This window comes from Monodelphis domestica, chromosome 4 (assembly GCF_027887165.1).
Source record: "Monodelphis domestica isolate mMonDom1 chromosome 4, mMonDom1.pri, whole genome shotgun sequence".
Lineage (NCBI taxonomy): Eukaryota > Metazoa > Chordata > Mammalia > Didelphimorphia > Didelphidae > Monodelphis > Monodelphis domestica.
The window spans coordinates 383,074,912-383,363,269 of record NC_077230.1 but is presented as its reverse complement, the minus strand read 5'-3'; the positions used below and the strand labels follow the sequence as shown (position 1 = coordinate 383,363,269).

Sequence of the window (288,358 nt, the reverse complement as noted above, 5' to 3'; positions counted from 1 at the left end):
GTGAAAGACTTAGCTACTGTAAAAATTGGAATTTAATATCAAATAATAAAAATATTCTATTTTATGAGGTTTATTAAATGATCATCAGAAATCAAGGAATAAAGAGGATATAAAATAAAACCATGTGCCCATGGCTGATTAGCCATTTTCAAAATTCCCACCTTACCACCATCACTGCTGATTGCTGCATCATCCCCAAAGAGGAGGAAGAGCCTCAATGCACACTCCCTTTATCCTCTGTCTACAGGAAGTACATAATGACAGGAAGTCAGTGGGCGCTTGGGATATGTAGTTCTTTTTTAGGGTAACAGATTTTCAATTATACACTACTCAGGCATACAATGATGTAAGACAATTCTGAAGGACTCACATTCTAATAGGGAAGATAACATGTAAATAACCACATGAAAAGAAGTATGTAAATATATACATATGTATCTACATACTATATATAATATATATATTTATATGTACACATATAAGAGAAGGATATACTACATTTATATAGTGTGAATCTTAAAACTGCTCAGACTCTACTTCAGAAGATTTGATTAAGCTATTCCCCATTTTCTACAATGGAGGTACTTAGTCAGGAATGTATTGAGAACTTTAAAATTACCCCACCCTGCTCAGATAGTGTCTTAGGGGAAGATAAAGTTGTAAAATTCATGATTGAACAATTAAAAGTCCCCAACTCATACTTATAGTGAAGCAAAAACCCTAAGCTAGGTGGTCTATTTTAGATCTAATACAAAAAGGTGATAAGTACCTATAAAGGTTAAATTAATCACTAAAAGGTCAAGCAACTTAAAAAGGGAAAGCTTAGCAAAGAGATGTGAAATACTCAGAAGATATAATCTAATCAGAGAAGGTGATAACAAAAGAAGATGTGAACTAAGAATGGACAGTCCTGGGGGAAAGTGTCTACTGTGATTGGTAGATGTGAAAATTTAGGGGAGGTGACATAAGAGAAGATTCTCTTTAAAAGGAGGTCAGGAGTTCAGAGCTGGCTTTCTGAACTTAATTGGAGTTTGGAGTTAGTTTGGAGGAGCTGGCTCTCTGAACTGAGTTCAGGAGTTGAGGATTTCAATGAAGGACTGGAGTTTTGCTTTAGGACGATCTTATGGTGAGTGATAAAAGACTGACTAGTCTCTCTTAAGGCTCAGGCCTAGGTCATTTGGCCTAGGCCCTTCCTACTATTTTCTCTTTCTCTCTCTCTCTCCCTTCCCTTAAATTCCTTCATTTGTATTAATTAAAATCTCCATAAAACTCAGCTGACTTGGGTATTTTCATATTTGGGAATTTTTCCCATGGCGACCACTTATTTTTTATTTAAATCAAGACACTAAAATTTATCTTTACAGTTTTGGCAATTCACAGTCTTGAAATCCACATTTTTGTGGTTACAATAGTACCTACTATATGCCAGGCACTGTGCTAAGCACTTTACAAATCACTATGTCATTTGATCCTCATAATAACTTTGTGAGGTAGATGCTGTTATTATTCCTATTTTACATTTGAGGAAACTAAGGCATATAGGGGTTAAATGATTTGCACAGGGCCATAATAGTAAGTATCTGAGGATAGTTTAAGCTCAAGTCTTCCTGACTCTAGGCTCAGTATTCTGTCCTTTGTGCTACCTAGCTGAATATATAGATACGTACATATCCTGAACCCCATTGGTATGGGACTTTCTTATTAGTAGAGATGAATGCAATGCCCTGCCTGAGGGGCAGGGTAGAGTTTATATCTCCAACCCTCTTCAGTCTGGAACTCTTCTGGAACTTTAGACTTCTAGCTTTTATCAGGAAAATGGAAGTGGCCAACCCTGCTTTTGGTTGCTGAGGAAAAAGAATATTGGAAGAAACTGACCTGAGATGAGTTGGTAGTCTCCATCATGTCCCTATTCCCAGCTTGCTATTCTAGAGACTTCAGGGAGTTCCCTTCTTGGGTGAGGTCTAGAACTCTTTCTTGGTTGAACTGTTATTGTACTCCCAAAGGGAGAGGTAGTTCCCTCTGAATTTTCCTATGTATGCCTTCTTTAATTTATGTTTTAGCATGATGTTATTTGTTACATTTGTTCATTGTGAAACTGGTATTAGGTAGGAAAGAGGTCAAACTTTAGACATAGAACTTGTGGGTCTCTGTTTCCCCCTTAGTAAGGAGAAATACTCATCAGAAGTTAGATTGAAACTGCTCTTATCCTCTAGACTAATAATATTAGATGGATATAAATCTAGCTTGAGTACCCCTTCTCTCTTAGGAGGGCAGAGTGGCTAAGCTTTTGGACCCAACCTCCTGCTGCCACTTCTGGTAGGAATTGAGGCATCCCTTAGAGAAGGATGGGAAGAGAAGAGCCTAGAGATTTCTACTCTCCCTCTCTTCCAGCCATACAAAATGCCCATGCTACAGATAGGGAAAGAGTTCCTTGTTACAAATGGGACCTTGCCACATGTGGGTTATCTATATCTGTCTCTGGGTATTTATAATATATACACATGCATGTGTGTATATATAAATACACATGTAAAATACATGTATGTACACAAAGGAAATGTAGTCAAAATAGGTATATAAGCAAAAGTATGTTTATCATTATGTATATATATTATATAATATGAGATTAGATTATATAAGAGGGGAAGGGAGGCAGGTGCTGGGGAAGGGAGAGGAAAAGCCTCCTGCAAAATGCTATTCTTTGATGTTGTCAGCTTCTAATCTCTTTCTTCCTTTGTAAAATGAAGAGAGTTGGACTAAATGATCTCTAAGAGCTCTTCAGTTCTGACTTTATAGGATTTTATGCTCCATAATAGTCCCCCTCCCATCATCCTACTCCACCTTCCCAGAAAAAGGCCATTGTGAATGAACACAGAAAATCAGAGTAGGAGCCAAGATGACAGAGAAAAGGCAGACTCACTATTCTCTTCCAAACAACTTTAAAATAAAAGCTCAGAATGAATTCTGGAGCCACAGAACCAACACAAGGATAGGTTGAAACAGTTTTTCACCGGAGACAATTTAAAAGGTTGGCATGAAAGTTCTGTCTCATTGGGATTAGAGCAGAATGCATTCCAGAGCTGCCCACACCCAGGCAATCCAGCAGCAGGCCTTGGGGTGTGTGTGACCCAGTTGGCAGCAGTGATTTCTCCTCAAATGAAATGTACAATAATTATTTAAAATGTTTTATGCTATCATTTTGGTCTGAGCTGAAGGGATCTTCAAGTTTTCTGTTTTATAAAAATATCACTCCACTTTGAAGTCATCAGCCTGGGCCTTAATATAGTATTTCAGCCAGAGTTGAATGTGTAAAAATAAAATGTTAGAGCTGGAAAAGGTCTTAGAACAGAGAATGTCAGAGCTGGGAAGGGCTTTAGAACGTAAAATGTCAGATCTGAGAGTAGTAGTAGTAGTCTCTGGGTAACCGAGGATGACTATTGTCTTTGTGTGTTTTTGTGCACAAAGACACTTGTGCATGAAGATTTAAGTGGAAAAGTCATTGCACAGAGACACTCCCACTCTCTCGGCGTTGGAAGCCTGGGTCCATTGGCACAAAAAGTCGTTACATCTGGAGACTTCCTCAGCTGCATTGGATGGCTGTGTTGTCTTTTGTGCTCCAACACGCCCTAAGCACTCCACAGTGCCTTGCTGCGTCGCCATCTCAGCCGTTGAACCTTCTTATTGGTTTCTTCCGTCTGTTCAACTGAAGCAGTCTTCACATGCTGGGTGAGCAAAGCCCTGGTTCACCAGGGGTTGATGACCCGATGGCTACCCTCACAAGGTTTAGCCGGCCTGTTGAAGCTGTTGCCCGGGGTGTGGCTGCTAGCATGCTAGCAGCTACTGGGAGCCACAAGTGAAAGCTGGGTGTCAGGTGAGGGTCAGAGGCTGGAGAGCTGCCCTAGGAGGGCACGACAAGCCCTCATACCAAAGATATTACTCCTCCCTGAGCACCCCATACACCCTGAATAAGTACATTAATTTGGATAGGATTGTCATTTTTATTATATTAGCTTGTTCTACCTATGAGCAGTTGATATTTTTTCCAATTGAGCAGATCTATTTTTATTTGTGTGAAGAGTGTTTTAGAGTTATGTTTGTATAATTCTTGAATTTGTCCTGGCAAGTAGATTCCCAGGTATTTTATCTTGTCTAGAATAATTTTAAATGGAGTTTCTCTTTCTAACTCTTGCTGCAGTTTTGTTTTTTTTATATGAAAGGGATGATCCACCACTTATAGAACAACTTTTATGACATTTTAACACTATTGCTTCATAGTAAACTGGTGTTTAGTCCTTAGAATAGGATATCTTTCATAGGAAGGAGAATGGTCCAAAGAGTTAGTTCCAAAGGGATGCTGGTAAATGTTTAATAATCAGGTCTCTTGTGATGAGGTAGGGCAAGGAGAAGTACCTTTGACATACATTTTTTGTTTAATCTACATTAATAGAATTTTTCCACCACTTTCTTAGTGCTAGATAACCAACAAAGCAACAAACCAAAAACTGGAAAATGAGGGATGTCCTTCAATTGGGGAAAGGCTGAACAAATAGTGTTATTTTTTGGTGATGGAATTCTATTGTGCTAAAAGAAATAATGAACTGGAGGAATTCCATGTGAATTAGAATGACCTCCAGGAATTGATGCAGAGTGAAAGGAGCAGAACCAGGAGAACATTGTACACAGAGACTGATCACTGTGGTACAATCTAATAGAATGGATTTCTCTAGTAGCAGCAATGCAATGATCCAGGACAATTCTGAGGACTTATGAGAAAGAGCACTATCCACATCCAGAGAAAGAACTGGGGGAATAGAAACACAGAAGAAAAACATTTTCTTGATCATATGGTTTGATGGGGATATGATTTGGGGTATAGACTCTGAATGATTACTCTATTGCAAATATTAATAATATGGAAATAGGTTCTGAAGAATGACACATGTAAAACCTAGTTGAATTATTGGCTACGGGACTGGGGAGGGAAAAAATAAGAGTCATGTAACCATGGAAAATATTCTAAATTAGTTAAATAAACAAATACATAATTTTTTAAAAAAAGCATTTACAGAGCACAGCAGTTGCAAGAGATCCCTTTACTGTATTTATCAATCAGCTGACTGGTTCCCCTCTCCTTTCAGTCTAAAAAATCATCACTATATGTAGGAATTATGTGATATCTTACATTTAAATATATATGTGTGTGTGCTTTTACTATATGTGTATGTGTGTGACACATTATTATTTGAAGTTCACAGATCACCTCCATGTGCTAACATTAAAAAAGGCTCTTGTGATGCCCCATGCATGGAAATTATCATTCCTTTTTTCTCTCTATCAATTCTAGACCAAACTATTGTGATAGCCTCCAATTTGGTCTCAATACATACATTTCGACCACCTCTCCAACCCACCTTCTACACTTTACCAAAATGGCATTCCTGAAGTGCAGGTCTGACTATATGACTCCTTTGTTAAAGAAGCCTCAGTAACTCCCTCTTACTTCTTAAATAAAATGTAAGCCCAAAGCCATTCACAGCCCATCAATCTTTCCACGTGGACAATATGTTTTCCTTACATTTTACACTCCAGCATGATTAGCCTACTTGTTCAACATACACAACATTCCATCTCCCCCTGTTTTATGCAGTGATAAAAATTTTCCTCCATCCTGGAAATTCTACCCTATCTCATCTTTGCCTCTTGGAACCCTTCACTACCTTCAAAGTGGAAGTTTGTACCACTGCCTTCAAGAGGCTTTTGCTGAAATTGAAAAGTTTTTACACAAACGGCAATAACGGCAACAACAAAAACAATGCAACTAGAATTGGGGCATAAACATTTAACTGGGAAAAAAATCTTTGCAAATGATTTCTCTGATGGAATTTATTACCCAAGTCACTTTGAATTTATGTTTCGGTGTACTCAAGTTACACACCCTCCCCCAAGGAAAGTATTAGCTCCTAGTGGATAGACATCATTTAATTTCTTTCTCCAACATCTTAGCACTTGATACTTAATGGGGGATTTGTAAGTGATTATTGAATTGAATTCCATTGCATAATACAAATACAATTTGCCTCTTTTTAACTTCTTTTTCTCCTAATTCAGTCCCTTGTGGCTGATTAGAACAAGACTAATCGCTCTTCCAAGTGAAAGGCCTTTAGATACTGGTAGGCAAGTTATTACCAGTTTCCTAAGCCTTCTCTTCTAAACATCCCCACTTCTGTGGAATTATTAAGGTCTATTCCATTTACTTGTCTTGACTATTCTGAAGGAGCCTTATAAGATAGGCTGCACATACATTTTAAGATGATCATAAAAAGAATCTTTAAATAACTTTATGTTGCCATATTATTATCTAGAGAAAATCTATTCCTTAATTAGTTGTTGGGGCTTTTACAATGGGCTGTTTACCTGAGAGATACAGTATGTACAACACAGGAACATCTTCCTCTACATTCCCACCCAACACACACACACACACACACACACACACACACACACACACCCCACAACATATACACAATCTAGACTCTGAACTAGGGTGGGTAATTCTCCACAAAAAACTCACAATTTAACTCAGACTCTATATAGTATTAGTTTCCCCCAAGTTCTATCTTGTTCTAGCTTCTTTGGTTCTGGAATCCCTTCATGATATCCCTATTGGGCTGGTTGCAACATCCTGGCAGTATTTGTGGACTCCAGCAAGCCCCACTGGTTCTGCTACCTCTCCCTGAAATAAAAAGAACCAAAAGGTCAGATAGTGACCCTAAGGAAAGAGCTGGGGAGAATAATGTGTGACCACCTATCAGGAAAGAAGGAGTCAACCTTTAGGCTCTTCCTCTCACTTGTGGTGAGTCAAGGAGTCCTCATCATTCTCATACTCCAATGCTGCCAACAACCTACTTAATTAGTTTTCAATATTTTAAATGCTCACTTGCAAATGCTCACTTGCAAATACAAATACATCAAGACTTGAGTTTTTTCATGGTAGGGTCTCTGAACTGCTTTCTGCCAGAAACTGATGTAGAAATCTCTGAGAAAATAAGAGAAGGACCAGAAAATGTCATCCAGGAAGCAGATGCTACCAACCTAGGAACCAGGAACCATCCATGTCCATTCTAAGACCTCAGGCAACTTTCAGTACAAACCTGAAGCACAAAATTTTCCCTGGGACTCCAAAAACACAAGAGGGAAACTATGATGGAAGTGAGCCTTCTCAGAGCTGTGTTTTGCCATGATAAGGTTCCTCCTGGCTCTCTCCTTCTCCGTCTTTTCAGTAGAAGATGCACTTGCCAGAAGAAGCACTAACCCAGGGATCTGGGCTCCTTTTGCCTTCTTTTTTTTTTAATTCTTACTTTCTGTCTTAGTAACAACTCTAAGACAGAAGGGCAAGAGCTTCGCAAATAGGATTAAGTGATTTGCCTGGCAAGAAAATGTCTGAGATCAAATCTGAACTCAGGTCCTCGCAACTCCAGGTCTGGCACTCTATCTACTCTACTACCTACCCTTCTCTTTGCTTTTTTTTCTAGTACCTACAATCAGTTTCTGGGTGGGAAAGAGGCTTGATGCCCTTTTTAGACCTAGCAGCGAGCAACTACCTTCCCACAACTCCGTTGCTATGCCCATCTAACTGTGGTTACAGTAAAGCATTTTCCATATCCTAGAAAAGGGAAATTCTGCACAATTGGAGCCTATTTTGTCTTTAGTGGGTGGCCATCTGGTTACATCTGGCCGCAATGTCCAGTGGTCATGTGGGAGGAAGAACATTATAGAAATGTGGGTAGTACAGCCCATGATCCTGACTTTCTTATTCCAAATTTATTTCTTGCTTTCCTCTTCAACCTGGCTTTTCTTTTTGAGGTTCTCACACTCTACTTCTGCTGAAGCTACCAATCCTACAAAACAAATATGGTTATTGTTTGATATGAAACAAACAATTTCCTCCTACGTTTATTTGTTTTAGTTGCTTTGTGCTGTTTTGGAATTCAAAATTATCTGAACAAGGAGCCATGGGATTTTAGCCTCATCATAATGAATATTCTTTTGTCTTTCCATGATTCCAACAGTTCAAAATAAAAAGTTTAGAAACTGGAATCACAAAATCATGGAAGCCACATTATCAAGCATGTATCTGGATGAGAGTCCTTTGTCCACATATGGTCTTTCAAATACTTGAAAATAGATACCATGTACCCTTTGTTTGGGGAGAAATATCTCCTCTCTGAGTTCATATGGTAGATAACTGCTCTCAACATATAATTACCTCAAATCTGACCTCAGATATTTCCTAACTGTGTGACCCTGGGCAAGTCACTTAACCCCCATTGCTTAATCCTTACTACTCTTCTGTCTTGGAACCAATATACAATATTGTTTCTAAGATGGAAGATAAGGGTTTAAATATATACATGTAATATTTTATTTATATTTATTATATTTTATAACATGTGTTATATATATGTATATACAACAATGTGGAAATTATAGTTGTAAAAACCTGGGTTTTATTATTATTCTCAAGCATATGTTCAGGCTTAGAGAAAAATCTGAATTACCATTAGGATTCTAACCTGGTTTCCTTTTTTTTTTTTAAACCCTTACCTTCCATCTTAGAACCAATACTTGGCTCCAAGGCAGAAGAGTGGCAAGGTCCAGGCAATGGGGGTTAAGTGACCTGCCCAGGGATCACACAGCTAGGAAGTGTCTGAGGTCAGATTTGAACCCAGGACCTCCTGTCTCTGGGCCTGACTCTCAATCCACTGAGCTACCCTAACCTGGTTTCTTATAGTTAAATTACATGATAGTGACAGAAAAATAATTCTTTAAGATGTTGTAATATTGTACATTTCTCTTAGACCAGAAAATGTAAAGGGAAAATTGATCTATAATCACATACTTCCATCAATGCCATAAAAGTTGAGCAAATTTAGTTAAACAGGGTCATAACCTCATATATAACCTCAACCCTAAATAAACAAACTTTATCAAACAAAATCTGTAGGCAAACTAAGTCAGATTACAAATTAAAAGAAATTTAGAGGAGTCACAGATAGGTTAATTGAAGATTTATATATTGCCAAGGAATCAGGATATTTGAGAGTCTTACTCTGACTTCTTGCCTAAGGAATGTTTTAAGGCTTTAAGTAAATTTTCACATCCCAAAGGACAGGTTTTGGTCAGGTGAGTTTAATATTAACAGAAAATGGACTTTCAATAAGCATTTATTAAGCATCTATTATATGCTAGGCACTGTACTAAAGTGTTATAAAAAGGGTTATAAAAGAGGTAAAAGACAATCCTTGCCCTCAAGGAGCTTACAATGTAAAGGGGAAACCAACATACAAACCTCTTTCTGTCTCTCTGTCTCTGTCTCTGTCTCTGTCTCTGTCTCTGTCTCTGTCTCTGTCTCTGTCTTGTCTCTTACTCTCTCTCTCTCTCTCTCTCTCTCTCTCTCTCTCCATATATATATATATATACATATATATGTATTATAAAGTAAACTATATATGAGGATAAATATGAAATAATTAACAGATGGGAGACCCTGGAATTAAGAGTGACCAGGGAAAGCTTCCTATAGGAGGTGGGATCTTAGTTGGAACATAAAAGAAAGTCAGAGAAGTCAATGATCTGAGTGAGAGAAGGAGAGCATTTCAGAAATGGGACCCAGAAAGACAGCCAGGCTGAGAGACAGTCTCAAGAAACAGCCAGAGTCTACATTGGATTAGACAGTACGAGTCAAAGAGTAAGGTATAAGAAGCCTAAAACTATAGGAAGGGGCTAGGTTAGAAAGGACTTTGAATGCCACACAGAGCATCTTTTTTTTCTCCTGAAAGCAATAGGGAACCACTTCAGTTTACTGAATTGGTGTGATGATATGATCAAACCTACTTTGAAGGAAAATCACTTCAGTACCTGAATGAGGGAGAGACTTCAGGTGGGCAGACACACCAGTAGGCTACTGTAATAGTCAAGGCACAAGGTAATGAGGGTCAGCACCAGGATGGTGACAGTGTCAGAGAAAAGAAGGGATCATATTTGGGAAAGCTTGGAAAGGTGAAATTGGCAGGTCTTAGCAAGAGACTGGGGGTGAGAGATAGAGAGGAATCCAGGATGACTCCTAGGTTTGGAGCCTGAGAGCCTGGGAGGATGGGATTGCCCTTTTACTTAGTCGAAAGTCACAGGAAGAATAAAAGGCAATAAAAATTCCCATTACACTCTGCACCCTCTACCTCCTGAGTCAGTGTGAATAATTTGAAGTGTTGCACAGAGATTAGGGTTATGCGGGTGGAGAGTAGTATAGAGCGGGTAATTTAGCCGTTACCTTTAGATTTGAGCAATTGTGGAAATGTTCTGCAGCCCTTGCTGAGTAGTGTGGTGCCAGATAGCTCACTGGTATTTTCACTGTATGAGTCCCTGGGGTCATTATGGTGAAATCATTAATGCTATAACTCATAAAGCATTCAACTAAAAAAAAAGACAGAAAAAGCTGAAGTTCTACTCTTTGGAAGCCAGATTAAGGTAGGGTTGAGGCCAGCTCTCATGATGAACAGGAAGTTTATTTTGGGTCCTTGGTTCCCATATTCCTCTTCCAGCTTTCCTGTTCACTCTTTCAAAGACTCCTCCTCTTCCCTTGGGCTCTACTGTCAGGTGTCAGAATAAATCAATAAATTAATTTCACTAAAATATTAATGGCAGTGGGTTTTTCCCAGTAGTATTTGTATTTCCAAAGCAGACCCACAGAGACAGGACAAACGATACTTAATCCATTGGAATGATTTTATAATGTTGGAAATTTTAAGCACTAAAGCACAAATGGTGCTTAGGATATATTTTTTGGAAGGAGAAGTCACACCATTGCTAGTGTGGCTAAAAAAAACCTTTCCTTCTTTCCTCCTTCCCTCCCTTCCTTTCTTTTCCTCCCTTCCTCCCTCCCTCCCTCCCTCCCTCCCTCCCTCCCTCCCTCCCTCCCTTCCTCCCTTCCTTCCTTCCTTCCTTCCTTCCTTCCTTCCTTCCTTCCTTCCTTCCTTCCTTCCTTCCTTCCTTCCTTCCTTCCTTCCTTCCTTCCTTCCTTCCTTTCTTCCTTCCTTTCTTTCTTTCTTTCTTTCTTTCTTTCTTTCTTTCTTTCTTTCTTTCTTTCTTTCTTTCTTTCTTTCTTTTCTTTCTTTCTTTCTTTCTTTCTTTCTTTCTTTCTTTCTTTCTTTCTTTCTTTCTTTCTTTCTTTCTTTCTTTCTTTCTTCCTTCCTTTCTTCTCTTCTTTCTTCTTTCTTTCTTTCTTTCTTTCTTTCTTTCTTTCTTTCTTCTTTCTTTCTTTCTTTCTTTCTTTCTTTCTTTCTTTCTTTCTTTCTTTCTTCTTTCTTTCTTTCTTTCTCTCTCTCTCTCTCTCTTTCTCTCTCTCTTTCTCTCTTTCTTTCTCTCTTTCTTCTCTCTTTCTTTCTTTCTTTCTTTCTTTCTTTCTTTCTTTCTTTCTTTCTTTCTTTCTTTCTTTCTTTCTTTCTTTCTTTCTTTCTTTCTTTCTTTCTTTCCTTCTTTCCTTCTTTCTTTCCTCCTTCCTTCCTTCCTTCCTTCCTTCCTTCCTTCCTTCCTTCCTTCCTTCCTTCCTTCCTTCCTTCCTTCCTTCCTTCCTTCCTTCCTTCCTTCCTTCCTTCCTTCCTTCTTTCATAAATCAATTTATCACTGACTTGGAAAAAGACAAGGAAGGCATACATAGTGTCAGGGCTGGAAGAAATAGCTGAGTGACAGAGTTGAATCCCTAAATACCTTGTTAGGCTGGAACAATAAATGGAATAGAACAAGATGGATTTATTTGGGGGAGGGGGATGGAACCTGGAATTTGATTGGTATAGGAAATAAGTAACTTAGTATACAGAATGACAGAACTGAAAGGAACCGTAGAACACAGTATGTCAGAGATAGAAGAGCCTTTATAAATCATCTACTTCTTCGTTTTACAGTTGAAGAAGTTGTGGTCCCAAGGGAAGTGTCTTGTCCCAATTCTCATAGGCTTATAATTTTTTTGTGCCCCAAGTATTATTCTCTGAATCTTGTTTATACAAGCTGCACCTGTTCTTGAAGGAATTGTGTTTTTTCTGGAGGTTGGCCATTAGAAAACGGGTTTCCTTATGCCATGTTCCTATGTTAAATTGTCAGCATTATTAGAGCAGATTGGAAACATCTGAATTTCAAATATGGAGCTACTAATTTTTTTCTGTAGGGAGTTGATTAAAGAAGTTCCCTGATCAGTGTAATGAGCACCCAAGGAGAGGAATCTTTTCTTTGCTGTTTTGAGTGTATCTTCCTATGTAGGCTATAAGCATGTCCCTTGATGCTCCCTAAAGGATAGCCTTCATTGTTATTGGCTGAATTGATTGGAGGGTAGCCTCTTCCAGATTTCTACCTATTCATGCTGGCCTATAAAAGACAGCCCAGAGACCTAATTAATAATTTTCTCTTTTTCTTTTTTCTGCTTTTCTTCCAAAAAGATCAGGAGAATGTGGCAGAGTTACAAATTGACAAGGTTCTGTGGCAATTAATAATTCTGAGAGACTGGCTTCTGCATAAGAATATCAATTTATTGATTAGGCTGACAACCAATAAGTTAATTGGCCAGTGATCTCTCTGAGTGATCAAAGACCTTGAAGTCCACATGTCCATAGATACAATTTGGGAGCTCATTATTCAGCCCCTGCCTTGGACATCCCAAGACATCTCTGATAAAAAAGTGAATGGAGAGGTGGCACCTCAAAACTCTCAATCCTTCCCCATCCCCAGAGTGATGGTGGGCAGTCACATATTTAGTGTTATGTCATTACCAATAACTCCTAGTCAAAACTAGTTCTTATTTACTGAGCATCATTATCTCCCCTTTCTATTTACTAGACTCTGGGAGGTAGAACACTCCTTGCGTTCCTAAGAGCAAAGGAATGTATACAAAAGTCAAAGAACTGGTCTGAGTCTCTAATTCAAAACCTAGATCTAGAAAGAATTCAGTAATATTAAAACTAAATCCTCTCAGTGCTGAGGTGGGGTGGAGAGTAGGAGAATATTCTTCTCCTCTCAGGAGCCCTTCAGGCAGTATTGGGTTAGAAGCACTATGGGAATTTATGTAACTCCTAAAGAATATTCCTAGATATTAAGATTCTGGACCCAGTCAGGACGGGGCTGTAGCATATCTTCATAACTGCATAGCACCTGTGGAGAAGAAAGCACATGGAACGTTCCTGAAGATTTTGTCTCTAGTAGCTCTCAGTTTGAGAGTAGGCCAATTAACAAACATTTAATAAGTCCCTACTAAGTGCTAGTCTTTAGAGATACAAGGATAAGAGATTACTCTTGATTCAGTTCTAGGACCTGGCCTTCTAGTTCCAAATGAAGGATTTCCTTTTTTTTTTTAAGCTTTTAATAAATAATTTATTTTGAGGTTGGAAAATATCTTGTAATGGAACTTCAGTTATTTGTTTATTTATTTTAGATTTTTGGAAAAAATTATTTAATTAGTTAATTTAGAATATTTTTCCATGGTTATAAGATTCATGTTTTTTCCCTCCCCTCCCCTCACCCCACTGTGTTAGCTGATGTGCAATTCCACTGGGTTTTACATGTGTCATTGATCCAGACCTATTTCCATATTATTGATATTTGCACTAGAGTGATCATTTAGAGTCTACATCCCCAATCATATCCCCATTGAACCATGTGGTCAAGCAGTTGTTTTTCTTCTGTGTTTCTGCTCATGGTTCTTTCTCTGGATGTGGATAGTGTTCTTTCTCATAAGTTCCTCAGAATTGTCCTGGATCATTGCATTGCTGCTAGTAGAGAAGTCCATTACATTTGATTGTGCCACAGTGTATCAGTCTCTGTATACAATGTTTTCCTGGTTCTGCTCCTTTCCCTCTGCATCACTTCCTGGAGGTCGTTCCAGTCCCCATGGAATTCCTCCACTTTATTATTCCTTTAAGCACAATAGTATTCCATCACCAACATATGCCACAATTTGTTCAGCCATTTCCCAATCAAAGGGCATCCCCTCATTTTCCAATTTTTTGCCACCACAAAGAGCCCAGCTGTGAATATTTGTGTACAAATCTTTTCCCCTATGATCTCTTTGGGGTACAAATCCAGCAGTGCTATGGCTGGATCAAAGGACAGACAGTTTTTTAGTACCCTTTGGGCATAGTTCCAAATTGCCCTCAGAGTGGTTGGATCAATTCACAACTCCACCAGCAATGTATTAATGTTCTAATTTTGCCACATCCCCTCCAATATTTATTACTTTCCCTTGCTGTCATGTTAGCCAATCTGCTAGGTGTGAGTTGATGCCTCAGAGCTGTTTTGATGAGCATTTCTCTGATTATAAGAGGTTTAGGACACTTTTTCATGTACTTATTAATAGTTTTTATTTCTTTATCTGAAAATTTCCAAAGGAAGGATTTCCCGAGTAATGTGATGCTAGAATCGGCCTTCTGCTGAGAAGAGTTGGATTTACTGACAATGCCAGTCTTAGGTCTGGTTTTATAGGTGACTCCAAGTTCAAGAGTTCAGGAAATAACTCTCTCTGTCTCTCCCTCTCTCTCTGTCTCTCTTTCTCTCTCTCTGTCTCTCTTTCTCTCTCTCTGTCTCTTTCTCTCTGTCTCTCTTTCTCTCTCTCTGTCTCTGTCTCTGTCTCTCTCTCTCTAAGTGGCACAGTGGAGAGAATACTAGACTGAGAATAAGGGAGACTTTACTTGAGTTAAAATCTGACCTCAGACACTTACTAGCTGTGTGACCTTGGGCAAATCACTTTATCCTTTTTGCCTCAGTTTTTTCTCATTTGTAAAATGAGCTGGAGAAGGAAATAGTAAACCACTCTAGTATCTTTGCCAAGAAAACCCCAGTTGGTGTCACAAAAAGTTGTATATGAATAAAGAAATTGAACAACAACAAAATCTCTCTGTCTGTCTGTCTGTCTGTCTATCTATCTATCTTTCTATCTATCGATAGAATGGGGAATTCCTTAGCAGAGCAGCCTTTGGTGAGAGAAGAGGAAAACCCAGATGGCAGCTCTTGGTGCTGGAGGAGGAGTAGGACTACATGGGGGAGCAAGGGATGTGGATTTGTACTTTGCTAGTACTGGGAACATTTGCATGGTGTGGAAGAAAGCTTGCTAGTCTAGCAGCCCAAAGAACTTCCCCCTTCCAACAAGAGTCCAAATAGCACTGTGGAACTATGATTATAAGGGACTTTAGGACCTTGGGGGAAGTAGCACATACCAGAAAGGAAGATAGTCTTGATTGGTTATGGACTACTGTGGAGCCTTAATATACTTTTAGTATTGTATATTAGTTCTTATGAGTCCTTTGTATTTCTGTTGTTCTGTGAGGTGGAATAAAGGGTATTTTGTAGCCAAGATAATGTATGCTATACATTATTACCTTGAGTGCTTATATGGGATTTTTTTTGGAGGGGGATTCTTTTACCCACATCTGTGGAGACTCAGTCATAAATAGTATGAGATTTCTCAAAGTTAATTCTTTGAGAAGGCAGCATATTAAATCAAAAAGTGGATGATTTCATTAGATCCCACTCTATCCCACTCTCCAGTAAGATCAGACTTGATCTGTGTAAACCTAGAGTATGAGGTGCTGGGCCATGGATTCCATTTCCTTCATCATACATTTCTTTTTCAGTGTGTTGGGCATATGCTGTTATATGTGTATGTATATATATATATATATATATATACATATATGTCATTTTATATATGGATAGATAGACAGACAGACAGATGGATTGATAGACAGACAGACAGATAGATAGATAGGTAGATAGATAGATAGATAGATAGATAAGAGAATAGCTACCCAAAGTGCTGTTTATTTAAGAGGAAAACAAATTATGACTTGTCAATAGAAATTACATGTGTGTGTATCTAAGAGCAGAACAAACCCTGCCTATGTAAGGGCACAGTTAACACTGGAACTTGACACAACCATGTGATTAGATGAGTATTGCCATGAGAAAACATTCACAGTAAGTGTTTTAGTGGGCACGTGTTCCTGAAAGCATGTTCCCTCTAACCTTATTAATGATTCAGGTGGTTTTTTTCTATAAGCCTACTTAAGAAAATGCCAGCAGGAAACCAGGTTGACCAGACTATTATTGTTTGCATTTGGATTTCTGTAAGGATTTTATACTCATCATGAGTATACAGTCATCAGACTTGGTAGGAAAATAGAAGATATAGTTGGTAGAAATCTATTTTAACATTACAGTTATTAAATGCATTTGAATTTACCTTCCTCATCTTTATCTCTTGACATCCCTTCTTACTCATGTGAAAAAGGGTTAAGGAGTCTCCCTTCAATCTCACTTCAAGATGTGAAAAAAATCCCTTAATCAGCTCAAGAGAATTATAAGGACTTGATCATTGGATTAAGCCAAAGGATACAACTCAAGAAATAGCTAAATGAATGATTGAAGGAGTTAGTTGAACTATGAGCTTATATTCTCAAAAGCAATTCTCTATACAGCAATTTGAGATTTCAGCAATTCTGATGAGGCTTGACTAGGAGGAAATTTGTTTTTAAATTTTTATTTATTTATTTATTTATTATTTGGTCAATTTCAAACATTATTCCTTGGTTAAAAAAATCATTTTCTATTCCTCCCTCCCCTCTCCCCTCCCTTCCAGAGCCAACGCTCAATTCCACTGGGCATTACTTGTGTCCTTGATCAGAATCCATTTCCATATTGTTGGTATTTGCACTAGGGTATTCATTTAGAGTCTACATCCCCAATCACATCCTCCTCAACCCATGTATTCAAGCAGTTGTTTTTCTTCGGTGTTTTTACTCCCACAGTGTTTCCTCTGGATGTGGATAGTGGTTTTTCTTGTAGATCCTTCCTAGTTGTTCAGGATCATTGCATTGCTGCTAGTAGAGAAGTTCATTACATTTGATTGTACCACAGTGTATCAGTCTCTGTGTACAATGTTCTCCTGGTTCTGCTCCTTTTGCTCTGCATCACTTCCTGGAGGTCGTTCCAGTCCCCATGGAATTCCTCCAGTTTATTATTCCTTTGAGCACAATAGTATTCCATCACCAACAGATACCACAATTTGTTCAGTCATTCCCCAACTGAAGGGCATCCTCTCATTTTCCAATTTTTTGCCACCACAAATAGGAGGAAAATTTTGAAGGAGTGAAACAGTTAATAAAGGAGGTGACTTATTAGTCAGCCAGAGGATACAATGAATTCCAAATAAGGACATTAAAGAAAAGGTGTAGTTAAAAAATAGCAATAGAATAGTTCCCCCATAAACCTGGAGTACAAGCCCCATTGGCAGGATGAGAGGACACATGTAGGAAATGTGTGAGAAAAGGAACATAATAATAATAGTGGTAGCCAATTTTTATATAGTGCATACTATGAGCCAAGTACTGTGCTAAACACTTTACAATTATTATCTTATTTGATCCTCACAACAACCCTGGAAGGTAGGAGCTATTATTACTCCCATTTTATGTTGAGAAAACTGAAGCAAACAGAAGTGCCTTCCCAGACTCACACAGCTAGTAAGTATCTGAGGCCAGAATTGAACTCAAGTATTACCGACTCCAGATCTGATGCTCTATCCACTGCATCACTATCTATAGTGGCTTGAATAGAGGGGCATCTCGCACCTCTGAAATGGCCGAGCTACTCACATCTTCTGTCAGTGTCATTGAACTATGCCTCTTGGACTGACTCCCCATTGATTTCTACTGAATATATTGTTCCCACTGCCTTGCTGGAAACATAATTTCTGCCAAATAATATTTTGATGGATACCTCCAGAGGCATGTAGTTGCAGTTTGTCTCCCTATGGTCAACTTTGAAAAACACAGAACCACTAAAGTGGTTACAAGTGTTTCATCAGGACAATGCTCTTGTGGCCATCACACAGAGCCAACTCGGGGACTCTGGGAATCCTGTCTGTGGGAAAATGCACCTTGAATGGGAATCTCCATCATGGGAATTTCCAATGAACTGAAGAACTTGGGGTCTTATATCCACTTTGGTGAATAAAGGAAAGGAAGGACAACTAATTTGCTTACAAGGAGGCTAGGAAAGGAGGATTCCAGCCAGGGTCTAGACTACCGGGGATAAGTCTAGACAGAAAGAGAGAAACTTCCAAGACAAAAGGTTACTTAAGATTAGATTATATCTACTATATCTAGGCTGAGATCATTGGCTACTTGAAAGTTTACTGTTCAGTCTAGGACAAACCTACTAATTCTGTCTAGGGTGCTTCTGGGGTGCCTGAAGGTTTCATAAAACAACTTGTCAATATTTACTTCTGACTTCTGTTGCGGTCCTTAGGTAGAGTGTTATATCTTCCTCTTGAGAACTGTGGACTCTGCCATGCTTTTATAGTTAAAACTCTAAACTTCAGGATGGGCAATGCTATAAGGATTCAAACTTTTTTTTCCATAGTGCTCCAGGCCTGAGGTTACAAGGAACTGATTAGCTCTGATAAGCCATTCTTAATCAGGCCAAAAGGAGAGCAGAAGACTGATATGTGAGCAGGAAGAGGAAGAGGCTTCTGGAACAAGAGTAGGAAGGGATTAGAGAAAGCAAGAGGAAGGGAGTGGACCTAGGAAACAGTCAGACTGTTGGGCCACTTACTTGTGGTAGGAGTCAAGGACAAATTTTTGGTGCTGTGCTGGGAGAGTAAAGGAGGGACACCATGTTGAAAAAACTGTGCTCACTGGATCAAGGAAACTCTGGGACTCTCTCAAGTCATGCCATGTAATCAGAGGCTGAGGGAAAGTGTTGAACCTCTGTTTGGATCAAAGATATGAACTTAAAATGTCAGTAAAGCTGTGATTCTACTCATAATGCAAGACTTTATTATTTGGTGCTATTTGAGTTTGCAGGGACTGCCACTGTACTTTTGGGGTGATGAGGAATGGAATTGACATAAAAGAGACGATAAAAATTTATTGCCTTGCTAAAGGGGCTAGGGTGCTCCTGTGAATAAACTTGTTATGTATTTAAATGTTTCTGATGTTTGTTGTTTTGTTTTTTTCATCATACAGGATTTCATTCCTGGATATACTTTATTATGAGCATCAAAGGTATGAATTCTGAATAAAGCTTTCCCCACAAATGCCACATTTAACCAGTTTCTCCCATGTTCATTCTCTAAACATAAATACACAAACTTCTAAAGCTTTTCCTGAATTTCTTCTTTATAATTTCTCTGCTGTTAATTTTCTAATAAACAGTGAGGTCTATTTATTCTCAGATGTCTTTGTCCCAGATATTGCTTTTAAATAGTTTCTTCCATGTTTATTATCTAGAGTTTATAAAAATGTGAAGACTGACTGAGTCTGCCCTCAAAATCAATATATATATATATATATATATATATATATATATATATATATATATAGTAAGGGTTTTTCCTGAGAGGACTTAAAAAAACCCCAAAACCTTATCTTCCATCTTAAAATCAATACTGTGTATTGGTTCCAAGGCAGAAGAACAGTCAAGACTAGGCAATGGGGTTTAAGTGACTTGCCCAGGGCCACCCAGCTAGGAAGTGTCTGAGGCCAGACTTGAACCCAGGACCTCCTTTCTCTGGGCCTGACTCTCAATCCACTGAGCCACCCAGCTATCCCCTCCAAGGAGATTTTCTAAAGGACACTAAGTATTATTTTCTGCTTGAACCTCTACCATACTGATTACAAACATAGGGCTTCTCCTGTGTGTAAAGAGGAATTTAGAGTTGTGACTTTAAATCTAGATTTAAATGGCTGTCAAATAAAATTCCCAAGTCAGTTGGGAAATTTGTGGTAATTTATTTAATTAATATAGAGGGAAGGAATTTAAGGAGAAGAGAGAGGGAGAGGAAAAAGAGTTAATTTAAACTGCTCCGGCCCAGGCTGAGCCAGGCAGGAGTTAAAGGCCTTGCCCAAAGGGGCCTCCCTGAGCCCAAGGGAAAAGGAAGTCAGTCTTATCACTCACCACAAGACTGTCTCAAGGAAGCTGTCTGAGTGAGCTCCTCCAGGCTAAGTTCCAGGATTGAACTGGCACCCAGGCTGCTCACAGGAAGTGATCAGCCAGACCCAACTTTCTGGGGAAAGAGTTTCTGAGACACGAAAAAATCCCAAATATATAGATCTTTCACCCTTGTGTCTCCACCTTTAAATTTTCACATCTACCAATCACATCAAAGGCTTTCTCCAGGACTGCCTATACTTTTAGTTCTCACCTTTTTTGATTAGTTTATATCTTTTGAGCTACTTCACTCTTCTTTGTTAAGTGCACCTTTTCTTAGTTACTTGACCTTTTTGTGATTAATTTAACCTTTATAGTTACTTAACACCTTTTTGTATTAAGGTCTAAAAATAGACTTAGCTTAAAGTTCTAACTTCACTATAAGGTGAGAACTAAGTACCTTCATTGTTTAATCAGGAGATTACAACTTTATCTTCCCCTAAAGTATATCTAAGTAGGGTGGAGTAATGTAAAGTACTACAAGACATTCCTGATTCTCTTAAAGAGAGTGTCTTCATTGTTACAATCAGGAGATAGCTAAATCAAATCTTCTAAAGTAAGGTCTGAGTAGGGTGGAGTAGTTTTAAAATTCACATGTGGGGACATTTGGACATCTGTAGAACTGTGACAGTTGTCTGAATCTTCTACATTAGTCATGTGCATGTGTATGTGTGTGTTGGGTGTACTTGTGTATGAGTATTTATGTGTATACAGTTTCTTTCCTATATGGCTTCTCTGGAGAACACTGGTGTAATGGAGGTGGATGAAGTCTTTGTCTCATTCATCACAAGTATGAGGTTCTTCTTTGCCTGTGCAGATTGAATAAATGGAGATTTTAATTTAATTTATTATTTTTAATTTAATTTTTACAAGATTTCCTGATGAACTTCACCTCAAGGCGCGTCTTCTGAAGAGCAATCATAGGGAGCTAATAAGGAGCAGAATTTAGATGCTTCTTAGAGTGTGAGGCTTCTGTAGGGGTTGAGTCAGTGCTGAGTTACTATTGATCAATCTTCAAAATTGGTCTCGGTCAGCAGGAACCCAGTTTTGGAGTTGGGGGGAACTTCAGTCTCTCTAGAAATACTCATGCCCTGAGCCCCATGTTGTCCTGATCAGTGAGCTTGTCACATGGCCGATTCCTTCTAGCTAGCCTCAACCATGGGACACATTCCACTGATCACCTTCTTGAGCAGTTGCACCCTCTAAACTACTGGACTTTGCCATCTGCCCTGCCAGCATCCCCTTCTCTGATCTCCATAAATGAAATGGCATCCTCTGTCTCTCTTTTTGCTCAGAATGGCTTCTCTATATGGAATGTACTTCCTGCTTACTTCAGTGGCAAGAGAATTTCTGGCTCAGACTTCTTGCCTCCACTGTGCTAAGAAAAACTATCTCAAGTTTCCTGGCACTGTTTGCTTGAAGCAAACAAGTCATACATCCTGCTGAAGTCTTCAAAATCAACCTTAGGATATAAACTTCAAGTTCCAGTTTTGACCAGCTCTTTCCCTGACCCTCCTGAAGCAAGACTCCATACGTTTCCTTTCTGTTGTTTGTTTTCTGATGAGTAGTAAATCCTTATCTTCCCCTTCTGCTTTCTGTAAAAATCTTTGTGTATTCACATTTAAGATAAGTTTGTGGAAACTGATGTCTGGGATCCATGACTTACAGAGTGAAGCCTGCTCTCTGAGCATAATAAAACCGTGGTGCCATTTCTGCATTGTCCTCTGCGTAATTGACAGCAACACTTAACCAATGGACCTGCTGATGATTAAAAAATGGTTTTCTTTATTTTATTTCAGTAGAAAATTTACACCTAAATTTTCCTTCCCCTCTTCCCTCCCCACTCTTGGCACTGATAAGCAATTCCAATGGGCTATTGGATGATTTTTATAAATCTTCACCAATACTGTGTATTGGTTCCAAGGGAGGAGAGTTGTAAGGGCTAGGCAATGAGAGTTAAGTGACTTTCCCAGAGTTTATGAGGCCAGATTTGAAACCAGGACCTCCCATCTCTTGGCCTGGCTCTCAATCCATTGAGCCACCCAGCTGCCTTGATAATTTTTTATTTTACCTCTACTTCATAGAATTCTTCCCTTCCACTATATGTCCTATGACATAAAGCCTTCCTGATACCACCCTATACTCATCAGCTTTTAATGCTTTCTTTCCACATTTTCCCCATTATTTTCCACATACTTTGGATTAACTTCTCTATGAATGTGTTATATCCTACCAGCAGAATGGAGGCAAAGACAAGGTTTTTTGGTATCCCTAGCAATTAACACCAAATGTATGTGTAGTAAATATTTGTGGAATTGATTTTTATATTCTTCTCTAACTTTAAGAAATGTGTTCTCTCTTTAAATGCTTATTATTAACTCCCAAACTTGATGTCTTACAATTATTACTGATTACTGATTTCTTAATGGGAATGCGGAAAAGAGCCTAATTCAGGTGTTCTCAGGTTCTAAGCTTAGGGGGTGTGACTGGTAGCTGGAGTTCGCAGTTACAAGTTCAAACCTCCCCCAGATCCTCAAATATGGCATTCCATTTTCTCTCTGAATCTTTGTGCTAGTCCGTGGTCCTTCATGCTTGCCTAGAATAGATGACCTTTCCCCCTCCCCTGCTTCACGGAAGCACATTTAAATACCATCTCCTACACCAGGCCTTCCAGGTAAAGTCCTTCCTTCCCCCTTGGCAATGGCTTTATGCAACTTTGCATACATTTTGTTTCTACTTACTTGTCTTTGTAATGTAAGTCACTTGAAGGTAGGGAAGTGTTTTTAACCTTCCAAAGTTAACCTAACCTTTTTAACCTAAACCGAAGGACTTTATCCCAGGTGTAGCTAATAGCGTCCAGGCCTACTCTCAACTAGGGAGGAGGGAACTTGGGACACTAGAGTAGAGTTTGACATTTGGTGGAGGGAGAACTTACTGCCTTCTCAGGCAGCCTGTTGTACTTTCAGATTCTCTCAACCATAAAGAGGATGGCAATCATTTTGGGGTATTTGAACAACTATTGAACAATTATTATGTTATGTATATTTATTATCTGAAGTTTGTAAAAATATGAGGACTGCCTACATCCTCTGTCACAGTCATTGCACATATAGGGTTTCTCTCCTGAGTGGAATTTCTCTCTCTCTTGCTTGCTTTCTCTCTCTCCTTCCTTCCTTCCTTCCTTCCTTCCTTCCTTCCTTCCTTCCTTCCTTCCTTCCTTCCTTCCTTCCTTCCTTCCTTCCTTCCTTCTTTCCTTCCTTCCTTCCTTCCTTCCTTCCTTCCTTCCTTCCTTCCTTCCTTCCTTCCTTCCTTCCTTCCTTCCTTCCTTCCTTCCTTCCTTCCTTCCTTTCTTTCTTTCTTCCTTTCTTCCTTTCTTCCTTTCTTCCTTTCTTCCTTTCTTCCTTTCTTCCTTTCTTCCTTTCTTCCTTTCTTCCTTTCTTCCTTTCTTTCCTTCTTTCCTTCTTTCTTTTCTTCCATCTTAGAATCAATGCTCCTACATTGCTTCCAAAGCAGAAGAGTGATAAGGACTAGGTAATGGGGGGGGGGGGGTACGTGATGTTCCCAAGGTCAGGCTCTCTCTCTCTCTCTCTCACACACACACACACACACACACACACACACACACACACACATACACACACACATTACCTACACACACACACACACACACACACACACACACACCACATACCTGATATCACACATATGTAAAATGAGCTGGAGAAAAAAAAATTGGTAAACCATTCCGGTATCTTTGTCAAGAAAACCTCAAATGGGGTTATGAAGAACGGACATGATGAAAACAAGGAAATTATATAGCATTATAATTAAGATTGGTGAAGTGCTTTTGTAAACATGGAATATTCAGCCCTTACTATCCTGTAATGTAGCTACTATTGATCTTACTTTCATTTGGAGGCAGACCAATGCAGTGGAAAGAATGATGGCTCTGGAGTCAGAGGACTTAGATTCAAATCTTGACTCAGATGCTTGCTATTTCTTAGACCTTGGACCACTCATTTAATTTCTCTGGGTCTCAGTTTTCTATCTCTTTATTACTAAAAGAAATTTATAATATCACTATTGACTTTCATCCACAAGGTGCCACCAGATCTTCTTAATAAACTAAAAGAAGGATTAAGGAAACAGTCAGTGAATAAATAAGCATTTATGAAGTGTTTACTAAGTTCTAGGCACTGTACAAAATGCTGGGAACCTACAGCAAGGTAAAAACACTGTTCCTGTCCTCAAAGAGCTCACATTCTAATGGAAGAGAGAGAATGTAAGCATTACAATTCATATGAACAAGCTATAGATCCAGGATAAATTGGAGGTCATCTCTTGTGGAAGGTGCTATTGTGGGGTTGGAAAGACTTCTGACAGAAGGCAGGATTTGAGTTGATACTTGAAGGAAGTCAGGAAGATTGGAGGGGGAAAGGAAGAGGGAGAGAATGAATATTTACTCTTTAGTAATCAGTAATCTCTTCATTCCTGGACTTGATTTATTGTTTTGTTAATTGTCTAAACTTTAGAAAACATTAATGTGAAATGAAATGTAAAAATGAATGTGCATATATTCCCACAGGGCAACTGGGTGGTCCAATAAATAGAATGCCATCCACAAGCAGAGGTTAAACTGTGGGGGTAAAAACATCGATGAAAAGCAACCGCTTGACTACAGGGGTTGAGGGGATATGACTGAGGAGAGACTCTAAATGAACACTCTAATGCAAATACCAACAACATGGAAATGGGTTCGAATCAAGGACACATGTGATACCCAGTGGAATCCCGCGTCGTCTATGGGAGAGGTGGGGGGGGAGGAAAAGAAAATGATCTTTGTTTTCAATGAATAATGTTTGGAAATGACCAAATAAAATAATGTTTAAAAAAAAATAAATAGAATGCCAGGGCCCAAATTAAGGAAGATTCCTCCTCCTGAGTTCAAATCTGATCTCAGACACTTACTTAGCAGTGTGACCTTGGGCAAGTCACTTAACCTTATTGGCTTCAGTTTCAGAATCTATAAAATGAACTGGAGAAGGAAATGGCAAACTACTCCAATATTTTTGCTAAGAAAACCCCAAATGGAGTTATGAAGAGTGGGGCATGACTGAACAACAATGACATACATTTCCTCTCCACCCTCCAGCCTTCTTTGTTAAACATTTACCAGCATATCCCTTTATTGCCCTATAAACATTGTTTGAACTCCACAGGAATGTGATAGAAAGCTCAGGGAATACAGTAATCACCAGATCCTGGTCTAGTAAATGAAGGATGATTATGATAATAATAATAATAGTAATAATTTATATAGTGACTTAAGATATGGAAAATGCTTTGTATCCATTATCTAATTTGGGCCTCATAACATCCCTGGTCATAGGAGATAGCCAATGAAAATGTTTGGGAAATAAGGAGATGGAGTTTCATGCTTGAAGAATAAGGAGACCAGTGACACTTGATCATAGAATACTGAATAGATTAAAAGTGTAAGAAAACTGGAAATATAGGAAGGGGTCCAATTAAGCCAAAAAGGAAGGATTTCTATTTGATCTAGGAGGTAATAAGGAGCTATTAGGGTTTACTGGGTGTTGTGGCTGGACCTCTTTACAAGAAAAATTACTTGGCTATCTAAGTTTCAGATGGAGTGGAGTGGGGGGAGATCAGTTCTAGAGACCAACCAGAAGTCTGCTATTATTATAAAGGGCCAGGTGTGAGATGATGAGGACCAGCACTAGCAGGGTAGCTCTTTCAGAGTAGGGGGTGGATACAAGAGATGGTGTAAAGGTAGTCTGTACAAGCCTTGACAACAAATTGGGTATAGGAAGGGAGAAAGAGTAAGGAGTTGAGGATAACACCTAGATTGTGAACTGGAGTGCCTGGGAGGATGGTGGTACCCTCCAAAATAATAAGGAAGTTACAGGTTATGGGAGAAGAGGATTTGTGGGGGGAAGGGTAAATTGAATTTTGGACATGTTGAATTCAAGACACCTATAGTACATCTGGTTCAATTTATCTAATAGGCAGTTGGTGATGCAAGACTGGAGGTCAAGAGAGAGGTAAGGGCTGGATAAATAGGTTTGAGAATCATTTTCATTGAGATGATCATTGAATCTGTGGAAGTTAACAAAATTGCCAAGAGAGATGATATAAAGAGAAGGCATCCCTGGACAAAACTTTATGGTACATTCCTGATGAGCGGGTATGATGACAATTCAGAAAATGAGACTGAGAGGAGCAGTCCAACAGAAGGAACCCTAGGAGAGAATGGTGACATGAAAATCTAGCAAAAAGAGACTATCAAGGAGAAGAGGGTGACCAACTGTGTTCAAGGCTGCAGAGAGGTCAAGAAGGATGAGGATTGAGTTTCAGTTGTATGATGGAGTTTGAAGGCAGTTTGTAGAGAGTTTAGAGTAGAGTAAGAGTCGAGGAAGTAGCCTACCCATGAGCAATTAATAGTTTTCCAGTTGTTTAGATCTAACTTTATTTGTGTGTGTAAGGACCAGAATATAGGGGGTTAAAATTTAACAGGTTAGATAAGATATTTAAGAGTGTGGTCACCAGGAATTGTTACTCAATTCCAAATGGTTTTTATGGTAATTTATTTACAAAAGGAGAAAGAATGAAAATAAGAAAATCAAAGAGAGTAGATATTTACTCTGGCCTGGTACTAACCAGGCAGGGCTTAAGAGGCCCAGCAAAGGGGTCCCAAAGGTAAATTAAACAAGGATTCTAGCAACAAGGCCTCCTCCAAGACCAGGAAAAGGAGGCAGCCTTTTTTTTTTTTTACTCACCCACGTGGTAGTTCTAATAGAAAATAGAAGCAGTCCAAGGTCCTCAGCCAGCGCTCCTCTAGGGTCAAGTTGAAGGCACAAGACCTTGTCACAGGAAGTTCTTTCCACTTTTAAAGACCATTCCTTTCATCACTTCCTGTGCATTCCTCCCACTTTACATGGACCAATTATAGCTTGTGAATTTTCTTAGGACTGCCCAGGAGGCAGTCAGTGGATTCTGATTCATCATCCACTCACATACACATGGATCACAGACCTTCCCCACTTAAGGATAAGTGGGGTGTATAAGCTTCTGGTGATTAAATCTAAAAAATAGGCAGGGGAGAGTTAATCCCATCTTCACATGTGGAAAGTGTTTTGTAATTTTGTTTAAAGAATTTTTGTGTTTGGCTTGGTAAATAGACTCCCAGGTATTTTATAAACCCTCATCTTCAGTCTTATAATCAATACTAAGTATTGGTTCCATGGCAGAAGAGCAGTAAGGGCTAGGCAATTGGAGTTAAGTGACTTGCCCTGGGTCACACAACTAGGAAGTGTATGAGGTCAGATCTGAACCAATACCTTTTGTCTCCAGTCTAGGCTTTCAATCTACTGAGCCACCTAGCTGCCCCTAAAGTAATTTTAAATGGAATTTATCTTTCTATCCCTTTCTGCTGGACTTTGTTGGTAACATAGAGAAATATTGATGATTTATATGGCTTTATTTTGTGCCCTGCAACTTTGCATGATAATTATTTTATATATTATATATATACATATTTAAATATAATTTATTTGATGCTCTAGGATTCTACAAGTATGGCATTATGTCATCTGCAAAGAGTGATAGTTTAGTTTCCTCATTGTCAACTTTAATTCCTTCAATTTCTTTTTCTTCTCTTATTGCTTAAGCTATCATTTTTAGTACAATATTAAATAATAGTGGTGATCATGGGCATCTTTACTTTAGCCCTGATCTTACTGGAAAGACTTCTAGCTTATCCTCATTACAGGTGATACTTGCTGATTTTAGATAGTTACTACTGTAATAGAAGGATCTGAGAGGGGAACAGGAGGAATGGAAGGAGAGAGGGAGGGAGAAGATTCTTTTTCCCCTCTCTTTTTCTGGGAGAGAGGTAGCCAAGTCTTGTTCCCCTGATAGAGGGAATATGTCTCCTCAGAGAATAGTTCTGGGAGATGGAGGACACCCACTGTCATTTCCCTTCAGAAACCTGGGGTCCCCCACTATCAAGGAGAGTTGTTGTTCCTTGGGTTAGGCAGTTTGGATCCCTGAGATCCTGAGCTAACCTTCGCCCTTTGGAGAGAGAGATGTGATTCTCCCCAAATCTTCTGTCCCCTTTCCTAGTGTCAGAAACCCACCAGACATAATTCTAAGTAGTAAACAATTTGAGTTCACATAGGGAAGGGAAGGAGAGGTAGGGGTGTCAGGCAAGGAAAGTGGGGAAGCAGAAAACCCTAACATTTGTCCCCTCTGGCAGACTGGCCCCCTCAAGTTCTTGGGGTTCAAGGCTCAGTGCCTTGAACCTTCCTCTGGCCAGCTGCTGGTTGATCCCTATTCCTCAGCTAACTAACTTTTAATTCAGGAGTCTAAGAACATGTCAGGGAGAGGGGGAAATCTCAGGGAAAGATCTGGATGGCTCTGGCCAGTGTGAGTCCAAATCCAAAACCCCCTTGAGAATTCCGGTAGCTGTTCTTGAAGAGTCTTAGTGGAGGTGTTTTGGATCCCAGAAGGATTAAGAGGCCAATGGGCTCTTTCTCAGATTCCAGGAAAACCTCCTTTCCTCCTCCACCTCCCAGGCTGGAAGACCACTGACAGTTGGAGCTTCTCTCTCTCAGCCCTCCTCGCTGCTCTTCAGCTGATCTCTCCTTCAGCTTGGCTTCTTATCACAACCCCCTGCATCTCTCTTTCTTGTATTACACTACTTATCATTTTCATAAAATGCCCCAAATAGAGGTATTTGAAGGATGAAGAGAGACATGAGTGTGTTTGGAAGCACCAGAGAAGCAGCCAGAAAAAAAGTGAAAGATTTAAGATTGGGTGAGAGAGGAGAGATAATAGAAGGGGCAATCTTCTGGGGGAGATAGGATGGAATTGGATCAGGTTTGCCTTGGCAAGGAGAAGACTCCCTCTTCATGAGAGACCTCCTCTTCATATGAGAAGGAAGTTTAGTTGGGAGATGACATCCAAATGTGAGATGACGAGAAGGGAGAAAGTATGAACTCTTGGCAAATGACCTTAATGCCACTGAAAATCAGTGAGGTGTAAGGCAAGGTTCTCAGCTGAGAGGGTAATAGGAAGAGGAGCCAGGGAAAGTTTGAGATGTGAAGAAAAGATTTAGAAGAGTCACTGTGCTGAGTGGGATAGTCAAAACACTTTTGAAACAGTATTTATAAATGGAATTCTTATAAATCACATCATATTTTATATACCCTAAAAGAGCCCATTTGTCAGAATTTCTCATCATATAGTTTTGGAGTTCAAGGACCTAGGTTTGAATCCTAACATTGGCTCTTATATCTGTATGACCTTGGGCAAGTCACTTGGATAACCCCAACCCCAAAGCCCATTGGTATGGTAGCCTCTCTTTATTGCTAAGGATGAATGTCCTGCCCTACATGACAGGTGGGGCAGAACTGATGAGAGTGGGAGTGCTTTAGCTCTCTTTAGTCTTCTTCAAGACTCTTCAAGCATTAGGCACTTTGGGCACTTTTGGCTTCCAGCTTTGAGAGGGAAGATAGAAGAGCCCAACCCCATTTTTGATTGCTGAAGGAAAAGATTGTGGAGAGACATGAGGAAAGCTGGCAGTCTCTATCATCTCCCTATCCCCAGCTTGCAAGACTAGAGACTTCAGGGAGTTTCCCTTTGGGTGAGATTTGGGATTCTCTCCCTTGGCTGGGCTGTCATCTCTCCCAGTGGGAGAGCTCTTTCACTCTGTTTTGTCTGATCTATATTCTCCTACGTATACCTCCTCTGATTTCTCTTTTGTTATATGGATAAAGTGGGTTTTCTTGGCTAAGTGCTATGAGTGTTCATTGTAGAATTGGGATTGGATGAAAAGGGGTCAAGAGATTAAGCCTTGGATATAAACCTTAGGGTCCTCCTTCCCCCCAGTGATGATATAGTTATTAGAAGTTAGATTGAATCTGAAAACACCTTCTAGACTAAGAATACTTATGGGAACAGATAGCTATAACTCTAGCTGGATACTCTCCCTCTCTGAGGAAAGCAGAGTGGCTTTTAACTCCAATTTCCTGCTTCTCCTCTTGGCAAAAATTAATGTTCCGGGGGCAGCTGGGTAGCTCAGTGGATTGAGAACCAGGCCTAGAGATGGGAGGTCCTAGGTTCAAATGTGGCCTCAGCCACTTCCTAGCTGTGTGACCCTGGGCAAGTCACTTGACCCCCATTGCCTAGCCCTTACCACTCTTCTGCCTTAGAACCAATAAACAGTATTGACTCCAAGACAGAAGGTAAGGGTTTAAAAAAAAAATTAATGTTCCTTTTAGAGATGGGTGGGAGGAGAAAAGGTGAGAGATTTCTAGTCTGTCTCCCTTCAAGCCCCGTGACTACACCCTTGCGCTAAGTGTGGGAGACAGTCCATGCAACACATACTACATGTGCAGCCTCATATTCAATCTTTCCGAGCCTTCACTTTTTTTACCGGTGAAAAGAGGCAGTTGTATTAGATGATTTCTAAGGTCTCTTCCTACTTACAGTAATCATAAGTGAATTATTTTTTCCCAGAATAACATTCTTTTGAAAAATAGCCAATCCCATTTCTTAGTTTAGTAAATTCTGACCTTCAAATACAATTTTTCTATATTTACTTGAAGCAGAGTTATTTTTCTTGACATATTAGACTTCAGGCTTAATCAGAATTTTTGCCAATAAAATGGGAATTCCCATTTTTTTTTACATTTTTGTATTTATACTCATTTTGTAGGCAGCCAGTTGAGATTCTAAAAAGTGACCTGGCTCATCCAGAGACAGTGAGAAGATGAAGAAAGACCCTGAAATCCAGTATTTTAAAAAAATACCCAAGAGGGACTGCATGGCAGAGTGGAGGCTGTTGGAGTCAGAAAGCACTTGATTCAAATCTTCCCTCTGACACATAGTAACTTATTATATAGTTACTATGCTACTATGCATCCCAGTGCCCTCAATGACTCTCTCTATATAATTTTACTTAATTAATTAAGAATGTTTTTTCCACGGTTACAAGATTCATGTTCTTTCCCTCCCCTCTTCCCCATCATAGCCAATGAGCTATTCCACTGGGTTTTACATGTGTCATTGACCCAGACCTATTTCCTTATTATTGATATTTGCACTAGGATGATCTTTTAGAGTCTACATCCCCAATCATATCCCCATTGAATCATGTGATCAAGTAGTTGTTTTTCTTCTGTGTTTCTGCTCCCACAGTTCTTTCTCTGGATGTGGACAGCATCTTTCTCATAAGTCCCTCAGAATTGTCCTGGATCATTGCACTGCTGCTATTAGAGAAGTCCATTACATTTGATTCAATGACTCTAATATTGCCAGCATTTTTTTGAGTTACATGTACCTAGGAATGTGCTGTGTAGCTAGCTCTAGCCAGATCATGAGAGCTATTTTTTTTTAAAGGCAAATGGGGTTAAGTGAGTTGCCCAGAGTCACACAGCTAAAAATATCTGAGACCAGATCTGAACCCAGGTTCTCCTGACTCCAGGTCTGACACTCTATCAACTGTGCCATGTAGCTACCCCATGAAACGTAATCGATAGATTTTCAGCATGAGCATTTCCACATCAGAAATTGGCAAATGCTATAAATCAAGGCATGATTTATTGTTATCTTAATTTTCTTAAACTTAAGAAAGTCTATATATCATTCTCTTTTTCTGTTCTTATTTTTCCTATTTATCTGACCATTTCTTCCCTGCCAAATTCTTATCCAGATCATGCACTTTAACCACAACCCCAGGGCTCTGTTCTGGTCCCTCTCTTCAATTTTCTCTCTATTCTATTTTACTTGGAGATCTCATCAGTTCCCATAGATCTAATTATCATCTCTTTGCTGATAATTCTCAGCTCTTTCTATTCATTCTGCTCCAACTTATCTGCTGACCTCCAGTCTCACATCTCCAACCATCTTTCAGATCTCTTGAAGTATTTTCCCAGTAGACAGTTTCACCATGCCCAAAACATAACTCACCATCTTTCCCCTTAAATCCTCCTCCCTTCGAAATACCCCTATAATTGTTAAGGGAACAATCATCCTCTCAGTTCACCAGGCTAATAATATTTGAGGCATTGACCTCAACTTCTCACTGTCTTTCATATTGCTCTATACCTCATATGTTGCAAGGTCTGCTGATTACACCTTTGCAACATTTCTCAAATATGTCCCCTTCTCTCCATTGACATCGCTACCCTTCCAGGGCTGATCTTAGCTCCTCATGCCTGGGTTGTTGCAATAGTCTGCTGCTGGATCTGCCTACCTCAAGTCTCTCCCCATGCCAATCCATCTTCCAAAGTGATTTTCCTAAAGTTTGACCATGTCACCCTACTACTTAAAAATTCCAGTAGTTCCCCTATCATCTCCAAGAGCTTTGATGTCCAAAGTTCTTCCTAATCTAGCTCCCTTCTACTTTTCCAGTCTTCTCATACCTTACTCTCTAACACACACCCTTCAATCCAATGACACTGACCTCCTGTCCACCAAGATGACACAACGTGTCTCAGCTTTGGGCATTCTTCCTGACTGTCCCTCATATCTGGAATGCTTTTCCTTGTTGTCTGTCTAGTGCCTAATTCAAGTCCTAATTAAAATCCCATCTCCTACAGGAAGCCTTCCTCAACTCCTCTCAATTCTAGTTCCTTTATGTATATAGTTGTATTGTATTTATCATCTCTTTCATTAACTTGTGAGCCTCTAGAGAGCAAGGATTGTCTTTTGCCTCCTTTTACATATCCAGAACCTAGTGCAATATGGTACATAGTAGGCTCCTAATGTAAGGGTAAATTTAGGGTTGTGACTAAATATAATTTTAATTGGTCACCAGGGAAAATCCCAAATAAAATACTCAAGTCAGTTGGAAATTTTATGGTGGCTTAATTAATATAGAGGGAAGGAATTAAGAAGAAGAGAGAGGGAAAAGGGTATAGGATTTCTCCGGCCTAGCCTGAGCCAGGGGGAGTTCAAAGACCTCCACCATGAGATCTCCTCAGAAGATTAGAGGCTTCCTAAGAGAATAGTGTTTTGGAAGGTAAAGGAAAAAAGGAATCAGCCTAAACTCCAAGAGAGCTCAGTGAAGATGCCTCACCTGAACTAGGCTACTAAGCTTCTCCCAGTATTGTATCAAGGACGCTCACTGCCAAACCCAGATGATAGCTGCAGCCATGCCAAGATGCCAAGACACTCAGCACGCTGCCGCCAGAGCCACCTCTCTGCAAAAAGAGGCCGAGAGAGGAAGTGACGTGAAATATATAGACTGTTTTTTAAATCACTTCCTGCATCTCACATGTACCAATGGTAGCTTAAGCTTGACTTAGGACAGCCCAAGGGTCTGTCAGTTGTTTCTGATTTGTCATTTGCTAGCACATATCTGTCATAGGCCATCCTTCTCAATACTTAATCCTTAAGTAGGAGTGTAGACATTCCTGTTTTGTTAGACTAAGCAGGGTGGAGTAAATCTAAAATTCACACTAATAAATGATTATTGGCTGACATTAAAGAAAATAATGAAGAAAAAACTAATAATGCAGGTGAAGCTTACAAATCTGCCCTGTATGCATTTTTTGGGGTGGGGGAAGAACTGGTTGTTTAACATTTGCCAGTACATCCCTACATACAGCTTTTCCTTTTCAAGTTCACATTGGTGAATAATAGGTTATATCCAAGTTGTGAATCTGTGTTAGTATAGGGGGTTTTTCACACCAGTTGATGAAAGCATAGATCTGTATCAACAACAACATTAATAATTACCACTGAAGAGGAAAAGAATAGTTTGATTCATAACATTATAGATTTTGGAGCTGGAAAGGACTCTAGAGATTACTTTCCCATTTTACAGATGAGGAGACTGAGGCCTAAAGATGTTAAGTGACATGTTCTGGGTCACATAGTACCTAAGCAAGGTTTTAAATTCTAGCCATTTGACCTAGAATCCAGAGCTCATTCCCAGGCATCATGTTGCATAGACCTAAGGGGACTCTATCCTCTGATAAGTCATTATATTAATTCAGAACACTTTGCACTTTGGATGTATTGCTGAGGACAAATAAAAAATATAAATGAAATCTCTGTTATCTCCTGTTATTGATTGAAATTATACAATATTTTGAGAAAGTATATTTTGGTGGGGGCTTCCCACCATTTGGCTTCTTATTGCCTGCTTGGTGAAGTCCAAATTTATGTTATTGTTTCAAGGCAGCCTGGGATGTCTCCATGTGTTTTCTATTATGCAATGAAGCTTTCATTGTGTATCATTTGTGGCCTGGGCAGCATATGACCTCCATCACCCTTCTTTCTCTACTCATTAGCTCAGTGTTGGTGTATACAGCCCAAGTTCTTGGATTGGCTCTTTTGTTTCTCAGTCACCAAATGAGTTTTTGCTAATGTAAGGGGCAAGTTAAGTTCAAATCTCTGAAATTAAATTGGACTCTTCTAGCTATGAAATCACATGAATTTTATTTTGTACAAATCTTAGGACTCTTTTTGTCTTAGATCTCTTGGGTTAGACTGCAAAGGGGTTGGATACATGGATCTCATCATCTGCTATTTTTAGTTGCTGTGATTTGGAGAGGGAGGGGGAAAAGATGGATTATGGGACATCACTACATGGGGGAAAGAATGCTAGCTTGGGAGTGAAACCAGGTTCATATCCTTCATTACAGTTTTCTGATTATGTGACCCAAAGTGTTGTTTAACTTATTCCAGTCTCAGTTTCCTAATTTCTAAAGTGACAAAGGCTTGCTGACCTCTAGAGTCCCTTTTTCCTCTTAAGATAGGATCCTATGGGGGGAAGCTGGGTGGCTGAGTGGATTGAGAGCCAGGCCTAGAGACGGGAGGTCCTAGGTTCAAATTTGACCTCAGACACTTCCTAGCTGGGTGACCCTGGGCAAGTCACTTAACCCCCATTGCCTAGCCCTTACCACTCTTCTGCATTGGAACCAAAACATAGTATTGATTCTAAGGTAGAAGGTGAGGGTTTTTTAAAAAAAAGATATGATCCTATGATGACAATTTTTTTTCTCAACGAGTATATCAAGTATTATTTCCAAGTCTAAACAACCTTCACCATATCCAAATTTATCGTCAATTTGTAAGTTCTGTTTTAGAAACCAGTGAATATTGACCTGTACCCAAACCAAACCACTAAAAACTGTGAATTTTAAAACTATTCCACCCTAATCAGATCGTACTTTAGAAGATCTGATTTAGCTATTTCCTGATCAATAACAATAGAGATACTTAGACTAACAGAATCAGGTCTTGGGAACTCTGAATTTCTCCACCCTCCTTAGTTTAACAAGATTAGGAAGGTCTACACCAAACTCAAGATTTAATTATCTGAGGAAATGGCCTTCAACAGATGTGCATAAAAAGCGGACAGACCCCTGGGCTGTCCTAAGTCAAGCTAAGCTATTATTGGTACAGATGAAACACAGGAAAGTGATGTAAAACTGTCTATATAAGGCACGTCACTTCCCCTCTCTCTCTCTCTTTCCCTGGAGAGGTGACTCTGGCTGGCAGTGTTCTAGGTGTTCCAACATCTTGGAGGTGGTGGCAGTTATTTGTCTGGGTTTGGCAGTGAGTTTTGCCCTTGAGCTGATTCATGTTCAGGCATCTTAGCTGAGCCCCTTTGAAGGTCAGGCTGATTCCTTCCTCCTTCACACTCAAAATCTTACTTTCTAGATCTCCTAATCTTCCCACCCGGTACTAGCCCCTTCCTTCTTCCTTCTTCTTAATCTTCTCCACTATATCAATTAAATTACCATAAAATTTCCACCTGACTTGGGTATTTTATTATTTGGGATTTTCCCTGGCGACCAAATTATATTTAGATTTTTAAGTAACAACGCTAAAATCATCCTTTACAAAACTTGGACATTGAATGGATAAGATAAGATCACCTGGTGGGACAGCTGGGTGACTCAGGGGATAGAGCACTAAGCCTGGAGGGAGTTGGGAGGATCAGGGTTCAAATCTGGCCTCAGACACTTCCTAGCTGGGTGACCTTGGGCAAGTCACTTATTCCCAATGGCCTCATTCTTACCTTAAAATTCTTTTAATACAAATAAATACTTAATACTGTAAAAATTAAAATTGGCTTTGGTCAAATTAAAAGTTATAAAAAGTTGTTGTGGTTGCCATTTGTAAAAATTAACTCAAGGCACAAGGCTGTTAATAGCTTTAGTAGCTTTATTACAGCAAAGTAGAAATAGTAAATGTAGGAAGGAGGTAGGAAATATTGCCTAGCTAAATACCCTAACTAAAGACTATAAAGATAATTTTAGGGTTGTGACTTAAAATCTAGATTTAATTGGTCACCAAGGGAAATCTCAAATAAAATACCCAAGTCAGTCTGGAAATTTATGGTAATTTAATTAATATAGAGGGAAGGAACTTAAGGAGACGGAGGGAAGAGGATATAAAATTTCTCCTGCCTTGCCTGTACCAGGGGGAGTTTAAAATCCCTGCTTCTAGGTCTCTGAAGAAGATTAGAGGCTTCTAAGAGGATAAAGTTGGAAAGTAAAGGAAGAAAACAGCCAGAAACTCACCACCAAATCGGACAATAGCTTGTAGCCATGCCCAGCATGCTGCCACCAGCCAACTCTCCACTGCCAGAAAGATGCCCAAGAGAGGAAGTGAGCCAAATATATAGACCTTTCACTCTTGTGTCTCCTCCTCTAAATGCTTATATCTTTTAGAGTTCTCATCTTCTTTGATTAGATTATATCTTTAGAGTTACTTAACACTTCTTTGTTAAGTTCACCTTTTGTGAGTTATTTAACCTTTTTGTGATTAATTTAACCTTTATAGTTACTTAACACCTTTTTTGTATTAAGATCTTAAAATAGACTTAGCTTAAAGTTCTAGCTTCACTATAAGGTAAGAATTAAGTACCTTCATTGTTCAATCAAAATATTACAACTTTTATCTTCCCCTAAAATATGGTATAAGTAGGGTGGAGTAATTTAGAGTTCCAAAGACATTCCTGATTTTATTAAACTAAGTATCTTCATTGTTACAATCAGGAAATAGCTAAATCCAATCTTCACAATACCCTATAATTGCCAATCCAGGGGAATCCAGCTCAATGCCAACTAAGGCTCTCAGGTCCAAATCTCCAACCAGGAGTCTCAGTAGTCTCTTTAGCAAGAGCCACCAATGCAGAATCCAATGCAGAATCTGAATGTTCTCCAGAATCCAAAATCTAAAACGAATTAGGAGTCCAAAATAGGAATCCAAAAACAGAGTCTTAAATGGGAATGCCTGATTTCCTGTTGGGTCTCATATTATAAGCACTTTTCTCCACCCAACAGCTCTCCCACGTCACATCTCAGGAACCAATCATAGTTCCTTAATTTGTCTAACACTGCCCAGGGTGGGCAAGTGCTTGTGGGATTCACATCCTGTCTTTGAGTGTGAACTTCCTTTTCTAGTAAAATGTTCTTCAAGTGCTTGACTAAGTGTGAAAGGAGGGGTACTCCAAGTTCTTGATTGATTAAGTTAAAATAAACAAAGGAGGATATAATTATTTTTACATTATACTAAGATGGAAGGTAAGGGTTGTATTTTTTTTTAAGATGAACCTGGTGATTCAGAGGGTCATAACATAACGAATCTTAGCATAACAAGGAAAGAGGCCCAAGAAGGTGCCAATCACCCATTTGAAATAAATTTTCCATCCTTGGTTTTAATAACCCCACCACATCAAAAATCACTATCTTTGTAATCTTACTTTATCCAAAAGTTGAGTCAGATTTTCAGATTCCAGGACAAAAGGATGAACTTGCCTGAATGAGGGCAGCAAAATATATTTAAACCATGAAGCTTTTCTTGAGAAAGGCTAGATATTGAAATGGAGTATATTTACCTTATCTGAAAGAAATTAGCTTCTAGGAGTCAGTAATGCTAAAACCAAATTTGTGGATCATGAAGAAAGGGACATGATGGATTTGGAATATTAGGAAGAATAGGTAAATGAAGTTGGAAGAGCTTCAGAGAAATTGTTTTTGAAAAATGAACAAAACATTTTTGGGAAACTACAAAATAGGAAATTATCAAGAAATTGTCAACAATCTTCTCAAAGTCTCAGAAATGTGTGGAATGCAACATATCCTTCAAAATCTATTCTTTGATTCACATTTGGGCTTCTCAGAAAATGTAGGGGTTATCAGTGATATGCCCATGGAGTATTTCCATTAAGAAATAGTCAACTTTCAGAGATTGCCAAGAAATGGAAAAGCAGTACCGGGGCAAAGGAAGATTAAGTATGCTGGCTGTTGAAGGCTGAGCTGGGATACCGTAGGCTGGCCAAGTACAATAGGAAATCATCAGTAATTACTTTATATATGAGTTAAATGAAACCAATTTTCTGGTGTAAGAACAAGCAAAAATAAAATGGATTCCTGTGAAAATAGATGATAGACAAAACTCAAAACTATATTTAAGAGGAGTTAAAAAAAAAGAAGTTTCAGCTATTTTTATGAGTGTGGAAGGAAAAGGCTATATTTATTGTTCTGTATTGACTAATCCTTAAAAAAAACCTCTTACTTTCTATCTTAGTATCATTCTAAGATAGAAGAAAGGCAGGGGCTAGGCAATTGGGGTTAAGTGACTTACCCAAAGTCACATAGCTAGGAAGTGTCTGAGGCCAGATTTGAAGCCAGGATCTCCTGGTTCTAGATCTGTGCTACCTAGCCACCTTGCTTCAACTTTTCTTAAAATGTAGAAGGGAGATGATGGGGCTCCTCAAGCCTGGGGACCTTGCTATAGATTCCCTTATGCCACTACTTTAACACTGCAGCATGGAGTATTATACTAGTCAGGGCAGAAATCACATTATTAGGGAGGATACAAAGCATAATGGATAGAGGGCTGGACTTAGAGTTAGGATGATCTGAATTTGAGTCCTGCTTCTGACACTTGCTCTCAGTGTGGCCCCAGACAAATCCCTGAGTTTTCCACTTCTGGGGCTTATTAACGGGCTTTTGGGTCAATACTTTGAATGGATGCCACATGGGATTCATCTTTAGACTGTGTCTTGAATAGGCATTCACTCTCATAAGCTCCTCATCTCCACCACTTAGAATCCCTCTTCCTTTCAGAGCAGAGCTTAAGGGCCATCTTCATCTACCCACTTGTCTGAACACATTAAAAGGATTGATTCAGGTTGTTTCTCTGTTCACATGGCTCTTATCACACCATCTCTTTAGTGTAGGGTCAATATCAACAGGTTTGTCTTTTCTGGTTATGGTTCTGTGACTTGTCCATCTTGGGCACATATTAATTGTTCTATTAGTTCAATTTTTGTTAACCTTTACCTTCTATCTTTTTTTTTTTTAAACTCGTACCTTCCATCTTGGAATCAATACTATGTATTGGTTCCAAGTCAGAAGAGTGGTAAGGGCTAGGCAATGGGGGTTAAGTGACTTGCCCAGGGTCACACAGTCTAGGAAGTGTCTGAAGCCAGATTTGAACCCAGGACCTCCTGGCTCTCAATCCACTGAGTTGCCTAGCCACCCCAATCCAAATGTCTTTATGCTAGGGCCATGAATTTGTTTTAAAAATATTTTGATAGCTTTTTCAGAATAATGACTTTCCTTTGTAATTCAAGGTATTTTATTTGACTAAAAAAACTTTTATTTTCTTTCTTAGAATTGATACTAAGCATTCATTCAAAGACAGAAGAGCAAAGGCTAGGCAAATGGGGTTAAGTGACTTGTCCAGTGTCACATAGCCAGAAAGTATCTGAGGCCAGATTTGAACTGAAGACCTCCTGACTCCAGGCCTGACACTTTATCCACTGAGCCATCTAGCTGCCCTTAATATATTTTATTGAATGCATTTAAAAACATGATTCTGAGAAGGGGTCCAGAGATTTCACTGGATTGCTGGGGAGGCCCATGACATAATCAAAGTGCAGAATTTCTGGACTAATCTCTCTTGTTCCAATAAGATCAGGGTCCATGGATTTGCTTCATGTAGTCATGGCACTTTAATCTTTATTTGGTTCTTCTTTCCACGGATTACTCTGTTACCACCAAGGCCAAGGTCTACTGGTTTGTCTCTCTCTCTCTACCATGGTTCTCTGCTTTGTGACTCCCTGTCACAGCTGTGGGGATTTGTAAACTTTCTTATCAACTCCCACCTGCAGCTTGAGGTCTCTTCTCCTTTCTTTCACATTCTTCTTCTTCCCCTTCCTGTCTAGTGGTGGCTAGCTAGGAACCTCTTGGGGGAGGCCACAGGGGCTGCTGGCAACCTATAATAATCTCTGCCCTTTTCCTGTAATTACAATTTGCTTTGGGTTCATTGTTTTGGTTTTGCCTGACTTCTCTTTACAGAGGAAGTAGGTACCCCAATTCTCCCATTCATTTGGCTCTTTATCTCTGCCTGAGCTACTCTGGAGAAAGTTCCTACTTTTAGAGTTAGTATTTATAGAAATGATCACAATCTTGAAGTTTAGGGTTTTCCCAAGTTATGGAATGGAATGTTTTTTTTAAAAAAAAGAACCCAGTTTTTAAACATGAATCATATATGGAAAGGTTTATTCCCACCCGCCCAGAAAAGGGAATGCTATGCAGGAAAGAATCACAGAACGATTAGAACAGAATCCAATAATGTTTCACTACTAGTATAGTCAAGTGGGAAACCAATATTCAAGTCTTCTTAGGGGCATAAACAGTTCTCTTCCTCCCTCCCCACCCTTTCCAAGATGGTCAATTATCCAGTTCACATTTCATTTTTACTAAGCATTGTCTGATCCAATGCCAGACAGAATCAAAGTAGTCTCTTTTTGTTTTCTGAGTCTATCTCTATTTCCCTCTGCTTCTGTTTGTTTCTGTCTGTCTGTTTCATGTACTAGCCTTCTCCTGCTCCTACCCTCACAATTACAATCTATTGCTCTGATGGACACCACAGCCACTGACTCCAGTGGACTCCCAGGCTTTGTTACCTTATGACATTAATAGGATCAGCTGGACCTGGACTCTCGAGGTTAATGTTCAGTTCTTTAGTTGGGGAAGGAAACGCATGAAAAGAGAGGCTTGCCCAGGGCTTGTGTTCAGGGCTGTGTAAGTAAGGCTGGATTCAGGACACAGCTGCCATTACTCAATCTGACTCGCTGACCACCTCAGGCTTCCAATCTGGAAAAGGGTCATAATTCTTTTTTTTTTTTAAACCCTTACCTTCCATCTTGGAATCAATACTGTGTATTGGTTCCAAGGCAGAATAGTGGTAAGGGCTAGGCAATGGGGGTCAAGTGACTTGCCCAGGGTCATACAACTGGGGAGAATCTGAGGTCACATTTGAACCTGGGACCTCCCATCTCTAGGCCTGGTTCTCTATCCACTGAGCAACCCAGTTGCCCCCTCATAATTCTTTTTGTATATCCAAAGAGTTCCAGCTCAATAGTCAATTAAATGACTCCATTTAGGAGTCCACATTCTAATGGAGGAGACAACATGTAGGTAGGAGACATATACATATATCTATGAGATATATGCAGAGTAAATGGGAAGAAATCTCAGAGATTTAGGCACTAGGAGATGAGGACCTAGGAAAGTCTTTCTTTAAAAAGTGAGATTTAGGGAGGGAAAAGGGGAGAGAAAGAAAATGAATCATGTAAACATGGAAAAATATTTAAAAATAAATAAGTACAAATTTTTAAAAAAGGTGAGATGTAAACTGATATTTGAAGGAAGCCCAGAAAGCAGAGACAGTGGCAAAGTGGGAGAGAATTCTAGGGCATAGGGTATAATTTTTTTGTTTTGAAAGGGAAGGAAATTTTTTTACCTAATCTCTGGCTTCTGCTATGACCTAGGGAAACTCTGATAACATGAGTATCTAGCTCATACTTCCCACAAAGACACTTTAATTATCATCTCTAGGCTGATGATTCTCAAATCTACCTTTCCTCCTCCAATCTCATTGCTGACCTCCAATCTCACATCTCTGTTTCAGACGCTGTTAACTGGATGTCCAATGTAGGTATCTTAAACTCCATATGTCCCAAACTGAATTCATTGTCTCTCCTCCTAAAGCCTGCCCTACTCCTATCTTCCCTGTTACTGTAGAAGGCAACCCCAGGCCTCCCAGTTCCTCAGACTTACAACCTAGGAGAAATCTTAGATTCTTCTCTCTCTCAATGCCCCCCCCCCCCAACACACACACACTTCCAAGCTATTGTTGGAAGCAAATTTCTCTCTGTAAAATTGGGATAATAACACCTGCCTACTTAAAGGTTATTGTGAGGATCAAATGAGAAAACATAACATAAAGTACTTGAAAACCTTAAGATGCTGTATATGTTAGCTGTTAGTATTAGTTAAGGGACACATCAAACAGCTAGCAAATTAGTTTCTAAAAATTCTTTATAAAAGTAATTTTGTAAATTTAAGATTATTAATATTTCTGATGAGGTGTATCATACTTGAACATACATCACTGAGAGATACTCACATAACTTTACTGTTATAAAGCAGTTGGAAATACCATGTCCCTATATTGGGCTCTTGTCTGGATCACTTCTCCATCCCACTTCTGCAAAACAGCACCTGTAACTGAACTCCACTTCTGTTTTCTTTACTATGTAAAGGTCAGCCCAAGTCTGGTTCACCTCATGAGAAGGAATCCGAGAACTACACAATTTTAGAGTGGAGTCTTCCTTCGTTCCTTCGTTCCTTCGTTCCTTCGTTCCTTCGTTCCTTCGTTCCTTCGTTCCTTCCTTCCTTCCTTCCTTCCTTCCTTCCTTCCTTCCTTCCTTCCTTTTTTCCTCCCTTCCTCCCTTTTCTCCTTTCTCTCTCTTTATTATATCGTTCTTTTACTCTCCCTTCCTTTTTCTTTATTTTCTTTCTCAGTTTCTCAATCTGTGAGATGAGGGGTTTGGATTAGATAATAGGATCATAGATTTAGAGCTGGGGGAGGTCTTGGGGATCATCTAATCCAATTCCCTCACTTTGTTGATGAGGATATTGAAGTCTAGAGAGATGACCTCTAAAATCTCTATATAATGCTATTCTATGATGTTATGAAAAGTTATGACAAGTGTTATTTAGTCTTTGTAAGAAGAAACCAGGAAGAGGGGCAGCTGGGTGGCTCAGTGGATTGAGTTGGGCCTAGAGATGGGAGGTCCTGGGTTCAAATTTGGCCTCAGATACTTCCTAGCTGTGTGACCCTGGGCAAGTCACTTAACCCCCATTGCCTAGCTTTTACCACTCTTCTGATTTGGAACCAATATTTAGTATTGATTCTAAGACAGAAGGTAAGAGTTTAAAAAAAGAAGAAAAAACTAGGAAAAGGAGCTCACTGGCTTCCAGGATAGCCCATTTTACTTTGGACAGTTCCGATTGTTGGGAAGATTAAGTAGTCAGGTCATAACTTAAGAGGGAGGATAACTGGTTAGGGTCCTCACCAATAGTCCTGGATTTTGTCTTGTCACTAGATTTCAATGACTCTGGAAGAGAGAGTTAGACTGAAGATTTTGTGTAGCTCTGCTTCCTTTAGATCCAATTCACCTGTAAGTCAAGCCACTTCCCCACAATGTCATTGGTTCTCTTCCAAAACAAAGAAAAAACAAGTGCCAGAGATTCCTTTCAGTTGATTTATTTCAACTTAAAGATTTATTATTCCCTATTGTTTGTAAAAAGAATCAGTATTGGGAAAGTTACAATAGTTATGATGGAGACCTTGCTTTCAAGGGACCCAGCCCCATTCCCCCTTCTACCACCATATTCCTTTGCCCTACCTCTACACTCAAAAAGAAAGAAAATAGACCAGACAATGTAGCTATTTAATTATTTCCTTTTTTTGTGTGTGTCTTAGAATTGATAATAAGTATCAGTTTTAAGGCATAAAGCATAAGGGCAGTAAGGGCTAGGCAATTGGGGTCAAGTGACTTGGCCAAGGTCACACAGCTAGGAAGTATCTGAGGCCATATTTGAACCCAGTTCTTCCCATCTCTAGGTCTCCCCGTGAGCTACACATAGACAAACCTACATGGGCACATATAACCTAGCTGTGCAGAAACACAAAACAGCTCCTACAAATGAGGGCTCATCCAGGATTACCACAGGCACCTGCAACTGAGAAGGACAGAAACAGAAACATCCCCAGTCCATTTCTTGGAGCTAAATTCAAGGAGAGGGAAAGGGGAGAGGTATTGCCCTTCCTATTCAGTCCTTGGTGCTTCAGCTGTGGGGGACATGCATGTGATTTTCACTTGGAAGCAGCATGAAAAAGAGAGACTGTCCTCATCTAGCCATGTTTAAAGTCACAGCCTGTTCTGGCTTTGCCACCAATCAAAGGAGGGTATTCCCGACTGCATAGTAGAGGGTGCCTCCAAGTTAGTTATCTGGGCATGCTCCAAAGACCCATTCCATTTGTATTCCTCATACTTGTCACTATCTGATTTTGCTTCTAGAAGTTATATTGATATTGTTCAGTTGTTTGTGTCTGAATCTTCCTGACTTCCTGGATGGTACCATCCGTGGAGTTTTCTTGGTGAAGATACTGGAGTAGTTTGCCATTTTCTTCTCCAGGGATTTGAACCCAGGACCTTCTGTCTCAAGGCCTGGCTCTCAATCCACTTGGCCGCTGGATTTCAAAGACTGGAAGAATTGTGTGAGGCTGACGACTTTGTGCAATTCTATCTCGCTTAAATCCAATTCTCTCTTGAATCAAGACATCGCCTCATAACGTCATTGGTTCTCTTCAAACAACAATTTGTCACTGTTAGTTGCATATTAACATTTTATGATATGAATGTACCACAATTCCTTTAACTATTCCCCTATTGGTGGACTTTTAGTTTGCTCCTAGTTTGGTTTGCAATTGCATATAATGATGCTTAAAAATCCTTAAGCTTAAAAAAAAAAAGTTTCCAGGTATATGCTTGCAATGAAATTATTGGATCAAAGGGCATGTCCATTTTTATAACATTATTGCACACTGCTAGATTGCTCTCCAACGGCATTCTAGAAGTTCGCAATTTCACCAGCAATGACTTCCTTCTTTATGATTCTACCAGCATGTCCTTCAATTGCTTTTAATTATTTTTGCTAATTTAACAAACATGGAGGAGAATCCTCAGTGTTATTTTAGTTTTCCTCTCTTTGAGGATGAATGAAATTAGGCATTTTTCAAGGGACCATCAACAAAAATTGTGTTTCCTCATTTGGAAATTATCCAAATCCTTTGATATGTTATTCCCTTTTCAATTACATGAAGAATTAGAATTCAATTACTTTTCTAAAAAGCCCTTACCAAAAAAAAAATAAAATTAAAAAAAAAAAGCCCTTACCTTCTATCTTAAAATCAATATTGTATGTTGGTTCTATGGCAGAAGAGTGGTAAGGGTTAGGCAATGAGGGTTAAGTGGCTTGCCCAGGGTCATACAGCCGGGATGTATCTGAGGTTAGATGGGACCTCACAGGACCAATTACTTTTTCAATGCAATGCAATATGGCTAGGAACTGAATTGTAATTGCATTGATATCAGTAATCTCCAGTAAGGAAAATGTTATCATAATAGCTTAGCACCTTCTTTGCAATTTATAGTCTTAGAGAGTTGGTCTAAAGCAGTGGTGTCAAATGCAAAAAGCAACAGACCTCACAGCATATTGACTTGGAAAACCTACAAAAGGGTAACGTGTATGGTATTTTTATTTAATTTTGTTAAATATCTCCCAATTGCATTTTAATCTGGTTTGGGTGCATTTGGGAGTTAACTGCAGGTAACAAGCTGAGTCCATTCTGTGTCTGACTCCTGAGGATTCCATCTCTATCTCCAGATTCTGGAGCAATGATAATCAGGACACTGATGTCAAGAGTGGAAGTCCAGCATTGTCCAGGCCCTTTAAGGGAAATGATATTTAGCTAAAGGCTAGGCTTCTCTTTCCTATGCAGGAGATAATTCCTCATGGATGTACTAGAAAATCATACACTCCAATTTCTGAGAAAGCTTCCTTCTCTAGCTAACTTGATGCTTTTAGACAGGACCCAGGAGGCATAACAAAATCCAGCTCTTGTCTGGTATCGTTTTAATAAATCATTCTTCCTTCCTTCCTTCCTTCCTTCCTTCCTTCCTTCCTTCCTTCCTTCCTTCCTTCCTTCCTTCCTTCCTTCCTTCCTTCCTTCCTTCCTTCCTTCCTTCCTTCCTTCCTTCCTTCCTTCCTTCCTTCCTTCCTTCCTCCCTTCCTCCCTTCCTCCCTTCCTCCCTTCCTCCCTTCCTCCCTTCCTCCCTTCCTCCCTTCCTCCCTTCCTTCCTTCCTTCCTTCCTTCCTTCCTTCCTTCCTTCCTTCCTTCCTTCCTCCCTCCCTCCCTCCCTCCCTCCCTCCCTCCCTCCCTCCCTCCCTCCCTCCCTCCCTTCCTCCCTTCCTCCCTTCCTCCCTTCCTTCCTTCCTCCCTTCCTTCCTTCCTTCCTTCCTTCCTTCCTTCCTTCCTTCCTTCCTTCCTTCCTTCCTTCCTTCCTTCCTTCCTTCCTTCCTTCCTTCCTTCCTTCCTTCCTTCCTTCCTTCCTCCCTCCCTCCCTCCCTCCCTTCCTTCCTTCCTTCCTTCCTTCCTTCCTTCCTTCCTTCCTTCCTTCCTTCCTTCCTTCCTTCCTTCCTTCCTTCCTTCCTTCCTTCCTTCCTTCCTTCCTTCCTTCCTTCCTTCCTTCCTTCCTCCCTCCCTCCCTCCCTCCCTTCCTCCCTCCCTCCCTTCCTTCCTTTCTTCTTTTCTTCCTTCCTATAGAATATCAGGGAGAAGATGGTGATTGACAGAGTCAAAGGCTACAGAGAGGTCAAGAAGGATGATAACTTAAAAAAGGACATTAGATTTGGTAATTAAGAGATTCTTGATTGAGATGTAATCTGGAAAAATGAAAAATAAATAAACAAAAAGAGATGGTTGGTACTTTTGGAGGGAGCAGTTTCATTTGAACAATGAGAGGTAAAGCAGAATGTGGAGAGTTTAGAGGAGTGAGAGGAGTGGGAGTAGAGATAATGGCTAGTATGACTTTCTCAGGAATTGTCACAAAAGGGAAGAGAGATACAGGATCATAGTTAACAGTAATCATTTGACCAAAGGAGGGAGGGTTTTTTAAGGAGAGAAGAGACATGAGTGTATCTGTAGGTAGTAGGGCAGTGGCCTGTAGATAGCCTGTAGGGAGAGTGTTATGATATAGGGGGACAATTTGCTAGAGAAGATGGGATGGAATGTGATCGTGTGTGCATAAATAGGGATTGACCTTGGATAATGCTTGAGATAAATGAAGGTTAAGTGTGTAGAGACCAATGTGGGATTTCTAGAATTAGGAGGAAAATATTTTTTCTTTGGGTCCTTAATATCAACTCCTCATATCTGAAATCATTTGACCCACCAGAGAGACCTGTCAAAGAAACCTAGCATTTCTCCTGAGCAGAACTTTATTTCCTTGGTAACTCAAATCAGGTGAGACCATAAGAAAATATTCTCTTTCTTTTTTTCTAGAACTTAGAGTCTCCTTATTCTGGGTAAATTTCAAAACGTCTCTCAGGCTCCAGTCAAATCTCCAGCTTCTAGGATACATCTGGGAATATTGATTTGTTATTGTTGTTCAGTCATTTCAGTTGTGTCTGACTCTTTGTGACCCCATTTGGAGTTTTCATGGCAAAAATGCTAGAGTGGTTTGTCATTTCCTTCTCTGGCTCATTTGCAGATGAGGAAATTGAGGCAAATAGGATTAAATGACGTGCCCAGGGTCACACAGTAAGGCAATATCTGAGGCCAGATTTGAACTCAGGAAGAGAAGTATCCCTGATTTCAGGCTCAGCACCCTACCCATTGTACTACCCAGCTGCCCCCATGTTGATATAGACTATACTCTGCTCTGTAAATGCCACTAGGCAGCTTTGCTTTAAGTAGACTTTTGTAAATCTTGAAATTTCTCAGACTTCTGAATGTTAAAAATTTCCCCATTGGGGAATTCTCAATTGGAACAATTCCCTACTGGGAACATTCCCCATTTTGACTGTGAGAACTCGCCAGAATCAGAAATGGGAGGACCTCTACTCCACCTGTACTTAAGACTGCTTTAGGGGAGAAAACTCCTTGCTAAACAATGAAAGTACTTGGACCCATGCTTATAATGAGGCAAGAAGTTCTTTGAGCCGTGCCTGTTTTTAGAATTGATACAATGGGATGCTAGGTACCTATAAAGGTCGGGCAACTTGTAAACTTGCCAGGAGCAAAGAGGTGAAAACTTACTTAGAGGTTTTCTCTTGAGGGGATTAGTCAACTCAGCTGTGTTTTCTCTGGTTCAGACTTACTGAGGGGATTAGTCGACCCAGCAGTGTTTTTAGAATGGGTTGTCCTTTGGAAAACATCTACTGTGATTGGTAGATGTAAGGACTTAGGGGAGGTGACATAGGAGAAAACCCCCTATATAAAAAAAAGCAGAATCTCTTGAAAGACAATCCTTTTGGAGAAATCTCTGATGAGGATTGCTTGGGAAGAATCTCTTGAGAGAGGCTCTGGAGAAGGGAAGTTCTTGGAGGACAATCTCTAAGGAGGTCTTGCTGGAGCTCCTCTGAGGGGACTCTGTCCCTCTGGAGGCTCTTGAGAGAGGCCCTTTGAAACAGTCTCTGGCTGGAAGGCTCTTTGAGGAGGACTCTGGCTGGAACTCTCTCTGGTGAAGTCAGCTGAGATGGAGCTGGCCTGCTGTCACTAGAATCCTTGCTTAGACAGACCTTGTGGTGAGTGATAAAAGGCTGACTGACTGATCTCTCTCTCTTAAGACTCAGGTCTAGGCCATGTTGGCTTAAGGCCCTTCATACTTATTCCTTTCTTACTCTCTCTCTTTCTTTGATTACTCATTGTATTATTAATTAAAATCTCTATAAAACCCAGTTGACTTAGGCATATTCACGATTGAGAATATATTCCCTGGCGACCATCTTATATTTGATTTTAAACAAACACTGTAGTGAATACATATTTTCTGCGGTCAAATTTACTCACCCACAAATATATCTATCACATTTTATATCTTCCACTATTTTACTCACTACAGTTTGTGTCTCCAACTCTTTTAACTGCCATAGTTTACAACCACAACAATTTTAAATCTTATACTTTCAAAATGATTTGTTTTGAGCTACTTGGGTTTTCTTGAGTATTTAAAGCATCTGGTTTTCGGAAAGTTTTTGGTCCCAAGGGTGCAGTGAAAGTTACAACTGGGCCACTTCCTATCAGAGGGAGGCTTGCTGCTTTAGAGGAAGAAGCAGAAAACTGCATGGTACTTCAGGGCTCACAGAAAACTTTCACTTTCATTAGTTCTTTCAACCTCCCAATAACCTTATGAGGGCAGGAAAGGCAGGAGTTTTTCATCAGTCTTATGTGACAGCTGAGGAAACTGAGACCCCCAAAATAGTAGCCTGGTACAGTGCAGTCCAGTGGAGTCTGAGAATTTGGGTTCAAATCCTGCCTCTGATGCTGACTATGTATGAGACCTTGGGCAAGACATATTTCCTCTCTGTGCCTCAGTTTCTTCTATAAATGAAGGGGTTGTACTAGATGACCTCTGAGCTCTCTTCCAGCTCTGCTGACAATAACATGATCCTATGAGCCAGTGTGATATTGAAATCACTTTAAAAGACTGATATATATTAATTTAAGGTCACCAATAAATTCACTTATGTAATTCCTAAATGAAATACTCAAGTCAGCTGCCAAATTTTTTATGGTGTTTTAATTACAACAGGAGGAAGAAAGTATTAGAGGGAGGGAGGGAAGGAGGGAGGGAGGGAGGGAGGGAGGGGGGAGAGAGAGAGAGAGAGAGAGAGAGAGAGAGAGAGAGAGAGAGAGAGAGAGAGAGAGAGAGAGAGAGAGAGAGAGAGAGAGAGAGAGAGAAGGGAAAGGGAGAGAAGGAAAGAAGTTTAACTCAGACCCACTCTGGTTCAGGCTGAGCCAAAGTCGGCTTTAAGGCCTTGGATAGCCAAGGCAGGGAAAGGGATCAGTCCTTATCACTCACATGACCAATCTGAAGGAAAGCAGTCTGTGGGGCTCCTCCAACTCCAAGCACCAGCCTTGAACTGACTCTAACCCTCCTCACAGGAAGTCCCGAGAACTCCAGAGGCTGTTCTCTACCTCACTTCCTGCATCTCACATGTGCCAATGGTGGCTCTAGCTTGACCTAGGACTGCCCAAAGGTCTGTCCTTTTTTTGCACATGTCTGTTGAAGGCCATATTCTCAAATAATTAAATCTTGAGTTTACTGCAGCCCTTCCTAATCTTGTTACACTAAGTAGGGTGGAGAATGTAGTTTCCAAGACCTGATTCTGTTATTCCAAGTATCTCTATTGTTTTTGATCAGGAAATAGCTAAATCCCATCTTCTAAAGAATGGTCTGAATAAGGTGGAGTAGTTTTGAAATTCACAACCCCCCTGAGGCCCGAGGAAGACTAGTCTCTCCGATGGGTCTTGTAAACATACCAGCTATGAAATTACAATAGTTAGAGATAAGGGAAAATTAGGAGAGATAGAGAGAGAGAGACAACAAAACCAATGTTTTGTGGGGGGCATTGACAAAAACCAATTAGGGGGCAATCCCCTTTGGCAGAAGAGTGTACATTCAAAATAAATTCAATCAACCTTCAGTTCAATCAACCATACCCCAAAGTTCATTCTTGAACTTGATGTAATGTAGGTTTTCTGGCATCTTTCTGCAACAGTTCATTCTCTGGATTTAGAAGTTAGCAAGCTTTTTCCTTGAAGATCTTTCTCAAACAAAAAAACTTTTTAAAATCTTGGATTTTTATTAAAATACAACCCCCCCCCCAAAGTGGGTGTTAAAAAAAACAACATCCAGTTCAGCTCAGGAGGCATTGTTGAGTTATGGGGTGTATGAGTCAGTTATTAAAAGAATTCAAAAACAATAAAAACAGAACAAACAAAAAACAAAATAAAACATATGGAAGAAAGTTAAACTTTTGGGAGAAAGGGAAGAAAAAAATTCAAAATCAGAATCACAATACCAAAATCTATGTTTATAAAATGTTGAGTAAGCAAGAATAAATTCATAATAGGCCCTTGTATAGGTCCAATTTAAAGTGATTTCTATCCCACAAGTCTATAGGACAGAATGCAGTAATATTTCACTTCCCCATTTGTAGCCAAGACTACAGGAAGTTGCCATACTATAAGAAGGAAAGGAACTAGAATTCTATTTTGATAGGGAAGTGTCATTCCCTTGTCTGATTTTTTTTCATTCTCAGGGATATAGGGAGCCAGCATGATAGCCAAATTTTTGTGCTTGTATGTACTTCATAAAGATTGTAGATTCAAGGAAGTCCTACGACTTAATGTATGTCAAGCGTCTCAACCATGAGTCCACATTAGTATTTCCTGTGTGCTCTTTTGGCACTATTCAGGTTAAGTCTGTGCTCCTTGTTTTTATTCCATTTCCTGGAATCGGACACAAACATTAATCATAGTCCCATAATATTATATCAATAAATGGTAGGTACCCACAGTCTAAAGCTGTTTGGGTATGTATTAATAATATAGCAAGTATGTATATTTAAACATATTACTTCAGAGAGAGAGAGAGAAAAAATTTTTAATTATATGTACCTTTTATACATGAGGAGAAATGAGGAAAGGGAGAAAAATCAAATATTCAAAAGAAAAGTAGGGAAAGAGAAGAAAAAAATCAGGAATTCAATGTGTTTTTGAAAAACAGTATCCACTTGTCAATGGATTATTATCTTCAATGCATGTGATAGGATACAGTCAATCAGTCTCAACAGAAGATGCTTTCTTTATATGTGAGCAATGAATCAAGAGTCCTTCTCTCCAACCTTTATAGATGTTGGAGTAGTTAACAATATTTGGAATGGTCCATCCCAGGAAGGCTGAGTTGCTCCAGTATGCTGGAAATTCTTAATATACACATTGCCTCCTGGGTTCAGGTCGTGAAGTGAGAAGTCTAGTGGTCAGGCTTGTATTGCAGCTCTGGATTCATGTAGTTCATGCAGTTTGTGCTGTAATTCCTGTATATAGGAAGCAATTGTAGTATCTCCCCCTAATAGTGATGTATATGCTGGGGGGAAAGGCTTAGCCTGTATAGGCGGATGTCCAAAAAGCATCTCAAATGGTGAGATGTGTAAGTCTCCTCTAGGCCTGTTTCTAAGATAAAATAGGGCCAGAGGGAGAATTTCAGGCCATTTTAAATGGGTCTCAGTGCATAATTTGCCAATCATAGTTTTAAGTTCTTTATTCATCCTTTCAACTTGGCCTGAGCTCTGGGGATGATATGGAACATGGAATTTGGGAGTTATCCCCAAGCAAGAATATATCTGGTTTAAGACAGAATCAGTAAAATGACTTCCTCTATCTGAATCAATACATGCTGGCAGGCCAAAACAAGGAATAATTTCTTTTAAAAGCACCTTAGCAACAAAAGCCGCTGTGGCTTGGGTCGCAGGAAATGCTTCTGGCCATCTGGTCAGTTGATCTACTATGACTAGACAAAATTTATAATGTCCGGCCTCTGGCATTGTTATGAAATCTATCTGTAAGTACTCAAAAGGCGTGTAAGCCAGAGGAAGCCCACCAAAAGCTTTGCCATGAAAGGCATGTTGGTTATATGCCTGGCAGGTAGAGCAGGCTGAACACACTTTAGAGGCTATGGTAGTTATACTGGGGGCTATCCATACTCTCTTAGCAGAGTCCATGATGTCCTAGGTATCAAAGTGACCATTTTTGTGAACAGATTGGCAAATTTGGTGATAGAAACTTCTAGGGAGCAGGGGGTTCCCTTCAGACGACACCCATACTCCATTAATATATTTTGCTTTAAAATTTTGTTTCCATTTTTCCATTTCCTTTTCATTATAGGCAAGTGATAAATTTCAATCATCAGTGGTTGTTAATGTTAAAATTAATCCAGGCCCTTCTATGGCTGCTAGCTTTGCAGCAGTATCTGCTCAGTCATTTCCCCTAGAGACAGGGTCAGAGCCACCTGTATGAGTAGAGCAATGAACTACAGCTAGGGCTTCAGGCAGTTTGAGAGCAGAAAGAACTTCATTAATAATTTCTGCATTAGCTATGGATTTTCCAGCTGAGGTTAAAAATCCTCTCTGGAGCCATAGCATCCTTACTGAGTGACAAATGCCAAAAGCATATCTAGATTCCGTATAAATTGTTGCCTTTTTACCCTTGGCGATTATACAGGCATGTTTGAGAGCTATGAGTTCTGCCCCTTGAGCACTAATATTAGAGGGCAGCGAAGCTGACCACTCAGTGGCAAATTCTGTGACTACAGCAGCTCCAGTGTAGCGTATGCCATCTTTCATAAAAGAAGAACCATCAGTAAATAAGACCAGATCTGAATTGTTTAAGGAAGTGTCCAAGAGATCATCTCGAGGCTTGTCTGCCATGGACACTAGTGTTTCACAACTATGTAATGTTTCTCCTGAAGTTGGTAAATCTGGAAGCAAGGTGGCAGGGTTAAGAGTTGAACAATGCTTCAAGGTAATGATGTCATTGTTTAACAAGTTTATTTCATACCTTGTAATTCGCTGATCAGAAAATGCCTATCTTCTATGTCTTAGCAACAATGCTTCTACCTCATGTGGGAACAGAATTGTTAATGGGCATCCCAATACTAGATCAACAGTTTTTGTCACTCGTAAGAATGTAGGAGCTACTCCTCTAAGACATGGTGGTGCTCCTGATGCTACTGGGTCTAGTTGGGCAGAATAATAAGCAATTGGGCACTGAGAAGGTCCCAAAGTCTGAGTTAGAACACCTGAAGCTACCCATCTTCGCTCATGTACATACAAAGTAAATGGTTTGTTGTAATCTGGAATGCCTAGAGCAGGGGAAGACAGGATAACCCTTTTTAGATCTGATAGAGCTGACAGATGTTCTGGTTCTAATTTGAGGGGTTCAGGGACCGAAACTCTTATTAGTGCTGTAAGGGGTTTTGTAATTTCCTCATAGCAAGGAATCCATTGTCTACAAAACCCTGTTGCTCCCAAAATTGCTCTCAACTGTTTCTTAGTGGTAGGAGCGCTTACATTTTGAATATTCTCAATTCATTTGGGAGAAATAAAGCAGGCACCCACAGTCAGGATGAACCCCAAATATTCTACTTTAGGGAGGCACCACTGAAACTTATCCTTCGAGATTTTATGTCCTCTTTTGTGCAATTCCAAAAGAAGGTGTTTGCTATCTTCCTGACATGTTTCCGTATCTGTTGAAGCCAAGAGTAGATCATCTACGTACTTGATTAATTTGCTGTTTTTAAATTTTATATTATCTGTATCTTGGCTCAAGATTTGTGCAAATAAGCTCAGGCTGTCTATGAAACCTTGTGGCAAAAGACTCCAGGAGTATTTATGGCCCTGCCAGATGAAAGCAAAGATATTCCTTGAGCTCTCATGTATGGGTATGGAAAAGAAGGCTGAGCACAAGTCTACTACTGTAAAGTATGTAGCTGTGCTAGGAATAGAAGAAATAATAGTATTGATATTGGAAACTACGGAGTGTCTCTTTATACTGTGATTGTTCACAGCCCTCAAATCCTGCACAAATCTATAGAGGTGTTTGCCATCGGGCCCTCTTTTTGGTTTTTTAACAGGCATGATGGGCATGTTGTATTCAGATTTACAAGGGATTATTATTCCCTGTGCAATTAATGAGTTAATTACTGGGGTAATTCCCTCAATTGCCTCTTTTGAGAGGGGATACTGAGGAATGGAAGGAGGTGGGCTAGATTTAGTTTTTATCTGCACAGGAACAGCCGACTTAATTAAGCCTACATCGGAAGAAGATGTGGCCCAAAGAGACTCTGGTATATCTTCAGGTATTGCAAAGGTGGAATGCTCTTTTTCCTCCTGACTCTCTGAGAGAATTACAGGGAGTAAATTTAAAGATTCCTCCCGTACTTCGAATGATAAGGAACCATCTGGGGAGCAAGTTATTGTGGCTCTGAGTTTGCATAGAAGGTCCCTCCCCAGCAAATTTAAAGGGGAGTCAGGCATTAAAAGAAAGGAATGTTGTATTTCTAGGAGTCCTACAGACACCATTCTAGGGGGAAGTCTTTTAACTCTTTGGGGTATTCCTGATACTCCCATTACATTCTCTGAGCCAACAGAATAACATTGTAAATCAAGTGTTCTCTTTAATACAGACCAGGAAGCTCCAGTGTCTAATAGACAATCATAATAGGTGTTACCCACTTTTAAAGTAACATGGGGTTCATTAGTATAGGGGGTAGTGGATAGGGACAATGGGTAGTAGGACATCAGGGTCTGGAAAATCAAAGGTTGTATCCTCTGATTCCTGTGCCCCCCCCCCCAGATACCTTCATTGTGTTTGGGAAGTTCCTCGGGCACCCCCCTGAAAGGTGCCCTCCTGAAGGGCACCCCCCTGAGGGGCATTAGCACCTCGAGTATTTTTTGGATGAGCACCATTTTTTATATATTGTTGTGGAGTTATTTGAGTTATCATTTTCCCAATATTTATTCCTATAGTCATCATTCCTAAAGTTGTGGTTTGCATTGTTATAATTATATTTATTTCTATGATTATCACTTCTGTAGTTGTTATTAAACTACATATTCCTTCTGATAATCTTGAGAAAAGCTCTACACTCTACCATATTATGGCCCTTCTTCCGACAGCAGTGGCAAGTAATGGATTGATAATTAGATTTCTGGAGAGGGTCAAGTGTCATTGGTTCATTATCATGCCCACTTTCTAATTTAGCTATCTTATCTTTTAAACATCTCATTTCTTTCTTCATTTCCTCCATGACATCATTATTTTCTTTTTCCTTTTCTTTGTTTCCCTTTAAAACATAAATAGCTGCTTTTTGCAATTTTTCAAGGTCCATCTCTGACTATCTTGAACAATATTTTCTAAAATAATTCTTAATCGCTTTGCAAGAGTTATTGACAAAGATCCTTCTAACTTGTCTTAAGCTATTCTCTTTAGTTAGGTCCCAATCCAGGTATCTGTCCCCAAACTTTATTATTCTATCCATGAATCTGGAGGGCGTTTCTTCCTCCTTTTGCTTAATTTTTTCAAGTTCCATCCACTTATCTCTACTGTCTGCACATTCCCTCATTGCTGTAAGGATGGCCTCTCTACAATGGTATAGTTGTAGATAATCCTCAGGGTTGTTATAGTCCCATTCGGGATCCTGAGATGGCCAATGTGCTGCATTACACCCCTGGGTTTTTTTGACATGAGCAATTATTTTATTTTTCTCATGTTCAGTTAAAAAAGCCTGTAGCAAGTTCTCAACATCCTTGTAAGATGGATTGTACTGAAAAAATATGTCTCCCATCTTTTTTGTTACTAGAAAGGGATCTTGTTCATATGTGGGGATATTTAATATAAATTCATTTATTTCTTGGGAAGTAAACGGTATCCTGTGTCTTAAAGTCACCACATCCCCATTCCATCCTATTTCAGGTACTTTTCTTAAAGGAAACAGGCCCCTATCTCCTTTGGGCTAGAATTTGGTTTTCTGTAGGAGAGGGAACATGAGAAACTGGGATTGCAGGGGAAGGGTTTTGGGGATTAAATTCAGTCAAAATTTGCACTACACGAGAGAAGCAGTCTGTTAACTAAGCTAAAGGGAAGGTATTTTCCATCTCTATTTCAGGGAAGGAAATGTCCTCATTCAAAGGTCTGTTTCTGGCAGGGTGGAGTAGTTTTGAAATTCATTCCAGGAGAGACTTGGGTTCTAGTTCCAATTCATCCAGACTTACCTCACACTACTCACCTCAATACCTTCCATGTTTCAGCAGTTAGATGCCCTCTACACCTCACTATCTGTGCCTTTGCTCCTCCCCATCCCTTGTTGGACTCTCCTCCCTTATTTCTGGCTATTGAAGTCTTTCTCTTCCTACAGAATCTAGCTCAGATAGCACCTCCTCCAGGAAGCCTTTCTTTCTTTTTTTATGATTTGTTTTTTCTTTTAATTATGTATCAGATAGAAAAGGGGAAAAATAGTGATTGTTTCTCTTCACCCCCAACACTTCTGTTTATCAAGATGGAGTGGGAGAGAAATTTGTTGACCATGAGTCTTGCTCCTGCCTTGGAGTTTCTTCTTTCCCTCTGCTCCATATCATTTCAGGGGCAAGAGCAAATAGCTTAGGCAGAAATATTTGTTCTTCAGCAGCCATAGTGGCAATGTAGCCACCATCTTCTCCTCTCCAGACTACTATTTCACTCAGCTCGAACCCTGTCCCAAGTTCACCAAAGGGCAGAGACATAAGCAGGAATTTTGCAGCATCAAGAGGCAACAGTAGGTAGTGTATGTTCTGACAAATAAGTAGAATGTGGGCAGCATATACCAGTACAGCAGAAGGGCAAACCCTTCTGCTTCTATTGCACAAATTGGCTCAGATTCCCTACCTTCAGCAATGATCTATCGGCAAAAGAAAATTCGTCTGAAACTTGAGCAAACAATTGACTCTTGTTTTACAGCCTTATGGAAGGGAGTTTTTGCTGTGTAATTTGTTCAGGGTCTTCTGACCATATCCCAACAAAGGCAGAGCAAAGGGGCAGCCACTTACATTAAAAGAGATGGGACCTGGCCATCCACAATTCACACAGGATGGCTCCACAATCACCTAGGTCTCACCACCTAGGGGAGACTAGTCTCCCCATTCAAAGGCCAAGAAGAATTCTCTTCCCCTCTGCACAAAAGGAAATGGGAGTCAGTAAGAGCCAAAGGTGTCACCACCCTGAATTACTCTAGGGTGACAATTTTTCTGAGCCTAAAAAACTTGATGCAATGATAATTAAGAGCAAAAACTTTTGCAATGTGTTTTCTCCTTGAAGAAGCAGCAGTTAAGTCCCCTTGAATAAAACTTGTCTGATTCTCCTCACCAGTGAAAATGGAAATGGGTAGGAATAAGTTGTTTAAGTAAACTTATAAACACTTACAGGTAAAGATGACAAGTCCCTCTAACCAATGGGAGAAAAACTGATCTGCAATCTCTCACCTTGTTGGCTGGAACAAAATTCTAGGGGGAGTTGGTGGGTGAAGACAAACATAACTGGACCAAAGTCAAGGACTGCAGGCTATATGGAACAATAGCTCAAACACAGGACGGCATAGATTGTGGCACTATAAAGATGAGAAGACAGACAGGTCCATGACACCAGCTGGGAGCAAGCTTTTGGAGCATAACTTCCATAAATAACTTCCGTAGCAACTGGTAGTATCCGGCTAAATGGAATAGTCCTTCTTCCCCATCCAATCAAATTCTGAGTTTTTTTTTTTTCAATTAAATAACTATGTACAAACACACACTCCTGATCTCTCCTTAATATGGAAGTCCTGGGATAGCATTAGAGAATGGGTTCCAGCTCTCTTTTGGAGGATTCATAGCTTGGAAGCAAACCTGCTTCTGATAGGGATAGTTTCTCCAGCGCTAAGCTTCAAGCTCAGCATCTGAAATGCTGGGATTAGGCACATTGGTGGAGAAGAATGGCTTGTGGGGAGTATCGGGCAGATCCAGAGGTTCTTGAGTGGTGGTGTCCTGGAGGATATCCAGTTCTTTCTCCGGCTCCTCACTGTCTCTAAGCCATTCATCCCCATCCCAGCCAGAGTCTGAGAAACTTCATCCTCGGTATCACAGAGCTCTTGGATCTGGTCCACCAGATTCTCTGCTTTTTCCACTGTGAACTCCTTCATGGAAAGTTTGAGGGCCCCGACACCAGCCTGATAGTCATTAAAAACCATCTGATCTGTTTGGGAAGCAGAGATCCGATCAAGAATGCCTTGTACTGTGTCCAGCTTGGCATGTAGTGCTTCAATACGCTTCTCTGTCCTCTGCTTGATGCCTTAGTGCCAGTTGCTTCTTTCTAGCTTGACATGCTTGTCGGGCATCTTCTTTACATCTCTCTGATTCCTGGGACAGGGACTCCACCTTGCGTGAGAGCAGCCGTTCATTCTGCATCAACTGGTACACCCCGACATCTACATCATTTACCGGGGAGACCTTGGCATGTAGCCCTCGGGCAAACTTCACAATTTTCTCACCATTCTGTTCTAAAACAGTGCCTCTCTTCTCTTTCTGCAGCTGTAACAATACCAAATAGAAGGTTCGTTCATCTGGGCAGGAACTAGCACAGAAGGTGCTCAACTCTGATAGGGCCACCAAAGGATGAGAGGAGATTGGAGAGTTCTGATACAGACGATATACATCCTCTGCTTTTTCCTTAAGCAGCTCCACAGCCACCAGCACTTCTTCAGCAGGGACTTCATTGTCCCCTAGCACATTAGAAAGAGTCCATTTGAGAGGCTTCAAAAGGAAGACACCTACACCCCATGAAATCCAGCTGCTGTCCACACTGGCCATGAAATCAGACTCCCGTGGTAGCTCCCCTCGGCGGAGCAGATCCCTGAAGCACTGTGGCCAACCCGAGCGGGACGCTCCCCTTGCGCTGGAAGGCCTCCTGAAGGTCGCGCAGGCGCAAACGCACCGCCCCCTGGCGGCGACTGTGGCTCAGCACTAGCGGTGCCCAGAAGCCTATCTTGCTATCCCAGTCCGTGCTGTTCACCTCCCGACTCCTCTTGAAGGCGGAGAACAAGGACATCCGTTCTTCATCTTCCTCCCACTCGGGGGGCAGCATCCCCCGCCGGTTCTCCCCCGGCTGAGGCTTCGGACTCCTGCCCCGGGGACCACATCGGAACCCCTGCCCCACTGAGTCTCGGGACACAGCCCTGGCCCTAATCCCCTTCGGCCCTAGTCCCCTCCCGGCTTCCGTTCTTCCACTGCCACCTCTTCTTCCGTCCAGGAAGCCTTTCTTGATTTTCCCCGGAGCAAATGACGTGCATGCTTGCTTCTCACACGTATCTTATTACCTGGTCTGGGCTTTTTCTTTGTACTTATTTCTGTCTACCTTGTTGGACCATACTTTACATTGCATTAAAGAAGCCATCCAGAAGACCATGTGCCCACCTGCCCTGCTGCTGTTTGCCCCTGTCACCACTCAGACTGGCCTTCTCTTTCATCCCTTCCTCTCAGCACAATAGCATATGAAGATATGATTTCTTGGGCATTGGGAACTCTCATGTGAGGAAACTCCTTTTGCTGATGCAGTTAGGTGCCTTCTCTTCAACTTGGCATCTCATGAAGTTGACCAGAAGTCTAGGAGGTTAAGTGACTGGTCGGTAGTCCTCTAGGCAATGATGCTGGGTGGTTGGGAATGGGGTGGGTGGGGCTTGAACCTAAGCTCTGGCTCTCTACTTCACAAGTAATACTGTCATTGCTTCTGGAAAAGGCATGCCAATTGGCTATCACATGGATCAACCCACCATCCCTATGGCTCTGGCATAATCCTGTCCCCAGTCACCCTTTAGGTGTTGTCCATTATGCTAGGCTTACTCTAGGCAATATGGTCTTCTCTTGCTTTCCTTCAGGGCTGGGCATACACTAGGCTCCTTGCATTCTTTTTGTTGGGTGGTGAGCCTTAAATGTCAATAAAAATTATTCAAGGATGGTTTAATGGGAGAGGCAGTATGGCCCAAAGGAAAGTGCACTGGACCTGTAGTTAGAAGAGACCTGGGTTTGAATTTTGCATAGATGATTTTTTGCCAGGAATATATTCCCTCATCACCTTTGCCTTCAGAATTCCTTCCCTTCCCTTCCCTTCCCTTCCCTTCCCTTCCCTTCCCTTCCCTTCCCTTCCCTTCCCTTCCCTTCCCTTCCCTTCCCTTCCCTTCCCTTCCCTTCCCTTCCCTTCCCTTCCCTTCCCTTCCCTTCCCTCCCCTCCCCTCCCCTCCCCTCCCCTTCCACACATATGAATATTCTGCATATTGTTTTTTGTTATGGTTCAATTTTTGGACTCTTTGCGACCCCATTTGGGGTTTTCTTGGCAAAGATACTGGACTGGTTTGCCATTTCCTTCTCCAGCTTATTTTATACATGAGGGAACTACGGCAAACAGGATTAAATTACTCGATCAGGGTCATATCACTGCTAAGCATTGGAGACCTGATTTGCACTCAGGTCTTCCTGACTCCAGGACCAGCACTGTATCTACTATACCACTTAGCTGCCCATATATGTGCGTATATACACATCCTTTAGAGCAGGAAACTTTTGCCTTGGTATCTCCAGTGCTCAGCCCAGAGCCTGTCACATAGTAGGTCTCTAACAAATGCTTATTGATAGATGGATGGATTGGATCCTCTCTCTAACACTTATTAGTCACATATGCAGGTTATAAAACTGCTTTGAGCCTCAGCTTTTTGTTGAAGTAATAATTTTCAACTTAATTCATTTCAATAAATGTTAATTAAGTGCCTACTATGTGCTAGTCACTATGCTAAGTAAGCTGGGGATACAAACACAGTGCTTGCTCTCAAGGAGGTTGCTATCTAAAGGGGGAAGACAAACAAAAGAAAGTTGAAAAGCAGTATGGGGAAAACATGGGGGTGCCTGGAGTGGAGACATGATATTCCATGGAATTAAAATCAAGCAAAGCTGCTGAAGGAGTATGGGAGTACCAGGAAGTTTGAGAGCCCTCCATAGAGGAAGGCTTTGGGAAGAATTTAGTACTCTCCCCTTCAGCCCTCTAAAGAGAGGAGAGGTAATTGAAGGTGAGTTGAGAATGTGTGGGAGTCTGAATTTGGGTAAGTCACTTCCCCTCTCTGGGTCTCAGTGTTCCCATCTATAAAATGGTGCTTACTTCATAGGGTCATTACGACGATCAAGTGTGTCCTCTCCAGTTTCCATAGACTCAACCTCGGCACTATAATGGGAGGGCTCACATGGGGCGCTTTCTCCCCAGAATTCAAAGTGACTGTGTGATATCTTCATCTGCTTTTATGTTTCTGGGCTGTCTTCCCTCAGGAGGTCCTAGGAATCCTCTTAAATTTTCCTAGCCAAAGAAAAATCTGTCCTGTATCTTCCAGTTATTCATCCTAGGTCTTCCTCCTCTTGGCTTGGGAAATTCTTCCTCATCTGGCACACACCTATATCTCTTACTATATGCAGCATGTGTGTCCTCTTTGATGGAGATGGAGAGGGTTGCTCTGGCCCTCTCATTTATACAGTGTTCCTCATAGTTTTTCACAATCAATCCTGCTTTCCATTGGGCATTTTTCCCTCTGGGACCCATTTTTATATTCCATCCCTGTCACCCCATGGGAATGGATGTCTCTTGGAGTCCCATATATGTTATGCCTGGAAAATCCAAAGCAGGAAACAAGCAAATTCACAATCTGATTGCAGTTAGAAATAGCTTAATTTTGCTTAATCCTCTGAACTTTTCAAAACAGTTTAAAGACTTCATTTCATTTGAGCTTTACAACAGTCCTATGAGGTAAGATTTGAAGATATTCTTATTTGGACATATGAGGAAACTGAGTCTCACATTGATTAAGATCAGATGTATAGGAAATAGCTCAAATGAGGTTTCAATCCAGTTCCTCTAACTTCAGAGCCAGAATTTTCTCCCCTTTATTGTGTTGGATATGTCCAGGGTGACAGAAAATGTAGGAGGTGGGATTTGAATCTAGAATTTCTTGACTCCAAATATCTCTATTAAGGAAACTGTCTATCATGCCACCCCTTCCCAATTTTCTGCTTTCCTTTTAATCTTTGCTACATTAATTTTATTTGTACAAAAACCTTTTAAAGTAATAAAAATTATCTATTTGAATATAATAATAATTATCCATCTCACAATGCTTTCTATCTCTTGTTTATTTATAAATTCTTCTCCTATCTATAAATTTGATAGGTAGTAGGTTCCCTATTCTTATTTGCTCATGGTATCTCCTTTTGTGTCTAGATCATGTTTCTATTTTGGTCTTATCTTGTTAAATTGTATAAAATATTGATCTATATCTAGTTTTTGACAGATTGCTTTCTAGTTTTTCCAACAATTTTTTTTACCAAGTAGTGAATTCTTATCCTCAAAGCTTGGATCTTTACTTTTGTCAAACAGAAAGTAACTTTAATCCTTTTACTAATGTTTGTTGTATGTCTGTTCTGTTTCACTGATCTACTTTTTCTGTTTTTCAGTCAGTACCAGATAGTTTGATTTTTGCTTTATAGAATGGTTTAAAATTTGTTATTGCTAGACCTCCTTCCTTTCTTTACATTTTTCATTAATTCCTTTGATATTCTTGACTTGTTTTTCTAAGTGAATTTTGTTTATTATTTTTTCTAGTTCAATAAAACAATTTTTTGGTAACTTAATTGTCATGACATTGAATAAGTAGATTAGTTTAGGTAGGACTGTCATTTTAATTATATTGACTCTGCCTACCTATAAACAGTAATATTTCTCCAATTATTTAAATATGACTTTATTGTTTTAAAAGTGTTTTATAATTATGTTCATGTAGTTCCTGGGTTTGTTTCAGCACATATACTCCCAGATATTTTATTCTATCTATGGTTATTTTAAGTGGGTTATCTCTTTTAATATAGGTATCTTGATAAGATCAGATAATATTTATAAATCAATTAATATAGTGCCTGGCACATACACACATAGGTATGTAGACGTCTTTCTTTCTTTCTTTCTTTCTTTCTTTCTTTCTTTCTTTCTTTCTTTCTTTCTTTCTTTCTTTCTTTCTTTCTTTCTTTCTTTCTTTCTTTCTTTCTTTCTTTCTTTCTTTCTTTCTTTCTTTCTTTCTTTCTTTCTTTCTCTTCTGTCTTCTTCTTCTTCTTCTTCTTCTTCTTCTTCTTCTTCTTCTTCTTCTTCTTCTTCTTCTTCTTCTTCTTCTTCTTCTTCTTCTTCTTCTTCTTCTTCTTCTTCTTCTTCTTCTTCTTCTTCTTCTTCTTCTTTTTTCTTCTGTTTCTCATTGTGGTGTAGTGGATAGTGGACTGCCCACAGAGCCAGAAAAACCTAGATTCAAGTCTGGTCTCTGATATACATTTGGTTTTGTGGCCCTGAGGCAAATCACCTAACTTTTCAATGTTCTAGGCAACTCTCCCAGAGTATGGTGCAGATCAGCATTGATAGAGAGAGCTTCCTCATTTGGGAGTTTCCTATAGCAAGTATAGTTCCTATTCTTTTTATCCAGGTGAATCAGGTTTGGATGAAGAGCAGGGGCAGCCAGGAAAGGAAAGAGAAGATGGCATTTAAAGGCAGCCTTAATGTATTGTGCAAAAGAGTTAATGAGGAGGCTCTGGGTTTATGTACTGACTCCAACATTCATTATTATGGGATCTTTGGCAAATATCTCTTAATCTGAATTTCCTCATTTGTGAAATAGGGATACTCAAGAGGCAGTCATGGCATAGGAGATAGAGGGGGAAATCCAGGAGTAAGGAAGACGTGGGTTCAAGACCCCCCCCCCCCAATTTCTAATGACTGGGTGACTGGTCAAATCACCTCACCTCTCAGTATCTTGGACAACTCTCTAAGACTATAAATTGTCACATAGTTTCATATTGGCATTGGTGGAGGGAAACCACTTGGATGGAGAGCCTCATCAATGAAATTAGAGTTTTATATAAAAAATGGGGACAGAAACATTCACATTGACAGAATTATTGTAAGGAAAGCTTTGAAATGTTAAAAGTTCATAAAATATGAGCTATCCATATTTAAGGGAGGGAGGCTAAGAATTCTCCTTTCTTGATTTGTGGCTATAAGGCAATCCCTGGGTCTCAAGATCCAGGATTATCCCTAGAATCTGAGGATTTGGATCTTAAAGAGACTTGAAAGATCCTCCATTCTGACCTTCCTCCTTTTACAGAGGATGCCTACCAGCTGTTTCCAGAACTTGACATGCCTTCTCCCATTTCCATGCCTTGAATCCATTCTCTCTTCACTTCTGCCCTATAGCATCTTGACCTTTCTTCAGGCCACATCTCAGCTTCTGCCCTCTATAAAAGACACTTTCCCGCATCCTCTCAGTCATTAGTGAGCTCTCTCTCCTTGAATAGATGGCACTTACTTGTCTTGGAGCATGCTGTATCCATCTAGTACATGGGCTCCTTGAGGGACCATTTTGGTTTTTGTCTTCAAATCAGCCCCAGAATAGTGCCTGGAACGTGGTAGGAACTTAATAAAGCTTTTTACACTAAAGAAAAGGAAATCCAGGTCACATTGGCAATAAGTGGCAGAACCAGGATTGACATCTAAATTCTATGATCCCCCCTCAATTTCCATGATTCATATGGAAAAACCCTATGTGATGAATCTTATAATGATAGATTTTTTTCTGAACTATTTTAGTACTCTCATTTACAAACATATTTCTTATTGTTACCCAGTAAGGGGGGCAATGCGATTTTTATTATCCCCATTTAGCAGATGAGAAAATTGAGATTCAGAGAGGGGGAGTTACAGAACAAGGAGGCCTCCAGCCATGGCTCTAAGTCCAGTCTTCTTTCCACTACACCACATAGTCTCCACTGGTGTCTGAGCCAGCAGCTGGACATTCTGAAAACTGGCTATTTGTGCTTCCTCAGCTCTTTGGGCTCTTCGCCATGCTTGAATACACTGACAGTGACCAGCCCCGTTTCAGAGCCGTATTTGTTCTTGACGAAGATGCCGTAGCGTCCACTGTCTTCACTGCAGACTCTCTCAATGGTGATGGTGACCACAGTCCCCTTTACTTCCATCCGATAGCGGTCATGGAAGGCCACGGGCTGGTCATTTTTCAGCCAGGTGATTTCTGGGGAGGGATCTCCTGAGATGATGCACGTCAAACACAGGGTCTGTTGTAAGAGATAAGCCAGAACCCAGCGTCAGCTTGGGAACTGTCCGCTTCCAAAATGGAGAAACATACCTTGCTTCCTAGGTGAGCACTAAAGGGGAGAATCTACATCTATAGGGAAGCGGGGGTGGGGAGGGTGGGGAGGGTAGGGGGGTGGGAGGAGGGAGAGAAAGAGGAGTGCTAGGTTTGGAGTCAGGACATTTATAGTTCTTTTCCAGCTCTAATATTCCATTTTCTGAAGTCCTTCTATCTCTGACATTTTATGTTTCATGAGCCCTTCTATCTCTGACATTCTATGATATAAGGTCCCTCCTGACTCTGATATTACATGTTTTATGGTTCCTTCTAGCTCTAATATTCTCTATCACATATATATTATATATATTTTAAAAATATATATATAAAACCTTCAATCTTGTAATCAATACTGTGTATTGGTTCAAAGGCAGAAGAGTAGTCAGGGCTAGTCAATGGGGGTTAAGAGACTTGCCCAGGGTCACACAGCTGGGAAGTGTCAGAGGCCAGATTTGAACCCAGGACCTCCCATCTCTAGATCTGGCTCTCCATCCATTGTGCTACCCAGCTGCCCAGCTCTAACATTTTAGATTTTGCATTCTTCTTCTTTTTTTTTTTTTAAACTCTTACCTTCCATCTTATCAGTTGGTTCAAAGGCAGAAGAGTGGTAAGGGCTAGGCAATCGGGGTCAAGTGACTTGCCCAGGGTCACCCAGCTGGGAAGTATCTGAGGCCAGATTTGAACCCAGTACCTCCCATCTCTAGATCTGGCTATCCATCCATTGAGCTGCCGAGCTGCCCCCTCTCTATCCTATTCTAACACCCATTTTAGTTCTAATATTTTCTGTTCTTCTAGTTCCTCCATTGGCATTCTACATTCAAAGAGCCCTCCTTGCTCTGCCTCTCCATTATCTGAGGCCCCACTTAGCTGTGACATTCTGTACTCCATCGTCCCATCTAGTTCTACCATCCTATGTTCTCAGGTCCCTCTCAGGTCTAACATTCTGCAGACTCTTTCTGCTTACACACTCTTTGACTTTAGAAGAATCCAAATAGATCTGCAGAATGTGTTCAGAATTGTCTGAACTGTTACCTTATCCTCCATAATAGTGGCGACATCTGGCAGGCCTTTGACAACTTTGGCACGATCTGGAAAAAAACAAATGGAATTAACCGTAAATTCCTGGCTTATCTGGGTTTTAGCTAGAATATTCGTCCCCTAGAAATGAATTCTCCAGATGACTTATGCTCGCTTTTTAAAGCACTAAAACTTTTTTAAACTGACAAATTTTGCAGAACTGTTAAATAAAGGAAACAAGCTGTTTGTGTACCAAGAATGAAGGGTAACCTCCTAGAGTCCGGCTAACAACTATCAATTGGCAAAGATAAAAGAAAACAAAACCCAATGCTAGTATAGGCACATGTAACAAAGTTGGTCCAGTTGTGAATTGATGCAAATGAACATAACTTAATTTTCCTGTAGTGATTCATGGTTATATTTACAAACATTAGTTTGCTTTCTGTCTTATTATCTCAGTATTAAATATCAGTACCCAGGCAGAAGGGCAGTAAGGGTTATACTATTGGGGTTCAATGACTTGCCCAGGGTCACACAGCTAAGATGTGTCTGAGGTCACATTTGAACCCAGGACCTCCTATTTCTAAACCTAGCTCTTTATCCACTGAGCCACCTAGCTGCCCCCGAACATTTAGTTTTTAAGAAGTGTGTGGGATAGTAGGACGAGAATTAGATTTGGTGACCCAGCATCTGATGTGGCCTTAGGACAATTCCCATTGCTCTGTAGACCTCAGTTTTTCATCTGCAAAATAAGGATAAACTATCAATCTTAAATGACTGTTTTAAAGCAAAAATAAGCTAGTATATATGACATAGTAGATAGAGCACTGGGCTGGTCAGGAAGCTCTGAGTTCAAATTTAACCTGAGACATTTATTAGCTATGTTACCCTGGGCAAGTCACTTAATTCTTTTTGCCTCGGTTTCCTCATCTGTAAAATGAGGTGGAGAAGGAAATGGCCAATCACTCCAGGATCTTTACTATGAAAATCCCAGTCATTTTGAAGAGTTAGATTTGACTGAAACAACTGAGCAGCAACAAATATGGGACAGGTCTTGGCCATTAGCTGTATGGTGCCATCAAAATAGTAGTAGACTATAGGATTATAGAGTTAGGGTTGGAATGGATCCCAGAGGCCATCTGTCCAACTTCCTATATTTTAGGGAGGAGTGACTTGAGATTCTAACTCAGATCCTTTGGCCAGAGCACATGGATGATGTTCTCCTGAGGCATGAGGGGCTCTTTGCTCACATGCTTGGTGACCCCAACCCTCTAAGCTTTCTGAGCTCTCCTAATATACTCTTTCTCCCTGACGATCTCAATGGCCATTTTTCTCTCTTGCCAAAATACCTGCAAGATGATTTTGGATTTTTTTAAATTTGCTGCTTCTAATCTGCCAGAAGCTGGGAACGCAGATAACTAAATTTATTTAAATTGTGCATAAACTACAAATAACCAAGCTCTGATTGGGGGCCTGAGGGACTTTCCTGTGAGTAAGGTCCATGGGCTTTGTGATCACTATATGAGGTGTTTAGAGGCTTAGTAGAAAGAGAATTGGACATAAAGTCAGGAAGACTAGCCTCAGACACTTAGTAGCTGTATGACCTTGGGCAAGTCATTTAACTTCTGGCTACCTTAGTTTCCTCAACTATAAAATGGGGATAATAAGAGCACTTGCTCAGCACAGGACCTGGAATAGCAGATGCCTATTAAATGTTTCTTCTCTTGCCTTTTTAGGGTTTTCTTCCAGATTCTCAGTTATAGTTTGAATAATTGAGCTTTGGGGACATATGAATTAACAATGATGGAATGATCACAGTTTGACCATCTCCCTCAGTTTCTTCAGTGGAATGATTTGTCACCTCCAGGTAGCTCACTGGAAGAATAAGGAATGACAGGGGAGATGATATGGCCAGCCCTGGGGGCATTTTCTCCCTTGGGGGTGTTTGCCTCTAGTACAAGAATGGGAAGGAATGTCAAAGTCCATGGACTTACTCTTCTCTATGATTGCAGCCTGCCTGAAAAACAGAAATGGGGGAAAAGGGAGTGAGTTTCCATTCATTAAGTCAACTATCCTGCAATCATATCTAAAAGCCCCAGCAATAACAATGACAATAAAAGCTCAGTTCTCCAGACTTCTTTGCAGTTTGCAGAGAGATTTACTCAGCAAAGGGAAGGGGATATCTCTGGTCCAAGCTTGGTTAGGGAACATATGGATCTGGTCATGTTCTTCTGCCCCCAAACCTTCAGTGGCTCCCCATTACCAAATGAGTCAAGTTCATACTCCTTTGACTGGACACAAACTAGCACTACCCTACTATGAAAGGAAGCATGGAATAATGAATGGATCACTGTCTGTGGACTCAGGAAGACTTGGGTTCAAACCCATCTCAGACACTGTATAACCCAGGCTAAATCACTTCACCCATCAGTTTCCTCATCTGTTAAGAAGAGAGAGTTGAACAGATTGTCCAGTAAAGTCCTTTTCTAGATAGAAGATATGATACTACCTTTCTTATAAGCCTTCTCTTTTATTACTCCCCTCCACATACTTAGTGCTCCAACCAAACTGGAAAATGAGGGCTCCTTCTCCTGCCCTCCCCATATATGCCTTGAATTCTCCCACCTCTAGATCTTTGCTCCTGCTCTTCAGATGCCAGAATAGCCTCTATATCCTCTTTGCTTATTGAATTCCTATAAATCTCCCCCTTAAAAACAACCTCCAACAACTCTTACCTTCTGTCTTAGAATTGATACAAATATTGGTTCCAGGGCAGAAGAGTGGTAATGGTTAGGCATTTTGGGTTAAGTGACTTGTCCAGAGCCACAAAGCTAAGAAGTGTCTGAGGCCATATTTGAACCCAGGACCTCCCGACTCCAGATCTGGCACACTAGCCACTAAACCACTTAGCTGCCCCATACCAATCCTTTAAAGCCCAGCTCAAATGGAACCTCTTCCAGGAGGCCTTCCTTGACCTCACTGGTAATGGCCTTTCTCCTTGACCTTCAGAGGGAACTTTCTTTTATTCTCTTTAATGTATTTGTGATATGATGTTTGTATTATGGTTTTCTCTGATTGTGTTATTTGTTTGTTAGACTCTGAATTTCATGACAGGTACCCAATCTTATTTAAACATTAAACAAAGAAACATTGTGTTTCTTTGCCTACCCCCCTCCCCCAGTCCAATAATATTGAACTTGGCACACAGTAGGTGCCTTAGAAATGTTTGTTGAATGACTAGAAGAATCAATGAATGAAATGTCAGTAGAAACTTACTTCAGTCTCTGATGTTCAGCCAGTGCATCATCAAAAGCTGTAGAAGGAAAAGATAGGTGAGAGGGTGGGTGCCTCATTTAATCTGATCATCCAATTTAGAGCCTTCAATAAAAACATTTTACTACCAATTAATACAAGGTAATAATGTTAGCTAACTTTTTAATAATGCATTTTAAAACTGACAAGATACTTTTAATGTATTCTCTTTAAAAATGTCTTAATGCGTTGAGGCATTAGAAGGTGAAGTACCGTAGATGAGCCTGGAGTTGGGAAGATTTGAGTTCCTCTCTTGCCTCAGACACTTATGAGCTGTGTGATATTCAACCTCTCTCAGCCTCAGTTTTCTCATCTATAAAATGGGGATCATAATAGCACCAACTCCCAGGCTGGCTGTGAGGATCTAATGAGATAATATTTGTAAAATGCTTTGCAAACCTTCAAGTGCTCTGTACATGCTGGTTATTATTGCTCTGGATCCTTGACTTCCTTGATTTATGTCTTCCTTTTATCTTAAAGGGATGTCTTGGGCAGGAGAACGCTTTAAGCGATGGCCACAATAATGTCCAAAGGAGTAACATCAAAAGACTTCTGAATCTTGATCTCTCTGCAGTCCCAGCTTCAGAGGACTCATGGTGGACAAAGCATGGTACCCATCACTTGGCAGAGAGGTGGTGGGTTCTAGGTGTGGAGTGAAGCATGCCTTGCTTGGCATGGTGAATGTGGCCATTTAATGCATCTCTTTGTTATAAAGGCAGGTTTTATTGGGGGTGGCAGTGGGAATGGGGAGTGACAGCAACGATAACACTTGTTTAGAAGAATAAAGACCAGATGAGCAAGATGGGAAGAGGTGAAAAGGAGGACATGGGGATCCAGAGAAGACCAGAGGCTTTTCTGAATACATTTTTGGACAGACCAATGAACAGACAGACAGATAAGTTCTGCTCACCTTGACCTGACAAGTCAGCTGTCAGTTTACGAATGTCTTTTCCAGTTGAGATTTCTAGGGTGTATTTGCCCTTGTCAGAGTCTTTGGGGTCTAGAATATGGAGCCAGATTTCATCCAAAGTACTGCCTGACTTTAGCCGATCTCCGCTTTCCAGTCGCTTTTCTCTGAAAACAAAGGGTTAACGTGATTTGTCCGATTGGGGATGGTTGGATATGTCAGTATGGGCTTTATAAGACTAGCTCCTCCCATTCTCCCTTCATTTCCTCCCTAATATTGCTAGGTGAATTATCAGATTGTCTGGCTTTCTTGCTAAATAGAGGGTGATGGTGGTGGTGGGAGTCATCCATGTAGGAGAGAGGGCACTAGACTTGGAAGCAGAAAGACCCGAGTTCAAAATTACTAGTTGTAAATTCCTAGACAAGTCTTATTCATTTTTAAACCCTTACCTTTTATTTTAGAATCTATACTAAGTATCGGTTCCAAGGCAGAAGAATGGTAAGGGCTAGGCAATTGGGATTGGCTGACTTGCCCAGGTTCACCCAGCCAGGAAGTATCTAAACCAAATTTGAACCCAGGACTTCTCATCTCCAGACCCGGATCTCCTTTCACTGAGCCATGTAGCTATCCCTAGACAAGTCTCTTAACCTCTCTAGGGCCTCAGTTTTCCCTTCTGTTAATGAAAGGGTTGGACTCATATCCCTTTGAATCTAATATCCTATGATCAATAAGTTCCTCTCCATACATTCCTGGCTAGGACCTCTGAAGCAATGCTATGAAGCAAGAGAACAACTTCCTTTCCCAGGTTCCTACTTTTCCTGGGTTCTAACTCTGGCTATATCTGGACCCTCAGAAACCAATGTCACAGACTCCATTCCAAACCAAGAAAAACGTTTATAGAATTCCCTTTTCTCTCCATCTTGTCTTCTTTCTCTTTTGCTACCAGAGAGTTAAAGCTGGAGGGGATGTTAATGGTTAATCATCTATACCAAAGACCCTGTTTTACAGAGGAGGGAGGACATACTTGTGGTACCAGGAGGTCTTCATGTAGTCCACATCAAAGAACTTCACCTTGCTGAAGATCCGAATGCCTTCTTCAGTGCCCTGGATTTTCAGTGGGGTGGCCAAAAGGGCTGATGGGGAAAAGACAGTTAGTTTTCTACAAGTTGTTTTCACTGATACACTTAAAAAAAAAAAAGGTTGTCTTCTCTGTACTTTTTTTTTTAACAACTTTCTAGTTTCCTTCAGTATCCCTCTTCCTATCCATATAAGACAACTATTACAAATATCAAACAGTATTTTTTGAGATGAGAAAAAGAAGAAAAAATTAATATAAATTATAGATACATAAAAAGGCTGAAAATATGGGCAAAATGTTCATTTGTGGACCTCCCACTTCTGCCCAGGGGTTGGCAGGCAGCAGGGGTATGCTGGGGCCAGATTAGACTGGCTTGAAAAAGTTGATTTTTAGATTTTAATTGTGATCACTTAAACTTTAGAAATCAGCCAATCAGTGCTTGATTTCTTATTTTGATTGACTGTCTAGATTTATGAAAGTGATGGAGAAAATGTAAAGAATTCAGATTAAGCTTTAAAATGTGCCCACCTTTTTTGGAAAGTCAGGTTTTAAACATTTATCAGAATATCCTGTAAAGAGGTATCTCCTCATATCTCTTTTTCAAGCAATGCTGGTTCTGTATAATTTTGCACTTCCCTTTCCTTTTCTCTTCTCTTCTTTCCTTTCCTTTTTTTTTATGTTTTTAGTGGTTGTCCATTTATAGTGCTAGACCATTTTGCATACTGTTTTCTACTCTATGCTTACTTTGCATCAGTATAGATCTCATTCTTCTCTACATTCAATCATATTCAGTATTTTCTATAGCATATTAATATTCTTTCATATTCATGTAATGTAATTTGTTTAGCCATTTCCTAGATGATGATTATCTACTTTGTTTGCAATTTACTTTACCTCTGCTATTAAATATTCTGATATATACAAGGGTTTTCTTCTTAACAATTATCTCCATGGGGGTATAAGCCAGTAATGGAATCTCTGGGTCAAAAGATATGGATATTTTAGTAATTTTATTTGAATAAATTCAAAATGACTTTCCAAAATAGTTATATTGATTCAGTATAATGGCTAGATAGCTTCACCAATAATGCATTAGGGTGTATCTTCCCACTCTAGTGGTAGTCTCTCGGTGACCGAGAATGACTATTGTCTTTGTGCATTATCATCTATTGATGTACCCTCATGTAGCTTTGGAGTCCAAAGGCTGAGGCGCACAGTTTGTGGCACATGGGGCCTGGGATGCCAGTTGTTACAGGAGGTGCGGTTGTGGCCTGGTGTCGGCGTTCACACGCAGAGGCAAGACGTCGACGTCGCTCATCTTCAAAGGTGGTGGCGGCCTTGTTAATGTGGGTTCGCCAGCTGCTTCTGTCAGAGGCAGCGAGTTCTAGTTGCTTTGGTGTAATGCCAGCCCACTTCAAGTTGGACTTTAGCTGATCCTTGAATCTTTTCTTCGGCCGGCCTTGTTTCCTGAGTCCAGCTGACAGTTCACCATAGAATACCTGTCTTGGTATTCGCTGTGGGTCCATGCGGATGACGTGTCCAGACCATCGTAGCTGGATTTGGAGGACCAGGACTTCGATGCTGATGGAGTTGGCTCTGTCGAGGACTTCCTGGTTGGTGATTCGGTCCTGCCATCGGATCCTCATGATTGACCGGAGGAGTTGGTAGAATTGCTCCAACTGTTTCATGTGCTTCTGGTACAGTGTCCATGTCTCACAACCGTACAGGAGCGAGCTGAGGACCACTGCGTTGTACACTTTGAGCTTCGTCGCAGTGCTTATACCGCCATGTTGGAGGACTTTGGAACGCAGCCGCCCGAGTGCCTGGCTGGCCTTTTGGATCCTGGCATTGATCTCGTGGTCTAGGGACCCGTCGTTGGCGATGGTGCTGCCCAGGTACTTGAAAGTGTTGATGTTAGAAAGCTGTGTGCCGTCGATTGTAATGCACGGCTGGTTCGTTGGCCTCCCTGGTGCAGGTTGGAACAGCACCTCTGTTTTGCTGAGGCTGATAGTCAGGCCAAACAGTTTTGTTGCTGTAGAGAACCTGTCCACAATGGTTTGGAGATGATTTTCTTGGTGGGCCATGAGAGCACAGTCACCTGCAAAGAGAGCTTCCAGGATGAGTCTCTCTGTTGTCTTTGTTTTTGCAGTCAGGTGGCGAAGGTCGAATAGTGAGCCATCCAGATGGTATTTGATGTAGACGCCCAGGTCTAAATCCATCACAGCATGTCATAATACTTGGGTGAAGTATAGGTTGAATAGTACCGGAGTGAGGACACAGCCTTGTTTCACGCCATTGGAGATGTTGAAGTGATCGGAAGTCTCTCCACCAGATAGGACTTCCCCTGTCATGTCGACATAAGAGCTGGATCAGTTTGATGAATTTTGCTGGGCAACCGAGCTTGCTAAGGATCACCCACAATGCATGCCTGTTCACTGTGCCGAATGCCTTTGTCAGGTCTATGAAGACAATGTGGAGACTCAGGTTCTGCTCAAGGCATTTTTCCTGCATTTGCCTCACCATGAAGACCATGTCGATGGTGCTGCGATCTGGTCGGAAACCACATTGTGACTCAGGCAGGTTCTGCTCTGAAACAGATGGTAGGAGTCTGTTGAGTATAACACGGGCGAGGATCTTTCCAGCAATGGAGAGTAGTGAGATGCCTCTGTAGTTGTCACAGGCTGCTTGTGTGCCTTTGTTCTTGTATAGAGCTACGATGGAGGCATCTCTGAGTTCTGGGGGCATGTCTTCCTCTTCCCATATGCTGGTCAGCACTATGTGGAATGCCTGGAGTGCCTTTCCATTTAAGGCCTTGTACACCTCGGTTGGGATCCCGTCTTTACCGGGTGCCTTGCCTGCACTCCTTTGTTTAATGGCTTTTTGGACTTCCTCTATTGAAGGAGGGACGTCAAGTTGTTCAATGGTGCGGTTTTGGGGGATCTGGTCAAGGGAGCTTTGGTCAACTGAAGAGGGTCGGTTGAGAAGCTGACTGAAATGTTCTTTCCCCCTGTTGCTGATGCCTTTTTTATCTTTTATGAGAGTGTCACCGTCAGAGGATAGCAAGGGAGTGGTGGTGGGTTTTAATGGCCCATAGACAGTCTTGAGGGCACTGAAAAATCGTTTGTAGTTTTTCGTATCAGCAAAGTGCTGGATTTCTTCTCCCTTTTTTTCCCCACCATCGGTCTTGCATCTTCCTGATCTCACACTGTGCCGTGGGGTGGAGAGACTTGAATCTGTCCTTTTTAGGAGCAGAGTTTGGGTTATTTTGTCATTCCATAAAGGCTTTGTTCTTTTTGCTCAATAGGTCTTCAATAGCAGTGTTGTTCTCGTAGAACCAGTCCTGGTGGTTGCGTTGTTTGGGGCCTAGGACTGCCTTTGATGTTTCCTTCACTGCGTCTTTGAACTGGTTCCATTGCTCTGTTGAGCTTCCAGTGAGTGGTCCCTTGGCAGACAGCTTGTCATCCAGGCAGGACTGCAATGTTTGCAAATAAGATGGATCTCTAAGATGACTCATGTTGTAAAATGTGTGAACTGTCTGGGCGCATTTTGGATGGCGAGGCGCAATGCGCATTTGAAGAGTCGCTCTAACCAATCGGTGGTCTGTCCAGCATTCAGCTCCTCTCATGGCTCTGGTGATCTGTACATCCTGGATATATTGCTGGTGTACAATAATGTAGTCAATGAGATGCCACTGTTTTGATCATGGGTGCATCTATATTGTTTTATATTTGTTTGCCATTCTGAACACAGTGTTCGTGATGGTGAGTTCGAACTCTGAGCATTTGCTGAGTAGCAGAAGGCCGTTGTTGTTCATTTTGCCCACGCTGTGTTTGCCAAGCACTCCTTTCCATCTTTCATGGTCCTGGCCAACGTGGGCGTTGAAGTCTCCCAGTAGTATCAGCTTGTCATTTGTGGGCACTGAGTGCAGGACGGCACTCAGGTCAGAGTAGAACTGCTCGATGGTCTCCTCTGTGCTGGTCAGTGTAGGGGCATATGCGCTGATGATTGTGGCATACCGGTCTTTGCTGAGAGGCAAATGGATCTTCATTAGCCTCTCGCTGATGCCCACAGGCAAGTCTGGCAGCTGTTTGAGCAAACTGGTCTTGGTGGCCAGGCCAACACCGTGGATTCTGTCTTCATTTGATGCTCTACCTTTCCAGAAGAAGGTGTATCCAGTGGTGGGTTCGCTGAGTGATCCCTCTTCTGGTAAGCTTGTTTTGCTTAAGGCTGAGATGTCGATGTTATATTGAGCCAGTTCTTTACTGATTAGAGCTGTTCTTCTCTCAGGTCTTGGGGTATTCTCTCTGTCAAGTAATGTCCTGATGTTCCATGCTCCTAGTAGGAGTTTCTTTGTGTTTTGTTTCTTTTGGTTTCGACCACTTAAAGGGATGACCCACCAGCCGCGGTGTGCTGACCAGGTGTTTGTAGGGCAGACAACATTTGGGACACCTTTTCTAGTCCCCTCCCTTGATTAGGGTGAGCAGTGCTGTCCTAGAGAGGGCTGCTCAGACACCCAGGATGCTGCCGAATGTCCCTGCTGCCCACAGGGCCGAGCGACCACTGGTCCGTGGGCCACCTACGTGCAGGATCATGACTACAACTGCCAGTGGTCACCTCCACCTGTTGAGTTGCCATTCCCCCATCGCCGCAGGTCTTGAAGAGGGTGGCCGGGGTTAGGATAGATGAGTGTGCACAAAGACACTTGTGCGTGAAGGAGATTTAAGTGGAAGAGTCGATGCACAGAGACAGTCCCACTCTCGCGGCGTTGGAAGCCTGGGTCCAGTGGCCCGAAAAGTCGTTACATCTGGAGACTTCCTCAGCTGCATTGGATGGCCGTGTTGTCTTTTGTGCTCCAACATGCCCTAAGCACTCCACAGTGCTTTGCTGCGTCGCCATCTCTGCCGTTGAACCTTCTTATTGGTTTCTTCTGTCTGTTCAGCTGAAGCAGTCTTCACATGCTGGATGAGCAAAGCCCTGGTTCACTAGGGGTCGACGACCCGATGGCTACCCTCACAAGGTTTGGCCGGCCTGTCAAAGCCGTTTCCCGGGGTGTGGCCACTGCTGCATGCTAGCAGCTACTGGGAGCCACAAGTGAGAGCTGGGTGTCAGGTGAGGGTCAGAGGCTGGAGAGCTGCCCTAGGAGGGCACGACAAGCCCTCCATACCAGAGATACTACCCCTCCCTGAGCACCCCATACACCCCATATTCCCACAACCCCTACAATATTGACTATTCTCAAACCTTGTCATTTTCTCCAATTTGTAGGGGGTGAGGTGAAACTTCAGGGTTGTTTTGACTTGAATTTTCTTATGGTGACTGATTTGGAGCATTTTTCATATGACTATTAGTAGTCAAAGGCTCTGAGATTTAAAGCTAGAAGAGAAGTTAGAGGATATCTAGTCTAATTCCTTCATTTTACAGATGAGGAAACTGAGGATTAACAAAGAAGAAGTACCTTTAGATCATGTCTTATTGAAGGAACTGGGTGATCTTGGGCTAAATTAGAAGAATCCTGGTAGTTGTTTTCTTATTTGAAGAAGTAACATGAATGAGGATTAAATTTGTTAAATTAAATTTGTTAAGTTAAAATTGAAGGTGGGAAAAAGACACATTGGCTTGAAGTTAGGAAAATAAGTTAGTTGAAAGTCCAATTTACTACCTTGGGATGTAGTGATTTCCTTGTCATTAGAGATCTTTCAGCAGAGACTGAAGGATAATTTGCTGGGTGTATTATAGGGGGATTCCTTTTTTGGATATAGGTCAAACCCAGGGGTACACTGGCCAATGTTTACCAACTGACTCTCCAAAAAAATGTAAGCATGACATAACATTAAGCTTAATTTGCATTGCTAACTTTTTTTTTTGGCATTTTCTTAAGTTTAGAAATCAACAAAACCATAATCAAGCCCTGCTACCAAGCCTTTGCTGATTTCTGCAGTGTAAATGCCCACACTGAAAATTTAATCATGGGATTTCTGACAAGTAGAACCTGACATTAACCCACCCTTGACAGAACAGACAGGCACTGAGGCTTCCTTCCCACTCCCAAATTTGGTGATTCTGTAATCCTAACTTGTATCTGAATACCGGCTCGGGCTCTGCTGCCTGTACGATGTCATTGGCAACTCACTGAGCTTTTCTTTTTTTTCTTAAATTCTTACCTTCCATCTTGGAATCAGTACTGTGTATTATCAAGTGACTTGCTCAGGGTCACACAACTGGGAAGTATCTGAGGTCAAGATTAGAATCCAGGACCTCCCGTCTCTAGGCCTGGTTCACCTAGCTGCCCCTAAACCTTGATTCCTATATCAGAATATGGTTGGACTATATGGGCTCTAAGGTCCTTTCCAGCCCTAAATCCTAGAAAGCTCTGTTCTGATATACTGCCTACATACTGGGGAGTATACATATAATTACAGATGTGTAAGAATTATTATAGTAACTTTTATTTAATTATAATATAACTAATATTATACATAATATTTATTATTTATATTTTCTATATATTATTTATATAATTATTTGATATTAAAATCAATATAATATTAATATATAATATAATCATTATATTATTAACTAATTAAATGAAAATGGAAATATATATAAATATTTATTCATAAAATTATATATAAATAAATGTATAATATATAACCCAATATAACAAAACACATATAAATACATTTATAATATACAAATATATACAAATAAAAATAATAACTATTATTATAATAAAGTTATATATATATAGTTTTGAGCAGCTAAGATAGAATACCAGGTCTGGAGTCAGTAACACAATTTCAAATCTGTCCCCAGACACTCTTAGCTGTGTGACCCTGGGCAAGTCATTTAAGCTTGTTGGCCTCAGTTTCCTCATCTGTAAAATGAGCTGGAGAAGGAAATAGCAAACCACTTCAGTATATTTGCCAAGAAAACCCTAAACGGGGCCATGAAGAATCATACATGACTGAAACAACTGAACAATAAATTTTGCAAAGCTTGTATGTTATCTTCATTTGAGCTTCAGAATAATCCTGTGATGTAGATGTTGTTATTATTCCCATTTTACAGATGAAGAGTCACATATCAGGGTCACAGGTTGGAGACAGGATTTGAACACAGGTCTTCCTGACTTAAGTTGAGCTTGTTATTCACTCTATTTCCTGGCTGCCCCTAAGTGGTTAGCCTAGTGTGTAAGCCACAGACTCAGGGATATTCATAGCCAGTCTGGGGCATTACAGTGATAAATCCATGCTCACCCAAAGGACTGTTTCATGAGGGTGTCATCTAAGATGGTTGGATAAATCAGGGCTGAGCTTAGTCTGCCCTTTGGATTTGGAAACTTAACTCCCACAAGCAGTGGGCAGACAGTTGGAATTCCCCACAAGCACCATCACTTCCCAGCAGAGATGGTAGAGGAGATGGGATTTACTCACCGCTGATCCTGCAGAGTTCATTGAGAATGGCATCATACGCTGCACAGGAAAGAGACAGAGAGGTCACTTCTCTAGACGGCTCTCGTGGGGAGAAGGCATTGTGAGAAAATGACTTCTTAATCATAGAGCACAGCAGGGATAGGAGTACTTCAAGTATCAGGAAACTGCGATTTGGGAGCTGAACCAGGAACAAGGGTGAGGTGACCAAGTTTTGTCCCTGGGTACCAGCATCCTTGGGGATGGGAAGCTCTGGGCATTGTGCCACACCTGAGCGACATTCCCAGCATCCTTTTCAGTTACGTCCTCATTTTATGTAAGGATGCTTGGGAGATAAATCTGGCTGAGACCCACACTGTGGGGCTCTTTCTTTGGAGCTGGTGCTTTTGGTAAAGTGCTACAGGTGTGAGTCTCTGGCTCTCTTTGCTCTGCTCATTTGACTGAAAGAATCCATTTTCTTTCCCCCTCTCTTTTGATTATTATTAAGATCTTACATATTTTAAATACTAGGAGTATTTATTCATTTTTACTCCTACAGCACACACCTCTTGCTGCTCTGTGCTTTGGCAGGGAAAGACTTTGGCCAGGATGGGGGAAGGAAGAGGCAGCCCCAGCAAGGAGAAAAGGGCAGCTGGGAATAGAGACAAACCATCTCCTTCATGGTTTAGCCAGGGGGTCCACTTTAGCTATTAGATTTGCTGTGCATGCCACGTACCCCTGGAGACCCCCTCCCTCGAGCTAGACTCTGAGGTGCCTACCTTCACCTGTGAGATCCAGCACGGTGTCGTCTTCCCCTCTGTCGTCCGAAATCACAGCCTTGTATGTGCCCTCGTCTTTTTTGGACATCTGGTGGGAGAACATGTCCAAGAGAGAAGAAAACAGAAGCCTGGCATTCAAGGCTGCTGATGAGATGGGAACCCACCACTATCCAGGCAAATCAGGCAATGCATATCCCCTGTCTGTAGATTTGAGATGCCCTGACACTTCTGCCACCTTCTCCCCATCTCTACCAGTAGGCATCCTCCAAGGCTCAGGCCAATGACAACTCCACTATTGATCTCAATATTAAGATTGGGATGGGGACTGGACCCATCACTTCATTCACATGGGGCACCCCCAAGGTGAGGAAACTCCTTCCCATTAGCTTTCTAGCTGAGTGCCTGCTGGATTCAGTGCCTACTACATGCTGGGTGATATGCTGGGCATAAAGACAGAAAAGAAACAATTCCTCCCCCCAAAGTTTTTGTTGTTTCACTAGGATGTGTGACGTGTTCATGGATACACACAGAGTACCACAAAGCGGTTTCCAAAGGGAACCTTTTAAAAACTTCCTTAGTCTAAGACAGAAGAGCAACAAGAGGTCAGAAATGAAATTAAGTGACTTGCCCAAGGTCACACAGCTAGGAAATGTCTAAGACCAAATTCAAACTCAAGTCCTCCTGACGCCAGACCTGGCACTTTATCCACTGTGCTACTTAAGTGCCCGCCATATTTACCTCTGAAATCACTAGAAGGCCATCTCCTGTCTGGGCATCATATTGGCCCTTTGGATTCTCCTTCTTCTGGAAGAACCATTGAAATCGGGACTCCTTCTTGGTGTTTGTTACCTGGGGAATGAGGGAGAGCCCAGAGGAGGTAAGTGAAGGCATTCCTTTAAGGAAGCTCTGTCTTCTTTTGTTTTATAGGGGAAACTCCATGAGCCAGAGTTGTTCGCTGTCCTTGATTTTTAGGAACAGAGTGAAATCGTGAGCCAGTGTTTCTTTGTTGGAAGGGCTTGTCCTGCCATTAACACACCCCACTCTGTGCTGCCCTCTTCTGTGGCCAGGCAGTCCTGTAAAGCTCCTTTGGGGGCAGACCCCCTCCTATCTCTTGGTCCTCCAAGTGCCTCGTACATGTTTTTCAAAGGCTAGATCTCCCCCGTGTCCCAGGCTAGAAGAGCAGAAGAAGCTGGGAGGACAGGCCTGTACTTGATCCTAATAAAAATTTTTGGTTTGTCATATCAGGAATTTAGTCAAAAGAAACTTCTAATCAGCAGCTCTTAATGTTTTCCTCTCCTTACCTTTGGCAGGCTGGACCCCTTTCCACGACTATGTTTCTGTTTCTGTTTTTGAACAATTTTTTATGTAGATGGTGAAGTTTTATTTTATTTTTTACCGATTACCCATAATAACAAATTTCCACATAAGTTTTCCTAAGTTATATGATTGAACTTGTCTCCTCCCCCTCTTCTTTTCCCCCTCTGGGTGTTGGCAGACAATTCGGACTGGATTATACATGTATTATCATGCATGTTCTTGAAATTCTCAATGGAAGGAAGTGCTAAATTTCAGTCAGAGGCCGTGAAAGTCAAGATACAATTTTTCCAAGTTCCCTGAACCCCTGAAATCTATCCAGGGGCTCACTGAGGGTCTATGGACCTCAGGTTAAGAACATCAAGGCAGTTTCCTCCCTCCTGAGAGCTGACATCTCTATGGTGGTTTAAGGTTTTGCAAAAAGCTTTTTGTACGCTACCTCATTGACCCCCTCCTAACAACCTTGTGAGGTAGGTACTAGAGATAGGGAATGGCCCCGTGGTTTTATTAATATTGGTATTTGAGGAAACTCCCATTACAAGTATTATTATTCCCATTTTTATAGATAGGGGAAAGTAGGGAAACTGAGGTTCAAAGAACTTGTAACTTGTTCCTTCTTTCCTCTTGGGAAAGGGTCCCCGAGACAGGATTCTCTGCCTCTCTAACCCCATCATCTTGGGGTCTGTTATGCCTCATTGCATTTTGGGGAAGTCCTCCTTTAGGTCATACCCCAGTTTATCCTAGGGGTACATATCTACCTCATCACATTCAGGGAAATCTCACTCACTATGGAAACTGTATCCGTTTACCTTTGAAAAAATCTTCCCCAACCTCTCCCCCAAGTTCCTTACATTGGTCACTTCCTCTTACATGCTCAAGAATCCCCTCTGCCTCATGCTGGGATCTCTCCTCTTCTATTGGCTCAAGGGAGGAGCCCCTTGTTCTCTCTTAGAACTTTCCAGGATCCTGTCTCCCCCCATCATTCCCTTTGGAGTACTCGCCCCAATTATTTTGGCTTTAATAACTCCATCATCCCTTAAAGAACCTCTCTTTTGTCAACTTCCCCTGACCCTAATCTATGTCCCTCACTATAATTTCAAGGCTCCTCACTTTCCTCATCCTATAACTTGCCACTAGGTCTTAGGGGGACTTTCTTCCATCCCAAGGTCACCCTCAGATATGCTCCTCCCTCCTGGGGATCTATTCATTACTCCCCTCCTAGAAGATGGAAGGACCAGTCCTTAAGGAGTCGCACATGGATTCCCTTTTCCCCTCCCCTGACCAGTCACGGCACCCAGAAAGCCAGTAACATCTGTTTTCAGAGTTGTAGGTTCAGCCAGGTCTCTTTGGACTATTTGCCAAACTGCCAAACAGTATGGACTGGAGCAAGTAGACTCTTGTTCTCAGAAGAACTAGCCTTCCTAATTAAGAGAAGGCAAAAAGGTCCACTGGGTTTGGAAGGGAAAATCTTTGTCTCTCACCCAAAAGGCAGAGATGGAAGGAACTGTTAGACCCAGGGGAAGTTGACAAAGATTCTTTAAGGGATGATGGGATTATTAAAGCTAGGCTAATTGGGGTGAGTACTCCAAAGGGAATGATGTGGGGCTGGAAGACAGGATCCTGGGAAGTTCTAAGAGAGGACAAGGAGCTCCTCCCTTGAGCCAATAGAAGAGGAGAGATGCCAGCATGAGACAGAGGGGATTCTTGAGCATGTAAGAGCAAGTGGCCAATGTAAGGGACTTAGGGTGGGAGGAGGAGGGGAAGATTCTTTCAAAGGTAAAGGGCTATGGGGGAAAGGAATGCCATACTTGCCTTGCAAGTCAGATGCACTTCACATTCTTCAGTGACCTTCCACTGTAAAGGCTCCACGAAATGGGGACCTGCCAATGCAAACATACCCACCCACCCATGTCCATTAGAGCTAGAGAAGGGCTCTGTCTCCCTGACATCAACGAGCTCTTGTTGGCCTCTGTGCTTTCAGGGCCCACATATCTTCATCTTCAAGTTAACCTTTTGCTTTGTTGAGGGCCACTGGGTTGTGGGACACAGAGGATTAGTGGCCACACATAAGGAAAAATGTAATTTAATGGATTTGCAATAGATTATGAATAGAGCTAGATTGAACTGAACTCTCACAGGCCTGATAACACAAATTTTTCACCAACTACTGTCATCACCACCACCATCATTATCATCATCATTATCACCACCACCATCACCCCACCACCACCATCACCATCACCATCACCACCACCATCATCTTCATTGTCATTATCACCACCACCACCACCATTACGTCATCATTATCACCATTACCATTACCCCCCATCATCACCACCACCATCATCATCATCACCACTACCACTATTAACACCATTACCACCATGGCTTCTCCAAGACTCAACTCAAATGCTATTTTTTCAGGGCTTCCAGGGCTAGTGCTCTCCCTTCTAAGGTTACCTTGAATATATCTTATTTACATTTATTTATGTTCATTTTGCCTCCCTCTAAATTCCTAGGGCAAGGACTGATTTTGCTTTTTCTCTGTATCTCTAGAACTTGGCATAGTACCTAGCCCATATTAAATATTTAATAAATACTTATTGATTTGTTATGATTATTAATGGTATCAAAGAGAAGAATGGAATAATAATTTTATTGATGATATATATGATAGATCTGGAAGAGACCTCAGAGACTATCTCTAGTTGATTTTACAGATGGGTTTGAGGTGGGATCTCAGAGGCCATCTAGGTCAACTTCTTTATTTTACAGATAAGGAAACTGAGGCACTGAGATTCATTTGCACAAGGGTACAAAACTAGTAGGCATCAGAGATGGCATTTGAATCCAAGTGTTCTGACTTTGGAATAATAATAACAACATAGGTCATCTTTTCCCACATAATATTCCATAGAACCCTAGTAGTCTACAGGATGTAAAATTTAGGTTCCAGTGATATTTTACCTCTAAAATATTAAATGTTAATCATGTATTTCAACAGACAAATGACCTCCAATTTCTTCAGTGTGGATATTCCCTTCAAAGATCCAGATATCAGCCAATTCTGAGACTCATTAGATGGTTTTCAAGTTACTGGGTATAAAAATTCCCAACCCTCTAGAGTCAGCCTGACACACTTACCCTGTTTTCTCTTCCAATCTCTCCTTTTAGCAGCTGAGGCCCTCAGAAGTTTGTCAAAACCTGCAAAGACCCAGGTGGAGGGGAACACCATTAGCTAAGCTGAGAGTTGCCCAGTGGAGGACCTCATCAAGGACATAAATACAAGATAACATTATTACAACCAGTATTCTAAATTGTAAGACTGACTATAAGCTCCTTGAGGATAGAACTCTTTAATTTTGCCTTTGTAGGCTCAAAGCCCAACACAGTATCTGGCATGGAGTATATAATTATATTATGTGTGATAATTATATGTGTAAGCATATATTAAGGGCTTATTGATTGGGACTGAACTGAATTCCAGCTCTGGGTATGGATTTTGCTGGAAGGAAGGCTGGGCAATCACTGGAATTTTCCTTTTTGGGAAAAATCAGCTTAAAGGCTGAGAAGGTGTAGAAGGGAGAAGGGTAGATCTTAACCTTTTCCAGGGTGATAGGATGCGAGGGGTACTTATAGACTGAATGCAGAGATATGCATTTTAAGTTTTTTTAATTTTTCTACCTTGATCTAACACCTTGAGAAACCACTCCACAGTCATGAACATAGGAAGGTATTTCTTCCTGGGGTATATATTTGCTTTATCTAGACAACTCTAGAGGTGGACCAGAGTCATAATGTAGCTAGCATTTACATAGTGCTTTAAGGTTTGCAAAGCACCTTGTCAATGCCCTATTTTATCCTTATAATCAGTCCTGGGAATTAGGCACTATTATTGTCCCCATTTATAAATGAGTCAGGGAGAGATTAAGTGACTTGACCAGAGTCACAAACTTGTGAGAGTCTGAGCTAGGATTTGAACACAGATCTTTCTGAATCTAGGACCAGAGCTCTGTCCACTACACCACCCAGCTTCCTCTGTTCATTGAGTGCACTGGAATTTCTCTTCTGTTAACTAAAACCCCCTCACTCTCCAATTTACTCTTATTTTGCCTTTCAGAAGGCCTTAGTTGATCACTCTCCCCACCTAAATTTCCTGATATTTATCTGGTATATGTTTTCTATGTGTTTATTGGGGTACAATTCATCTCTTTCCATAGAATATGAACACGGTGAGAACAAGAACTATCCCACTTTTGTCTTTTCTCCCTAGCACAGTGCCAGGCACATGGGGGGGGGGGCTCCTAATAGTTTCTCATTGATTGATTGCTTATCAACTAATGCATTAAAATTGACAGATAATAAATATACTCAGCTATTCACTTATTGGTAAATATATAGCTAGGAGTGAAAACCTTAGTTCTCAGCCAACACTGGTTCTCAGAAACACTTTGGTTATTACTCATCACGTCAGTGATCAACTGGTGCCTTAGAGGGCTGTGGGAAGCTGGGGAACTCAGTTTTGCCTCCTTCATAATTTTGCCTGGACAGCCTTGCTCTGAGAGGGGGTGCAGTAAAGGAATGAGATGCCTTAGGGGAAGGAGAAGGAAAGAGGGAACCATCAGTGGAAAGTTGGCCTAGGTGAAGTAGAAGAGGCCACAAGGGAACCACACAGGATGTCTGGGAGGTGAGACTTGGGACAGGGGTTGTAGAAGAGGGAGGGAGGTAAGCACCTCTAATAGTTATTAAAAATAACAAATAGTTGTATTAGTAATATATTAAATAACTAATTGTTATAAATAAAATTGTCGGCATTTCTTCTATTTCTTGTTGGCCATGAGCTATCCCTGTAAAAAGTCCACTAGCAAGGTGTGTATCTGCATTTACTTACTATCATCAACTAGGGCCAGGGTGATCTGGTTCTTAGCTTTTCCATCCTGGAGCTGAGCTGTGTATGTTCCCATGTCTTCATCAGAGAAGTTTTGAATAATCAGTTCCACAAGTCCCTTTTCTCTGTCAAAATTGATTTTGTGTGTCTGGGGAAAACAGAGAGGAAAAATGACTGCAAGGGAAGTCCTGGTTCTGCCACTTGCTGTGTGACTCTGGGCAAGACACCTTTCACCTTTATAAGCTTCAGTTTCTTTATTTTTTTTTAAACAGAGGGATTAAACTAGATAGTGGTTTCCCCCTTTCCCCCTTTCTAATCCAGCTTCTGGCAAGTCCAGTTCAACAAATGTTTATTATGTGCTTGCTACATGCAGGGCACTGTCCTAGGTGCTGATAACACAAATACAAAAACAATACAGTCCCTGTCCTCAGTGGCTTATAGTCTACTTAATATACACTGAATTGCTTAACATTTATTCCAGAATAAAAACATTGCATGATAATTATCAGAAATATAGATGTATACACACATATCAATGTTTTCCCTTCTCCTCCACTCCCATGAACCAAAACAAAAAACCCACCCAGGTCTCTGGATTCCTATCTGCTATTCCACACCATCTCTGTGCTAATTTCTGTTAGTGATATTGCCCAGGGAAGAAAGGGAATTAGGGAGGGAGAGTGGGTTAGGGGAGAGGGGAACCTGTGTTTAGGAGTTCTCAGCACACACTTACTGGAGAACTGATGAGCTCTTTGTCATTGAAGATTAAATGCAGCTCAGCTGCAGGAGATAATTTTTCAACCTCCAGCCACAGACGAACCTCACCATGGTCAAGAATATCAATGTTCCAGCCAGATATCAGCTTAATTACTAGGAAACAGAAGGGAAGGACATGTCCAGTTGGCTCTTCCATCCCTTCCCATTCTCCTTCTTCTATTTCTCCTGTCTTATTACTTTGATACCACCTTTGAGCTCATTCTTTGCATTTCAATAATTTAAAATAGTCTTGGGAGTCTTTTCTAAGTTTAAGAGTCCTGAGTTCCAGAACAGGGATCTCAGCTTCACAATGAGGTCAGTGATATCTTTGCCCAGGACATTTTCTCTGGGTCCTGTACTGGATAGTTCTCCATTAGGGGCTCCATATACTCACCTGGGTTTTTGATCTCATGGCTCAGTTTCTTCAGTTTGTCCAGTTCTAGAGCAGGGAAGAGCAAAGAGGAAATCAAAATGAAGTCACAAGTCAATAGACTGAACACCATCCCACATGGGATGATGATCCCCCTAGGCCTCATGTAGGAAGGGCATGATTTTCTTTTGTCTGTCAAATGCCTTCATATCCATAATAAAGTCTCTCTGGACTCCACTCCTGATTCTCTGGACTTCTTCCACCATCCTCCTGTCATGGGTACCTTTTCTTCTCCATAACTTCTTCACCCCCCCACTCCCTTTCAGTTTCCTTTTATATTTCCCCCCATTAGAATATAAGTTCCTTGAGGATAGGGGCTATCTTTCTTTTTTTATTGAAATTATGTTTCCAGCTCTTAGCTCAGGGTCTGGTAAGCATGTAGTAAATGTTTGCTGATTTGATTTAATGGAGAGTATTGGATTTGGTGTCGGAAGAACTAGATCCAAATCCAATTTCTGATACTTGCAACCTGGGTGATTCCAAGCAAGTCATTTGATTTCTTGGAGCCTCTGTTTTCTCATCTGTAAGATAATATGATTGGATGAGATGGCCTTTAAGGTACTTTGTAGTTAGTTCTGCAATTCTGTGCTCTCATTTAAGCCTCATAGAACCTCAGACTTGAAAGGAACATCAGAGGCCATTTGGATCTACTGATAACTGAACAAAAATCCCCTCTATTACCCATCATTCAAGTGGTTAATTGCCTTTTCTTGAACACCTCTAGTAGTGAAGGGGCTCCCAAGAAAATAGGGAGAAGACTCACCTGAAGAAACCTATTCCACCTTTGAATAGCTGGCAGCCTAAATATTTACAATTTCTATGATCTCTGCTTCTGCAATCTAGGACCAAGCAGAATAAATCGAATCCCTCTTCAATGTGATGACTCTTTAGGTACTTGAAGGCAATGATCCTGGCCTTTGTTGCCTCTCCTCCTCTACCCCTCCCTGTCAAGTCTTATTCTCTCCATGCCAACAATTACCAGTTCATTCAATGGATCTTTTTGTGATGATCTTTTGGCCAGCCCTTCATCATCCTGGTTGTCCTCTTCTGGATACTCAGTGGCTTATCTATGTCCTTCAAAAAATGTGGTACCCAGAACTAGACATGGTACATTCTAGGTATATTCTGATCACACCGCATTAGAACTGGACTGATTTCTAGTCCCAGACATTAAGTCTCAATTAATGGAGAGTATTGGAGCCTCTGTTTTCTCATCTGTAAGATAATATGATTGGATGAGATGGTCTCTAAGGTGCTATCTAGTTAGTTCTTCAGTGCTGTGCTTTCACACAGCCTTGAGTGGCTTTGACTTTCTGGGCTACAATAAGTCATACTGTAGGTTCATACTAATTGAGCTTGACTTTCACTAAATGTTTGGTCATCTAAGTGTCATAATGTGGTCCTGGAGTCAAGAAAAGTTCAAATTTGGCTTCAGATACTTATTAGCTGTTTAACCCAAGGCAAATCACATCCTTTGTCTGCCTCAGTTTCCTCACCTGTAAAATATTGATAATAATAGCATCTACCTTGAAAAGTTGTTATGTAAATGTTAACTCTTATTAATATAGATCTTTTTCAGATGGATTGCTATACCTGTCCCAGGGGGAAAATGTAGGATTTTTCATTGATGCATATTAAATTTCATCTGATTGGATCTGGCACAATGTTCTAGTTTCTTGAGATGTTTTTGGATGCAGATTCTGTCATCCAGTGTGTCTGCAATACCTTCTACCTTAAAGTCATTTGCAACATAGATAAGAATACTAGCTATGTCTTTATCCAAGTCATTGATACAAGTTCTAAATAGTGAAGGTCAATATTAGATCCCTGGGGGTACTTTTCTAAAGACCTAAAAAATTGACACTGATCCATTAATGACTACTCTTTGAGTAGGGCCATTCAACCATTTGTGAATACACCTAACACTAACTCCTATTTTCATATTCCCATTTCTATAACAGCCTAAATATCCCTGTATTTTCAACAGAAATAGTATGAGATAGTTTGTTAAGTATTTTGCTAAAAATCTAGGTAAACTATATCCATAGCAATCACCCAATCTACAAGCCTGGTTATCCTATCAAAAAAAAAAAAGACATGAAATTAGTCTGGTAGGAATGGTTCTTAATTAAGTCCTTAGTCCTAAGCCTTAAGGCTTAGTCATCACTATTCCCTTTCAATATGTTCACTATCCATACCTTTAATAAAAGATACAACTAAGCTGTAACTAGGGTGGAGTGGCTGGGTTTTTGCCCAGGGTTGCTGAAATTTATAGAGTACTGACATCCTATCTCAGGGCACATTTTTTTCCTCTAATGAACGAACCTCTTTATCTTTCCCTTTTTTATATCATCATCGGTGCCTAGTCCTTTAAGTCATGTAGAAATATGATGGTGTTCTAGGATACACAATCTCTATCCTAATACCCATTTCCCTTTTCCCTTGAACTCCTGTCTGCTTTGTGCCTTCCTCTAGTCTCAAATACATAGTTTTGCCTTTAGTCATACAATCCAAACCTTTTCAGGAATCCTTATAAGAGTCCAGAAAAAGAGTCAGGTAAAAAAATCATTGTATTGCATCCTCTTCCTGGCCTTGGTACTGACTTTCTTCGGACTTCTAAACCATGCCTTTACTATTGCTAGCTCATTAGGAAAATTTCTGCAGTGTTTGAGACCCGCTTCTCTCATTGAGGAGTTCCTCCTGGAGTCTCCATTTTGTGGTGGGGTTAGGGCTGGGCTGTCTTCATTCTTCTCCTGGTCCTAATTCTGATTTTCTCTGGACTTCAGAACCACACCCTGTGCTCCATACTTCCATCTTTCTCTTCCTCCTCCCCTTTCTTTTCAGCTCATGCTTATGTAGTAGACTGTAACCTCCTTGAGAGCAGGGACTGTCTTTCCTTTTTACTTGTATTTGAATTCCCACACATAGTAAGAGCTTCATAAAAATGTCATTTCATTTGTTTTCATTATGCCATTTTACAAATGAGGAAACTGAGGCTTAGAGTGGTGAATTGGTTTGCCCAGCATCACACAGTGTATTAGGGGCAAAATTATAACTCAAAGCCATGTCTTTTGACTCCCAGATTGACTATAATAGCTAGAGAAAGGAGCAGATTAAGGGATATGTGAGTTTTCTAGACTGATAGTTAATTTCTCCCTTATAGAATCACAGAATATTAGAGCAGGAAGAAATCTTGATGGTCTTTGAGTTCAACTTTCTCATTCTACAGACAGTGAAGTGAAGTGATTTGCCAAAGGTCACGTGCCTGGGATTGCTGACTTGAAGAATTGGACTTAAAGCATTTGTTAAACATCTACTGTGTGCCAGACTCCGTGCCAAGTATTGAGAATATAAAGAAAAGCCTAAGATGATCCCTGCTTTCAACAAGCTAATGGGGGAGAGAATATATAAACAATTAGGTACAAACAAGCTACAGACACGATAAGTTGGAGATAATCAATAGGGGAAAGGAAGCATCAAGCTTCAGCGCCAGCATCCTTTCCACTGCCCCACATTGCCATGGGCTTACCTTCTTCAGTCAGAGTATGGCTTGCTGAAATGTCTTCATCTGCATCTGTGACCGTCACTGAATAGATTCCCAGGTCCTCTTTGCTTGGTTCTTTCAGGATAAGCTTAGATCTTTCAGGATAAGGGAAGGAGATAGGAGATTATTTTGGTAATTTCTGCTTTGTAGTACAATTTGAGATCTGCTACTGCTAGACCACATTCCTTCACATTAGACCCTTAGATACCCAGAAGACCATCTCCCTGGGTTTTCAAACGCATCCCACTCCTCCTCATCTGGATCTCAAAGCATTTTAGCTGGCCCCATTAATGTCCCTGAGCAGTCCTGCCCCACAGAGCCATGAAGACATTGGGGTATAGGGAAAAGTGTGCTGACTTTGGAGTCAGAAGACTTAGGTTCAATCCTTGGCTTAAAAAAAAAAAGAACTTGCTTTCGGTCCTAGTAACAACTCTAGGACAGAAGGGCAAGGGATAGGCTTAGGGTTAAGTGACTTGCCCAGGGTCACACAGCTAAGAAGTGTCTGAGGCCACATTTGAACCCAGGTTTTCCCAACTCCAGGTCCAGCTGCTCCCAATTCTTGGTTTTTCAACTTATCTAGTGATTTCTAGCAAATTCCTAAAAAAAAAAAAGGCATCAATGTGCACTGGCAGATCAAAGTCCTTTATTGTGAATGCCCCTCCTGAAATCATCACTTGGGTTATAGATGGAAATATTGCAACAAGGGCTTTTTGGAAGCCAGACCACCCACCTTTGTTGTTAATTATTAATAACAGGGAAATTAAAATACTGTTTTGGGGGTAGCTAGTTGGCTCAATGGAGAAAACTCCAGGTCTGGAGTTAGGAGGATCTGGGTTCAAATCTGGCCTCAGACACTTCCTAGATGAGTGACCCTGGGCAAGTCACTTAACCCCAGTTGCCTAGCTCTTACCACTCTTCTGCCTGGGAACTGATACTTAGTATTAATTCTAAGATATAAGGTAAGAGTTTTTTTTAAAAAAAATAATGTTTTGGTGGGAATGTGAAGCCTCAATAGAAGAGGAAAATATTAGCATTAAAAAAAAAAAAACCCTTATCCTCAATCTTAGAATCAATAGATTGATTCCAAGGTGGAAGAGTGGTAAGGGCTAGGCAGTTGGGGTTAAGTGACTTTTCCAGGGTCACACAGCTAGGAAATACCTGAGGTCAGATTTGAACCCAGAACCTCTCTTCTCTATGTCTGGAGCTATATCCACTGAGCTACCTAGCTACTCCAAGGCAGCATTCTTAAAGGACAGATGGTACCTTGGAATGCCCTGAAGATCATTCTGGGCAAGCAGCCACACACTGTAGGATAGTGGGTGACTGATGCTCTAGCCCTACAAAGCTGACCAAGATGTGGGCTCATCCAGGATTTGCTAGGGAACTATCTAGGAAACTGTGCAGACCTTGACATTAGGGATATTAGCCTCAGTGTGGCTCTTTAATTCTATGTCTACTTGGGATCTCGGAGTCACAGCCCTCCTCTTCCTACTGTCCTCCATGATTAGTCTTCTGGCACAGAAGAGTACTGTGTTGTATTTCTTTGCATTTAATTTTCTGAATGAGCAATACCCTTGGATGTGTCCCTGTGCTAGCTCCTGGAGAGCAGGGTCTCTGTCATCCTCATCTTCTCTACCCAGCCTTTTCCCACCCCTGAATTAGGCATAACGATCTGCACACAACAGGAGCTTTAATGAGTGACACAAATAACTAGATTGGCTATCTCCATTTAACTCCTTGTTCTTTGTGTGAACCTGTTCCCTGCTGCCTTTGACTCCAGGACTGGACAGACAAAGGAAAAAGACTTATTTGAGTAGGATCGAATAATGAAATCATGGGAAAGTCAGAGATGGAAAGGACTTAAAGTAGGAAGGCTTGAAGAGAACTTGGAATATAAGTATGGGAAGAGATCTCAAGTTTAGACCTTAGGGCAGCTAGGTGGTACAGTAGATAGAATGCTGGGGCTGGAGTAAGGAAGACCTGAGTTCAAATTTGTCCTCAGACACTTACTACCTGTGTGACCATAGGCAAGTCACCTTACCCTGTTTGCCTTAGTTTCCTCACATGTAAAATGATCTGGAGAAGGAGAATGGTAAACCACACCAGTAAATCTGCTAAGAAAACCCCAGATGGGGCCATCAGGAGTTGGACATGAAAATGACTGAACAATAACAACAAAAGTGACTTTAGAGGTCCTCTCATTCAGTCCCCTCTTTTTGCAGATGAGTAAACTGAGATCAAGTAAATTTTATGACTTGTTTTAGGATATATATGTAAGAAGAGTGAGAGGCAGGATTTGAACATGTGTTCTTTCATGTCAAAACCAGCTTTATTTACTGTACCACCCTGCCTCTGACAGAATGATTTTAACTGGAGGAGACATTAGAACATAGAATGTTGTAGCATAGATGGCTAGTACTGGAAGAGACCCTAAGATGATACAAGGTTGGAAGAAGAAGGCGTTATGGTGGCCAAAGGGGACACCCTGGGCTGGGATGATGGGGAAGTGGCTGGTTTCAGGCTTAGGAAGCAGCTTGACAATATTTTTGGTGGCCTAAATGGATGAGTGAGGACCACTTTTCCATTTCCTCCCTGACCCTTGTTTGTTAGGAGATGTGTCTACATTCTAAGGGTCGATGACTGGTAATCAGGGAAATGGAATACATTTGAGAAGAAAGGAGCTAAAGGACAACAATGAGGAAGAAATATAGCTACTACTTATCTAGGGTAACTAAGAATGAACAGAATTTACATAAATCAAATTTTAGTCATATCTGACTCTTCATAACCCTTTTGGAGTTTCCTTGGCAAAGATACTAAAGGGGTTTGCTATTTCCTTCTCCAGATCATTTTACAGATGAAGCAAATAAGGTAAACAGAGTTAAATGACTTGCTTGGGGTCATGCAACTGGCAAGTGTCTGAGACTAGATTTGAACTCAGGAAGATGAGTCTTCCTGACTCCAGGGCTGGCATTCTATCCACACTAACCCCATGAGCATCAGGATGATGGAAGAGAAACCAATGTGGCTTGATAAATATGAAGGCAACTGTTTAGTTGTTAGACAGGACTTGAACTCTGAGTGTTCAGAAGGGTCATTGCTCCTGGTTTTTATCTAGAGCTATGTAGGCTCAATAAAGAGTTTAGATAAAACCAGATTTCCTCTAAATTACTTAATGACCTTGGAAGGGAAAGTCAGAGAGCTGAAAAAGCACCTGAGAACACAGAATGGTAGAACTGAAAGGGATTTTAGAACAGAAGTTATTACAGCTACAAAGCATCTTAAAACATATCATGTTCATTGGGACACTAATGCGTTGCTGGTGGTGAATTGATCCAACCATTCTGGAAGACAATTTGGAATTATGTCCAAAGGGCTTTAAAAGAATACATACCCTTTGATCCAGCAATACTAAGCTGGAATTGTATACCAAAGAGATCATTAAAAAAGAGGAAAGGACTTACTTGCACAAAAACATTCATAGCCATACTCTTTGTGGTGGCAAAAACATTGGAAAATGAGGAGGTGTTCCTCAGTTGGGGATGGCTGAACAAACTGTGGTGAATGATGGTGATGGAATACTATTGTGCTATAAGGAATGATGAACAGGATGATTTCAGAAAGGGCTGGAAAGACCTATGTGAACTGATGCAGAGTGAAATAAGCAGAACCAGGAAAACCTTGTAAACAATAACTGAAACTTGGTGGGGCAATCAAATGTGATTGACTTTGCTACTAATAGCAATGCAATGATCCAGGACAATTCTGAGGGACTTATGAGAAAGAACACTATCCACATCCAGAGAATGAACTGTGGGAGCAGAAATCCAAAAGTAAACATATGATTTATCACTTGTTTATATATATATATGATTTAGGGTTTTGGTTTTAAAAGATTGCTCTATTATAAAAATGAATAATATGGAAATAGATTCTGAGTGATAATATAAGTGTAGCACAATGGAATTGTTTGTCAGAGGTGGGAGGGAAGAGGAGAGGAAGAGAACTTGAATCATATAACCATGGAAAAATGTATTTTTAAATTTTATTTAGTCAATTTAGAAAATTATTCCTTGGTTACAAGAATCATATTCTATCCCTCCCTCCCCTACTCCCACCCTTTCTGTAGTCCACACACAATTCCACTGGTGGAAAAATATTTTTTTAAAAATAAAATAAAAATTATATTTAAAATAATGTTTGATAGAATAAAAAAAACAAAAAAATACAACGTTAAGAATTAGAAAGACCTTAGTACATCAAAGGTCAGGGCTAAGAAGTACCTTAGAACACAGAATATCAGTGCTAGAAGGGACCTTAGAATATTGGATGTCCTAGATTGGAGGGTCTTCAGTACAGAGAATAGCAGAGTCCTTAGAATACAGCATGTCAGAGTTGGTATCTTAGAACGCAAATGTTAAAATTTTTGAGTTTGGGAATATTAAAGTTTGGGAGAGATAATAGAATAGAGAGCCCTTAGAATATAGCACATAAGTCACTTAGAACACAGTATGTCAGAGCTGAGAAACCTCTTCGAATACAGAATGTCAGAGTTGGGATGGGGCTTAGCACATAAGGTCTCAGAACCGGGGAATACCTTAGAGTAGAGAGTGTTAGCTCTGGGAGGAGTATCAGAATACAGGATGCCAGAGCTGAAAGGAGTATTGGAATTTAAGATGTTAGCCCTGGCAGCTATATATCATCACATCCTGTAATCCAACTGTCTTTTACAGAGATGGGAAATGAGACTCAGACACACAAGTGGCTTACTCCAGGTTACTCAGCTAGGCAGTGGCAGAGCTGGGACTAGAACCCAAGGATCAAGGTGCCCAGGGGGTGCTCCTCTACAGTGGGAGGGAGAAACAGCTGATGGTGAGTTATGCACCACATATACCTGCAGACGTCATCTTTCACTGTGATTCTCTGGGGGTCTGGAGGACCAGCATAATCCTTTGCCCACTCAAACTCAGAGGAGTCTGGAGCCTCAGGGGCCTCAAAAGCCATGAAGACAGAACCTTCTTCATCCACACCAACTTTGATTTCCCTGGCATCTGAGGAAAGATACAACAATTCACTTGTAATGGTGTTCGTGAGCTGGGCCAGGTCCCCACACCAGCCCATATTTATTCTCCCAGGATGCTCTTGTACAACAGCTAGGTCCAGGCACCAGAAGGAATAAAGTGTGGGAAGGAATAAAAGACTGGGACTTCTCTCCTTCTCAGAGTTAAAATAACTTCCTTAAGGTCACATGGCAAGTCGCTGTAACAGTCAGGAATAGAAAGAACTCAGGCATCCTGTTCCCAGCCCAACACTTTAAATATTCAGCCATGTAGAGGGAAAGGGAGGTGGAGAAAGAAGGAAAGAGGGAAGGAGGTTTAAAGCTCCCTTGGAATGGAATAGAGGAGTTGGAAAGACACTCAGAGCATATATTGTTAGAGGAACTCAGAATATCGCACTTTAGTACTGAATGTCCGAGCCAGGAGGGACTTTAGAACACAGAATGCCAAAGTTGGCATCTTATAACATGCCATATCAGGGCTAGGAGGGACTTTAGAATGTTAGAGCTGGAAGAGACCTTAGAACATCAGAGACCTTGGAACATAGAATATCCCACAAGGACAGGGCTTTAGAATATAAAATGTCAGATTTAGGGGTTGAGGAAGATAGACCTTAGAACAAGGAATGTCAGAACTAAAAGGAGCCTTAGACCACAAAATGTTGGATCTGGAAAGGGCTTTATAATATAGAATATGTGTATGAGGAATCCTAGAATGTTAGAGATGGAAAGGACTTAGAATATAGAAAAAGATAATAGTTTCATGGATTTAGAGCTTCAAAGAACCTTCGAGGTCAGCTAATCCAACTCTTTTTATAGATGAGGAAACTGAGGCCAAGAGTAGGACTTAGAGGAATGGGAGAGAAGGGGATGACAGACTGGGTCTAAACATGGGCTGCAGATAAATAATTTCCAAAGTGAATATGGAGGGGAAAAGTGAAATGTAGAAGGAGAAGGCAAAGGGAAAATAATGAAGTGGTATGGTAGTTGGGGTGGGGTTTGGAAAAGGGAAGAGAGCAGAGAGGGAAGAGCTCTACAGAGTGGATAGGAGGGAGAGGGGGGCCCATTGCCAATGGCTTCAGTGTAACTCAGGACCTTTCTGTCTCAAATAATAGAGTTTTTCCAGTTTTGACTACCCCCACCCTTATATGCTATTGTCTAAGCTCTTTACCTGGTTTATCTTCCATGAGTACAGAGTCAGAGGGCAAAGATGGCTGCCCTATCCCAGCTGAATTCACAGCCTGTACCTGAAACCTGTAACATTTTCCTGGTTCCAAATCTGAAACCTGGAGAGACCAAGACAACTTCATCACCAATGGCAGAGAACCAAATCACCACCCCAGAAATGCCCATCATGTAATGAAGTAGATGAAAATGGGATGTGCCATAGGTTGGCACTGCCAGGGTCCTCAACTACTACAGTCACTCCACTATATTATGGCTAAGGAACATGGAAACAGGAATATAATGATAAAGTCCTGCTTCCTTGCTCTCTGGGAGGGCCATTACCTGCCCCAAATTAGGGCATCAAAGACCAATCATTTAGTCACAAACTTATTTAGATAGGACCGAAAGAGTCCTCAGAATGCAAAATGTCAGAGCTGGAAGGGACATTGGAATATAGAATGTTAGAACTGAGAAAGACTTTAGAGCCCAGAATATTAGAACATAGAATCTCTGAGCTGGTAAGTCCATTAGAACATAGGATGTCATATCTGAAAGGGACATGAGAACATAGAGTGTTAGTGATGAGAAGGGTCTTAGAATATAGAATGTTAGAGCTAGGAGGGACTTCAGAACATTGGTGGCTGGGCAGGATCATAGAATACACAATAACAATGTTGGAGCTGAAAGGGACATTAGAACATAGGATGTTAGTGCTAGACAGAACCTCAAAACATAGAGCAGGGAGAGACTTAAAACAGAGAACATCAATGTTAGGAAGGATTTTAGAACACAGAATTATAAAAACTAGGAAGGGCTTTAGAAACAATGTCAGAGCTGAAGGAACCTTAGAACATAGGATGTCAGAGCTTGCAGGTACCTCAGAATATAGAATAGGGAAGGAGTTTAGAATAGAGAACATCAATGCTGGGAAAGATCTTAGAATAAAGAATTATTAAAAAGTAGTAAGGGGTCTTAGAAAAGAGAATGTCAGAACTGGGAGTGGCTTAAGAGAAGAGAAAGAGCATTAGCAGGATCTCACAGATCATAATCCACCTTTCTCCCTCATTTTTCAGATGGAAAAACTGAGGTCCAGAAATATTAAATGATTTATTCAAGCCCATGCAGTCCATTAACTGAAGAGCCAGGGTAGAACCCAGGATTTCTGGCTCCCAAATTCTGGTCCTTGACACTGCATCATGGTATGAGTATACAAAATAAAACCCCAGCTACCTGAGTCTTGGGCAGCTAGGTGATGCAGTGGACAGAGAGCCAGGCATGGAATCAGGAATACCTGAGTTCAAATCTGGCCTTAGACACTTAATAGCTATGTGACCTTGGGCAAGTCACTTCACCCTGTTTGCCTCAATTTCTTATCTGTAAGATGAACTGGAGAAGGAAATGACAAATCACTCCAGTATCTTTTCCAAGAAAATTCCAATGGACATGACTGAACACCACCAGCACTCGACTTTTAAGTGTAGCTCTTATTAGTAGCCAACTCCTGGTTTATCTGGTCTGATCTCCATAGTATGGAGAATCCAAAGCAGGAAGAAATAATCTCCAAATGTTTTATTTGGCTAGGAAATCCCTCCTGTGAATGGCAGATGACAGAGGTGGTAGTGGGAGGAGCTTTATTTTCCTAATTCTTTCTTATTGATGCTCATTTTAAACGGAACTGATATTTCCTCACCTCACACCAACTGGCCTCTGGGAATGTGCTCTGGAGCAGGCTGGGAGATGCCCTCCTGGGATTGCACATTAGTCATGGAAAAGCATCAAAGAAACAATTGTCTTCTGCCAGGTTGCCTTTAATTATTTCCTGTTGGCTATGGAATAGCAAGCAATAGATTTCCCCCTCCAATTAGAGGCAGCTACTCCTCTTGGAGAGTCATTACCTCTCAACCTGGGAGTTAGGACATTTGAGATCTATTCTGGACTTTAGCCCAGAATATTGGCTAACATCTTGACTCTCCGAGCTTCTGTTTCTTCCTCTGTAGAATGAGTGTAGGGAGTAAGCAAGTAGGTCAATCAGGGGGTCAATAAATCAAGGGAATCTCTCCAATCTACTGGATGAGATTGACAAATAGGAGAATCCTTGTGAGATGGGGGCACCTCCCATGGAACCAGATTACACTCTGCATTTTCTGACCAAAGTTCTCTACCTCAAGTGGACTAAGGGGACTCATTTGGAATGATCCATTTCTCACTTCATCAATGAGGTCTCATATGCTGGGGGAAAACATGGAATCATGGCTCCTCTGAGCAGGGCACAGGTACTCACTCTCAGGTGGGTGGCTGAGACGAGATCGGAGACAAGTGGCTTCCATGTCTCTGAGCCTTCTTCTTGGACACTGACCCGATAGCCGGTGATGAGCCCTGCTCCCTGGTACAGGGGGGCTTCCCAGTACAGCATCAGGGAACTGGCCCTCACCTCAGAAGCCCTCACATCATATGGGGGTCCTGCAGAAGAGGGAAAGGAGGGGAGGTTTGTCAGTCAATCAGTGTGCCTGCCTGGCACTGGAGAACTCACCTGGGCCGATGGTGGTGGTAGTGGTAGTAGTAGAAATAGTAGTAGTAGTGGTAGTGGTAACAGTAGTCACAACATTTATAGAACACTTTACACAAATTATTTAATTTAATTCTCACATCCTTGTGAGGTGGGTGCTACTCTTATTCCCATTTTATAGCTAAGGAAACTGAGGCAGACAGAAGTTAAGTGACTTGCCCAGAGTCACACAGCTAGCTAATTATCTGAGGCTGAATTTGAACTCAGGTGTTCCTGATGCCAAAGTCCAATACTTCTTGTTGGGGTGACACAGAACTAGCCAGACTTTGGGAAATCAAGGAGTGGAAGTTGAAGCTGGTGATGGTATTTGAATGTCAGGCTCTGAGTACCTAAGACTGTGCTTTCTCCAGGGGGCTTGTCCAAATTGGTATCATCACAGATAACTCCTGCCTTCGATGTGCCTGGACTGAAGATGCACATCAGCCTGATAAGAGGAGCCCCTAAAGGGTTCCCTGCTCCTCCAGCTACTTCTCTGCAAGCACACTGAGAAGGGATGATGCCCAGGGACAACCTGGCAGAAATGCTTAGCTAGGACATGGGCCCTGCCTGCTTCTCTCTCCTTCATTTCTTTCCCACAGTCACTTGCCTTGTTTACAAATACTTTGCTTCTCCCTGCTTTAACGTGCTTTAAGGCAACTCTAGGGTGGCAGAAAGCCGCCTGCTGCTCTCCTTAGGGCTCTTGGCCACAGCTGCTGCTGCTGCCCGGCTGTGCTGCCTCCCCTCTTGTGATAGGCAAGAGACAGTAGCAGCAAACATCTCAGGGATGGCTTGGGTTGTTCCACTGACCCCAGTTCGTTGAACAACAACATAGGGAAGCCAGGTAGCCTTGTTTGGAGGGGAAGCCAACCTAAGCTAAGCCTGAAAGCTGCACTAGAATACTGAACATGGCCCACTGAGGGAATTAAGACTAACCTTCTCAACTTGGACTTAGATGGTTGTTAGGATCCTTTAAAAATGTGTGTATTGGGGCAGCCAGGTAGCACAATGGATAGAGCACCAGGCCTGCAGTTGGAAGGACTTGGGTTCAAATCTAGCCTCAGACCCTTCCTAGTTGTGTGGCTCTGAGCAAACCACTTAATCCCAATTGCCTAGCCCTTGCCACTCTTCTCCCTTAGAATGATGCTAAGACAGGAAGTGAGGGTTTAAACAAAATGTGTGCACTATATTCAGTGCCTAATCCAGAGGATGCTGCTTGGGTGTGGCTCAGTTTGTAGCCAGGGTTAGGGCTCCAGGGTCAGGGTCAGAGAACAGACTGAGGCTAGGGTTAGAGTTCAATCTCTGACCTGCTTAGTGCTCAGTCAGGGGGCAGGGTTGAAGCTCATCAATCAGTCTGAGAGCCTATTGACTAACTTATCAGAAATCTGCAAATGCAACATACAGGGCTTAATTTATTATTCTGTTGATTGTTTAGACTGACAAAAGTGATGGCGAAAATGTTAATAACACACCCTTTCTTCCTCCTAGAGAGCTGGGGCTGGCTCAGATTAGCCTGTGGTTTTAGTTGAAGTTCATTTGGTCTAGGGCTGGGGTCAGACATCAGTCTTTCCCCCAGGTTAGGACTGTCTGCTGTTGGAATTAGCTTTCAGTCTATGTCTAGTTAGGGTTTGCTTTGGGATCTAGACCTCAGTTTAGAGCTTGGGTTAGGGCTCATGAGTTCTCATACAATGGTATGTACTTGGGGCCAATTAATGAAGAAGAATAATGGTTCGTCTATGGATTGGACCTACAACCTTGACTTCTAGTAGATTGTAAGCTCCTCAAAGGCAGTTATGATTTTTCTTTGTATTCCCCATGATTACCATAGTGTCTTACACATGGTAGTTATCTAACCAGTGCTCCTTAAATGGAAGTGTATTGAATGAATGAATCAGGACTATGGACAGCAGTAGCTCGGTGAGAGGAAATCCGAAGAGAGTGATGATGGGACCTGATGGCTTCCTCTTCATTTGACCTGTGTGGGGCTGAGGCAGAGCCTTACCTGGCTGGGCCATGGTCCATTCCTTACACTCAAACAGGTCACTGGGCTCTGAGAGCTCACCCACACCTGCCCAGTTGACTGCCCTTGCTCGGAACTCATAAAAATGTCCCTCCTGGAGGTCAGTGATCTTCAGGGAAGAAAAAAACAACATAGAACACAAATATGAGGGCAAGAAGGGGATGAAATACTGAAGGGGTATGGGAGAATAAAGAATAAGGAAGAGAGGGCAGATTGATTTATGGGAGTTCAAATCAGCCTCTCAAAGTGAGAATCTCTTCAAGGGTCACCTCATACATGAAATCTCTCCTGATTTCCCCAAGAAGTCTTTGGATATAACTAGCATTGACTTATTTGCACATATATTTTTCCTTCAAAACTTCTTAGAGTTATTTTATTTGTCTTTGTATCCCTAGTGCCTGGCACATAATAGTCACTTAATAGATGCTAGTTGGGTTAAATTATATTCCTGATAGGAACAACCTTTTCCTCTCTCTTCCCATCACCCACTGTACCTTCACCCTTCACCATTTTAGCTGGTGTCTTAGTCTCTGGTTTTATTGAGAAGACTGAGGCTATCTAGCACACAGTAGGTGCTAAATAACAGAACTGAAAATGACTCTACAAAACAGCTTCCAGAATGATGGGTCAAATCTAATAAAATGAGATTTTATTGGGATGAATGTAAAAATTTAAAAGTAAAAACTCAACTTTAAAAAACTCAGCTGCATAGGTAGAGGATGGGGGCACAGCAAAATAACAATTTCATGGGGAGGGTGATCTGGGAGTCTTAGTGGACTACAAGCTCATTATGAATCAAACAATCTAAAATAGCAGTAAAAGCAACTAATGAAATATTCAGCAGTCCTAAGAGAGACATAATTTCCAGGAATTAAGAGGCAATAGTACCAATATTCTCTGCCTTGATCAGACTGTATTATGTTCAGTTCTAGGTACCACATTCAAAACTTAGAAAGCACCTGGAGAAAGATGATGAAGATGGCAAAGGAGGAAAGTAAGATGATGTCACAGCTAGGTGATAGCATAGTACGTAAAATATTGGGCTTGGAATCAGGAAGGCTCATCTCCCTGCGTTAAAATCTGACTTCAGGTATTTACTAACTGTGTGACCCTGGGCAAGTCACTCCTTATCTGTAAAACGAGAAGGAAATGGCAAAACACTCCAATGTCTTTGCCAAGAAAACCCCAAAGGAAGTGAGGAAGAGTAGGACATGACTGAAAAATGGTTGAACAACTAAAAGCTGATGTCATATGAGGATGGCTAAGGAACTGACAGTGTTTAATCTGGAGAAGGCATGATTGTAATTTTAAGGAATGTCATGCAAAACTAGAACTAGATTTGTTCTGCTTGATCACACTGGGCAGAGCTAGCAGGCATTGGTAGAAGTTACAGAAAAGGCACACAGAAGAAATGATAACACAGAGACCTATCTGAAGGAGGAAAGCCTCGGAACTTATTGGATCCTCTGTTCTTAAAAGTCTTCAAGCAGTGGCCGAATTGGTCAGCAATATTCTAGAAGAGATCCTATCTTGATATGTGCCAGACTCTATGAACTCTGAAGTCCCTTCTAAAGCTGAGATTCCATGTATTTTGAATTCTCTAGCAAAAACAAGACTCTAGAATGGAGTGTGTGACTGTTGTCCAAAGACTAGGTTGGCTCCACAGTGATGAATTTTCCAGCCAACTTGCCAACTTTCATATACCAGCTACTAAAGCAAGGATGAGTTGCAATCTGCATCAGTGAATAGATGACTCACATTGTAGACAGCAGAGATCCTTAAAGTCAAGAAGTAACTAAAAACTAAGCAATAATGAGATCATACGCATCAAGCATTTTTAAGGTTTATAGATTCCAGCCAACTCTCTTATCCTTCCGGCATGGCTTGTTGATGGTGTTTACTCCTATGCCTCAGCCCTTTCCCATATTCCTATTCCTCTGTATATTACTTTGTATACATTTTCAATTATGTATCTGTGTACAGGTTTTATCTCTCCAGCAGAGTGTAGGCTCTTTGAGGACAGGGACTGTTTTGATTGTTTTTCTTTCTATCTCAAGTGCCTAGCCCATTTTTTTTTTTACTACGGGGAATAAGGGAAGAACTAGAGACTAGATCTGTGATTTAATTAATGTAGGGATCTTCTGGAGGCAGATCCCTCTATCAATGAAGAATTGCTATTAGAGAGTTGCTTGTGTCACCACAAAGTTAAGTGACTTACCCAGGGTCACTCATCAAGGATGTGTGCCAGAGGCTAGACTCGAACCAGATCTTGCCTTCCTGACTCTTATCTATTATGAACACCCTGTCTCACCTGACACATAGTAGCTCCTTGATAAATGCAGTTTGATTTGAATAAAAATGTTTAATTTTGGGATGGTTTCCTTTGGTCCAATCAAGCTGAATTAAAAGGAGACAAATTTATGCTAATCAATTCAGAAAACATACCCCTGAGTCCAGTCTGAAAGACTTGGTTTCTCTGTTGTTTTAGAGGACCCCCATCACATGCATTAGCATAAATAATTGAGATTAGGAGCTTCTTGAAGGCAGGGACTGTGTGCCACTTTTCTTTGTATCTTCAGCACTTAGCACTTATGTGCCTGGCACATAGTAGGTACTTAATGAATGCTGGTTGACCAAGTGACTGTTTTTCAGACTGAATACCTTGTAGACTCGGGTAGGCACTGGTTGCTGGTTGACCGACTGCCATTTGGGCTCTGATTCATCATGCTGGTCTAGGAAGTAGCCCAGGATCTTGCCTCCTCCTCGGCGTTTTGGGGGCTTCCATCCAATAACCATGTCATTCTTCCCACAGGCCAGGAGGGCAAAACCATAGGGGGCAGAAGGGGTGGCTAGGGGTGAGAGACACAAGGATTATTCCTTGCCATTTGCCAGAGAGGAAAGGGCCCCAATAGGCTGGACCCCCTTCCAGCTCACCATGCTCTATCTTCACATAGGGTCACCCATTGGACTCAGAAATGGATCTTTTCTCTCTTGCCCCATGGCTCCAAGACCTAGTCTGGCAGTTAAGCTGCCCAAGTCCCTTGTGACATACCGATGGCCTGTTTGACTGTGACAGGGGCAGATTCTGCTGAACTTTCTCCCACTCCAGCTTCACTGACCGACCGGACACAGAACATGTATTCCTTCCCTGTTTTTAGTCCAGGGACTGCAAATCTGTAAGAGGAATATGTCACCTTCAGGATCTTTAGGGACATACTCAGAGTCTCAAAGCAACATTGATGGACCCAGTTTGTCCTGATAAAATAAATGGAGAGATTTGAGGGATGCAGTCTGGACCAAGCATTCAATGATCCCAGGGTCCCTCTAGATCAATATTTTCCCAGAGATGTTAGAGATTGACAAAACATGGGCTTCTCTGTCCTCATAGTCATGAAAATAGCCCAAAGATACATGGTGGAAATAAGCAGGCTATTGCACACTCTCAGTGTAATAACTATCATTTGGGGTGCCTGGAGAATAAGAGTCATAGCATCACACCTCTTTTTTAAGCTTGCCTTTTGTAAGTTACTTGACATTTTTGTGATTAATTTAACCTTTATAGGTACTTAACACCTTTTTTGTATTAGATCTAAAAATAGACCCAGCCTAAGGTTCTAGCTTTACTATAAGGTATGAGTTAGGGACTTGCATTGTTCAATCAGGAGTTTACAACTTTATCTTCCCCTAAGGCATTGTCTGAGTAGGGTGGAGTAATTTTAAAAGTTCCCAATACATTCCTGATTCTTGTTAGGCCAAGTATCTCCATTGTTACAGTAGGGGAATAGCTTAATCAAATCTTCTAAGGTACAGTCGGAGTAGTTTTTAAGATTCACAGATGCACAGAGCTCCATGTGATTTTCCCAGAGTGTGGAAAAGACAGGATTCTAGCCTAGGAACTCTGACTCCAAATCCAGCTTCCTTTCCACTGTGATTCAAAGCTATGTATCTTTAAGGCTTGTCTGAACTTCTGTGTTCTAAGGGCCCTCCCAACTCTGATATTTTGTGTTCTAAGATCTCTCCCAGCTCTGACATTCTGTGTTCTAAGATCTCTCCCAGCTCTGACATTCTGTGTTCTAAGACTCCTCCCAGCTCTGACATTCTCTATTCTAAGGTCCCTCCCAGCTCTCATATTCTGTGTTCTAAAGTCTCTCCCAGCTCTGACATTGTGTTTTAAGATCTCTTCCAACTCTGACATTCTGAGCTCTATGCTCTAACATTCTATGTTTTAGGGCTCTTTCCAGGGCTAAATTCTAAGGAATAAAGATGAAGATCTAGTTCATATGTTCCTAGAATAATGGATAGCTCTAGAACTGGAAGGAGCCTCCAAGCATCTAGTCCAATGTCTCTTGTGTGAGTGGAAAGCCTTGGTATCTCTGAAATACTAAAAGAATAAGGAGATATCCACTAATACTTTTTGTAGATACTATTTGGAGAGTTTTGGGAAAAATTTGGACAAATATCAGAAGGATGAGAAGAGATAGAAACCCCTTTGACTTTAGTAGGTTTATAGTCCCCAAAAGATCAAAGATGGAGGAAAAAAATCTTACATGTGCAAAAAAAAAATATTTAAAGCAGCTATTTCTGTGTTGGTAAAGAATTAGAGACTAGGGAGATGCTGTTCCATCTGAAGAATGGCTGAACAAATTTTCTTTTATGGATATAATAAAATACTATTATGTTATGAGAAATGGTCAAAAGTACAATTTCAGAGAAAGTTGGGAAGAGCTTTTTAAAGAATTGATGCAGAGGGAATTGAGCAGGACCAGAATAATTTATATAATAACAACATTGTAAGAAGAAACAATTTTGAAAGTCTTAAGAACTCTAATTCATATAGTGATTAACCATAATTCCAAAGGACCAGGGATGAAGCCTGCTCCCTGCCTCTCTTGACAGAGAGGGGATGAACTGAGGGTAAAGAATTTTCTTATATATTATCCTGTTTTTGAGTTTGTGTGCCTTCTCAAAGTTCCAGCACACTAGGTTTGGCTTCAGGGATGCTCTGTTGGGAGCTGTAGGACAGAGCTGGGGAACTTGCCTAAACCAGTAAGATTAACTGGGGGCAATGGTGTGTAGGTAAAGTTAAATAACCATAGCCCTGAAAATGCATGATGTACTTGTATTTTAATCTCCATTATTTTTTTTAAACTCTTACCTTCTGTCTTAGAATCAATACTGTGTATTGGTTCTAAGGCAGAAGACTGGTAAGGGATAGGCAATGGGGGTTAAGTGACTTGCCCAGGGTCACACAAATAGGAAGTATTGGAGGTCAGATTTGAACCCAGGACCTCCTGTCTCTAGGTCTGGCTCTCAATCCACTCAACCACTTGGTTGCCCCTTAATCTCTATTAACATTTTCTCCATCCCTTTCTTAAGACTAGATTCTATATTTAATTTATTTATCTTTATTAATGTTTTAAATTTTTAAAATATTTTTCTATGGCTACATGATTCATTTTCTCTCCCTCCCCTCTTCCCTCCCCCATCCCAGAGCTCACAAGCAATTCCACTGGGTCATACAAGTGTTAAGACTAGATTCTAGACAACCAAAAAAGCTAATTTAGGCCCTGATAATATAGTCTTTGGTAATTTCCAAGATGTAGATGCTCATCATGAAAATGTAATCATTGGCTATCCAGAACCTGCCTTGACTGGCCTCTAACACACTTATATTTGAGGGGTCTGGAGGGAAGAATTACAGTAATTTCTGGAAGGTGCCAGATTAAAGTCACATATGTGAGTGTGCCTCTGAGGCTCCCTCTTTAGTCCTTCCCAGGAATAACACAGAGAGAAGAAAGAGGTGTTCTCCTACTATAGGTATGAGAGTTAAGGATGCCGAAAAGAGCATTAGAAGGACGCCAACGACAAGAACATGTTATTAAGGGAATAACTTGTGAGTATTTAGAAAGGGATGTGCCAATCACTAAAAGCCAGAATGACTTCATCAAGAGCAGGGTCAGAGCAGACGCTTGGCATTCCCTTTTTTAACAGGGTCATGGAATTGAAAGGAGATTTCTTAGGGGATGGCTCAGTGGATAGAGAGCCAGCCCTAGAGACAGGAGGCCCCATGTTCAAATCTGGCCTCAGACACTTCGCAGTTGTGTGATCTTGGGTAAGTCATTTAACCATAATGCCTAGCCTTTGCCATTCTTCTACCTTGGAAATGATGCTTAATATTGATTCTAAGACAGAAAGCATATGGGTTTAAAAACAAAGAAACTAGATTTCTTAGTGTGTCAATGTCAACTTCAATGGAGGTTGGCAGTGTCTGCTCCAGAGGTCTGTTCTTGGTTCTAGGATACTTAACATTGTTATTAATGTTCTCGGTGGTACAAATGGCATGTTTATTCAATTTATTTCCAAGGCAAATCTGAGAGAGTTAGTTAGCACATTGTATGATAGACTCAGGATCCTAAAAGATCTCCATATGCTATAACAATGGGTTGGACCTAATAGTACAAAGTTTATTAGAGAGATATGTCGGGTCCTAAACTTGAGTTTTAAAATATTGGGTTTTTGTATACAAGATGGGAAGAGAGTTTAAAAAAGAATCTGGGGGCTTGAAATTTAATTTGGGTATAGTGGAATGCTATTTTAGGCTCCATTGAGAGTCCTGTTGTCCAGAGTAAGGGAGGAAACAGTCCCACTATACGCTACTTTGACCGAACCACATTTGGAATATTGTGTTCATTTTTTAAGCAAAACATTTTAGAACATGGGTTGGCAATTTGGGACATGTAAAAAAAGGAGGGTGAGTAGGATAGTGAGAGAATGGAAAACAATGTCTTATGAGCATCTGTCTGGAAGGGTCTGGGATTGTTTAGTCTCGTGAAGAGAACGCCCAGGGAGCACATGATAGGTGGCTTCAAATGTCAGAAAGACCATTGTGTGGAAGGAGAATTAGACTTACTTTGTTTGGACCTAAAGGAAACACTGATTCAGGCTCAACGCAAGGAAAATTTTCCTCATGATAACAGGTGTTCAAAAAGTGGAATGGAATTAATTAATTAAAAAAAGTGGAATGGGACCAGCAAGTGTCACCTCATTGAAGGCTCCCAACTGGAGGCTGGATTTCCATTTGATGGATATTTAGAAGTGAGGCTCAGTCATAGTGAAGCAGGGGATGGACTAGATGACCTCTGAGATCCCTTTTAACTCTGAGATTCTATTATTCCAAACTCTTATATGACAATTGGCAGCTAGGTGGCATAGTGGATAGAACACCAGGCTTGGAATCAGAAAGACTCATCTTCATGCATTCAAATCTGGCCTCAGACACTTACTAGCTGTGTGATCCTGGGCAAGTCATTTAACTCTGTTTGCCTCAGTTTCCTTATCTGTAAAATGAGTTGGAGAAGGAACGGACAAACCATTCTAGTATCCTTGCCAAGAAAACCCCAAAAGGGGTCTTGAAGAGTGGGATATGACTAAAAAATGACTACATAATAATAACAGCAACACAAGATGATAGAAAAGATTGGAAAAGATGAAGTTAAGGAAGCAGCTATTTCTGACCCTGTGCTATGGATTCATCATTACTCAAGAACTTTTGGTACTTTTTGGTACACCAAATCTTAGGTAGCTCACAAAACAACTGGGCATTGATAACCTCCCAAGGGGGCTGCACACACACACACATACAGAGAGGCAGAGGAGAGAGAGGGGGGTGGGTGGGAGGGAGGGAGAAACAGGGACAGAGGAGAGAGAGGAAGAAAGGGAGAGAGAGAGGGAGAGAAAGAGAAAGAGAGAGAGAGAGAGAACCTAATTACTCAGAGCTGCACAGAACTGCTGTGAAGAGGTTATCTCTGATTAATTGTCTCTCATTTCATCCATGATAAACAGCTTTACAACAATACAACAGGCTAGCCTAACAAACACTAAGCCCCAAAATTCTTCTTATGGGTTCAAATCCCAGCTCAGTTATCATCATGACCTCAAACCTAGCACAAATTCTAATGGGCCTCAGTTTTTTTAAGCCCTTATCTTCCATTTTAGAATCAATATTGTGTATTGGTTCCAAGGCAGAAGAGCAGTAAGGGCTAGGCAATGGAGGTTAAGTGACTTGCCCAGGGTCACACTACTAGGAAGTATCTGAGTCCAAATTTGAACCCAGGACCTTCCAGCTCTAGGCTTGAGTCTTAATCCAGTGAGCCACCTAGCTGCTACCTGGCTCCAGTTTTTCTTTTGAAATGAGCATAAAATGAGGTTAGACTAGATAATCTCTAACGCCCCTTCCTGCTCCAAGTCAATGATGCCTGTATCCATTTCTTTCCTAGAATCCTGGATTCTATCTGCTAACTACTAGCAGCTCTAGAGTGCGAGAGAGGCTGGTACCATCTTGAAGACTACTGTGAAAGTCACTGCTTCAGCAGCTCGATGTCCTGGCTTCCTTAGTGGGGAAGTGATATACTTTGGGAAGGAAGGAGATGGAGAGGACTTACTTGTTACTCTTGATGGGTTTGTTGTTAACAGTTTGCCAGTCAGAAGTGCCCACTTCTCTAGAGTATATATAGTAGCCCAGGAGCTCAGAGTCACCCGTCACATGGTCCCAACTTAGGGAGACAGAGGTTTTTGTGTCTCTGAAAACTTGGACTTGAGCCGGAGGAGGAAGAGTCGCTAAAAGAATGCAATAAAACGAAATCACCAGGTGAGGAATGGAAAGGGGAGAGGAGGGCTGTGTCCTATAGGCTGGTGGCAGTGGAGGTGGAGAGCTGGCCTGTCTTCTCAATCTCTATTCTACAGTCAGGATGTGCCCTCCTTCCCTCTGCCCACAAGCAATACCTGGTGGATCCCCAAGGGTGATCGGTTCACTGGGCTTCGAAGGATCACTCAGGCCATATTGGTTTGCTGCTCGTACTCGGAAACGATATGCTTTCCCCTTCTCCAGGTCCAGGAGTGCAAATCTCGGGGACTTCACTGGGGTCTCCGAGCTTACTGCTTCCCAAGCATCGCTGCCTACAACCGACTATAAGGCAAGTAGATAGTCAGTCCCTGCTTTACTCTCCAGACTGATGGGGCCATGCAAATATAGCATGGTGGATGATCCAATAATGTTTCTACTGAACTATGGGGGTTAACCTCAGTCAGATGCACAGAAAAGAACTCTGGACTTGGAGCTTGAAATTGTCTAGCTATATGACTGTAAGCAAATCAATCAGCTTCTCTGCACCTCAATTTTTTCTTCTCTAAAATAAGGATGATAGTATTTGCACTGTTTCCTTCCCAGGCAGGAAAGTAAAAATGATTTTCAACCATAAAGTTCTATAGAAATATAAGCTAACATTATTTCTCAGTCAGTCTGTCCCAGAAGAGTGAGATCTTGTCTTAGATGGACTCTTAGAGGCTTAGGATACAGGAGACTTCTGTTTTCTGAGACTCCTCAGATGAAGACTTGGGTCACCTTCCTGGATTGTATGGTCCAACCCTCCATTGTAGTTGAGGCAACCACGAAGAGGGGAACTTCAGGGTTTCCTCACCTTCTCCAGGAGGTAGGTCAGGTCTTCTTTGCCTCGGGGGGATGGCTCATCCCAGGACAGGAGGACATAAGCCTGCCGTGTCTCACTGGCTCGGACATTGGTTGGAGGTGAAGGGATGATCACAGAATCTACAAGGAATGCAATGAGAACATAGACTGGCTGATGGCTATCTTCAAGTGGAGGTCTCCTTCTTATCCTCCCAAACACATCATCAAGACCTTTTGGTCTTGGCCATTCAATCAGGTAGACTGCCTGGGGAGATCATTCAATTTATTACATCCTTTTGGGGGCAGGGCATCTTCAAATTTTTGAATGAAAGTGTTGGATTAGATGATCTCTAAGACCTTTTCCATCTCTGAAAAGTCTGTGTTCTTTCTTTTTTATTAACAAGATTATTTATATTCCCAATTACATGTAATAACAATTTTCAACATATGTTTTCTGAAACATATGTTGAAAAATGTCTTAAATGTTAAATCTATTATTTTTCACTTTATTTATGATTTTATTTTGGGGTTTGGGTTTTATATGAGTCTCTTACAAGAATGACCAATAATGGAAGTAGATTTTATATGATAATACATGTATAATCCAGATCAAATTGCTGACCATTTCCAGAAAGCAGAAAGGAAGGGAGGGAGACAATTGGGATGTAATAAATTGAAGCATTGTTTGCCATAAGTCCTTCAGAATCATCCTGGATCATTGTATTGCAGAGTGTAGCTTTTTTCTGAGCCCTTCCACCTTTGATATTCTGTGCTCAAAGGGTCCTTCTAACTCTGACATTCAATGTCCCAAAGCCCTCCCAACTCTTAGGTTCTGTGTTCTAAGGTTCTTTCCAAGTCTAAATAGTCTATGTCCTAAGGATTCCTTCAGCACTGATATTCTATGTTCAATATCCTATCTAGTCTAAAATTCCATGTTTTAGAGATCTTCCCAGCTTTGAAATTCTGTGTTTTGAAGCTCCTTTCACCTCTAATATTCTGTGTTCTAAGATTCTCTGAGTTCTAATGTTCTCTAGTCTGAGGTCCTTCCAACTTTGATATTTTATATTTTGAGGTCCCTTTTATTTCTAATATTCTGTGCTCTAAGTTTCCTTCAAATTCTACTGTTTTCTGTTCTGAGGTCCCTCCCAATTTGGGCATTTTAGGTTCTCTGGTCCCTTCCAGCAGTAAAACTCCCCCTGAGAGTTTCTCCCTGAAGAGAATATAAGCTCCTTGAAAGCAGGATCCTTTTTCGTTTTCATCTTTGGGTCTCCAGTGTCTCATCTATTTGTAAGTAATTAACAAGTGCTCTAACAGTAGCAGGAGGCCCATGAGTTTGCTGCTTTCTAGGGGAAGCTAGCCTGGGATAACAAATCATCTGCAGACAATTGGGAATTTATGACTAGGGATCTGCATCTATTTGTTGGTCCAGTGCTGATTTATTTATTTATTTGTTTGTTTTTGGTCTAGGAAACTTCTGGGTAAAGAAACTCCCTGAACCAATCTAAGTTGGACCTTTCTCTGCATATTATAGTTGTAGAGTGCCTAGAATAGTGAGAGGTTACATGATTTGCCCAAATCACAAGGATATTAGAGGTGGGATCTGAATCCAGATCTTCCTGGCTTAGAGGTATATTCTATCCATCATGCCACACTGCCTTTTTTTTTTAATCAAGTTGGGCTGTGCTTCTTCTATCACTGTTTCAATAACTAGATGGGAAAGAAAGTCTTTCTTCTAGAAACTCCAGAAAACTGTTATACTCAGGCTCTTGGGGCCATACTCCACCTTGAAATATTCTCTGTGCTCATCCCTAAAAGCCATAGCCTCCCTGGGTGAAGCTGAAAGTCAAGACCCAAAAGAAATGTACCTTCAGCTAAAGGGAAATCTCCTGACATCTTTTTTGGGCACACATAGCCCCCAGAGACAGGGTGCTGTCATTCCCAGGGCCTCCATCTAAGAGCCCCTGGCTTGGGAGTGGGGGTGGGATGAAAGGCAAATGCCTTAGCCTAAAAAGAGAAAGATTCAAGCGTTTCTGCCACTGACAAGCTGTGTGGCTTTGGGTCAATCACTTGAACTCTCCAAGCCTCCGTTTCTCCTTTATAAAGTGGTTACAAATGCTTGTCTTGACTCCACTCTTTTTTGAATGTCAAATAGGATAAAGCACGTAAGTTGTTTTGTAAACCATTAAGTGCTCTATAAATGTTAGCCCCTGTCATCATCATCTCCAGCATCACCATTATTGTCTGTTGTTATGAATGTATCTATCTGTTTGGAGCTTTGGTTTGTATAGAATCGGTTAGATTCCCATTTGGGCTGGATCTGGGCCTCATGCCTGTTACGGATGACCTTGGGCTCACGCCTCCTAGGTACAGTTCTAGGTCATGCGTCCCCCTAAGGATGGTGTTAAAGTCTCACGTGTTCTGCCCTGGTTTGATGTTACCTTCACTATCAGCTTTGCTGACTGCGATGTTCCTTCCGAGATCAAAAGGGATCACTAGGACAGAAAATAGATTTGCATTAGGATTATGTGTCCGAGACAGAAGGGCTGATGCTAGAAATTTAAGGAGGAGACTAAAATTGAGGCTATTTGTTTAACCAAGTCTGATTTTCCTTGCCCTTTCTGGGCCTCAGTGGACTCCTCTGCAGAATGAAGAGGTTGGATTAGATGTTGTTTAAGGTCTCCTCCAAGTTCTTGACATTCTGGTTCCAAGGGTACTTCCAGCTCTGATATTCTGGGTTCTAAGCCCTTCCCAGATCTGACATTTTCTATCCTAAGATCCCTCCCATCTCTGACATTCTGGGTTCTAAGAACATTCCCAGCTCTGATATTCTGGCATCTAAGGTTCCTTCTAGAACTGACATTCTGTGTTCGAAGTTCCCCCCAACTCTGACATTTTGGGTTCTAAGTCCCTCCCCAGCCCTGACATTCTATTTTCTAAGGTTCCCCCCAAGTTCTGACATTCTGGGTTCTAAGTGTCCATACTCCCCCAGCTCTGATATTTTGGGTTCTAGGTTCCCTCCTCAGCTCTGGCATTTTGTTTTCTAAGATCCCTCCCATTTGTGATATTCTGGGTTCTAAATCCCCCCCCTACTCTGACATTTTCTGCTCTAAGATCTCTCCCAGCTCTGACATTCTCTGCTCTAAGGTCTCTCCCAGCTCTGACATTCTCTGTTCTAAGGTCCCTCCCAGCTCTGACATTCTGTATTCTAAGTTCCCTCTCCCAACTCTGACATTCTCTGTTCTAAGTTCCCTCTCCCAGCCCTGGCATTCTCTGCTCTAAGATCTCTCCCAGCTCTGACATTCTCTGTTCTAAGGTCTCTCCCAGCCCTGGCATTCTCTGTTCTAAGGTCTCTCCCAGCTCTGACATTCTCTGTTCTAAGGTCCCTCCCAGCTCTGACATTCTCTGTTCTAAGGTCTCTCCTAGCTCTAACATCTCATGTTCTAAGGTCTCTCCCAGCTCTCACATTCCCTGTTCTAAGGTCTCTCCCAGCTCTGACATTCTCTGTTCTAAGGTCTCTCCCAGCTCTGACATTCTCTGTTCTAAGCTCTCTCTCAGCTCTGACATTCTGGGTTCTAAGCCCTTCCCAGTTCTGACATTCTCTGTTCTAAGGTCTTTCCCTGCTCTGTATGCTCTAATATTCTGGGATTTTATGAGTTAGACAGAGACTCTTGGAATAGAGAATAAGATAAGTGGAATCCTCACGTTGGAAGGCAGTTGGGCAGACTCATCCATTCTGAGACGGTTCTGTGCCTGTAGCAGAATATGTTCAGCAAGCTCCATCTTCCCATCTTCTCCATAGCTCTTCTCTTATCAGTCACTTACTCAAGTACTCTGTCTCATTGTTTCAAGGATGTGTGTACGTATGTGCATATGCTCATGCATGTTCCCGTGTGTGTATGTATAAGTGTGCTATATCCCTAATGAGAATGGGGGCTCCCTGCAGGCAGAGTCTATGAATCCCCCTTCAGATAGGGAGCTGCTTGGGAATAGGGACCATGCCACTTCTTCAGACTAGGGGCTCCATGAGAATGTGTGTCAGGTCTCCTCCATCAAGAGAAACTCCATGGGCAGAGACAGTATCACATGTCTCTTTTGTGTCTCTCATACAGTGCCCAACACACCCACTAAGCTGTGGGAAGGGTGTGACTCTGGCCCACTGGGGTCCCTCTACCTACCTGTCTTCCTCTCAGCTTCCCTGGGGTCTTGCATGGTGACCAACTCTGTGGCCTTGGAAGGGAGGCTGGTGCCTGCTCTGTTGACCGCTCTCACCCGGAAGCGGTAGCTCTGGCCCTCCACAAGTCCTCGAATAGGACACCGGCAGGTTCCTCCAGGGGCCTCATGGCAGGTCTCCCATACTCCAGAATCTCCCTGGCACCTGTTATCAGAGAGGACTCAAGTCCTAAGCTCTCCCCCCCGCCTGAGAAAACAAGTCCCATCTTCTATACATAGAGTCTTTGGATAGGACACTAACAATGCATGCTCCTTCCTGGAAATCCATGCCCTTTCCCTCTCATCTCTTCAGTAATCCATGCTCTCTTGCCCTTCAAACTCTTGATTAAATCTTACCTCCTCTGAAAAGTCATCCTTGTTTGACCTTCCCTCCATCCACATCTCCTACATTTCTGATCTCAGTTTGACCTAAAATATCTGTATTTGCCAACGTGGTCTTTTAGAATCCAGAGCCCATTCCTCCTCCCCTGCCCATGAATGCCAGGCTGAATATACTGAATAAAGCAGGATGCCCCTCTCCATGACTTCCCTCCGTTTAATGCTTCTTTCCTCCACACATTTGCAGGGTTCTCTCCAACATATCTTTTGAATTTATTCTACTTTGCCTTTGTGTAAAACTAGCCCTTTTGTAAAGACCCAGGAGTTGTCATTTTTCTTTTTCAGGCCTCAGTTTTACCATCTGTAAAATGAGGGTGTCAGTGGTCAACATGATCCCCAAGTCCTCTATGTATCTGACATTCTCTAAGGTTTCTTTCCAGGTCTGATACTTAGTGTCTAAGGTCCCTCCTAGATCTGATATTCTATGTTTTATGCTCTCCAAGTTCTGACATTTAATGTTCCAAGTTCCCTTCTAGTTTTGATATTCTATGTTCTAAAAATTCATCCAACTCTGACATTCTGGGTTCCAAGACCCCTCCTCCTACCTCTCATATTCTCTGTTCTAAGACCCCTCCCAGATCTGACATTCAGCGTTTTAAGGTCCCTCCCAGGGTCTTCATTCTGTATTCTAAGGTCCCTCTCAGGTCTGGCATTTTCTGTTCTAAAGTCTTTTCAATCTCTGGCATTCTGTGTTCCAGTCTCTTCCATCTTTGACAATCTATGTTCTGAAGTCTCTCTGGACCTGGCATTCAGTGTTCTGAAGTCCTTTTTATTTCTATCGCTCTGTGACTCCTCCTATGTCAGGGATGCTGTCTCTGTTTCCTATGTTCCCTCACAGGGCATAAGACACAACTCTTCTTTTCTTATTGCTGGTAGAGCTTGGCCCTTGATGCAGCCTCTTGCTAGATAGCACCCACCTTTCAATGGTATAGCCAATGATTGGGCTGCCCCGGGTGTCACTGGGTGGGGCCCAGGTCAGAATCAGACAGTCTCTATTCACATCATGGCATTGCACATTCAGTGGGGAGCCTGGAGCCCCAGCTTTTTCTGCAGGGGCATCTGAAACAGAATATTCTTTAGACTGGCTTTCATTTTATAGTACATCTCCAACTCCTGCATCATCTCTCCGTCCCTCACCCATCCCTCTGCCATATTGCCCACCATTCTCCAGACCATTATTGTTTCAGAGGGAGTGCAGGAGGTGGACCAGTGATGCTTGTGACAAGGTTAGACCCTGTCCCGGCTTGGCCCTTGGGTCATCCCCAGCTTCTACCCTGCTTGGTGACAAATAAGCATGCCAAATCCACTCTCTCCCTCCATTCTTCCCTCCTTCTGTCCCCAGATCTTACCTCTCACAAATACATAGGCACTCTGCTCCTTGGAGCCAAAGGGAGAGGGCACTTGGATTGTGTACAGTCCCTCATCCTCTTTATAAGCACAGAACACTTTCACAGAGGCCTGCCGGTCCAAGTACTGGAGCTGTCGCCTCTTGGATTCCTGTAGCAGCATCCCTGAATCAATTGATCAGCAAACATTTATTAAACATTTTCCTTCTGCCAACCCTAAGCAAGACTGGAGACATGAGGTCAAAAGTAAAACAATAGGGGACAGCTGGGTGTCTCAGTGGATTTAGAGTCAGTGGGTTCAAATCTGGCCTCAGACACTTCCTAGGGGTGTGACCCTGGTCAAGTCACTTAACCCTCATTGCCTAGCCCTTACAGCTCTTCTGCCTTGGAACCAAAATGCAGTATTAAGTCTGCAACACAATGGTGCATTGGACTCAGATTGGTCTATTGCAGAGACAAATATTGTCACAGACTTTTCTTTTTTGAACTTCACAAATCTAATGATCAGAAGGCTCAATTATAATTTAAATTTCTTCTGATTTTAAATTTCTTCTGATATTTTTCTTTTTCTTTTCTCTCTCCTTCCTTCCTTTCTTTCTCTCTCTTTCTTTCTCTTTCTCTCTCTCTCTTTCTTTCTTTCTTTCTTTCTTTCTTTCTTTCTTTCTTTCTTTCTTTCTTTCTTTCTTTCTTTCTTTCTTTCTTTCTTTCTTTCTTTCTTCCTTCCTTCCTTCCTTCTTCCTTCCTTCTTCCTTCCTTCTTCCTTCCTTTCTCTCTCTCTTTCTTTCTTTCTCTCTCTCTCATTCTTTCTTTCTGTCTTTCTTTCTCTCTCTCATTCTTTCTTTCTGTCTTTCTTTCTTTCTCTCTCTCTTTCTTTCTCTCTCTCTTCCTTTCTCTCTTTCTTTCTTTCTTCTTTTTTTTCTTCCTTCCTTCCTTCCTTCCTCCCTTCCTTCCTTCCTTCCTTCCTTCCTTCCTTCCTTCCTTCCTTCCTTCCTTCCTTCCTTCCTTCCTTCCTTCCTTCCTTCCTTCCTTCTTTCTTCTTAGTCAATGAATCTTCCTCCCTTTGAATTGAATTTTTCTTACCCATCATGAATCCAAAGTGAAGTGAGTTGGGAACAAGTATTTTCCAAGTGTTTTCCACTCCAGTAGGAGAAAAATCACATTTTCTCTGGATGAATAGAGATTATATATCTTGATACCAAGCAGGAGTGATTTGCCTTTTTCCAGTCTGGGAACAAGTATGTCCTATGAGAGCCGTGCTTGTGATGACCTTCCTTTTGGCAATATAAACATAGTGACCAGATTTGACTCAAAATAATATTAGCCTTATTTAGCTTCCATGATCTTAGGAGTCACAATCAACAGAAGGCAAGAGACATGAGTAGAATGTGGTGACCTGAAAGGTTGGGAATCTTTGTTCTTCCCTATTTTCCTTAATGGGCCACTAGGTGGCACTGCAGTGGATAGAGTGTTGAGCCTGAAGTCAGGAAGACTGATCTTCCTGAGTTCAAATCTGACCTCAGACATTATTTACTAGCTTGATGACTCTGGGCACGTCACTTAACCTTGTTTGCCTTGGTTTCCTCATCTGTAACACGAATTGGGGGCGGAAATAGCAAACCATTCCAGTATATTTGCCAAGAAAACCCCGAATGGGATCATGAAGAATTGGACCCAACTGAACAACAACAATTTCTTTGTATCATCAGAGAAGATTATTCAGTGTAGGATGAGTAGATTTCTAGGTCAAAGGTAAAGAGAAACTCTACTCCATCCTTCTTTCCCAGCGCGGATCCCTGTGACCTTCCTGCTTGGATGACCCCCACACTTATGGTTCCCTTAACCTTCTATCCTTTGGACTTGGCATCTATAAACTCAAATGGAGTTTGCTGGCTCTGCCTGAAGGACTTGGCACTCATATCGCTGTCTTGCCAGGAGAAGAAGAATGGGTACCAGAGGTTCTAAAGTTTCACTGGTTCCCAAAAAAGACACTACACTACGGCTCCCATGTTTATTCCATGATGCATCAAATTCTCTCATTTGTGATGATGCTTCCACTCATCTGCTATTGCATGATATTTTTGATTTGATTTAGAAAAAATTAATTTTTTGAAGGAGACAGCATAAGAATACTTAAGGAACAAGGAGCTAGACTCAAAGCCAGAAGACCAAGATTCAAGTCCTGCTTCATACTGGCTGTGTGATCTGGGTAAATCACTTAACATTTTAGTGCTCTAGGCAATTCTCTAAGACAATAATAATAATAGCTAACATTTATATAGTACTTTCTATGTACCAAGCACTATATTAAAGTGCCTTACAATTATTATTTCATTTCACTCTTATGAAAACGCTGAAGTTGTTGCTCTTATCCCCATTTTACAGATGAGAAAACTGAGACAAACAGAAATTAGATGACTTGCTCATGGTCACACAGCTGGTAAGTGTCTGAGGTTGAATTTTAACTCAGGTCTTCCTGACTCCCAAGTCTGGACCTCTGTGCACTATGGCATCATCTAGCAGAAAAGAAGGGATTGGCCAGTATTGGTAGAGGGACTATCCTTGTCTGAGGGTTCCTGTACCAGTGAAATCACAGGCTCAGTCTCCATCCTAATGATTTGCAAAGAGAACTTGATCCTCAAGGTTCTAAAGATCTCAGGTGATCAGTGGAGGGCTCAATTCTCCTGGAACAAAGACATTTTTTGTTTTTTTTTAAACCCTTACCTTCCATCTTAGAATCAATACTATATATTGGTTCTAAGGCAGAAGAGTGGTAAGGGCTAGGCAATGGGGGTTAAGTGACTTGTCTAGGGTCACACAGCTGGGAAGTGTCTGAGGCCAGATTTGAACCCAGGAGCTCCCATCTCTGGGCCTGGCTCTCAATCCACTGAGCCACCCAGCTGCCCCTGACAACGATATTTTTAAAAGGCAGAAGAAGCCCAAGTTTTGTAATTTTACAGACTTCTAAGATAAATGAAAGTCTTTACAACTATTAGCAGTCATGTATTATGTATGAATAATAACAATAAAGAAAATCAGGATTTATAAAGCAAAGTGCAACACTAATACCATCTCATTTTATCCTTACTAACAATAGTACCACTGTAGGCTCAATTGTTAAAATATAACAGTACCAAGAAAAATAGCAACAGTAATCATTGGAGAAATGGGGGAATTAAAAAAAAAAAAGTATTTCTTCCCAAGTGCCTCTTTGCCTGCTCTTATAAGTAACCTGTCCAGGTGGTCCCAAACGGACCCTTCTGAGATAATTCCTAACTGTTTTCTCATCTTACACCGTACCAATTTTTCTTTTACCTTCGCCCTTAGTATCAGTTCTGAGACAAGAGCCACAAGGGCTAGGCAATTAAAGTTAAGTGACTTGCCCAAGGTCACACAGCTAGAACATAATTGAGCTTTGAACCCAGGCCTTTCTGACTGCAGGATTGGTGCTACTCAGGTACCCCCTCATCTGTACCATCTTATAGAGAATTTGGCTTTAGTCTCATCTCCCTGCACAGTTGTGGAAATGTTACCTTCTCTTCTTGATAAAATCTAGAAAATAAAACAAAGCCCAAAACAAATGAATGAAAAAAAAAAACCTCAACAGAACAAAAAGCTGGAGACTCAGGTGAAAGAAGGAAGAAATACGCTCCCCAGTCTATTTAGAACAGAGCTTAGCTGTTTCAGAATTACTGTAACCACAAAGTGCTGAGGACTTGATTTAAAAAGGAAAACGAGGGGCAGCTGGATGACTTAGTGGATAGAGAGCCAGACCTAGAGATGGGAGATCCTGGGTTCAAATCTCACCTCAGACCCTGGGCAAGTCACCTAACCCTCATTGCCCAGCCTTTACTAGTCTTCTGCCTTTGAACCGATACTTAGTATTGTTTCTAAAATGGAAGTTAAGGGTTTAAAAAAAAAAAGCTAGAAGAGAAACTTCATAGATAAGATATTCTGCTAGAAAAAGTTGTGTGAACTGGCTTGTATCTCAGGAAAGAAAGAAAACTGTGTACACATCCATGTAATATATTTATCTCCATGTAATAGATATCATCATGTAATATCTCTTTATATATCTCTCTCTCCATGTAATGTAAATCTCAGCATGTAATATCTCTCTTCCATGTAATATGTATCTCCATGTAATGTGTATATTTCCATGTAATATTTATCTCTCCATATAATATATCACCATGTAATATCTCTCTTCATATCTCTCTCTCCATGTAATGTATATCTCAGCATGTAATATCTCTCTACCCATGTAATATGCATCTCCATGTAATGTGTATATTTCCATGTAATATTTATCTCTCCATATAATATATCACCATGTAATATCTCTCTCCATGTTATGTATATCATCATGTAATGTCTTTTTCCGTATAATATATCTTTCCATGTAATGTTTATCTCTCCATGTAATATGTATTTCTTTGTAATGTATATCTCCATGTAGTATACACACACCACTATGTAATATCTGTCTTCATGTAATATGTATCTCCATGTAACATATACATATAGATCTCTGTGTAATATATCTCTCCATGTAATATATATATGTATATATATCCATGTAATATACACATACAGCACCCCCCCCCCCATGTAACCTTTTAATCACACTTAATTTGGAACTTTAAAATCCAAAAGCCAATTTTCTTTCTCGTCATGTAGAGGATCAGTAAAGATTCAGACTCAAATATGCACAAATTATACATGCACATGCACATAAATGCACACACACATGCATGCACACACACAACACACGCAACACTTCTAATTTCAGTTCGTTTCAGGCTTCACATCATAAAATAGTGGAACCAAAATCCAGGCGTCTGTTTGTTTCTTTGTGCTGACTTTCATCTACATTGTTAACCCGTAAGTGAACACAAGGCTTCCCTGGCAGAGTCTGCCAGCCTTCAAAGAAGGGAGACGGAAGAGATGAAGATTTGAGTACAGCCCTGCCTGCTCCCCGGAAGCCTGTCCCAGTCCCAGTCTTTATCTTTATGATAATGAGAGCTTCTGGTAGCAGCCAGAAGGTGAAAAAATGTCCGAACGGAATGCTCCTGAGTCACACGGAAACATGTGGATTTTATACCTTACCTGGGATTGCCCCAGAGTGGGAGAGGCAGTTTTATGGCCCTAATTTGGAGCCATTCGGTGTAATTCATCACTAGATGCTGTTTGGATTAATCTGATCATGTGAATAGCAAAGTGGTTGAATTAGCCTTTATTTTTGATGCCTATTTGTGTACGCGTGCGTATGTGTGTATGTGTGTGTGTGTGTGTGTGTGTGTGTGTGTGTGTGTGTGTACACTTGTATGTAGGTAAAGGTTTTACCCCTGTTGTACATGACAAGTTTTGTTATCTGCGTGCTCAAAGAGCTTGGTGGGATCCCTAAGCTAGCAATAGAGCCTTAAGTGGCTCATCTTCCCTTCCAGATTTCATTTAGTCTAGTCTGAGAGATCGCATGTGAATGGGGAGGGGGCAGATGCTTCAAGCTGTCTCCAGGTTATTTGATTTTGAAGAGAGTTAAAGAATATTTTTTTCAGTCATTTTCAGTTGTATCCAAGTCTTTGTGACCCCATTTGGGGTTTTCTTGGCAGAAATGTTGGAGCAGTTCACCATTTCCTTCTCTGGTTCATTTTATAAGATGAGGAAATGGAGGCAAACTGGGTTAAATGACTTGCCCAGGGTCACACAGCTAGGAAGTGTCTGAGGTCAGATTTGAACTCGGGAAGATGAGTCTTCCTGACTCTAGACCCATGCTCTATCCACTGGTCCACCTAGCAGCTCTAAAGAATATTCATTTGATTCAAATTCTTTTCAGTGACTACAATTCCAGAGGCTAGATGATGGCACCTGCTACCAGCCTCCTGAAAGAAGGGCCAGTCATAGACTCTAGATGTAGAGGGAGGGATTCATTTTTGGAAATGGCCAATGGGGGAAATTTGCTTTGCTTAACTAACTCTAGGCATCCGTGCATTTACATATATATGTACATATACACACATACATGTGCACACATATTCATATGTTCATAGTCAATGCCAGAGTTTTCTTTTTCCTTTTCAATAGCAGGTGGGATGGAAGAGATGAAAAGGACTTATTGATTATAAAAATAAGTAAATTAAAGAAAAGAAAAATACATTTCTTTCTGTGATTCAGTACTGCTGGTGTATGTCAGAGACATAATCCTGGGAAGACTGAAAAGGTGAAATGGTTCATGAAGGAACTTTCTGTAAAGTTTCCTCTATCCTCACAGGGCCGCCATGTTGGTACAGGTCTTCAAAAATAATGATAATAACAATAATAAGCATTTATATGGCACATTAAAGTTTGCATGGGCATCTAGATGACACAGCAGATAGAGGGTTAGAACTGGAATCAGGTAGATTCATCTTCTTGAGTTCAAATTTGGCTTTAGATATTTACTAGCTGTGTGACCCTGGGCAAGTCACTTAACCCTCTTTGCCTCAGTTTCCTCCTCTATCAAATGGGCTGGAGGAGAAAATGGCAAACCATCTAAACAGCAGATTAATTATATTTAGGTGCTAAAATGTTGTTCTTTTGAATTATGATTATTGGAATATAGCCAGGATGGAGCAGCTGGATGGCACATGGAATATGGGAGTTGGAATCAGAGCTGAGTCCAAATCCTGCTGCGGACACTCACTAGCTATGTGACTCTGGGTAAGTCACTTAACATCCCTCACCTTCAGTTTTCTCATCTGTAAAATGGAGATAATATTAGCATCAACTCTCCAGGTCATGGTGAGGACCAAATAAGGCGCTGCCTAATGCCAGCCTATGAAATATCTTTTTCCATTTCCATCAGGTGACTTCAGAAATAAAAGACCAACATGGGAGGGGAGGATTTTGCTGGCAGATTCCTCACAGTTGATAGATTGATTATAGTTTGTGAAGAAACAAGATTTTAATCTAGACTCCCAGCCCACTAAACAATGCTGTTCCCTCCCTCGACACAAATAGCACAGGAATGGTGGCAAATAAAAGAATGGTTCTCCAGAATCGAATGGCTATGGACTCATGGCAGTTCATGAAAATGAAGGGCGTGCCTTCATCGGAAAGAATGCTGTGCTTACTTACAGGGCAGCTAGAGTGGATCAAGGACTGGACTTGGAATCAAGAAGCCCTGAGTTCAAATCTAGCATCAGACATGTACAACTGGCTGTGTGACCCTGGGCAAGGCATCTCACCTTGTCCGTCTCATTTTTATTATTTATAAAACAAGGATAATAATAGCACCTACCTCCTGGGGTTGTTATAAGGATAAAACAAGATAAAGTTTATAAACTGCTTTACAAATATAAGTGCTAGTAATTATGATCCCCGAATGATAGGATATGTAACATAGCCATTATAATATTACATATGTAATATATTTGATTAAATGGAATATATAACATAATATTGTTATTATTATAATTGAATATATTCATGACTCATAATAGAAAACAAAGATAAGGAAATAATAATATATTATATATGTAATATATAATATTATTTATTATTATATTATCACATTGTGCTATATAATGTATTAGATTAAATTTAAATGTATTAAATTAATATAAATTAAATATAATTATATTAAATATATATTAGAATATAAGAAAAAGAAAACAAAGAAAAGAAGATAACAAATGACACTGTCTTGATGTAGGTCAATTTGGGGATGCCTTGATTCCTTTGCCATACATAGACTTTAACAAATAAAAATCCTCACCTTCTGTCTTAGAATCAAGAGTGTGTATTGGTTCTAAGGCTGGAGAATGGTGAGGCTTGGAGATATGACTTGCCTGGGGTCATACATCTAGAAAGTGTCTGGGGTCAGATTTGAACTCAGGACCTTCTGTCTCTAGTCCTGGCTCTTTATTAATTGAGCCACCTATCTTTCTGTAATGATTAATTTGGGGGGTATGGGGGGAGACAAAAAGGGTTAAGTGACTTGCCCAGCGTCTCACAGCTAGGAAGTATCTGAAGCCAATTTTAAACACAAGACTTCCCATCTCTGAGCCTGGCTCTTCATCCACTGAGGTACCAAGCTGCCTTCCCCCCCCCCCCCATTCGTAGACTTTCAATATCAATAAGCATATTATAGGATTAGAAACCTAGCCTTGGAGCCAAGAAGATCTGGATTCAAGTCCTGCCTCTTGCCCATACTGGCTGTGTCCCCAGGTGAATCACAACCTCTGTGTGCACTGGGCGGCTCTCTAAGACTACGAATTACAGGGAGTGTGTGTGTGTGTGTGTGTGTGTGTGTGTGTGTGTGTGTGTGTGTGTGTGTCCTCTCCAGAGGGTTCCCTGGCCAATGAAGTCAGAGCTCTAGCCCCCATCCCTTTCCCTATTGGACTCTAGCAAATGCAGAATGCTGTTGGACACGTACGTTGGCTCCAGTGGCAAAAGGTTTTATTCCAGGACAGAGAAAAGGAGCATGTAGCATGTGCTCTGAAATAAAGAACTAGGATGAAGGGGTTGGACTCAATGGCTTCCAAAGTCCCTTCCTGTTCCAAATCTAAAATCCCATGATTGTAGGATCCCAGGAGCCTAAGGACAGCTAGGTGGCAGCAGTGGATAGAATGTCAGGAAGATCTGAATTCAAATCTAGCCTGGGACATGCACTAGTTGTGTGATCCTGGAAAGGTCACTTAACCCCATTTGCCTCAGTTTCCTCATATGTAAAATGACCTGGAGAAGGAAATGGCAAACTACATCATATCTTTGTCCAGAAAACTCCAAATGAGGCCAAGAAAAGTTGGACAGGACTGAAGAGTGACTGAACAACACAATCCTAAGATGGTGAAATAAGAGATCTAATGTATATTGGAGTTTGAGACTCCTCTGTCCAAACTGGAAGAAAAACTACTGGGGTCTTATATTTATAGATAACTGAAATTAAGAAATACAGAGAATATTGTTAGCCTTAGAGTAATAAAGACCTAAGCTCAGCACCTGCCTCAGGTATTTACTAACTGGGTGAAACCTTCCTCAGACTCAGTTTCCTCACCTGTAAAACAGAGACAAAAACAGCCCTCCATCACCAGGATTGCTGTGAGGATCAAGTAAGAGTATCTGGGGACAAGTAAACGACTCTTTGGTTAAAGAACCAGGTCTAGAGACAAGAGGTCCTGGGTTCAAATGTGGCCTCAGACACTTCCTAGCTGGGTGACCCTGGGCAAGTCACTTAACCCCCATTGCCCACCCCTCACCACTCTTCTGCCTTGGAACTTATTGTTGTAGTGATTCTGGGACAGAAGAACTTTGAGGGTAGTGCTGTGTCCCGTCTGGTTCTACATCTCCAACACTGAGTCCAGAGCCCAGCACCCAGCTCTTACTCAAAATCCAGCCTCTTACTCAAATTCATTTACTACCTATGTGACTCTGGATAAGTCACTTAGCCTCTGTTTGCCTTCATCTACTAGAGAAGGAAATGACCAATTACTCCAGTATCTTGCCAAGAAAACCCCATGGACAGTATGGTTCAAGAGGCCACAAAGAGCTGGACAGACTGACTGAACTACAACACTGTAGCATTGATACTGCCTTTAAGGTTGACAAAGTGCTTTACAAATATTATCTCATCTTATCTTTACAACAATTCTGTGAGGTAGGGGCTATTATTGTCCCCATTTTACAGATGAGAATATTGAGATTGAAAGAGATCACATGACTTGCTCACAGCATTAAGGAACCTGTCATACAACTAATAAGTGTTTGAGGTAGGGTTTGAACTTAAGTCTTCGCGGCTCCACTTCCTGCCCAGTAAAGCGATGGTCTCTCAGGGAGGGAACAGAAAGCCAGTGAGGGGATAGGGATTCTGGGAAGCCTCTAGGGGCTTAGAGTGTGGTATCAAAGCTCAATGAGGGGATGGGAGTTCAGTGGATGAGGTGGGGGCCTAACACAGTCCCTGGCACATAACAAGCACTTCATAAACATTGATTGATTGGTCCGGTCCAGTGAGGGGGAGAGGGGCTCAGGAAAAGGATCAGGGTCCTTGAGGGAGGAAATAGAGGTTCCATGAGTGTTAGGTGTTCAGCTAATGAGGAGACATCAGCTATCAAAAGGATGGGCTGGCTTCTGAGAGAGGGACAAGGGCTCTGGCAGGGAATGGGGCTCAGTGAGGGAGATATGAGAGAGCCAGTGGCTGAAGAAGGGGTTGGAAGCTCAGGGAGGGGGAAGGAGGCTTTTCTCTAGGGGTTCATGAGTCTAGTCTGGCTTTTGCCTCTCCCCTTCCTCTGTGATCGTTATTATTCTCTACTTGCCCAGATTCCCTTCTCAAGTCCCTGATCTGGACTAGCCTGTAATAACCCCTGAGCTACCCAGCCTGCATTCCCAACTCGGCATCCACCATTCTGGCTGCTCTCTGTGTTCCTGAAAATATCCTGGGCCCTGTTATTACAGCTGCTTCTGGGGCTCCTTAGGGGCCATGCCCCACCCCTAAAAGACAGCTGCTGGCTCTCTGGGCTCAAGGGCTCTCTGGGTGGCAGTGGCTGGCCCTTCTCTTTGCCCTTGGGGCTTGGGCTTGGGCTGGGGGAGCTGGTGCTTCCTTCGCTCCAGACTGTTTCATGGCTGAGGCTCTGATAGGCAAGGTATTCAGGATTCCTGATCAGTGGTCTCTCCGAAGCAGCTTTGAGCTCCTCCCAAGGTGGGTCTGAAGGCTTGGCTCAGCCGTTTGGGTGGGCAAACTGAGTCAGGGGCCATGAAATGATGGGAGAGCTGACAGCAGGGCTTAAAGAACTCAGCAAATGCTGCCTTGGCTGCCTTCCACCCAATTCCTGTGCCTGTAATCCTTTAAAGTGGATGGAGCGACAGCAGCAGAGGAGTAACGGAAAGAATGCTGATCTGAGGGTCAAAGGATTGCTGGACCATCATTTAGAGTTCAAAGGGCCTTAGAGGTCAGCTTGACCAATCCTTCCTTTTGTAGATGAGGAAACTGAGGCTCAGAGAGGTAAAGCAACTTGCCTAAAGCCCCACAGATAGGAAGTGTCAGAGCTCAAATTTGAACCAAATCCATCATTCTTTCCACTGAACTACATTACTTCTAGAGTCAAGAAGACCTGGGTTCAGATCCCACCTTTGATATTATCTTTGTGATCAGTAGCTCAGTAAGGACTTCTCCTAGCCTTAGATCCTTCATCTGTAAAATGGGGATAATAATAACCAGGGCACTGACTTCACAGGCTTCTTGTCAGTATGTAAAGTTCTTTGCAAACTTTAGCTCTAAATTCTCAACTATTATTTTCAAGTCTGGCCTCAGGAAGCCCTCCATGACTGGCCTCTCATCTCCTTGTAAGTTTTTGCTTTGTACTGGACTAGTCTCCCTCCCCAGACTCATCAGACTGGGGTTCCCTGAGGGCAATGGCTATCTTTCTTCCATTGAATTGGAAGCCCAGTATAGGGACCCTGGAAGACTGGAGGGGAGCCCCCCAGAGCCATCCCCAGGCTCTGCCCTCAAAGACAATGAGACGTTACTACAGATGGTGACATGGAGGCACTGAAAAGAAGGGCTGAGGCTGAAGGGAACTCCAAGAAGCTGCTGTGATCAGTACATACCATCTCTGAACCACTGGATGCTTCTCTGGCCATCAGGCACATCCTGCTTAAAAGTACAAGCCAAGTTGAAGGGCTCCTTCTCCCTGGCAAAAACAGGCTGTAGCACCGATTCAAACTCAACATCTGGGCCAAGCAGCAGTCCTGGAGAGAGAACACAGACCCTTAGGTCTATCCCAGGGGGTGGACCAGACCAGGCTTGGGACTACTACAGGGGGATCTAAACTGCCCTTGTCCAGGTCACTGATAATTCAAAATGGCGATTTCTGGGCAGATTGTGAGATCTTCCCCTGCCCCGGGAGACTGTAATGATTTCATTTGTAAATTTCTACAGATCGGACTAATAGACTGTAAACTCTGGAGGGGGAGGCATGAAAGTGCTTTTTTATTTTTGTATTTCAGACCTGGGCATAGAGCCTGGCACACAGCAGATGCTCAGGCAAACGTTTGATGAATTATCGAATCGGATACTTTCTTTGTAACAGCAGATTTGCCCTCCTCCCCTACCTTTGGTTTGTTTGAGCAACCCCAAAGCATGCTGGGTATCAGTGGGTCTATACCATTTAGTCAAGAAGAGTTCTAGGAGTCACAAATAGGTAAGAAAGCACACTGAATTCGAATTTGGGGCAGCTAAATGGGAAATCTCAGACCTTACGACGAAGGTGCCCATGACTCTACTTGGCTGACATTCCCCCACCCCATTCCCATCCTCTACTTCTTACCCGCCTCCATCCTTACTTTTGAATATCTCCGAATCGAAGCCGGCCTCTTTCCCCAGGTATTCTGCAAAACCGAGAAAGAAGATCAGGGCTCGGAGTTAGAGCTCAGCCCCAGATTCCCACTGGGGCATGAGCCTGGGCTGGGAATTAGGACCCTTGGCTGCTCAGGCTTCTAGGTAGGTCAGAGGGCAGCAGACAGAGAGCAGGGGGGGCCTTTGGGCAGAGGGAGGAAAGACTCTCTTAGCCAAGGACACCCAGATTGATGACAGAAAGGGATCCATCATCCAGAGGGATTGCTTTTTCCATTCGGATGACTGGAGGTGGATATAGAATGGATATAGAATGTCAGAGCTAGAAGAGTCCTTAGAACATTGAATGCCAAAGCTGGGGGTGAACTGAGGCCACAGATTGTAAAATTGGGGACGTGTTAGCGGTGGAAGGGACCACAGCGATCACCTAATCCATAGTCCTCATTTTATAGATGGTAGAAGCCGAGTTCCAGAGAGGACAGTTATTTGTCCAAAGTCGCACAGTGAGTTAATATGAACTCACACCTGAATTCTACCGAGTTCAATGCCTTAAAAGACCTCCCCTCCCAAATCCATCTTAGAATTAATAACTGTCTATTGCTTCCAAGGCAGAAAAGTAGTAAGGCTTAGGCAATTCAGGTTAACAGTGACTTGCTCAGGGTCATACAGTTAGGAAGTGTCTGAGGCTAGATTTGAACTCAGGACCTCTCACCTCTAAGCCTATCTCTCAAAGCCAGGGAACCACCTAGCCACCCCCTAAGTTCAATACTTTTAAATAACCCGTTTGGAGTCACTGTTTTTTCTATAATCTTGAAGTGCCTCTATGGAGACCAGTGAGCCTACCTCTCTTGCAGATGATGCCGGGGACTTCTGAGAGTCCATAAAGCTGAGAGGGACCTTGAGAGGTCATTTAGTCCATCCGCTGGCCACTAAACCCATTCTGCCTGAGGGAACTCAGCACGGTGTGGAGAAAGGCTCACTGGACTTCGGATGTAGCTCAGATCCTGATCTTGCTGCTTACTACCTGAGTGATCTTGAGAGAGGCCCTTTACCTCTCTGGATCTCAGTTTCCTCATCTGTAAAGTGATGGGGCTGGACTCCATCTCTAAGTTTCTCTTATGACTATTGGTCATATTCTGCAGGCCTCCAGAGAAGGAAGTTCTGGGCCCCTCCAGACCCCCCACCCATTCCTAGGTGAGCATTATGAAGGAAGGGCTTCCTTCCATTTGGCCACGGGCCATTTCCACAGACAAGACACGGTGAGGGTCTCAACTCGCATTTGGCCAGTGGTGGTAGTAGGGACTTACTCCGCACAAGAACTTTGGCAAAGGAGGAGGCTTGGCCATAGGCATTCTTCACCATGACTGTGTAGGTGGCTGAATCCTCCACAGTGCACCTAGAAAGGAGGAAAGACTGAGGAGGGGATGGTGGTAGTAGGTGCCTGGGGGCTCCATTCCAGCCCTTTGGGTTCCCAGGGAAAACTAAACATGGATTCCAAAGCCTAGTTTCCTGGATTTTGGATGCATTAGAACACACAGATTCTGTGATCTGGAGCAAACCTTTGAGATCCTCTTGACCGACTCTCATTTTACAAATGAGGAAGCTTAGGCCAACAGAGGGAAAATGACTTGCCAAAGGTCACTCAGGAAGAACAAGTATTGGAATCCAATCCTCAGTGACATCTTACCCCACCCTGCTCCAAATACCCTCTCCTTGCCTTCTACCAATCTGTATGTCTTGCTTCCTTCACAGGAAGCTCCAAATGGATCTCCTCAAAAAAGCCCTCCTTGATCAATCCCACTAGGCTCTGAACACTCTTCCAGATTGAAGGCTCTGTCTCCTCAGCCTTCGTATTTAGCAGAGCTAGGGCCAACATTTTTTCATACTAGTCCAGAAGCATGGATTGGAGAGGAGCTTGCTTGGGGCGCTTGTTCTTAGGGAGGAAGCCTGTTCCAGGACATTAGGAAGTCAGTGCTGGGGAAACACTATTTGGGGAATGGGCTAGCCTGGAGAGGATCTCCCTTAGGGGTGTAGTTCCTAGGGGAAGACGAAATACACCCCTAGAAGACCATCAAGTTTCTCCAATTTCTGTGATAGGAGGACTGCAAATTCAATGACGACCTTTACATTTTAGTGTCCAGGGACAAAGCTCCAGCCACCCCATCCTAGTTACACCAGTTAAAGAAACTGTTTCTATAGAAACACATTACAGTTGTTCCTCTGATACAATGTGTTAGATCAATGGCTTCAAGGTAAAGTTTAGATACAATGTCTTCATAATACTGAGGGGTAACTGGAGTGTAAGTTTGTTGTTCTCTTCTCAGTCTAGAATGCCCCCTTTTGGCTTCTTTCACTCCCTCTCCACCATGGCCCTGATCTGATTGGACTTCTCTGAGAGCAGGCTAAGAAGAGGTCTCTCAAGGAAGGTCTTGGTCTGCTGAAGTCCCAGGGAGGTAGTGAGGGAAGAGAGACAGGCAGAAAAGATAATCACCTCCTGATCTCCAAGGTGTACAGTCCAAACTGATTCTTCATTCTGTACTTCCCAGCAGGAAAGAGGTGAGGATCAATCCTCATATCATTTTTGTACCTGCGGAAATAGGACCATTTGAGTGGGAGGGCTAGAAGGGGTAGGGGGAGACATTTATTGAGGTCCCAGAGTAGTTTAATGGAAGGAGTAATGGGTTTGGGGTCAAAAGACCTTGGCTAGACCCCCAGTACCGCTGATATTTACCACTGGCATGACCTTAGATGATTCATTTAACTAGGCTAAACCTTAGTTTCCTCATCTGTAAAATGGGGATAATAATGCTAGCATTCTTTGACTCCTAGGATATTGTGAGGAAATTACATTGTCAATCTTAAAACTCTAGAAATGTGCATTATTATTTGGAGGAGAATTGGTCCTTCCCCCAAATGGCCAGGCTTAATCCCAGGAGATCAGGACACTGGGAAGAAAGTGAATGTATTGAGCTGCAGATCAGAAGTGGAACTAGGGTGGTGGCAAGAGAACTTTATTTCAGTTGGTGAAATTTAGAGGGGTGCCACTTCCTCTACTAGCAGGTGGCTACAGAAAATTCAGCTCCAGATTCCAGTTATATAAATAGCCAGACCACCGAAGGCTGACTGTTCTCGGTTTCTTGAAACTTGTGGGTTGGGCTTCCTCCTGCTTCATTCTAACTTCTACTGTTCTGAATCTTATCTAGCAGTTCTAAAACCTGGGAATTCAGAAACTGTGTCTGTCAATTGAAGAATGGCTGAATAAGTGGTGGTATGTGAATGTCATGGAATACTATTGTGCTGGGAGGAATGGGGAAATAGATCATTTCAAAGAGACATGGAAAGACATCCGAACTGAGAAGAATTTGGTCTAAGACAGCAACATTATAAAATGACCAATTTGAGGGCCTTTATAAAGTGATAAAGAATGAAATGAGCAGAACCCGGAGAAACAAGGATAAGACCACAGAAATAAACACCTTTGAAAGCCACAAGACGTCTGGTCACTACAAGACCATTCAGGATTCCCCAGAATGGATTATGAAATGTGCTATGCATTAAAGAAGGACGAAAGGCTTAGAGTGGAGAATAAGATATGTATTTTTGTATATAGCCATCGAGGGAAAATGTTTTGTTTGATGGCGCAAATTTGTTATGAGCAAAATTTCCTTTTTTTTTAATGGGTGGAGGATAGGAAGGAGAGAAAATACATTTATTTTAATTTTTTAAAGTAGAGAGAAGGGGGGCAGCTGGGTAGCTCAGTGGATGGAGAGCCAGGGCTAGAGACAGGAGGTCCTGGGTTCAAATTTGGCCTTAGATACTTCCCAGCTGTGTGACCCTGGGCAAGTCACTTAACCCCCATTGCCTAGCCCTTACCTCTCTTCTGCCTTGGAACCAATATACTGTATTGATTCCAAGATGGAAGGTGAGGGTTAAAAAAAAAAGCAGAGAGAAGGGATAGGGGCTACAGATGTGAATCCTATGATGACACTATAGGGTTAGCTTTACTTTGCTATGAGAGCTCTCTAGAAGTGGGAGTAATCTATAAATGTTTGTAATACTTAAGAAAAACTCTCTGTCTTACATTTCTCAATTAAAGTCTACATGGAAATCTCATAGCAAAGCCTAGATAATTTTCAATTACGGTAGGGACTCTTGCCTAGATGGCAGATAACTTCCTGAACAGGATTTTTTTTAAACCCTGAACTTCCATCTTGGAATCAATCCTGTGTATTGGTTCCAAGGCAAAAGAGTGGTAAGGGCTAGACAGTGGGGGGGTCAAGTGACTTGTGTAAAGTCACCCAGCTAGGAAGTGTCTGGGGCCAGATTTGAACCCAGGACCTCCCATCTCCATGCCTGGTGCTCTATCCACTGAACCACCTAGTAATTTTTTTTAACCCTTACCTTCTGCCTTAGAATTGATACTTAAGTATCAGTTCCAAGGCAGAAGAGTGGTAAGGGCTAGGCAATGGGGGTTAAGTGACTTGCCCAGGGTCACACAGTTAGGAAGTGTCTGAGGCCAGATTTGAACCCAGAACCTCCCATTTCTAGGCCTGGCTCTCAATCCACTGAGCTACCTAGCTGCCCCCCAAGATTTTCAGAATAACTATACTTTTAAAAATCCACAAAACCCCAAACCTATTCTGTCCAAGACCCTTAGCAAGAGGAGAGTTAACTGAGTGGTGTGTGTATGTGTGTGCGCACATGAGCACCAGTGTGAGAAAGGGGAGGTGTCAAAGCAGTCTGGAGTACATGAGCTGAGGACTTGTGGCATAAACTACATAAACTGAGTCCCATCCTGTGCCTCTGGTCTCCTTGCCATCCCTAGACCACCTGCCTTACCTCTTCAGCCTCTGCCTCTAGCCCTAGCCCACCAAACCTATGTTTCCGCCACATATTCTTATGGCACCTCTGGGCCAAAGGAAACAAATTCCTCACTGTCCCACCCTTCTTTCTTCCTGGAAAACTATGGGTGGGTGCTTTTAGAGGAGAAATTAAGCATGATCCATTGTTTTGCATGAAGCAACACTTGACCCCCTGGGTGATGGGCAGGTTTCCCCCCACCCCAGGGTGACTACACCCATAGTGACTACACGGCATAGTACAGTGACATGAGCCCCAGTGCACTAATTCGAGCAAAGGTTAGCTTTTGGTGTGTTTTTCCATCATCTGGTGAAATCTAATGCTGCTGTGGTTTATTTATAGTGAAAGGATGTCAGTTAGATTTCAATGGAAATAACAATAGTATTTTTGTCCCATTCGAGTTCACAGACTCCCTGAAATCTATCCACAGACTAGAATCCAGATTAAGAACTCTGAATCAGAGGATGGGGGTTCAAATCCTACCTCTGAGATTTATTACTTCTGTGACTTGGGGCAAATTACTTAACCTCCCTGGGCCTCAGTTTCCTCATCTGTAAAATGAGAGGATAGGACAAGATGGTTTCTGAGATCCCCTCAGACTCTAGATCTATGATTGAGTGTCCCTACTTCACACGTGTTGTGAGGCTAAAGCAAGGTAATAAATAGGAGGTGCTTAGAGAACCTTAAAGGGTTTCCTAGAAGCCAAGTATCATTACAGTTATCCCTTCCACATGGCTACCTTCCTCAGCACAGTTTCGCTATATTGCCAGTTGGCATGAGAAATTAAATGAAGTCTGGGGGAGTTTTGTGGAAGCTGCAAACCACAAGCAAAAGCCCACTGATAACCGAAGAAGTTTAGAAACTCAGAAATGGGCACTGAGCCCAAGACTTACAATAAGCTATTACAATCTTACTTACAAAAGATAAACACCCCATAACAGAAAAAGAGACATTTCAGATGTCTTCCCTGGCACAAAGGGAGGGGCAAAACATTTTGTGTGGATTTTCCAAATCATGGGGATGCCACACCACTAACCCCCACAATGCACAAGGGCAGCTGTATTTTTCTTTTCAGTCCCACGGCCACTATCCCAGCACAGGCCTTCTCTGCAAGCTACAAGGACGCGGGAAGTGGTGAATAGCGCTGGCCTGACATGACTTTGTTTCTAATGCCTATACTGGCCACCTGAGAAATGTGGAAAGCATTTTGCAAACATAAGGTACTTTGTAAAAGGATGCTGCTGCTGCTGCTGCTGCTGCTGCTGCTGCTAACTGCAACAGACTCCAGGCAGATCTTCCCTCTCCTGTTCTCTCCCATCAGTCCAACCTTCATATCTCAGCTAGCAATATTTTTCTTAAGCATAAATCATGTAGCATCAGTCCCCTGCTCAAAAATCTTCAGTGGCTCCCCACTACCCACTTAGCAAAATTTAGACTCCTTTGCTTAGCATTTAAAGCTCCCTATAACTTGGGCTACACTATTTTTTCCAGGTTTTTCTCATGCTTCTTTCCTCCATTCATGCCATAATCCAGCCAAACAAGTATGTTCTCTGTACTTGAAATTTACCACTGTTTCTTCTCTCTGTGTGCCTCCATTCATCCCGTGACCAAGGTTTGTTGTACCTGTTGGGCCTCTGCTCGAGTTGAATTTCCAACCTGACCCCCATTAATGCTAGCACCTTTGTCCTAGTGATCACCTCCAGTGTACTTGTCTATATCTTCTTTGTATGTAGTGATTTGCATGTCAGCTCCTGTATTAATCTGTGAGCTCCTTCAGAACAGAGATTATCTTCCTTTCTTCCTTTCCTTTCCTTTCCTTTCCTTTCCTTTCCTTTCCTTTCCTTTCCTTTCCTTTCCTTTCCTTTCCTTTCCTTTCCTTTCCTTTCCTTTCCTTTCCTTTCCTTTCCTTTCCTTTCCTTTCCTTTCCTTTCCTTTCCTTTCCTTTCCTTTCCTTTCCTTTCCTTTCCTTTCCTTTCCTTTCCTTTCCTTTCCTTTCCTTTCCTTTCCTTTCCTTTCCTTTCCTTTCCTTTCCTTTCCTTTCCTTTCCTTTCCTTCCTTCCTTCCTTCCTTCCTTTCTTCCTTTCTTTCACTCAGTTTCCTCAACTGTAAAATGTGCTAGAGAAGGAATTAGCAAACCACTCCAATATCTCTGCCAAGAAAACCCCAAAAAGAGTCATGAAGAGTCAAATGGGACTGAAAAATGAAAATGGCTAAACATTAACAAAAGTGAATGAACAAATACATAATCCATCAGGTTTGTGGTGCCTATTTTGCAGATAAAGAAAATGAGGGCAAGAGAGGGGCAGCATTTTATAGTCATAGAACCCAGAGCTGTAAACAAGCTTTGAAATAATTTTGTCCATTCTCCCATTTTACAGATAAGGAGACTGAGAAGTGGAGGAGGAACTAGAGGCTTGTCTATGGACGTAGAGTAAAGAGATCTCCTGGCACCATGACTCCCAGCTGTCTCTGTGTGGCTTCCTAGCAAGCAGGGGGCAACTGCCAGGATAGAAAGCCCCCCTCTCATCTCCCAGCCTGGGGATCTACTGAAGCTTTCATTAAGCTCTTTCAGGGCTAGTTTGCTTCCCAAAGTGCCCATTAGAGGCAAAGACGGAAAAATAAACGTGGGCTCAGACCTGGTCACCACTTCTCCAGGGCTCCTGAGTCACTCACTCCCATTTGGCCATGGGCACAATCTTGCTCTTGAGCCAGGAATCTTTCACTGTGTGTTGTAGCAACTGAGTTGTCAGAAACAGCCCCTCTCATAATAAGCTTCCAGGAGACGCCCCTGGCTCACAGCCATGGGACCAGGAGGGAGGGAGTCAGGTTGGGCTGCTGGGATACACACCACTGAGGCATGGGCTCTGCCACCTCAAATCCTACCTGGGAGAGCATCAGACCAAGAGGTGGGAAGAATAAGACCAAAAGGGACCACTGTTCCCACAATTCCAGGAGGCAGTGGGTTCTTCTTCACTGGCCTTCAACCAGAAGCCAATGCCTGCTTGAATGTCCTCTTAGGGATTTCTTTTCAGTATGGCTTGGTCTACTTAGCCACCCTTCCACCTCCCAGACTCTCTGACTGGTCCCCATAATAATCCCGTGAGATGGGCAGAGCACATAGAAGTGTGATACCCTGGGAAATGGTGGCCCCAGATTCGAAACTGGAAGAGATCTTGGTGGTCATGGAGCTAATCCCTTCATTTTACAAATTAGGAAACAGATACAGAGAAGTTGTGACTTAACTACAGTCATACAGCTAGTGGGCATCTGAAGTTGAATTTGAATGGAGGTCTTCCTGAATCCAGGTCCCAGGGTCCTAGCTTCTATGTGGGTGGCTTTCCTTTTTTTTTAATTTTTAATTTTTAAACTCTTACCTTCCATCTTAGAATTAATACTATCTATTATTCCCAAGGCAGAAGAGTGGTAAGGCAATGGGGGTTAAGTGACTTGCCCAGGGTCACACAGCTAGGAAGTGTCTGAGATCAGTTTGAAACCCAGGACCTCCCATCTCTAGGCTTGGCTCTCAATCCACTGAGTCACCCAACCTAATGGAGAATTTAAAAAAATTTTAAATTTAGAATTGATTCGTGTTCATGTTCTTTTCCTCCCCTCTTCCCTCCTTCCCATAGCCAACGAGCAATTCAACTGGGTTTTACATGCATCATTGATCAAGACCTGTTTCCTAATGGAAATTTTTAAGTGAATTAATAAATCTTTTAAATGTATCAGTTTTAATTTCAATGAGGTAAATATCAATAAATATATCCCATACAAACAAAATCTTGATTGTTTTTTTTAAACACTTACTTTTTGTCTTAGTAACAACTTTAAGAGCGAAGGGCAAAGGCTACACAAATGGGTTAAGTGACTTGCCCAGGGTCATACGGCTAGGCAGTGTCTAAGGTCAGATTTTAAGTCAGTTCCTCCCGACTCCAGGTTTAGCACTCATCTAGCTGCCCCCCTCAATCATCTTGGTAATCCAAAGGGATCCTGAGGCCAGGAAAGGTTAAGAATCTCTGCTCTGCCCTAGTAGCATCTCTTTGAATCAAGAGAATAGGTTTTGAGGCTCAGTTCTGCCTCCAATTTAGCCACATCCCTTCCCAGATCCCCTGTAGGATGTAAGTCCTTAAGGGCAAGGCATGTTTCCTTTTCCTTTTTGTATTTACAGCTTCAGAGTCTTGAGCTCAAGAAATGTCAGTGAGTAAGTGAATGAATGAATGTTTATTGAACTGAAAACGGGGCTGATGATACTTCTACTACTGGGAAGATGCCACAGGTTAGTGGATTAAACAGGCCTTTGTAAATGAGGAATGTGCTACATAAGGAGGAGCTGTTGTTATTATCTTTGTTTTACCCAGGAGGAAACTGAGTCTCAGAATGATTATGGAGTATATTTATGATGGAGTCAAAGGGAGACCCCTCCTTTTGCATCTCTCCCTTTTATAGCTTCTCGTGCCACTTGCCTAGAGTGTTAACCCTCATCAGAGCCCAGGAATTCATTTTCAGTGGCCAAAACTTCTAGGTTACAGGTCTAGATGTTTGAAGCTGAATGAGAACGCCCAGGGAAGGAAAGTGACTTGTTGATATTCCCACTCTAGAGGAAAGAACAGAAGTGAGGATTCTAACCCAAGTCCCCTGCCTCCCAATTCAGTGCTTCTCCCATCCCATGGTTCCCTGGCTGCATTGTCTCCTCCAGATTCCTTTCTTCTCAGCTTTCCCCAGCCCTAAAGAGGATGCTGAACTCTGAACAGCTGTGCAAGGGGCCCTCCAGAATCATATTTTTATGGTCCTCTGCCCCCCACAGAGTTGGCTGGGAGGGAGCTAAGAATATCTCCACTGAGAGACGCCTGGAGCCAGTTTTGTGCATAGCAGCTGCCCTAGTAGTTTCTCTATTTCTGGGCCCAGGGCAGTTGGTCAAACAGGATCGACGGAACCACAGGCTCTGATTCTGCGGTTTATGTGTTCACAGATTTAGAGCTAGAAGGGATCTTAGAGGCCATCTAATCTAACTAGCCCCCTCATTTACAGAGGAGGAAATTGAGGCTCAGAGAGGTTAAGAGATGCCCAGTGTCACACAGCCAGTAAGTGACTGAGGCCAATTTCAAACTCAGGTCTTCCTCCATCTCGAGCTTCTAGCCATTGTACCCCCCTGCTACATCCATTGCAATCCAGGTTCCTGGAGAGCAGCAGTTTCTAACCTGGGACCCACAAACTCCCAAGAGATCTGGAGGTAGTTCTCAGAGGGTCTGTGAACTTTCAGCCCAGATCATTCAGCCCAGAAGCAGGATTAGAACCCGTTGCCTGGACAGATGAGCTCCGTGAATCACTCCTCCAGCTCAGACACGTACACATTCACCTTCACTTACCAGGTGACCTGAGGTGGAGGGGAGGCATACACGGTGCAGGTCAACAGGACAGATTCATTTTCCCAGACTGTGTGGGAGCGGAGAGGGATCCAGAAGTAGGGACCTCGACTGGAACATAACTCCCGGAACTCTTTGGCCTCCCGGATCTTCTCCTCTGTCTAGGGATGCGGTGGAAGAAGAGAAAGCCCGTGACTCGGAAGCCCATGGTCAGCATTCCTCTATGCAGCCACCTGTCTCTCTTAGCCTAGTGCTGGCATATAGAAGGCACTTAAGAAATGCTTATTGATTGATTGACGGTCTCCAGGGTCACCTCCCACCAGTCTTTTCTCTATTGTCTCTTCTTCCTCCCTTCCCCCATCACTCCCATGCTTTCTCTTATCACTCTATCATTCTTTTTAAAAAACAAACAAACAAACAAAAACCCTCTTACCTTTCATCCTAGAATCAGTGCTATGTTCCAAGGCAGAAGAGCAGCAAGGGCTAGACAATGGGGATGAAGTGACTTGCCCAGGGTCACACAGCTAGGAAGTGTCTAAGGCTACATTTGAACCCAGAACCTCTCATCTCTAGCCCTCAAATTCACTAAGCCATCCAGATGCACCACCCCCACCCCCACCCCCACCTCTACTCTAGTCCTTTAAAAGAGAATGGAAGTGTCTTATGGTGAGAAGAATATTGGACAGGAAATCAGGGAAGCTGGACTCTAGCCTTCATTGTCCTGCTATTCTAACCAAACTCTATGCCCTAAATGATCTCCAAGGCTTCTTTGGGCTGTGATATTTCATGCTCTCATAACTTAACATTGTATTTTCTAAATTGTCTTCTGGTTCAAACATTCTATGTCTTTTATTTTATCTATCCATCTATCTATCTATTGGTCTGTCTGTCCATCCATCCATTTGCCCATCCATCTATCTGTCTGTTTATCTATCTATCCATCTATCCATCCATCCATCCATCTATCTATCTATCTATCTATCTATCTATCTATCTATCTATCTATCTATCTATCCATCCATCAATCTATCTATCTATCTATCTATCTATCTATCTATCTATCTATCTATCTATCCATCCATCCATCCATCCATCTAACTATCTATCTATCTATCTATCCATCCATCCATCCATCCATCTATCTATCTATCTATCTATCTGTCCGTTCGTCCGCCTGTCTGTCTGTCTGTCTGTCCGTCTGTCTGTCCGTCTATCCGTCCGTCTATCTATCTATCTATCTATCTATCTATCTATCTATCTATCTATCTATCTGTCTGTCCGTTCGTCCGCCTGTCTGTCTGTCTGTCTGTCCGTCTGTCTGTCCGTCTATCCGTCCGTCTATCTATCTATCTATCTATCTATCTATCTATCTATCTATCTATCTATCTATCTATCTATCTGTCTGTCCGTTCGTCCGCCTGTCTGTCTGTCTGTCTGTCTGTCTGTCTGTCTATCTATCTATCTATCCATCCATCCACCTATCTATCCATCCATTCATCCATCCATCCATCTATCTATATATCTATTACCAATTACATGTAATAACAAATTTCCACACGAGTTTTCCCAAGTCATATTATTGAACTTATCCCCTTCCCTCCCTTCCCTTCCCCTTCCCAGTGCTGGCAGGCAATTCAATCTGGGTTATACATGTATTATCATAACATTCTATGTTATAAGAGTGTTCCCCACTCCAACATTCTATGTTCTTATACTCCTCCCAGCTCTTACATTCTCTAGTCCAAGGTCCTTTTAGCTTTATTTTTTAATCTTCATTTTCCATCTTGGAATCAATACTGTGTATTGGTTCCAAGGCAAAAGAGTGGTAAGGGCTAGGCAATGGGGATTAAGTGACTTGCTTAGGATCACACAGCTAGGAAGTGTCTGAGGCCAGATTAGAACCCAGGACCTCCCATCTCCAGGCCTGACTTTCAAATCCACTGATCCGCCCAGCTAATCCTGCCTTCTCCACTAGCTTTGATGTTCCATGTTCTAAGGTACCTCCCAGCTTTCTCATTTTATGTCTTGAAGACCCCTTCCAGCTCTCCCATTATTTGTTCTAAGGTCCCTCACAGTCCTCACATTCTGTTTCCCTCCTTTCTTCAATTCAAATACTACTGGCACAGGCCAGTACAAGTGCTCGGAGACAACCCGTTCCCAGATCCCCACTTCACACACACTTGTCCCCTCACATGTCAAGTCTCATGAACTCCAAAGAGCCAGAGGGATCCTTAGAGACATTCTAATCCAAGGGTCTAATTTTACTGATTAGACAACAGAGATGGAGAGAGATGAAGTAATTCATAGTAATAGTGAATTAATGGGAAAGCCAGTTCTAAAGGCCAGTGGTTTGGTGGAGCCAGCAACTGGCCAGACTGTTTAGAAGCGATATAGAATTACACAGCGAGAGCTGCAAACAGGTTTCTAGTGGCGGACCCAGCAATTCCAATGAAATGCTTATGCCCTGGGGAGGTTAGTGATAGGAAGGAAAGATCCAGCCCTATAAAAGTGTTCCCAAACGTTTTATTGGTAATTATAAAAATACCCAACCCTAGGACCAAACCCTGTGCTCCACAATTGGGGAATGGAATGGAATTTTAGTGGGCCTCAAGGAAGAACAGATATAGAAAACATAATTAAACATGAAGACATGAAATAGGGAGGAGTGAAACTAGCAGAATTGGGTGATGTATGATGAGGAGGATTTTACAACCAATTTAGGTTCCATTTTAAGACCGCTCAGTTCCACTTATGTGGCCTTGGACAAATCCCTTAAATTCACTGTAATTTGGTTTCTCATCTGTCAAGTGAGACTATTAACCAGGATGAACTCAAAGGTCCCTTCCAGCTTTACATCTCTGCTCATCCAGTTCTGAGAGACTCATGAGAAAGAGCACTCTCCACATCTAGAGAAAGAACCGTGGGAGCAGAAATCCAGAAGGAAATGTGTGATTTATCACTTGTTTATATGGGTATAGGATGTGGGGTTTTGGTCTTTTAAGATTATTTTTTTACAAAAATGAACAATATAGGCTCTGAGTGATAATACGTGTATAACCCAGTGGAATCGCTTGTCCACTCCGGGAGGGGGGAGGAAAGAGGGGAGGGAGCCAACAAGAATCATGGAATAATGGAAAATTTTAAAAAACGAAAAAGGAATTAAAAAAAAAATCTCTGCTCATCACTTCTGGCTCCTGGGATCCCAAGCTTTCTCCAACCTTCAGCTCTGGTGCCATTATTGACATGGCATCGTTCCTGGCCTCCATGCAGGAAATAGCTCTCTCTCTCTCTCTCTCTTGAAATTATTTTCTGTTACCTTTGTGTTTATTTTTTGTGCACATGTTATCTCTCTCCACCCTTATTCAAGTAGAATATGAACTCCTTGAAGATGGGGCCTTCCTTTTTTTGTGCTTTCAGGGCCTAGTACATCATTTTATACATAGTAAGTGATTAATAGATGTTTGCTTGATTGAATGGAATTCCTCGACTATACCAACATTATGTAAATGAAATATAATTACGTAATCAACAAGCATTTATTAAGTGCCTACTATATTCCAGGTATGGGGTCAGTGTGGCCCAATGGATAGAAGGTTAGCCTAGGAGCCTTGAGTTCAAGACTTGTTGCTGACACATACTTGGACAAGTCATTTAATCTCCTTTTAGTGCATCAGGCAACTCTCTATAAGACTAATATAAGTTGGGACAGCTAGACAGCTCAGTGGATAGAAAGACAAACCTGGAGACAGGAGGTCCCAGGTTCAAATCTGACCTCAGATACTTCCTAGTTGTGTGATCCTGGGACAGTCACTTAATTCCACTTGCCTAGCTTTTACTGCTCTTCTGCCCTAGAATCAGTATTCTAGCACACAAGGTAAGGGTTTTTTTAAAAAAAGACTGTAAGTTGCAGAGCAGATGCCAGTCTGCATTGGCAGAGGGAGAGGGTTTCTCACTGGGGGTGTCCTATGCTGGCAAAATTCCAGATCAGATAAAACAGGCAGATGAGTGAGGTACTGTGGGTACTCAGGACTAGAGATACAAAGACCACCCCCCCCCAAAAAAAAGAAGAAGAAAGAAAGAAATGGCTCCAGTCTGCATGGACCTTACATTCTGTCTGGGGAAATAATATTTATATTGAAAAGGAGACTCCAAAACTATACCAAGTAAAGAGAAAGATCTTTAAAAGAACTCATTGTTAAAGTTAGTCTTAAGGTCTTTGTTTCTTTTATCATACTGATAAATAATGGAAAGGCCTCCTCCAAACTCTTTGCCCTACCCTAGTAACTCCGAAGGGTGACCATACAGCCCAGAGATGAAAAAACTCAAGAGTTTGCGCCCTGTGTTCTGTGTTCTCCAGCTTACCCGCCGCCATAGGGCTTTCCGGTCCACTCTCTCTCTCAGCAAGTGGCAGACATTCAGGATATCGATCTCGATTTTCTCCCAGTCGTTACCGAAGCCCACCCGCTTCTCACCACGTTTTTCCACTTCCAGGGCAGAGGCTTCACTCCTCAATTTGGCTTCCCTGGGAATAATAAATATTTCCATCCAGTCTGCCCAAAGCCCCAATTGCCCAAAGGTCCTTTCTATCTCTGTGCTTCTGAAGTCGATGGCGGGGAGGATCCTCAGGACTTCTGGTCCTTTCTCTCCCTTTTCAACCTTGTTCCTGCTACCTCAGATGACCTTTCTGCTGCTATTCATTGAGTTAATTCCTCACCATTTGCCAAGTCATTTCCAGTCTTCCTTCTTGACAACTCTCCCCAACATCCCAGGTTACAATGATTTCCCTCCCTTTTTTTTCCCTGAATTTCCAATACATAGATGGTTTGGACTCTTCACTTTGCCCCATACTCAACTATAGATTTAGTCTTCTTGTGCATATGAGCTAGTATGGTGAAGAGAGCCCAATGGCTGGGACCAGAAGGCTCAGGTTGAAATTTCAGTTTTACCACTTACTAATTGTGGTCCCTTAGGTATGACACTTGCTCTTCTGGGTCTCAGTTTTCTCGTCTTTAAACTAGTTTGCTTTAAGATACCTTTCAGTTCTGACATTCAGTATTCTGAGACTCTTCCCAGTTCTGACATTCTGTGTCCTAAGGGCTATCCCAATTCTGATATTCTGTGTTTTAGGGAAGCATCCAGTTCTAACATTCTGTGTTCTAAGCCCCCCCACCAAGGTCTGACATCCTGTATTCTAAAGCCCCTTCTAGCTTTGACATTCTGAGTTCTAAATCCCCTTCTAGCTCTGACATCTTGTGTTCTAAAGCCCCTTCTAGCTCTGACATGCTGAGTTCTAAAGCCCTTTCTAGCTCTGACATCTTGTGTTTTAAAGCCTCTTCTAGTTCTGACATTCTGAGTTCTAAAGCCCTTCTAGCTCTGACATTCTGAGTTCTAAAGACCCCATCCCCTCCCAGTTCAGACATTCTCTGTTCTAGGGTGCCTTTCAGCCCGGAGATTCCAGGCTCTAAGAGTGTTAGTAGCTCTCTGTTCTAGGTCCCTTTCTAATAGTCATTGTTCTAAGACACCTTTTGAGGCTGACATTGTTCTATCATATTCTGAGTTCTCATTTCTTTTTCTTTACAAGTTTGTCTCATTGATTGATCAATAGATTCCAAGATAATCACTGGCAATGCTTTGATTTCTCTGTTTATAAAATGTGTGTGAATCTTTTTTTTCCTCCATATCCCCACTATCCTCCTTTCCTCTCCCCATCATCCTCAGGCATCTATGTGAAACTCTTGACAATGATCTACACCCCACCATTGCTGGGAGCATGGTATTTGAGGAAGCAGGAAGATAGACCAAGTGACCCCTTTCCTGGGCCGTTGATTCTTTGGAAAGTTCACCCAGCTCACCAGGATGTCTCTGTAGCAGTTAGGGCCAGGGCAGCTGCCAGGGAATAATCCAGGGAGCTAAACTGTTCCTCTTCCTCACTGCAGGGAGAAAAAAAAAAGAGGATAAGTAGAGAAGGAGATAGAGGAGTGGGGCCAATGGGACTGGAGATATTTTTCTGGGAATCCAAATGGACTACATTATCTCTAAGGTCCCTTTCTGGTATATATCTCTTGTGACCTCCATCTTCTTCCCACTCCCAAGATAGAGAAAACCCTGGTTTGTTTTCTGAAATTGTTTGCCTTCTCTTCCCTCCCAACCTCAGTGCCTGAGACAAAGGAGTCTCCTGGAGAAGGGACCATATCTACCTCCATGAGACTAGGGGCTCTCTGATGGCAAGGGATCTATCTCCTCTTTGCTCTGTGGCCTTCCAAAGCTCCTAGAATGGGAAAAGAATGAGGGAGGCCCACAGGCAAGGCATAGGTGGAAAACTCATGGAATGGCCCACTCTAGGAGGACAGTGACGGAATGAAGAGGATCTTCGCTATTAGTTCACATTCCTTTGAACTCTCACAGTCCTAGCAGTTCTTTTCACACCTCAAACACAGTCACTTCTGGCCTCAAGGCATCTTGGGAACTGAAGGTCAAAGCGAGGGTCCTCTCTCTAGCATGGCTGACATGTTGGCTCTCTTGATTGGAAGAGTTTGAAGACCTCCAAGGAGGGGGAACCTTTTATTTCTGAGGCAGCCCTTTCCACTAGGGGACAACATTCATTACTGGGAACTTGTTAAATCTCTCCAGTTGAACTCTTTCACTTCCATTCCTTACTACTAGTTCTGCCCCCTGGGACTAAGCAGAACAAAGCTAATCAACCTCTTCTACACAACGAATTCATGAAGATGATTATATCACATCCCTTCCCTTCCTCTTTAAGTTATTTGTTCTTTAGCTTAAAAAGACACCCAAGTTTCTTCATCTTCAGAGGGACTCTTATATGACATGATTGCCAGCCCTTTCACCATCTGGTTACTCTCCTCTGGACGCCATTTAGGCTGTCAACATATCCATTCTAAAATGGGGGACTCAGCCCTGAACCCAGTATTACACTCCTATGGTCTGACCAAGACAGAGGGCAGTGGGTCTCTCAGCCTCCATATTTCTGAAAATGTGGCCTTCAATCAGGCTAGATTTGGGTGCTGCTGCCTCCCACTCAGGCCCCTCACCTGGTCCGGAAGGTTCTCCTCTTGGTGGCAGAGGACATATGCAGACTCCGCTGCCTCTCCTCTCGTTGTTCTTCCTGGCTCCTGTGTTCTAGCCTGTGGATCTCCATGTCCCCTTCTCACCTGAGGGGAGGGATCAGAATACTAACAGTGACCATGCCACATCCAGTCCCATGTAATAATGCTTCTCCATTTGTCTTCTCCCAGCATCCCCATCTTTAAAAATATCATTTTTAGGGTTATCTTTTGTTATCTGATCTTCTATTCTAAAGAGATGTCTCCTTCTCCTCTTCCCTTGCCCAGCCTTTAAAATGGAAGCCATGCCAGACCCAGACATCCTTGTCACAAAGAATAAAAAAGGGGGGGGGGAAGCAGTTCCATTACACTTACCAATGGAGACAAACAAGAGCTTAATAACTGTTTATTAATTTGATTCAGCATCAACCAAATCAGATGGTATATGCAATGGTCCACATCCATAATCCCAGTCCCTCTGACTCCAGGCAGGGAGCTCTAGCTCCCCTGGCCACCTAGTTGTCCCTGAGAAATCACAGGATCATAATAGAGTCATCTAGGCTGCCTTAATTATTGTACCGAAGGGGAAATTGAGGCCCAGAGAAGTTAAGTGACTCAGATCACTTAGGTAGTAAGGAACAAAGTCTAATTTGAACCCAGATCCTCTTATTGCAAGTCCTACTCTCTTTCTGCCACGTCCCATCCCCTATTCCAACTTCATGTCTGTGACCCTCTGTTTTTTAGGCTATAAAATAGGGATAGTAATAATACCACTACTTAGCTCATCTTGTTTCTGAGAAGAGATTTGTAAACCTTAGGGAGTTAGAGAAGGACGCTGCCATTATTAACATGATTGTCAGGAATATTTCCCTCTGCTCCTACCTTCCCTATTTCTATAGAAGGCAACACCATCCTTCTAATTCTAGGAGTTATCCAGGGTCCTTACTGTTTCTCACCACTATATCTACATTGCAGGCAAGACCTGTCGATTCCACCTTTGTACCATCTCTCTAATACATCCCCTTCTCTCCTCTGACAATGCCACCAATTGTGCTATTAGTATCCCCATTTTACAGGTGAGAAAACCAAGACTGACAGAGTGAAGTAAGTCATACAGCTAAGTAAATGTCTGAGGTGGGATCTGAACTCAGATCCTTCTGGATCCAGGCAGGATTCATTTAGATGTCCCTGGGAAGTCATAGAATCATAGAAATCAAACTAGAAGGGAGAATGGAAGTCCTGGGTTCGAATCAGTGTAGACCCTTACCACAACCCTCTATGAGCTATTGCAATAATCTGTTGGTAGGTCTGCTTCCTCTGGGCTCTTCCCACTCCCATCCATTCTCCATTCAACCACCAAAGTGCTTTTCCTAAATTGCAGACATGACCAGGTTACCCCTCCCTGCTACTGAATAAACTCCAATAACTCCCTGTTACCTTCAGGTTAAATAGAAAATTCTCCATTCAAGGGACATTCGAGTAACTGAAGTCTCCCTCCCAGAGGGCCCTGTGGTAAGGGAGAAAGGCTCACCTTTCTCTGCCCCTTTTCCTTGGGTCCCAGGCCCTAAGGGATGCCTATTAGGCCTCTTACAGGAGTGGCACCCTTAGCGGTGGTGGCATCCCAATGGAGAATAAGAATTGCTCTCTTGGGCAGAAGACCCCTGGGTCTAGAAGTTCATTGAACTGGAACAGATGAGCCTTCTCTTTGGCCAAGGTGCTCACTGGCTTGGGGCCCCATATGGAGTAAAGGAAATAAACCTGTAGACTCATGTGATTAAATGAATAGGCTCTCAAGAGCCTATTACGGGTAAGATACTTAAAGAACTGGGAGAAATGTTGGCACAGAGCCTATCAGAACTGGGTAGGAGCTCAGAGGGCATCTAATCCAACCCCCCTTTTTATAGAGGTGGAAACAGTCTCAGGGGCCTTGTGTGCCTGGTTTGTTGTCTTTTTTTCAGCAGGAAAGGGGTTACAGCTCTGGGCACCTTGCCCTCTGCTACCTCTGGCGCCTTTCGCCTGGATGCTTTCACACTAATTAACAAGGCAGGGACTGGCTCCCAACCCTAAGCTCTCACAGTTGCCAGCAGCGAGGTCCGGCTTAGGGGGAATGAGCCATCGATTTTTTTTAGGGCACTGACTGATGGCTGGGAGATTAAACTGGAATACATTTGCAGCCTCTCTGTTCTCCTGCCCCCCTCCCTTTCCTGACCCCCTTAGGACCACAGTCCCAATTCCTTTTGAATCCTCAGTTCTGGGTGTGTAAACTCGGTGACTTTCTGTACAATCTCATTTTGAGAGTTGGGAAGAGTGAGGATGGTGCAAAGCATACCCTGGAGGAAGGTGGAATGGGCATGGGGGATTAAAATCTGTCCTAATCTGTATAGAACTTCAGGGTACTCATCTAAAAATGGGTATAATCAGACTCATACTTCCGATTTCCTCTGTTGTTATTCAGTCCTGTCCAATTCTCCCTGACTCCGTTTGTTGTTTTCTTGGCAAAGATATGGGAGTGGTTTGCCATTTCCTTTTCTAGTTCCTTTTCTAGATGAGAAAACTGAGGCAGAATTAAGAGACTTGCCCAGGGTGATACAGCCAGTGAGTATCTGAGGCCAGATCTGGACTCAGGAAGATGAGTTCCAAGCCCAGTATTCCATTCCCTGAATTGGGAAAAAAATTATTTTTGATAGACTTTATAGAATTACTAATCAATCAAAAACATCTATTAAGGGCCAATTATGGCAAGACACTGTCCTCCTACAGGTACTAGAACTACAAAGACAGAAGTGAAACAATTCCTGCCCTGAAGGGGCTGACACTGTCATTAGAGACAATTCATAATGGTAGTAGTAATCATAATAAATAGCGTTTAAAGATTTGCAAAGCATTGAGCTATAAATGGCAGAACCCAAGCCCAAGTGTGTTGACTCCATCTCCGACGGGCTTTCTGACCCCATCTTGCTGTCTTATTTTACAAATGGGGAATAAACACCAGGCAAGCCAAATGACTTGGTCAAAGTCATACCTTGAGTTGGTTGTCGAGCTGGGACTGGAACCCTGGACGTTCCCCTCAGGCAATTCTCTCTGAGACCTTGGAAGAAAGATCCACCCTTTCCAGATCCCATCCACAACTCCAGGAACTTTACACAACAAATGGGATCATTTTTTTGTAAAGTATTCAGCATAGTGCCTGGCACATGGTAGGTACTTAATAAATGTTTATTCCTTTCCCCCTCCTCCATTCAGGATGAGGGGAGAGCCTGCCACTTCCTGCCCCCCAATACCTTCTCTTCCCTATGCCATCTCTCCATTTGACTTTGACGGCCTCTCTATGACATAGCTCCTAGAAGTTTGGCATAAAAGAGACCTGAGGATTCCTATTCTTTCCTCTGAACAGCCTTTAATTATTAGCCTTTGGATGCCACATCCATGTTGTTCAGACTATTATTATTATTATTACTCTAATTCACATCTTGGAGTACTTTCAGGTTCCCAAAATGCCTTTCTTCCCAATAGTTCTGTGAGGTTAGAGGCTTAAGTATTAGCATCCATTTGAACAGATGGGGATACTGAGGCTCAAGAGAGGTAAAAAAATGCTTTGCTCCTGGTTACTCATCCAGTTAATTGTGAAGTCTGGAAGTATGCTGCTTTCCAGGGATCACTGTGGGCGGTGGGTGCCTAGGGATGCTCACAGTATCTCTGGCTTAGGCTCAGAGAGGACGATGCATGGTTTTCAGTTGGGTCCGGACCCTGTTCCCACATCTCTGGTCCCCTACATACACCAACCATTCACACGGTCTAATGACTTAGTCCCAATGAATAGAAATTGTTCCTGAGGCTTCTCCCCTATAGAAAGCTCAGGTCTCGTGGAACAGCTTATTCTCTCAGGATGCCCCAATATCCAACCAACTCCCAAAGTTTGACTCACGGAAGCCTCAGAATCGATGAGGTTTAGGAAAGAGAGGGAGGGAGGTCTCCGCGTCTTCTCTTCTTGTCCGCAGTTCAGTACAACAGTTGGGAGCAGAAGAATTTGTTCCGGGCACACTAGAGATGTCTTAAATATAGCCTCAGCCTGGATCGTGCTATGACAATGGATGAGAACCATCTGGGGTGTGGGAAGGGGGAGTTCCTAAGGGGATGAGAATGAAGGAGCTGCTCTGGCTCCAGTTGGATTCCAGCCAGCTCCAGGAACAGGTGTGAGCAGCCCCCAGGGGCTCCCTGGAGATGTCTGTCTGAACTTAGCCCTGGCTACCACCCCACAGGGTAGGACAGAGAGCATGATAGGGAAAAGGCCACCATGGTGCAGTGGATAGAGTGCAGACTTGGGAGCTAGAGGACTAGGGTTCGAGTCCTGTCTCCATTACAGGCTTATCTCTGAGCTTATTCTCTAAGCCTCACTTTTCTCATCTATAAAGCTAGGGAGGCTGGGTTAGAGGATCTCCAAGATCCTTCCAAGTCAAGTGGTCTATGTTAATAGGACACAGAGCTGGGAGGGACATCTGAGACCATCTAGTCCAACCCCCTTATTTTAGTAATTTTTATTTTGGGAGTTTAATTTAATTTGTTTTCAATGAACAAAAATGTTTTCTCCCTGTTCTATTTTCTTTCTTGCCCTTGCCCTGAAAAAGAAAGAAAAATAAACTGATAGCAAATATGTTTAGTTGAGCAAAATGAATTTCCAAATTTGTTATGTCATTAAAAAAACATTCTCCTTCTGTTATCATTTCTAGTATCAGTTCTAAGGCAGAAGAATGTCAAGGGCTAATTAATGGGGGTTAAGTGACTTGCCCAGGGTCACACAGCTAGGAAGTGTCTGAAGCTAGATTTGCACCCAGGTCCTCTTGATTCCAGGCCTGACATTCTACCCTCTGTTTTTATCTAGTTGCCCCTCAAATTTGTTATATCTAAAAAAAAATCTCTTTCTACCCTTTGAATAACCATCTTTCTTTCAGAAAATGAGAACGTTAAATCATTATCATCTGGAATTATATGTGGCCATTGCATTGATCAGAATCCTAAGCCTTTCATAGTTATTTACTTTTACAATTACAATTGCAATTGTTCTGTTGGTTCCATTCATTTCGTTCTGTATCAGTTCATATAAATCTTGTCAGTTTTCTCTGAAACTACCCTACAGAGTTCCTTCCTCCCTCCTTCCCCTCCCTCCCTCCCCCCTCCTTCTTTCTTTCTTCTTTCTTTCTTTCTTCTTTCTTTCTTTCTTTCTTTCTTTCTTTCTTTCTTTCTTTCTTTCTTTCTTTCTTTCTTTCTTTCTTTCTTTCTTTCTTTCTTTCTTTCTTTCTTTCTTTCTTTCTTCTTTCTTTCTTTCTTTCTTTCTTTCTTTCTTTCTTTCTCTCTCTTTCTCTCTCTCTCTCTCTCTCTTTCTTTCTTTCTTTCTTCTCTTTCTTTCTTCTTTCTTTTCTTTCTTTCTTTCTTTCTTTCTTTCTTTCTTCTCTCTTCTTCTTTCTCCTCTCTCTCTCTCTTTCTTCTCTCTTTCTTTCTTCTTTCTTTCTTTTCTTTTTCTTTCTTTCTTTCTTTCTTTCTTTCTTTCTTTCTTTCTTTCTTTCTTTCTTTCTTTCTTTCTTTCTTTCTTTCTTTCTTTCTTTTTCTTTTCTTTCTTCTTTCTTTCTTTCTTTCTTTCTTTCCTTTCTCTTCTTTCTTTCTTTTTTCTTTCTTTTTTCTTTCTTTCTTTCCTTCTCCCTTTCTTTCTTTCTTTCTTTCCTTCTCCCTTTCTTTCTTCCTTCCTTTCTCCCTTACCTTCTGACATCAATTCTAAGAGAGAAGAGCAGTGCGGGCTAGGCAATCATGGTGAAAGACTCCATTACATTCATATATTTTGTTCAGTCATTGAAAAACTGATGGGCTCTCCCTTAGTTTCCACCACACATGAAAAAGCTGCTTTAATTATTTTTATGCATGTGGGACCTTTTCCTCTTTTAAAAAATCTTTTTGAGATATGGGTCTAGTAGTGATATTATTTATGATGGCAAAGAGTATGCACAATTTATTTATTTATATTAAGCTCTCAACCTTCCATCTTAGAATCAATTCTATGAATTGCAGAAGAGTGCTAAGAGTTAGGCAATGCAGGGTTAAATGACTTGTCAGATTTGAACCCAGGACCTCCTGTCTCTAGGTCTGAATCTCAATTCACTGAGCCAGGTAGCTGCCCCTGGTATGAGCAATTTAGTAACTCTGGAGGCACAGTTCCAAATTATTTTCCAGTGTGGTTGGATCAGTTCCTCGCTCTACCAACAGTTAATCAACATCTGTTTTCCTCCAGTCCTCCCAACGTTGGTTATTTTTCATTTTTTCACCTTTGCCAGTCTGACAGGCATGATCTAATCTCAGAGTTGCATTCATTTTCACTTCTCTGAGACTAAGTAAGTCTTGCTTCCCAGGTGACATTGAACCATTAATGACTATTCTTTGAGTTTGGCCATTCAACCAATTTCCAATTCATAATACTGTCATCTTGCTTGCCTCTCCCCGTTCCTTCCCCCCTCAAATAGCATGAAAGTCTTTAGCGAATGCTTTGCAAACCTTGCTGTACTACAGAAGTGTCCATTTATAATATTCTCTGAGCTTCCCAAATGAGCCTTTTTAAGTCCTGGTGAGTTCCAGCAGCAGAGTGTGGGGATCATCAAGTGCAGCTCGTTCATTTGCAGCCAAGGAAGACTCAGTAAACTTACGTGACTTACCTACTGTTGTACGGGACAGATCGTACATGGCTGGAATTGGCTGGGATTAAAGTCCAGATTCTCTGCCTTCAAATCTGGTGTCAGTCAAAACCAGAATGGTATCTGGCTTTCCATCTTTCTCCTCACTGCTCTGTTGTCTCCCTCTCTCTCCTCACCATTCCTGACACCAAACATGAGACACGTTTATGCCAGGCGCTCCCTCTCCCCTGGAGTGAATCCCTTGAAGATATGGGTTGGAGCTTATATGATCCCTAAAAATTAGTTTTTGAAAACTCGAACAGAAAAAAACAATAGTTTTAGAAACTAAGGACACCGAGCACCTAGCTGTCCCCTTTGAACTTGTTTTTAACACATATTCTGATAACTATATTTCATCTACATTTGTTTGTTTGTATTTGTTTTCCTTGAAAGCATACGGATTGAGACAACTAGGTGGCTCAGTGAATAGAATGCCAGACCTGGAGTTGGGAGGAATTGGATTCAAATTTGCCTTCTGTCACTTCCTAGCTGTGTGACCCTGGGCAAGTCACTTAACCCCAATTGCCTAGTCTTTACTGTTATTCTGCCTTGGAACTGGTACTTAGTATTGATTCTAAGACTGAAGGTAAGGGTTGTTTTAAAAAAAGGAAAGAAAAGAAAGAAGTCCTATAGATTTTATTTTTTTAAATATAATTCTGAAAAAAGGTGAAGAGGCTTTAAAAGATTGCCTAAGGGATCCATGACACAAACAAGGAAAGAACCCTTGGACTAGGGGTTTTTAAGATCCTTTCTAGAGGGCAGCTGGGTAGCTCAGTGAATGGAGAGCCAAGTCTAGAGATGGGAGGTCCTGGGTTCAAATTTGGCCTCAGACACTTCCCAGCTGTGTGACCCTGAGTAAGTCACTTGACTCCCATTGCCTAGCCCTTACTACTCTTCTGCCTTGGAGCCAATACACAGTATTGTATTGACTCCAAGATGGAAGGTCAGGGTTTTTATTTTTTTTTTTAAATCCTTTCTAGCCCTAGAAACATAATTCTAGTCCATGTGCTTTACTAAAAACCCATTTCCAATTTAATGCCAGCTTTGAACCTTCCCCTTCGTTATAAGGATTGCTCCTGTTTTTGTTTGTATTTCTTACTGGAAATGTACAGGGTTCCAATGGTTAAATTGGTCTTTGGGGCTAGCCTGGAAACCGAAGGAGCATATATTACATTGTTTCTATGAGTTCCAAAGGGCTGACAAAAGAGCTTTTGAAAGACAAGCCCTTTGTAAGCAGGGGACGGCTTGTACCTCCAGTGGCTGCTGTTAAGGCTTAATGTTTCAGGGGAGGGAAAGAGGAGGGTCAGGCAGTGACATGAGGCCACTGGCTACTGCTCTTCCAGACTACTCTCTGAATGCTGCAGAAGGAGAGGGCAGGATGGGGGCACGGAATAATTCTCCTTGACTGTTACTCTGGATCTTGGGCTCTCCAAGTTTTTTTTTATGTCTGAGCCCCCAGCAGTAATGGCAGCTAAAATCAGTCTCAGATGGTAGGACTAGAAGGGGCTTTTTTTTTCAGAGCTGGAAGATTCTGAAGAACACAGAAAGATAGAACATAGAATGTCAGAGATGAAGGGATCTTCAAATAGTACTGTCAAATTCAATAGAGACACCATTAAATGTCTGTCTGTCTGTCTCTTGTGTCAGAGGCCAGTGTTTAGTGGCTATATGTATAGTTTCAGTCTGGCCATTCAACCACTTCCCAATGTGTTTAATTATACTATCATCTTGCTCATATCTTTCCATTCCTTCCCCCTCCCAAAAAGGATGAATGCTATTAAAAAGATATATACATATATAAATTAGGATATATAAATTAAGTGGATACATATATATTCCTTTAGCCTCCTGCATATTGGCTTAGAAAACCACATATTAATATTATCTATGTTTTATTGTATGAGTCAGGAAGACTCATTCTCCTGAGTTCAAATCAAGTCTCAGACACTTACTGGCTGTGTGACCCTGGGCAAGTCATTTAATCCTGTTTGCCTCAGTTGCTTATCTGTAGAATGATCTGGAGAAGAAATGACAGACCAGTCTGGTATCTTTGCTAAGAAAACCCTAAATAGGGTCATGATGAGTTGGATGTGACTGAAACAACTAAACAACCACAACAAATTGTATTTTTATTTTGTTAAATATTTCCCAGTTACATTTTGATCTGTTTAAGGTGGGTGGACTGGGTGTTTGGTACCTCTGGCTTAGAACTTAGAATGACAGAGCTATACGGAACCTTCGAACAAAAAGAATAGGTTAGAAATATAATGGACTCTGATCCTCTTGAGAGATGTTCTTCTTGTAGGAATGGGGTGAGTTGTGGAGATTCCTTTCCTTTCTCCTCCACCCAAACACCCAAACACAGAACATACTGGCCAGGGTAGGTTCTCCTAAGACACTGATGCCTCTCACTTTGCCCTAAATTGGTTCCTTTCTCAGGCTCTCCCAGACATACTTCATACTGATTTGGAGGGGGATCACCCAATCCAACTTTTTAGGGGGCAAAGCTCTTTTTCCTCACTATCCTGGGAAAAATGTTGGACTTAGACTCAGAGTTTGAATCCCAGGTCTGTCTGGGCAGACGTGCATGTAGTATGACCATGGACAAGTCCTTCCCCCTCTTTAACTGTCAGTTTCCTCTATGTTGGATGAGGAAAGGAGTAGTAGATGGCCTATGGAGTCCCTTCTGGATTTCTATCTATGAATCTTATGGTTGTTCTGGGAAACTTCTGCCCAGCTGGGACTGGGACAACTATCATGTGTACTGATTAAGGACTACAGGGGTCAGAAATAGCTCTATAGGTTACAGAAGCTGAGCCATCTCCCCTTCCTCCTTTGTCCTCTGTAGTTCCTACAGAATGAGAGAGACCTTAGGAAAAGGGGCAAAGTAATTTCTGTGGCTTTGACTCTGTTCCTAGGGTCAGTTGAGCAGGAGTGGGTGGGCATGGGGAGTTAATCAGAATTCTGCTTAGGATTAGAAACTAATCCCATGCTTTGGTAGATAATATCTTTCCTAGTGCTGGGCTGATTATCATAGATATAGAGCTAAAAAGGATCCATGGGGCAATCAAGCCCAATCCCCTCACTTTACAAATAAATAAACTGAGGCTTAATGAGGTTAAATGTCTTGCCTTCAGTCACCCAGATAGTGTCTGAGGTGGGAATTCCTTAGAGTCTCCACTTCCTAGTTTCATCTCAGAGCTCCAACCCTCACATCAAGCTAGTCATACTTCCTTTATGGTCCTGGCTTTACGGTGCCTCCCCGCCACCACCACCACCTGGGGAGACATACACAAACCAGGCCCAGTCTTACGCAGTTGAACCAAGGTCACGTTACTTGGTCACATTTCTTCCTTCCTATATGGCACTTAACTCCACCCTCATGAAGTCATGGATTGCAAAACTTTAGAGTCGTATATATATAGATATATATATCTATATCTATCCATCATCTGGAAATTCTTAGGTTTGCACACACTTGTGGAGGTGGAGGTGGAGGTATTCATTTGAGTTCTCCTTCCCCTCACCTTGGAACATTTAGGCTCTAAAGGTGAAGATTCATTCATGAATATAGAGAGGGCAAACCTCCTTCATCTATTATGGTAGAGAACTTGGAATCTGATCTTAAGTCGAATACTTTCCCCATTTGGGGATTTAATTTAGCAAGTGACTTTCACCTAAGGTTCCCTCACCATTGCCAAACTTCCAATTTTAATATTCTAAGTTTTAAGGCCCCTCCGAGATCTGGAATCCCAGTTTCTGGGGTCTTTTCTAGTTCTAATATTCTTTGTTCTAAGGCCTTTCCAGCTCTTGACATCCTATGTTCTGTGGAAATTTAATTAATTAATTAATTAATCTGTGCCCCTTTTTTGGCCCACCAAGAAAACCTTTGGATTTTAAAGGGGAAGAAGTTTAATCTTAAGACTGAAGCTACAAGAGGTGCTTCTTCACTCCTTGCTGAATTTGTTTATCTGTAAACAAGCCTCTTGGTTAGTGAAGCAACTAAGAAAGCTAGGCAAAGCCAGGCAGAGAAGTGGACATGCATGCCATGGGGCCATTCTAAACATTGTGAAGTGACTCCAGGCATCAGGAAGACCCACCTTTTATCTGGAGTGATGTTGAAGTCCTCCCAACAAAAAGGCTTGGGAAAGGGACTATACTGAAGAGCACAAAGGAAGTAGGACCTTTCCCCCTTGGAATCCTGGCCTGAGTAGGTTGACCATCAGGTTCCAAGGCAGGGAAGAGGGATTGTGGCCAAGGGAGCTGCCAGTCACACATGCCTGGTACCTTTTCTTTCTCTGGCCAACTTTTTATTATTTAATAAATAACTATAGATTAAGATATGGTCTCCAGAAAATTTTAATCGTAACAGTTCTAAGATTCCTTCTAGTTCTAATGGTTTATGTCCTGAAGACCCTTCCAGCTCTAACCTCTTTTTAAAGGTTCTTTCCACTTCTGACATTCTGTGTTCCAATGACCCTTCCAACTCTGACATTCTATGTACTAAAGACCCTTTCAATTCTGACATTCTATGGTTACTAAAAAACTTAATTTGTTTATTGATTACATTAAAATTCCCAGGTTACTCCTTCCCTCTTTTCCTCCCTGCACTAGAGAAGGCATCGCTTGACAAAAGAACATACGTATATATAAACTATGTCTTTTATGTTTCTATTTATCAGGTCTATCTCTGGAGGTGGACATTCCCAAGATGTTCTTCAAGCATTAATCTGTAGCTGTATATAATGTTTTCTTGGTTCTGCTCATTTCTCTTTTCATAATTTTATGTAGTGCTCTAAAGTTCTTTCCAGCCCCAACATTCTGTGTTCTAAGGACCCTTCCAATACTGACATTCTATGTTCTAAGACTCTTCCCAACTCTGACATTGTTTGTTCTAAGGTGCCTTCCAGTTCTAAGGTCCTTTCTTGGTCTAATAACCCATGTACTAAAGTTCTAATACCCTATAATTCAAAATTTCCAAAGCACAGAATCGGAAGAGCCCTCAGAAGTCAAATAGGTCCTACCTATCTCTTATAACAACATTGTTAAGTAGTAGACTTGGCTCGCTTTCAGAGGTTTTAGGGAATCATTGGACAGTCTTGCCTTAAAGAAAAGGGCTGGATACATGGGAAATTTTTCCATTTGTCACTTGGCTGTGGAAAAGATGGTCCCAAATGACCCAAATAATGGTTAAATATTAATGAGAAGCTGATAAGGATGCCAACAGGTGCAGCTGCATCAGCAGCAGAGGGAGGGAGAGGAAGGAAGCTTATCTTGCTAGGGAGAAGCTTATCTTGTACCCCTTGGGAGAGGAAACTGGCCTGGACCCAGGTCCCAGAATCTGATCTTCTTTTTCAACAACATTTAGAAAGGGCTTAGAGAGGGTCTTTGAGGAGGAAGAGGTGAGCAGAAGCGTTTCATATTTAATTCCATAATGACTCACCCTCTTTGTAATCCTCATGCCTCATGGAGAGGAGCCTCAGGAAGATGGTGAACAGAAAGCCTGAAATTGTGCTTCCTCTCTAAACCCAGCTTCTCCTTCTGTCAAATGAAGGGGGTAGACTCGAATTGGAATTTTCCAAGCCTCCCCAACCCTACCTCCAGATCCCAGGCCATAAAAGTACTCCTGGCTCCTCCTGTCAAAGGTCCCTTCCATCATTAAAATATTTTATTCTATGATTCTAGTCCTCAGTTCTAGTATTAATCTTAATAGCTATTTACATGTATATAGTGCTTTAAGACTGCAAAGGTTTTTGCAGGTATCATCTCATTTGATCTTCACAATGACCCTGTGAAATAGGTGCTGTTATTATTCCCATTTTCCCCATGAGGAAATTGAGAATGAGAGAGATTAAATGATCTGTCATGGGTCATATAACTACTAAGTGCCTAAAGGAGGCTTAGAAACTCTGGTTTTCTAGACTCCAAGTCCCACAGTCTATCCACTATATGGCCTAGCTGCTATTAACCTTGCCCTTGCCCAAGGCATTTAACCTAAATTTCCTTTGTGGAGAAAACCTCTGGTCCTACTGAATTCACTAGAGTTGCAGAGGATCAAATGCTGTCATGGTTAGGGGAATCTTTCTTTCTCTTTCTTTCTTTCTTTCTTTCTTTCTTTCTTTCTTTCTTTCTTTCTTTCTTTCTTTCTTTCTTTCTTTCTTTCTTTCTTCCTTTCTTTCTTCCTTTCTTCCTTCCTTCCTTCCTTTCTTTCTTCCTTCCTTTCTTTCTTTCTTTCTTTCTTTCTTTCTTTCTTTCTTTCTTTCTTTCTTTCTTTCTTTCTTTCTTTCTTTCTTTCTTTCTTTCTTTCTTTCTTTCTTTCTTTCTTTCTTTCTTTCTTTCTTCCTTCCTTCCTTCCTTCCTTCCTTCCTTCCTTCCTTCCTTCCTTCCTTCCTTCCTTCCTTCCTTCCTTCCTTCCTTCCTTCCTTCCTTCCTTTCTTTCTTTCTTTCTTTCTTTCTTTCTTTCTTTCTTTCTTTCTTTCTTTCTTTCTTTCTTATACCTTCTTTTCACCTTAGCAAGAGTTTGTTCTTTTTTTTTTCCTCTATGGAGGGAAAGGAGGGTAGGGAGGAAAGCTGATTGGGGAACAATTTGACGAGGTATAAATGACTACAGCCAGTGGAGAGGTAGGGGATCAATCAACTGTATTATGTGCCTAGTATTGAGCTAATTGCTGAGGATATGAAGACAAAACTGCAAATGCCTCAACCTATTACACTCTAATAGGGAAGCTAAAATACACAGACACACAGACACATACACACACACACACACACACACACACACATACACACACCAGAACAAACTAGTTTTGAGAGGATACTACCAGCTGTTGTTCAATTGTTTTCAATTGTGTCCAACTCTTTGTGACTTCATTTGGGATTTCTTTGCCAGATATTGGACTGATTTACCAATTCCTTCTCCAGCTCATTTTACAGATGAATGAACTGAGGCAAACTGGGTTAAGTGTTGTACCCAGTGTTGTACAACTAATAAATGTTTAGATTTGAACTCAGGAAGATGAGTTTTCTATCCACTGAGCAACCTAGTTGCCCCATAACAGCTGGAGGTGTTGGGAAGGGCTTCCTACAGGAAGTGGCACTTGAGGAGATGAGTCTTGAAGGAAAGTAGAAAAAGGAAGAGCATTCTAGGCATGGAAGACAACCATAGAGATGGGAGATGAGTACATTGTATCAATGAATTGTCAGTGTGGTCAGATAGCAGAGAGTATGGAGAGATGTAATATCTAAGAATACTAGAAAGGTAAGAAGAGGCCAGGTTGTGAAGAACTTTAAATACTGGTTAGAGGAGTTGGTATTGGATCTTAGAAGTGATAGAAATGGGGCAGGTAGGTGGTTCAGTGGTTTGAGATCCCAGGCCTAGATTTGGGGAGTTCCTGAGTTCAAATTTGATCTTGGATACTTCCTAGCCATGTCACCTGGGCAAGTCACATATAACTTCAATTGCTTAGCCCTTCTGACTTGGCTCTTTTTCCAGTTGGCCAATTCTGTTTTTTTCAGAAACTCTTTTTACTGGATTTTTGTGCCTCTTTCTCCAGTTGACCAATTTTGCTTTTTAACTTGTTACTTTCTTTTTGCATTACTTTCATTTCTTTTCCCCATTTTTCTTTGACCTGCCTTATTTGGTTTTTGAATTCCTTTTTTAGTTCTTCCAGTGCCTGAAACCAATTCCCGTTTTTCTTTGAAGTTTTGAATATGGTTGCTTAAATTTCCTGTCCCCTACTGCTTTTTGTTACCACAGAAATTTTCTAGGGTTGTTTCTTTTTCTGTTTTCCCAGCCTTTTTTTTTTTTGCCTGTGGACTGAGAGTTCTGAAAGCTGCTGATTCTGTCTCCTCTACTCATAGCTTGCAGTACCCAGCACTCTGAGCTATTTTGCCTTGGGGCTAAGAGCTTCATCACAGCACAGGCTTGAAAGGGCCAAGCTATAAACTTCCAATTTCCAGACCTTACTGTGAGCTGGTGCCAGGGCTGGGGACTTTAGGGGATGAGTCTTGGGTGTGGGATGCTCTATTATTGGTGTAAGCAGGGTCCCAGGATCCTGAAATTGGGCCATATCCAGGCTTGGAACCTGGTGTGGTGGGGTTGTGGGGAGGGGAAGGATCAGCTAGCCATCCTCTGAGTGCAGTCTTGCTTCTGGTTCCCCCATATCCCAGGAAAATTGACTCTCTTTGCCTACCTTTCAAGTTGTATTGAGCAGGAGAGCCCCCTCACTCTCTCTTGCTGTTGGTTTTTGACTCCTGACATCTTGAGGAGCATTTTAAAGATTGATTTGGAAGGATTGTCAAAGCAATTTCAGCTTTTGCTGCTATTAAGCCACCATCTTGGCTCCTCCCACTTAGAACTCTTCTGCCTTGGAACCAATATTAATTCTAAAATGGAAGGTAAGGGTTTTTATTTGTTTGTTTGTTTTTTAGTCATGGGAACCCTGGTGTTTATTGAGTAGAGGTGGAGATTTCATAACTCTGGGTCCGAGAAGATTTAGCAACTGTAGTGGGAGGATTTCTCTCACATGGTTGTCCCTGTCTGGACTCAGGCCAGGGAGGGGGATAATTCCTCAGTGAAAGCATTCCAACTCTATTGCAGAGAGCACAACTCCCATGGGCTGGCCATGCTGTTTGAATGCCAAATGCATGTTGATCTAAAAGACTATTCTATAGAGATTTTTTTAAAAGGCAAGCACTCACAAAGGCCAGAAATGGTACAAGGACACTTTCAAGGTTTCGCTAAAAAACCAGGTATTAGTTATAAGACATGGAAGGCTCTGGCACAGGTAGCACAAAGAAATAGCAGATGGAAAAGTCTAGAAACATCTCCATCCCAAGTGTTTATACAGGCTGTTGTGGCAGACTTGTAGTAGAGCCTTCTGGGACCACAGTCCAATGCATCGTACCCTGACCCTATCCTCATGATGTCATCAAGCACGAAGGATGAACAACATATCATAATCATTTCAAGGGAAGGGAGCTCTGAGTACAGGTGAGAAATCTGTTGACTGACCTTTAGCCCCAAGGGAGAGGAGACTTACATGAAAATGGGACTATGGAAGTTACCTTTGACACCTCCACCCTCATATTTCTATATCCTCCCCTCCACCCCTTCCCCCTCCAATCAAGTGCAACCTATCAGCACCAAGAAGGGTGCTGAAAAATGAGCAGAAAATGGCTAATGAAGTTTCATCTACTCTTCTCCGGGGTGGGGTTTACTTTGTAAGAAAGACAAAGCATTCGTCTAAAAGAATCTAATTCTTTTGCAGTTATTTATTAGGCACCTACTATATATCTGGCATTATGTCAGATACCAGAGATACAAAGACAAAAAAAAAGGAAAAGAAACCTTCTGCCCTCAAGGAGCTTACATGCTACTAGACGTAGGGTACAAATAAAACATATATTAGAATAAATAAATGCAAAGTATATAGAAAGGGATATCAATTCATTTCAAGAGGAGGATATCATTATATACTGGAGGGACTCATCGGATCATAGATTCAGAGCTGGAAGGAACTTGACAAGTCATCTAGCCTAACTGCCTCATTTTATAGAGGAAGAGGTTGGGTGACTTGCCTCATATAGGAGTTGGAAATGGGAGAGAGGGAGAGAAGAGTCAGTGATGCCTTCAAGGTTGTCAACTGGAATGAGTAGAAAGATGATTACTGTGATTTAGTCATTTTCAGTTGGGTCCAATTCTTCACAATCCCTTTTGGTATATTCTTGGCAGGGATACTGAAGTGGTTTGCCATTTTCTTCTCCAGCTTATTTTACAGATAAGGAAACTGAGACAAACAGGGTCAAGTGACTTGCTGAGGGTCATCCAGCTAATGTCTGAGGTCAAATCTGAACTCAGGTCTTCCGGACTCCAGACTTGGCACTCTATCCATAGCATCACCTAGGTGGCCTAGAGGCATGGTACCCTGGACAAAATTTGGAAATTTTGAGGAGGTAATGAAATTTGGAAATACAATGAGTTCTGTTTGGAACATTTCTATTGTGAGGCACCTATGGAATGGCTACCTTGGTGGAGATTTCCAGGAGACAGCTGGGGTTGAGAACCCCAGAGTTCAGAAGAGAAAATAGGGCTGAATTTGGGAGTCATCTGTAGAAAGATGGAAGTTGATGAAATCACTGACTTACAAGTATTGAAGTGCCTACTATGTGCCAGACACAGTGTTAGGCATGTGGAATAAAGAATGTAACAGACTTTACCCTCCAAGAGTTGACATGGGGTAGGGAGAGAACACATACACATATATAAAATGATGCAAAATATAAATAAAGTAAATCCAAGGTAATTTTTGGCTTGGGAGGGAGGAGAGAATATCTAGTAGAGAGAATGGTCAATAGTGTCTCAACCAATAGAGAAATTAAGAGTGAAAAAAGGCCAGGGCTTCAGCAAATAAGAGAATTTTGGTAACTTTGGAGAGAACAGCCTTAATTAAGTGAGGAGGTAGGAAACCAGTTTGCCAATGATTGAGAATCAATGAAGATGACTTGGGCTTGTTTGCAGGCAGCCAGTAGATTGGAAGAGGTTGTAGATTAAAGAGGCCCATGGTAGCAGAAGCTAAATCCTTCTAGAAATGGGGAGGCTCCTGCTAAGGCCATTGAAAAGGGAAAATAGGGCTCAGACTTAACAGTGGGGTCCACCTTCCCCATAAGACAGGGCCCTATGAACTTCTTCCCTAAGCACCCTCTTTCCCCAGGCTCTTCTCCCCACAAAGGAGTGGAGCTCCCCAAGAACAGGGAATGTCCCCTTAAGTATAAAGGCACTCTGAAAGAAGGGATGTATCTATCTCCACAGAAGAGGGCTTCCCTGGAAGGGCCTGATTCCCTCTTTCAGACCAAGGATCTTCTTGAGGACAAAAGCTGTTTCTCCTCTGAGAGCTTCCTGGGGACCTAAGATTTGTCTCTCTCTTCAGCCTGAGGGTTCCTTGATCCCTCCTCAGAATGTGAGATCCCTAGGAGGACCTGTCTCCTTCCTTCAGACTAGGGACTCCCTGAGAGATGCTGTCTCTTTTCTTCACTCTGGAGGCCTTCCTTAGGGCAGACTGAGAGTTCTCTGAGGACAAGAGCTGTACCTTTCTCCTCTGCCTGAGGATGGCCTGAAGGCCAGGTTTGTGTCTCCCTCTTCAGACTAGGGACTCCCTGAAGGCAGAGACTATCTTCCTTTTCAGAAGGGATGCTGTCTTCCCTCTCAGACTGAAGATCCCATGAACGCAAGGATTGTGTTTCCCCTGCCTCAGACTGAGGGCTCTCCCAAAGCAGAGTATTGCCCCTTCCTTCTCAAGGCTGAGATTTCTGGGAGAAGAGGGATTGTACTTCCTTTCTCTGACTGTAGGATCCCTGAGAACAGAGACTGTGTTTACCCAAATATAAATGGGTGCTCCTTGAGGGGAAGGGCTCTGCTCCCTAGAACCTCTCAGTCAACTTCCCAGGGTGACTAGCATGAGGTTCTGCCCCAGGCTGTATTACAGATTGGGGGTGTGGCAATGCCTGCCAGAGCATGTGGAGGATGCTGGTTCCCACACGTTTCTTCAAGGCTCCCACTGTACTGTGAGGTCCAAGTCTCTGAAGAGCCTATCAAACTCTGGAGAAGCCTGTGCTAGGCAGCTCCTTTCAGGTCCTGGAGGAGAAAGCTCATCCTTGGGACACACTACAGAATCTAGGAGGCTCCAGGCTTCCCCCATCTCCTCCCTGGGTTGAAATAGGAGGGAAGGGGTGGAGGGGAGGGAAAAGGGCTGGTCTTCCACCTGGACAGAGGAAAGTAAAGAGATTTGGTTGCTCAAGTATCCTGGAGCTACTGATTCCAGTGGCCCAGTTGGGTGAACCAGGGGCAGGACTCGGCTGGGCAGCTGTTCTTTCCGGAGTCCTGGGGGCTGATGGAAGAACTCTTCTCTTCTGGAGTTCTGCTGGAGTTCTTCTGTCTGGGAATTTGGTCCAGTTCGGGTCTGGTTGGGCTGAGGTTGGCCTTTGGTCCCATTCAAGTCCTGGTGTGGGGATATTTCTTCCCCTGAGCCCTCCATGCAGGCCCCATAAGATGGGGGCCATGGATCAGAGAGGGTCTGAGGGGCATAGGTTGGGGGCTTTGTCTCAGGAACCACTTGTGGGGCATAAGAAGGGGGTCCCACATCTAGGATTGTCTGAGGGGCATAGGATGGTGGGGGAAGTGCCTGGTGAGCCAAGAGGATAGGGATGGGTATCTCGCTCTGTCCAAGGTAGGTGATTTCAGGCAGGCCAGAAGGCAATGGAGCTCCCAGGGCCTCCCTGGGCCCAGGCACCTTCACCTGGGAGTATTGGATAGGGGGAACCAGGCCCCCAGAACTGCTGAAGTCAATGGCTGGGACCAAAATATGCTCCTGGATGAATCTCAGTGGCTGAAAAGTCAGTACTCTCTGGACATCCTGTGGGGAAACAAGGACATTGGGGCAAAGTTAAGTGGGATGGGCCACATAGGAGGATATGATGGAGACTATGGGGTTCTCTAGGGGTGAATCTCGGGAAGAGATAGAAGGGACCTTCGAAATTAGGGAGGCCAACCTCCCTCATATGACAGAGGAGGAACCTAAGGCCCAGAGAAATGAAGGGACTTGCCTAGGCTTACACAGTTAATGAGTGGGAGAGATGGGATTTGAACCCATGTCTTCCTGACTCCAAGTCCAGTGTTTTATCCACTTCACCACTCTGACTCTGATCCAGGACACCACTGTTGACCTGCTCTTGGGCTCATCCATAGCTCCTTGAGACGTGCTGGGACAAACAGGGTGGAGGGGGCTGTCCTGAGGTTGGGAGATTTTTAAGAGGTGTCAGCTATTCAGGATCTGTCTTCCTCCCTTCTTGTTCACCTTCCCTTCCTCCCCAAGATGATGGCAATGATGGGAAATGCTAACATTCCTCTCATATTTTAACTATCATAACCCATTGTATAAACATAATTTAATTCAATATTCCCTGTAGCTATTGCTGGAATCTCAGAACTTCAGAGTTCTCAAGACCCACCCATACTGGAATAATGAAAAGGACAATAAATGAGCAATTATTAAGCACTTTAGCTGGGTTCCAAGCACTCTGACAAGCATTGGGGATACCAATGAGAAAGAAACTGTCCTCAAAAAACCTCACATTGGAATAGGATGAGGCAAGAAAAATCTCTACCTCATCCCTGGTAGGGGATCAGGCTGCTTCTGAGACAATGACTGCAAATGTTTTGTAGATCTCAAAGCACTCTTGAAAGGCAGACCAGCTACTCTGTTGATTAACAATGGCCATTGTCAACATTTTTATTCCCGTTTTTTAGAGGTTAAGAGAAGGGAACTAATTTTCCCAGTGTGACATTTTCTACCCTCCTAGTTTAGCGATCCTCATTACCTTTCATCTGCCTGACTTCATTAGTCTCCTAATGGATCTCCTTTCTTTTGGTGCTTCTTTTCTTTCTCTAACAAATCCTTCACAACCTGCCAAACTGATTCTCCTAAAACTATCTTGGCATTTTAGCCCCCTACTCAAAAATCTACACTAGCTTCTCATAACTTCTCAGAGAAAATGTAAACTCTTCAACCTAGGACTTAAAGCCTCTCATAATCTGGCTCCCATTTACTTTTTTAATCATTTCACATAAATTGCTTTTGCTTATTCTCCATTCCAGGCAAACTAGCCTGCTAGCTGTTAATAATTACAATAATAATAGCTGGATAGACAACATTTTTATAGTATTTTAAGATTTTTGAAATACTTTACAAGTATTTTTTCATTTGATCCTCACAACTATGAGAGGTAGGAACAATTATTATCCCCATTTTGTAGATGAGGAAACTGAGACAAATAGAAGTTCAGTGATTTGCCCAGGGTCATCCAGCTAGAAAGTGTCTGAGGCCAGATTTGAATTCAGGTCTTGGACTTCAAGTCCAACACAACTTCCACTGGGCTACCTGTTCGTCCATGATATTTCACATCCCAGTGTTTTGAGCTTCATTCACAGTCACCAATGAATGTGATGCACTCCCTCATTACTTCTACCTCTTAGAATTCCTTGCTTCCTTCAAGGTTCAGCTCAAGTACCACCTTTTACGTGAAGCCTTTCTTGACCCCCTAATGGTTAGCACCTTTCTTCTAAGATTTCAGATAGCCTATGTATGTATATTGGAGAAGGAAATGCAAACCAATCCAGTTTCTCTGCCCAAAAAACTCCAAATGGAGTCACAAAGAGTTGGACATGCCTGAAACAACTGAATAACATCTAGGTACATGTTGTTTTGACTCACTAGCACATAAGCTTCATTTGTCTCCTTGTTTCTCAGAGCCTAGTTAGTATATAGTTGATGCTTAAGAAATGCTCATTGATTGATTATTTGGGTATATTTGCATTCTCCCAGTAAAATGTAAGCTTCTTGAGAACGGGGGTTGTTCCTTTTTATTTCTGTATCCCTAGCATCTAGCATTTAGCATCTAATTGGTGTACAGCAGGATCTTAATGAATGTTTATCAAGTAATTGACTTATGGTTAATGAATGGCAAAGCCAGGACTAGATCCCAGATACAGCATTAGCCTCCAAGCCAAGTGAACTCTTCTACCACACTGGCTGAGAATTGCCTGAAAAGACCAAAAACTTATTTTCTTTGAGCTGCTTCCATGTTCTCTGATCCCCGAATATAATTCATGACCACCTCTCTGCCTTCAATACACTGTTAAATCCCTGAACTTGCACCTTTTTGTGGATTTGGATTCTAGATGACTTGAGAGGACAGACAGATTGTGTCTGTTTTTTAAATTCCGTATTTTAAGCTCAGAGTCCCAGGGAAACCTGAGGGTCTTTGGGTTCCCCTTTCCTTCTGAAAGTTGTAGGCCCTTCCCTCAGAGACACCCACCCCTATTCTATCACATAATTTCCCAGGGTCACAAGGTCCCTCTCACCAGTGAGTTGGGTTGCTTGGGAGGCTTCTTGACATATCGGTAGCTCAGGTAACAAAGCACAGCTACAAGGAAGCCCATTGTGAACAGAGACACCCCTGAGAAGGAATAAATCCATGTCCGGTCTGAGTAGAGAAAGGAAGACAGAAAAAGGGAAGAAGATTAATGTTTGAATATAAGGACACTTCCCATTTGGTGATTCCAAATACCTGTAGCAACCCTTCATTTCTCTAACCCCCATTCTTCTTTCTTTCCCTTTTTTTGTTTTTTTCTTCTCTCCTTCTTCCTCCTTCCTTCTCTCCTTCCTTCTTGTATTTTTATACAAAAATCCAAGATACTTACACTTGTGGGAAGATCTGACCATTTTTAGATCTAATCACCAAAAGTGTAAACATCCCACTTAATCATTAAGTGGGGAGGTTTGTGACCCATGTGTGCAATAGTGGGTGATAAATCAGAATTAAACTGACTGCCCCATGGCAGTCCTAAAGCAAAGCTTCAGCTGTGATTGGTCCATGTAAAAAGTGGAGGAAACCATAGGAAGTGACACAAAAGAAAGTGTCTTTAAAAAGAATTACAACTTCCTGTGAGGGACAGTTCTTCATTCTTTGGAGTTGAGACTAGGGAAGACTCTCAGCAGCCTGAGACCCTATTCCTAGTGAGACTGTTCTTAAATCTCTTCCTTTGGATGGACATGTAGTAGGTGAAAAGGCTGACTCCTTTCCTGGATTTTTTTCCTTTGATTTTATTTTATTTTATTGGTTACAATACTCACTTTATTTCCCTTCCTCCCCTCCACCCACCCTTCCCACAGCTGACACACAATTTCATTGGGTATTACATGTGTCCTTGATCAGAACCTATTTCCATGTTGTTGTTTGCACTAAGATGTTCATTTAGAGTCTACCTTCCCAACCATGTCCCTTCCACCCATGTATTCAAGCAGTTGTTTTTCTTCGGTGTTTTTACAGTGTTTCCTCTGAACGTGGATAGTAGTCTTTCTCATAGATTCCTCCAAGTTGTTCAGGATCACTGCATTGCCATTAATGGAGAAGTCCATTACATTTGATTGTACCACAGTGTCTCAGTCTCTGTGTACAATGTTCTCCTGGTTCTGCTCCTCTCACTCTGCATCAATTCCCGGAGGTTGTTCCAGTCCCCATGGAATTCCTCCACTTTATTATTCCTTTGAGCATAATAGTATTCCATCACCAACAAATACCACAATTTGTTCAGCCATTCCCCAATTGAAGGGCATCCCCTCATTTTCCAATTTTTGCCACCACAAAGAGCGCAGCTATGAATATTCTTGTACATGTCTTTTTCCTTATTATCTCTTTGGGGTACAACAAACCCAGCAGTGCTATGGCTGGATCAAAGGGCAGATAGTCTTTTAGCCTGGATTTTATGAAGAGACTAGCCTCAGGAGAGACATACCTTTTGAGAGGAACTTCCCCAGGTCCTTGGCTTTGCTGAGGCCTCTCCGGCTAAGGACTAACTCTCCCTGCCTAGGTTGAGCCAGGGGCCGAAAGTAAATTACTTAGTGCTTAGGCTAGATATTTTACCCTATCCTCTCTATGATTTCCTACTTTACTCTTTCTATATTTTGTAAGTAAATTGCAAATAAATCTCTTTGGAATAAATTAAATTCCTGGCAACCCTATTCTTAAATAATTCAGCTCTACCTTTTTTTATAAAATAACCCCTTCCCCCCCTACACTTCCTTCCTTCTTGCAGGAGTTTAAGGCCTTGGCCAAGGGGGCCTCCCCTGAGAGCCAAGGGAAAAGGGAGTCAGTCTTATCACTCACCATGTGACCATCTCAAGGAAGCTGTCTGAGGGAGCTCCTCCAGGCTTGAGTTCCAGGATTGAACTGGTGCCCAGTCCTGTCCACAGGAAGTGACGAGAACTCCAAAGGCAGTTCTTTACATCACTTCCTGCATCTCACATGTGCCAATGGTGGCTCAAGCTTGCCCAGGGGACAGGCAGTTGTTTCTGATTTGTCACTTGCTAGCACATGCCAGTGTAGTGTGGGTGTGTACATTCCTGGGTGCTAGACTAAGCACTTCCTTCCTTCCTTCTTTCCTTCCTTCCTTCCTTCCTTCCTTCCTTCCTTCCTTCCTTCCTTCCTTCCTTCCTTCCTTCCTTCCTTCCTTCCTTCCTTCCTTCCTTCCTTCCTTCCTTCCTTCCTTCCTTCCTGTCTTCCTTCCTTCCTTCCTTCCTTCCTGCCTTCCTTCTCTCTCCCTCCCTTTTCCCTCTTAAAACATTGTCTGCTTTGTAGGCCCTACCTTCAGAAAGGAGACAAGGATAAAAATTTGGTCAAAAAAATATGCCTTAGATTCTGCAGTTGTAACATTCTAAGTTCTTCCAGCTGTGACATATTCTGTGTTTTAAAGGTCCTTCTACCCTAGCAGTTTATATTCAAAAAGGCACTTCTAGCCCTGACATTCTCTAGGGGTCCTTCCAGCTCTGACATTCTTTGTTCTGAAATTCTAGGTTTGACATTCTAAGTTCTAAGCTTTCTCCCAGCCCTGATGGTCTATGTCTTAAAGACCACTTCTAGCACTGACATGTATTTACAGGGACCCTCTAGCTGTGACATTCTATGTTCTGAGGCCCCTTCCAGCTTTGACATTCTCTGCCTGTGAGTGGACACAGGGCTACACGTTCAAGGGACAAGAGGAATCCAGACTCGGGGGGCTTTGTCAGCTAGTTTTAGTCAGTGCAATGACGATGTATCCCATCCCTGACACCTGAGCCTCCTCACTCTACATGGAGTGTAGATTTTTCAGTCTGCCAAACTGAGGACCAGCCCCCGTCCATGGTGTTCTCAAAGTGAAGTCTCTGAACCTGGAGCGAACAGAAGTCAGCTCCCAGCACATGGGATTCATTTATACCTTATTCTGCAACATGGTAGAGTGAGGCTGAGAGATGAGATTAGGTGTCACACACACACACATAGACACATACAGAGGGGGACCCAGTAATCCTCAGTTCTCCCTGAGATCCTGCAGGAAACTGCCAGCACCAATCAGAGCTAACCAGAATAGGCCAGTTGAAATCTTAGAAACTGTGCTCGGATTATGAGTGGGAGAGATGGGATTTGGGAATATCATTAAGATAAATATAAGCAGGAGGCCTGATGACCACTCACTTTGACCTAGTGATCCCACTGTTGGGCAAGAACCCCAAGGAAACCAGTGAAAGAAAGAAAGAAAGGTCATGTACAGTATGTACTAATATATTTATAGCAACACTTTTTTTGTGGTAGCCAAATACTGGAAACTATGTGAGTGCCCATTGATTCTGGAACGGCTGAGTATGTTGTCATGCATGAATATACCAGAGTGTGATTGCATAAGAAATGCTGAATGTGGGGGTTGTATAGAATCCTGGGGAGACAGCTGAAACAGAGCCAGATGAAGAAAAGAGAGCATGAGAATAATGTACACTGCAATGATAGAATGAGATCGACATTGAAAATAGAAATGGAGGTGCAGCTAGGTGGCATAGGTAGATAGAGCACTAGTCCTGGAGTGGGGAGGTCCTGGGTTCAAATCTGATCTCAGCTACTTCCTAGTTGTGTGACTGGGAAAGTCACTTAATTCCTTAGCCCTTATTGCTCTTCTGTCTTAGAATTAATATTAAGACGGGGGTAAGGGCTTAAAAAAAGAAGAAAAAATAAAAATGAGTCTTTTGAGGGTCTTATTAGCACTGAAGCAGTTCTGCACAGAGCCTAAGGCTGTACCCCATTGACTGAACTAATAAAATGGAGATTCTAAACCCAAGGCATAGAGATTGACCGATATCAGTCAATTCAATTCCATCGAACATGCAACTTGTAACGGGAATCTTATGTGAAAAGCATTGGGGATGTAAAGGAGCTGGACTTATGACTTTGTTGTGGTAAGGAAATTCCCCTACCAATGCAGGTTGACCATTTCTTTGTAACTTATGTGGCCTTAGAAATTTACCTGGAGCAGTGAAGATAGAGGGTCATATGTGTGTGTATATCAGAGGAAGGACTTGAATTCAAATCTTGATGGCTTCAAGGCCAGTTCTTCATTAAATAAATATTTATTAAGTACCTACTACATGCCAAACACACTGGGCTAAGTGCCTGAAATACAAATAAGAAAAAGAATGATAGCCTCTGCCTTCAAGGAGCTTACAATCTAATGGAGGAAGACAACAAAGGAAAATTTAAAAGAGCGGAACACTAGGCTATTTGAAACTAATTAGAGAGGTTGAAGGAAAATGAAGAGATAGCTAGAAAATTCAGAGCCCTCTATAAAGGAAGGTGTTGGGTGGAATTTATCTCTATCCACTGTGCTATGCTAACTTTTTTACTGGAGTGATGTGGGAGATGGAATAGAGAGTACAAAGACAAATCCCAAAATAGCCCCTGCCTTCAAGAAGCTTACTACTTCTTACTACTATGCTACTGGGACCATGCAACTTGCACCAAGGTGGTGCTACAGTTAGAGTGCCCTCTGCCCATCACTACTACCCAAGTATCAGTGGAAATGCCATTAAAGAAGAGGTGTTATCACCTGTTTTTCTAGTGTTCCCCAAGGACCAACTAACTAGCAAATAGAACCTCCTGTGTGTTGTCTCCCACTATTAGAATGTGATCTTCTTGAAAGCAGGGACTCTCTACCTTTTCTATTCCTGTGCCTATTCCTTTGCCTAATACTTTGTACAAACTTGGTACTTAATAAATGCTTTTATATTAATTTTATAGACATGTTTAATTAATTTTATAGTCAACTTTATAGACATGAAAAATGTAGCATAATGATAAAGTCAGCCTTATAGTTAGCAAGATTTCTATTCAAATTCTTCTGCTTTGGCGGTATACTAACTTTGTGACCATGGGTAAATTGCTTAACCACTTGATGTCCCAGGTGCCTTTCTTAACATTATAAAAGAATTGCCAGTCTGCATTGGTGAAAGGTGTTTCCACACTAGGAGTTCTTTATATAAAAAGAAGTCACAGATCCTGGGAAGGGACCCTTTCCTTATCTTTTCTTCACTCCTCTCCTGAGCCTCAGAGCACCTATATTTCTTGAGGCAGCTGGGAAGCAAGACTGGCTGCTCACACTGCCTGGATAAGCTGGAAGTTACCAATGAGAATCCTTCTAGTGGAGGGTAAATAGGGCTTACCATCTTCTCTACCAGCTACATGCTCTAAACCCTGCCCCCTTGGGTACTGCCATTTGACCTGCTTGTGTACTCCAAAGACCATTAGGTCTTTTGATCACTCTGAAGCTATACTCTTTCTTCTATGTATTATCTTTTCCATTAGAAGTAAACTCCATGAAAGCAGATAGTATTGTTTTCTATTTGTGTTCTCAGTACTCAAAACAATTGTTGCTACTTAGAAAAAGCTTTGGAAATACATTTTTTGGAAAGCGTTTGAAAAAACATGACACCCATTTCTGTTAAAAAAAAAAACAACACTAGAAAAGAGGCAGCTGAGTAGCTCAATGGATTGAGAGCCAGGTCTAGAGATGGGAGGTCCTAAGTTCAAATCTGGTCTCAGACATTTCCTAGCTGTGTGACCCTGGGCAAGTCACTTAACCCCCATTGTCTAGCCCTTACCACTCTTCTGCCTTGGAACCAATAACTGGTATTGATTCCAAGACAGAAGGCAAGGGCTTAGAAAAAAACATTAGAAAAAAGGAATTACTATTTTATAATATATGTATATAATTAGCATTCTGTGTAATGGGCATGAACTAGACTCTTTCCCGATAGGTTTGTGGTAAAGCAAGGAAGTCCTGACTACGTGATATAATGTTAAAAATGCTAACTATAACAATGAGGCACGAAAAATGAGAAAATATCATAAGTAACTAAAAAGCAAAATGATTGGTTTTTGCAGAAGGTATGATGGTGTACTTAGAGAATGATATTCAACCACAAAATAACTGAAACAATAATCTTAGAAAATTGTAAGACATAAAATAAATGCATAGAAATTGTTAGACTTTCTGCATGTTATGAAAAAAAAACTGAGCAAGAAGGGATAGAAAAATTCCATTTAAAATAACAACAGAATAGTCGAAATACTTGAGAGTCTACTTATCAAGATGTTATTTATGGAAATTTATGTAAATTCATGGAAATAAGGACAGACCTATGTAGAGAAATATTGATTGCTCATAAATAGGTCAAACCAATATGATAAAAGTGACAATAGTACTTTAATTTACTTGTTCAGTGCCAATCAAACTATCACTGGATTGTTACAAAACCAGAAAAATATGTAGGGTATAGTGTGTGTGTGTGTGTGTGTGTATAATATTTAAATACTACGACATGTTTAATAGCACATTATATACTATTATATTACATGACATATAGTAGTATATTATATACTGTGTGTATGTGTGAAAGACTCGAGAGCTTTGATGAGTGCAAAGATTAATCATAATTTCAGGGGGCTGATAAAGAATGCTGCCCAGCTCCTGACACAGAGGGGATGAACTCAGACTAAGTTGCTTACTCCTTGGAAAGAAAGCTACGATAATCTGGACAGCACCCTAGAAAGCAGAACCACCACCTTGCTGACAAAGGTCTGCATAGACCAAGCTCTGGTTTTTCCAGGAGCAATGTATTTGGACTCCTAAGGGAAACTGGGCATCATGGAATTTCAAACTGTGGTGCTGGAGAAGACTTCTGGGAGTCCCTCAGACAGCCAAGAGATCAAATCAATCAGAACTTTGAGAAATTAATCCAGACTATTTCCTGAAGCTGAAATGTAAATACTTTGGCCACATCCTCCTCGGGAAAGACCTGATGCTGGAAAAGACAGAAGGCAAAAGGAGAAGGGAATGGCAGAGGTTGAGATGGCGTCATGGAAACAATGAAGATGAACTTGGAAGGCCTTTGGGAGATAATGGAGGATAGAAGGACTGTGGTCTATGGGGCCACAAAGAGTTGGACATGTTGACTGAACAACTGAACAACTCTGGACATAGTCAAGATGGGAATTCGTTTCTCGACTATGCCTAGATGTTACGAGGATATTTTTTTATTAAGTGCAAGGTTAGAGGTAGGAGGAAGGTGAGAGATAAAATAAATATTTGTTCATTGAAAATATTGCTTTTTCATTCATTCATTCAATCATTCCTCCAGACATCACTGTCAAAAATATAATAAACGAGGAAACTGAGATGAAGTGAATTATCCAAGGTGACATGTCCAGGATAGGACTTCCTGAGGAAGAACGGTCTCCATTATACCACTTTGCACATTGGCCTTGGCTTACAAGGGATTGTTCTAAATGTTGATAACATTGTGATGGGAATCACCTGATATCACACCGTGATTTTGTGTTAGGCTAATAAGACTTCCCACCATTCTGCCCTTTAAGACCTGATTCATTTGGGCTATGAAACCATACATAAGTGTAATACTCTAAAAAAACCTCTGGTTGGGGGGGACTCCTCTGAGATCCCCGTGTTTTCTGTGGGACAACCTGTCTTGGCTTTCTGCCTTCCTTTCTGACTCCTCCTACTTGCCTTCCATGCCTTTGCACCTCTTTTGGCCTCCTCCATGTTTTCAGCCTTCTAGGTTCTAAGCTTCCCAGACAATTCTTAGAACACGGGATGTCAGGGCTGGAAAGATCCTTAGGACACAGAATGTCAGAGCTGGGAGGACCCTTAGAACATTCCTTAAATGCTCTGAAATTTCCTTTAAAAGCCTTTTCTTTAATGCTTTCTTCCATCTTCAGTCATATCTTCCCTGAAATGACAATCTTGCATTTACTTCTGTTCACATGTTGTTTCCTCCAGTAGAATATAAGCTGAGGCAAGTTGGGTGGCTTGGTGGATAGAGTGCTGGGCCTAGAGTCAGGAAGACTCATCTTACTGAGTTCAAATGCAGTCTAAGACACTAACTAGCTGAGTGACCCTGGGTAAGTCACTTAACAGGACCATTTGTTGGTCCCTGTCTTTCTCTGCGTACCTAAGGCCCAGCCAACCACCTCTGGCTACTGAAACCTGGTTGTGTTCTGGCCTTTCCTACAGCTTGAGATGTGGATTTCTGCTTTCCATGGGAATTGGGGAGGAACAGATAATTCACCAGAGCAGAGAATTCCAGAATCACAGTTCTATTTAATCACCTCTGGGGCTGATAGTTTTACCTTCCCAAAGGGTTGTCGTGCTTGCTGTGTAATTAGGATTTGCGCCCCAGAACTCTCTCTCCCAGCATCCCACTTTCATTCTCTCGTTAGGTCCTTACGTTTTGGAGATAAAGTTTGTGTGTGACCCCTCCCTGCGCTGTCTTTCCCCGCTAACATGCCTGGGAAAACACCTTTACTCAGGCTTTTACTTTTGTCTTTAATTTCTTCTACATGAAGTGATTATTAATAAATCTTATAAAATATAATACCTGGAGTTATTGGATATTTATCTTAATCATACACTGCTAATATAGTGAAGCAAGATTTCCTCCCCCCTCTAAACACTGAACTTCTGGAGGAGAAAATGAGACAAGTGCCACAGGGCAGGGAGGAATAAGTGTGGGATTAAGCAGCTGCCATGATTTAGTGGCTAATCAGCTCCTGGAAAATGAAGAACTGAGTGTACTAGGAATGTGATTCCATATATTTCTCTCTGGAAAGATTTCAAAATACTAACTAACTTTTGTAAGTCTTTTCTCTGAGGCCTCAGTTTTCTCATCTGTAAAATGAGAGAGTTGGATTAGATGGTCTTAAAATTCTTTCCCAGCCTTGACCTGCTCTCCAAATCCCTCCCAGCTCTGATATCCTGTATCCTAAGGATCCTCCCAAGGTTTGGCATCCTGTGTTCTAAGGGCTCTTCCAACTCTGCCATTCTCTGCTCTAAGGTCTCTCCCAGCTCTGACATTCCCTGTTCTAAGGTCTCTCCCAGCTCTGACATTCCCTGTTCTAAGGTCTCTCCCAGCTCTGACATTCTCTGTTCTAAGGTCTCTCCCAGCTCTGACATTCTCTGTTCTAAGGTCTCTCTCAGCTCTGACATTCTCTGTTCTAAAGTCTCTCCCAGCTCTGACATTCTCTGTTCTAAGGTCTCTCCCAGCTCTGACATTCTCTGTTCTAAGGTCTCTCCCAGCTCTGACATTCTCTGTTCTAAGGTCTCTCCCAGCTCTGACATTCTCTGTTCTAAGGTCTCTCCCAGCTCTGACATTCCCTGTTCTAAGGTCTCTCCCAGCTCTGACATCCTCTGTTCTAAGGTCTCTCCCAGCTCTGATATTCTCTGTTCTAAGGTCTCTCCCAGCTCTGACATTCTCTGTTCTAAGGTCTCTCCCAGCTCTGACATTCCCTGTTCTAAGGTCTCTCCCAGCTCTGACATCCTCTGTTCTAAGGTCTCTCCCAGCTCTGACATCCTCTGTTCTAAGGTCTCTCCCAGCTCTGACAGTCTCTGTTCTAAGGTCTCTCCCAGCTCTGACAGTCTCTGTTCTAAGGTCTCTCCCAGCTCTGACAGTCTCTGTTCTAAGGTCTCTCCCAGCTCTGACATTCTCTGTTCTAAGGTCTCTCTCAGCTCTGACATTCTCTGTTCTAAAGTCTCTCCCAGCTCTGATATTCTCTGTTCTAAGGTCTCTCCCAGCTCTGACAGTCTCTGTTCTAAGGTCTCTCCCAGCTCTGACAGTCTCTGTTCTAAGGTCTCTCCCAGCTCTGACATTCTCTGTTCTAAGGTCTCTCCCAGCTCTGACATTCTCTGTTCTAAGGTCCCTCCCAACTCTGATATTCTCTGTTCTAAGGTCTCTCTCCCAGCTCTGACATTCTCTGTTCTAAGGTCTCTCCCAGCTCTGACATTCTCTGTTCTAAGGTCTCTCCCAGCTCTGACATTCTCTGTTCTAAGTGCCCTCCCAAAGTTTGACATCCTGTGTTCTAAGGTCCCTCCCAACTCTGACATTCTCTGTTCTAAGGTCTCTCTCCCAGCTCTGACATCCTCTGTTCTAAGGTCTCTTCTAGCTCTGACAGTCTCTGTTCTAAGGTCTCTCTCAGCTCTGACATTCTCTGTTCTAAGGTCTCTCCCAGCTCTGACAGTCTCTGTTCTAAGGTCTCTCCCAGCTCTGACAGTCTCTGTTCTAAGGTCTCTCCCAGCTCTGACAGTCTCTGTTCTAAGGTCTCTCCCAGCTCTGACATTCTCTGTTCTAAGGTCTCTCCCAGCTCTGACATTCTCTGTTCTAAGGTCCCTCCCAACTCTGACATTCTCTGTTCTAAGGTCTCTCCCAGCTCTGACATTCTCTGTTCTAAGGTCTCTCCCAGCTCTGACATTCTCTGTTCTAAGGTCTCTCCCAGCTCTGGCATTCTCTGTTCTAAGGTCTCTCTCCCAGCTCTGACATTCTCTGTTCTAAGGTCTCTCCCAGCTCTGACATTCTCTGTTCTAAGGTCTCTCCCAGCTCTGACATTCTCTGTTCTAAGTGCCCTCCCAAAGTTTGACATCCTGTGTTCTAAGGTCCCTCCCAACTCTGACATTCTCTGTTCTAAGGTCTCTCTCCCAGCTCTGACATCCTCTGTTCTAAGGTCTCTTCTAGCTCTGACATTCTCTGTTCTAAGGTCTCTCCCAGCTCTGACATTCTCTGTTCTAAGTGCCCTCCCAAAGTTTGACATCCTGTGTTCTAAGGTCTTATCTAGCCTAAAATTCTGTATTTTGGGGGTTTCTTCCATGGGTTTATGAATTGAAAAATGTTGCTTGAGAGCTCACCTGAGAGATCCCCAGCTTGAAATCTCCCATCCTGGAATTCCCGAAATGGAAACGACCTGTCTAGGTGGGGTGACTCTTTAACAGATCACCCAGAAGCCCTGGGCAGTTATGTGAGTTGCCCATCATCATGTACTACTATAGGTCAAGGGCGGTCCTTGAACCTGGGTCTTCCCTCTTCCAGGGCTAGCCTAGGTTCTAGGTCTTTCTCCCCAAGGTCACCCAGGAAGGTTGGGAAGGGCCAGAACTTGAATTGGGCCAATGGCTTCCCCAGCTGTTCAAAGTTCACTACTTACCTGCCAGGGTCCTCACTCGACATGTGTAGGGAGGGCTCTCCTTGAAAGGGGTTGGGATGGAAATCGTGGTGACCCCCTGGTACTCTGTGTCTGGGGCCAGGCCAAAGAATTCATATTCTTTCTTCTTGCCTTCCAAGTGCTACGGGATACAAAGAGACCAAAGGGGAGACTTTCACCTTATTGATTGATGTCTGCTGCTATTAACCTTCAGGCACGTTCTAGATTATAAAATGCTCTCATGAATGTGCTCAGAAGAGATTTTGTGAGCCACCCCCCTTTTTTAGTATGGATTTGATATTTCATGGTTTGAAGGACTCCAAATAAGAAAACTTGCTCTGCCAATGGTGATTGGCACGTATTCTATACCATATAATCCTAGATATCTGTCTGGGAGTCAGAGAGGGCAAAAGACCTGTCCAGGGTCCTGTGGAGAGTGTGTGTCACAAATGAGCAATTGAGGGCAGCTAGGTAGATCAGTAGATAACCAGGCCTAGAGATGGGAGATCCTGGGTTCAAACCTGACCTCAGACACATTTTAGTTGTATGACCCTGGGCAAGTCACTTGATCCCCCACTGCTTAGTCTTTTCAGCTCTTCAGTTTGGAATTGATGCCACTGATTCTAAAACAGAAGGTAAGGTTAAAAAAAAAGATATCTAGGGTCAACTTTCAACCATCCATTTTGAGGAGGATCCAGAACCCAGGTCCAAAGGAGGTAATGGCATACAGCAGAAAGAGCCCTGCCTCTGAGCTGGAGGAAGTGGGTTCAGTTTCCATCTCTGCCATTTACAATTGGGGATTATTAATAAGTCACAACCTTGCAGCTAAGAGGCAATGGGTCAGGAGTCAGGGAGACTTGAGTTCAAATCCAGCATCAGACACTTACTGGCTGTGTGTCCTTGGGCAAATCACTTAAGCTCTGTCTGCCTCAGTTCCTCCAGAGATAAGAAGAGTGTTCACCAACCAGGGTTGTTGTGAGATAAACTTTATAAATCACTCAGCAGAGTGCCTGGCACAGAGTAGCTGCTTAATAAATGCTCATTCCCTCTCCCTGGGATCTCAGTTTATTGATCTGTAAAATGAGAGGGTTGGATGGGAGGGCATCGGAATTTCCCTCTAACTCTAGGGCTCTGGTTCTGTGGTTCCTTTCCCAGTGAGCTCAGGCGGAGCCGACTCAGCCCAAGAACTATGGCGGGAGCTCAGACACCGAACCAGGTTTTGCCCACGTGGTTATTACTAAGCCTCCTCCAAAGGTGGTGAGCTCCCCGTTTTCTGGAGTTCTGCAAGCGGAGGTTGGGCGATCACTTCTCAGGGATGCTGGAGAAGGAATTCTTTGCTCAGCTAGGGTCCGGTTCCAAGGCTCCGGAGTCCCTTTCAGCTCCAGGAGCCCATGATTCTTGGCGCCAGCACTTCCGGAGGCGCCGCTCCTCAGGGGGCCATCTTCTCGCGGGAATTGGGGGAGGGACCTTCTCGAGAGGGTAGGAGGCGGGGAGGGCTTGGAGTGTCTTACCATTTGGTAAGTATGATTGATGTGCAGCTGGAGGCGATAGAACAGGTCTGGGAAGATCTCTTCCAGAGTCTGGGAGTGGCCGTCGCTGGTCCAGAGGGCGGTGGGCGAGGGATGCACAACGAGGCGGACCGACCTGACATTGGGGATGCAGGTCACCAGGGGCGGCTTAATGAGTGCTGATGCCCGAGGTGGAGAGGAAGGTGAGGAAAGAGGAGAGAGAAAAAGACTGGGTCAGCTCTTCAGCTAACTTCCACCATCCTCCTGAGTGCCTACTAAGGACTAAGGACTGGGGACACAAAGAAAGAAAACCCTCCAAAGGCTTGTGTGGCCCCCTGGTTAGAGTGCTCAGCTGGGAGCCAGAAGGACTTGAGTTCAAACCTTGCCCCTGGCCCTTGCTAGCCAAGGGACTCTTGGCCTCAGTTTCTTTATCTGTAAAATGGGAGTTGAATGAGATGACCTTGAGGTCCCTTTTTGCTCTATGATCCTATGATAACGCAAGTGATTTTACCTTTATGAACTTCAGTTTCTTCATCTATAAAGTGTGGAGATTGAATTAGATGACCTCTAAGGTCCCTCCCATTTCTAAATCTGTGATCTGGAGATCCAGGAAGGGGGAGTGGGTACACAAAGTTTGGGAGAAGTAGAATTTTATTTTATTTTATTTTTTAAAAACCCTCATCTTCCATTTTAGAATCAATGTGTATTGGTTCCAAGGCAGAAGAGCAATCAGGGCTAGGCAATGGGGGTTAAGTGACTTGCCCAGGGTCACCCAGCTAGGAAGTGTCTGAGTACAGATTTGAACCCAGAACCTTCCATCTCTGGGCCTGGCTTTCAGTCCACTGAACCACCCAGCTGTCCCCTAGAATTATAAATGGGCCAAAAGTGCTGAAGGAGAAATCTAGGTTAGGTAAAGCAATTGCTTTAGGGGGCTTCCTGGTGGGGTAATCCTGAAGGGTCCCTTTGCCCCCCCCCCATGTCTGAAGTTGTCCTGGGTATGGAGGGAGCCTAGCTGAACCCTTCTGCCCTCCCCTCCAGAGAAGTTGTAGTCCTCACTGTCTCGGCAGGCACTGAACCTCGGCGTCTGTCTCCACTCCTGGATGTTTCTCTGGCCTCGGCTCGAGGCGGTCACCTTGGCAAAGTACTGCTCGTCGGTGTCTCTGGTCTCATAGGTCAGGTTGCATGATGTCTCAGTGATGTTCTGACACTCATCCTTGTTCTTCCATTTGGGGTCTCCATACCTATAGGGTAGGCCAAGAGGGGAGCAAAGGGGATTCCCTCCTATTTCTGAGCGGATAAGAAGGGAGCAAACAGAGATGACAGAGGCAGCGCCTGGATGGCTGGGGAGTCACTAAGAGCAGAACTATGCCCTGACCCCACCTTGAAAATAAGTCTGGACCCCAGACCGGCCTGCCCAAATAAGTCAGCCCACCCAGCACCTTCTCCTGGGAGTCGAATCCGAGTCCCAGAATCCAGAATTGGAAGGGATTCCAAAGTCAATAACAAGAGTCTCCAGATAGATGAGGTTGTATTCTTGCCCCCCCCCAACAGGGTTTATCCCCAACTCAGAGTTTCAAGAAGGAAGCTGGAAGGGGCCCGTCCTAAGCAGGAGTCACTCAGTCTGGGTCCCATGTTCTCCCTTCTCTTTTCTCCCCGCCTTCCACTGTGTCCCTCATCCAGATCCTGAAACTGGGAACAGAAGAAGGAGAAATGAATGATGGCTCATCTTGGGGAGCTTCTGAGAGGGAGAAGGGTGGGGAAAGAGTTCCCAGTCTTAGAGGGCCCCTAGCCTGAAGGGGCAACAAACAGAAAAGTCCTTGTCTTCAGGGAGTCCCCCCATTTGAGGAGAGAAGCTGCCAAGTTGGAGGAAGGAGACAGTTCCTGTCCTTGGGAAGCCCCCACTTGGAGGGGAGCACAGCCCTTGGGCTCCAAGAGCCCCATTTAAGGAGGAAGTCAGCCCCTGACTTTAATGAGCTCCTCTCTGAAGGGAGAGACATAGCCTCTGACTTCAGGGAGACTCCAGGGTGACTTAGGGAGGCCCAGGCCCTGCCATTGGGGTACGGCTATACCTTTTATACTGCACGTTGTAGACTGTGTCTGGGGGGCTTCCCTGGATGCTGTCCCATTTCAAGATGTTTTCAAAGTTGCTTGAGTGGAACCTCAGGTTCTGAAGAAGCTTAGGACTCTCCTCTGCATTGTATACTGGAGAGAAAGCCAGAAGCCAGTGACCTAGAAGGCTCCCAGACTCTGAGCCCCCCTGAGGGGTTCAACACTGTCCACTACCCGCTGCCTAGGCAAGGCCCCGGGGGCTGCGGCCCTCAGTGAAGGGCAGCCTTCTGAGCCTGGACAGTGAGAAGATGTGAAAACTCTATGGTTTTGAGGAACAGACAATAGATTTGGGGGAAATACAAATAGGGACAAAGAGGAAACATAGCTTCCATAGCTGTGTGTCCAATAGGGAATATTCCTCATTTATAGATAAAGAAACAGAGAAGTTCAAATCTAGCCTCAGACACTAGCTATGTGACCCCAGCCAAGTCACTTAATTCTGTTGGTCTCGGTTTCTTCAACTATAAAATAAGTTGGAGAAAGAAATGGCAAACCACTCCAGTATCTCTGCCAAGAAAACCCTAAAAGGGATCACAAAGAGTCAGACATGACTGAAATGTATTTCCAGGGAAGCACCCAGCCCTAATCAGACTCGGGGACCATGGAAGCCCAAGAAAGAAAAGTCCCAAACCAAACTTATTCACTGTACTGGCAGCCAGGCTAAACTGATATAAATTTAAGGGATTGGGATGGTGTTGGGAAGTTAGAAAAAGCAAATAAATAGCCTCATAATAGCTTTGCTCTAACTTAGATTAGTGCTACTGACTCAGAGGACTGATTATGCTATTCCACTTACCAGAGAAGCCACCAATCACTGCTTCGTTAAGCCTAGCAGAATCCAATCAGTTCCTTCTTTGGGGCATTTTCCAGGCTACAACATCACCACCCCCTTTCTGTCCATAGCAGATGGTCCTTTCCCAAGCATTTATGAGCATGAGGGGATTGAGGAGAAAAACCTTCCTCTGATTTGGGAGAATACAACAGGAATTAGCAGAAAGAACGTGGAACTTGGAATCAGGGAGTAGGAATTTGAATATAGACTTTGACTGGGAACTGAGGCTACTGGGTTTTCCCCCCTTAACCTCTGTTGTTTTTTTCTTTCTTTTTAAACCCTCATCTTCCATCTTAGAGTCAATTTGTTCTAAGGCAGAAGAGTGGTAAGGGCTAGACAATGGGTATTAAGTGACTTGCCCAGGGTCACACAGCTAGGATGTGTCTGAAGCCAGAACCTCTGTTTTCGAATCCATTTTTAAAAGAGAAGTGGCCTGGGGGCTGGGGAAGGATTGAGTGAGAGACCTGTAATAGCTAACAATTTAGCAGCTTTGAGGTTTACAAAGTTTTATTTACAACAGTCCTGTGACCTTGGTAGTGCCAAGCAACATAGAAAGATCAGTATTAGGGCCAGTGGGGTCACCTCGGTGGTACAGTGGACAGAGCACCAGGTCTGGAATTGGGAGGACCTGGGTGTGATCCTGGGCAAGTCACTTATTAACCCTGTTTGCCTAGCCCTTTCTCTCCTATCTTAAAGTTGTTACTAGGACAGAAAGTAAGAGGGGTTTTTAAAAAGTATTAGGGCCTGTGGTGTCTGGAAGTGGGGTGGAATCCAACAACCAGGATCCCTGGTCCAGGTTTCAGCTCTACCACTGATTAGCTATGTGACCTCGAGCAAATTGTTTCCCCCTCCTCTAAAATAATGGTCCCTTCTAGAGCTCCATTTTCTTTGTTTTAAGGTCAAGTCCTTTCCTTATTCTTCAGTTGTTAATTCCCTTGTTTTCATTCCACCCCATCCTCTCCTGGGCTAGTCCATCATATCCCATGTCAGTCTATCCTATCACACTTCAAACCACCCCATCCTATCTCATCTTAACCCATCCTATCTCATTTTATCCCACTCTACCTCAGTCCAACTCATCCTCCCATCCTCACCCATCCCATCTTATCCCACTCCAATCTATCCCATCCCACCTCAATCCACCCCATCCTATCCCATCCCATCTCATCCTACCCCATCTCATCCCATCCTATCCCATCCCATCTCATCCTACCCCATCTCATCCCATCCTATCCCATCCCACCTCAATCCACCCCAACCTATCCCATCTCATCCCATCCTATCCCATCCCATCCCATCCTACCCCATCTCATCCCATCCCATCCCATCTCATCCCATCCTATCCCATCCCATCTCATCCTACCCCATCTCATCCCATTCTATCCCATCCCATCCTATCCCATCCCATCCCATCTCATCCTATCCCATCTCATCCCATCCCACCCCATCCCATCCCACCCCATCCCATCCCATCCCATCTCATCCTACCCCATCCCATCCCATCCTACCCCATCTCATCCCATCCCATCCCATCACTTTATGTTTTCATTAGGATAAGAGAATGCTCAAGTGAGGATACTCTTTATTAAAATAGATTGGCACCTTCCTTGCTACTTATAGCCTTAAGAGAGTAGACTAGAATTGAGAGGTTAGACTTGCCCAGGGCCATACAGTTGCCATGCAAAGGCAGGACTTAGACCCTAGGCACAAGGCTGCCTCTCTTTATTTTATAGGTAGCCCAAATTTTCTTAGCAGCAAATCTGTTTCCTTCTAGAATCTTTGAAGGCAAGGACTATCTATTTTTGTGTTCCATATAGACAATAAGGACTTGTGGATTGATTGATTAAGGACCCTGCTAGCTTTGCTGTTCTATGGCTTTTTGGCCATTGTGGGGAGAAAAAGGGATCACCTAGGGAGGAAGTGAACATGGGAAATCCAGAGGGGAGGCCAATGGATAAGTGGTGGGGGTTGTGATAAAGAATGAATGGTTTGCAAAAAAACTGAGAGGTGCAAACCTCAGAGTGAGTGATTGACCGGAGCATGTGACTAAGAGTCACATGGGAGCCAGCTAAAGAAGGAAATCTTTGAATCTAGCTTCTGGCAGCTTGAGGAAAAGAAGACTGAAGGCATATATCACCTCTGAAGATCCTGACCTCCTTGTGTGAGATTTGGCTATTGGGGGAAATTACTGTTTAGCTTAAAAAGATAGTTTTAGATAGTTTATAGACATTAGATTTTAAGATAACTAGTATAATTCTCTCCTAAACCCCTGTTCCTTCCTCCCCTTCCCAACCAACAAATCTGAATTATTTATATGTTCTCTCTTGTTCTTTCCTCACCAAATTTCCCAACCTAACAGGGTGCATAAGACTGGAAGTTCAATGTCGTGGGCTGGCCTCCTGAGAAACTCTTTCCTCACCTCTGTCTCCATTCCTGGGGGGAGGGGGCAGAGAAAGGCTTACTGAGAGATTTGGGGAATGAGATATAAAAGCTGGTTCCTGTCATGCTCAGACCCCCTCCTTCCTTCTCATAAATGCTTGGGAAAGGACCATCTGCTATGGACAGAAAGGGGGTGGTGATGTTGTAGCCTGGAAAATGCCCCAAAGAAGGAACTGATTGGATTCTGCTAGGCTTAACGAAGCAGTGATTGGTGGCTTCTCTGGTAAGTGGAATAGCATAATCAGTCCTCTGAGTCAGTAGCACTAATCTAAGTTAGAGCAAAGCTATTATGAGGCTATTTATTTGCTTTTTCTAACTTCCCAACACCATCCCAATCCCTTAAATTTATATCAGTTTAGCCTGGCTGCCAGTACAGTGAATAAGTTTGGTTTGGGACTTTTCTTTCTTGGGCTTCCATGGTCCCCGAGTCTGATTAGGGCTGGGTGCTTCCCTGGAAATACATTTCAGTCATGTCTGACTCTTTGTGATCCCTTTTAGGGTTTTCTTGGCAGAGATACTGGAGTGGTTTGCCATTTCTTTCTCCAACTTATTTTATAGTTGAAGAAACCGAGACCAACAGAATTAAGTGACTTGGCTGGGGTCACATAGCTAGTGTCTGAGGCTAGATTTGAACTTGAAGAATCAAGGCTCCAAACTCCATCTACTGAACCACCTAGATGCCCCCAAATCCATGGAACCATTCAATAAACATTTATCAAATGATAACTTCATAGACTCATGGAACCCAGAACTGAAAGGGACTTCAAAAGTCATCTAGTTCACCTCCCTTTGTACAGTGGTTTGTCCAAGGGTACTTAGGTAGATAGCAAGCTGGTAGAGTGGACAGAGTGTGACTTGAAATTAGGAGGCTCTTGAGTTCAAATCTTGCTTTTGACATAACTAGCTCTATGATCCTGGGGCAAGTCTATGTCCTAATCTCTGTTTCTTTATCTATAAATTAGGAATATTCCCTATTGGACACACAGCTATGGAAGCTATGTTTCCTCTTTGTCCCTATTTGTATTTCCCCCAAATCTATTGTCTGTTCCTCAAAACCATAGAGTTTTCACATCTTCCCAAATGAAATCTGGGCAAGAACTATATATCACCTGGCTAGAAATCCTGGGTTTTTAAGAAATGATTTTTTATTTTTTTTAATTTTAAGAAAATTTTATTTCTTAATATAAAATTTAAATGTTTATTTTTCTGAGTATAAACTTTAAAAAATTTTAAGAAATGATCATTTCCATGATTGTAGGTTTGACTCAGGGGTTTATAATTATTTTATGTCACTTAATCAATGAACAAATCAATTCATCACTATTAATTGCCCACTCTGTGCCAGGAACTGTATAAGATGATGGGAACATAGAGACCAAAGTGGGACAGTCCTTGCTCTCAAAAAACTTAAATTTAATCTTGAAATGTTTGCTTCAGTAAGCCCTGGGTCTCCCCCTAGAGCACTAAGTGCTGTGGCCAGCCTGGGGGCATCCTTCTTCCTAAAGGATCAGGATCAGGAGTTGTTAAGGCCCCCAGAGGTGAAGACCCAAAGAAAAGAGTAGAGAAATTCAGAGTGAAATGAACATTAGTGATCATCCAGCTAGGTTGTGCAGTAGATAGTATATTGGGCTTAGTTTTGGCATTAGGAAGGCCTGAACTTGAATTCCAACTCAGACACTTACTAGCTGGATAAGAGACTTCACCTCAGCCTCAGTTTCCTCATCTTTAAAATGGGGACACTTATAGCACCTACCTACTAGAGATGTTGTGAGGATCAAATGAGCTAATATTTGATAGTACTTTGCAAGCTTTAAAGTACTCTACAAATGTATATAGAAAGTATATCTACAGATAGATTTTATTTATAAAATGTATATTTAAAGTGCTCGTATTATTGATATTGTGGTTATTATAGGATTTAGAGCTAGTCCAGCAGCCCCATTTTACAAATGGGGACACTGAGTCAGAGAAACAGAGACTGGTCTCCAAGCTCAAAGTAGCACATTGAAAAGTTAGGAGGGACCCCGACCCCCCCAGTTCACAGCCGAGAACACAATCATTTGCCCAAGATCAGAATCCTCACTTAGCCCAGTCCACTGACTCCAAAGCAGGGCTTATTCTACCCTCCGCTGGCGGCTGCCACCTGTCTGTCTATGGGTCTTGCAGAGACAGACCAAATCCCTCCCACTTCCCCGGGTTGGGAATTCCCAGCCCTTTCCCTCGGGCAGCGCAGGGATAGGAGTGGGAGGAGAGATGAAAGCAATTCCTTTGAAGTCGCTGGTCTAGTCCGCACTTGCCTCAGCTCTGGGAAACTGCCCTCAGTGGATTCTCAGCCGAGATGTCCCTTTCTAAACTGGAGTTACAGGGACACCCCTAGCTTCATCGGGGCCATCCTCCTGCCTCTGATCAGACACCCCACCCCCCAAGCCCTTAGTATTCCGGCATTCTTTGCCCTTCACTTAGACATCTCCGGGGGGACCGAGGCCGGGCTCTGTGATCCCCAGGGAAGAAGATCTGGCTGGGAAGGAGGACCTAAGGGGTAAATCGCAGCTCTATTATTTGAAGCCGTGACCTAGGGCCAAGCACTTTATATCGGGGCAAAATGGGGGAATGGGGGAATGGGGAGCTGGTGAATGAAATGACCCCCAAAGTCTGCTCCAAGACCTACGACCCACGTTTCTTTGGGGCACAGATGCCCCATTATGGCTGAAACAGTCTCTGTTTCCCCTAGCCTTCTCTTCTAGGAAAGGAGACACGGTTTCTCTAGGAGAAATAACTTAATGAAACCTTCAGTCCCCACCTCTCACATAGACGGGGCTCTCTGCAGCCCTTCGAAGGCTAGAAACAGGTATGTTATGATTTTTAACCCCAAGGGAGAAGCGGAAGAGATAGGGATAGTGTTCTGACAGTGTGTAAATATAGCCCTTCCCTTCTCGCCCCCCCCCCCCACTACCATCTGGGCTGGGGATGAAGTGGAAGAGCCCTGCTGCTTAGAGACAGACAGAGACAGACAGAGACAGAGAGAGGGAGAGACAGATGGAGACAGAGAGGGAGAGAGAGTAGGAGAGAATACAGAGAGATTGAGAGAGCGGAAGGGAGAGAGAGAATGGAAGGGAGAGGGAGAGAGTAGAAAAGAATACAGAGGAAGGGAGAGAGGAGAGATAGAGAGAGCAGAAGGGATAGAGAGAGTGGGAGGGAGGGAGAGACAGAGACACAGAGACAGACAGGGAGAGACAGAGATGGAAAGAGACAGAGAAACAGACAGAGGAAGAGAGAGTAGGAGAGAATACAGAGAGATTGAGAGAGCGGAAGGGAGAGAGAGAATGGAAGGGAGAGAGAGACGGAGAGGGAGAGAGACAAAGAGGGAGAGACAAAGGGAGAGAGGGGGAGAGAGAGAGGAGAGGGAGAGAGACAGAGAGAAGGAGAGAGGGATGGAGGGAGGGAGGAGAGAGAGGAGAGGAAGGAAGGAAGGGAGGGAGGAGAGAGAAAAAGACAGAGGGAGGAGAAAGTGCAACAGAGACAGAGAGAAAGTGACAGAGAGACAGAGATAAGGAGACAGATTCAGAGAGACAAAGGGACAGACAGAGAGAGACAGGGAGATGACAAAGAAGAACTAATTGTCAAACATTTGCCAGCACAGATCTGCCTTTGTCACTCTTCAAAGGGGTACGAATATATATATATATATATATATATATATATATATATATATATATATATATATTTAATCCACACTATCAACATTTCCTCTATCACTCTCTTAAGCCTAGACAATCAACAAAACAAATCAAGCCTCGATCTGTAGCAGTTGTCAATTGCCAAGGTGTAAATGCTCCCTCTGGAAATTTCACCATGAGTTCTTCTGAGCCGGTTAGAACATACAAGCTCTAACACCTCCCTGACAGGATGGGAAACTCTTAGGTTCCTTGCCTCTTCTAAACAGATTGCTAAACTCTTCCCACTGTGACGTTCACGGATTCCGAGTATCAAAGGTCATTTCAGAGGGACCTTAGTGATCATTTAGTCCGTTCCTCTCGACTTTTCAGATAAGGAAACTGAGGCCCTGAGAAGATAAAGGACTTGCTGAAATCACACAGCTGGTAAGGAGTCTGGAGTGTTTGAATGCAGGTTTTCCAATTCCAAAGGCAATGGTCTTATTAGAAAAAAAAGAAAAAAAAACAAAGAAACCACCTGCAACCCATAGTAATTTTTTGTTGAAGTCTGGAGGAAGGAGAAAAGGTTTCTTTAGACTTTTGGGAAGGAAAGAAAGATCTGACCAGAGCGGGATTGGGGAAACTCACCATTTGGGATGCTGATGATCAGGAAAACTAGTAACCACTTCATTGGGTCCCCTGGAAGAGGAGTCAGGGGAGCCTCACCTCTTCTTCCTTTGCTTCTCTTCTCTCTTTCGAGTCTCCTCTCTTCTCTTCTATCCTCTTCTTCTCTCCTCCACTCAACCCTTACAGTGTGCTCCGGAGGTTGGGGAAACCGTGGCGCCCAGGCAGTCTGTTCCACCCCAGGTCTGAGACTGGAGGAGGGAAGTAGTAAAAGGGCAGGGCCATTGGGAGAGGGTGGAGCCATGCCTAGGGAGAGGTTGGTGTCCAAAGGTGCTGGACTGGGCCATCAGGAATGTAGGTGCCCTGGCTGGCAGCCAAGGGAGGTCCCTGACTGCTGGCACGCAGCAGCCAGTTTTTCTTGACTCTGACTTTGTGCTCCATTCACTGCCTGAGCAGTTGATCACTCAATACATTTATTAAGGGCCTACTATGTGTGTGTGATAAATGCTGGAGATACAAAGAAAGGCAAATGATAATCTCTCCTAAGGATCTCACAGATGAATAGGTGAGACAACATCCAAAGAAGACACAGCTGGAATAAATTGGAGTTAATCAACCGAGGGAAGGCACTAGAATTAAGTGAGGATTAGGAAAGACCTTGTAGGAGGTAGGAGTTTAGCTGGGACTTCAAGGAAGCCAAGAAAGCCAGAAGGTAGAAATAAGGAGAAGGATCACTCCAGTCATGAGGGACCACCAGCTGGGAGATGGAATGTTTTATAGGAAGAGCAGCAAGGAAGCCAATGCCACTGGATCAAAGAGTATGTGGTGGGGAGTAAGGTATAAGAAGACTGAAATGATTGGGAGATGCAGATTAGGAAGAATTTTGAATATCAAATGGGACTTTTTACTTAATCTTAAAGGTGATAGGGAGCCACTGGAGTTTATTGAATAGTGGGGTGACATGGTCAGAAGATCGCTTTGACAATTGAATGGAGTATGGGCTGGAATAGGTTGACTTGAGGCAAAGATAACAGCCAGTAGGCTATTGCAATGATCCAGGCATGATGCAAAGAAGGCATGAAGTAGGGGGGTGGCATCAGAGGAGAGAACAGATCACACGTGGGAGAGATTATAAAAGTAAAATTGACAGGCCTTGGCAATAGATTAAATATGGGGGATGAGATAGCATGAGGAGTCAAGGATAACACCTAGGTTACAAGCCTGGGAGACAGAATAGAGGAGAATTAGGAAGAACGAATATTTGAGGAGGAAAGAGAATGAATTTTGTTTGGAATATGTTGAGTTCAAGAGGTCTACAGAAGATGAAGTTCAATAGGCAGTGGGAGATTCTACACTGGACATTAGCAGAGATCAGAGGTTAGATGAGCAGATCTGAGAATCATCAGGATAGAGATGGTCATTGAAATCATGGGAGTTGATGAGATCATCAAGCTAAGCAGTATAGAAGAAGGGAAGAGGACCCAGGAAAGAGCCCTGAGGACACCCATGGTTAAGTGTTATCTACATGAACATCACCCAAGGGAGACTGAGTAGTGGTCAGATAGCCAGAAGAGAACCAGGAGAGATGGGATCATGAGATTTTCATGACAAGAGATTACCAGGGAGAGGAGGCCATTAGGTGGTACAGTGGACAGAGTCAAAACAACTTTTCCATCATAACAATTTAGCAGCAGGAAGTGTTAGGAAGACTTATCTGTGTGACCCTGGGCAAGTCAATTAACCCTGTTTGCCTCAGTTTCCTCATTTGTAAAAGGAAAGAAATAGCAAACCACTTCAGTATCTTTGCCAAGAAAACCCCAAATGGGGTTGTGAAGAGTCGGACTTAACCGAAAGGATTGAAAACAATATCAAGGGGAAGAGGGTGATCTGATTGTAAAAGTGCCAAAAGCTGCCAGCAGGTCAAGGTGAACAGGGATGGAGGAAAAGACCATTAGGTTTGGCAAAGAAGAGATAACTTTGGAGAGAGCAGTTTTGGTTGAATGATGGGGTCAGAAATCAGACTGACCTTCTCAAGGAGGTTAGCCACAAAGTGGAGGAGAGATATGGGATGATAGCTACTAGGATGGAGGGATCAAGCCAGGGTTTTTCCAGGATGGGGAAGACATGGGCATGTTTGTAGGGAATAGGGAAACCGCCAATAGAGGAGAGATTGAAGATGGTTGTGAAAGTGTAGATAATAGGAAAAGCCATTTGCTGGAGAAGTCAGGTTGGAATGGGATAATCTCTCCTCCTAAGGATCTCACAGATGAATAGGTGAGACAACATCCAAACAAGATACAGCTGGAATAAATCGGAGTTAATCAACCTAGGGAAGGCACTAGAATTAAGTGAGGATTAGGAAAGACCTTGTAGGAGGTAGGAGTTTAGCTGGGACTTCAAGGAAGCCTCAGAGGTAGAAATAAAGAAAAGGATCATTCCAGTCGTGAGGGACCACCAGCTGGGAGATGGAATGTTTTGTAGGAAGAGCAGCAAGGAAGGTGCTTGCTTTGGCAAGAAGGATCACTTCTTCATGTGAGACAGTGGCAGAAGACATCTGTAGATGCGAGTTGAGGAGGAAAGGAGAAGATGGAGCTACTGGCAAATAGCTTTTTTTTATTGAATTTTCAGGCAAGGTTCTTAGCCAAGAAGGTGAGGGCAGAAACCTGTAGGAGGTTAATGGAGGGATAAAAGTTTTTAGAAAAGTTGTTATGGTAATTGGAATAGTGAGTCAGTGAGGGAGGTGTAAAAGTATTTCCTTGCTGCAATAAGAGCCCAGTTGAGATTATAAAACATAAATTTACAGTGGATTCAATTAGCATGGTTTCATGATTTTCTCCAGCTTTGTTGGGGGCACATGAATAAGAATGAAGACATAAATTAATAGTAGCAATCCATGATTGAGCCTTGCCAGGGTAAGATCAGTGATGGGATAAGGGGGCAAAGGATTTAAAAGAGAGGACGGAACAGAGTTGAATTGTCCTGCTAGGAAGCCACAGTATATAAGGGTTATTCCCTGGAAAAGAACCGAAGGGTCAAGGGCCTGGAAGTCACTGTAAGAAAAAGTGTTAGGAATTACAAGACTGAGGGAGAGGTGGAATGTCAATAGAAGGAATTCCAGAGTTCATGAATATGGAAATAGAAGACTTGTGGGAAGTGGCAAGATCTAGGGTATGATAATTTCTGAGTGCATTTGACTAGTGGATCATGGGAAATGAGCAAGAGACAAGGAATGGTTGAGAAAATAACAATCTATGTTGAAGTGCCCTTAGTAGGAGGGCAGGAATTGGAGAGGAGAGAGAGACCATAAACCAGACCCTGAATTCATTGAGGGAGGAAGGAGAATAATCTGGAGGTTCTTAGGATAACAGTTACCAGAATTTTGGTTGTGTGATAGATATGGAATGAATCATCTAGACCCTTCCCCCACCCCATCTAAATGTGTTCTATTGTAGAGAAGTTAAATTATTTACATGCTGCAACACATCATAAAATTAATCTACCAAATATTTCCTGCTGGATGCTGAACTTCAGAGGAGCCGAAGTTATTGACTGTTGGTGGCACAGGGTGGCATGCTTGAAAGTGGGGATGGGGATCAAGGAGAATATTCACTTTCCCACTTGACCAGCAAGTTAAGAGAATGAGGGAAAATGTAACCAGTTTTAGAAAAGGATGCTCCGTTATTAGCAGGGGGCTAGGTCTCAATGAGAGCCAGAAGATTAAAGGAACAGGAAAGGATTTTAAGATGAAAGTAAGTTACCTCAAGCATTATAGAAAACACAACAGAAGAAATGGATAACTTTAAAGTGGGATGTGGTAGAGGGGATGAGAACAATGAAGTGGATTATGGGGAAAGGAGAACAGGTTTGAATAATGACAGTCAGACATTTGGAATCCCTGGGAGGGGGTGGATGTTACTGGATGAGAGTTTATTAACCATTGAGCAATGAGTTCAGGTAGGTTATTAATATCAGTAGGGGTTTGGCTTTAGGGTAAATAGTCCTCTCAGGCACTTGGGTAGCTCAGGTGAGGGGATCAAAGGAGGGAATTGATGGAAAAGTGTTTCTTTCCCATTCCTGCTGGCAGGCAGGCAGGCAGGTCAGAAGTCAGGCAGGAAGAAATGGCTTCTTGCTGTTCTCTGAAGGCAGGAAGGTCTCCAGCAAGTGGGAAGAGACCAGCTCAGAAGATGGGCATGAGATGGAATGTATCATAGTACCATAGGAAACAAATCTAGAGTTAGAAGAGATCTAACTCCTTCATTTTAGAGATGAGGAAACTGAGGCCCAGGATCATATCACCACAGACTTAGAACTGGAAGGGAACTTGGAAGTCATCTAGTCCAACCCTCTCACTTAACAGATGAATAAAATGAGGCTCAAAGAAGTTAGGTGACTTCTCCAGAACCACACTAGCAGGATCTTCCTGACTCTAAGAGTAACACTCTATGAACTACATTTTCACTTGCCCAAGGTCACACAGGCAGTAAATGGCAGCATTTACATTTGAACTCATGCCCCATGATTCCAACTTCACCTCTGATTCAGGATCCTCATCTCTACAATGTCTATACTGCTATATGGAAGAAGGGCAGGGCTCCTTAGAAAGGAAGGAATGGCAAAACCATTGAAACAGCCCTTCTAATTTTACAGATGAAGAAATTCAGGTTTATAGAGGTTTACAAACCCATAGAATCATAGATTAAGTGGACCAAAATGCAATGCAGTCTAATTCTCTCTCTTTTTTAATCCTCACTTTCTGTCAGTATCACAAAGGAACTATTTGAGATCAAATATGAACCCAGGTCCTCTGGATTCCAGGACTGGGGTTCTATCCACTGAGCCACTTAGCTGGCCCTCCTTTATTTTACATAAAAGGGAAATTGAGACTCATAAAGGTTCATAGGATCATAGAATCACAAATTTGAGCTTGGGAGGGCCTAAGATGCCATCTAATCTAACTCTCTCATTTTACAGATAAGGAAACTGAGGACTAGAGAGGCAGAGTGAATTGCCACATTAGTTCCTATTATATTGCAAATATTGTGCTAGGAAATGGGAATACAAAGGATTGTCCCTGCCCCCAAAGAGCTTTTATTCTACAAGGGAAGAAAACATGTACTCATATAAATACTTATAAAATAAGTTTAAATAAAATCCTGGATTTAAAGCAGGAGTTCACCTCTTCTTGTGTCTGTTGAAGCCTATGGATCTCTCCTTAGAAAAATGTATTCAAATGCCCAAAATAAAGTACAGAGGATTACAAAGGCTACCAATTATATTATACACACCTTTGTGTGCATGTATACATGTTTGCATACACACACATATATGTCTTGCATGTTTTCATATTATTAATTCTTCTGGAGGTGGCCATTCACAAATTATCCTTCAGACAATATTTCTGTTGCTTTCTTTAATGTTTTCTTGGAACTCTCTTCAAAATTTCATGCAGGTCTTTCCAGGTTTTTTTTTTAATTAACCTGGTCACCATTTCTTATGTCATAGTAGTATTCCGTCACAATCATGTCCTATCACTTTGTTTGGCCATTCCCTTCATTGATGGACATTCCCTCAATTTCCAGTTTTTTCCCATCCAAAACAAAGAGACTGGTGCTATTATTACCCCCACTTTTTATCTGTGGAAACTGAGGTCAACCAGGTTAATCGAATTGCCCAGGGTCACATAGCTAGTAAGCTTGTGAGACCATAACAATCCGAGTCTTCTCGACTTCTCCTTCTATTATGCCACTGGGTGAGAAAGTTTCTGTAACCCTCCTCTTCTCTCTTCTCCTGCTACTGTGACCAGGAAAAACTTCTCTTTACTCAGCTTTACTTTTGTCTTTTTATTTCCTCTACTTTGAGAGGAAATAATATAATATTATAATAATAAAACATAATAAATCTTATAAAAGATAATACTTGGAGTTATTGGATATTAGTTTTAATCTTACACTACCTAGCTTCCTTAAGTCCAGATTGAGGAGGGTGGATGGTAGGAAGTGATATTATTAATTATACTATTATTATGAACATCTTAAGTGACTTGAGGCAATAATAATATCTCAAAAGTAATAATAATAATAGCTTAAGTTAACTGACAGAGATAATTCAGCTAGTAATATTGAGGCAGGTGGTGTGGAATGGGCTACCTCAAGAGCCAGTGGGTCCCCTGTCATTGGATGTGTTTGAGCAACGGCTGCATGTCCATTTGTCCATGGTGTTTCAGGGAGAACTTTTTTGGGGGGTAACGTGGGGTGGGGGAGCGGATTGGATGGCCTCTTTCAACTCTGAGATTCTGTGATTCTAGCATTGGTATCATGGTGTCCATTATGCCGATGGGGAAACAGACTTGGACAGTTTAAGTAAGGAAGCAGGATACAAACTGAGATTTCCTGATGCTAAGGCCAGTATTGTTCAGTGAACTTCCTCTCTGGTGATTATCGATATCTAAGTAACGCATGCCAATCATAAAAGTTTGATCAGTTGAATATCAGATGACATAAATTGACAAGATATATATATATATATATATATATATTTCAAATTCTCTCTGTCTACACACATACATTTTTTGGCAGAGAGAATCATCTAGACCTTTGATTTCATTCATTGGCACGAGGAATCCCCAGTGTGAAAACTCCTTCCCTTGATACATTTCTCCAAGTCTTTGACTTTTCAGCTTGGTGCCGGAGAAAGGCTAACTGGCCCGAGGGCACAAACCAGAATGTCAGAGGCAGGACTTGATCTCAGGTCCTCCACACTGCTATAATTAATTGTATTATTCATATTACTGTTATTAGCATAAGGCTTTTGTGACAAGGTTTGCTTCATTTAGTTGAAGCAGAGCAGAAGGTATTGTGGATATGACCATTTTCATTTTATGGAAATGATGTGCAACTACCATTGTCAAGAAGTGTTCAAGCTTAGAGCATCTGGTCCAGGCTCATGGTGGGTCCTCAGTAAAGACTTGTTGAATTTGTTTTTCCAGAAGCGAATTTATTCTCTAAGGAAAAATGGCAGCCTACGTTGGGCACCTATGGAGTGCTACAAATTATCAGTGATCACTCACATACAGTAAGGAAGACCAAGGGAAGAAATCCTTCATTTCTCTTGGAAAGTCGTTACGGATTGGCCATGATCTGTTTTGCCTAACTTGTTCTTGAATCTGTTTATCTTTTCAGTGTGTGTTTCCTCTTGTGATCACAAGTTCCAGAAGGTCACTGCTTGTAAGAGAGAGCAGGAATTTCTTTAGTTTTATTTATCCTGAATTTGGGGACTGAATCCCTGTTTCTCTCTTGATCTCTTTCTCCATCCTGAGTTCATTCATAGATGTGGGCTCTTTTAAGCTTAGATTTCACCTAAAAGACGAACACACATTTTCTACCCAAATAGGCTTTTACAGAAAAATAGAACTCTTTGTTCAAGCAGTAAGGCAAAATGACTGGCAAACATGACCAGAATATTATACCGAAATACCACAAACCTCTTAAAACAAGGACTCTAGATACCTAGAATCAGAACTTTCTCACTAACTTTGAACAGTTATGAATTTTTATTAGCTCCGGGATCTGGAGCTGGAAGAGACCTTGGAATCAATTAACCCAATCCCTTCATTTTACAAAAGAGGAGGTTAAGTGAAGACTCAGGGAGGTTAAGTGAATGGCCCAGGGTCATAAAGGAAAGTAAGAGACAGAAGTGAGATTTGAACTCATGCCTCCCTGCTCAACAAAATGCTGCTTCAAAATTAGAATGGACTAAATGGAATAAATTCTTCTGTTTTCTCAATGACTGTAAAGAGAGGTCCTCTGTTTATTTTTCTTTAACCTTTGCAACTTTGGGTATAACTCCTCTTTCTCCACTCCCACCTCCTCAGAAAGCTCTCCAGCTTCTTTCCAGTAGCAGTTATTTCAACCCATTTTTTGACTAGTGACTGAAAAAAGGCAATAATTCTGTTTTAGGAGGAATTTATTACAAACCGGCCTCCCTCAAAGGCTATTACCAAAATTGTCTGGACTTGCTTTCTGACAATCCAACCCCATATCATACAATTGTAGAAAATAAAAATTGGAAGACAACTGAGAACACAATGTCAGGGCTAGAAGGGGACTTAGAATATAAGATGTTAGAGCCAGAAGTCTTATAACAGAGACTATTAGGAGTTGAAGGGACCTTTAGAACAGAGACTGTCAGAGCTGGGAGAGACCTTAGAACAGAGACTGTCAGAGCTGGGAGAGACCTTAGAACAGAGACTGTCAGAGCTGGGAGAGACCTTAGAACAGAGAATGTCAGAGCTGGGAAGAGACCTTGGAACAGAGAATGTCAGAGCTGGGAGGGACCTTAGAACAGAGAATGTCAGAGCTGGGAGAGACCTTAGAACAGAGAATGTCAGAGCTGGGAGAGACCTTAGAACAGGAAATGTCAGAACTGGGAGAGACCTTAGAACAGAGAATGTCAGAGCTGGGAGAGACTTAGAACAGAGAATGTCAGAGCTGGGAAGAGACCTTAGAACAGAGAATGTCAGAGCTGGGAGGGACCTTAGAACAGGAAATGTCAGAACTGGGAGAGACCTTAGAACAGAGAATGCCAGAACTGGGAGAGACCTTAGAACAGAGAATGGGAGAGCTGGGAGAGACCTTAGAACAGAGAATGTCAGAGCTGGGAGAAACCTTAGAACAGAGAATATCAGAGCTGGGAGAGACCTTAGAACCCAGAATGTCAGAGCTGGGAGAGACCTTAGAACCCAGAATGTCAGAGCTGGGAGAGACCTTAGAACAGAGAATGTCAGAGCTGGGAGAGAGCTTAGACTACAGAATGTCAGAGTTGGGAAAGCCCTTAGAACAATGTTAGAATGTTAGAATTCTAACATGTCATATTTATATATTTTTTCTTTTTAAAATAAAATTTTTATTATAACATTTTAAGGTTTCCAAACTGCTGTTCTCTCAAGAGTACTATAAAATAGAGTGGTATTGAAATACCCATTTTACAGAGAAGAAATTCTACAGGATCATTTGGAAGGTTCCCAAGAAATGTCCTCAGTCCAGGGATTTTTAGCCCTTTTTTGCTTCCTGGACCTCTTGGGCAGTTTGAAGACCATGAACCCCTTCTCAGAATCATATTTTTGAATGCATAAAAAAATATAGTGATACAAAGTAAATAAGTTATAGTAAAATACATCCATTTCTCTCTATATATTTTTAAAGTCACAGATGCCAGGTAAAAAAATCCCTTTTCTAGGCTAAACTATTCTAAGCTAATCACCTCTCCAACATCTGAAAAAGGTAATCCTTTGGGCTCTACCCAAGAACATGGAATTCACTATCAGGACTTACCTTTTAAGAATCTATTTAAATAGAATATAATGAAGGTTTCAAACAGGGGTATAAGTTGAATTCTTCAAATGTGCAAATGATGATGATAGCCATCTGTGGCACTGTGTTGTGCCTTATGATGTTGAAAATCATCTTTAGGGTCGAGGCATCCTCCTCCATCTTTTGTCTGTAGGGAAAGATTTTGGAGGCCATCTGGGCCAGATTTTACAGGTGAGGACACTGAGGCAGAGAGGAGGGAAGCGACTAGCCCAAAGACACAGAAGAAGGAATTAGCACAACTGGGAGTCACACCTAGATGTTTAGGCTTAAAATCAAAAATACATTTTTTTCCTGCTACATCATATTCATAGGACCAACTTGTGTGGTGTACTTAGAGTTAGGATGACATGGATTCAAATCCTCTCTCAAACACTTACTAGTTGTGTAACCACATCACTGCATTTCTCTCAGCTTCCCACCCCCCACCAATAAAAAGGCAAGAATTATCCTTGTAGCACTTATATCAGAAAGTTGCTGATAGTAGTAATAATAATAATAACAATAACAACCGCTAATATTTATATAGCATTAAAGCAAGTGAGAAGAACCAGGAGATCAGCATGCACTGACAGCAATGTTGCAATGATGATCAACTGTGAAAGTTTTGGCTACTCTGATCAATACAGTGATCCAAGACAATCCCAAAGGATTCAGGATGAAAAATGCCATCCATCTCCAGAGAGAACTGGTGACCTCAGAGTGCAAATTGAAATATATTTCTCTCCTTCCTTCCTTTTCTTCCTTCCTTCCTTTCTTTCTCTTCCTTCCCTCCCTCTTTTCTCTCTTTCTTTCTTTCTTTCTCTTTCTTTCTTTCTCTCTTTCTCTCTTTCTTTCTCTCTTTCTTTCTTTCTCTCTTTCTTTCTTTCTTTCTTTCTTTCTCTTTCTTTCTTTCTCTCTTTCTCTCTTTCTTTCTTTCTTTCTTTCTTTCTTTCTTTCTTTCTTTCTTTCTTTCTTTCTTTCTTTCTTTCTTTCTTTCTTTCTCTTTCCTTCTTTCTTTCCTACCTTCTATCTTTTCTTTCTTTTGCTAATATGGAAATATACTTTGCATGATTTTACATGTATAATTGACAAGAATTGTTCACTCAGGAGGGGAGGGAGAGATGAAAGGGAAGGAGAGAATCTGGATCTCAAAAGTTAAAAAGAAATGAATGCTAAAAAGAAATAAATAATAAATATAATACAAAAATACAAACAACAACAAAATCTCCAACAACACTGAGAGTTCCTCACACTTCTGAAGGGCAATCAAGGTTCACGAAGGGCTCTCTCACTATGCTCATAATTCAAAAGCCATTATTTGGTCTGTAGCTTCGGCTTGGAATCAATACTATATATTAGTTTTAAGGCAAAAGGGCAGTCAGGGCTGGCCAGTGGAAATTAAGGGATGTGCCTAGTTCACATAGCCAGGAAGTGTCTGAGGCCCCATAGCTCAGGTTCTATTCCCATGAACACCAACATGCTTTCCACATGTGTTATATGTATCCCCCATCAGAATGGAAACTCCTAGAGGTCTGGGACTTTCCTTTTTGTTTTTATCTCTGGTACCTAGGACAGTATTTTGCAAAAAGCAAGTCTTTAAATATTTGTTGTATTTGATTAAATTGATAAGTAAACTGAAGCTCAGGGAGGTGATTTGCCTAGGATCTCATACTAAGTCAGCCACAGACCACTGGTGACTAGAAACTTGGTGTTCTGATTCTCCAAGACTAGATCTCTTTTCTCTACAATATGAGGTATCTTTTGCCTCAGTTTCCTCTTCTGTCAAACAAGACTGGACCAAACAGTGTCAGAAGTTTCCTTTCGGTTTCCAATCCTGACCACTAGATCAAAGATCTGAAATCTAATGCTGATAAGGACCTCAGAGGTCATCTAGTTCAACAACCTCAGGCACAGATAGGACATTGTGAAGTCTTGCCAAGGGCACACAGCCAGTTGGTAGCATTGTGGGGATTTGGACGTAGGTCCATTTGGATGGTTTCTTCCCATTCAACACAACTAAGAATCATTTTCTAGGATGGGTTCCAGAAACAGTTTGTTTATCCCATAGATACTGAAGAGTTCATCCTTGAAGTATCCAGTGGCCCCTTGGGTCCTGGAGAAACTGAGAAAAACCCTGAAGTAGGGCTAGGCCCAGCGATCAATTTTGGGGGGAACTGGGGTGACTGACTCAGTGAAGTCTATAGTGCTGGTAATTTGAGACTTTAGGCCTCTTGGGGTACTCACTCCAAGGGCCCTCCACCTCATTGCCACCACTTGTGTCCTTCATAAGACAATTCTCTTCCTCTTCCTCCTCTTCCTCTTCTTCCTCCTCTTCCTCAGATCTGTCCTGAGTCCCTCTGTCCATGTTAATGATCAATGTCTTCAGAGAAACCAGGGGTTCCTCAGGGATGAACACCAGCCCAGGGGAAGTGGGGCCCAAGGGCACTAGGGAGTCCCTGGAAGACAAATCACCCTTGGAAGACTCTTCCACAAGCTCTGACTTCTTCATGAACACGGGTGGTGGCAGAGCCAGGCCATCCTCACAGAGAGGATCCTTAATTAAATAATTAATGACACCTGATTGTTTCCAGAAAGACTCAGACTCATTTTTACTGTCTGAAGTGTCTGGGGAGAAATCACCCTGTGGATGATGTGTCAAGGACTCCAGAGACTCCAAACTCTGTGTCTCTGTCTTTGTTTTTGCCATTCTAATCATCAGGCTTTTGATGGGAGCTATTTCAAGGTAAGCTTCAAAGGTTCCGCTATCATCAGAATCCTCAGAGTCTCCCTCTTTGCTTTCTTCCTCAGTCTCGTGGTCCTCCATCTCCGATGGGGGAGCGATGCTTGGGCCTCTGGATCCTGCACATGGTCTTTTCTGCTCCAAACTAGTCTTGGGGCAGATGAACAAATCCCTGAAAGACTCTTGTCTGGTTAGTTCCAAGATTTTCACTGGCCATCTGTACCCAGGAAAGTCCTAATTTGAGATGAAGAGAGAAGATGGCACCATTAGGTCTCAGTTAGATCTATGTATTTTTTTTAAACCCTTACCTTCTGTTTTAGAATCAATACTAAGTATTGGTTCCAGGCAGAAGAGCAGTAAGGGCTGGGCAACTGGGATTAAGTGGCTTGCCCAGGAAGTGTCTGAATCCAGATTTGAACCCAGGACCTCCCATCTCTCCCAGGACCAGCCTAGCTCTCTATCCATTGAGCTATCTTGTGACCCCTATTTATTTAAAAAAATTTAACCCCTTACCTGCTTTAATGAAATCTATTTGCTAACACTTCCATCTTAGAATCATGTATTCGTTCTAAGGCAGAAGAGAAGTAAGGGCTAGGCAATGGGAATTAAGTGATTTGCCAAGAGTCACACAGATAGGAAGTATCTGATTTGAACCCAGCACCTCCAACTAACTCTAGGCCTAGTTCTCTATCCATTGAGCCTCTTAGATGCCCCTAATTATTATTATTTTTTTGAGGCAAACAAGGTTAAGTGACTTGCCCAGGATCACACAGCTAGTAAGTAGACATATGTGGTTTTTAAATAGGTTTTAATAGCTTTTTTGCCCCAGTATGGCCACATCAGTCCTGATGGACCAACTCGTCCCTTGATTGAATTCTCTCTTATTCCTGGAGCAGAGGATTCAGGATGTCCCTGATGACCTTTCAAAAGCCTAGTCCTAGGGTTTTAGTTAAATGAATCTGAAGGCAGGTGATGCTGTTCAAGCTTCTCTTGGATGAATAATAAGGAAATAGGTATTGAGTGATAATACATGGATCCAGTGGAATAGCTTGTCCACTCCAGGAGGGGGTAGGGAAGAGGGGAGGGAGAGAACATGAATCGTGGAACTTTGGGAAAACATTTTTAAACAGACAAAATAAAACAGAATAAGCTTCTCTTTGAAAGGGCTGATCTTATGGATATTTGGTAACTTCCCACTTCCATTTCCTTCCTCATTCAGGAGAAAAGTCCTTGAGATCCTGCCATGTGAGAACCAGCAGAAGGTACTGAGAGACAGGGGATGACTCAATTTGAGGAAGAGAAGACTAAACAAGAATGGAATAAGTCATCTTCAAGGGTGTCACAGGGAAGGGGGATGAAGTTTGTTCTCCTTGGCCCCAAAGGGTAAAATTAGGGCAACAAAGGGAAGCACCCAAAGGCACATTTAGGTTTGATCTTGAAGTTCTTACTACTTTGCAAAGGGCCATGGGAGGAAAACGGACATCCCTCAAGTTCCTTAGATAATGCCTGAAAGCCTACCTGTCCAGGATGTCATCAAGGAGGTACCTGTACAGGTATGGACTAGTCAAGATGAGCTGGAAAAGTCCTTCCCTACTCTGAGATTCAAGGGCTTCTGGGATCTCTTCCTGCCTTTCCCTAGCATCTACCCTGTGCCTTCAGCCCCAGGAACTTGTTCTCAGCATCTGCTAAACTACTTGTTGAAAAGGGGCTGTTCATCAATGCTCCTCCTATGGAGAATCTATATTTTTCTAGAGGATGATAGAGGATAACTATTTGGGAAGAGGGAGACTTGGATTATAGTCCCTGTGGAATTCTCAGTAAGCTTCTTTCCCTTCTCAGTCTCAGTTTCCTTCTCTGTGAAATTAGAAGTATTTGTCCAGCTCTGACAACATTCTAGATGGGTGGTACAGGAGACAGAGCACAAAACCTAGAATCAGAGAGATCTAAGTTCCAATTCAGCCTCAGACACTTCTTATCTGTGTGACTCGTGCTTCATCTCTGTCTGCTTCAGTCTTCTCAACTACAAAATGACCGTTACCACTTTCCTGCCTTTTTTCCCCCTTGTTTCAGTCATTTAAATGAAACAAAAATTAAATTTAAAAACATTTTGAAAACTGATAGAATGACAGCAAAACTTATTGAAATCAATGAATTTCCAAAGAGCATTTAATATTTATAAGTGGGTAAAAACACTCCCATCAATAAAAAAGACAAATTGTACTAAAATACTATAATATTATAATTGTACTAAAATATTATTATAAAATTAAATATTATAATACAAATAATACATACAAAGGATTGATCCTAAGATGGAAGATACGGATTTTTTTTAAACCCTTATCTTCTGTCTTGGAGTCAATACTGTGTATTGGCTCCAAGGCAGAAGAGTGGTAAGGGCTAGGCAATGGGGGTGAAGTGACTTGCCCAGGGTCACACAGCGGGGAAGTATCTAAGGCCAGATTTGAACCTAGGACCTCCTGTCTCTAGGCTTGGCTCTCAATCCACTGAGCTACCCAGCTGCCCCTTTAAAAAATACTTAAAAAAAATAAAAGTACTATTAAAATCATGCCTTCATATAGTGGCATTTCAGGAAGCTTGACAAGAGGCAAGTGCTATATTTCAGGACCAGGATGCCTTCCCAGGGCCACTCAGTCTCAGAGAGCCAGTTAGCCCCTCTCACTATATGTGAGTCTAGCCACACTGGTCCAGATGAGAGTCCCCTCCTCTCCTCCAACCATCATTGCCATACCAGGCTCTGTGGCATCTTTGCCTTCTGGAAATAGACTTTCTTCAGGAAGCACATACAGAAGATGAGAATGATAATGGGCAGGAAGACTAGCAGCACTAAGGCCAGGATCCCATCCTGGGTTCCTGGGGGGGAGAAGAAAATGGATTAGTCCCTTCGGGCATACCAAGAGCCTTGTGGGAAAATCTTCCTCTTCTGTCCCATTTGGCCCCACCTGCCCTGCTCCCATCAGCCTCTCCCCCTAGGTCCCACCTGAGGTCCCCAGCAGGAAGCAGACTGGTTTGGTGAACTCGCTGTACTTGGGGGTGATTAGGACATAGACTGTCCTGGCCCTCAGGCAGTAGCGTCCAGTAGAAGCTGGGGGGAGATTGATCACTGCCATCTCATGGAACCTGACCTGGGTCTCAGTCTGTCCAGGAGGAAAGAGAAGGACAACTCAGAATGACTGCAATGGGACTGACCTCTGAAATTTTAGGAAATGGCCTCTTTTGAGTAATAGGGCATTCTGCTATAAGGCAGGGTTAACTGGAGAAGCTTTTATGGGACATCTAGTTCAAAATGTCTAATAGGCCGCTGGTGATGGAGGAATGAAACTAAGGGGAGAGATAAAGAGCCCGGGATGTGGTTTTTGAGTCATCAGCATAGAACTGATAATTAAATCTGTGTGAGCTGATAAGTCACAGAGGGTGAGTGTAGAAGAACAAGGAAGAAGGTTATCCAGGCTAGACCCTTGGATATCACCAATCCCTGTTAAGGGGGCATGATACAGGTGACGATGATGATACAGCAAAGATGCAGGGCTTTGGGTCCAGCATGACGCATATACTCTTAGGTTTGGCTGAGGTATTGGATGGTTTTGCAAACCTGTTTTTCTCTCTGTCTTTTTCATTCTTCATTATGGAGGATGACCAATCAGGGGTCATTATTTGGAAATTAAGGTGATGGAAAAAATACATCAATAACCTTAAAAAAAATAAATGTACTAGGCTTTATCAAACAAACAAACAGGCTAAAATAGAGAGAATAAGGCTGAGAATGGTTTGGTATGGAGCTGGGCAAAGGAGGAAGGCTGCAGCGAGTGAGTAGGGTACATAGTTGGTCCCTGCTATGTCCTTTACCTTGTTTGGGCTCCCTTCTTTCCAGAATTCCACCTTATATTTCAGGTTCATAAGATAAGCACACGAGGGTAACTCATTGGTGGCATTGACGATTAAGGTCTTCTCTGTCAGTATCCAGGTCAGTATGGGTGGGGCTGGTTCCACTGTCAAGCACAGAACAGGTCAGTCAGTAGGGACAGAAAAGAATGGAGGGCTCTCCCTACCTCTAGGGAGACTAGCTCTTTCCCCAAGCTAGAAAGACAGGGTCTTCTCCCATCTTCAAGGTTCTCCAGAAGAGCTCCAGAAGTTTCTATGACTTCCCTCACTTCTTTTTCAATCCTCAATCTTAGGGGATTTGTTAAGTGTTACAATAGAAAGGTCACTGTATTTAGAGATGGTAGACCTGGATTTGATTTTCCAACAAATGGGGTGCCACATGGAAATCAGGAAAGGCTTTTTATTTTTTTATTTATTGAAAATTTTATTTAGTCAATTTAGAACATTATTCCTTGGTTACAAGAATCATATTCTTTCCCTTCCCTCCCCTCACCCCTTCCCATAGCCAATGTGAAATTCCACTGGGTTTAAACATGTGTCATTGATCAAGACCCATTTCCATACTATTGATATTTACATTAGGGTGATGGCTTAGAGTCTACATCCCCAATCCTATCCCCATCGAACTATGTGATCAAGCAGTTGTTTTTCTTCTGTGTTTCTGCTCCCACAGTTCTTCCTCTGGATGTGGACAGTGTTCAGGAAAGGCTTTTTAGACCTGGGCTGAGAACTGCAGGGAGTTGGAGATCACAGGAGGTAGGGGCAACGCAGAAGAGCATTTTGAGAACTCTGATCAAGGCAATGGCCGCCCATGATGTCAAAAGATTTTTGATGAAACTTGCTACTCACCCCTGGACAGACAAGTGATAGATTCAGGGTACAGAATGAGAAACAGGTATTACTGGATGAGACCATTGAGGGAATTTGTTCTGCTGCACTACGTGGTTTAAATCTCATCTGCAGAAGCCCTTCCTGGGTCCCCGATGCCAGTTGCTAATGCCTCCCCTTTCTGCTGACCTCCCCTCTTCTCTGCTTAGAATGGAAGCTCATCGAGGGAATGGATTGTTTGTGACTTTCTTTGTCAATCCACAGCACAGTGCCTGACACACAGAAAGTCCTTAAGAGATACTGGTTCACTCATGGACTGACCAGGATCAACAAGATATGGAAAACTGGCTCTGTATGGAGAATGAGGGATGAGTGCTTGGGGTTATGGGTGCTCTGAGGCTGATGTCCTGAGAAACTGGACAGAAAAAGGGAAATTGGGAAGAAGACCCATTTCGACTGCTGGGATTTGTCCATGCAAATGGACATGTGAAGGTTCTGCCATCATCTGGCTCACGAAGAAATTATCATGGCAACTGATTACACTAATGTGTAATCATGGAGAGCATCGGTAGGTCAAGAGCCTCTGAGATTGCTGGACTGGGAACTCCCTCTGCCAAAAGAGACCACAACCAGCCTATAATCTGTTGTTTGAGAGTTGTCGGAGGCTGAGCCTGAACAATTTGTCTATGGCTGCACTGTCAACAGTGCTATTTGAACCCAGGTTTTCCTAATTCTAAGATTAGAATGGTAGCCACATCATACTATCTCTTAAAATAATTAATATCCTCTGTAGTATATATTATATATAAGTATATATAAATATACTTTTACCTATTATTACCTATTTTATTTTAAATTTTAAATTTTTTACTTTTTTATTTTAAATTTTTTATTTTAAAATGACCTGATACTTCTTGACAGCAAGGAGTACCACCACTGATACCACCGCCCTACTTTTTTCTCAGTTCCTGCCAGAAACTCCATGAAAAGGAAGAGAAACAGAAACTTACCATCGATGAAATATTCCAGGTACTTGGATTCTGCCCACAGAGAGTAGGTCCCCTGCACCACTGCTCGGACTCGCCCTTTGAATTTTAAGAATGGATCCAGATGCTTCAGGCAGGTGAGGTCACACTCCCTGATGGCAATCCTTAAGCAGTGTTTGGCCTTCTTCCAGTTTGTCTCATTTTCAAAGCTGAGGAGGACCAGAGGATGTGTCTGACTCTAGGAATGTCAGCCTTGGCCTCATTCTTCAGCCTCTCCATACCCATTCCAGAGCTCCCCCATCCTTTTGCCTCCCCTTATTCTCCATTCCCGTCTCCCTCAAGCCAGAAGCCTCTACCTACCTCTGGTAATGTACCACGTAAGTCACGTTGAGGGGATAGTTGGGTCCTGGGAGCCACGTCAGGTACACACGGAAGTTTCGGGAAAGGAGGGTGACATTCTGTGGAAGGGCCAACTCTGGGCTCCCTGTGGGGGAGAAAGGATTGAGACTCCAATTTGGGGCTTCCTTATCACCACTTCAGACTCTCCTTCTACCAGTAGTACAATTATACTGGTGGTAGTAATAGTAGTTTATTATATTATTTACATATATAGTTTATATATTACATATATAATATATTATTTATCACATACAATAATATATAGCTTATATGTTATTTATCATTTGTAATATATTATTAATAAAATATTTATATGAATTATATAACATGTAGTTTATATATTCTATATTATTTATATATGTTCTTTTTAAAATCCTTACCTTCCATCTTAGAATCAATACTTGGTATCAGCTCCAAGGCAGAAGAATGGTAAGGGCTAGGCAATAGGGGTTAAGTGACTTGCCCAGGGTCACCCAGCTGGGAAGTATCTGATTTGAACCCAGGACCTCCTGTCTCTGGTCCAGGCTCTCCACCCACTGAGTCACTCAGTTGCCCCTATCATTTATATGTGTTATATGATACAGGATTTATATACTATATATAGTTTATAAAGCATAGTTTATATATAATTCATATATTATATATAATATGTAGTAAAGATATGACATACAATATACTGTATAGTTTATGCTGTATAATCTATCATTCATATCACACACATCACATAGTTTCTATATATTATATACTTATTTTATATTATATATTATATATAATTATGTTTTATATATTATAGATTTATTTATACATTATTTATATTGTATATATAAGTATATGTTTCTATGTTATTTATGTCATATAATATACAGCTATATATTATTTATATATATTAATATATAGTTATATATGATCTATAATACATAGTTTATGTATAATTTATATATTACGTATAATATATAACTTATATTATCCATAGAATATAGCTTGTATATTATCTATAATATATATACACCTTATAGATCATTTGTATATTATATAATTTATTTATATATTTATATAATTTATTTATATATCAAAAGAACCAAATAGGCACCTGCATAGTGCTTTAAGATTTGCAAAGAACTTATAAAATATTATCTTGTTTTATCCTCACAACAACCCTGAGATTTGGGTGCTCTTATTATCCTCATTTCACAGATGAGGAAACTGAGGCAGAAAGTGGTTAAATGACTTAGTCAGGGTCACAAAGCTTAACATCCACTACCTCGCCACTGTGAGGTTACCTCTCCTTGTTCACACTATTCACACATATTACCTAAGTCCCAATCTAATAGCTGTTATCTAATCACTTTCAGGACATCGTCCTTTTCTCAATGAATTTGGTGCCTGGCTCAAGGTCTCCCCCGATCTCAACTCTTGCCCTCATGCTAAGAGACTTCAACATACATGTTGATATTCCCTCAAATACCTTGACTTCCCATTTCCTCAATCCACTCAATTCCCATCTCCAATTGCTTCCCACCTCCACTTCAGCTACCCCCAGGGAGGGCCATAGCCTTGATATTGTCATCACTTCCAAGGCTTCAATTTCCATGTTCCTGCCCCTGCCTTAGACACTTCCTTCCTATGGACGTGTCCCGGCGCCATCTTCCTACCAGTCACTCAGGCTCACAACAAAGGGATTCCTCACTCCTCCTCTCTCTCACATCTCATAGCCGATCAGTTACCATCTCTACAATTCTACCTTCATTAACATCTTTTGTCTCTGCCACCATCTTGATCCAGACCTTCATCACTGAACTACTGAAATAACCTCCTGGTGAGTCTGCCTGCCCCAAGGCTCTCCTCGCTGTCAACCATTCTCCACTCAGCTGCCCAAATAAGCCTCCCAAAGGGCAGGTCTGACCAGGTTCCATTTCTAGAGCACACAGGATGGCAGGCAATGCTGGCGCTGCAGGAAGACGGGAGGCAGGGAGAGAAGGGAACTCTCCCTCAGATGGAGGCCAAGATGGCTTTGTCCTCCACACCCAACCCCCATTTGATAAACTGCACCGGCTCCTTTCTACTGGGATAAATTATGGAATCCTGTTTGGCTTCGAAATCCCTTCATAATGGGGCCTCTTCTGGTCTTCTTTTGCAGTTCAACCTTTTCTTTTAATAAAATCAGAATATGCACAGCACATGCAGTGCCAGTATCTAAGCTAATACAATAAGCAATTCCTAAACCTACAGTGACTTGAAGTTCAGTCTTTACATTCAGCAAGTTTAAATCCATTCTCTCCAGTCTTCTTAAAAACAGTTGGGCTCAGTGACTTCTAAAGTCCTTTCTATGATCCTCCAAACTCCAATTATGACCTTTGATCATTTCATCTCTCCCAGGACCTTTACCCCTTATTTTTTGACCTCACTGTGTTTATGGCCCTCACTGCCTCCTTTCTTTCCCAGGCCATCATCTCTACCCACCTCCCTTCTCAATTTCTTCTTCTTTTTTTAAACCCTTACCTTCTGTCTTGGAATCAATACTGTGTATTGGTTCCAAAGCAGAAGAGTGGTCAGGGCTAGGCAATGGAGGTCAAGTGACTTGCCCCATGTTGCATAGTTAGGAAGTGTCTTAAGTCAAAATTGAACCCAGAACCTCCTATTTCTTGGCCTGCCTTTCCCAATTTTAACGCCTTGCCCACCCACCTTATTTATTGTTTACCATGTCTTCCCAAAACCCAAATCAGGATTACTCCCACCATATTCCTCCTTTTTTGCTACTCCATATTCTGCTGAACAGAGTTGGAAGAAGTAACAAAACCAATCTGAGTCCACTACAAATTTATGTTACTGAATCTCAATTAGACCCTCGATGAAGTAAGGCAACCCTTCTATTCCTTCCCAATCAGTTTTCTATCTTCTCTTTCTTTCTTCCTTCCTTCCCTCTCTCCTTCCTTCCTCCTTTCTCTCTTGCTTTCTTCCCTCTTTCTTTCCTTCCTTCCCTCCCTCCTTCCCTTCCTCCTTCCTTCCTTTCCTTCCCTTTCCTTTCCTTTCTTTTCCTTTTCTTTCCTTTCCTTCTTCCTCTTTCTTTCTCTCTTTCTTCCTTCCTTTTTCTCTTTCTTTCTTTACCTTTACTTATATCTTAGAATTAAAACTGTGTATGAGTTGCAAGGCAGAAGAGTGGTAAGGGCTAGGCAATTGAGGCTAAGTGACTTGTCCAGGGTCATAATATAGCTAGGAAGTGTCTAAGGCCATATTTGAACCCAGGACTTCCTATCTCTAGGCCTGGCTCTCTATCCACTGAGTCACCTAGCTGCCCATCCTCATGAGGGTAGGGACCTTTTTAGTTTTTTTCCTTTATATCCTCAATATTTAGAACCGTGTGTAGCATCCCAAGCATATTCACATCTATGAAATATAGATGACTGTATGATTACTGTGTCTCCAAGCATAAGGTTATACCAATGAGGCTTGTGAATGTAACCTTGAACTGGCCATGCGGCCCTTGGCTAAGACAAACTCATTAGCATGCTCGGAGTCAATTCCCCGGGAAAGCGCGGTTTGCAATGTACACGCCCAAAGGTGTTCCCTCTACCTTGCCACCCAATCTTAATTGTCTATACTTTGTGATGTGGTTACTACGTCCTTGGGAGTACCGCCCAAGCAGGACATGAATAAATTCAGAGGCAAACCCATGAACTTCCTCTTGGCCTTTCTCCCTTCCATGGAGCTCCACTGGGCTCCTCAATGACTATGTCTCTCTCTTCTTGACCTTCTCCTTCCCCGAGGCTGTGACCATCTCGGCCTGCATTCTCTATCTTAATCTCCTCAACCACCTTGTATTCCATTATCCTCATTTTCCGCCTTAAGGAAAATCATAGGGGTTGCCTGCCCTATCCAATCACTGATTTGTCCGTGTCTTTCATTTCCACCCTGGTTCTCGGTTCCTACCTCTCCTCGGGTCCCATCACAAAGGTGAGCCCCTTCCCTTGTGGGACCCTGCTGGTCAGGGAAGTCCATTAAGGAAAACCCCACACCGTGCCTGACATAAAATTAACGCTTAAATGCTTGTTGGTTAAATTAGGCCTCACTTTCTCCATCTGAAAAATCAGTGTCGGACTGGGTGATCTCTGAATTGTCTTCCAGATCTAAATCTTAGGATCCTGGGACCCAATATTAAAATAGAAAGTAAAAAAAAAAAACAAACCAGCCACTATTTCATAAAAACTGCTGGGAAAATTGGAGGACAGTGTGGGAAAGATTAAGTTTAGATCAACACCTCACACCCTACACCAAGATAAATTCAAAATGGGTGAATGACTTGAACATAAAGAAGGAAACTATAAGAAAATTAGGCGAACACAGAATAGTATACATGTCAGACCTTTGGGAAGGGAAAGACTTCAAAACCAAGCAAGAATTAGAAAGAGTTACAAAATGCAAAATAAATAATCTGGAATACATCAAATTAAAAAGGTTTTGTACAAACAAAACCAATGTAACCAAAATCAGAAGGGTAGCAACAAATTGGGAAACAATCTTCATAAAAACCTCTGACAAAGGTTTAATTACTCAAATTTACAAAGAACTAAATCAATTGTACAAAAAATCAAGCCATTCTCCAATTGAAAAATGGGCAAGGGACATGAGCAGGCAGTTCTCAGCCAAAGAAATAAAAACTATTAATAAGCACATGAAAAAGTGCTCTACATCTCTTATAATCATAGAGATGCAAATAAAAACAACTCTGAGGTATCACCTCACATCTAGCAGATTGGCTAACATGACAGCAAAGGAAAGTAATGAATGCTGGAGGGGATGTGGCAAAGTGGGAACATTAATTCATTGCTGGTGGAGTTGTGAATTGATCCAACCATTCTGGAGGGCAATTTGGAACTATGCCCAAAGCACACTAAAAGACTGTCTGCCCTTTGATCCAGCCATAGCACTGCTGGGTTTGTACCCCAAAGAGATAATAAGGAAAAAGACTTGTACAAGAATATTCATAGCTGCACTCTTTGTGGTGGCCAAAAATTGGAAAATGAGGGGATGCCCATCAATTGGGGAATGGCTGAACAAATTGTGGTACATGTTGGTGATGGAATACTATTGTGCTAAAAGGAATAATAAAGTAGAGGAATTCCATGGAGACTGGAACAACCTCCAGGAAGTGATGCAGAGCGAAAGGAGCAGAACCAGGAAAACATTGTACACAGAGACTGATACATTGTGCTACAATCGAAGGTGATGGACTTCTCCATTAGTATCAATGCAATGTCCCTGAACAATCTGCAGGGATCTAAAAAATACTATCCACAAGCAGAGGACAAACTGTGGGAGTAAAAACACCAACGAAAAGCAACTGCTTGACTACTGGGGGGGGGGAGGGGGGATATGACTGAGGAGAGACTCTAAATGAACACTCTAATGCAAATACCAACAACAGGGAAATGGGTTCGAGTCAAGAACACATGTGATAACCTGTGGAATCTTGCGTCGGCTATGGGAGAGGGAAAGGTGGTGGGAGGGGGGGGCAGGGAGGAAAAGAAAATGATCTTTGTTTCCAGTGAATAATGTTTGGAAATGACCAAATAAAATAATGTTTAAAATTAAAAAAAAAAACCAGGAAGATCCGGGGTTCAAATGTCAGTTCCGGTCACATGGAGTCACCCCAGGTGGGTTGAAACAGATGGCCTTTGAGGTGCCTTTCTGTGTGAGATCTCTGACCGTATGCACTTTCTACAGGTTCCCACTTCCCTTCCTGACCAATTCAATGATTGATTTCTGTGGTATTGAGAAAGTCAAAAAGATGTTTCTGAGAGCTGGGCTTGGGCTCAGCAGAGGAATGCATAATGAAACTATTGCCACTACTGGGAACTGGGGCACATCTTTCAGCTGTAAGTGCTTTGGGGCAATTTCCAGGGCAGGGGCACTTAAGTGCTTACTTAAATTCTAAAATCATAATGGACAAAGAAATACCTGGAAGAGGCCTGAGGGACCCTTTAGTTGAATTCCCTCATTAGAAATCATTGTGGGGGGCAGCTGGGTGGCTCAGTGGATAGAGAGACAGACTTGGAGATGGGAAGTCCTGGGTTCAAATCTAACCTCAGACACTTCCTAGCTATGTGACCCTAAGCAAGTCACTTAACCCCCATTGCCTAGCCCTTGCTACTCTTCTATCTTAGAATATTAAGATGGAAAATTGGGGTTTAAAAAACCCTCCGGTCTAGATAATCTCTAAAGTCCTTTTCAACTCAAAATCTTATGATATTATAATTATTTCTGAACCTTCTTTGAGGATGCCCAAGGGCCAGGAAAAAAAGAGGTGAAAGGAAGAGCCACATTGGAGAGCTTTATGTATCCTGCAATGTATTTTTCTTGGAGAAGAGGGCACTGAAATCCAGAAAAGTAAACAATTTACTAGGAGTTACATAGCTCGGTAATAGGGCAGTGCAGCCTAAGACAACCTGAGATGCTTAGCAATTAGGGTGCCTGCTGCGGGGAGGGGAAATGTATATATAGAAGGGATTTAAGAAGGAAATGGGTGACCCAACAGAAACTAAAGAGAGCTAAAATTGAGAAGAGAAACCTTGGTGCTAGTCTCAGTCTCCCTTGGCAAACAAGCCATTTCCTTTCTCCCTCTCTAACACCAGAAAAATTGTTGAGCCCCAATGTGACACAAAGTAGAGTCATGGAATGTTCCAACTGGAAGAGGCTAAAGGGATCTTCAAACACAGTCAAGTCACAGTTAAAGGAACCTTAGAATAGAATGTCAGAACTGGGAAGGTTCCTAGAAGATAGACCGGCAGAGCTGGAAGGGAATTTGGATAGAGACTATTCGAGCTGGGAGAAGTGTTAGACTATAGAACGTCCCAACCGGAAAAGATCTTAGAACATCGATGGTTAGAATGTCGGAGCTGGGAGAGAGGTTGGAACAAAGAATAAGTCTTAGATCATGGAATGAGAGCCCTGAGAGGAGCTCTTAGAACAGAGGTCAGAGCTGGGAGGAACCTCAAATCTCATATCCAATTCACTTGCTTCCAAAGGGAGAATCTGAGACCCAGGGAGGTATGAAAGTATTTTCAGAACCTGAAAGTCCAGATACAAAATGCAAAGCAAGGCAGTATTACTGCTGTGTTTGGGTTGGAATTGCCATTTCATGGGTGAACAAATTCCCTCCTCTGAACCTTAAAGAGGTGCCAAGTGACATGAGATTAGCTCATTAGGTGAGTTTTTCTGGGGTCACCCTGCCTGTAGCCATCACAGTATCCAGGTCTTACTCCTCTTTATCTGCTTCATTATAATTAGTATCTGTTTTTTCTAATTCACCTGGCAAAAATTCAGCTTGCTTGGGCCTTACACAAGAGGGAAAGGGAGAGGGAGAAGTAGGAAGGGAGGGAGAGGGGGAGAGGAAGAGAGGGAAGGAGGAAGAGGAGTGAGGGAAGAAAGGAGGGAGAAGGGGAAAGAGACAGGAGGGAGGGAAAGGAGAGAGGAGAGGCAAACAGGGAAGAGAAACAAAGACAGAGAAGGAGGGAGGGAAGAAAGGGGAGAGAGACAGAGACAGAAAGAGACAGACAGGCCGGCAAGGAGGGAGAGGGAAGAGAGACAAAGACAGAGAGACAGAAGAAAGGAGTGGAGAGAGGAGAGAAAGACACAGGCAGAGATGGAGAAGGAGAGAGAGGAAGAGAATACATTAGGTACACGTCAGGGAGAAAAACAAAGCTCTGGACTCTGGGATCGCTAGGCTCTTTCGGAGCCCGGTCGCGTCTGCACGTCTCTAAAAGGGAGACTCAACTCAGTCCCGAAAAACCAAATTACAAAGCTCTCAGCCTCTTGGCCGAGCGCCCCACCCGTCCGTCCGCCTGTACCGCAGCCAGTAAGGGGTCCCCGGGCAGCCTCGGTCTGTCCCCCGCCCCGAACTGAGGCTCAGCCCTCTCCCAACCGAGATAGACTTTACCTGGTGCTGGCCGCAGGAGGCAGAGGAGCAGCGGGGCCCAGAGACTGCTCTTGGCCATGGTCCGGCCCCCCTCCCCCTCCCCCGGCCCGGCCCAGCTCTGTCACTTGGCCCGGCTCGGCTTTCAGCCGGCCTCACCAGCACCGGGCCGGCCAGGCTTTCCCCAACCAGGCCCGAGCTTTCCCCACCTGCCCTTTCCTTTCCCCATTCGGCTGGGACTTTCCCGAGCCGGCTACGGGGAAATCTACCACTTAGGGCGGCAGCTGGGGCTGGCAGAGTCTTGGCACTGCGCAAAGTTCAAGGGCGTGGAGAGAAGAATGGGAGGCGCATCGCACCGCAGCCCACCTTTCCAGGCCCCGCGCGTGGGTGTAGAGGCCAGGGCGTGGTGTAGAGCTGATATGTGTGCCCCTGGCTGGACTCCTCCTTGGGGAGGGCGCTGGCCCTTTACGCCTCGGGGAGCCCGGGACCGTTCCCTAACCCCTCTAGCTCTCGTGTTCAGAGGAGAGCGCGCCCTCCGCGGGGCGGGCTCTCATCTCTCCCCGGCATTCCGGGAGGGAGCTCCGGAGAGGTGAGCCCTTGAACTTTCTTCTCCACCTGTGAGGGTACGCGTGTGGCTCGCTCCTCAGACTGGGTCCCCTCGGGCTGGCCACGCCGTCTCCCCCGAGGCTTCCTCGAAGCCGTTCAGGACTCGGTTTTCTTCTTTAGACCTGAATCTCCTTAGGCGGACCGCAGAAAGACTGGAGCGTCCTTCTTCAGAAAGAGCGGCGCTCCAGGTAAGGGATGGGACCTTCCCTTCACACTGCGAACTCCCGGAGGGCAGAGGCCATATCATTGCTGTAAAGCATGAGCAAACCTTAAAGCCCGCTAAATGCCAGTTTTTATTAGCCCCGATCCAGGGGGTAATTTTAGGTTCAAATCCCGTCTGATGCGTACTGCCTTGGGCAAGGCACCCAGCCTCACTGGGACTCAGTTTCCTAAACTGTAAAATGGATGAATTGAAGTAAATGTACTGACCTGCCTTCTAGTTCTAGATTTAGGATTCTCTGATGCTGCCCAGGGCAGCAGCTAATCCAAACAGTTATTAGGGTCCTCTGTGTGCCAGCACTGCATCTGAACTGATGGGCCCTGCCCTCAAGGAGCTCGTATTCTTTTGGGGAGCTTCAGAACTGTTTCCCTCCTAAGATCCCCCGGAAGTTCCATGAGAGCAAATGACAATATCCCTCATCAGACCTGCGATTCCTAGAGATCAGGTGCTTTGTCCGTGTCTCTCCTCGCAGGCTGGACATCAGCGGTGGAATTCAGTGGAAAGAACCCTGAATTTTCCTTTACAGTTTAGACGGGACCTGAATTCAAATCCAGTTCTATCAATACACGTGTGACTCATACCCCTTCTGGGCCTCAGTTATTTTCATCTGCAAAACGGGAGGGTTCCACCAGATGGCTTCTAAGGCCCCTTTCAAGCTCTGGGTATAAGATCACAGGAGCCTATAAGCACAAAGAACAAAGAAATAGGGATAAACCCTTATTATAAAACAATGCAAAGTAAAAGCCAAAACAAACAAACAGAAAACCCTATGAATGCCAAAAGAGCCATACAAGGAAGAGGAATATAAAAAAAAAAATCAAAGATTTTTTTAACCCTTACCTCCCATCCACATCTCCCATGTGATTTGTCTAGGGTACATAACTAGGAAATGTCTAAGGCCATATTTGAACCCAGGACCTCTTGTCTCCGAGTGTGGCTCTCAGCCACTAAGTCACCTAAATTCCCCTCTAATCAAAGAATCTTAATGAAAATTTAGAGGAAGTACCTGAAAAGTAGGATTCAAATAAATTCATTTAAATGCATATACAGGTATCCCTTCCACATTGCAGAAATTGTTTGGCCCTTCTTATGTCCCAGCAAAATCTGAATTTGTTCTCTCTTTTTTTTGTGTGTGTGGGATGTTTACAGTAGGTCATTGTAAATTTGGGGTTAAATATACATTTTTTTTGTTTCTAAACCTTTGTTGCCTGTCAGCCTTGTCTTCAGCTTCGGAGAACACCTCCCCCCCTAATTTCCATTTAAGTTCTTTATGCTAATGTCAAAATATGATGGTGAAAGTCTCAATGTGGTTGAGGGAAAGATAATTGTATTTGTGAAACATGCCTGACTAGTTATCCTGATATTTTAATAGCATATAGAATAATCTTTTTAAAAAAACATTTGATCTCCATAAATGCTTAACTAACTGCCAACTATTATTGTAATCATTAAGTAATTATTACTCTGGGGAATTCAGGAAGCCAATAGTTCTCCAGGGCATAAAGGGAAATGTTGGACTCCGCCATTTTGTTTAGAGGAGTTGGCCAATGGGCATGGGGCAGGGTGAGGACAGCAAAATTCAGAGATTCATTCCACATCAGGGTCTAGTTTTTGTCTTTCTGGCTAGAGGTGAGCTGGAGGGGTTAACTTGGGAATCCACAAGGCTACAAGGAAGGGAAAAACATTCACCCTGAGAAAGTTGTTTGCTTTTTTCTGAGAAAATAAAACATCAGCCCTCAAAGTTCCAATATTTATTTTCATCTGTCCTCAGTCCTCTCCCTGGAAGTGCTTTGAAACAATTGGACAACAATTTCCAGATAAGCTTGCCCACTTCTAGTTTAAGAAGTTTCAAATTCCCACAAACCCAAGAAGATCCTGGGGAAATAAGCTGGTGAGAGAACCTTTTTGAAACTGGGAACTCAAAGTTCACTGTCAGTTAGCCCAGTCCTCACAGAAGAAAGGGAATGAATGATATTTACAGGAAAGGAAACCAGCCAGTGCCACCTCTTATCTCTATCTTTGTCTCAGTATGTGCCAGGCACAGAGATATAAAAAGAGGCAAAAGAGAGTCTCTGCCTTCAAGGAACTCACAATCTAGTTGATAAGAAAACAAGCAAACAAGTAAGTACAATAAGCTACATATAGGACAAATAGGAAAAAATTAAAAGAGGGAAAGCTCTAGAATTAATAGGGACTAGGAAAGGCTTCCTCTAGAAGATGAAACTTAGAGGAAGCGAGGGAAGCTTTTTGGCAAAATAAAGAGGGAGAGAATTCCAGGCATAGGAGACAGTCAGAAAAAATGTTTGGAACTGAGAGAAAAGTTGGCTTTAAAAATAGAGGGTTCAGGGCCAGCTGTGTGGCTCAGTGGATTGAGAGTCAGGCCTAGAGACAGGAGGTCCTAGGTTCAAATTTGTCCTCAGATACTTCCTAGCTGTGTGACCCTGGGCAAGTCACTTGACCCCATTTCCTAGCCCTTACCACTTTTCTGCGTATTGATTCTAAGATGAAAGGTAAGTTTTTTTAAAAATAAAAAATAAAATAAAAATGGAGAGTTCATATTCTGGGTCATGGAATAGTAGACTTGACATTCCTCAGTTCCTTCTAACCCCCCCAAAAAAACAACTCACTAAAACCCCAAAGAGGAATTATATACCAGACATAGAGGAATTATAACTGAATCCACAGGGTAACAAAGAGAATTTTCCAATAAAGTAAAAAAAAAACCCCTCACAAATAATATCTGAAAGCATGAATCTTTGAATTATTCATCACCCTTCTTTCAGTAGGCTCCATACTCCCTGCAAGGACACACAAACCAATCTGCAAACGTACGCTGAGGGCTCAAATTGGGATCCTTTTCTGCCACAGGAACCTTTATTGACAACTTCACCTTTTGCCCACCTCCACTGGCAATAAGTGGCAGACTTAGATTCTGCCCACCCATGTGAGGAGGAATTGTGGGGGAGCATGCTGACTTCTTCCAAGGGCAGCCTCTAGGTTAGGAGTCCCCAAGACTGCAGACTCTTTGCAGAAGAGCTTTTATACCTTCCTTTGTCCCTTAAAAAAGCAGCAAGGGAGAAACTAAGGCAGGGAGCCCAGAAGGAAAAGGGACTGACATTCAACAAAGACCAGTCTTCTCTCCTCAAAGGACACTCAGGGCTAAGATCAAAGCTGATGAAACCTAAAGAGCTGAAGTAGCTTTGCAGTCCAGTTAGCTGGGTGGTAGAGTCAGAAAATATGAAGAAATATAAGAAAAAAAGAGTTAAAAAACCCAAAGATTCCAAGACAAAGAAAACTCAACAAAATCCTATAGCACAACCAGCTGAACCAATAGAGCACATCCTAACACTAGAAGGGAGGATGAACACTAAATCATTAAATCCTCAAAGAGATTACAAACCTATCTTAATCTCACAAGACAGAGTGAATCATGTTAGATAAAACACAGAATCCTATAGAATTCCAAAAGAACATGGAACAGCAAGTTGGTTTAAAAATTGGTTATTCTGGTTAAAAAAATGGTTTGGTTTAAACCAGTTGGTTAAAAAAATGAAATATATTAGATAATAAATTAGAAATTACTATATATCAGATTTTATAGCTCTTCAAGCAGAATTAAAACCTCAGCTAGGAGATTGGAAAAAAATGATCAGATTCAGAGAACATCAATTGAAATAATACATGGGTTACTGCCATTAAATTTTTTCAAAAGAAGCAAAACAGATTAACGAATTTGTAATATGAAAATACAGAAATAGAGTAAAATTTGATAGATGAAACAAAACACAATATTATTATATTAAAAGAATATGCCATCTCTATTCAAGCAGTCATTGACTCTGAACACACAGAGGCAATTTAATAATCATAGTCTGGGGCAGCTAGGTGGCAGGCCTGGGTTCAAATCTGGCCTCACATACTTTCTAGCTAATATGGCCCTGGGCAAGTCACTTAACCCCCATTGGCTAACCCATACCATTTTTCTGCCTTCTTCAATACCACATAGTATTGTTTCTAAGATGGAAGGTAAAGTTTAAAAGAACAAAAAAAAGAAGGATCATAGGTCCCCCAGAAGAACATGACAAATGCAAAACCTACATACCATTTTGGGGGAGAAATATCCTAATCCCTTCCCCCTTATAAGTTTTTTAAGGGGAATTTTGGGAAAGGGAAAGGTTTGAAGAAAGGACCACACAGTTTTATAAACAGTTTATTAAATAAAAGGGAAGGGAAGGGCAAGGGATGGAAATCTAATTTACAATTACCCTCCCTGATATTAATTAACTAAGATGTCCTAATCTAACTAAATCTGACTGCTAAAGGGAACTAACTTTAAGAGGGATTTGGTAAAGGGAAGCCAATCCAGGGCCCTAGGGATTTTCTCACACATGAGGTTCCTCCTTGGGTCCAGCCAGCAGCTCAGAGGGATGACAGCAATCTCCTGTAGAAAATCTACTTTTCTAGGCAGGTTCCAGCAACTGGAATCAGGCAGTAAATCCAAATAGCCAAAGGGAAGAAAATATGGAGTTTGGGTCTACCCCAAACTCAGTCAGGTATTCCTCTGGTCTATCTTGTGAGCAGGAGAGATGCAGCTTCTCCCTTCAATGGAGTCCAGTCACAACTGACACACCAACTGATTTTCCTAATAACAGTCTCTGTGTTCAGCCTCTGCTCCTGGGAGAGTTCTAAGTAGAGTCTTGACCTTGCAACCTCTCATGCATCTAGCTTTGCAGAATCTCTTTACTACACAAGTTAGGTTACTTTTTCCTTAAAAGATACTGAAAATTTTGAGGGCAGCTGGGTAGCTCAGTGGATTCAGAGCCAGGCCTAGAGATGGGGAGGTCCTAGGTTCAAATCCGGCGTCAGCCACTTCCTAGCTGTGTGACCTTGGGCAAGTCACTTGACCCCCATTGCCTAGCCCTTACCACTCTTCTGCCTTGGAGCCAATACAAAGTATTGACTCCAAGACAGAAGGTAAGGGTTTAAAAAAAAAAAGATACTGAAAATTTCCTTAAAATCCTTGATTGACTCAGATGCCCAAAGGCTAGGCTGTGGACATCACTTCCTAGTCTCTGGAAGTACTTTAACGTCATCAAGAAAGCCAATAGAGTTCTGATTCTCCAATCATGATGGACAACTTAGGTAAAGGAGTTTAACTCAGCTCAGCCAACTTGAGGTGTTCTCAAATATGTGCTGGTGAATGTCGATTGATTTTGCATGCCATTTTTTTATGTGTTGGCAAATGTTTTTAACAACTAGCTTTGCAGGGGGAAAAAAGTACTATACCTTTTTCAATTGAATTTTCATTATTCACATTTCCCCAATACTTTCTTGAGTCTATACAATAATCAGAACAATAAACCAAGCTTCTATTTGTAGCATTTTCTGATTTCTGAAGCAAAAATGATCAGATTGAAAATGTAACAAGCATCTCTAGAGAGCTGGTACCAGCTACCTCTAGCACGTCCATAACCATAGATGTCCCCAGTGGCTATCCTTGTTGAATATCCTTCTCTTGCTGTGACGGAGTGAATCTCCTTTTGTTAACCACTGAATGACTTATTGGTTTCTCATTTTATTCCAATAGAGAAGAGAAAATAGAACACCAATTGCAATAATACATAAATCACTTCCATAAAAAAAAACCCTCTGCTTCACACTCCATTACATTAAATGTAGCAATTCCAGACAAGGGGAAGCAGAGTCAAGATGGCAGCTTAGACGTGGCAAAAGTCCAGACCCCTGAAAACCCTTTCACACAAATCAAAAACAATGCTTGAGGGGACAGAAAACCAAATCTAACAACAGGAGAGCTAGGGAACCCTCCTGCTAGACTCAACTTAAAGGTACACCACCCCAAAAGCCTGAGTTCGTGAATACTCAGGGTTAAGGGGAAGGAAGAAGGTCCCAAGACCCCCTCCCCCACCTACAGTGCTGAGCATCCAGCAGTGGCTGGAGTCTGGGTTGGCAAGGATGCCAGTCCAGAGGAAGTACCTTGCTGTGCCAGGCTCAGGGCATTGAACACAGGTAGTGGGGAGGCAACTGGAGAAGTACAGAGAAGGCAGCCACTCACAGCCAAGACACTCCATCTTGCCCCCCCCCTCCAGGTTTTGGCCTCAGGGCACATCCAGCTCTGCAGATCAACTCTTCCCTGGCTTAATCTTATCAATAGGGCAGATTTCAGGGCAGCCTTCAGAGGGCAGGAAAGCTCAAGCTCCAACACCCCTTCCTCATAGACTGCTCTGAGAGCCTTGCTGACTAAACTCAAAGGGTGAAGGCTGCAACCACTACAGGCTACAACCTTGATAACAGGGTGGGAAGCCCAGATCCTTTTCAGCTTCGACTGCCAGCTGGGGAAGATCTGACCTCAGGGCTCATCAATATCATCTGCTTAACCTGGTCAATCAGCAGAGCATAGAAGAAGCCCCTTTACAATAGAATATCCCAAACCCACAGATCCAGCACATAAACAGAGAAGCAAGATTATAGGCAATTACAGGGGAGAAAGAAGGAAAAAAATATGAGTAAAACAGAAAAAGAAAAAAGCGACAATTGACAGCTTCTATCCAGTGTAATAGAAGATAATAAGGGACTATATTTGGTTGGTAAATGATAACTAACAGATCAGGCAGCTATCTTCTCTTTTGCCTACCCTCCCTTCTTCCTGTTTCCTCCCTCTTCCAGCCTCCCTCTTCTTCAACCTCTTCAGCTTCCCCTCCCCCCTTTCTTCTGACTCTGTCTAAATCACTCAGGGTGAGCTATGATATTCAAATGAAATAGTCTTTCTCTTCTTTATCTTGAACAAGGGGTATATTTGGGGAATACAGGAAAGGGTAGAGAATGGAGGTAAGAGAGTTGGGGATTTCCCTATATTACAGGTTGGAGGATATTGAGATAAATGTCTGATAGGTCTGGATTTCAGTCACTATCATGAACAGAGCAAGTCAGAGAGATATCTAGACTATTATCCTTCCTTCTTCTGCCTTCAAAGTCACCAGGCCACCTCCAGCTTGATTTCCAAAGTCCAAGAGAGAAATCATCTCCTTTTTTCCCTGGCACAAGGCAACCAGAACACCCCATCCACAGTTGGTCTGGCTCCAAACTGCCTTTCCCAGTAACATTCCAAATTAGAATCCTCTCATTTGACTGACAGGTCACTATTCAGCCACTGCTTCTGCCTTTTGCATACTTCCCAATTTATCTTTTCCACACCTGGTGATGAACAAAGAGCAAATGGAACAGAGGAGGACCAAGGAATATCAAGCAAAAACACAGAAACTCCAGCAAATTGGACACAGGTTTTGGAAGAACTCAAAATATGATTCAAAAAACAATTAAAGAGAGGCTGAAGAAAACTGGGAAAAGGATTTAAAAAGCAAAACAAGTCATCTGGAAACAGAGGCATATGAGCTAAAACAAGAATATAGTGTCTTGAAAGCTAAAATTAGCCAGCTTGAAAATGAAGCAAAGAAGATGGAAGATAAGGCAAAAAAGATGAAAAATGACCTACAAAGAAAATCAGACCAGAAGGAGTATGACCAAAAAGGCAGGGATGAAATTCAGTCTTTAAAAACCAGAATCCAACAACTAGAAGCAAATGACTTCACAAGGCAGAAAGAATATATAAAACAAAATTAAAAGAATGAAAAAATTGAGAAGAATATCAAACATCTCATTCACAAAATGTCAGACCTGGAAAACAGATCCAGGAGAGACAACTTGAGAATTATTGAACTTCCAGAAGATCATGACAAAAGAAAAAGCCTGGACATTGTGAAGACTGGATTTAGATCTCCCCTGATTGTAACAATGAAGATACTTAGCTCTTCCTTGATTGTGAAGATTAAATTGTAATCCACAATCTAATTTTAGATTTTAATCCCCTCAAAGGTGATAACTCAGTATGTTAAGTAGATCTACCCATTTTAACTACAAAAAGTGAACTAACCAAAAAAAGGTGTTAAGTAACCAAAAAAGGTATAATCTAACCAAAGAAGGTGTGAACTAAAGAGTGGGCAGTCCTGGAGAAAAGCAGCTGCTGTGATTGGTAGATGTGAAATTTAGGGGAGGTGACACAAGAGAAAAAGATCTTTAAAAAGAGGATGAAAGGATAGAAGATAGTTGATTCGGTTCTAGGAGATCTCTGACTGGAGGTTGTACTGGAGGAACTGAACCCCTGGAGGAACTCATGCTGGAAACCTCAGACTACTTTCATTTTAGATGGTCACAGTTGGTGAGTGAATGGCTGACTTAGTGACCCTGCCTTTCTTGGAGGTCTAAACCTCCGAGAAAGGCCCCTCGTCTTGAGATTTTTTTCCTTTGGGGCTTAGAAATTCTAACTGATATCAGAAGAAGCCAGATCCCTCTCTCTCTCTCTGTGTCTCTCTGTCTCTCTGTCTGTCTCTGTCTCTCTCTCTGTCTCTCTCTCCTTTTCTCTCTTCCTTAATATCTTCCCTCTATTGTAAATAAACTACCATAAATTCCATTTTACTTTAGTAATTCATTTTGAGATTTAGAAATTAAATCCCTGGCAATCACCTATATTAAATATTAAGTCCAACCACAATTAAATTTTAACAACATTTTTCTACAGGAAATTATCCAAGAAAACTGCCCCAACATTCTAGAGCAAGAGGGAAAAGTAGAGATTGAAAGAATCCACAGATCAGCTCCTGTGCTTAATCCTTAGTTGACAATGCCCAGAAATATTATAGCCAAATTCAAGAACTACCAGACCAAGGAAAAAATAGTACAAGCTGCTAAGAAGAAGTCATTCAGATACCATGGAACCACAGTTAGGAATACACAGAATCTGGCTGCATCTACACTGAAGGACCAAAAGGCCTGGAATATGATATTCCAGAAAGCAAGGGAACTAGGTCTACAACCAAAAATCAACTACCCAGAAAAACTGACTATATTCTTTTCTTTTAATTTAAATTAATTTATTTAGTCAATTTGTAACATTATTTCTTGGTTACAAGAATCATATTTTTTCCCTCCCTCCCCTACCCCCACCCTTCCCGTAGCTGATGCACAATTTCACTGGGTATTACATGTGTCCTTGACCAAAACCTATTTCAGTGTTGTTGGTGTTTGCATTAGGATGTTCATTGAGAATCTACATCCCCAACCATATCCCCTTGACCCATGTATTCAAGCAGTTGTTTTTCTTTTGTGTTTCTGCTCCCACAGTTTTTCCTCTTAATGTGGATGGTGTTTTTTCTCATAGATCCTCCAAGTTGTTCAGGATCACCGCATTGCCACTAATGGTGAAGTCCATTACATTTGATTATACCATGGTGTATCAGTTTCTGTGTACAAAGTTCTCCTGGTTCTGCTCCTTTCACTCTGCATCAATTTCTGGAGGTCATTCCAGTTCACTTGGAATTCCTCCAGTTTATTATTCATTTGAGCACAATAGTATGCCATCACCAACATATACCACAATTTGTTCAGACATTTCCCAATTGAAGGGCATCCCCTCTTTTTCCAATTTTTTGCCACACAGAGAGCACAGCTATGAATATTCTTATACAAGTCATTTTCCTTATTATCTCTTTGGGGTACAAACCCAGTAGTGCTATGGCTGGATCAAAGGGCAGACAGTCTTTTAGCGCCCTTTGGGCATAATTCCAAATTGCCCTTCAGACTGGTTGGATTAATTCACAATTCTACCAGCAATGCATTAATGAAAACTAACCATATTCTTGCAGGGGAAAGTATGGTCATTTAACAAATAGAAGGATTCCAAGCATTTGTGAAGAAAAGATCAGACCTGAACAGAAAATTTGATGCCTAAACACAGAACTCAAGAGAATCACTAACAGGTAATTAGGAAAGGGGGAAAAAAGACAAAACAACAAAACAAAACAAAAAACACCTTTTTTTAGGGACCCAATAATTTAAAATGATTTGTATTTGTATAAGAAAAGATGATATTGGTAACTCTTAAAAATTGTTATTATCACCTGGGTAGCTAGAAGAATTATACTTAGAGGGAACAGTGACAAACTTTATAGGATGAAATATCAAGATATATATATATATATATTATATATGTATGTATGTATGCATAAATATATATATACATATATATATATAAAACTAGAGGTAAAAAAAGAGGTTAATACTAAGAGAAATGGGAAAAGAGACAAAATGGGGTAAACTTATATTTTATAAAGAACTGCATGGCGGGAGTGGGGGAGAACACCAATACACTGGAAGGATAAAGAGGTTAGAGACAGGAACATTTAATTCTTATGTGCATTGCAATTGACTCAAAGAGGGAAGAACAATTAGATCTATTGGAACAGAGAATTGATTCACACCCTATAGAGAAGTAGAAGGGTAATAAACAGACTGGTGGGGAGGGAAGCAATACAAGGGAGGGAGAGTGTGTGGAGTAGTCTAAAAAGACCCTAAAGAAAAATAAGGGGGGAATAAGAAGGGGGGGAAGGGAAGCAAAATAAGGGTGGGAATTAGGGAGGCTGAGTAAAAATAAAACACTGGTGTAGAAGGAAATAGTGAAAGAAGAAAAGGCAGGACTCGGAGTAGAAATTAAAATGTTGGGAAATACACAGCTGGTAATCATAACTCTGAATGTGAATGGAATGAACTCACCCATAAAATGCAAGCAAATAGCAGAATGGATTAGATACCAAAATCCCACCATATGTTGTTTACAAGAAACACATATGAGGCAGGTAGATACACACAGGGTAAAGGTAAGCAGAAGAAGCAAGATCTAGGGCATCAACTGAGAAAAAGAAGGCAGGAGTTGTAATCATGATATTGGACAAAGCCAAAGTAAAAATAGATCTAATTAAAAGAGGCAGGGAAGGCAATTACATCCTGATAAAAGGAAGTATAGACATGAGGAAATATCAGTACTCAACATGTATGCACCAAATGGCATAGCATCCAAATTTCTAAAGGAGAAACTAGTGGAGCTCAAGGATGAAATAGATAGTAAAACTATACTAGTGGGAGACCTGAACCTTCCTCTATCAGATCTAGATAAATCCAAGCAAAAAATAAATAAGAAAGAGGTAAAAGATGTAAATGAAATCTAAAAATTAGAGTTAGTAGATATGTGGAGAAAAATAAATATGGACAAAAAGGAATACACCTTCTTTTCAGCAACACATGGTACATTCACAAAAATTGGCCATGTACTAGGGCATAAAAACATTGCAAACAAGTGCAAAAGAGCAGAAATAATAAATGCAACCTTTTAAGATCATAATGCAATAAAAATAATAATTAGTGAGGGTACATGGAGAGGCAAATCAAAAATTAATTGGAAATTAAATAATATGATTCTCCAAAATCAGTTAAAGAACAAATCATAGAAACAATAATTGCATTGAAGAAAATGAGAATGATGAGATAAGTTAAAACCTTCCCAATAGGATCAGGAGTGAAACAAGGATGCCCATTATCACCTCTATTATTTAACATTGTACTAGAAACACTAGCAGTAGCAATTAGAGAAGAAAAAGAAATTGAAGGTATTAAAATAGGCAATGAGGATACCAAGCATTCACTCTTTGCAGATGGTATCAACCAAAAAGCTAGTGGAAATAATCAACAACTTTAGCAAAGTTGCAGGATAGAAATTAAACCCACATAAGTCATCAGCATTTCTATATATTTCCAACATATCTTAGCAAGAGTTAGAAAGAGAAATTCCATTTAAAATCACCCTAGACAATATCAAATACTTAGGAATCTATCTGCTGAGACAAACACAGGAACTATATGAACACAACTACAAACACTCTCCACACAATTAAAACTAGATCTAAATAATTGGAAAATTATTTTTTCGTCATTGTCATGGGTAGGATGAACTAACATAATAAAAATGACAATTGTACCCATACTAATTTACTTATTTAGTGCCATACCCATCAAACTACTAAAAAGCTTTTTTTACTGAATTAGAAAAAACCATAACAAAGTTCATTTAGAAGAACAAAAGATCAAGAATATCAAGGGAAATAATGAAAAAAAATGTGAATAAAGGTGGCCTAGCAGTACCAGATCTTAAACTGTACTATAAATCAGTGGTCACCAAAAACAATATGGTACTGGTTAAGAGACAAAAGGGAGGATCAGGGGAATAGACTTGGGGTAAATGACCTCAGCAAGACAGCATGCGATAAACCCAAAGATCCCAGTTTTTGGGACAAAAATCCTCTATTTGACAAAAACTGCTGGGAAAATTGGAAGATGGTATGGGAGAGATTAGGTTTAGATCAACATCTCACACCCTACACCAAGATAAACTCAGAATGGGTGAATGGCTTGAATATAAAGAAGGAAACTATAAATAAATTTGGTGAACACAGAATAGTATACTTGTCAAATCTTTGGGAAAGGAAAGATTTTAGAACTAAGCAAGAGTTAGAAAAAATTACAAAATGTAAAATGAATAATTTTGATTACATTAAATTTAAAAAATTTTGTACAAACAAAACCAATGTAACCAAAATCAGAAGAGAAGAAACAAATTGGGAAAAAATCTTTATTTAAAAAAAAAACTCTGAAAAAGGTCTAATTACTCAAATTTATAAGGAGCTAAATCAATTGTACAAAAAATCAAGTCATTCCTCAAATGATAAATGGGCAAGGGACATGAATAGGCAATTTGCAGATAAAGAAATCAAAACTATCAATAAGCACATGAAAAAGTGTTCTAAATTGCTTGATCACAAGCTAAATTGCTTGATCACATGAGTTGATGGGGATATGATTAGGGATGCCGACTCTAAACGATCACCCTAGTGCAAATATCAATAATATGGAAATAGGTCTTAATCAATGATACATGTTAAACCCAGTAGAATTGCATGTGGGCTGTGGGAGGGGAGTGTGGGAAGGGGAGGGAAAGAACATGATTCTTGTAACCATGGAAAATACTCTAAATTAACTAATTAAATAAAATTTCCCAAATAAATAAAATTTAGCAATTCTACTGACAAACACATTTTTAAAATGGTCAGGAGAGACCTTCAGATATAAAGAAAATGTAATTCAAATAATACAGAATTATTCCACACCCATTAGAAATCACAGAGGGGGCAGCTGGGTAGCTCAGTGGATTGAGAGCCAGGCCTAGAGACGGGAGGTCCTAGGTTCAAATCTGGCCTCAGCCACTTCCTAGCTGTGTGACCCTGGGCAAGTCACTTGACCCCCATTGCCTAGCCCTTACCACTCTTCTCCCTTGGAGCCAATACACAGTATTGACTCCAAGACAGAAGGTAAGGGTTTAAAAAAAAAAAAGAAAAGAAATCACAGAAAGGAATGGGATAGTACATATATATATATATATATATATATATATATATATATATATATATATAATTTTATTGGTGTTTTCTGTTCTATTTTGTACCCCATTACTTCCCTTTCCTGAGAGCCATCTCATATGATTAATCATATATTTTTTTAAGAAAGAAAAAAACAAGCTGGCACATTTGATCAATACATTGAGAAAGTCCAAAAACATGTGCCGTATGGGTGCAATACTTGTGGACTTTCCCACTCCATGAAGGAGTGGGTTGGGAGTGTCTTCTCATATTTCTTCATTTGAGTCCTACTTGGTCTCTATAATTTTACCTTTATTTACCTTTATTTAATTTTAATTAATTAATTAAGACTTTCTCCATGGTTACCCGATTTATGTTCTTTCCCTCCCTTCTTCCCTGTCCCCTCCCAGAGCTGACAAGCAATTCCACTGGGTTATACATGTATCATTGTTAAAAACCTGTTTCCATGTTATTCATATTTGTAATAGAGTGATCTTTTAACGCCAAAACCCCAGTCATATCCCCTTAAAACCATGTGATCAATCATATTATGTTTACCTTTAAAAAAGAAAAACTTTACTTTCTCTTTCATTCTAAGAAGAATGGCAAGGCCTTGACAAATGGGGTCACACACAACTCCAGGCCTGGCATTCTATCCACTGTGCTATCTAGCTGTCATGTTATATTTACTTTTTATTTTGCCTAATTTTATTTATATTGACTTCTTTTTTAAATGTTTTAAATTTAAAATTTTTAAATTTATATTGACATATTGATTTATATCTACTAATTTTTTAAACATGCACTTGTTCCTTCTGTTTACATTGTTGTAGTTACTGTGTATGCTATTTTCTTGGCTTAGCTTATTTCACTTTTCTTGGTATTTATCACACATATTTGTTTTTAAAATTATTTATTTATTTATTTTATTTATTTATTAAGATTTTCTATGGTTCCATGATTCATGTTCTTTCCCTCCCCTCCTCCCACCCCTCCTCCTATAGCCAACGAGCAATTCCACTGGGTTTTATATATGTCATTGTTCAAAACCTATTTCCATATTATTAATATTTGCAATAGAGTGATCATTTAAAGTCAACATACCAACATACGATTTTTTATAACACAATAATATCCATTACATTTATGCATCCCAGTTTGTTTAGCAATTCCCTAATTGATGAGTATCTGCTTTGTTTCCAATTCTTAACTATTAGAAAAAAGGATTGCTATAAATATTTTGGAATATTTTATGATTGATGAGGTTATTTTCCTCATCAATGGTTTTCATGCAATATAAGTCCCGGAATGAAGTCTTAGGCTCAAAGGATATGGACACTTTAGCGATTTTATTTGCATAATTCCAAATGGATTTCCAAAATTGTATTATTTTATAGGTCCACCAACAATGTATGAGTTTGCCTATCTTGCCCCACTCTCTCCATCATTGACTCTTGCCATTTTTTGTCATTTTTAGGGTCTGAAATAAGCTTCAGTGTTGTTTGGTTTTGCATTATTCTGTTATTAGTAGTAATTTGGAGCAGCTTTTCATGTGCTTGTGAATACTATGCACTTCTTCCTTTGAGGATTCTTCCTATCCTTTGACTATCTATTGGGGAATGACAATGTCAAATATAGTATATGTATGTATACATATATATGTATATATATATATATATATATATAATATATATGAATTATTTCTATACCAAACCTTTATTAGAGAAATTTGGTTTTTTAAAAAGATCCCCTGGGGGCAGCTGTGTGGCTCAGTGGATTGAGAGTCAGACCCAGAGATGGGAGGTCCTAGGTTCAAATCTGGCCTCAGACACTTCCCAGCTGTGTGACCCTGGGCAAGTCACTTAACTCCCATTGACTACTGTAACCATGAAAATATGGTTTGCCAAGACTGTGATTGCCAAAACTTTAAAAGTTTCAACCAACCTGTAAAGATAATTTTTAGTGTCTTGATTTAAAATCTAAAATTAAGTGGTCGCCATGGGAAAATTCCCAAATATGAAAATACCCAAGTCAGCTGGGTTTTATGGAGATTTTAATTAATACAAATATAGGAATTAAGGGAAGGAGAGAGAGAGAGAGAAAGAGAGAAAGAATAGCCAAGCAGTAGGAAAGGGCCTAGGCCAAATGGCCTAGGTATAAGCCTAGGGAGAGTAAGTCAGTCTTTATTACTCACCACAAGATCATCTCAAGCAAGCTCCAGTCCTCCACTGAACTCCTGAACTACTGAACTGAGTTCAGAGCTCCAATTCAGCTTCCAAACTGAACTACAACCAAACTGAACTGAATTCTCCTTTTAAAGAAATTTTCTCTTATGTCACCTCCCCTAAATTTTCATATCTACCAATCACAGTAGACACTTTTTCTCAGGACTGCCCATTCCTAGTTCTTATCTTCTTTTGTTCTCACCTTCTCTGGTTAGATAAAAACTCCACACCTCTTTTGTTAAGCTTGCCTTTTGTAAGTTGCTTGACCTTTTAGTGATTAATTTAACCTTTATAGGTACTTAACACCCTTTTGTATTCGATCTAAAAATAGACCTAGCTTCAGGTTCTAGCTTTACTACAAGTATGAGTTAGGGACTTTCATTGTTCAATCAGGAGTTTACAACTTTATCTTCCCCTAAGGCACTGTCTGAGCAGGGTGGAGTAATTTTAAAAGTTCTCAATACATTCCTGGTTAAGTACCTCCATTGTTACAATAGGGGAATAGCTTAACCAAATCTTCTAAAGTTTAGTCTGAGCAATTTTAAGATTCACACTATCCCTTACCATTTTTCTGCCTTGGAAATGATGTTTAGCATTGATTCTAAGGTGGGAGGTATGGATTTTTTTAAAAAAGACCCCCTCCCCATAGTCAATTACTTTCTTTCTTATCTAAAATGCATTAACACTGTACAGAAGCTTTTCAGATTCAAGTAGTCAAAGTTAGGGTATTTAGGTGGCACAATAGAGTCAATAAGCCCTCAGATGCTTTCTAGCTTTATAATCCTGGACAAGTCACTCAACCCTGTTGGCCTCAGTTTTCTCATCTGTAAAATGAACTGGAGAAGGAAGAAATGGCAAACCAGTCCAGTGTCTTTGACAAGAAAATTTCAAATGGAGTCTCAACTGAAAAGTGAATGAATAACCCAGTGGAGTTGCTCGTTGGCTATGGGAGGGGGGAGGGAGGATGAGAGGAAAAGAACGTGAATCATGCAAGCATGGAAAAATATTCTAAATAAATAAATTAAGTAAATAAATTTAAAAAAAGAGAAGTGCCTGAATAACAACAGCAACAAAGTTATCTATTTTAGCTTTTATGATTGCTTCTATCTTATATTTTATTAGGAATACATGTCCTACTGTTAGCTGTGAGAAGTATATGATCTGTTTTTCTTCTATTTTTTTTAATGATCTTTTATATGAAGGTCACATCCATTCTGAATCTATTTTAGTGTTTAGTATGATTTATTCTAAAAAGCAAAGGTGCTCAAGCTACCATCCAAAGTGAAATAACCAGCCAAAAGAAGCCCATCTGTACATGAAAAAAGATGCATGTTTGACAAAAGGAAGTTACTCAAGTCATTTCCACAAAAATCAACCAATAAAACAGAAATTCAGCAGAACATTCAATTTTCAAACATTTTAAACAACAAAAACTTAGGAAAAAGAAGTACAGTAATGGAGGAAAAAATAAATTAATTAACCCATTAAACATTTTTTTAAGGAAGACTGACCTATTTACTGTGTTAAAAAAACACACACACACACACACAGAAAAAAAGAGTGCTCATTAAGAAATAGTCAGACAGGGCCAGCTAAGTGGCTCAGTAGATTGAGAGAGAGGCCTAGAGACAAAAGGACCTGAGTTCAAATTTGGCCTCAAACATTTCCTAGTTTTGCCGAAAGTCACTTAACCACATTTGCCTAGCTCCTACCACTCTTCTATGTTGGAACTGATGCTTAGTGTCAATTCTAAGACAAGAGGTAAGAGTTTAAAATGAAGAAAAGTAGGAAACTGAAATTTCTCAGATAAATGTCTTATTTTTCCAAATATATAGGGAAATAAGCCAACTTTATAAGAATAAGCCATTCCCCAACTGATCAAGGGATATAAATGGATTTTAGAGAGAGAAATTAAAGCTATCAATAGTCTTAAAAAATACTCATAATAATTAAGGAAATGCAAATTGAAACAATTCTGAGGTACCATTTCACACCCATCAAATTAGTTAAAAAAGACAGAAAAAAAAGAAAAATGTTGAAGGGAATGTGGGGAAGGAACTAGGTACACTATTGCACTGTTGGTGAAGTTGTAAACTGGTCATATCATTCTGGAGAATAATTTGAAACTATAGCCAAAGGGTATAACCCAAAAGGTTATAAGACCTTCCTTCCTTCCTTCCTTCCTTCCTTCCTTCCTTCCTTCCTTCCTTCCTTCCTTCCTTCCTTCCTTCCTTCCTTCCTTCCTTCCTTCCTTCCTTCCTTCCTTCCTTCCTTCCTTCCTCCCGTTCTTTCTTGAAAATGGCTAACATGGAAATAACTTTTTATGACTACATATATATAATATGCATATATTTTATATATATATAAAATGAGTATTGTATCTCTTGCCTTCCCAATAGGTAGGGGAAGGGCTAGAAGGAGAGAGAGAATTTGGAATGGAAAATAAATTAAAATAAACTGTACAACTCCCTGCTACAAATGAATCTATATATTTTTTGGGGGGAGGAGGGTACACAAATGGGGAGAAGGGTAGTGCTGTGCAGAGATGAATAGGCAATATAATCTTCTCCGGTTCTTGGGTGAATAGTGAAAGGATAAAGACCTTATAATCTCTCTTCAAGAATAATTGCAGGAAAAGGGGAAAGATGGCAGAAGGGAGGGATCAAAACTTGGAGAATAAAAGAAGGTCTTAACACACCTGTAGAGAGGATAGGTTCCACTGAAAAGTATTCCCAGGGAGGAATAGGTGTATGCCTGCAAAGTAAATTTGTGTCATCCCATTGATGATTATCTCTAGTTTATCCTTTTTTATCTTTGGCTTGCAATATATGAATGTTTGCCAGTTTTGTCTCCCCCATTAGACTGAATTCCTTAAAAGCAAGGATTATCTTTTGCTTTTCTTGGTTTCTCCAGAATTTAGCACTAATTGAATCTGGGGAGAGTGTGTTTATTGGGAGATGATCGTTTAGAGTCTGATTTTTCCCTCATCAATAATGACAACTTTGTTTTGTGAAATCCCAAATTGCCCCTTGTCCCTATTAACTTGTCTTCTAACTGACCTTTGTCTTTGAGACTGGACAATAAACCCTCAAGGACTCCTTGGTCACCCTAGATAAGATTAGCAGATATAATAAAATCTTAAATATCCATTTTTGTCCTCTTAGTTTCTCTATTGTATCTAGATTACTCCCAGGCACCTTAGCCTTTGTTATTGCCTCTAAGTTTCCCCAGGTCATTTTAGACTATTGATCCAAATGAGTGGCAGGACACAAGCCCTCCCCCATTTTCCAAAATTAGCACATTGTATTCTGTAGTCCAGGGGAAGTCCCAAGATTGAGGTAATTTCCCAAATTAATATTCGTATGTCAATTAAATGCCCTTTTAACTACTTTGGTAGTTCTGTGTTTTTTTCAGGTTGACAATGGCCTAATTTAGACATAAGCATAGAAATGGATTCTCTGGGTTAAAGAGTATGAATATTTTATTCACTTTATTTGCGTAATAATAAATTGCTTTTCAAAATTGTACTGATTTACACAACTCCACCAACAGTGGACCTATTTTTCTGTAGCATCTTGAACAATGACTATTCCTATCTTTTGTCATCTTTGACAATTTGTAAGCTAAATGGTTTTGATGTGCATTTCTCTTATTATTAGTGTGTACATATGTTCATATATACTCATGTATGCATGCATATGTTCTTGTTAATTGTTTATCTATCTTGGATAACAAACCCTTATGAGAGAATTTTGATACAAAGATTTTTTTCCGATTTGATTGCTTCTCTTATTATTCTAGGTGCACTGATTTTGTTTATGTAGAAGCTTTTCATTTTCATGTAATGAAAGTTATCTTTTATTTTTTATAATTGCTTCTATCTCTAGTTTGATTCAGAAAATCTCTTACCCTTAGCTATTAGATGTATACAATCAGCTTGTATTCTAATTTAAAAAATAACATAATATATAGTATAATATTTTCAATATTAAAGTCACATGTCTATTTTGAATGTATTGTGAAACATGGTATAAGAAACTGATCTAAGTCTAATTTCTGCCAGACTGCTTTCTAATTATCTTTTTATAAAATAGAGAATTCTTTCCTAAGTAATTTATATTATCTGATTTGTCAAACAATGGGCTACTGAATTCCTTTGTTTCTGATTTTCCCTTGTCTAGTTAATTCTATTGATCTACTTCTCTATATTTTAACCAATACCAGATGATTTTGGTGAATGCTCATTTATGATATAATTTGATTCCTGGAAGTGCTATTTTCCTTTCATCCATGCCTTTTTTCATTATTTTCTTGATATTCTAGGCCTTCTATTTTTTCCAAAGGAATTTTGCTATTATTTGATGGTGTCATGTAAAGCAAATGGATCAAATATGTAACCTCCAGTTCATAGAGCAGCCAGAACAAGATTAAAATGCAATTGAGAAATATTTAGCAAATATAATAAAATATTTTGATAACATTAATATGTGGTTTTCTAAGTCCACATGTAGCTGGCAGGAATCTTTATGTACAATTTAGTGGTTTCCATTTGTATTTGAGTTTGTTACTCAAATAAAGTAAAGTTTCCTTTTAATCATTTTATTGCCAAATCATTAAAAGTATAAATAAACTCTAGTTAGTATTGCCATTTTTATTACATTGCATTATGGTAGAAATTACAGAAATATAAATGAATTTAAGTAAGTTAAAAATTGGTTTAAAGAGCATGATCTCATGCTAGGAACTCTAAGAGAGAAATTCTGGAATGTGGGACGGGAGATTTTGAAGGAGCAACTACCAACTGAGCTCTTCCAGTCTTGGAACTGAGAGAGGAAGGAGCTTGTCTCTGCTGATCATCTTTCTACCAGCCTGTGAGTGAGAGAAGGGAAACCCTTTGTTTTCTTTGGTAGTACCTTTCCTCACCAGAAGAAACCATCCTGAAGAAGATCCTAAAGACTCTCAGCCCTGAGAAAGAACCTCATGGTCCAGAGGAAGTTGTTGGTGTGAGGGCTGAGGGTCAACCTCACACCTGGCCCATCCAGAGTTCATCCTTTTATCCTGAAACCTGTCACATCCTCATAAATCAACAAAGGGAGGATTTATAGTGTCAGGAAGAATAGAGAGGGTTGTTGTTGTTGTTGTTGTTGTTGTTGTTTTGGTTATTAGCCAGAAGCAACAGAAGACTTCATGGATGTAGTGGGAAGTGGGAAGTGAGAGAATTAGTGATTAGGGCATCCTCAATCCTAAATTTTCCCTCCCTCTTATTTACCAATAACCCTGTTAGCTTTTACAACTGCTTGGAAGACTTAGTTGCAGCTGGCCCAGTATAGTAAGGCATAGACTGCTTTACTGCACTAAAAGGGGACACACACCTCAGTGTACCCCACTATTTCAATCCACTATTTCAATTGGTTTGACTCAACTATAAACATTAAATATTCCTCCAATGGTTTTAAAAAATTTCCTTAAGGAAAATTTCGTAATTGAATCTATCCAAGTATTTGGTGCACTTTTGTAGGTTGATTCCTAGATATTTTATAAATTTTGTAGTTATTTGGAATGAGGTTTATCTTTTTTATTATTATGTCCTGGATTTCATTATTGTTATTTAAATGATATATTATATCTGATAAAACATATAAATATAATTTATAGTTCAGTCTCACAAATATATATAAATTATAAGTAGCTATATAATTATATAAATTATATAAAAATTTTAAGGTTTTACTTTGCTAAAACTATTATTGAAGTCTCTTTGCTTATTTTTCTTAGATTTCTTTTGATTTTCTAAGTAAACCATCATGTCAGCAGCAAATAGAGATGGTTTTATCTCTTTTTAAATCTATCTTTAATTTCTTTGTTTTATCTTATTGATATTTCTAGCATTTCCAGAAAGGATTATGTAAAATAATAGTGAAGAAAGTTGCTTGTTTTGTTCAAATATTTATCAGGAAAGGTTCTAGTGTATTCTCATTAAATCTGATGCTTGATTCTGGTTTTAGATAGATACCTCTGTGCCTATATTTGTAGGTTGTTGTGTTGTGTGTTTTTTTTTTTTTAGCATAAATGGATATTGTGTTTTATCAAATGAATTCCTCACATCTTTTGAGGTAATTATGTGACTTTTATATTTTTGTTTTTAATATTATTAAGTATATTGATTATTTTTCTATTATTGAAACACTTAACATCTCTGGTATAAAAATGAACCACAAACTGACCAAGGTGAATGGTTTCTTTATTCATCACCAGAACCTGTTTGACCAAATTTTATTTTAAAATGTTAAAATTGATATTCAGAAATTATATTGGTCTATAGATCTTTTTGACTTCTTCCCTGATTTAGAAATTAGGACTATATTTGTCTCATAAAAGAAAATTAGTAATGTTCATTCTCAATTTGTCTTTCTCAGTTTTTGAGAATAATATATATATAACTTAAGTACTAATTATTCTTCAAAAGCTTGATAGAATTCTGCAAATCATTGAGACTGAGAGATTCCCCCCATCCCTGCTCTGAGCTTCTTGATAGTTCTTTTACAGCTAATTTGATTTTCTTTTCTGATATTAAATTATTTAAGATCTTTATTTGGTCTTCTATTAGTTTGTATATGTTATGTTTTTGAAGGTATTCCTCTACTACTTTTGTGCTCTCTGTTTTGTTAGCATAAAATTTTTCATAGCAAGTCCTAATAATTTTATTTGTTGTCCTTTCCCTAGTTTTGGAGTTTTGCTTATCCTATGAGTTCTTTTTTCTTTCTTCCTTTTATTTAGTTATTTAATTCTATCCCTTCTTTATCTCCCTCAAATAAAATATCAAGTAAAATCCTTCCTTCTTTCCCTGATTAAACTTGTTTTAACCATCAGTTCTTAAAATTTCATTTTCTATACTTTTTTGATCAAAGTATTTTCTCTTTTTTGTCTATTCCAGACTTTTATTCTTTGATTTATGATCCTTAAACTTTTTTTAAATTTAGTCTCTGCATGGTATTAAAGTTTATGTACTTTTTAAGGTTCCTTCTTCTAAAAGTTTCTGTGTAATACCCTTTCAGATTTTGTCCCATGCCCTCTCTTTTCTGTTGTGCCTCATTCTTAGAAATACCCATTCTTACATGTGATAAAAACACTATTGAGTCATTGTAGGAATTTTCCTTGCCTCTGATTGTTTAGTTCATTATTAACCTTTGCCCTACCCTTAGTCATTTTATTTTTTCTGTTTGCCAAGTAATCACCACCCATGGGACCATGCCCTTTTGTGTCTAACTCTTCTGAGATGCTCCCAGGATCTCTGATTCCTCTTCTCCAAGGACAGGATGAGTGATCGCTCTAAGCATTAAATCTCTATAGATTATATTCATTTTAGGTTCTCCATTTATTTTTATAGGATATCTTTCTTTTTCCATGTGATCAACCATCATTGATACCCTATCCCATAGCTGAAATAAGGTTTCCCTCTTTGTTTTCATCTACTTCAAATTTCCCCTCTTGACTCTTGGCCCATTTGCCAATCGGCTCTTTTGTTCCTGAGGGACTTCAGGAGTTATTTCTCCTTCAGTGTTAAACTTTGACTTAATTAGGGTACATTACATACTCCCTGACTTCTTCCTTCCCCTTGCTTATGTTCTCTCTTCTTATGTATTTTAGACTCACTAAAAAGAAATTATCTTTTAGATTGTAAAAATAATAAGTAATGAATTTATTATGGAGAGATGACTAATTCTCAAATCATTTCTGCATGAATGATTCTTTTCCCACTAGATGTTTAAAGTCCTCTATGAAGGCAGAGAGAACTAACAGCATGGCAAATTACAAATGCATACTTGGAATCAGTGAAAATATTTGCACATTTGTCTTTTATTTTTATAGAATATCTTTCTTTATCCACGGGATCAACCATCACTAATACCCTTTCCCATAGCTGAAATAAAGTTTCCCTCTTTGTTTCCCTGAGCACGTAGGTTCCTAGGTAGTGTAGCAACCCATAGGGTTTCAAATTCACTTACTACTGCAGCACCTGTTAATCTTATTCCATTCTGCATATATGATCCATGATGGTCTGTAAATAAGATCAGGTCAGGGTTGTCAAGAGGTGTCTGACAGATTTTCTTGAGGTCTTTCTATTAATTGCACTACAGTTTCACAATCATGCAATGGGTCCCCCTGTGTTGGTAAATCAGGCAATAATGTAGCTAATGAGTTAGCTTCCCACCCAGGATCCTCAGTTTGCCAATTGGAAATTCAGGGGTTCCTATTAGTGTCCTCTATAATCTGCTGTTTCTCCCCCTTTTTCAATAATAATTCATTCATAAAGATGTTAAAGTACAAATAAGAAGGATTGTAAAGCTTAACTGAGCGCTTGAACTGTTTTACAACTCCCATTGGTTCTTCTTCATATTTGGGGGTATTTTTCTTAAAACTGTCTATATCAGCTTGTGTAAACCTTTTGTGGCATATGAGATTCAGTACACCACACTCTGGGGACTCTATGGGTACCTCCATTAAAGGAAACATATGAGCTGTGTGCTTTCTAATGCTCCAATTTCCATTTCTAATTTAGTTGGTTTATCAGATTTAGTTGTACCCTCTAATTTAGTTGCTTTATGTTCTTTGCTTTCTGTCATTGTCCCTTTAGCTTTGAGTAATTCCTCATATTGCGTTTCTGTTCTATATAATTTAGTCTCCAGATAGTTCACTTTTAATGTTAGATCATTCTTTGCAGTAGCTTGCTTGATGTTTGCTTTTAAATGTTTAAAAATGACTGCCAAAGATTTGATCATGATGTAAAAGCACAAGAAAACCAATACTTGCATAGGGACATAAGAGATTAGTTCCAGGAGTGTCAATGAGAGTAATGGCATTAGGAAGTCATAGGCAAGTGAATTTTGCATATAATCCAGTATAATAGAGAAAAAGAGATTTGGCAGAAATACCATATTTAACAGAAAAAGCCCCATGGTGATTTTATGCAGCTAATTTAACAGCTTTTTCTGAGAGTACAGAACCTTTGAGTCAAGTTTACTGGGAGATGACTTTTGGAGCCACCTAGAGTTCAGCTCTCTGTTACTACAATTCACAGTGAAACTGTCAGCTCTAACTACTGCTTCAATGGACCTCCTGCTGTGATAATGGTTCTAACTGCCTAAGTTGACAGTTGGTTCCTTAAAATCAGATTTTCTGATTCTTTGTCTTATTTAACTCACCAAAATTGTAAAAATAATAAGCAATGAATTGATTGTGAATATAAACTGATTAGACACTCTACTTGTTGTGCTTACAAAGTATCTTCAGTTTATATAAGTGAAGTGAAGCTCATAAGTGAACTTCTCTTCAGGACCAGGTGCAAGGATGCTAAGGAGACTCTTGTTATATAAAATAAACTATTTATTAATATAAGGATATAAAAGGATTTCTAACTCTAAGGGATTCTAACTCCACCCAAATAAAACTCCCTGGTTCCACAAAGAACTGCTTCTCCTATTTCCACAGGCTACACTGATCCTTCCTGATCTGACCAACCCCAATTTTCCCTATTCTATAATAAACGAATACTATTATCCTTATAAGAAGTATATAATTTTTAATTTTGTCTCCAAGTTCTAAAAATAACAAAGGCCAGCTGGCTGAGCCTCAGCAAGAACTGCCTTAGCAGACTCAGAGTCCAGACCAAAGATTGGGTCTTTGGTCTTCTTGGAGATAAAACAATCTATGAAACATCAATAGACAGTCACTAGTGTTTCCCAAGTTGGAAAAGGAAATCACTTAGCTCCTTCAGGTTTTTTCCCTCCTTCCCTTCTACCTCAGAGAGGTAGAGAGGAGAGAGAGAAAAGAAGATGTCACCTGCTCCCAGCACTCCGAGAATGAAGTCATTGCCACTTTCTGAGATTGTCATAGAAAAACCATTACACCTCCCCTGTCAACATTTGAAACTAACACTCTGTCTCAAATCTGTTTCAAACTCCAATTCTTTCTCAAGCCAGCATCTTCATTTCTTATCTCTAAACTAATGTAACAAGACTTAATTTCTAATATCATCATTATAAGGTGGAGTGTTGAATGGTTTAGTCTTTGACATTTCAGATCTATTTCTCCACTATCACTTCTATTTGCCCTCTGCTTTCATTCTTGTCTTCTTGGGCGCTTTTAGAAAGAAATCTCTTAAGGATCTCTCTGTTATTGTTCTGTTTTTGTTGTCCTTGATTGCTCTATTTGCTTACCTTTTTTTTATTCCTATTATCTGGGATATTTGAGAAGCAAATAATTTGTTCAGGTCTGGGTTTCTTCCTAGAAATGCCTAAGACATCTTTTTCTATTGAATATCCTTTTTTTTGTTAATTGTTAAGGCTCAGATTTGCAGAGAATGATGTCTTGGATTTCATATTGAATTCCTTTTCTCTTTAGAACATGCTTCCTATCATGCTGGAATTTTCTTATGGATACATAAAAGTCTTGTGTTATTTGAATTTCTTTTCCTTTACACTTCAAGGTCTCTTTCCTTTTCACTTGTTTGTCACTATTAAATTTAACCAGTATGTTTTGGTGTTTGGATTATATGTTTTTTCCTGGTGGATATCTAGGATATCTTTTGATTAGAACTTTGTTTCAGTGTTCAGAAGCCCTAAGATATCTTCTTATATTATTTCTTGCATTATAGTGTTTAGATACCATATTCTTCTTGGATCTTTATAATCTTCACATTGTCCATATCATCCTCTCTTTGAAATCAATGTTTTCCTTGTATTGAGATGTGTTCTTCTCTTTTCTTTTTTTAAAAACCCTTACCTTCCATCTTAGAATCAATACTGTGTATTGGTTGCAAGACAAAAGAGCAATAAGGACTAGGCAATGGGGGTTAAGTGACTTGCCCAGGGTCACACAGCTAGAAAGTGTCTGAGGCTCGATTTGAATCCAGGTCTCCCCATCTTTACCCCTGGCTCTCAATCCACTGAGCTACCTTGCTGCCCTTGAAATCATGTTTTATTTTAACATTATTACTTTTTGCTTCTCTTTTTCTAGATTTTCCTTCATCTGTGTGTTTGTATTCTAAATCAGTTATTCTCTTTTTTATTTCTTTCATGAAACTTGCCTCTATGGATTAAAGATTTTCTATTTTTTCTGCTATTCAATCTATAAATAATACTTCTATAATTCTTATTTTTCTTCTAAACCATTCAGGAATATACTGCTATAAGTTTTTATTCTCAAGAATTCATAGGATTCTCTATTTTATCAGATATTAATTAATTTTCCTTTGTTTTACCAATTTTATTCAAATATATATAGGCTCTTTTAGTCTATCTGGAGGCATTATTCCCTTCTGTAATTAACGTCTTCTCTTTTGGTTTGTCTGCTTATGCTTAAGCTCTTTAATTGACCTTTCTTCCTCCCATGATTTTTTTTTATCATCTCCCCACTTTTTTTGTTCTATTCCTCAGGTTTTGATTCCTTTCCCTTTTGTGATAGTTTCTCTGGCATTTGAACCTCAAAGGTGTCTCAGCCTCTTCCCACAATGGATAGTTCATTTTTCAACATTCTAAGCCTCTGCCTCAAGTGACTTCTAGGGGAACAAAACTGGCTGTATTTGGATGCTGGGCTCTTTTCCTCAGACTTAGTGGAGTCCCAGCTCCCTCTGTTCCCCAGTGTGATAGCCGAGTTCTGTTATAATATAGAGCATGGCTAAACTGTTGCCCAAACAGGACAAGCTTCTGTCTTTTGGTTTTCTTTAACATTGGAAGGAGAAAGAAGGGAGATCCGAATTCTGTTGCAAACTCAAGGGTCCAGTTGAGTGGTCCTGTCCACATAGTGGGGTGGCAGGGTTATGAGTGCTCAGTGAGCATGCCAGGGATTTAGGTCTAGCCTCCTCTGCTGCTAGTTCATTGAGTTTTCACATTGTTGGGGTTCTAGACTATGGAGAGAGCTGAAATTGCTGTATATCTTGTGCATCGTTTTTATTTTGGATGTGTCTGAGAAGTCATAAGAATCAGAGGAAAGGTCTAATCTTTGATCTGTTGGTTACATGACTCAAAAATTGCCTTTCTTTTTCAACTCTCTCTATAACCCATCCTGCGTGTCTCTTATATCTGTCTCTTTCTACCCTTTTGTCCACCTATTTTGTATGTTAGGATTTCCATGTTTCTCTTAGTATTGTTTCCCTATGAACAGAGTCTGGCTATTCGAAAAATTTTTCTCCCCTTTGTCTGAAATCCCTACTATTAGCCTGACATTGTTTTCAAAAGTTCTCTGTTTAAAAAGCACTAATATTTTAAGGTAGCAGGCAACACAATAACCCATTATTATTTGTCTACAAATATGCAAAAATTCCTTTTGGTAAATTGCCTATAGAGGTAAACTAGAAAGAACACTTGCTCAAGAGCCAGGAGAGCCAGGTGTTGCTTTTTTTTTTCTTCCAGGAAATGACTATTAAAAATTTCAACAAAAGATTTTTCTGCAAGGTAATTTTGCATTTCTGGCATAGTCATCTTTTCAAAGCCCTCCCTATCCTTTCATTAAATGCCAGTTTCAATTAGGTAAATTAGTGAGCATTACTTCTCAACTTTAGCAAGGTCCTGACCTCATGCTGTTTTGTGTGGGAAGGCTTGTTTTGCTTCTGTTTTTTTTTTTAATTAGTGAAATAGGACCAGAGTAGAATAATTGATTGATTATAAGATCTATACTGTTGTTTGTTTTTTAAGAGAAAAAAATTACCTTTTTTATTGTACTTTTGTGATTTTTCATGTGCATGCTGTTTGACAGATGTTATTAGGGCAAAGGTGTATGATCAAAGTTCATTATGACAGCTAACACTTTAAAGAGATTAATTCCCTTAACTTCCATGCCATCAAACAGCTTATCTTCCACAGAGGAAGTAAAATGATGGGCAAAGCATAATGAGAGATGAAATAGAAGAAGCTGGAGTAGAGGGAAGAAGGGAGGGGACCCAGACAGTTACAAGAAAGTCATTTGCCATTCATTAGTTGGTAGCTAAGTTCCTTCTGAAAGGCAGTATCACAAAACTGCAAAGGGTACCTTCCAGGCCTTCTTAATAAAAATTAGGAATCAAGAGACCTCTGAAAGGAGAGTGCCAACTAGATTTTGTATTTTGCCTTCAAAAGAATAGTACCCAAAGGAGAATCTCTCCTCACCACACACACATTCTACCTCTCAAATAATCTTAAGTGCTCATTCAAGGGTGAGGATGGGATACTTTGGTAATGGAAAATGATCTTGGGACAATAATCAGTTGTGATTTCTAGGAACTCAATGTGTTTCTTGATCAATATTGGTTTCTTCTGGATATTTCTCCTTCTTACTGTTATTATTTATACAAGAAAAATTATTAGAAATATTTAAGTTATTACCATTTGAGTTCTTAATAACCCCCCCCCCCAAAAAAAAACTGATTTGAAAGTAGCATCATGCCTTGCTATTCCTTTTTTTAAAAAACCCTTACTTTCTGTCTTAGAATTAATACTGTATGTTGGTTCTAAGGCAGAATATGGGTAGGGGCTAGGTTAAATGACTTGTCCAGAGTCACACAATTAAGAAGTATCTGAGGACAGATTTGAATCCAGGTCCTCCTGACTCTATTCATTGTGTACCTAGCTGTCTCTTTGCCATGTTAGTCTTTATTTATATTACTGTCATAAAAAACAAAAGCTGCAAACTATAGCAAAGCCTTAACACCAAATGCTTGGGTTTGAATGGGTAATCCACTGAAGGGCTTTTGAGAACTTTTATTCTTTCTTTCTTTCTTTTAAAACCTTACTTTTTGCCTTAAAATCAATACTTCAAATTGGTTCTAAGACAGAAGAGCATTAGGGGCTAGGCAATAGGGGTTAAGTGACTTGCCCGGGGTCACACAACTAGGAAGTATTTGAATTCATATTTGAACCCAGGACCTCCCATCCTGGCTCTCAATCCACTGCCCCCTTTTGAGAATTTTTTAAAGTGTCAGAGAGTGATTTTGTCCAAGCCCAAATGGCTACCCCAAATGATCTAATTTTGAAAGGCCACACAGTCAGCATAGAAATCGTTTTGTTATATAACAAAGCAGTGACAGAACTTTAATAAAAAGAAACTAAACTACAAAAATAATTTGAACAAAGAGGTGCCCTCTAGAGGAAATACAGGAACAAGCATTTATTAAGCATCTTCATATTATGTCATTTCAGATAGAGGTTAAGTGAATTGTCTAGGGTAACACAGCTAATAAGTGTTCAAGGTAGGATTTGAACCAAGTCTCCCTGCTCCAGGTTCAAGACTCAATCCACTGCCCCACCTCACTGCCTAGAAGCAGAGCATAGCTTGGAAGGGGAGGGGTGGCATCCTTGACTCCTGATTCTCTCTTTCCCCTCTCTATGAATCCCAAAAGTTATCAAATCCTGGCTATTTTACCTTTTTAAAATCTCTCATGATAGGACCCCTTCTCTCCTCTGACACTCATCATCTCACCCCTGGACTCTTGTAATAGTCTTCTGATTGGTCTCTCTGACTTGCCTCCCAGTTAAAATTGTACTTTCTATAGGAAGACTTTCCTGGCTCTCTCTCCCTCCCCAATACTAGTGTCTTGTGGGGGGAGATAGATGTGGGGTGTCCCTTATGGACTTCCTGACCAGCAGGGTCCCACAAGGGAAGGGGCTCACCTTTGTGATGGGACCCGAGGAGAGGTAGGAACCGAGAACCAGGGTGGAAATGAAAGACACGGACAAGTCAGTGGTTGGATAGGGCAGGCAACCCCTATGATACTCCCTTAGATAGGAGAGTATGAGTACAAAGGAACACGAGGTGGATGAGGAGATATGAAGTGCAGGCCGAGATGGTTACAGCCTCGGGGAAGGAGAAGCTCTAGAGAGGGAGAGAGACATTGTTATTGCTAGAGAAGATTGAAGATCCAAGAGAGAGAGATATTCAAGGTCGCTGCCTCTGTATTTATTGCCTTCCTCTGATTAGGGAAGTATTCTCAAGCATGTACTACCCACATCACAAAGTATAGACACTTAAGATTGGGTGGCAAGGTAGAGGGAACACCTTTGGGCGTGTAGATTGCAAACCGAGCTTTCCCGGGAATTGAGTCTGAGCATGTTAATGAGTTTGTCTTAGCCAAGGGCCACATGGCCAGTTCAAGGTTACATTCACAAACCTCATTGGTATAACCTTATGCTTGGAGACACAGTAATCATACATTCATTTATATTTCATAGATGTGAATATGCTTGGGATGCTACATATCCCCCTTTTTGTTTTTTAAAATAAAATGAAAGGTGATTGATATAGAAATGTGACCAAAATTAAAAATATAAAAATCATGTAGCATCACCAATTGATGTGTCAAGTGATTAAAAATAGACATTCAAAATATATTGCCAAAGCCTTGGCTGAAAAAAGTAAGTGTGATAATCAACAATAATAAAATCTTCTTTTTGCTCATTAATAATATAGCAAAAATAAAACGTGATCTTAATACTAAACAATCAAGATCAAAGATAAAAAGTTTCATAAACGATTAAAAATAATGACAAGGATATTAAGAAAATAGTTTTCACTCTGATTATCCTGAATTATTGAGGTAGTAGTCCCATAGAACATAGGATAGGTGCATTAGATTATCACCCACATAGCAAGATAAAAGATGACTGTATCTGGATATAAAGGGGAATTTCCTTTTTCTCCCTTGTACTGATTATGCATTTTAGGGATACCAGCCTAGATGCCTGCCACACGGCAATATGGTTGGACTTTGGTACCCAAGCCACCTGTGAATGAGGGTGTCAAGCACCGTGTCCCAGTACCTCCAACCTCAGCAGTCCACATATATCCATCTCTTATGGAATATATGCCTGTGTGTGTGGCTTTGGCTATCCGGCCCATAGAGGTGTCCTCTGCATTCCCTTTTTATGCAATCAGTGATGGTATCCCAGGATAGTTACCTGCAACTTTAACAACTGCTGTCACATTCTTGTAATCTGATGCTGTTGGGTACATATTAAGAGAAACATTTGCACCTTCATTGCTCAGGATTAGAGTGTTAAAAGTACTTGAACTATTCTTCAAAATATAAGAGAAAAATGAAAACAACATAGCATACCAAATATATTAGCATCTTTTACATTTTTCAAACAGTAGTGCAAACATTAATACAAATATCAATTTTGCCATAAATATAACATTTTAATTTGTTGAAGACATAACAAAAATGAAGCTAATGAAATGACTTTGTACATTCTGGCTGCATATTTCTTATATGAGCCTTATTTAAATCTCTGTTATAAATGAATTAATCAATATAATAACCAAGAATATAACATAACCAATGTTTGCAAAATTCATTCCACCAAACCAATGTTTGGACTGATAGAAGCTTGAGTTGCTTTCTATGTAGAAGCAATTTCTACAGTTACTTGATCATACAGAGTTTGATGTAACTTACTTTTCCTAGTTGTAAATGAATAATATTCAATGTGCTTTCTCTACAATCTTATTAGTGCCACATTTTTTTCTATTTTCAATACATACTCCAAAAAGGGGAAACTTAGTGTATCCTTTGCCCTTGCTCCATGTATGTGTGTAATAACCTATTCCATCTAGGAGGTTCAAAAACTGCGCGTCCACAGAGATTGTCCAACCTAGGCTTTACTTTCATGTACCAGAACGTCTTCCAGTACTTGAAGTGGAAGCTAATAGACCCCAAATCCAGCAGCCTGCCTGAATTCTGGAACTGGTGGGAGAGAGCAAGAAAGAGTTTCCTGAAGATATTAATCCAAAAGATGGGGTTTCAGGAGTAGTGATCAACAATGATATTATCATTTAACTACAGCAATGGCAGTTGGCACATAATGTCTACATAGTCATTGTCAGGAATATGATCTATACATAGATGTAGATGATCAATTTTCAATAACGTTGGTTCCTAATTAAAAATTTCTAATGTGCATTTTGCCTGATATCTCATCCCTTTTTTAAGAGTGGTATCAGGACCATCTGTGCATTGAACATTCCTGTGCAGCATCTCCTGCACTGAACATAATTTTTGTAGTCAGGGTTGCTAGGTTTGTGTTATGAATGAAAAATTTCTATCTCCTGTCCTTTGGAGATTCATACCAATGTCTATACCCTTGTTGATAGACCAATTTTTTACAATACAAGGAGTTCTACAATGCATACAAAATAAATTTCCTTTTGACATATAGAACAGATATCCAAAATGAAAGATATACATTAGTGTTTGAACAATTATAGCTGTTTTGATTTTGATCCTATGGCAAAGTCTTTGCAGTATGGGATCCATCTGACATCATAAATATATACGAGTGGAGTTTAGTCCATACAAGTTGACATGCTTGATATTGGTTTAGGTATAAAAGACCAATGGATGTCAGCATGACAATTGTCCATCAGTAGAATAGTAAATGTCATTAAAAGTAGTGTAATGTCAGTGTTTGGTTTTTATAGTCACCAATAATGGTTTCTTCCCGCTTGCTTGGTATGCAATCAGCTGGCATCATAGATGGTACTCGTCTGCTTCTCTTCCTGGTCCTGTGCCACATGGCATGACGTGCTTGGTGGGTGACCAGGTGTTTTCATTCTCTGTAAACATACAAGCAAAACCTCGACCCAAAATTATCATCCTGTTGGGTCCCTGACAGTCTTAATGTCCTGGCAATATTCAGCCCAATCCATGTACAACATACAATGCAACGTTTATCATTACATGGGAATTGTGATTTAATAATATTAGCTTATATTCCTTCTGGGGTGTAGGAGAGATAGATGGTTAGTAATAGCATTTCTACCCCGTTTTTCCTTTTAAAAGCTTCAATGCCTTTTCCAAAAACTTATTGAATAAGATTGATTCTAATGAAGACCTAATTCGTTCTCACAAATTTAAAATGAACCCTCTAAGATAAATATTATACATACATTTTGGATGATAGCAACAATTTGTGTTACAATTGGACAGTATTCACTGTACTGTTTCAACATTTCAATAGTATGATATTCATTTGATCAAATTTGGGTAACATGGAACAATTCCAATAAAATAATTGCAGGTTACATATTGTACAAATACCCTTTGAAGTTTTCAGGTACATGATAAACCTAGATCTTACAACAAATACCCATATACTGGCATAATAGAATGCTTGTGAGCAAATTAATGACATTTTTCTCTAGGTATTGTCTTTCATAAAATTACATTTGTGTGGATATTGCATTAGACCTGCCTATGGGGCAGTGATGGTTTTTCCAGCTCATTGGCTGCTTTTCCTGTTGTCTGGCATCGGTGCCATGTTGTGGATGGTGCCAGGCACATCTGCATTGACTTTCTGGGCAGACTGTCTTTCAGCTGGATCATTTCCGTTTTCTTCCATGGACTTCTGGTATCTGAGAAAATAAACAGAAATCTCGACCCCAAAAGAAAGCCTTATTGGGTCTTGTTAAATTAGAAAGTGGCTGAAAATATCTCCTTCTTGTGTTTGGAGTTTGGGGCTTATCAATTCCTTTGAGCCCTTTTGAAATTACTTGCATTTAGGCCATGGATTATCCCATTCAGCCCATGTATTGCTGTTACAAGCACTGTTACTCCACAATTGTTTTGGAATAGTTAGATATGCCCAATTATTTAAAAGATCTGTAATAACTTTGCATACTTTATCATTTTGAGCTTAATTCTATACATCAGGAGAGTGATTATCTCCCATCACATGTTAGCTTTTAGATTTTTACACCACATGGGCATGTTGTAATGCCTCCCTTAGTCCACAATGTTTAATTCAGACACCTGTTTGAAGTGCATGAGTGACATGATAACATTCACAGGATTGTGCACTGGTAGGTAATTTCACTTGTGTGCATAAAATATGGAGGAATACTGGACTTGGCACTCTGATGTGTCAGAGAGTGCAAGTGATCTGTGTCTGCCCAAAGCAGTGTCCTCAAGGCCATTTGCCTTTGGAAATGATTTCACCTTGGCTTTGCAATGAGGCCTGCGTAGATGTTTCATATTCACGTTTTGAACCAATACTCATAAAAGCATTATACCATAAATCACATTTGAGTTTACCAGCTTGTGCTGTGATCTTAAGCAGTAGCCTGTCTGCATGTAACTTTTGCTTTTGTATAAACTTATACTGTGCATTGAACAATATCTGCTGTACCCTAAATAGATGCAGTAAATGCATGCATAGTAATTGCCGTGAAGTTATTATTTTTAAACTGTCAAATTTAAATTCATGACTGAAAAGATTTTGATAATATGAATGGAATTATCAATTTTACCTAAGTTTTACAAGATTCTGTTGCCAACATGGACCACATTGTGCAAGTAATATTTGAGGTTGTCTACTAGTAATTGGTTTTATACTGCAATAATGATCAGGATTGATATATGCAATTTGAATGAGTGGTGGTGTTGCCCATTCTAAACCACACATAAGTCACTGTTACTGGTTAACAAATTAATTAATAACCTTAATAATTTATTATTGATTAACAATTTGAATCCTACCAGCACTGTTTTTATTCTGATGCCTTGCAATGCTGAGAATGTGTCTCATATTTAGAATTGATGCTATATTATTTTGAGATTGAGTAATTCTAATTAATTTGCTTTTTGGATAAAGTAGCAGTAATGTGCTTTACATACAATTTTTGAATTTTATACAGGTTTTTAAATAATGACTGCTAATTATTATCCCCGTTGACCTTATGTCCTGTTTAAAAATTTTATTATTCCTACATCTTTAAAATTGGAATATATAGGAAATTTGTCCAAAGCATATGCCAATTGATGTTAGTCAATTAAAAATCTGCACTGATTATTAATTTTGCTTTTGATAATATTCAATACTTGTCATAAAAACTTGTAACCTGAGGTGTAGACGTATAGATCAATTTATGAAACTGCTGAATTAAGTTTCTTTTCCAGATCCAAATAGTTTTGGTAGTGAGTCACATGGTTGCAACAGTCCATGAGGATTTACTTCTGAAAGCCTTGAAAAATTAGTGTTTATACTTTGGTATTTAGCCTACAGTTATACTATAATTCATTTAAAAATATTATTACAGATAAAATATCTCCTGTAGCATATGACAAAAGTCAGAGAAAGATTTTTAACTTTAAAACTTAGCCTTTTAAGGAATACAATTAGACCTTCTTATGTAATTTTGCCATGTCCAATCCAAATTAAGACAATTTAATTTTTAAATTTTGGTTCATAATAATACCATCTCTTAGCAAAGATCTGTTTGAAAGACATAACAGGTTTATACCTTTACATTTAAATCATAGTCCTCCTGCATTCTCTGGTGCTGCTTTAAAGGGCCTGTTCCTTTTAGAAATGCTAAACTGGTGGAGAGGTTTGCTGATAAGAAAGTCTTTTTGCTCCGTTTGTCCTCTTGAGAGCAAAATGTCTGCTTCCTAGTTAGGGCAAACACGTGATCTGCCTTTTAAACTGGTCTTCCTTTAGGTGCTTAAGGAATAGTTTTCATGCTTTGATATGATCTTATGGTCCTTATGGGAGGGATCGTCTCCTCACAGCACTTTAACCTTACGCTAGTAGCCCAAAGTGATGAAAGGTTTGCTCTAAGTTTAAGCATTGCTCATTGAGCTTTCCCCATTCACCTGTGCCAGGTAACTTCTGGTAGATAAGCGTTATGGCACAGAGTTATGATTTTTGGCTTTTTTCTTGCCTCACTTTTGCAATAAGCAATGTTTAAGTCAAGAAATTTCTCACCATGAACTTATATTTAATTGATAAGAATGGTTTGGTTCTAGGACTTGTCAGTGTTAAGTCTTATCTAGCCCCGTATGCTTTAGCTAGAAGCTTGATACTCTGCTTGGAATTTCTAGAGGAGTCAGGATTTCAATGGCCAGAGGCTGAATTAAACTTCCGTCTGTACTATTGGAATCATTTCTAAGTTTTGTAGAAGAAACATTTCTACCTGCTTATTTCTATACATTTTAAAATGATCATAATACTACATGAAGCATGGGTGGAGGCAGAGGTTGACGTAGAATATTTCTGTCTGTTTCTGCAGCAACAGACAGGGGAGAGAGAGCAAGGATAGATCAGTCAGCTGAAGAAAGTGATTTAAGTATATTGTTAGTATCTTTAGTGAAAGGAAGGGCAAAAGACTGAGAGATAAGTCAATCCTCCTTGTTTAATGTAGCACTTTAGTCAGAATCCATGTGCTCTTAGCAGGTAATATTTGTCTTAATTTCCCATCATCTGGTGTAAAATTTGTTGCTAAAGAGTTTTGATCAGCTCTGTAATGCTGCGAGCTTCCCATATTTTTGGATGTTTCAGCACAATCTAGAAATCCTGCTTCTCCTTTGCAGGGGGCTCTCTGTAGTCTCCTTATTGCCCTTTTGGCTTGCAGAGTTCTGCGGGGGAGGGGGCGGGCTGCACAAGACAAGAAGCCTTAAAGGATGAAGGTGGCTGGAGAAGGCTGAAAGCTTACGAGGAAGGGACTTCCTCTTGCATTTGGAAAGATTCTTCTACCTTACGATCGGGATGCTGAAATGGCTTTGCGTTTAACACCCTTTGCCTAATTTCCCACGTTTTAAAAGGTAGAGGAGGGAGCTGTGAGCCAAACACGTTGAACATTATGGCTTCCCGGCTTTTTAGAATGGAATCCTCCATAGTGAAAGGATTAGGAGAAAGTGTTAGACTTGCCAATGGCGCTCTCTCGGCCATCTGCCCTAAGAGATAGGTTCGAGCAGAGGCTTTTTCCTCCACAGGTAGAGGGACCTTCGGCATTCTGAGAATTCGAGTTAGACTGAGGCTTTGCTTTCCAGCCCCTGTGATGCCTAAAGTCTGCACAGGTTGTGCCATCAAGGCCATCCTTGTATTTCCCAAGTGTTCCAACTGACTTGTGATACTTTCTGTCTTTCTTTCTGACACGGCCTCGTTTTTTTCTTTCACCAATCAGATCTCATAGCTGCACTTTGGGAACTCCCCTTGCTGGGAATTCAGGCTTTGCTTCAGTGCCCACTTAAGCAATGCTTCAGAGATCTTAATACCTTTCTGTTCAATCAGAGACATTAACCGTCTAAGGTGACAAGTATATGATGAGGCTTATAGACCCGCGGTTCTAGATAATTTCTTAAATAAGAAATTGAAATAAAAGAAGTTTCTCACCGTCAGAGGCCACCTGCAAGGTCACATCTTTGTGATTCCGTACCTCGATGATTGCTCCTCAAGTTGCACGTGCTTGAATGCCTGTGACAAAGGAATTTCGCTCCCAAATCCGGGGTGCCACGTGTGGGGTGTCACTTATGGACTTCCTGACCAGCAGGGTCCCACAAGGGAAGGGGCTCACCTTTGTGATGGGACCCGAGGAGAGGTAGGAACCGAGAACCAGGGTGGAAATGAAAGACACCGACAAGTCAGTGGTTGGATAGGGCAGGCAACCCCTATGATACTCCCCTTGACAGGAAAGTATGAGTACAAAGGAACACGAGGTGGAGGAGGAGATTAAGATAGTAAATGCAGGCCGAGATGGTTACAGCCTCGGGGAAGGAGAAGGTTAAGAGGAGAGAGAGACATTGTTATTGCTAGAGAAGATTGAAGATGAGAGAGAGAGAGAGAGAGAGAGAGAGAGAGAGAGAGAGAGAGAGAGAGAGAGAGAGAGAGAGAGAGAGAGAGAGAGAGAGACAGAGAGACAGAGAGAGAGAAAGAGAGAGACAGAGAGAGAGACAGAGAGAGAGAGAGAGAGAGAGAGAGAGAGAGAGAGAGAGAGAGAGAGAGAGAGACAGAGAGAGAGAGACAGAGAAAGAGAGAGACAGAGAGAGAGAGACAGAGAGAGAGAGACAGAGAGAGAGAGACAGAGAGAGAGAGACAGAGAGAGAGAGAGAGAGATATTCAAGGTCGCTGCCTCTGTATTTATTGCCTTCCTCTGATTAGGGAAGTATTCTCAAGCACGTAGTAACCACGTTACAAAGCATGGACAATAAGGATTGGATAGTGGAGTGAGAGTAACAACTTTTTGGGCGTGTAGATTGCAAACCGTGCTTTCCGGGGAATTGAGTCCCAGCATGTTAATGAGTTTGTCTTAGCCAAGGGCCGCATGGCCAGTTCAAGGTTACATTCACAAGCTTCATTGGTATAACCTTATGCTTGGAGACACAGTAATCATACAGTCATTTATATTTCATAGATGTGAATATGCTTGGGATGCTACAATAGATGATTCAGTGGATAGAGAACCAGTCTAAGAGACACTTCCTAGCTGTGTGACCCTGGGCAAGTCACTTAACCCCCATTGCCTAGCTCTTACTGCTCTTCTGCCTTGGGATCAATACACAGCATTAATTCTAGGATGGAAGGTGAAGGTTTAAAAAAATATGAGTGCCTTGCATCTGTTGAGCATCTCTAATTTGCAAATGAATGAATGAACAAATGATAAATAGAAAGATGTAGGTGATGTAGTGACATCTAGCTAGATATCTATGTAGGTAAAGATATAGACAGATATAAATACCAATTTCTATCTATTTAGATAAATCTGTCTGTCTGTCTATCTGTCTGTCTGCCCATCTGTGTGCCTGCCTACCTGCTTACCTGCCTGCCTGTCTATCGATATGCCTCTGTCTATCTGTCTAACTGCTCATCTGTCTGTCTCTCCAGCCTGTCTCTCCATTCATATATCATTTGTACATGGTTGTTGGTGTGTTCTCTTCCCTGTCAGACTGGGAGCTCCTTGAGGGCAAGGACTGATTTTTACTTTTCTTTGAATTTCATGTGCCAATGTGCCAGTGCCTGGCACATTTTTGTTGCTGTTTCATTGTTTTAGTCATGTCCAACTCTTTGTGATCCCATTTGGGGTTTTCTTGGCAGAGATACTGGAGGGGTTTGCCATTTCCTTCTCCAGTTCATTTTACAGATGAGGAAACTGAGGCAATCAGGGTTAAGTGATTTGTCCATGGTCCCACAGCTAGGAAGTGTCTGAGGTTTGTTAATCTTTAAAAAAATTTTTTTAATTTAGAGTATTTTTCCGTGGTTTCATGATTGATGATTTTCCCTCCCTTCTTCTCTCCCCTCCCTCCCAGAGCTGACAAACAGTTAAACTGGGTCATACGTGTATCATTGTTCAAAACCTATTTCCATGTTATTCATATTTGCAACAGAGTGATCTCTTAATGCCCAAATTCCAATCATATCCCTATAGAATTACATAATCGATCATATGTTTTTCTTCTGCGTTTCCACTCCCACAGTTCTTTCTCTGGATGTGGATAGCATTCTTTCTCAGAAGACCCTCTGAATTGTTCTGGATCACTGCAGTGCATTAGCTTTTTATTTTAATTTAATTTAAAAATTTTAAAACCCTTACCCTCCATCTTGGAATCAATACTGTGTATTAGCCCCAATACAGAAGAGTAGTAAGGGCTAGGCAATGGGGTTAAGTGACTTGCCCAGGGTCACCCAGCTGGGAAGTATCTGAGGTCAGATTTGAACCTAGGACCTCCCATCTCTAGGCCTGGCTCTCCATCCACTGAGCCACCCATCTGCCCCCTGCATTAGCTTTAAAAAAAAAGTTCCTATGACTTTGAAGTGGTTTCAAACTTAAATAGCAACCAAGACCTCACAAAGGATTCCTGATATTAGAATTTTTAGGTGTAGAAAACAACATATTCACATTATCTATGTTATATTACATTTTTATTTATTCTGTTAAATATTTCCCAATTACATTTTCATTTGGTTTGAAGTATTCTTGGGAATGTTGTGGGCTGCAGACAGCCTATGGATCCAGTATTTGATGTTTCTGCTGGGGCGCAGCCATGACAAATTCAAAGCCTTCTCTGCCAACTGGAGTTATCGTCAGTGGTAGTAATAAGCGTCTCTGACAGTTTCTTACTTTGCGTCTGTCATCTGGATGAAATTCCCTCATAATATGTCTCGAGTAGGTCTTGGGCATCGGCGGAATGCCTGGCATGCTCAGTGGCATCACCTTCGGCTCACCCCCAGAGGACTTCTCTTTCAGGAATGTCGTCAAGTTGGCCTTTGGCATGTGGGATGAGCCAAGCCCTCTTGCTGGGGTTGTGCCTCTGGGTCTCCTCTCGGATATGGTACTTCCCAGCCTTGTCTTCTTGCTTTGACATCTTGGCTTATGGTCCAGCAGCACTTTATGGGGATAACGGCAGCTCATGCAATTCTGCACTGCAGGCTTTAATTATGAATCTGCTACTTACTGGCTGTATGACCTTAGACAAATCACTTCCCCTCTCTGAAACTCTTTAGGCAAGTTGATTATATCATAGATTTAGAGCTGGAAGTGACTTAGGAGTCAATAAACATTTATTAAGCACCTACTATGTGCCAGTCACTATGCCAAATGCTGGGGAGTACAAAAAAGAGTCAAAAGACAGTCCTTGCCCTCAAGGAGCTTATAATCTAGCAGAGACAAAGTGCAAACAATTAAATACAAAGCAAGCTATGAACAAGATAAATAGGAAATAATTAAGAAAAGGAAGACATTAGAATGAAGAGGAGTTGGGCAAGGCTTCCTGTAGAAGGTGGGATTTAGGGGCAGCTAGGAGGCTCAGTACATAGAACATTAAGCCTAGAGATGGGAGGTCCTGGGTTCAAATATGACCTCAGATACTTCCTCGAGGTGTGACCCTGGGTGAGTCATTTAACCCCCATTGCTTAGTCCTTACCACTCTCCTGCCTTAAAATTGATATCAGTTCCAAGCCAGAAGGTAAGGGCTTAGAAAAAAGGTGTAATTTTAAAAAGTCCAGAACATCAGAATGAGGGAGAGCATTCTAGATATGGGGGGCAGCCAGAGAAAATGCTCAGGGCTAAGAGAGGAAGTGTCTTGTTTTTGGAGCAGTCATTGTCATTGGATCAAAGAGTATGTTTTGGGGAGTAAAGTATAAGAAGATTGGAAAGGTAGGAGAGGGCTAGGCTATGAAGGGCTCTGAATATCAAACAATATGTTGTTTGTACTCTTAGAGGCAATAGGGAGCCACTGGAGTTTCTTGAGTAGGGGATGGCATGGTTGACCTGTCCTTTTGGAAAATCCCTTTAGAGGCTGAATGGAAGATGTTGGAGTAAGGAGAGACTTGAGGCATGAGGGGACAAAGACATTTAGTCCAACTCTTTTATTTTATTGATGGGAAAAAGGCCCAGACTTCTCTAATGCCACAGGGGTAATAAACATCAGTTTGAGGACTTACTTGGGGTCTTAGTCTTGGTGCTAGACGTACTATTCCAAGGATGCTTTTATATTATAGAATCTGGGGTTCTCTAACGCTCCATGAGCTTAGATCCCTCCCAACTCTAGATGTATGTGTTCCAAGCCTCCTCCAGCTCTGAGATTCTCCATCTAAGGGCCCTCCCAGCTCAGAATTCTTTGTCCTAAGGTTCCTTTTGGCCCTGGAATGCTATGATCCTGTAGGGTTTAGGGACTGAGATGCCAGAGAAATAAGCTTTGATGGGAGTGAACATCAGGAAAAATTCCCATCAGGGTGTGTTAGCCCAGGGGGTTATACCTGAAGGGTCTGGGGCTGCAGAGAGCCCAGTCTGCCCTGGACAGGAAGAAGACACTATCAGGCTAAAGGCTGGGGTGGGGGGAATTGGGGTTATTGTAGACAAATTTCAGAGAGGGCTTCACCAGACATTCTTAATGTTCCCCCTCCATGTGACAATCACCTCTCCCTCCGCCAATCATCCAATCAACAGGTATTTGTTCTGTGCAGGGCAGTGGGAGTGGGAGAGGTACCACTAGAACTTGGGAGTGAAGCATCATTGTATGAACTGCCAGTCAAGCCTGGGGGGCAGGGGGAGACAGAGAGAGAGAGACAGACAGAGACAGACAGACAGACAGACAGAGACAGAGACAGGGAGAGACAGAGAAAGAGGAGAGATGAGGGGATCAGAGGGAGGGAAAGGGAGAGAGATGGGGAGAGGTAAGGAGAAAGAGAGGGAGGGAGAGAGAGGAAGGAAGGGAGAGGGAGAGGGGGAGAAGGAGAGACAGAGACAGAAGAGAAAGAGAGAGAGAGAGAGAGAGAGAGAGAGAGAGAGAGAGAGAGAGAGAGAGAGAGAGAGAGAGAGAAAGAGAGAGAGAAAGGAATGGAGGGAGGGAGAGAGGGGGAGAAGGAGAGCCAGAGACAGGGAAGAGAGAGGAGATGAGGAGAAACAGAGAGAGGGGAGAGAGAGAAAGAGCAAGAGAGAGAGAAGGTAAGAGAGCAGAGGTAGGAAGGGAGGGAGATTATTGTCAAACTTACTTGTGGCATAGGATTCAAAAAGAGTACTTAAGAAAACATTTTTAAAACAAAATTGTAAAAATGTGTATCTCTAGAAGCAGCAAGGTGGCTGGGTAGATTGAGATCCAGGCCTAGAGATGTGAGGTCCTGGGTTCAAATGTGACCTCAGACACTTCCCAGCTGGGTGACCCTGGGCAAGTCACTTCAACCCCATTGCCTAACCCTGACGGCTTTTCTGCCTTGGAACCAATGCACAGACAAAAGATAAAGGTTTTTTGAAAATTGTATGTCAGCTCTATGTGAGGTCTTTTGTTTTCTTTTTTTCTTTTTATCAAAGAAACGCATTTCTCCAAATGATAGCAGAATAGAAATAAGAGAAGGTGCATTAGGAGCCTCTATAGACACAATCCGGAACGAAGGAGCTCTCTCACTGGAGATAACTCAGCTGGAGAATCCCGGATCTCACCCAGGGGAACCTTCCACTATCACTGGGCTCAACAGCTGGGAATAGGGACGTGATGGAGAGCCATCTCACACTCACTCTCACACTCACTCACTCTCACACCTTCCCAGATTTTTTTTCTTCAGCAGCCTGAAATGGGCTTTTCGTCTCCTCTCTTGAAGCTGGAAGTCGGTGCTAAACTCAAAGACGACCCTCACTTGTAGAATCCCCAAAGAGAGATTCCAGCCGCCCCCCACTCCATCCCCCAGCTAATCAGCTGTACATTCCCAGAGAGAACACGAGAGGGCGCCAAGCATCAATGAAAAAAAATTGGCGTTTCAAGATCAAATAATGGTCAGTTGCAAACACTAGAAGAAGAGGAAGGAATATAAATTAAACATTAAAAACAGATATGGAAGAGAACAGAACGGAGACAGGCAGTGTTGGAACAACTGTGTTAGGTTTAATACCTATTTAAAAGTTTAAAAAGTTTAGTATGCTCTTTTTAGAGAGCTACATGTAATAGAGTCACATTTTCATATGCAACGGTCGCGTTCTGTACTTTTTTGTATAGTCATGTTCATAATAAAAATGAAAATTTAAAATATAAATGAGAGGGCAAAAATAGTTAGGAAACTTTTTTAACACCACAAAATCTTAGGAAATTAGGTTTGGAAGGTTCTTGGAATATAGAATGTTGGAGTTGCTTAAGGGTCCTCAGAATTTTAGAACATAGAATTTAAAACTATAAAAGGACCTCAGACTAGACAGATATAGATATAGATATCTATTCAGTTTTCAATTATGTCTGCTTCTTTGTGACTCCATTTGGGATTTTCTTGGTGAAGATACTGGAGTGGTTTACCATTTCCTTTTCCAGCTGGTTCTACAGATAAAGAAAAGGAGACAAACAGGATTAAGTGAATTGACCAGGATCACACAGCTAGTAATTGTCTGAGGCTGGATTTCAATTCATGAGGATGAGTCTTCTTGATTCCAAGCTCAGTGCTCTATCTATCCCCTGTGCCACTTAACTTCTCAAATATAGATACAATCTCTCTCTCTTTTTTTCTCTCTCTCCATCCATCTATCTTCTATATATCCATTCATCCATCCATCTATCTATCCATCCATCTGTCCATCCATCTAACTATCTATCTTCCAGCTAGCCATCCATTCATCTATCTATTCATCCAACTGTCCATCCATCTATCTTCTATCTATTCATCCATCTATTTCCTACCTATCCATCCATTCATCTATCTATCCATCCGTCTGTCCATCCATCCATTTATCTATCTTCTATCTATCCATCCATCCATCCATCCATCTGTCTATCCATCTGTTTGTCCATCCACCCAACTATCTTCTATCTAGCCATCCATTCATCTATCTATCTGTCTATCCATTCATCTATTCATCTGTCTGTTCATCTGTCCATCTATCCATTTATCTATCTATCTATCTATCTATCTATCTATCTATCTATCTTCTATCCATCCATTCATCTATCTGTCTATCCATTCATCTATCCATCCATTCATCTATCTATCTCTCCATTCTCCCTCTTTTCTTTCCATCCATACATCTCTCTCTTTCCCTCTCCCTCCATCTCTCATCTATTTCTCTCTCTCTCTCTCTGTCTGTCTGTCTCTCCCTTTCCCTCTCCCTCTTTTCTCTGTCTCTCTGTTTCTCTGTCTCTGTCTCTGTCTCTCTCTCTCTCATTTTTCAGATGGAGAAAATGAAGGAGAATGAGGTGAAGTACCTTGCTCAAGGGCACATAAACAGTCAATTTCCAGGTCAGGACTAGAAAGTCCACTTTCCTATAACCAACCCATTGCTACTCCCATCACAGTGTCATTTGTCAGGTGGTGACCTCGCATTAAAGGGTGTCAGGGACGACCAACAGAGGGCACTAGTTGCATGGACTTTGTTTCTAGTAGTAGCCTCCCAGGTAACCGGAAGTACCTTTTTCTCCGGAGGAATTACTCCTGTGGGGTGGAATATAAGTCGGTATACCTGTAAATATCTAATAACCAGCTCTCCTCAAATGCATGACACACCTTTAAGGTAAACCTGCATTATTCACATTTCCTCTATCGCTTTCTTAAGTCTAGACAATCAATAAAACAATAAATTAAGCCCCACTGCTAGTTTTTGCCCCCTTTGGAGGTGCAAATGCTCACACTGGGTTCTTGCATTGTCCCCTCAGCCTGGTAGAAGCTGAGCCCTTAGAAGGAGACGTCTCTGAAGGAAACCCATGTAGCCAGACGTACACTCAAAGTCATTCCAGGCATAGATTAAGGCCGGGTTTTATGCAGCCCAGATTTGGGAAGGAGTGTGGCCAGGGGAGTCTATATATCCACCATTGCTCGAAGCTTGTGGCTGCTGCCCTGGTTTAATGAATGGACATTATCAAGGGGGCTATTTTCTTGACTTTTTCCATACAACCAGACTTTAGCACCTTGTAGACAACTCTCATTTATCCACCTGCATTTGTAGTTGCTTTTTCTGCTTTGTAGATGATCCACAAGGAAAGCCTTGAGCAAGTGGAGTAGAACCCCTGTGGGTAATCTCAAGCATCCTACAGGGAGGGACAGTTGGGGGGGTTCAATGGATTGAGATCCAGGTCTAGAGCCAGGAGGCCCTGGATTCCAATCTGCCCTCAGATACTTCTAGCTGTGTGACCCTGGGCAAGTCACTTACTCCCCACTGCCTAGTCCTTATTACTCTTCTGCCTTGGAGCTGATACTTAATATAAATTCTAAGACAGAAGGTAACGGTTTTGGGGGTGGGGGGGGAGAAGAATCTTACAGGATCTGGCAAGTATAGTTGCTTCCTTTCCAGGCTTACTCCTTAAGCCTTCCCCTCACACACATACCTACCATGTACTCTTTGATCCAATGATACTAGCTTCTTGCCATTTCTGGAACAAGATACTTTAGCTCCCACCTTTGGGCTTTTTCCCTGGCTATCCTTCATGCCTGACACACTCTTCTTTATCTCTACCCCCTGCTTTCCCTGATTTCCTTTTAGTCCTGGCTAAAATCCCACCTTCTAAAACAAAAAAGCAAGAACAAAAATAAAATCCCACCTTCTGCAGCAATTCTTTCCCAATTGCCCTTAATTATGGTGCCTTCTTTCAATGGATAATTTTCAATTGACCATGTATATCTCATAGTTGTTTGCCCGTTGAGAGTCTCCCCCATTGGGCTGTGAACTTTTGTATCTTCAGTGCTTAGCATAGTGTCTGGGACACAGAAAGGGCTTAAAGGACTGATTGTTAGAGAGAACTCCATAATGTATGAGATCATCACTTCACTGGAGTTTTTGAATATTTGAGATTGTCCCAATAAATGTATGTATTTATTTATTTTTAAACCTTTACCTTCGGTCTCAGAATCAATACTGCATTTTGGTTCCAAGATACTATACGGATTAGGCAAGTGGTGTTAAGTGATTTGCCCAGGGTCACACAACTAAGAAGTGTCGGAGGCTAGATTTAAATCCAGGACTTTCTGTTTCTATGCCTGGTTCTCTACCCCCACAATAAATTTTTAAAAATAAATTTTCATTGATATATTTTGTTTTTAAGTTACTATAGTCCCTCCTTTTCTCCTTTCCCAGAGAGCCATCCCTTACAAAAAATTTTTAAAAGGTGGGGTGGGGACAAAACATTTCATCAGAATAGATTTTAGATTTCAGCTTGTCTTGCCTTCCCAACTCTGATATTCTTTATTCTAAGGGTTCTCTCAAGAAACTCTGACATTCTGTGTTATCCAAGGTCCTTCCCAGCTCTGACAATTCTGTGGTCTAAGAACCCTCCCAGCTCTGGACTTCTGGGTTCTCAGGGATCTCCCAGCTCTGACATTCTCTGTTCTAAGGTCTCTCCCAGCTCTGACATCCTCTGATCTAAGCTCTCTCCCAGCTCTGACATTCTCTGTTCTAAGGTCTCTCCCAGCTCTGACATTCTCTGTTCTAAGGTCTCTCCCAGCTCTGACATTCTCTGTTCTAAGGTCTCTTCTAGCTCTGACATCCTCTGTTCTAAGGTCTCTTCTAGCTCTGACATTCTCTGTTCTAAGGTCTCTCCCAGCTCTGACATTCTCTGTTCTAAGGTCTCTCCCAGCTCTGACATTCTCTGTTCTAAGGTCTCTTCTAGCTCTGACATCCTCTGTTCTAAGGTCTCTTCTAGCTCTGACATTCTCCGTTCTAAGGTCTCTCCCAGCTCTGAAATTCTCTGTTCTAAGGTCTCTCCCAGCTCTGACATTCTCTGTTCTAAGGTCTCTCCCAGCTCTGACATTCTGGGTTCTAAGGTCCCTCCCAGCTCTGACATTCCCTGTTCTAAGGTCTCTCCCAGCTCTGACATTCTCTGTTCTAAGGTCTCTCCCAGCTCTGACATTCTGGGTTCTAAGGTCCCTCCCAGCTCTGACATTCCCTGTTCTAAGGTCTCTCCCAGCTCTGACATTCTCTGTTCTAAGGCCTCTCCCAGCTCTGACATTCTCTGTTCTAAGGTCTCTCCCAGCTCTGACATTCTGGGTCCTAAAGGATTCTCCCAACAACATCTGACATTCCATGTTCTAAAGGTCCTCCCAAGGCTTGGTGTTCTATGTCCTAAGGGCCTTCTCAGGGCTGACATCCTGTGAATCTATAAATAGAAATGTAAATATGTTGGTCACAAACAGCAAACAACCATGCCTTTGAAATCCAAAGAGAAATGAGTATTAAATTATGCATTGTTTGGCATTATCTATGTGCTGGCTCTCTTCCATTAGCGTGGAAGCCTGTTTATCCTATCAGCAGCTCTGCTCAGGCTGAGCTTTCTGGTCTCTTTCTTGAGAGGCCCAGGAAGGGAATGAAAAGGGGTGGAGTGGTGGGTGGATAGAAACCTTCAGTCCTTTCATGGCCTCCACTGGGAGTCATTGGAGCAATGCAGGGTTTACGTTTATTTCTTTTTTTTTCATTTGTTTGTTTTTTAGATTTCAAGCTTATTTTGTCTACTCATGATTGGCCTGGGTTGGTTTTCCCCAACTCCTAGGGCATTTGTTCCATCCATTGGAGAGCTGTTAGAAAGAAATCTGGGGGTTTAAGTGGACTCAAACTCAATATGAGTCAATAGTGAAATATGGCAGCCTTAAATGGTTAGAGAATGTTGTGGAAACAACAAACATGAATTTGGACAAACATCAAGAGATAATGGAGGGCAGAAGGACCTGGCATGCTGAGGGCCATGAGGTCATGAAGAGTCCAACAAGACTGAAAAACTGAACAACAACAATCTCTGACGACTTTTAGAGAAGCGCAGGTCCAGTGCTTGGGAGATATTATCACACCTACATTCCATCCTGATCAGGCCTCGACTGGAGTGATGGCCTCAATTCTGAGCTGTTCCATTTTAGAAAGGACCTGGATGAGGTAGAGACAATCTGAGGACGGTAACCAGGATGGTGAAGGGTCTCAAGATGGTGCCATTCAGAGACGGATTGAAAGAATGGGGTATGCTTAGTTTAGCAAGTGGAAGGTTCTAGGGGGAGTTGAGAGCTGCCCTCAAGCACAAGAGTGGAAGCAGGATTAGACTTGTCCTGTTTGGTCCCAGAGACCAGAATCAGCAGCAATGGGAATGAGGAGGCGAGATGCCCAGAAGCAGAGTTAGGCTTCATGGAAGGGGAGATGTCCTAACAACTAGAGTTCGTCCCAGATGGTATAGGTTCTCTTGGGAGGTGATGGGTTTTCCCCCTACGGATCTTAAAGCAAAGCCACGATGACCCCATGTTGGGAACATTCTAGTGGGCATTCTGCTCAGGTACAGGTACAGATGGCTTCTGGGATCCTTTTCAACTCTGGCATCAGTGATTCTATGATTTCACCGTGTTGGCTAGGACCATCCAGGGATCAAGTTCCCAAGAAATCCACAACCAGGACAGTCCCTGTTCCTCTTTTTAGCTATACTTGTCAAGAGTTCAAAGCATGCTCTTCTCCATTATCTCTTCTTGCCTTTACACTATCTGGCTGTACTAATTTCAATTATATTGGCGAAAACCACAGCACACAGACTGTCAGAGCTGGGAGGGAATTAGAACATAGAACCTTTTTGTATGTGTGTGCTCTTTCAACAATGACCAATATGGAAGTGTGTTTTGCATGATAATACATGTATGGCCCAGAACAAATTGCTTACCATCTCCAAGAGAGGGGAAAGAGGGAGATGGTTTGGAACTTATAATTTTGGAAAATGTCTGTTGAAAATTATTATTACATGTAATTGAGAAAATAAAAATATCTTTGAATTAAAAAAAGAGAACATAGAACCTTGGAGGTCCCCTAGAACCCAGAATGTCAGATCTAAGAGAGGCCTTAGAACAGAAGTCAGAGCTAGGAGGGATCTTTGAACAGAGAATGTCTGAGTTGGGAGACTGGCTTAGAACCCAGAAAGTCAGAGTTGGAAGAGCCCTTAGAACACAGGGTATCAAATCTGAGAAGGCTCATAGAAAATAGGATGTCAGAAATAGGAGGAACCTTAGAACAGAGACTGTCAGAATTGGAGGAGGAGGCTTAGAACCTCAAATCAGAGCTATAAAGCCCCTTAATATCCAACCAGCCCAATTCCTTCATTTTGCAAGTGAGCAGACCTAGAGAGAAGAGGTGACCTGCCTAAGGTAACAGAAACAGTCAGTCTGGGCAAAGAGGGAGAGCCAGAGACCAGGCTTCCTGATGTCCAGCTTTGGGGTCTTTCTGATTCTTGAGTATGAGAATGACCGGTACTAAGCTGGGCTCCAGTTCTGCCATCGAGAGTTTGGCTGTAGGGCTTAGGCTGAGCCATTTAATGTCTCTGAGTTTCCATGTCTTCATCTGCAAAAGAGGACTAATAAGGGGTTGCTGTGAATAAAGAGGGAACTTTGAAAACCATCAGGGGCTCAAGAAATGAATTGGGAATTGTCTAAGGTTTTGTTGTGGGTCACATTGCCAGCTTGTCAGTTGAGGGAGGTGGGATGAGTCTAGAACCAAACCCTCTCTCCACCGCAGAGATTTTCCCAGGATGCCTCCCACCCCATCCCCTTCATGGAGGCTATCCAAGAAATGCTGCCTGCCCACTCCCTGCCCCACCCCCATTTCTACCCTTAGTCCCCCCATCTGGGAGACAGTAGGCAGGGGGTTAATTCTCAGGCTGCCTGTGGGTGACACATTTCACACCAGCCTCAGGAAGCTGCCCCACCTTTTAAAGGGGCCTGCCCTGAGTCCCTTCCCTCTCTCTCAACCCCAGAGGGCAAGAACCGCACCCGATCTCCACTCCCCAGCACCAAAACCCCAAGTGAGAGGGCGTTGGAGCCTAGAGTCGCCTGCCTGTCGCAGCCCAGAGAGCTTCCTGCTCTTCCCCCCACCCTCTTTCCTGCCTCTTGGCCAGCATGGATCTGAGACTTTAGAAAAGCCTTTGGAGAGCGCAGAGGTTTAGACTCCTAATAACTGAAGCCATAGTGGGTTTTAGAAGTGATTCAATTCAACCCATAGAGGAGGAAACTGAACCTCATGGGATCATAGAGTGGGAGAAAGAGGGAACCTTCCAGGGATTGGTCCAGTTCTCATTTTACAGATGAGGAAACAGAGACCCATAGAATCATAGAGCTAGAGAAGATCTTAGAGGACATTCAGTCCACCCCCCTCATTTTATAAATGAGGAAACCAAGGACCAGCAAAGTGAGGTCATTAGCCCAAGGTCACACAGGTAGTTAGTGACAGAGCCAGGATAAAAACTCAGACCCTCTAACTCCCAAACTCTCTATCCACTCCAGTGCAATGTCAGGAGAAAATCTCCCAAACTTTCTGGATCTCAGATCTCCAAGTAGCAATGTTTGCAGTGAAAAGAATGTTGACTTGGGGTGCCATTTTGTAGTCCAGTTTAGCTGGAGACTATAATATGGAAAGGGGAGTCTGTGAGACAAGACTGGAAAAGTAGGAGGACCCTGAATGCCAGGTTAAGAAGGTGGGACCAAGAAGAACACTGGATTTAGAATCAGAAAATCTGGGGGTGAACACCAGGTGATCTGTCACTTTTTACCCATGTGTTTTTGGACAAATCACATTCCTTCTCTTCATCTGTAAAATGAGGCGGTTGGATATGGTGATCTTTAAAGCTTCTTGTTCTAAATGCAATGATCTTAATATCCTAACATGAAAGAGAGGGAGAAGGGAGGCTTTGATCCAGGAGAAATCTGGGTTCCAATCCTGGTTCTGCCCAATTGCGTGAATGTGGGGAAGGCAACCAATTTCTCTCAACTTCAGTTTCCTTTCATCTACGTAGATGGATACTTACACTGTTGACCTCACTAGGATGTTGTGGGGAAAGTACTCCACAAACCTCAGGGTGACTGATCATTCTCCTACACTGACCTAAGCCAAAGAGCAGAGATAGAAATCAGCAGTTGTCAATAGGCTATGCCAAGGATATAAATTAGTCCAAGAGACAGATACTCATATTGGGGAACTCCAAGAAAGCACTTTGATGAGCTGAAGAGGGGAATGCAGGGAAATCAGGAGAAGGGCTTTGAGGGCAAAGGTAGGGAATTTGGATTTTATAGAGAGAACGGAGCCCCCCAAATTAAATAGCTCAGCCCAGGTCCCCACTAGTTTGAAATTCCTGACATGCCAGGAATGAGGCAGAAGGCTTCTTTCAAGGTCCTGGGAGTGGAGGAACTCAGCCCAACCTCTAATCCTACATTGTGGACCTCACCCTTCCTTTCACCCATGTATGTGCCCCAAACCTCCCCTTTTGCAGACCCAGCCTTAACTCTACTCTCTCATTAACCCAGTTCACCTAATCTCCTTGCTTCAGGGGCAAAGATTCTCGTGGACTTTAGACCCACTCAGTTTGAGTCCTTCCTGGTGGAGAGAAATGTACAAAAGGACTTTAGTAACTCTACAAAAGTGCCTTGTTGGCACTGTGACATGGAATCAGGATGGGGATTCATGTTTTGTCTCTGCTGCTACTAGCTGTGGGATCATATATCTCAGCCTTTCCTCTTCTAACTTATAAACTGAAGATATTGGGTCAAGATGACCTCTGAGGTGTTTTCTAGCCCTGGTGTTCTGTGTTCTAGATGGAAATCCTCGCCATTGTGGAGATTAAAGTTTTAAAGTAAATATATATGCACAGATTCTCAGACTAATATTATTAGAACAGACCTTGGAATAGAGAACTTCTGTATACTAAAGTGCTTCCTAGCTCGGACATTCTCTGCTCTAAGGTCCCTTCTAGCTCAGAAATTTAGTGTTCTAAGGTCCTTCCCAAAACTAATGTTCTATGTCCTAAGATTCCTTCTAGCTCTGATGTTTTAGATTTCAAGGTTCTCTTGATAGTATATGTTTTTAAATCAATCCTAGTTCTAACGTTCTATGTTTTAAAGTCCCTTTGAGCTTGGACATTCTCTGTTCTAAGATCCCTTCTAGCTGAGAAATTTGTATTCTAAAGTCCTTCCCAACTCTAACATTCTATGCTTTATTATCTTTTCTAGTTCTGATGTTTTAGATTTCAAGGTTTTCCTGATAGTTTGTGTTTTTAAGTCCATTCTAGTTCTGACTTTCCATGTTCTAAGGTTTTAAGGACCCCTCTAGCTCAGAAATTTAATGTTCTAAGGTCCTTCCCAACTCTAACATTCTATGGTCTAATATCCTTTCTAGCTCTGATGTTTTAGATTTCAAGTTTCTCCTGATAGTATGTGTTTTTAAGTCCATCCTAGTTCTGACATTCTATATTAGAAAGTCCCTTCTGGTTTGGACATTCTCTGTTCTAAGGCTCCTTCCATCTCTTTCATTTTACACACTGAGGTTCTTTTAATATTGTTTGTTCTAAAGTACCTTCTAGCCCTGACATTCTGTGTTCTAAGAGCTCTTCGCCCTCTAACATTCTGTTCTACAAGTCTAATATTCTGTAAGTCTATTTTAAGACTCTTTTTCAGGAAGGTAGAAATTTCAACTTCAGAAACTTCTATTGCCTCTTTGCACGTTGACAAGGGAACAACCATAGGACCAGGATGAGCCTCTGTTCTGAAACAAGCAAGAGGCTGGGTTCCTGAGCAGGAGGGCTGACTCAGGGCTCTTCCTATGGGGATGGGTGGGGAAACAGGAGTGGTCATGGGCAGAGGCTGGGTGATTGACTTTGAGCTTGCAATAGGGTGACTTGCTAAATGTAGACTTCCAAAAGGGGTGTGTTATTTCCATAATTTGTTCTGCTCAATATCAACCCATACCATTCCTTTAAAAAATTTTTTTTTCTTTTAAAAAACTCTCACCTTCCAAATTAGAATCGATACTGTGTAAATGGTAAGGGCTAAGCAATGGGGGTTAGGTGACTTGCCCAGGGTCACACAGCTAGAAAGTGTCTGAGGTCACATTTGAACCCAGGACCTTCTGTCTCTAGGCCTGGCTCTCCATCCACTGAGCACCTAGCTGCCCTCCATTCCCTTTTTTTCAAGACTGTGTTCACCTTTCCCTACCTCCCCTAATTAGCCATGCCCCACTCCACTCTGACCACTCCTTACCTGAGACCTTTCAGAACACCGAAGGCATGAGTATAAGGTTAACAGGTTGGTTAACAAACGGACCTGGGATTTTCAGTCTAAATGAGGCTTGTCTTTTTAAAACGATTTCCTTGGAAGGCTTACTCATTCTTTGCCGATGGTCTCCAGAATGATATTATAAGCCATAGAAGGAAATCTATATCATTCACCTGCTTTAAACTCCAAATTATATTTGCCATCCTCAAGATATTTCTGGGCAGCTAGGTGGCACAGCGGGTTGAGTGCCAGGCCTGGAGTCAGGAAGAGGCATCTTCCTGGATTCAAATCTGGCCTCCGACACTAGCTGTGTGACCTGGGGATGTCATCTAACCCTGTTTGCCTCCATTTCTGCGTCTGAAAATGAACTGGAGAAGGAAATGGCAAACCACGCCAGGAGCTTTGCCAAGAAAACCCCCAATGGGGTCCGGGAGAGTCGGACACAAGGAAAACAACTCAACAATAACGACAAGGTTTTCCCTGAGGTTCTCTCCCCTTCCTTCTCTCTCTTCCCTCTTATCTGCACAAAAATCTTTAGGTGTTCCTGACTGCTTATGGAATAGGGTTCAGACTTGTTTGCTTGCCATTTAAGGCCTTCCACAATTTGCCAAAGGTTTGTCTTTGTAGCCTTTCCTCATCTTCCTCTCTCCATAAACTCAACATGGACAAAACCAAACTCATTCCATTTCTCCCTCTTTCAAATTTGTCCATTACCATTGAGGGTGCCATTATCCTCCTAGTCTCTTGGTCTTGCACCCTTGGTATCTTCCTTGACTTCTCGCTCTCCCTCACACCCCATATCCAATCTGTTGCCAATGCCTGTTGATTTCATCTTTCAATATCTCTCCAATGTGCCCCCTTCCATTTCCTCTTACCCTGCCACACTCTAGTACCTATTCACAAGACTTCATGCATAGACTCCTATTTTTTTATTTGTAAATCCTTACCTTCTGTCTTAGAATCAATGCCATGTATTGGTTCCAGGGCAGAAGAGTGGTAAGGACTAGGCAATGGGGGTTAAGAGACTTGCCCAGGGTCACACATCCATATTTGAACCCATGCCTTCCTGTCTCTAGACCTGGATCTTAAGGCACTGAGCCACCCAGCTGCCCCCTGGACTCTTGCAATAGCCTCCTGGGGCATCCACCTGCCACAAGTCTCTCCATAATACAATCTATCCTCCATTCTTCCACTCAAGTGATTTTCCTAAAGTACATGTCTGACCTCATCGCCCCCTGCTCAATAAACGCTAATAGTCCCTATTGCCTCCAGGATCAAAACCAAAATGCTCTTTTGGGCATTCAGAGCCCTCCCCCCCTCGCCCCCTCCTCCTTTTCCAGACTTCTTCTACCTTCCTCCCCAAGCCATACTCATGGATCCAATGCCTCTGCCCTCCTGACTGTCCTATGACTGGACCATGAAGATGAGTAAGACACCAGCCCTGCCCTCAGGGAGCTCCCAGCCTGGTACTGTAGATAAGACAGTGATACCAAGGATGAGGCAGAGTGTGCTAAGTGCTGTAAGGGAGGCGTGAATGCCTCCCCAAGCTTTGGGAAGGTCCAGGAGGAAGAAATGAAATCTTCCCTCTGGGGATGGGGATTAAGTCAACCCATCTCTGCTCTGGAATTTTCTGTGGCTGGCCCTCCTGCCTGAAATGTTCTCCCTCCTCAGCGCCTTCTGTTCCTCCCCTGACTTTCTCCATCTTCTACAGGAAGCCTTTCCCAACCTCTCAGTTTTAGTGCCTTCTCTCTCTTCATTCTTTCTTCTTTTTCCTGGATATAGCTTATTTCAACCTATTTATTTTCTTGTCTCTATTAGATTGAGGGCTTCTTGCAGAAAGGATTCTTTTTACATACCTAGGATGTAGGACAGTGCTAGTCACCTACTAGGTGACTAATGAATGTTTATTGACTGGGGCAGTTAGGTAGCCCAGTGGATAGAGCATGAGGTTTGGAATTGGAAGGTCCTGGGTTCAGATCTGATCCTGAACACTTACTAGCTGTGTGATCCTGGGCAAGTCACTTAACCTTGTTTCTAAAGCCCTTTTGTCCATCTCTTGTAGAGTCATTACTAAGACAGAAAGCAAGGGTTAAAAAATGTTTATTGCCTTTTTTTTAACCCTTACCTTCCATCTTAGAATCATTATTGTATATTGGTTCCAAGCAGAAGAGTGGTATGGGCTAGGTGATGGGGGTTCAGTGACTTGCCCAGGGTCACACAGCTAGAAGTGTCTAAAGTCAGATTTGAACCCAAGACCTCCTGTCTCTAGGCCTGGCTCTCAATCCACCCAGCCACCCCAATGTTTATTGACTATTGACATGCCATGTTCCAAACTGGATTAGCCCTCCCTGCCTCCTTTCCTTGTTTCATATTCTTCCACTTCTACATCCCTGCTTACAAGGTCCCCTGTGTTTGGAATGTTGTCCTTCCCTCTTTCAACTACTGAATAATGACTTTCTTTATGTCCCAACCAGACACCTCCCCTTCCACGAATGATGATGATAATGATGATTTATCTCTTTAATGTTTGCAGAGGACTTTACATAAATTATTTTACTTGGTCCTCATCACAGCCTTTGAAGTAGGTGATATATGTTACCTTTTTTTACAGAGAGGAAACTGAAGCATAAAAAATTTGTAAGTTAATTACTATGGGGCACCCAGCTACTATCTTAGGCAGGATTTGAACCCATGTCTTCTTCCCTCCCAAGTCCAACACTTACTTCATTATGATACCTACTTGTCAAGTTCCATTGACTGGATCTCTTCTTTTCTACCTTCATAACTTTGCTTATATTGTTCCTGTTACTTGGAATATCCTTTGCCCTATATACACCTATGAATTTTTTCCCATCCTTCAAGGCCCACTCAGATCAAATATCACTTCCTCTATGAAGTCTTGAAGCTAAATAATGGCCCAGTAAATAGTATCAGGCATGAAGTGAGAAAGACCTGGGTTCAAATATGGCTTAAAACACTTACTAGCTGGATGACCCGGGACAAGTCAATTAACCCTATATGCTTTAGTTTCCTCTCCTGTAAAATGAGCTGAAGAAGGAAATGGTAAACCACTCAAGTATTTTTGCTAAGAAAACCCCAAATAGAAGAGGCAACTAAGTAGCTCAGTGGATTCAAGAGATGGGAGGACTTGGGTTCAAATGTGGCCTGGGCAAGTCATTAACCCCCATTACCTAGCCTGTATCACTTTTCTGCCTTGGAACCAGTATTGATTCTAAGATGGAAGGCAAGGGTTTAAAAAAAAGGAAAGAAAAGAAAAGAAAACCCCAAATGGGAGGGATGATGAAGAGTCAGATGCAACTGAACAACAACAACAACAACAAATTAGTCTTTCTCATCCCCTGATAGGAAGATCTTATTTCTCCCTCCTCTGAACTTCCCAAAGCAGAAGGAGGTGTCCACAACTCCTTTATACCACCCATCACGCTGTTTCCCTATCCATATCACTGCCTTACTAGAATGGGGGCTCCCAGAAGGTAGAGGCTGTCTTCCTCATTTTTGTGTTTAAACAGGGTCCCCTTAATACAATAGAGCCAAAAAATGTTTAGTTATTAGAAAACTGAAGCTGAATGCCACATAATACTAATTGCCTGGATACACAGGATTTCAGAGCTGGAGGGAATGGTAGGATCATCTCTTAGAGTGGAATGGGACCCTTATATCCTCTAGACCAACCTCCATACTTTTGCAGATGAGGAAACTGAGGCCCAAGAAAGTTGAATTGTCATGCCCAGATAGTAGCCCTAGTGGTAGGGCTAGCACTTGTACCCAGGTCTTGGGCCATAGATTTAAAGTTAGAAGGAGCTTAAGATATCATGAGTTCAAACTTCTCATTTTACAGTTTAAGAAACTGAGGTCCCCACATAAGTTAAATGACTCATTCCAAGGCCCATAACTAGAAAAAAAAATCTGGAATCAGTAGTTATATCTAGGTCTTCCTGACTTCAAGACTAGTATTATCTCCCCTACTTCCATTCCTTAAATTTTCCACAAAGGTGGAAGGATAAAGTGGTTGCCTAGGACTGTCCAGTATGGCCCAGTTAACTATGCAGAAACCACCTCCATCATCAGACTTACCTGCTCAGCTATTGCTGGAAGGATCACCCAAGCCAGTGCTGCTAACAAAATGCCTCTGGACCCCAAGAGAAAAAACCAAGGGTCTGAACTCTCTTTTGGGGGCATCCCTTTATTGCCTACCTTGGGTGATAGGGCAATGGTATCTAGATGGGCTGCTGAACTTGCTTTTCCCTTCTGGGTTGGTATACCAGATGGCAGCTCCCCAAGGACAGCAGAAGGCACAGTGTACTCCTGATTAATCAGACTGGACTACTTATCTCTCTCAGTAGGTCGGATCTGGGCAGTTTCCAGGGAAGGGACATAGGTTAATCACTGACTGAAGAAAAGAAGGCGATTTGCTCCTTCCCTCAGGGTCCAAGAGCTATTGACTTAGACCAGAGCTCCTAGGGATGGGGAAATTTAGAGCTGGAAGAGACTTTGGAGATCATCCAGTCTAATGCTCTCATTTTAGAGAGGGGAACAATGAGTCGTAAAGAATAAAGTCACTTAGGCAAGTAAGGACCAAAGCCAGCACTGGATGACAGTGCTTCTCTCCTGACTTCACTCCTGGAGTCGTCACAACTCAGGGGCAAGATCATCTGAGCTTTTCCCTGACATGACTCCAAAAGTTTGTCTCTTTCTGCACCGTGTGTCTACCACCTGTCTTTTAGGAGGTAGACAATGTGCTTCATCAATGGTTATCTGGTTTTTTTTTTTTAATTTTATTTTCTCCTTAATTTCATGTAAAAAGTTTCCAACATTTTTCAAAGAATACCGCGTCTCGAATTCTCTCCCTCACTTCCTCTTCCCAGACCCCTCTCCTGCCTTGAGATGGTAAGCAATCTTGTAGATTTTACATGTGCAATCAGGTAAAACATTTTTCCATGTTAATCCTTTTGTAGAAGGAAACTCAAAAAGAAAAAAAAATTAAGAAAGTGAAAACAGTTTGGTTTGGATTCATACTTAATTCTTTTTCTCTGGAAGTAGATGAGTCCTTTGGGAAAGTTTTAGATAATGATCCAAATATTGCTGAGAATAGCTGTTATTCACAGTTGTTCATTGTAGAGTATTCCTGTTACTGTGTAAAATGTTCTCCTGGTTCTGCTTATTTCACTCTGCTTCAGTCTGTGTAAGTCTTTCCAGGCTTTTCTGAGTTCTTTCTATTTATCATTTCTTACACTACAGTAGTATTCCATTACAATCATATATTATAACTTGCCCAGCCATTCCCCAATCCCCTCACTTTCCAAATCTTTGCCCCCCCAAAAGCTGCTTTAAATATTCTCCCCCCCCTTTATCTCTTTGGGATGCAATTTTTTAATGGTATTGCTGGGTCAAAGGGTATGTATTGTTTGGGTGTAGGCCCAAATTGTGCTTCTGAATGATTAAATCCATTCATAACTTTCCCCAAAATGCTTTCATGTCCCATTTTCTCACATCCCCTCCAAGTTTTGCCATTTTCCTTTTCTGTCAAGATTGCTAGGTGTGGGGTGGTACCTCAGAGTTATTAATTTCCATTTCTCTCAATAATAGTGATGTAGAGGATTTTTTTGCATGACTATATAGAGCTTTAATTACTTTGTTTGAAAACTGCCAGTTTATAACCTCTGGCCATTTATTATTTGGGGAATGACCTGTGTTCTTATAAATTCAAATCATTTTTCCATATAAAGGTTATCTGTTGAATATTATACTGATCAGACCTCTTAAATGTTGTGAGTTGTTTATTTCTTTATAATATTGTTATATTTGTATAAGAGTAGCTAGGTGACTTAATGGCTAGAATTCTAGGCCTAGAATTAGGAAGATCTAAGCTCAGATCCAACCTCAGACACTTCCTAGCTGTGTGACCTTGGGTAAGTCAACCTCTGTTGACCTTACTTTCTTCTTCTATAAAATGAGCTGAGAATGAAATGGCAAATCACTCTAATATCTCTGCCACGAAAACCCTAAATAGGGTTATAAAGAGTTGGACACAACTGAAACAACTGAACAACAACAACAATCTTCGTATAAATTGTTCTCTTGGTTTTGTTCCCTTAACTTTTTTTTTAACTCTTCCATTTCAGAATTGATAGAATTCTGTAGGTAAAGTTAAATAATTATCTCTAAAAATACTTTTAGTTTTAATCTCCATTATATATATATATATATATATATAATGGAGATTATATATAATGGAAAGTATATATGTATAATGGAGAGTGTATATATATATAAATAATTGGTTCCAAGGTAGAAAAGGATGGTAAGGGCTAGGCAATGGGGGTTAAGTGACTTGCTCAGGCTCACACAGCTGGGAAGTGTCTTAAGGCCAAACTTGAACCTAAGAGCTCCAGGACACCAGGCCTGGCTCTCCATCCACAGAGCTACCCAGTTGCTCCCTGAGCTTGTCTTCTGGATTCCAACTTCTGCACTTTATTCACTTTACCTCCTAGCTTCCCTCTTGTGTTCACTAAGACTCTCAGATCTTTTTCAGACAGACAGCAGTTTTACTGTCTCTTTGCCTCTTCTAGCTTACTTTTGAATTTTTGAACCCAAGTAAAAGTGTTTACAATTAGTCCTATTCCATTTCATCTCATCCAGTTGGGCCTATTGTTCTAGCCTGTTAATATCTTTTTGAATCTTGGGTCTGGTATTCATTGTACTGAACATACTTCCTAGTTTTGTATCAGCTGTCATTTTGATGAGTATCCTCTTCTATCTTAATCTGGTTCCCTGGACTCTGATAATTGAGCCTTTCCTGGAATCCAGTGTACTACTGGACTGTTCTAAACCAGTGTGACTTGTATATTCCTTTTCCCTCCTCTTCATGCTATGGATTTTTTCCTATTAGAATACAGATTCTTTGAGTACAGGGACTGGCATTTGTTTTTCTAGGGCTTGGCACAATGTCTGGCATATAGTAACTAATTGATTAAATGTTCTTTCATTCATTCATTCTTTTATTAATATACCATTTTTTTCTTTTTTAAATTTAGAATATTTTTCCATGGTTACACGATTCATGATTCTCCCCCCTCCTGAAGCTGACAAGCAGTTCCACTGGGTTATACATGTATCATTGTTCAAAACCTATTTCCATGTTATTTGTATTTGCAGTAGAGCGATCCTTTAACATCAAAACCCTAATCACATCCCTATCGCACTATGTGATCAATCACATCTTTTTCTAATGCATTTCCGCTCCCACAGTTCTTTCTCTGGATGTGGACAGCATCTTTCTCATAAATCTCTCAGGATTGTCCTGGATTATTGCATTATTGCTAATAGAAAAGTCTATTATTTGTGTACATTGTTCTCCTGGTTCTGCTCCTTTCACTCTGCATCACTTCCTGGAGGTCATTCCAGTTCACATGGAATTCCTCCAGTTCATTATTCCTTTGAGCACAATAGTATTCCATCACCAACATATACCACAATTTGTTCAGCCATTCCCCAATCGATGGACACTGCCTTATTTTCCAATTTTTTGCTACTACAAAGAGCGCAGCTATGAATATTTTTGTACAAGTTTTTTTTCCCCCTTATTATCTCTTTGGGGTACAAACCCAGCAGTGGCATTAGCCCTTTGGGCATAGTTCCAAATTTCCCTCCAGAATGGTAGGACCAATTCACAACTCTACCAGCAATGCATTAGTGTCCTGATTTTGCCACATCTCCTCCAATATTTATCACTTTCCTTTGCTGCCATGTTGCCCAGTCTGTTAGGTATAAAGTGGAACCTCAGAGTAGATTTAATTTGCATTTCTTAAATGAGGAGGAATTTAGAACATTTTTTAATGTATTTATTGATAGTTTTGATTTTATCCCATGAAAACTGCCTGTTAATGTCCCTTGACCATTTGCTGATTGGGGAATGGGTTGATTTTTTGTAAATTTGAAATAGTTCCTTATATATTTGGGAAATTAAATCTTTTTCAGAGTTTTCTCATAAAAATGTTCTCCCAGGTTGTTGCTTTCCTTCTAATTTTGCTTGCAATTGTTTTGTCTATCCATATACCTTTCTAAAAGTCATTGCTTTAAAAATAAAGCTAAAGGGGGCATCTGGGGTGCTCAGTGGATTGAGGGCTAGGGAGAGATGGGAGGCCCTGAGTTCAATTCTGGACTCAGATACTTCCTAGTTGTATGACCTTAAACAAATAATTTAATCCTTTTAATCCCCTTGCCACTCTTCTGCCTTGGAAACAATACACAATAATGATTCTAAGATGGAAAGTAATGGTTTAATAAATTAAAAAAACCAAAACATCTTGTAGGAGTTGGGGGTTAGATTCAACCTCAAAGGGAACAATGAATTAAAAGAAGATTAATGTTTAACAACAAGCTCTTCACAGAACATACTTTTAAGTTGAACTTGCATTATGAACATGTTCTCCATCATTTTTTTAAGTCTAGACCATCACAAAAATAGTATATCAAGCCTTGGTTTATATCCTTTAGCTTGATGATTTCTGTAGTATAAATGCAGGCTGAAAATTTAATGATCACCTCTACAAATAGATTGGATCAGGCCGTGGCCTACCATTGGAAGAGACAAAGATGCAGAGGGTGAGCAATCAGGCCTAGGGGACTGCCCAGGGAAAGACACAAAGGCAGGCAGTGGACTGTCAGGAAGAGAGAACAGTAAGGAGACCAGTTTGGCTGGAACAAAGAGAACCTGAGATGGTGGCCCATGCCTGGAACCCTAGCAACCAGGGAGGCTAAGGCCAAGGACTTTGAGTTCAGGAGTTCTGAACCATGGTGAGCTAAGCCAATCAGGTAGCTGGTATTAGTTTGGTACCAATATGATGACCCCTGCAGTTGGAGGGTGCCCACCAGGTTGCCTAAGAAGAGACAAAACTTGCCCAGGTCAGAGATGGAGTTGGTTACTGATCAGAGTAGGACAGACCAAAACTAGCCCCTATGCTTTTAGACCCCATGACATGTGGAGACCCAGTCTTAAAAAACAACCAACAAAAATCAGTGGATGTTAAGAGCTGAAAGGGCTCTGAGAACACAGAATGTCTAAGCACTGAGGTCCTTGGAACACAGAATGTCTGAGCTCTAAGAGTCCTTGGAACCCAGAATGTCTGAGCTCCAAGAGTCCTTGGAACCCAGAATGTCTGAGCTCTGAGGGTCCTTGGAACACAGAATGTCTGAGCTCTGAGGGTCCTTGGAACCCAGAATGTCTGAGCTCTAAGAATCCTTGGAACACAGAATGTCTGAGCTCTAAGAGTCCTTGGAACCCAGAATGTCTGAGCTCTGAGGGTCCTTGGAACACAGAATGTCTAAGCTCTAAGAGTCCTTGGAACCCAGAATGTCTGAGCTCTGAGGGTCCTTGGAACCCAGAATGTCTGAGCTCTGAGTCCTTGGAACCCAGAATGTCTGAGCTCTAAGAATCCTTGGAACACAGAATGTCTGAGCTCTAAGAGTCCTTGGAACCCAGAATGTCTGAGCTCCAAGAGTCCTTGGAACCCAGAATGTCTGAGCTCTGAGGGTCCTTGGAACACAGAATGTCTAAGCTCTAAGAGTCCTTGGAACCCAGAATGTCTGAGCTCTGAGAGTCCTTGGAACCCAGAATGTCTGAGCTCTGAGTCCTTGGAACCCAGAATGTCTGAGCTCAAAGAATCCTTGGAACCCAGAATGTCTGAGCTCTGAGGGTCCTTGGAACCCAGAATGTCTGAGCTCTGAGATCCTTGGAACCCAGAATGTCTGAGCTCTGAGAGTCCTTGGAACCCAGAATGTCTGAGCTCTGAGTCCTTGGAACCCAGAATGTCTGAGCTCAAAGAATCCTTGGAACCCAGAATGTCTGAGCTCTAAGAGTCCTTGGAACCCAGAATGTCTGAGCTCAAAGAGTCCTTGGAACCCAGAATGTCTGAGCTCTGAGATCCTTGGAACCCAGAATGTCTGAGCTCTGAGGGTCCTTGGAACCCAGAATGTCTGAGCTCTGAGGGTCCTTGGAACCCAGAATGTCTGAGCTCTGAGATCCTTGGAACCCAGAATGTCTGAGCTCTGAGGGTCCTTGGAACCCAGAATGTCTGAGCTCTGAGTCCTTGGAACCCAGAATGTCTGAGCTCAAAGAATCCTTGGAACCCAGAATGTCTGAGCTCTGAGGGTCCTTGGAACCCATAATGTCTGAGCTCTGAGTCCTTGGAACCCAGAATGTCTGAGCTCTGAAGGTCCTTGGAACCCAGAATGTCTGAGCTCTGAGTCCTTGGAACCCAGAATGTCTGAGCTCAAAGAATCCTTGGAACCCAGAATGTCTGAGCTCTGAGGGTCCTTGGAACCCAGAATGTCTGAGCTCCAAGAGTCCTTGGAACCCAGAATGTCTGAGCTCTGAGATCCTTGGAACCCAGAATGTCTGAGCTCTGAGGGTCCTTGGAACCCAGAATGTCTGAGCTCTGAGAGTCCTTGGAACCCAGAATGTCTGAGCTCTGAGAGTCCTTGGAACCCAGAGTGTCTGAGCTCTGAGAGTCCTTGGAACCCAGAATGTCTGAGCTCTAAGAGTCTTTGGAACCCAGAATGTCTGAGCTCTGAGGGTCCTTGGAACCCAGAATGTCTGAGCTCTGAGAATCCTTGGAACCCAGAATGTCTGAGCTCTGAGAGTCCTTGGAACCCAGAATGTCTGAGCTCTAAGAGTCTTTGGAACCCAGAATGTCTGAGCTCTAAGAGTCTTTGGAACCCAGAATGTCTGAGCTCTGAGGGTCCTTGGAACCCAGAATGTCTGAGCTCTGAGAATCCTTGGAACCCAGAATGTCTGAGCTCTGAGAGTCCTTGGAACCCAGAATGTCTGAGCTCTGAGGGTCCTTGGAACCCAGAATGTCTGAGCTCTGAGAATCCTTGGAACCCAGAATGTCCAAAGTCTAAGGGCCCTCAGAATACAGAATGTCAGAGCTGGAGGGAGCTTTGGGGAATGGAAGACTCCATCTCCCTGATTTTATGGAGAAGGAGGGAAGTGAGTTATGGCGTCTGGGCTCATGGTGTCATCAGTTTTTTGTTGTTTATTTTGTTTTTAGCAGATAGGACTAGAACCCAGACCTCCAGGCTCCTAGAACAAATACTCTTTCCAAACCCCCAACCCCTCCACTCTTCACCCGCCCTCCTGAATTTCCCAGAGGCAGAACTGGGCACCCCTCAGGCACTCAGTAAATACTGGATGAGTGAGTGATTGCAGAGGCAGCCCTTCTCCCTCGCCGGCTTTCCCTGGGACGGTACCAGCCCCCACATAGCCCCTGCTCCCATGTTTACAGAGAGCGCTCTGCCAGGCCTCCTGCAAACAGGCTCCAGGATGGGAGAGGGGAGGCTGGCCAGGCTTAGACAAACAGGGTGATCAAATCGTTTGAAATTGCTGCGGTGGGAATCTCTAGCTGGCCCCTGCCCCTGCCCCTGGGCACAGCCCCACCTTCCCAGCAGGTGGAAAGAGGGCTTCTCAGAAAAGACAGGCTTTTCTCTTTGTGGCCCTGAGTGTGTGAGTGTGAGTGTGTGTGTGTGTTGCTGGAGGGGAAAGGGGGCCCTTTGGGGATTACAGAGGCTAAGAGCTCTTGGAATGAGACAGAGGCTGGCTTCCCACTGCAATTCGGTCAGTGCGGTTTTCCCAGTCTCATATATTATGGCTCTATCTTGGGGGAAAGCAGGCTCTTGCTCTTAATTAATTCAATGCAGTTATCAGTGGGGTGCTGTCAAATGTTTAACAACCAGCTGTCCAGAATAGACATGTACGCCCTTTAAAATTTAATCTGAATCATTACCAATTTTTCCATCCCTTTCTTAAACCTAAGCAATCCACAAAATGGTCAATCAAGCTCTGATTTGTAGCTTTGGATGATTTCTGAGCCATAAATGCTCACACTGAAAATTTAATTATCAGCTCTCCAGCCACCCCTGCCTGGTTCTGTTTCAATTCAATATATAGAGTTTAAAGTTAGAAATAAGATCATGAAATCTAAATACCTCATTTTACAGATGGGGAAACTGAGGTCTATAAAGAGAAGTGACTTGCTCCCTTCTCCCTCCCAAATCATGTAGCTAGTAGGTAGAAGATGTGAGATTCGAACCTGGGGCCTGTGACTCTGAATGCAGTATTCAGCAATACCAATAAGACAGGGTGCTTTGGAGTCACAAGACTTGGGTTCAAACTCTGACCTTTCAAATTCAAAATCTTTACTATCTGTATCCTCTTGGGCAAGTTACCTAATCTCCCTGGATCTCAGTTTCCTCCTCTGTAAAACGAGAGGGTTTAAATAGATGGTCGTTGACAGTCTGTGAATCCATGGATTCAGCCTAGAACCTGGACACATAGATGAGAGCCACACAGCAGATCCAGGGGTATCTCCCCATGTGGGATGAGAATAAGACTCCTTATGGCTGGAAGAATTCCTGAGGATTCCTTAGCCTTCCAGCTATTGCCAGCTTTCACCTGCCGGATGTGAATTAAAATTCTCTCTCCTGACCTATAGTTTCCAATCTTTTTGGCCCAAGTGCCATAATGTCAAGAATTCCGTTATTAGATATTTATTTATTCTGGCCATGAAGTGCCTTCTCCTTGCCTGTTTTTATTTTTGTTTGTTTGTTTTTTACAGGAAGAATAATAAAAAGAGAGCAACAGACTTGTATGAAGGTCCTGATGGCACCGCTGACCTTGAATAAGTCACCTAGCCCCATCCTGAGATTGTTTTTATGCTTTATGGAAGCACAAGTCATCACAAGAACCGTTTTATTGTTTTCATATCCCCAATGCCTCGCACAGTGCATGGCACAAAGGTGTGCTTGACAAAGGCTTCTTGAATTGAACGCAATTCCACATCCCAGGGAGATTCATACCTTGTCACCATCATCATCTTTATTGTTGCTATATCATCCTCATCCTCATCTTCATCATTTCCATTAATAATACTAACAGTGCTAGTCAATGAACTAGCACTTCTAAAGTGCCTACTATGTGCACAATGTTAGGTGCTTTTGTATCCATGCCTCTGTGCATTCTCAGGGATTGTCCCTCCATGCTTGGAATTCATTCCCTCCTGGTCTTCACTTCCCAGAATTCTGAGTTTCCTTCTCGCCTGTCAGTTCAGTGCTGTCTCCAGCAAGAAGCCCTTCTTTATGGAGCTTCTGTGAAAATCCAGGATGAAAATGGATGAAGAGCTCTTTGAAAAGTAAATTGCTGGATGAATTATAGAGTGCACTAGTTGAAATAGCAGCAGCTTTGGGGTGAGAGGACTAGTTCAAAGCCCAGTTAGGCCACTCACTAGTTCTGGGCAATACCCTTGGTCACTTGGCCTCTGTTGGGTTACATCCTGCCCTAAGAACTCTTCTAGGTGTAGACCTATGATCTGATGAGCCCACAGATACTTAATAGGTGCCTAATAATATCAGTCAAGTTTTTATTTAAGTAGCTACTGTCTGTCTTACACTGTCCGAGGTCCTGAGGATTTAAATATAAAGAAGGAGCTGATATGCCAATGGTATAGACAACAGTTTTGTTTAAAAATATACACAACAAATGGTATAGAAATGGGTCTTAGTCAATGACACATGTAATACCCAGAGGAATTGTGCATCGGCTATGGAAGGGGGGTGGGGAGGGCAGGGAAAGAACATGAATCTTGTAACCACGGGAAAACATTCTAAATCAATTAAATACAATTAAAAAACAATTTCAAGAAAAAATATATTCAGCAGGGGCAACTAGATGATTCAGTGGATTTAGAGTCAAGCCTAGAGACAGGAAGTCCTGGGTTCAAATTTGGTCCTAAACACGTCCTAGCTATGTGACACTGGACAAGACACTTAACCCCATGGCCAGCTCTTTTTGCTTTGGAACTAAAACTTAGTATTGCTTCTAAGATGGAAGGTAAAGGTTTTCTAAAAAAAATGTAAAATCTATATGTATACACACACAGCATAAACATCATATGAATAAATATAAATATATACAAGGTAATTGAATACAAGATTTTTTAGGGAAGGAGAACACTAGCAATTAGGGGATCAGGGAAGACTGCATATAGAAGGCCATTCTTGAGCTTTGTCTTAGAGACTTGATCAGGTGAGGTGAGGAAGGAGCACAATTCTAGGCAAGGGAGAGAGCCAAAGGTATGGAGGAGGACCTCAAAGAGCTTGCATTCTAGATGGGGGAGCTACAACACATATATGGATAAGTAACCACTAGGTCATTAGAGAGGAGAGAGAGAGAGTACTAACAACCAGGGGGATCAGGAAAGGTTTCTTGGGAGGCAAGAAGGAGACTCAGAATTCTGGGAGGTAAAGACCAGGAGAAAATGAATTCCAAGCTTGGGGAGACAATTCCTGAGGATGCCCAAAGGCATATACAATGCACCTAGTGCAGTGCCTGGCACATAGTAGGCACTTTAAAAGTGCTACTTCACTGACTAGCACTCATTAGTATTATTAATAGGAATGACAAAGATGATTATGATAATGATGATACAACAACAGTGGAGATGATGATTATAGCCATGATGATAGTGATGATGACAAGGTAGACATCTCCCTAGGATTTGGAATTTAGTTCAAGAAGTTCAACTCAAGAAACCTTTATCAATCACCTCTTTATGCCATGTACTGTGCCAGGCATTGGGAGGAAATGAGGACAACAATAAAATGGCCCTTGTGATAACTTGTGATTCTACAAAATCCTAGCAGGACATTTCTTCAGTGGTATGAAAATGACCCTGGTATCATGAATGGTTCTGTCTGCAAAGGATGGACAATGGGCTGGTTCCAGCCTGCTGAAAAGGTTGAAAGACAGCATAGCATAGAGAACAGAGAACCAGACTGGTAACCAAGAGAACTTGGATTCATAAACCACCTCAAATTTTTGTAAACCCTTACCTTCTGTTTTGGGATCGATACTGTGTATTGGTTCCAAGGCAAAAGAGTGGTAACAGCTAGGCAATGGGGGTCAAGTGACTTGCCCAGGGTCACACAGCTGGGAAGTGTCTGAGGTTAGATTTGAACCCAGGACCTCCCATCTCTGGGCCTGGCTCTCAATCCACTGAGCTACCCAGCTGCCCCAAAACTCTTCATAACTACAAAGTCCAGAATGATCATATCTCTTGCACTTACAGGTATTCTAAGGCTCTTTCTGTTTTTCACTTTCTGGGTTCTAAGGTCTCTTCCAGCTCTAACATTCTCTGTTCTAAGGTCTCTCCCAGCTCTGACATTCTCTGTTCTAAGGTCTCCCCCAGCTCTGACATTCTCTGTTCTAAGGTCTCTTCCAGCTCTAACATTCTCTGTTCTAAGGTCTCTCCCAGCTCTGACATTCTGGGTTCTAAGGTCTCTCCCGGCTCTGACATCCTCAGGGTTTTTTTGTATTTTTTTTTTACAGTTTTTGAATTAATTTATTTAGTCAATTTAGAACATTATTCCTTGATCACAAGAATCACATTATTTCCCTCCCTTCCCTTCCCCCACCCTTTCCGCATCTGATGCACAATTCCACTGGGTATTATATGTGTCCTTGATCAGAACCTATTTCCATATTGTTGATGTTTGCATTAGGATGTTCATTTAGAGCCTACATCCTCAACCACATCCTTTCAACCCATGTGATCAAGCAGTTGTTTTTCTTCGGTGTTTTTACTCCAATAGTTTTTCCTCTGAATGTGGATAGTGTTTCTTTCTTGTAGATCCCTCTGAGTTGTTCAGGATCACCGCATTGCCACTAATGGAGAAGTCCATTACATTCTATTGTACCACAGTGTATCAGTCTCTGTGTACAATGTTCTCCTGGTTCTGCTCCTTTCACTGCATCCTGGAGGTTGTTCCAGTCTCCATGGAATCCTTCCAGTTCATTATTCCTTTGATCACAATAGCGTTCCATCACCAACATATGTCACAATTTGTTCAGCCATTCCCCAATTGAAGGGCATCCCCTCATTTTCCAATTTTTGGCCACCACAGAGAGCACAGCTATGAATATTTTTGTACATGTCTTTTTCCTTATTATCTCTTTGGGGTACAAACCCAGAAGTGCTATGCCCTTTGGGCATAGTTCCAGATTGCCCTCCAGAATGGTTGGATCAATTCACAACTCCATGAGCAATGCATTAATGACATTCTCAGTTCTAATGACTGTCCCAGCTCTGACATTCTGTGTTCTAAGCTCTCTCCCAGCTCTGACATTCTCTGTTCTAAACTCTCCCAGCTCTGACATCCTCTGTTCTAAGGTCTCTCCCAGCTCTGACATTCTCTGTTCTAAGGTCTCTCCCAGCTCTGACATTCTCTGTTCTAAGGACTCTCCCAGCTCTGACATTCTAAGGTCTCTCCCAGCTCTGACATTCTCTGTTCTAAGGACTCTCCCAGCTCTGACATTCTAAGGTCTCTCCCAGCTCTGACATTCTCTGTTCTAAGGTCCCTCCCAGCTCTGACATTCTCTGTTCTAAGGACTCTCCCAGCTCTGACATTCTAAGGTCTCTCCCAGCTCTGACATTCTCTGTTCTAAGGTCCCTCCCAGCTCTGACATTCTCTGTTCTAAGGACTCTCCCAGCTCTGACATTCTCTGTTCTAAGGACTCTCCCAGCTCTGACATTCTAAGGTCTCTCCCAGCTCTGACATTCTCTGTTCTAAGGTCTCTCCCAGCTCTGACATTCTCTGTTCTAAGGACTCTCTCACCTCTGACATTCTCTGTTCTAAGGACTCTCCCAGCTCTGACACTCTCTGTTCTAAGGACTCTCCCAGCTCTGACACTCTCTGTTCTAAGGTCTCTCCCAGCTCTGACATTCTCTGTTCTAAGGACTCTCTCACCTCTGACATTCTCTGTTTTAAGGACTCTCCCAGCTCTGACATTCTCTGTT

At 41.6% G+C, this 288,358-nt stretch overlaps 3 protein-coding genes, 1 long non-coding RNA gene and 1 pseudogene across 6 annotated transcripts; 1 reads left to right on the top strand and 4 right to left on the bottom strand.

Annotated features, from left to right (window-relative positions):
* Positions 1–57,711: 57,711 nt before the first annotated feature.
* LOC100010493 (charged multivesicular body protein 7-like) lies at positions 57,712–59,981 on the bottom strand (annotated as a pseudogene).
* Positions 59,982–63,714: 3,733 nt separating this feature from the next.
* Positions 63,715–151,100, bottom strand: MYOM3 (myomesin 3). Of its 2 annotated transcripts, XM_016422088.2 has the most exons (38): positions 150,959–151,100; positions 150,056–150,121; positions 147,022–147,141; positions 145,822–145,899; positions 144,332–144,491; positions 139,973–140,130; positions 132,238–132,333; positions 131,054–131,142; positions 129,737–129,781; positions 129,002–129,142; positions 117,425–117,586; positions 116,993–117,134; positions 115,643–115,842; positions 113,906–113,959; positions 111,481–111,608; positions 110,786–110,969; positions 110,446–110,620; positions 105,057–105,178; positions 104,666–104,853; positions 101,987–102,113; positions 99,724–99,902; positions 97,447–97,561; positions 96,114–96,270; positions 91,205–91,314; positions 87,640–87,684; positions 87,223–87,359; positions 86,493–86,637; positions 84,746–84,805; positions 83,414–83,481; positions 81,026–81,136; positions 80,288–80,375; positions 79,533–79,571; positions 72,046–72,154; positions 71,025–71,188; positions 70,079–70,115; positions 68,797–68,819; positions 66,818–66,873; positions 63,715–65,711 (listed from the first exon to the last, which is right to left on the bottom strand). In XM_016422088.2, the coding sequence occupies exons 3-38, from the start codon at positions 147,126–147,128 to the stop codon at positions 65,445–65,447; spliced, it is 4,266 nt and encodes a 1,421-aa protein (XP_016277574.2). In that variant the 5' UTR covers positions 147,129–147,141; positions 150,056–150,121; positions 150,959–151,100; the 3' UTR covers positions 63,715–65,444. The 2 variants fall into 2 exon arrangements, with proteins under 2 accessions (XP_016277574.2, XP_056651547.1); XM_056795569.1 differs by lacking the exon at positions 150,056–150,121 and having other exon boundaries at positions 150,959–151,090.
* Positions 151,101–162,991: 11,891 nt separating this feature from the next.
* On the bottom strand, positions 162,992–191,072 carry IL22RA1 (interleukin 22 receptor subunit alpha 1). Of its 2 annotated transcripts, none has more exons than XM_007491305.3 (7): positions 190,835–191,072; positions 183,223–183,355; positions 182,210–182,394; positions 181,157–181,332; positions 179,649–179,787; positions 168,664–168,785; positions 162,992–166,156 (listed from the first exon to the last, which is right to left on the bottom strand). In XM_007491305.3, exons 1-7 carry the CDS (start codon positions 190,875–190,877, stop codon positions 165,290–165,292), a joined length of 1,665 nt encoding a protein of 554 aa, XP_007491367.2. In that variant the 5' UTR covers positions 190,878–191,072; the 3' UTR covers positions 162,992–165,289. The 2 variants fall into 2 exon arrangements, with proteins under 2 accessions (XP_007491367.2, XP_056651546.1); XM_056795568.1 differs by lacking the exon at positions 162,992–166,156 and adding an exon at positions 166,190–166,531.
* A 7,682-nt stretch (positions 191,073–198,754) lies between these two features.
* IFNLR1 (interferon lambda receptor 1) lies at positions 198,755–217,081 on the bottom strand. Its single transcript, XM_001365067.4, has 7 exons — positions 216,947–217,081; positions 208,975–209,098; positions 208,639–208,823; positions 206,765–206,907; positions 205,899–206,055; positions 205,650–205,771; positions 198,755–203,131 (listed from the first exon to the last, which is right to left on the bottom strand). The coding sequence occupies exons 1-7, from the start codon at positions 217,002–217,004 to the stop codon at positions 202,346–202,348; spliced, it is 1,575 nt and encodes a 524-aa protein (XP_001365104.3). The 5' UTR covers positions 217,005–217,081; the 3' UTR covers positions 198,755–202,345.
* Positions 217,082–217,221: 140 nt separating this feature from the next.
* On the top strand, positions 217,222–287,866 carry LOC130453881 (uncharacterized). Its single transcript, XR_008911525.1, has 3 exons — positions 217,222–217,716; positions 227,465–227,578; positions 284,123–287,866. It is a non-coding gene; the product is annotated as an uncharacterized LOC130453881 (long non-coding RNA).
* The last annotated feature ends 492 nt before the right edge of the window (positions 287,867–288,358 follow it).

Excerpts from the sequence above, each read along its gene's own strand:
- IL22RA1 (XM_007491305.3), bottom strand. The coding sequence starts at position 190,877 with ATGAAGTGGTTACTAGTTTTCCTGATCATCAGCATCCCAAATG. Across the intron at positions 183,356-190,834 it reads GATCATCAGCATCCCAAATG|TATACAATGCAGAGGAGAGT; the intron begins GTGAGTTTCCCC and ends CTTTCTCTCCAG. Across the intron at positions 182,395-183,222 it reads TACAACGTGCAGTATAAAAG|GTATGGAGACCCCAAATGGA; the intron begins GTATAGCCGTAC and ends CCTACCCTATAG.
- MYOM3 (XM_016422088.2), bottom strand. The coding sequence starts at position 147,128 with ATGGAGATCCACAGGCTAGAACACAGGAGCCAGGAAGAACAACGAGAG. Across the intron at positions 140,131-144,331 it reads GGAAAGCCCTATGGCGGCGG|ACAGAGGAGAAGATCCGGGA; the intron begins GTAAGCTGGAGA and ends CCGCATCCCTAG. Across the intron at positions 79,572-80,287 it reads GCTGGATCTCACAGGTGAAG|CGTATGATGCCATTCTCAAT; the intron begins GTAGGCACCTCA and ends TTTCCTGTGCAG.
- IFNLR1 (XM_001365067.4), bottom strand. The coding sequence starts at position 217,004 with ATGGCCAAGAGCAGTCTCTGGGCCCCGCTGCTCCTCTGCCTCCTGCGG. Across the intron at positions 206,908-208,638 it reads CCTGGAATATTTCATCGATG|TGGAACCAGCCCCACCCATA; the intron begins GTAAGTTTCTGT and ends TGTGCTTGACAG. Across the intron at positions 205,772-205,898 it reads CTTCCTGCTGGGGACCTCAG|GAACCCAGGATGGGATCCTG; the intron begins GTGGGACCTAGG and ends TCTCCCCCCCAG.